This window comes from Siniperca chuatsi, linkage group LG5 (assembly GCF_020085105.1).
Source record: "Siniperca chuatsi isolate FFG_IHB_CAS linkage group LG5, ASM2008510v1, whole genome shotgun sequence".
Taxonomy (NCBI): Eukaryota; Metazoa; Chordata; class Actinopteri; order Centrarchiformes; family Sinipercidae; genus Siniperca; species Siniperca chuatsi.
Window position 1 is genome coordinate 23875254 of NC_058046.1, and position 206434 is coordinate 24081687.

General features: G+C 39.1%; 6 protein-coding genes across 33 annotated transcripts; 2 read left to right on the top strand and 4 right to left on the bottom strand.

Moving 5' to 3' along the window:
- Positions 1-262: 262 nt before the first annotated feature.
- atxn2 (ataxin 2) lies at positions 263-23700 on the top strand. 22 transcript variants are annotated; one of them, XM_044197866.1, is made up of 27 exons: positions 263-812; positions 2372-2402; positions 2812-2871; positions 3282-3353; positions 4580-4730; positions 5637-5651; positions 7625-7749; positions 7905-8032; positions 8374-8562; positions 9700-9872; positions 10870-11118; positions 11622-11687; positions 12459-12644; positions 13043-13222; positions 13396-13503; positions 13791-13861; positions 13983-14326; positions 14823-14886; positions 15018-15164; positions 15835-15852; positions 16493-16565; positions 17983-18176; positions 19133-19280; positions 19381-19572; positions 19700-19908; positions 21887-22061; positions 22873-23700. In XM_044197866.1, the coding sequence occupies exons 1-27, from the start codon at positions 703-705 to the stop codon at positions 22899-22901; spliced, it is 3507 nt and encodes a 1168-aa protein (XP_044053801.1). In that variant the 5' UTR covers positions 263-702; the 3' UTR covers positions 22902-23700. The 22 variants fall into 22 exon arrangements, with proteins under 22 accessions (XP_044053801.1, XP_044053800.1, XP_044053806.1 ...); XM_044197865.1 differs by having other exon boundaries at positions 264-812; positions 19697-19908; XM_044197871.1 differs by having other exon boundaries at positions 264-812; positions 19133-19259; positions 19697-19908.
- A 5741-nt stretch (positions 23701-29441) lies between these two features.
- On the bottom strand, positions 29442-85738 carry sh2b3 (SH2B adaptor protein 3). Of its 7 annotated transcripts, none has more exons than XM_044197891.1 (8): positions 85391-85733; positions 65276-66502; positions 38909-39010; positions 37454-37542; positions 33500-33624; positions 32404-32615; positions 31865-32042; positions 29442-30899 (listed from the first exon to the last, which is right to left on the bottom strand). In XM_044197891.1, exons 2-8 carry the CDS (start codon positions 66473-66475, stop codon positions 30541-30543), a joined length of 2265 nt encoding a protein of 754 aa, XP_044053826.1. In that variant the 5' UTR covers positions 66476-66502; positions 85391-85733; the 3' UTR covers positions 29442-30540. The 7 variants fall into 7 exon arrangements, with proteins under 7 accessions (XP_044053826.1, XP_044053824.1, XP_044053828.1 ...); XM_044197889.1 differs by having other exon boundaries at positions 65276-66505; XM_044197893.1 differs by having other exon boundaries at positions 65276-66505; positions 85387-85733.
- Positions 85739-89002: 3264 nt separating this feature from the next.
- pheta1 (PH domain containing endocytic trafficking adaptor 1) lies at positions 89003-94203 on the bottom strand. Its single transcript, XM_044197897.1, has 3 exons — positions 94019-94203; positions 93383-93496; positions 89003-92456 (listed from the first exon to the last, which is right to left on the bottom strand). Exon 3 carries the CDS (start codon positions 92413-92415, stop codon positions 91519-91521), a length of 897 nt encoding a protein of 298 aa, XP_044053832.1. The 5' UTR covers positions 92416-92456; positions 93383-93496; positions 94019-94203; the 3' UTR covers positions 89003-91518.
- A 1985-nt stretch (positions 94204-96188) lies between these two features.
- Positions 96189-109522, bottom strand: prr16 (proline rich 16). The gene is made up of 3 exons (XM_044197898.1): positions 108381-109522; positions 103245-104328; positions 96189-98089 (listed from the first exon to the last, which is right to left on the bottom strand). Exons 1-2 carry the CDS (start codon positions 108513-108515, stop codon positions 103465-103467), a joined length of 999 nt encoding a protein of 332 aa, XP_044053833.1. The 5' UTR covers positions 108516-109522; the 3' UTR covers positions 96189-98089; positions 103245-103464.
- Positions 109523-111285: 1763 nt separating this feature from the next.
- Positions 111286-140316, top strand: hsd17b4 (hydroxysteroid (17-beta) dehydrogenase 4). Its single transcript, XM_044197901.1, has 25 exons — positions 111286-111443; positions 111995-112048; positions 112887-112994; positions 113682-113741; positions 113904-113925; positions 114089-114135; positions 115020-115104; positions 117129-117316; positions 120390-120481; positions 120694-120718; positions 120845-120973; positions 124247-124350; positions 130214-130326; positions 130517-130640; positions 130817-130868; positions 132010-132081; positions 133715-133818; positions 133918-133983; positions 134386-134455; positions 134622-134728; positions 135506-135592; positions 135726-135812; positions 136022-136160; positions 136920-137047; positions 138055-140316. The coding sequence occupies exons 1-25, from the start codon at positions 111392-111394 to the stop codon at positions 138142-138144; spliced, it is 2205 nt and encodes a 734-aa protein (XP_044053836.1). The 5' UTR covers positions 111286-111391; the 3' UTR covers positions 138145-140316.
- A 3-nt stretch (positions 140317-140319) lies between these two features.
- Positions 140320-196725, bottom strand: LOC122876927 (dmX-like protein 1). Its single transcript, XM_044197900.1, is given in 52 exon segments — positions 140320-143421; positions 145462-145679; positions 146153-146205; positions 146402-146493; positions 146677-146754; positions 147357-147484; positions 147972-148032; positions 151541-151688; positions 152175-152293; positions 153492-153578; positions 155578-155640; positions 156058-156175; positions 157614-157815; positions 157952-158037; positions 158270-158421; positions 158775-158959; positions 159449-159706; positions 160665-160783; positions 163305-163381; positions 164025-164216; positions 166035-166202; positions 166700-166798; positions 167172-167689; positions 167692-167970; positions 169454-169592; positions 169710-169838; positions 170927-171092; positions 171249-171346; positions 171824-171993; positions 172870-172980; positions 173118-173304; positions 173729-173862; positions 174818-175076; positions 175219-176447; positions 177145-177363; positions 177837-177956; positions 178097-178199; positions 178652-178741; positions 179270-179391; positions 179828-180545; positions 181470-181711; positions 181887-182054; positions 182967-183147; positions 185794-185995; positions 186916-187100; positions 187384-187450; positions 187816-187960; positions 188160-188238; positions 188816-188893; positions 192748-192873; positions 194486-194717; positions 196326-196725. Coding segments are annotated over 51 exon segments (9297 nt in total). The 5' UTR covers positions 194573-194717; positions 196326-196725; the 3' UTR covers positions 140320-143178.
- Between the last annotated feature and the right edge of the window lie 9709 nt (positions 196726-206434).

Below are 206434 nucleotides of genomic sequence, written 5' to 3' on the forward strand. Positions count from 1 at the left end.
TGCGTATCTATGTGTGTGTAGTATGTTAGCCGGCTCACGTGGATGCCAAATAACAGCCATTGAGGATTCATGGACTTCCTGAAAATAGTGCCATGTTATATATATATATTTTTTTAACAAAGGAGTATCTATATGATTGTTATGGCGGTCTAGATTATATATGACGGAATTTGTATTATTAGCGGATTGATGATGGACAAAGAACACAATGTATGAACATTTGGTTATATGTTATGAGCCGTTACGCCTTTCATATATCCCTCCGCTGTTTTTTGTCCCCTTTCAGACTGTTTTGGTCTTTTCGCTGTTAGCAACGGAAATAACCTGAGATAGCTGTAAACCCTATTTTGAGATAATCGAATTTTTTTGTTAGGATTACATAGCAAATTGACAAGAGGTGTAACACCCATGTTTATTTTGGAAGAGTGATTTGTGCGTGTTGTCTTTTTTAAATATTGCTTTTTTCCGTTTTAATAGGAATTGTACAGATTGCTAATTTAGCTAGCAACTGTTAGCCAGCTAGCTTCTTAGCATAGCATCTTCGTAAAGAGGCACGTTGACATTAGCCTGCTAGCTAACCAGATTTTAGGATTGCTAACATTTAACGTTAGCGAGCTGTCACACAAACATACACCGTCTCATCGTCAAGAAATTGCGGTGTGAAGCTGGTCGTTTTAAGACGCTGTCTTTTATGGGATCACAATGTCAATGAAGGCCGGTGGAAATCGCAGCAAGCCCGGCGGTGGCAACACCGCTGGTGCCGCCGCCTCCGGTGCCGGAGGAAGCGGCGGGGGAAGACAAAATCTGGGCAGGTCTGTGAAATTAAAACGTTAACATAACGAAATAAAAACACAGCAGCGGGGCGTAATGTGGCCAGTTTACAGTACTTGGACACAGTCACTTCCAGCAGTGGCATTTTTGAGAGATGACATTCCCGATAAGTGGTCCAAAACTAGTACGTGTTTGTGAACGATATGTGGGCCTTGCGACGTGTTGGTCACCTAGCGTAACATTATGCAGTTTAGCTAGCGAGGCCTGTCTGCTTGCTCCAATAATGTTGCAACTTCGACGTAACGTTACCTCCTCTTGCACGTTAGATAAAACATCATCTGGTCTCTGACTATGTATTTAACGTTAGACATGTTTGGGTGGACAAACGTAACGTTATTTTCCCACGTGTGTAGCAGTTAAGCTTCTTGCCAAGTTGCTGATATCCGTTTACTATCAGCTTGGACTCAATTTAGCTAGTGTTAATTAGCCGTTTGACAACCCATGCTTGTTATTCAGTGCACTTGCCTCATCCAGTATTATAACGGCTAGCTAACAGGACAGCCTGGCGACTTTTCAACCGAAAAGACTGCGATAAAGCAACGTTGTTTGTTTTCATTTGATTGTCATGTAGCTTGGTACGTTACCGCAATATTGCTGCAACGGGTTTGCCAAGAAATTGATATAAAGCGTGTGGGCGCAAAAGAAAGGGGCGGGTGTGGAGACGGGGGTTAGGAGGAGAAGGGGGGATTATAGACCGATGGGCTTTCAACCTTGACGTTGCTGCTCGTTTGAAATTGTGTCCTTGAAGCATTCCATATCTGTACATGTCGTTGAAAGATAAAGCTAACACATACTGTCAGTGCAGGAGCTGCATGCGTATTGTGAATTTTGATGGTGTCAATTTGGCCAGGCTTCTATTCACCGGTCACTAGGACAGTACGTCCCATTCATTGCGTAGGTTTCATCCATTAAGGCCGTGCGAAGATATTGAAAAAGACGATAGGACCAGTTGGACTCATGCCTACAAAACCAACCTATTTCAGTTCGAAATGACTTAGATTGGTTTCGTTTCAATATTGAGAAACTGAGTGAGTCAAGTAAGCCAATTATTCATTTACTACAGCGGATATAATGTAGGGAAAGTGGCCATTGCCTACATTGAAAAAGTGTGAATTCCTGGGCATGTGCCAGCTGCTGAACAAGGTGCATTTTAGGACATGCTTGGAAAAAATGTAGGCTACAGAGCGTTTGGCTGGCAGCCCCTCGAACATTATTCTAACCAGCAAAATATTGTGGAATCTGGGGGAAATTTCAGAATCTACATTTCATTCAAATGTGTAATGAATTAACGTTTGCAAGACATTTCGATGTAGATTAAATTGGATAATTCATGTTGATGATGATTCTTGGGATTACCCTTTAACATGTGCAACAGCAGTTCTAAACCATCAGAGAGATTTACAACACCACCTCCTGATATTTCTATCATTCAGTTGTGCAGTTGCCCCATCAGAGAGCACTTTGTTTCAGTATGTTAACAAGAACTTCAGTGCTAATGATGATGAAGAGTTTGACAACAGTGGCATTTTGTTTCTTTCAGGGGAAGACACAGTGGTAAAGGTCCCGCAGCAGTAAGTAACCGGTTAACTCTCATAAGTCAGTGGAAAATAGCTTTTATGCCACATAGGCATGTATCATCCGAAGTTTAGTGTACCTGAATGCTGTATTTTATCAAAGAAGGGAAGCTGCTTTTTGAAAACCCACACACTGGATTAATGCTTCTTTTTGTTCATTCTGCGCAGTCATTTGAATACAGTTTCTTTCTTTTTTTTAAGGCATGTAATTTGATTTAAAAGTTGCACAGAATGGACCTCAGAGAAAGCATGAATCCAGTGGTTGGATATGTTTCTTATTGTTATGCATTATGAATGGAACAAATGTCCAATAGGTGTCACATGGCAATGAGAGCCTATTTAGCTTACTTTTCCTTTGCAAATGGGGAACATCAGAAGTTAACTTTATTTTTTCTTTTCTCTTTAGGTCATTTTCAATGGTGTATATGCAAATATGAGGATGGTCCATGTCTTGACTTCAGTGGTGGTATGTTTATGTTTACTGTGTGTTTGTCTTGTTAAGTTTTTGAGATGATGTTCCAGATATGTCTAGTATGTCCTTCTGAATTTTTTTTTCTGTGTAATAACAATAATGAATAGAGAAATAAGCACAGTTACAAAAAACTCCATCTGAAACAACCATGTGAATCATGCTTACTGTAAACGAATTAGTAAACTGCAGTCTGTCTTTCACCACATGCTGTTTCTTCAAAATGTTTATGCTGCTATAAACAAAACCTGTGTGATTTGTAGAGCAGCTGGTTGCCTAAACAACACCGAGATTGATCAATCATTTATCTGTTTCATAGCAGATGGGTTTCTGAACTTGTTTTGTGAAGGTGTAAATTGACATTGACACTGCATACAGTGAATAATGATAAGCCTATTTATTTATAGGGCACCAAGTGTGAGCTGAAAGTGAAAAACGGAGCAGTCTATGAAGGAGTATTTAAGACGTACGGTCCAGAGGTAAGGATCACACATAATGTGATGTTCTTTATAGGCACTAATATGGAGCTATATCTGTGATTTCTTCAGTAGCCGTACTAATGATTAAGGTTAACTGTGCTGGGAAGATAGTGCTCAGCCAGCACTCAATAACAGCTTCACCCCTGAGGTGGCTTAGACAAAGATCACCCTTTCCATCTTTTCTTTTATGGAAGAGAGGTATGTGGCATACGTTATCCCCTGTTTTCACACCAAACAGCAGGGCTGATATTTACGTATCTCCCACCTATTTTATAAGGTTGTGTGACTGTAATGTGAATAAAGCTGGCAGGATACTCCATAAATTGACTTTGTTGTGCTTTCACAGTCAAACACACCACTTTGTTTTGAGACCAAAACAAAGAATCACATTTGGCTTTTATTACCACAGTGTGTGCAAGCTGAACAGTCACACAGCGGAATTTCACCACCCGGTTACACAGTCTCTTAGTCACCATTGTAATGTTTGGTTGCAGGGCTTGTTTTTTCAATTTTCTTTCATAGTATTATACTAGTTGTAGTACATCTTATTGTTTTTGAGGCAATTGGAGGTCGTGTCTGCTCCCACTGCAACTCACAAGCTCCTCCATCTGGGATGACAACGAGCAGAACTCAATTAATTGATGTCAATCAAACTAACTTTTGTTTATATATACTGTCAGCCAAAGAGCCTAGGGAGGATTTCCTGTATTTCAGCTTTAGGCAAGCATATTGATATGCCATGCTGGCATGCTGGTATATCATTTCTGATCAAACACACAAAGTGATTAAATAGATTATATCCTCTTTTTGCTGGTTGTGCTCATAAGGTTAATTTTCATTATCCCTTAATCTATCACTTTTTTTTAATTAATTGATTAATGGTTAGTGTATACAATGTCAGAAAATAATGAAACAAGTCTGCCACAATTTTCCAGAGCTCAAGGTGACCTCCTCAAATTTCCTGTTTTGTTTGACCAACGGTCTAAAATGAAAAGATATTTTTTAGATTTTGCATAATAAATTTACTAAATTTAAAGATTGATTAATTATTAAAATTGTTGCCAATTAATGTTCTGTCTGTCCAACTACTGCAGTGTATGATTGGGATGAAACAATGTGTGGCCTCGGTCCTTCATGTCCCATGGTTCCTCATCCCCTCTGTAGATAGTTTAGGCATTTGCTTCAGATTCCCCTTTAATCCAGTCTAACATACCTTTCTCCCTCAGTGTGACCTGGTGTTGGATGCAGCCCACAGAAAGAGCCCAGAGCCGAGCATAGCCCCCAGGAAACAGGATATTGTGGAGAGCATCATTTTCAAGGCCTCCGATGTCGTAGTGGTGACCTTCAAAGATGTGGACCTGAATTTCGCCAGGAAAGGTACTGATGGCTTTTGTGTTGACAAATATTATCTAGGTACATAAACAGCAGTCTTTATGTACCTAGTCTAGTACATATTAAAAACTATGTTAGTTTGTCACTTTGTGTTCATTGCGCACACACAAACAAACACATGCCACATTGAATGCTCATCAGTGCAAACACACAACATATTGATCTTTTTCAGTCTGTGTTCACTACCTTGATGCCACAGAGGCTTTGTTGTGAGTTAAATCTTGTGTGTCTGCTCTGAGTGGCCAGTCATTGAAGGCTAATGTGATCTATTGATTGGTCCTAAGATTGCCCTGGCGCAGCAAGGACACTCAATAAAGGCTGAATGAGTCTTCTTCATCTAATTCATCTTGACCCATACAATTCTCTTTCAAACGATATTGGATGGTGTGGGAGGGTTTTATTTTCTGAAAATGAACAGGTGAAAAAATGTGAGGGGTTTCACCACATGATTCAAAGAGATGGTACTGCACTGGTGCCACTTCTAAAATCAAATTATTATCCTGTTAAATTGAACAGGATAACAATTAGATTTTGGAAATTTCACACTGTTTTGCAGAAAAGCAAGTAAATCTAAATCACCATTGCTAATGTTAGTGATTTTATGTTACTAAGTCAACAAGACAGTTAACTTAAGGATTTTTATAGGTACATTTGTTTTTCACTAACTTAATAGCTGAAATAAGGGTACGTAGGGAGTGTGCTAGGCTTGACTAAAACTGTGAAGAATGAGCATGTTACCAAGAAGAATACTAAAGCTTGCACCTAGATCCATATCCTAAAATTGATGGATAGGAAGTCAACTGTTGGTGTGATCGCCAGTCAGTCATTCTGTCTGTCAGTCCATCTTCTGACTCTCTGTCATCTGTCTGTCTCTCCTCTCCAATGGTCTAGTCTCCTCTGATACAGGTAATATATGGCTGTTTTCTCCTCTCCACATCTCTGTATGCACTCAAACAAATTTGTGAATCTCCGAGGCTTGGGCCTGATGTGTTGCCATCTATTGCTGCATTTAAAATTCAAATTGGTGATGGAATTTGGGGATTACTGCTTTCATATAATGTAAAAATACAAATTAGATATCTGATACAGGTCAGTCTTGTTCCATATTTTCACCAGATCCTTTGTTGTCTTTAGTCTGGATGTTGCTTTCAGTGGAAGAGTTGCCACGTGCCCTATTAAACGCTGTTTAATTAAGCTTTTATTTTAGAGGTCAGCAGAGGCTCAGAATTGAAGCCTATCCTGGCCATGGCCTTGGACATTATACGTATGGCCTTATGCTTTCTTATGAGGAATCTGAGGATGTGAGAGAAATATACTAGTGTTAAATCTTTAATTTAGTAAGCTAACACTAAATTGTTTTATATGTTTTGTTTTTTTAAACAGTAGTTTTAGTTTTAAGCTGTCAGTTAAAGTTATATTTTAAAATTTAATATATAGTATTAACAAATTTTATTATGGTTTAGGCCCAAGCACAATTGGAGCCTGTACGTACCCAGCCAGCAAAGGCACCCTTGCAGCAATGACTCACTCTTAGAAGAGGATGGATATGGTTATTATTTTTGTTTGAACTTCTCTTTCAGAGCATTATTTTATTTTCTTAAACATGGGTTCTGCTGCAGCACTGGATTTCAAACCTTACTGGAATCCAGTCAGCTAGAAGGAAAAGGGGAAGTTATAAACATTATGACTATGATTCCATTGAAAGCAACAGATTGAAATCTAATGTCGAGCACTTGCACCTTAATCTGCTTTCTTAGCCTTGTATTAAAAATAAGTTGTCAGGATGTTTAATTTGGTTTGGCCCTGAAGTGCTTTGAGGTCATGTACTTTACTGCGATCTAAATGCATGTTTGCTTACCCCTCACTATGCCCACATTTGATTTGTAAATGTTCTTTATTTTACATACTATTCCCTTGATGGACAGTGTGCATAGAGCATAGCAGCCACCTCTGCTAATATAATTCAGGCCTGTTAGTCCAACTGCCTGTGTGGTGCCAATCAAATTTTTCTGAACTTGGTCTGTGCCCGAAATGCTGAAATGCACTTTGTATTGTGGGATGAGTTGGGATGACTGAGTTATGTAACTCCAGGTGGCTCATATGCTTTATGCACATAGTCCATTGGTGACAGTTCTGAGAATGTGAGAGCAGACTTGGGCTGACATGAGATTAGATTTCCTTTCAAATATAATTGGGGGTTTTCTTTGAGCATGCCTGGCCCTGGTTTTAGTTAAGCCAACCAAAGTTTTCTGTAAGTTTATTTAAATATAGAGAAAGTCCATACTTCCAGGACCTATCATCAGCCCCAAGTCTTTTATACATGTGAATGTTGTTTTTCAAGATGATGCCATGGTGATGCGTAATAAATAAAGTGGGGGGGGGGGAGTCAGGCATTGCAGACACTTTGTGATACCTGCATTTAATTTCTGATGAAAGTTAGCCAGCTGAAAATATTGTAGCACCTTCTTGATTTAATTAGTACATTTTGTTACAGGTTAAGATAGTGATTGGGGACTACCTTTTCCCCTTTCTTTATAAGGCTGTTTTAATATTCTTGCTCACACTGCCAGAACCCTTTATTCTTGTTAGCTTTACCAAGGCCAGCACAAGCAATAGCTAAATTTTTATTGAAAGGATTTTTTTCTCCAATCAAGTTGGACCCATGTCTGGTTGCAAGTGAGTGTGCCTGGTGAACCACCACAACCTCCATGTAGACCTTTGCTGTGAGAGCTTGTGGCAGAAGCGCTTGAGGCATGAGCAATTCCCTACATAAACAGTGAGAGTGCAGCCACGTGACTGTATACCATCATGAGCTTCTGTGTGTGTTTGTGTGTGACAGTCTGCTGTACATAAATATGTATTATTTGTGTGTGCTGCAGACAACTTCACAGATGCAGCAGTGAGCAGTAGGATCAATGGTGAGCATAAAGAGAAAGATCTAGAGCCCTGGGATGGAGGAGAGACCCACAACTCTGACAGCCTTGAGTCTCTGGATACAGATGTGGTAAGAGAACAGACACAAACACGTTGGTGCTGCACTTGTGAGTATGTATAATTGAAACCATACAGGCCTTCATATTATGACTTGTAACTTTGACAGTGAAAAAAGTAAACACAGGTTGTGTCATCTGATCCACAGCATTGATAATTTGTTTACAGGCCTTTTGTGAAATTGTCTCTGTCTCTTCATATCAGTCAAACGGGTGGGACCCCAATGACATGTTCAAATACAATGAGGAGAAGTATGGAGTCTTGTCTACATATGACAGCAGCCTGTCCACATATACGTAAGCTTCTCTACTTTTATATATGTGTGTGTGTGTGTGTGTGTGTGTGTGTGTCTCTCTCTCTCTGTATGAATTGTTTTGTTCAAAATATTTATTCTATTATATTCACTTCTGTAGCACAGTTTCCTGCATACAAGTAATCTACACGTCATACTCTTAATACAGTATATTTAAAATTAAACTGTGTTTTCTGGAGATATTTTTTATGTCTCTGGTCATTAACATATGGTGTATCACTGTTTTTAATCTTGTTTCGTGTGACGTCACATAACAAAAGTAAAAACTTCTCTAGTCACTCCATCACCCTGCCGCCCTTGTCTGACCTGAGCTTGTTTTCCCAGGGTCCCCCTGGAGCGGGACAACTCAGAAGAGTTCCTCAAGAGGGAAGCGCGTGCTGCCCAGCTGGCAGAGGAGATTGAGGCCAGTGCCACATACAAGGCCCGTGTGGCCCTGGAGAACGATGAACGCTCTGAGGAGGAGAAATATACTGCTGTGGTGCGAGGAGAAAGGGAGACTCACACACTCAGCAGGTGAGACCAGGCCACACATAAAGACTTAAGGTCAATACATACTTCATGTGCTAGTGAGTGTGTGTGTCAGTGCAGACCTTGCAAACCTTGTAATCATAGACTGTGTTCACAACCAGCATGTGCCTATCAAATTAATTTATTCTCATTGCTCTCATTGGCTCTTGATGTGCGCTACAATGCCAGCTCCTTTTTAAAACGCAGCTGCACAACACTGCAACATTTGCATTCCTGTTGTGGGATTTAGTTTATGCTTATTATTATTATTATTATTATTATTATTATTATTATTATTATTATTATTATTATTATTAAATGTGCATACTGTAAAGTCATGGAGCTGGTCTAGCAATTAATTGAGTCAGCAGCTTTATTGTTAATGTTTGCAAATTTCAATGCCTGTTTGTCTGTTGGAACATACATCATTCATGTTTTATTGGTATAAATTATTAAATAAAATATTCCTTTCACCTATTATTATTATTATTATTATTATTATTTATTTATTTTTTAATATATATATTTCTTTATATATATATTTCTTTTTTTTTTTTTTTTTTAACAAGTCGCAACATGTCCATGCCATAAAACTGAGTATACATATCATCAGAGATGATTTATCATCTGAGTGCTGATGTCTCCCACAGGTACTGTTTATTCAGAAAAAACTGGAAAGACGCATTGTACACACTTGTATGCTCTACATACTTCATTTCCAGTGCCTGATATTTTACAAAGGCAAGAGAGGGATGTATGTACCAGCATGGCATATACCATATTTCTTAAAATTTTCATTCACCACATATCAGAATTATTTTTGAAGGACTTCGAGCTCTCACCATTAAAGTGCAAGGATGAAAGCACAAGTAGATAAACTATATGTACATAATGCTTGCAGACAACAGTGGGTCTGTAGTAGAAATGCACAGCCTTGAGAAGCATATTCAAGCCTTGTAGGGAGACAAAGTAGTTCCAGCTAATTCACTAAGTAGACACCAGCTGTTCCCAGACAAATACTTCCTTGGTAACATGCTTATTTTGGCTGATGAGAAGTACTTAGTTGAATATAATAGTGTAGAATTAATTCCTCCCCTTTGTTATCTTGATTATTATCTCTACATGTACTGTGTGTGTGTGCAGAGAGAACAAGTACATTCCTCCAGGTCAGAGGAACAGGGAAGCGATGTCATGGGGACCAGGGCGTCAGAATTCCCCTCGTCTTGCTCAGAGCTCAGCTGGACCCCCAGCTCCGCGACCGGGACCTCACGACTACAGTCCCAGCTCTGGGGCCGACCAGAGAGTGGTTAACGGAGGTACGTTTTAATAAATTACACGCAAACCTATGGTGTTACTTGCAACACCCTACAGATGGGTGACAAACTAAAGGAAAAACCAACGTGTGGTGTGGAGTCAGGTCACCATGAGCCTCCAGAACAGCTTCAGTGCTCCTTACCAAGTCTGTGGAACTCTGCCAGAGGGATGAACACCATTCAAGATATTCCCTCATTTATATTTACAACCTTTATTTAATTAAATAATCTCATTGAGATCAAGATCTCCTTTGCAAGAGAGACCTGAGTACAGTAGATAGATAGAAAGAAAAACAAACACAACCAGACATAACAAAAGGGCATATAGCATCAGAGACAGTCACAGACATCACTAAATAGATTTGGAGATGAAAGTTTATATTATATCATTTGGTGTTATGGTGGTGGAGAGCATTGTCTTACACGTTGGTCCAGAATCTTCCATGGTGTGAAACTGGGTTGTGATCTGGTGATTGTAAAGGCTGTAGCATTTTATTCACGTCACTTTCAAATTCACCAAACCATTCAATGAGCCCTGGTGCACGGAAGCATCTGCATTTGATATGTTTCTCCACTCTTTTATTCAGGTTTTTCCTTTTAATTTGTCCCTCATCTGTATATACAAAATTCTTCTGAAACGTACAGAGGTGCATTGGTTGGTGAGTGAGTTGGTCAGTATAGCGACCCAACTGTGACTGGAAAACAGTTGTTTTTTTTTTTTGTTTTTTTTTACCAGTTATCTTTTACAGTTTAACTGATGTTAAGCCAGTGGTGACTTTGTGGGATGTTCATATTAGCTGTTGCTGTTAATTCATTTAATGCATTTATTGTACTTTACTTAATGTCAGTTAAATTATTTTATTCCTGCCTTGCCATTCTTTCTCATGTTTTTTAATCCCGCCCCCTTCTTTCTGTTCCTGCTATAACTTTGTTTTCCCCACGTTAACTGGTTGTCATCTGCTGGTTGTCATCCTTGATCATTTGTCCTTCCCTCTTTTAGGTTCATCCCATTGGCCCTCACCCTGTCCATCTCCTTCCTCCCGCCCCCCCTCTCGTTACCAGTCTGGCCCCTCCTCCCTGCCTCCTCGGGCGACCACGCCCACAAGGCCACCCTCCAGACCCCCCTCTCGACCTTCCAGGCCTCCCTCTCATTCATCCCACCCCTCCTATCCCTCCTCCTCATCCTCATTTTCCCACCATGGGCCCACATCGCCAGCCTCCACTCTGCCCAAACGCATGTCTTCAGAAGGTACCCACATCAGTGTGGAGTAGACCTGGGCAAAGGCATAAGTTGAAGGTGGAGGGATTGAGCTCAATATAGAAATTATATTCCCAATCATATTGTAAGATGTTAGAAGTGTCTTAAAAGTAAAATAAAGAAACTACTCTCAAAAACTACATTTGCCCAGGTCTAGTGTGGAACAACACAAATAGGTGAAGTTGCTTCTTCAGACTGATTGGGGTCAGAAGTGCAATTTCCATAAAAATGGAAATTGTGAGGATTTGGTAAGCCACAAAGCTGATCCTTTCAGTGCGTCAAGCAGTTTCACCTTGGCATGTGGGTGTACCACGGTGTGTGCTGTGCTTTCTGTCTAGCAGGAGTTATGCCACCGAAAACACCACTTTCTCAAAATGTTTTCTGATACAGCAGTTAAGAGGAAGAGTAACTATCATTGAGCCTTTCTGCAGTTCTGCCATTGACCTCTTCTGCTAAAATATTTTTAAGTCTGTTGCGTCTCTGATGACACCCAGCATCACTGTTGGCCAGAAGTGGGATCTCTTGTACCTGTAATGACAACCTAACGCTATTGCAGCAAGGTGAGAACATCAACCACTGGGGGACAGCAAAAACAAGAGAACTTAAAGTTACCCTTTAATTAATTTCAGTTTTTTTATTTTAAACATCAGCTGGTGTTTTTTGGTTGTAGAGTCACTCCTATCCTCCACAGTGATGCTCTTTGTCATTGTCCCCCCAAAACATTTTTTGGGGGGTGCAGGGTGTTTAAAAAGGGTTACGAGTCCTCCTGTGTTCACCCTTAAACACATTTAAAATTGTAAGCGAGCCCTTTAACCTCTAAGTCCTTGTTTCGTGTTAAATCTAAAGTGCTGCTGTTTAGATATTTGTGGATCGTGTTTATTTTCAGTGAAATGGCAAAATGTTCAACTAGTGTTTATCCAAAGATCAGTTTTGCACTGGGCTGTCACCTGTAAGACAGACACTCTTCGTGTAACTGCACAAGCTCTGCTGAAGAGTGAATTCTTTCCCCTGTTTTCCCCATTTCTCACTTCACTTAGTCATGGTTTGAGTGTGGTGTGTTGTTTGATCACTTTACAGGATCATCTGCAGTTTCTGCACTAACACGCATGCCACCAAATAACATTACTGTATGATGGGATGTTTAAACCTTAGATTTAGATCTAATCAGTGCAGAGGTCTGGGTTTTTAAAAGCTTTTGGGAGACGTGATTTTCAAAGAGAAACCTTCACAGCAGGATGGTAGGAAACACAGGCTGTTCAGTGTGTTTACCTCACCTTCACTGTCTGTTTATGGAGTTCTTTCTGTCTTCATCTGTCTTTCTTCATCTACAGGTCCACCCAGGATGTCTCCAAAATCCCAGCGGACGCCTCGTGCTCACAGAGTGCCACCCTGCCGGACCACTGGAGTCCCTCCAGGAGTGGACTTAATTTCCCACAGTGGCCCTGGAGAGGTCCCAGTGACTCCACCAACCAGGAGCAACTCCTCTGGAGGGACATGGTCCTCGGTGGTTAGCGGAGGTAGAATAGTTCTTTCCTTGTTTTTGTGGGGTTTTTTTTTTTTTTTTTTTTGGTTTTTATTTCTTTACTCTTTGTTTGTGTATATATTATGATAAATTTCCAACCGTATGAACATTTCTACTTCATTAAGATATCACACAATGGAACATATCTGCAGAGTAGATAGGAAATTATGATTTAGCACCACCAGATGGCATGTTTCCAAGGGCCTTGCATTGTTGTGAAAGGGCACTCAAAACGTTTTCCGCCTTAGAGTATGATGATTACAAATATAAGCTTTCATTACATATCCTCTAATGTTGGCCAGTAAATCAAGATGAGTGAATTTGTTTGGGGTAACTTAGAATGACGTTACATTATGTGAATACCAAAATCTAATATCTTCTTCACTTCCTCAGCTCACAGACCTCGCTCCCCCAGACAGAATAGTATGGGTGGAGCCTCCCCTGGCCCCTCCTCCCTCCCGTCACCCCAGACAGGAACAGCTCCTGTGGAAACTGCTGCTACACCAACATCAGCTTCCTCTCCTACTGCTGCTAGCCCCACCCCCAACATGGTCGCCTCTCCATCAGGAGATGGTAAGCTTGAAGTTAACCCACGCTTTCACTGAGATTGTCTGAGGGAATAAGGAGTGCTAAGTATGATATGAAATACCTTATTTCTGGACTTTGGATTTTAATGTAGATTCTGTCAGTATCAGAAGCTGCCTTATATGCTGGGAGTAAAGGGACTGTTTTTCTGTTCTGTATAGCAAAAGAGTGTCGTGTCCAGGAGACGAGACAAACATCCCCCACGGCAAACAAGGAGAACATCAAGCCCTTGGACAGCTCACCTAGTATCACCAGACCAGTCTGTAAAGGTACCGTATACTCTGGACAGCAGGATTTGCTTCAGAAAACACTGCTTCAGACTTCAGAGTGCTGTGGAGCTTTACCACTAAGATTTTGAAGAAGAGACACCTGTTTCTCACCTGTTTTTTTTTTTTATTTTTTATTTTTATTTAGCTGTCATTGTAATATAATTTAGGTTGTTGTGCTGCCTTAAAAACTAGATATTTCTGGAATCTGAATCCATTTGGTAATGTCTGAAACCCTCAATCATGTCTCTCTCTCTCTCTCTCTCTCTCTCTCTCTACTCACCTTACAGGACCCCCTTCTATGGCACCAGACCACAGAAAACAAATAGATAATTTAAAGAAATTTAGTGTAGATTTTAGGGTAAGTATCTCTTTTATTCATGCAGTATAGAAATGCTGAAAATCTGACATAACTAACCTCTGGCTGCACTAGAGCTTGCGTGTGCCTCCTCTAACTCTTCTTTTCATCTTGCTTCTTCCAGTTGCAGTCTAGTTCAAACTCAGACCCTGCCTTTGACCAGATGATGACCAAGTCTCCCAGAGATCCAGCAGACAAACCTAAAGACCTGGACAAAGCCTCCACAGTGGGGCGGGAGGGCACCGAAGAGGGTGTTGTAGGGATTGCTGCTGGTGGTGCTCCTGCTTCATCCACCACCACCACAAACACCAGTAAGCCTGGCAGCCCGGCTGCACTATCCCCATCTCCTTCAGCCCCGGACCAGAAGAGGGCGGGGCTAGATGTGACATCACAGGGAGTTCAGACGACGTCCACATTCAGTGGAGCCAAGCATGAAGAGAAGGAGGAGAAAAAGGAGGCAGTGCAAGAGTGAGTGGAAAGGACAATATGGTTGAGAGTGGAGACTGTACATATTTTTAAAGGATAATTCTGGTGATGTTCTGTATTTGTCTTATCAACAAATCACATGAAAAGACCAAAACAAACACTGACTTGATCCTAACAAGTATTTTCTGCATAATTGAATCCTGATATATTTCATTCTTCTGTGCCATAAAGCTCCATTGTGGTCCAAAATTAAAAACACATCAGTGTGCTACATGACGCACTAGGTGACATTTTCCTTCATCACCATGAACATGGGCACTGTAGTTTATTCAGTCCCACATACACGTCCTGCTGCCAGAAATACTCACTAGAGCGTCGAATGTGTATTAATCTGCCACTGAAAATCCTCAAGTCCCCAACAAATGCACTATTTTAATCCTCTTTGAGTAACGTTTTAGGAAATTACTTATTATGATAATAATTCCAGACTGATCCTTTTTAAATGGTAATTTCTTCACTGTTTGTTCTCCTCCTGCAGTCAAGTGAGAAAATCAACCCTGAACCCAAATGCCAATGAGTTCAAACCCAGGTTCAATACGCAGGTCAGTAGACTGTGCTGCTGCCAGACTACACATTTTAAATACCACAAACTGTAATTGTAAGTTAACTCTTTTTTTTTTTTTATGTTATGTTTCTGGCTGTGTCTGTCTCTCTTTTTATGCTCCTTCATCAGCCCAAACCAGCCAACACCCCAACCCCTCCCCGGCCTCAGGGCCAGCCCAGCCCCTCCATCGTAGTCCAGCAGCCCCCGACTGTGTACGGCCAGACAGTCTGCTTCCCCCAGATGTATCCCCTCACACCAGTCAGCCCTGGAGTGCAGGTGAGACACACACCTGCATGCTGAAATGTGCAGTACGAAGACAGATTATTTGTTTCTCTTCAGTGCAGATCACCCTGAGCATAACGTTGAATCAGCATGAAATGCAAAGTTAATTTAGACAAATCCCTAACAACCATCACCATGAGGTCTCCCAATGTGTCTGCTTATGTTTGTCCTCATTTATTTTTCTTTCCTTTTCCGTCTTTGATTCATCTCTAATGCATACATCATTATTTTTCTTTCCTTATTTTTTTTTAATAGCTACAGCTCACATTTTTGGTAGTTTTCTTTGTACACCTTGATATACAAACCATACGCATCCTTCATTATCACATTTCTTTCCTTTTTCATCTTCCAGACACTATTATTTATCTGAAATATTTTTGCTGAATTTTTTGAAAAATGTTTAGGTAAATATTTGGGATAATAAGTTTAGAAATGTTTAAAGAAACTTGTGTACAATATGATGTCAAAATAATATTTTTAATATTTTTGATGAAAGCTGTTACATTTGTAGTTGTAAATCTATATTTTATTCTTGTGTTGCTTTAAGAAAAACTTGGTGATCCAACATCAGACTCGTGTAAACGATAAAATACCTTGGTGAACAACTAAAGAGTGGTTCTCTTTTCCTTTTCTCCCCCTCCTCCTCTCTCTCTCACTCCATTAGAAAAGCATAATATGGAAGGTTTGTAAATTTTTTAAATCCTTTTTTTTTTTAAGCCCAATCAGTACTGAGATGTTTTGCTTGCTTGTTGAATTAATGCCATCAGATGTTGGTTTGCCAACTTCTTATTGCAATTCATTTTGAACTATCCTCACAGATGGTTTTATAACTTCATCTTATTTCTATTGGCTTCATCTGTTTACCAAACAAATGGCTGTAAGCTAATAGGAGTTTAAGCCTCTTTGTTTTTGCTGCATTACTGTTTGTAATAGAAATGCATGGCGTATAATGTTAAGGAGTTATGGAATGGAAGATGACAAGCAGTATTTGGGTTATAGTCACAGTTGTAAAACACCCTTTTCTGCCCAATGATAGACAGTCATAGAAAATGCATGTGGTCCCAGGTAAGAGATAATTCCCACAATCTCACATGCACATATGTTTTTGAAGTATGTTTTTTTTTTTTTTTTTTTTTTTTTTTTTTTTTGTATGTGTTGAGTGAGGGATTAGCTACCAAAGCAACAGTTAAAAGCTGAATAGTTGGTGTCCAGCCCCACAGACAGGGTTTCATTCTTTTCGAAATGATGTTGACGGGCCCTGAGAAGATTGAGTATAAACTTGTTTTCTTCATCTGCCATCCTCATTCCCCTCCTCACTCCAGTCTCCAGCTATGTACCAGGTTCAGATGCCTCATATGACAGTCAGCCAGTCTAAACCCTACAGACCAGGTAAAGGTGAGAATAACCACTGCTTTGTCTCATTTCTCTCTCTCTCACTCTCTCTCACTCACTCACTCACTCACTCACTCCCTGATAATATGTTTAGAGTCTTATTACATTCGAGGACCATTGCGTATTCACGACCTAGACAGGGCTCCAGACTAACTTTTTACATTGGTGGCACTGATTTGCCTAACTTTTTCATTTAGGTACGTAAGTTATTTCTTATTTCACCATTTTAATTCAGCTTAACTTTCCGCCTTATTTTAGTGTTTACTCACAAACAACTTTAATCTGCTCACCTTGCTCTTCCCTTCAGTTCTTTTTCTTTTCTCTACACACGCACACACCTACATCTCTGTCTGCACACACACACTGTATGTCTGCTTTGTTGACTTTCTTCGTCAGCAGTATGTTTTTTTGTTGTTGTTAAAGTCGCCCAAAAAACACAACTCGCGTTTTGGATTTTTTTCACCCGCGATTCCATTTTCACAACAGCAGGTGAGCCGCGTGTAGAGGAGGCTTGTTGTTAATGACGTCACCTATTGAAACGATCAAAACCAACGTGGTACCAAATGACATCTGCACCAACAGGTGCACTTACAAGCTTTAACAAAACAACAGCTACAGAAACGACCGGGGGACCGCATCTGTCAAGCAGTCAGGAATTACCAATCACTGAATGTTATGATGAGGGGCTGAAAAAGAAAATTATTCCTTCCACTTCCTTTAGCCTGACAAGAAATGTGATGGATTGATTGTCTGATTAATTGATAAACTTTATTATTCCGGAGGGGACTTGATCTGTAAGGTGGGCACAAAATTGAACATGCGCAATAAAAACATGCTCTGTAACAACAGTCAAAAGACATAATCCAAACATGGCAGTACCAGTGACCGTATATATGGTGTCATACCACACAGGCAGAAGATAATTAATAAACCATACACAATACTGCACTGACATATCACCAACCTGCAGTGCTTTATACAAGTGCAAGAATTTATTACAAGGAATACTATAAACTGATGTTAGCTTAAGTGCAAAAAACTGTTAAACTGAATGAAGAAATAGTTGCACTTGGACGAGCTACATAAATGTAGGATTTATTTACATGCATCAATTAAAGTATTTCTCAGTTCACTTTTACAAGAGAAAAGGCTTCAGAAATGACCAATGTTTTTTGGACTTCTAGTATCTCAGGGAAACTTTCCCATCAGGACTAATCTGATCAAGTGTATCTAATTTTTCCAAAGGCAGGGGTTGAAAAAAGGGGGGTCATCTTATAATCAGTTTCCTTACATTCTGGCCAATTTGGAAAATAATTTGCCTCTTTCAAAACCAGTGGAACCTTTTCTCACTCCTCCATGAGTCTGTGTAATTCAGATTTAAGGGATATTAAACAAAACTTCTTCCCCATGTAATCTCCAGTACCCAACATGCCCCAGCAGAGGTCAGACCAGCACCACCCGCAAGGCACGCCCACTATGATGCACCAAGCAACAGCAGCAGGACCACCTATTGTAGCACAGAGCCCCGCCTACTCTGCCCAGTACTTCACCTGCAGCCCGCAGCAGTTCACCAGTCAGCCGCTGGTCCAGCAGATGACACATTATCAATCACAGGTAAGATTTACTTTCGTCACTACCAGTATCAGAACAATACAACCTTTAGCAGCTTATTCAGCGATGCTGGGCCCAGGAGGCTCCTCTATTAAGAACCATATGTAGCCATTGCAGTTACTCTGGTACCATCAGCTAGTGCTGGCAGTCTCTCTCTCTCTCTCCCAGCTGTTCACTAGTCAGCCATTTGTCTGACAGATGCCTGCAGTCCAGCAGCTTGACAGGGTGCCAACATGATGCCAGTGTTTCATCACTTCTGATTTGTGGCGCTGACTGTAGGCTCCTGCCTCACCTGTTTGCAAGCAGGCTGTGATAGAACAAGTGCAGGAACACATAGGCAGTAAGGAGATTGGCTTCAAATGTATTTGCATTAACATTTATGAAACTGACTACACTATTTAGTCTAAAAAATGGGATGAGATAATTAGAGAGGAAGGTAGAAAGAGATTATAACTAAACTGAAAACAACTTTATTAGGTACAAATTTCACTGCAATTACTTAAAGCTCAAAACACCCCATAAAAAAATCCTTACTAATGTAAAGCCTTCTCAAGGCACCAATTTAAATTAAATTGATTGATTCGTTTGGGGGGGCTTGTGTCAAGTAGCACTGGTTATTGTTACAAATGTAAATTGTTATTGACAATACAATACCTGAGGTTCAGTAACAATACCAAAATGATGCTTTTTTTAGATACCTTTTTAGTTTGAGAAATATATGCATATTTCTTGTGTTTAACAAACTTATAAGTAAAGACTAAAATTGGAAATATCTGATCAGACCAGGCATTCGATGCCAGCTTTTGGTACTTGACTTCAATATTTGATGCTACATTATAGTCGGTAACAAAAGAAGTGAGGTTAGATACCCAGCCCTAGGCAAGGAGAAAACTTACACACACACACGGGCTCTAATGCTGATGTTGTCCGTCTTCTGCATGTCCTTGTGTGTCCTCCAGGCGCAGCATGTATTCAGTCCGGTAATGCAGGGCAGTGCCAGGATGATGGCACCTCCCACGCATGGCCAGCCCAGCCTTGTCTCTTCCTCAACTACACAGTACCCTGAGCAGACACACACCATGTATGGTACGACAACCTACCACTTGTGTATGTTCAAATGAGTATGCAACAGACAATATGTTCAGGCATCTTATGTGTACAGTTTTACTACTTTTCATTCTTACTAACACCGATTCCTGTCTCTAAGTGTCTCCAGGGCCAATGCCTCAGCAGTACCCCCACCCCAGCGCCACCTTGCACCCTCACCCACAGCACCCCCAGCCCTCTGCTACACCTACAGGCCAAGCCCAGCAGGGTGGTCCACCACAACATGGAGGTCCTCCTAGCCACCCAGCTGCCAGCCCAGTCCAGCACCCACAGCACCAGCAGGCAGCAGCAGGTGAGTACATTAAGGTTGGAAACTGTGATTTTCCTGCCTAAGGCTTGTTTCGACCCATGTACACATAACCTCACTATTGTGTGTAATAGTATTGTGTCTATTTGTGTGTTTTTGCGTGTTGTAGCAGCAGCAGCAGCCCAGGCCCTCCACATGGCCAACCAGGCACCGCAGCAGCAGATGTACTCGGCCTTGGCCCACACGCCCCCCTCCATGACCCCGGGGCCCAACCCTCAGTCTCCCCAGGCGTCGTTCCCCTCTGCCCAGCAGACGGTCTATATTCACCCACAGCAGGTGCAGCACGGCTACAACCACAACCACATGGCACACGTGCAGCAGGTAGGTCACAACCTGCTATCAGCCAACCACTGTAGCTCCAGCCAAGTAATCAGATTGGCAGTGTTTCCTGTACAGGATTTTAAATGTGGGAGTGAGGAAATCTGGGATCATTTCCAGCAGGTGTTTAAGTTTATGAATGGGTCATATTTGGGTGTTGATGCTGCAAGTGCTGTGAAGATTTTTTGGCAGTCTGACCAAGTTTAGATTAAGATGGGTATTTCATTTTGTGTTTTTAGTTCCAAGAGCAACAATGCACACTACAGGTTACAGTGGAAACACAAACCTATTTCATTGATCAAAACACAGTCCAACCATGTAAATTCCATATAGCAAAATAGAAATGCTGCAATGCTAACTTTTTGGGTAACCATGGAGGTTTGGAGGTTTTTGTCTTTAGAAGGAATAGTTCACCATTCTGGGAAACACACTTATTTTATCAATCCCTGTGTCTGTGAGTAAAATATGGAGCTTAAGTCTGTACAAAGACTGACTGTATCCTGGAACCCACGCTATAGCTGGAGGCGCTGCACAAAAATGCTGGGCAGACTGATAAACTATTATTCACTAAGAAATAGTTCCAGCACTCAACTCTTCTCTGTATAGCCAGACAGAAAATAAAAAGCCTGTAACAATGCTGATTGAAATTTAAAAAGGAAAAAAAACTAAGAAGAATCATGTGCTCCATTGACTTCTTTTATCATCTATTTAAAAAAAAAAAAAAAAGAAATCAGAGTAGTTAATATTATTTGGTACAAATTAAATGTAAAAATCACCACCGATAATACAAGTCACAAGAATGGTGCACTCTAAAAATGAAACTATAAACCTATGAAATCTGACCATACAGTCTTTGTAGTCTCGTAACTAGGCAGTAACCGCGCTAAAACCAGATCGGTTAGGCTGCAACATGATGGCCATGACATTGATTTTTCTCCAATGGGAGGGGGGGAGGGGCGGGATAGATCCACGTGGAGATTTGTGGGAGGGCGAATTACATTACAGCACTGATGTTATTTGTGGGAACATAGCGACCATAAAAGAAAAAAAATTAAGTCGCTTGTCAGACTTTCCTAACAAGTAACTTTTTTTTTTCTTTTTTTTTTTAACAAGCCCAAAAAATGTGACTTTTTCAAGTGACTTCAAATAAATAAGAAGCCCAAAGTCACGTATAATTAGCAGATTTGGCAACTCTGGTTGAAATAAATCCTTACTTCACCATGTTAGATGAGAAAAGAAACTGCTGTTATATCGCTCTCCTCAAAGCCAACAGTTTCACAGGAGGGACTCGCGCCGGGCCAGCTGTATAAACAAAGCACAGAGAGGCTGCGATAACAACACAGGCAGAGGGGGTGTGACATCATTCTCTGCTCAGGACGCCATTACTCCACTATATCTTTACATAGAAAATAGTTGTTTGCTGCTATATTAATGTTCAGAATCTCATATACAGAACCTTTTAACAAATGCACACTTGTTGGCAGAAAACATTTCAGACAGTGTATTTACGTCAAAAGCCAAAAATCCTTAGCGGGCTTTTGCTTCAGTGACTATGCATCTTTCTCTCTCTGTGGTCATAAATTAGCAGAACAAACTTGCTTTTGCTAGATTTAAGAGTTTGTTGGGATGACAGAGTTTAAGTTCTTCAGTCAGTTAGTTTAAACAGATCATTTGTGTCTGCCAGAGGGATGCTATACTTGATGCTTTATTCCATCCTCCACACCCATTAATTGTTCCCGGTCATAACCACAGAAGCAGGAGCTGTGACTGTTGTAACACTGATGCCCGTCTGTTTCATCTTTTTAACGAACTTGTCTCTTTCCCTTCTGTTTTCTTCTGTTCTGTTCTGTTTCTCACTGTCATTCTGACTTTCTGTCACACTTTTGCTCTTGCTGTGTCACACACACACACACACACACACACACACACACACACACACACACACACACACACACACACACACACTTTCTCTCACACCTAGGCCCATATGCAGTCCGGTATGGTGCCGTCTCACCACCCGGCGCCCACCCACCCCACAATGATGCTGATGGCTACCCAGGGTCCAGGTGGTCCGCAGCCACAAATGCCCCAGACTGCCCTCAACCCCATACCCGTTTCCTCTACCACACATTTCTCCTACCTGGCACATCCACAAGGTTTGTTCATTTTATTAACTAGAACACTCCTGTGGGGTGGAGTCAGATAGATAGATAGATAGATAGATATAATTTTTTTTTTTTTTTTTTTTTTTTTAAGGAGATCTTCATGATTAGTGTGTCATTGTACCTTACTAGCTGTTGTTTATACTCATGTATGTGCACATTTAGGCATCCAAATGATTAGCCCTTTATGGGGCTGGTTGATATATGGAATTAATTCAATAAATTCAAATTTTTATTTTTGCACAATGTCAAAGATAACCACATTGTGAAAATCAAGTTATTACAATGTGCACACATTTACTTAAAAGGTAATATAGATGCCTACATTAGCTGTCTTAAGTCATGACAGTCCCGTAAGCTGTAACAAGAATAGCTGCAGTCTATGCTGATCTGCCGCAGTTGGTGGTTTGTTGTGATTTTGCAAAACAAACAAAAAATAATTTAAAGGACAGGTTCACATTTTTTCAAGTCTCTATAAAAGCAACAATCACATGCCCCAAGTTAGCCTTTCCAGTGTGAAATTCACTCTGTTTCTCCAGACAATGTTTCAGTGATAAAACGAGAGAATTTTGTATTAAAATGACTAACTTTTTAACTTTGGAAGATACTCACTTGATTTGGTCAGACAGCTGAGGCCTTTTATATTATCTTCAGATTAACTTTGGAATGATTACAGCAAGTAAAACTGTCTCAACGTTCATATGGGCACGTTAAAGACACATGAAAAAATGTGAACCTAATTAATTGTGGACAATCTCTAAATCCATTAACTTTACATTTCCCCCATTTTGTCTGGTCTCTGCAGTGCAACCTCACCATCAGCAGCAGCTGTAGATAGAGGGCGCCAGCGAGCTGAGGGACCCGCTCTGCGCCGCGCTTCTCAACCAGAGCCTTCATAACCAGGCGATGAAGAGAATGAGAGCCCTCCCTCTCCTCTCTTTCCTCATCCTCACCAGACATGCTTCACATCAGCTTTTCTCTTCCCTCCCCTCCCCTCCCAGACTAGGCAATAAGAGAATGTTAACAGGTTGATGCAGTGACGTGTTTTAACGAGCTAGAGAGTTTTAACAGACAAGACTGCTCCTATTCAGCCCCTGTTTACACGCAGATATCTCCAAACACACACACACACACACACACACAAACAAGACATACACACACTTTCAGGGGTCCCAAATTGCAATTTGAGTCAGCTTGCCAAGTAAAGATGTGAAAGAGAGAATGAGAGTAACTAATCAGTGAGAGTGAAGAAGAAAATTCAACTGGAACTTGTTTTTTGTCTGCACCTTGTTATGGAAAAAAAAAAAATCTTCCAACCTTTAGACAGTATTAATCTTACTGTTTATTGCTGCTGCTATCTGCTGCGTTTGTTTCCAGACTACATGAAAGGTTTCTAACCAAACTAAAAATGAAACATGACAAAAAGCTTCCTGTGAAATAAACACATTTTGGCAGCCAAGAGGACAGGAGAAACGTTATTTATGAAATTATAATGGCTGTGGTGATCAGATCCCACTTCTCACCTGACCCTTATGTAACTTTTAAGTTAAAACTTTTACTTTGTAGATAATATAAATAATTTAAAAAATGAGCAAAAAAATTTAAAAACAATAAAAAAGTTTTAAAAACTGAATGGCTTACTGTGTTTGCATTGTGCGTTTCTCATCTGTTCCTTCATTATCATGAACGTGGGCACTGTCATTCAATCAGTCCCACATACACTGTTCACATCTGAAAATAAGTATTTAAACCTTATTTATTTAGAAAGTCTTTTACAAGAGAATAAATAACATATGTACTTCAGTTACACAAGCAACACACTAATTAAAACATTCACAAATATTAAAAATATCAGTAAGAACTTCCTCTGAGCAATGAGTTGTTTGTTTCTAATTTAAATTGGTTTTGAAGTTTATTGCAGTAGGAAGGTGCATAGTACCCCAACAAATGCATGATATACTCCTATTTGAGAAATGTTTGTTAAAACTACAGTGCCCAGCTGTTTTAGGAAATCAATATATATTTGTAACCTGTTTTTAAAGGTTTGCTTCTTCAGTAGGAACCAATAGGCTTGGGGCTGAAAGTATTGTGACTAATGTATGTTGTTTTTTTTTAGTATTTTCTAGAGTTGAAGCGATCAGCCGATTGATCAGTTAGTCAGCAAAATTAATCTACAACTTTTTTTAAATCTTTTTTTATAATAAAGGCTAATTTAATTTAAGGAATGGCATAAGAGTAGCCTTTAATAGCTGTTGTGTGGCGAAATAAACTTAGCTCAAAGGGCCTAACTAGGTTTTCCTGGAGCTTTTAACTGCATCTCACTGCCTTCATCATCCACTTATCACATTTAGGTCACATAATGACACCACCTGAGCCAACTCCATTCACTGAAGCCGTTAGATGCGGTTGAAAAAGTTAGCGTTAGTAAGTGGACCTGTGAGATTAATTTGCCACACAACCGTTATTAACTTTGAGCTTGAAGGTTCATTCTTGACCTTGGAAGTAATTCTCAACTCAAAGTCCACTAACTAGATTTTATATTATTAATTTGCAATTGTTGCTAGGCCACTGTTTCCAAGGTCATGAATCTCCATGTCATAGCTGTCATGTTGTCACAGTGACGATGCCAGGCAACCAGCGTTTAACAGGTATTAAAATTTGTGACAAATCATGGACGTATTAAAGAGGCCACATTATGCAAATTTTCAGGTTTATACTTTTATTTGGGGGTCCTACTAGAATAGGTTTACATGTTTTAATGTTCAAGAAACATTATTTTTCTCATACTGTAGATTGCTCTATTCACCCTCTGTCTGAAACACTGTTTTAGCTCCCTAAAAAGCCAAGTCTGCTCTGATTGGTCAGCTGGCCCACTCTGTTGTCACTGGTCAGCCCCTTAGAGCGTGTGTTGGAAACTATCCGGATTCCTGAGGCTTCCTGATCAGCCGGAAACACAGCTGTAGCCACGGTAACCATGGCAGGCATTATGCAAATGTGTTACATAGTGACATAGACGAGCGGAAGAAAAGGCTGAAATACAAACAAGGCTTTCAGCCAGGTCAGGAGCAGTGTTTTCTGTGGGAGACAGTAACTCCCTAAGGCGTGGACTTTGGGCTTTGTAACTTTGCAGACCATTTATATACAAAAAAAAAGCTATATAACATTAACACACTAAAAGAAAGGGAAAAATCCAAAAGGCATAATATGGCTACTTCAAGAGCGCTCGTTAGCTACTTTAAGTACTAGTCTAAGTACTGCGGGGGCACTGTTTTTGCTAATACCTTTCAAGTTATATGATAACGTTTACAGTGGCAATTATGGGGAAATTCCTATTTAGATGGTCATAGAAAGTGGTCTAACACCAAGAAATAGTCTGGCACATAGCTAACCCCGTAGAATGTGGCGCTTTTACACTTCCTTTTTGAAGGGATTAAACAAACGAGACATAACGTATGGTTTAGTAACTGAGATTGAGCTTTTTCAGCAGCCAGGAGGCTAGCTGTTTCCCTGTTTTCACCTTTCAGTCTTTATGCTAAGTTACAATGACAGCCTGCTGGCTGTAGCTAGGTTCTTATTTAAAGGGACAGTTCACCCCAAAATCAGATACATATTTTTCCTCTTACCTGTAGTGCTATTTATCCATCTAGATTGTTTTGGTGTGAGCTGCCAAGTTTTGGAGATATAAGTCGTAGAGATGTCTGCCTTTTTTGAATATAATGGGACTAAATGGCACTCGGCTTGTGGTGCTCAAAGTGCCAAAAAAATACATTTGAAAAACTCAACAGCAATGTCTCTTTCCAGAAATCATGAACAATGAATAATCCACAGATTTATTGTGAGCAGTTCCAACTACAGGTAAAAGGAAAAATATGTATTTTTGATTTTGGGGTGAACTTTCCCTTTAAGGGATGAGAGCGACTAGTAACCGTTAGCTAATGATTTTCTAATCTAGCAGTTAACTAACTCGTGGCATGAGCGCGTATAATAAGTGTCTCCTAAAATGTCGAACTATTCCTTTAATCTGTAATAATGTCAATCAATTCGGGACAATATGTTCTAATCTTCTTTTGACTTTTTAATGGTGGAGGCTTCATTTCTTTAGGCTAGCATTTCCCAGATGGCATGAAACACCTTGTCAGAGCAGTAAGTACCATTTATCTGTAACCTCTCTCAACTTCATCCATCACCTGAACAGTGAATATCTTGTACTGGTTCATCACATGCTCATTATGTTGTACAGCATGTACTGGAAAAACAAGAGAGACTCAACGAGTGCACACACAAATCACAAACTGATCATGTGAGTTATGTTTTTTTGGGTTAGGTTTATTTTACAAAAAGTCAAATATACAGTTGATATATCTATAGATATATCTATATATCTATAGATATATAGATATATCTATATCTATATAGATATATATATAATATAATTTAGATGCTTATTACTGAAAGGGATGCAAACACAATGACAAATTTTAAAAGCTGTTGTGGTTTTCATTGGCTGTTGAGGGGATGTTGGGTTGAACTGGAATGTTTACAGTGCTAAGTTAACATACAGAATGAACAGTATTGAGAACACATTACATTCATCAACTGGACATTTTAAAATAAACATACGGGGGGGCTAAAGGTGTTGCTGGAGCAGATGTTGAGGATTAAAGACACCTGAGGTACACAGGGATTTTCTTCAGCATTAACTCGATTCTTGCAGACAAATTGGAGTGAATAAGCCATAAATGAATAGGAAAATGTGGTAGCCCTGGTTTTAAATATAGCATTTTTTCTGGGACCTCTGGCATTCGTCAAATATTTTTTCTTCAGTCCATGAGCAGGTGCAAACATTGAATTCTCACTCACTTAATTCATCCATCTATTTGCCTCTGACCGCTCCCTACATACATAAAACGGTGTGAAGCACTGGGCATCTCTCAGATATTGCACTACTCAAGTTCTGCACCACATCACACCCTGAGCTTTTGAAAAGGGGAAAAGCAACAGCAGCTTTCTGGCAAAGGCACAGTCATTCTCCCTAAAACAAAAATAAAAAACAGTCAGTAAAGAGAGGGGACTGATAGTCAAAATAGTTATTGTTACCGTTGCTTTCCTTTGGCAGAAATGAAACACAGAGGTGATGAGGGATTTGTTTAGACTCGGGTGCATAAAGGCAGGAAGACCAACCGTACTTTTGCCAAAAACGTCCTTGTTTTTGTTCCCCTTATAAACACTTTAAAGATGTCAGTCTTGATCATGATGATACATCAAAGAGAACTACACAACCACTGTCAAAATGTTCCTTTGATAGACAAAGCTGACTTATTGCGTGACAAGAGGAGTAATCACAGCGGCCTTACTCTGGTCATGTTCATGAGGAAATGAAGTTGCATTTATGAATTTCTCCTAAAAAACAAGAAATTATGATAAAGTTATAAAGCAGGCAGAGAGACAGATTCAGGTCTAAACCATACATTAAGCATAAGTTTACTGAAGGCAAATCTTAATCAACTGCTAAAGTTAGTGTTAAAGCAAGGTTAGAAGACAAACAGACAAGTCCTAGCACACTATTTCCCAAAGGCATCCTGCTGCCAATGCAAGTGAAGCTTCAGTTAATGAAACAAAATTACAGAAAACTGGACATTTCATCTTTGGTGTGTGTCAAAACAACTGCTGTCAGGAGAAGAACTGGTCACTGTTTATGGGATATTCTGTGTTTTCTGTAAGGAGAGGTGAGGTTCACAAGTCAGAATGTAACTGAAACAAATCGGGTGTGGCCACAGGCTGATCTCGAGGTGGAAACACCATAAAGGTTTGGATTGCTTTGGGTTACAAATCAGCTCTTTAGATGCTTTTCAGGAAACTCAGACCTGGTGGTGGATGAGATGAAACAAACGTAACTAGATTAAAAAAAGAAGAAGCTTGTTTTGGTAAAGGCTTAATATTTGGATGTATTCCTTTATATAACCTCCAATGAAAATGTAGTAAATCAGCTCTGGACAATAAAATTCACACCTGAGTTGAGTGATGTACATCTGTTTTAGTCAGTGCAGCTTTAAACTGGTGGTTTAAACCTTTAAAAAGGTGTGATGACAAACTCGGAAGGCACCTTAAATTATTGATTGGTCATAAAATCCAGAAACAAGAAACATGAAGCTAGAGGACGAAGGATCACTGGTGTGTAACATCTCATGGCACATTAGGACACTTTCAAAGCAAACCAAACCTTCCTCACAAAGCCTCATTAAAAACATAGAAACATGGAAGTTGTATTAAAAATGATGTATAGAGTAAAAGTATATTATTTTCACAGTTCCTCCTTGTTTTTTTATTGGCTGATGTGGTGAAGTTGTACAGGAAATACTAAGAAAAATAAGAAATGTTATGAGGTGGAGACATGATGCCACTCCCAGAATCAAGATTTGCCTGATGCAGTTATTAAGAAAATAAATGTTAATATCTACACTTGAGGCACTTGTGTGACTTCAGTGTCACTCGGTCTTTCAGGAGTTGCATCACATCACAGTCTACGTTTAAGAGACCTTTAAGGGTTTAATGACAAACCACAACAAAAGTGGTTTGAAGTTTCCAGCGCTTTCACCCTCACTTGAGAATCCACACAACTGAAAGGACAAGATGAGGCAAATCATGTCAGCTTTGTCAAATACCTGACTTAGATTCAATTCCTACTTTGATTTGGTCTGTATGAGTTTTCCCCCCTCTCACGCTCTTTGGAGTGAAGCCTTTCAAGTTTTTGTTTCTATTGGGCGCCTATTTTCTGCTTTGTGTGTACAAAAGTCACCTTGGGGTGCCAAGTCTCATTTTGAATACAGACTACTTTTGCCACAAAATCAATAAAAATGGAGTGGAATTATTATAGTATAATTAATATGTCTAATCTGACATCTAACACTTGGAATTAAATTAATTTTAAGTGGAAAGTGTATTGCGCCACAAAATACATTTTGTTCACATCATGTTTCCATCAGGACAAAAGATAAACTAGCATCCTGCGCAGAGAAGCTTAACTCATCTTTTCTCCTGATGGTGGTTCTTCTGTCACACCTGTAAATTAAAAAATATATATAAAGCAGGGCAGAGCTACACTTTTTAAAAATTAATGTAGTGGCACAAAATACCTTTTGTATCAGGAAAGGTGACTTTGTATCAAGTGTTAAAAATTAATATGGTAATAATATCCATCCATCCATTTTCTAAACCATTGTTCAGGGTTGCAGGATGGTAAAAATATAGAAATTGCAATATTGTTATTATATCATTCCTTTTTCTTTGATTTTGTGGCAGAAAGTATTTCTGTAAGACCATGTATCACTTTGTGCTCATTCAAAAGTTAATTTTGTGCGCATAATGCCTTTGGTGCTTGAAATGTTGCATGTAACACCACAAAGACACTTTTGGAAAAGCTAGCAGTGAGTATTAGGACACAAAGTCGCACACAGACTCTGGAGTGAATATTGTACCAGACTGAGATCAGCACAATCATGCTGATGGACTACACTTTCAATCATCTCATAGACACATCCACCACAAACAGCTTTTGGTAAAAACAGTGCTGATGAAGAAAGCTGATCTAGAATCATTTCTGTATTTGCTTCAGCGAAGGTTTTCAAGAAGGAGGAAGCAGATCGGTTTCTAGTAACAGCTTCCCAACTGACTTTAACCAAGTTTTCTGCTTTTTACTTAATTTTTTTATTTTTCTACAAAAGAATCTGTGTATAGAAAAAATACACATTGTTTCCAAAGTGCACTGAAAGCATTGTGCACTTAAATATATACTAATGCGCAAAAGGAGGAATATCTAATAGAGTGTATAGACACTCTAAAATAGAGTGCTGTTTTGTTTCGCCGTTTGTATAAAAAGGTGGGAGTGTGCTCCACACAAAGTCCTGTGTGTGGAGAGTAAATGTCATTTAAATATTTTACAGGAGCACTTGATATAACCAATTTCACAGGCAGTGCCTTCCCATCAGTTCAGGTTAAGTGCCAAAGAAGTTAAATCAAGCACACCTCTATGAATTCACAAGAATACAAACATTTAAAAATATTTTTTGCCCGGGCTCGAGGACAGCTACACATGTGGCTCCCCTTCTCTTGCACAGAACCTCAACATCAACGAGAATAATCATCATGGTCAACACTGTTATAAAACTCCCAAAAATACATTCACTGTCGACACTCTGTGTGGAGGTTGTGAGGGTCTGACACTGGTAAACACACTCCCAGCACAGACAGTGAGTGTGTATGTGTGTGTGTGTTTTGACTGCACATTTATCAGACAAAGACTTGTTGGCTAAAGTTCATGAGTCTGCTATTATAATGTTAGCATCATGCGCTCTCCAAGAGTCTCACACATCCACATGAAGCTGGGTGGGGGTAATAAAATGTGTCTGTATGATGTGTGCATGATCATGTGTGACTGCAGTCTGTCAAAAGTGATGGAGGTGTTTGACTCGGCGGGTCAGAGCAACATGTACTGGTTGTCTATCGCCCGCTTGCGACCTCGCTCAGGCTCCAGCTCATAGTCTGAGTCCCGCTGAGGGATGTGGGGGTTGGGGTGGCGAAGCAGGGGTCTCCTCCCCACCGATTCACTCCGACGCAGAGGAGCGGGGGCTGACGGAGGAGGGTCAGGGACGCGGTTGGTGCGACTGAACGGGCGGTTCGCCGGTTGGGAAACAGAGCTGGGACTGGACGTGGTGCTGGTGGAGCAGGAGGAAGGGGGCTGAGTGGAGCTGCGCGCCAGGCTGCAGTGGGCCAAGCTGGGCTCAGAGCTCCACCGATGGAGGGAGAAAGGGACGAGAAGAGTGCCTGAGAGCTGACCTGAGAGAAGAAAAAAAATAAATAAATAAAGAGGAAATGAGAGTTTTGGTGACTACATCAAGCAAAAACTACCACTTCCTTCGCATTTCTGCTGCACACCTGCTTACCATTACAACAACACACGATTGTCATGTCATTAAAGGGTAATTCTGAATCTTATTTTTGTAGTTCTGATCATCATTACTATTGAACTGTAAAATTATTGTATTAATTATTAATTATTATTATAACTGTCACAGATGTAAACATCCACAGTTTAGAGAACAACTTCCTGGTTCAAATTTGACTTACAGCACTTGCCACAGTTGTGCACCACAATTTTTCTGTGCAATGACTAATTATAACCAAAATTTCATGTGTTTTCACTTTGGGTTTTACTGCCTTGTGACCCCTCGTGACAAGTTGCATGTACCAGAGTTGTGAACAGTTCCAACAAAGACTGACTTTCCCTTAGGACCTTTTTCAATTACGAAAAAAAAATAAATAAATAAAAATTAAGAAAAGTTGCCATTATTTCACAAGACAAAACAAGAATTAGACAAAAGTCAAAAAAAGATTAATATATTTTAATGTAACAAAGCTTTTTTTTTTTTAAGTATTCATTTCGAAACCTCTCAGATTTCTCCTGTGACCCAGTGGAAGGGTCCCGACACCCAGGTTGGGTGCCAATTATTTGGATGATCTGGCTAAACTTTCATTTTATGTACAAGATGTCTGATTGTCTGACAGCTTGTGTTTCTTGCCCCATTGGACTTTGTTGTCACGAAGTGGCCGTGTTCCCAGATCACAGCAATTACTTCGGTAAGTGCAATGTTACCAACTAATGAAAATGATGGTGAAAACAACTAAACTAAGATCCAAGTTGTAATAAACATGTTGATATAAAAGTCAAATTCACATAATCATTGCTACAAACACTCAGACATGAACCATTTTTCTGTTTGACAAAGAGACATGAGTCTCACCCTGTGATGGAGGGCTGGAGCCCGCCACTACGAAGCTGGACAGCGTGACGGCACCAGCGGCTCCACACTCTAGCGGGATGGGGAAGAGGCGGAAGTGACTGAGCATGTCCATAACAGAGGGGAAGCGCAGGTGCTGCACCCTGCACTGACCCCATTCTGTTAGAGAGAGGCGCAGGTGCTGCAGAGACAGAGGCGTGAGGAAAGAAAAGTGAGATTTTCACACTGTTTGAGTCCGAGCCAGAGCTGAATTGTGCCCCCTCCATTTCTTTACCCCGGTGGACAGCGTTCACATTTGTTTATAGTCTTTTCCATCAGCAGTATGTTTGCATAATTCTTCCTTATTTCATTGTTTAGCACCATTGTTAGGAAATGAGGTCGGCACCAGTTTGACATACGCAGGCCAAAAGAAGAACAATGTGGGTTGGGAAAAACGTTCATTCATATTACTAAATTCTTTGGTGAACCACTTCCGGATGTGAACTAAAATGCCAGTGCGAACAAGCCCTCAGTCTTGCTTTATCAGACATTGTGAGACGTACCTTTGCTTTTCCCTGGTAGTTAAACGTGAGGACGTAGTCTCCTCTGCGTGTCTCGCTCTGTCGGACCAGAAACACTCCGTGTCCCTCCGGTCCAGAGCTCTGAACCAGGTAGGCTGCCTTGACGCGGGAGATGGGCCCGTGGAACCAGGGGTAGGAGAACAGGAAGTGATCAGTCTTCTGGACAACCTGCTCCGGCGGGGCAAAGGTGGGGCCTGGAGGGATGAACAGAGAAACAAAACGGTTAATTCTTCTAAATCCTACAGCTCAACGTTTTTATATTAATAATGGATAAAATTACTACGTTTAATATAAAAGGTGTCGCTCGTAGTGACAAACCCGCAAGGAATAATCACCCAACTCTATGGAGCTTTTTAGCATTTTTTAGCTAATTTTATGGTTTTTATGGCCCACAACTGTTTTGTTTCAGTCTCTCATCAGTGTTGTTTTCAGCAAATAAGCTATAAAACCCCACTATACACTTCCTGCACAGCACCAAATGGCAAACAGACAAAGTTAGCGACTAGCTGGTGAAGATAGTGTAGCATTTAGCATCTAAAGATCCAGATATTTCCCTCAGGAGTTGGTGGAGATCAATACAGAGCTAAAAGCAGAGTGAAGATTGGACTTTGGATTTATCAGGTGGACAGAGATAAGACTTCAAATGAAATGTTGCTCTATGTCTGCTGGATGTGTAAATAGGCAACTGCTTGCTAACACACTCACCTTATAAAAAAGGTGATAATAGAAGTTGGCCCCCAAGTGGCCAAAATAAAAATAAATTAAAACTGCTTTTAATTCCAGTTCATTAAAACATGGGCCTTATGCTGAAATCTGGGAACACGTCAACATCACGACAACCTAGTTCAACGGAGAACTCAGATGTTCAGACAGGTTGTAAACAAATAGTTTATCCAGACAGATCTTAGCAATTAACTTGGTATGTGTGGTACCATTTTATCATAACACTATCTCTGGACACCAGGATGTCAACACTTAGCCCCACAACTGTAAACCTGAGTTTTAGGAGGACATTTTTGATTAAATGAACACACAACTACACCCTGGTTGTTAGAGGATGTCTGGTAAGTCTTCTTACACAGAAGCAACGTCCCCTCATCGCACCACTCACTTTGACTTCCTAACTCTGAGCCCCCTCTTTGATTGGCTGGAGCAGAGCTGTCAGCTGGGGAGGGGAGGGGCTCCAGATCCACACTGCCTGACCTGAAGGACAAGAACAGATTCAGATTACACACATCATCTACAACACCTTATTCTTATTGTGGACCACCTGAAGAGGAAAATAGGTAAATTTCATGATTATTTAATTAAATTTTAAGTCATTTTTTCCCCCATTTGGCTTTCGCCATCTTTCTTATAAGAAACCTTCATCTGTGCTTGTGCTGGAAAATCATCATCTTCTTTCAGTTTTGTGGTGAAAAGATATTTAAGTTGCTGTAACATGCAGTGTAGATGCTGCATAATACTCATTTAGTAACTGCAATTACATAAGTGTCTGAAAAATAAATGTGTTGATTTAATGCTATTAATATATCGTACTTTTTTCTTAAGCAGGAGGGGGAGCAACAGATATGGGTAGGGAACGAAAGAGAGAGGTGTGTGTGTGTGTGTGTGTTGGTGGGCTGAGTCTAGTGAACATGGAGGAAACAGCAGGCTGAAGGAACACAAAGACACAGAGCACAGACAGGAAGTGAGTCCAGTTCACCAGTTCAGATCTGAACTAAGACTTACTGTTCTTCTGTTTCACTGCTCACACTCACACAGCCTCAAACACACATATATACACACACACGCACACACACACACGCGTATGTGTGTATACACACAGATGAGAATGGGAAGGTTAAAGAGGGAAGCCGGAGCAAATCCTGCTAAAATGCTGACTTGAGTTTGCAGCGTTCTGAATAACAGGAAGACAAGTCTCCTTTCTCCTAACTCTGTGTGTTCTTGTTCTTCTATCTTTGTGAGATCATTTTACATTTTACTCTAGCAAAGTGATGACATTTTGCATAGTGTGGACATTTCCGTAGAGTTAAGAGCTCAAACCAACTACACCTACCACATTCAACCACATCTAAAGGGAAAAGTGTTTATACCCGTTCCAAGTGGCCCCACTCGAGGGCAAAGCCAAAAGCCTGCCATCATAGCATCCACCTGGCTGCATCAACCTGCCTCTATGATCTCTCTTTTGCAGGTTTTTGTAGTCTCAACATGATGAATCATACAAACGAGGATAATGGCGCAGAACTTTGGACCATTAGCCTTTTTCACAGCAGACATTTTGACTTGTCATAGTAGGAAAAGCACAGGTGTAACTAATAACGTTAACTCTGTTCTATTCAAGTGTCACAGTCAGCCATGACAACGTGCCAGTGAGCCAACATGCACAATATCAGGACCCTGAAACTGAAGCAGCTAAATGGAATTTAGTCATCGTTCATTTTATTATTTACACCTGTGCTTTTCCTGCTGTGACATGTCAAAATGTCTTCTTATCTTAATCCCTTTTTTATTGTAATACCTTCTTATTTTATGTTTTTATCTTATCTTACATGTTGTTATATATTTAATACCTTCTTATCTTATATGTTTTTGTCATGTATGGGCATTGCCGCCCTTTGTTTGTTGCTTTTTATTTTGAAGCACATTGAGTCTATGCATGTAGTATGAAATGTGCTATATAAACAAACTTGACTTGACTTCTGTTTCTCGAAGGACACTCATGGTGTGGCTCTCAGTTGTACACACATAAAGAGACGGAAGTAGTTGTGTGAAGAGTAACAGATTAAAGGCTTATCAGATGCCAAAACACTGCAACAAATGGTTAATACTCTGGAACATTATCATGGCGGCAATTATTTTATCTTTTATCATGACGATCACGAGGTAAACAGTAGAGTCCTTGTTGCAAAGTAATGCACCAGGAATTTGTGCTTGCATGTATGTGATTAGCCAGTCTAAAGTCTGTCTGAACGCAGCCTTAAACAATCTGACCAGCACTTCGTTTGAAGCATCCTGAGGTACGTACGGTCAGAATTCGGATTATTTTAAGAGCTGGCCTGTAGCTGTGATGTTAATAGTTCAGATACGGAGACAAAGGATGCATTAAGTATTCAGTACAAATGTATTTTTTGAGTAGGAAAAAAAGAAGAGAGTTTTGAAGCTGTCCTCATTCATATTCACTTCAGCTATGAAGAAGAAACTGACACATGACGTGCGTGCACTTGAGCTAGGCCAACGTATTGGCCGATATTAGCTTATTGCAGATATATCGGTATTGGTGCACATGTCGGCTGATAAGTAACTAAAATTTGCTGTACAAAAATGCCAAACTAGGTTTGAGGTACTTTCGAAAAAGTGTCTCCCATTTCATATTTTGTCACATGTTACATCATATGTTGATTTTTCAATTGTAAAATGTCTCGTTCAGTATGTATACTCACAATAAAAACCTTTTTTTAAAAATAAAAATCCATATCAAGATTGTTATGTTAAAAAAGTACTATTGGCTGATATATCAGATTTTTTAAAGAGTGAACTCTGACCTCACTGTGTGCGTGTGTGTAAATTGTGTAAGAGCATTCCAGACATCTGCTGAAATGAGAAATGTCCTGAGATTCCCGAGTCTCAGACCTCCCCCACACTTCCTTTCACAGAGCAACACACACACTTGCACAAATACACACACACACACATTTGTTTCACTATCCCCGTGGGGGACAGTCATTGACATAATGCTTTCCCTAATCCCTTACCCTAACCATCACAACTAAGTGCCTAACCTTAACCCTTACCCTAACCCTAACCCTAACCTGATTGTAACCTGTACCCGAAGACCAAGTCTTAACCCTCAAAAAGCAGTCTCTACCCATGGGGACCTCAATTTTTGTCCCCACAGTGACACAAGTCCTCATGGGTTAGTGTGCGTTCAGGTTAAAGTCCCCACCGGGATATAAGAACATGAAACACACACACACAGTCACTCAGATATGTGTGCTCTGAAACACAAGGTCAAACTTTTTTGGGTGTAATCGCAACGTCTACTGATTAGGAAACCATACTGATGTCACGATGAAACGACTATGACTTAACACGTCTGTCAACTATCTGCCAAGTCATGTTGTACTATTTTTGTTGACAATTTTTTAAATCACATTACTGTTATGTAGTATTTGGTAGTCTGATCTGCCAGCACAGTCATCACCCTCTTTTCGGTTCCACAGCTCTCTCTCTCTTTTTTTTTTTATGTATTTCTGGTGGACAGTAGAAAGGTGACAGATAAGGAACCAGGGACGTTGTGATCATAGTATATAGCAGACTACACTACCACGACTCCCACACAGCTCTCCAACTTTAATAAGTGTAACTTTTAATGATACATACAAGAAAGTTTATTTAAATTTTAAAAATACATTTATTGCAGAGCTTTAAAGCCCTAACAGAATGCTCTCCACACCAGATGTGTTACCTCTCAAAGGTTTAGTGTAAATATTAAGCTGACTGATGAGTTTGATGAATGATTATTTCCAGGAATATTCCAAATATAACAAGACCCAAACCTGCTCCAGTCTGTAAAAGCAGGTATGCAGTATGTGTTTGCATTTGAACCTCAAACACAAGTAAACATCTAGCACGTCCACAAACACTAAAAACAGCCAAAGTCCAAGTGTTAAATATTTCCACTCAGAATCTCAAGGAAAAAAGCTGCGTTAGGAGAGATGGCTGAAGACGAGGCAGGCTCCCGTTACATCCTCTGTGTGTGTCTGGGACCCAGCTGGCTTTGTCAGGTTGAGCCAATGTATTGATTTCATGACTAAGTTTTGAGTTGGATTCAGATTCAAATGTATGATGCTGAAAAAATCTCTCAGTTTGTGGTTGGAAAATGGGTTGCAACCTCAGTCTTCAGTTTGGTTTGTGCTCACAAAAATCAAAAATTCTCAAGAGTTTGGATCAAATTTGAAAAAAGGGAACAGATTGGGTTCAAATATTGAGGTTTCAGATAATATAAAATAGCTGTCTTTGTATTTCTCACCTGTTGCTGATACATTCTTTTAGCTCTGTGGTCCAGGAGCTGACCTGTTGGTCGTTGTCCGTCTCAAATATCAGACTACCTCGATTAACCTGCAAAGACAAAGTTGCTTTCAAATATCCACATTATTTAGACGCTGGACTGCATTACATTGTGCAAATGCAAGAAATGGCCTAGACACATTAAAAGTGCAAATTGTCTAATGCTATACATACACTGACAGTGTATATTTAGGGCTTGATGTTGCCATTTAGGTGGCAGCTCACCTTTTTTTATAAGTTTTGTAGCTTAAGGTAAAACTTTTGAGTTAACTTTATTTCCATTCCAACAAAATTTGGTAGGAGCTTTGGTGAGCTGCAACAGGATGGACTGGACAACATACAACACCGCATACTAATAAACCCATCATATAAATAGACATACTATAAATGCACATTATAGCATTAATAATTACAGAGAAGAGAAAAAAAGCTAAAAATAACATGTACTTCAAAGTACCGAAGGTTTACCGTTCAAGAGTCAAAAACCCTGAGGGAATGTACTTTTTTTGAGCCACTCAGATTTAAAATAAGGTTGTCTATATCTGTAGGAGAGATGCTAACAATATTCAGAGTCTTATAAATTGAAAAGTAAGACAGGAGGAAGTAGCCACAAATTTTCCACTTTCCACAACTGATGTGTAAAACTGCTATCAAATACTCACTGTTAACACTGTAGAAACTTTGTAGTGTGCTTCTTTATTGTGAACAAAGGTTGTAATCAATTTGGTTTCATGTTTGTTACACTGGATTGCAATGGTTTCCACAACAAAACAAAAAAACTAAATCCATAAGAAGTTCTCAAACCACTTCTGTAGCATAATCCACTTCTCCGCTGTCCATCCACATGCTCAGTAAACAAACACAATTTCACTAAAATACAGCTAAAGACACATTTCTTTTCTAGAAAAGTGTAGTAGAGCAACAAAGAAGCAGTGTTTAGATATATTTTGGTGAAACGATTGCTGATGGAGCATGTGGATGGCCAGCAGAGAAGTGATTGGAGATGTGAGAAGTTTCTGTGGATGTTTTGATATGTTTTCCCCCCCATAAAAACTTGGAATCCATTATAATAGCATAATCCACGCTGCTGTTTGGGAATGAGAAAACTACAATGTTATGACAGCCATCTTTCAACACTACAGGTAGTGAGTGTTTGATATTCGAGAGACAAAGTTTGGGTGGAATATTCTGCAAGTGTAAACCAACGAGGTCTAAATGAAGGCTATTTGGGGAGTTTTGTTATGAAATGATATGACACAATGATTGTTCTGTTTCCTCTTTATGTTGGATTGAGGGTTGAAGATCTAAGCAATATGGATGTAAACACCACAGTGGGCAGAGTCTGCAAACTACAGCTGTAGCCTTTTTGAGCAGAAAGAGTTATCTTATTTCCATTTAGTTGAAAACATGTACTTACCTTTAAAACAAATGTGTTTAAGTTGTCAGGCATCTCCAGACGGTTGCAACGGCGGACTTCTTGGATATCTGAGCAGTGAGTGGTCAGCTTGGGACTGGAGGCCTGAAAAACACAATAAAGACATGATGACTATCAGACTGATCAGACGTTACACTTTCAGAAAAAGAAAGAAGAAAGTAGCAGTGTGTCACGACGATCCTGTATTGTGTCCAACAGGAGCGTTAACCTTCCTGATTATGATTATACTCTCTTTAACAATCAAATCTTTTTCAAAACTGGTTTGTGTAAATAATAAAAGTATTAAATGAGTCAACCAGCCGCTGATGTCTAAGGTTGCTGACCACGTGATATTGCCAAATTTCCCCGAATAGTTCAACAACACACTGAACAACTTGCTGCAGGCTAGTTGCTGGTAGTCTGGTGAAGAAACACAGCTGGGTGCGGTGTTGAGAGTTTGGGGCTGTTAAAGAAATTATTCTGAAAATGTGTCTCTGGATAATTATCCTGAGAAACTTGGACGTTGTTTCTGGAAAGACGTGCAAGATACCAGTTAGGGCTAAGTACTGTAAAAATATGATTTTGGTGATTTTGGTGAATCAACCTTTTAAACCTGCAGATAATTTGTTGAAAAGTGCCTCATTTGGGCTTAAAATCAGGTGCTTCTGGCATACCAGCCTCTGCTTTACCAACCAAGCTTGGTTCAAAGTGCTGCAGCAATCAAACTCACACAGTCTTTGTAGATTTGTTACTCAATGGCACATTAGTGCAGCGAGGTTTGTACATTTTCCTCAAGTAATTGAAAAAATATCGCTGCACACCTCTTTTTTTCAAATGTCTGGCAACAACAAAAAAAGCTTTACTGCGGTTGAGATGGGTATAATGGAATTGACTTCTGAGTAGGGTGCCACTGCAATATGTCTTATTTTAAGGTTGACCAGTAAAGCTACAGATACAACACTACACCACAGATATACACGTATGCAACATGGATTATTATTTTACTATTTGCTGTGTCTTTACACCTAACAAATGGGACCCAGATGGCCCACAGAAAGCCTGGAAAGCAGTGTCAGTTTCTGTCAGTGCGAGACACATTTGTGTCTGTGCAGTTATGTTGTCATGCTTGTTTGAGTGTATGTGTGTGAATGACTGGATGCTCATGTGTACAGTATGTGCAATATGTGCAGTCTCTATATGTGTGAGTGTGAATTCTCAGTGCTGTTGAAACTGCAGCCTCCCTCTGTGGAAGAAAAGGCAGTGAATCGTAGGAAGAGCATGATGGGAGCTCTCCTGGCAGAGCTCCAAGGTCGACCCCACCAGGACAAACTGTGTATCAGAAATGAGATATGAAGGGCTTCCTGGTGGCTCTTTGACCCGAGGCACACAGCATGAACTCCTGATACTGTGACTGAATGTCGACCACCAACAAAACCATCAGTGACCCTGACTTTTATGTACTAATAAAACAAACATATGGAGATACTTTCTACAGGTTTAAGACCACTCTTTAAAGCCCTGTCCCATGCAGGTAAACCTGAATCCCAGCTGGACAGAAGGAGGACGGAGTGTGCACAACAACAGACACATGCACACAAACTAATCAAACGTCGCTAATCAAGGGATGCAGAGTCTTTGAGCCACCAGATACAAATGAGTGCTGACAGAGCCACCGGCATAAACACACATACACACAGACCCACACACATGGATGGATGACTCGGTCAGCCATGTGTACAGGCCGGAGGCATGTCGGGTCAGAAGTCACCTCTGAAATGAAATAAAATGAAAATGAAATGAAGCCTGGGTGACAGCTGACAGAAACATGTGGAGACAGTAGAGTCAGCAACTCTTGAGAAAAACCAGTGTGTGCGTCATATGTTAGCTATATGTGTGTATATAAATACTAAACACTAAAACATCCACTTACCTAAAATTCTAAATTATATATTTACAGTTTAAAATACACACTGTGGTTTGACATGTACATATCATCCATCTATAAATCCTGCATGCTGTATATACTGTATTTAGACATGTATACATGCATAATTACCCACTTCATGTATATAAAGTAATCTAGTACTTTACAGATTCAATATTTATTCCTTTGCACTATTTGTATTTGTTATCAACTTACAGAAACACTTGACTTGTGTATAGACATTGTACGTTGTTGCTTTTTACTTCTTTATACACACCTATTTTTTCACCTACTTGTATGTACATAATAGTTATGTTTATTTTTACCTATGTTTGTTCAGCTTTGATGTCCTTGTTTTTTGTCTATTTCTATCTTCCTGTAAATTGTTCTTGAACTGTGTGTAAGTACATTGAGAGGAATCAACTAATCGATTCATTGATTAGTCTTAAGTTTTGAAAATCAAACCGTATAAAGTAAAAACTGTTTGTTCAATTAACACAGAAAATCCTATAATACAGTATGTTCTTACACTGTGACAGATTCATTTTGACTAAGAACTGCAATATTTTTACTTATTCATCCCATAAAATTAATATATTTATTCTACCAGCAATGAATGTGATTCGCACTAAACTTGCTCCTAAACAAACACAGCACACGGTGGAAGCTAACAAGCTACAGTTGAATCAACATCAAACCCTATGGGACACACATATGCATGGGAGCAGAACAAAAAAAACCAAAAAAACAAAAAACAAGGTGGAGCGTGAGAGACAAGAAGCTACAAAAGGAAACAGACAAGACAGTGAAAGACAAGGCATTGGGAAAAGGGAGGGATGAAGAGGAAAGAGCAAGGAGGACAGATTCCAGGGCTTTGCGCACCGGATGAGTTTGAGTCTATGTGACAGTGTGTGAGCCTGAGGAATGCCTATGTTAATCCTACACACACATCAAAAGACTAGATTAACCCCCCCACTCGCCCAATTTCCTCAGCTTTGCCAGTGATGTGAATGAACCCTATAACGCCAAACGCTCTTTGTTTTAACCACACTGTCTAATACTATCAATAAAAAGCACTGTGAAGCAGAGATGAGAGGGATGTGACTCATTTAGTGAGATCTGAGTCAGTGAATGAGGAACTGACTAAAAGGCAACTTGTACCAAATTGCTGCCACAGCTGTATTTTAGTCCAGGATGTGCAGAGAAATTTGTTTCTGCTTCTTCATTTTCAGGTTAAAACGTTCAGGTTTTCTTATAACTGGAATACTTAGAAAGACAGAGTGAGAACGATACAATCAACATATTCTCAGAGGGAAGGTGTGCACATTTGCAGGAAAGGCCAGAGGCACATACAGAGTAAAAAAAAAAAGTTGTTATTTTACAAGATACTATGGAAAACATAGTATTCTTGTTGATACTCATAATATTCAGCCACACTACAGAGGCGGCCAAGTAAAACAAAATCAATAAAGATTATTTGAGGAAGTTCATAGTTTATTCTTGGAAACAGTAGGTGACTGCTACGGGGGTTCAGGGGCATTTTGAGAGTAACAATAATCACTTAGGAAATAATGTCAGTGCTAACACAAAGACAAAAACTGGACTAGTATCCAACATGCGGTAAGTCACAAATATGGCCAATTTTGAAATTACTGTTTCAGTTCCGTTTCTTATTGCATTGAAATCACTTTTGATTGTCAAACAAATTCAGCAGAGGAGCACAACTGCAGTATCTTTCAGCTTTTGCCTAAATTGCCTGACAAGTGTTGTGACAGCCAGGAACCTTGAACCCAATCACAACATAAAGGATAAAAAAAGATACGTTTAAAAAAAAATCAGAATTTATTTAAGTGGACAGTTCACCCTGAAATCAAAAATACATATTTTTCCTGTTACCTGTAGTGCTATTTATACCTTATATCTAGATTGTTTTGGTGTGAGTTGCCGAGTTTTGAGGATATCGGCCGTAGAGATGTCTGCATTTTATGAATATAATGGAACTAAATGGCACTCAGCTTGTGGTCCTCTAAGCACCAAAAATATACATTTGAACCCGGTACCTCAAAATAATCCACAGATCTTGTTGTGAGCAGTTTCATGTAGGAACTGTAGAAAGAAAATAGTTCCTACATGAAACTGTGACATGAAATTGTAAATGGCATTTTTTAGCGTTTGATATTTCATAGGCCATAGGATTAACTGAGAATAACGATTAACGAATATGCATGTATCTATTTCATGCCAAAAAACTAGAACAAAGAGACGAAGATAAAGGATGTGAGTTAAAGCTTCACCATCAACATTGTAACTACACAGGATGTGCGACAGCTAATGAGATCTGGTACTGTGTGTGTCGGTGAGCATACAAGCTCAGAGTGACTCATTGAGAGGAATTTATTGTGAGTGTGAATGAGTTTCTGACTAAGAGCATCTTTGAGGAACCATATGTGTCTGTGGAGGGAAAAAAAGAAGACGAAAAAAAAAAAAAAACAGGCAGCAGATGTCTGACTGGTTGAGCAACAACATAACTGGCCTGATTTCTGTGAATCAACTTCATCAGGGAAGCAAGTTCAAGCTCACAGCACATTTCCTATTACTGCAAACTGTAGTCTGTAATACTCCCGAGAGAGGACACACTCACACACACAGAGACAGACTCTCACACACATTGAGCAGGCCTTTGCCCCTTTTCTTCCTTTATTTTCTAATCTGCATATAACTCCTTCAAGATTATTTCCTTACACAACACCACCAAGCTATGTGGGAAAGCTGTGTGAGCATTCATGAACTGTGTGAGTGTATTCATGTTTAAAAGTGTCTCAAACAGGGGCGGCCATTCTTATTGGCCACCCGTACCAGAGTCAGAAGGTGGTAGGTAGTTGGCTTGTTAGTATCATGGATGGATTACTGAACGGGCCTGTCGGATACTAGCCGAGTTCCCCTGGACCAGAACCTCCGTATGAAGCAACTGTTAACATTTCCTGTTGAAAAGGCAATTCAATGAGCACAAAGAGACACAAAACGACCACAAGGAGATGCAAAACAACTAAAAAGAGATACAAAACAACAAACAAAAGATGCAAAATGACCACAGAGATTTAACCGACCACAAAAGGATGCAAAACGACTAAAAAGATACACTAAATGACCACAAAGAGATGCAAAACAACTAAAAAGAGACAAAAAACAACCACGAAAAAGATGCAAAATGACTACAAAGAGACTTAACTGACCACAAAAGGAGGCAAAATGACTAAAAATAGATGCAAAACGAGACGAAAAGACTAAAAAAAGAGACACGAAACAACCACAAAGACTTGCAGACAAGACCCAAAATGTGATGCAAAAGAACTAATAAGGAATGCAAAATGACTTAAAAGAGGTGGAAACAACCACAAAGAGATACAAAACAACCACAAAGAGACACAAAATGTCGTGTGTCTCTTTCGGTCTGGAGGTCTTGCTCCTATGTGGGTGGGGGGCCTTTTACATGTCTGTGTCCAGGGGCTTGTCCAAAAATCTGTCCATGGCTGTAGGCTATTTGGAGTTACAAATAGCAGCTATTAATTGACATTATTACATATTAGAATATCTAAAGTTGTTTATTTGGCATTTATTCATTACACTGAATTATGTAACCATAAATAATGTACACTTTATTATTGCCAAGAACCAGGGCTTTAGATGTGAGTTATGCCACATTTTTACTTATTTTACAAATGTGTTTTTGGAGGGGGGTAACTAGACTGGACACTTAATGTTTTACTATGGAAAAACATTAGCTTTTGTTTTTGGCAGTAGCTTATGTAACACATCCTTACCAGCCTGGCATCAACCTCCTCATACAAACACACTCTACAGGAGACAGAAACAGATAAAACACACAGATTCAGGCATAGCCATTGAGAATGAGTCTGTAAATATACAATAAAACCCTTAGGCTACATCCATGCTACTAAGTTTTTGTTTTGAACCGCAGTTTTGCTAAGTTTACACCTTGCGCCACACTACTGCAGCGTTTGAGACCCAAAAACTGATACGTCTGGAAACGCTGCTGGCCCCATTTTCGTTTGAGAACTCCGGGGTTGTGTTCTAGTCTGGGCGTGCAAAAACGGAGGCTTTTGGAAACAATGATGCAGACACCCAGGTTCGCCTCTTCACTGGGTCTTGTCACTGTGTCATTCCCTGATTCATCACGGCCATATCACATTTTACTGACAGCTTATCATGTAAAAGTACAAAGCAGGAATAAGTGGTAGAATACTAATGCAGCACTGTGTTTTACAGCTTGTTTCATGACTCTGTTGGCCTGTTTACATGTAAAAAAAATCCAGTTTTATCTACCAAAGTAACTACACGTTACTGTGTGTCGATGACCCATTTCTACTAGTAACGCATGACGTAAAAAAACTGCAAGATCTCCTTTAATTTCCCCTTTAACTAGCTTTGAGGTTGGAAATAATCTCATTTCACAATGTCTGACAGTATCAAGTTTTTCTTATCAGCTTGTTCAAGCTCTTCATCGAAGCAATATGATGTTTACACTGAGAGAAATAGTCAAACCCAAGATTGTGGGTTTTTTTTAATGGTTGCATCATTTCATCAAATGGAAATATATTAGACGTCTTCTTATCTTTTTGTCGTCTAAAATAAAAGTTCTGTGGGTTTCAGTGATATTTGGCTGTACAGAATGAGTTTGCATTCAAGATCCTGATGGTGGAAAGTGGGATGGAAGAGGTTATTTCATTTATCAAGGTAAAATGTCAAATATTCACTGAGTCCAGCATCTCAAATCAGAATATCAGAATATCTTTGAGTGTTGGTTCAACAAAACACTTTTAAAGACATCACTGTGGGTTTTAGGAAACTATAATGTCAATTTTTTTGCAATATTTTGACATTTTATAGTCTAAACAAGTATATTAAATATAAAAATAATGAACAGATCTACTCATAATGAAATTAAGTGTTAGTTGTAGCCCTATGATAGATATTAAAAACATTTTCAACATTCAGCCTACTGTACTACTGTTTAGTTGACTTAGCTTATATTAAGCTGATGGTGATCTGCCACAGTGATTATATGACCTTGTAACAACTTCAGTTTTGGCTTCTAGTTCTTTTCAGATTGAGTCAACTTTCACTACTGTTTCAACTTCACACACAAACACACACAGAGAGGACTGATACTGTGAATATGAGATGCAGATATGCAGCCGTAACAATATGGTCTACATATTTTTCAAGTGACATTTTCTGTATATCATTAATCAATTCTCTGTTATTCCTGTTATGTTTTGGTTTTTTTTACGTATTTAGCATGGATTGTAGTTCACTACCATGTCTTTTACAGTGGCATTATTTATTGGTGGATGTGTACTACACTATTTTGTGCATATTCATTATGTTGTATATTATGTTGTTATGTTATGTTGTATTTGTATTTGTTTTTAGGGTGAGTTTTTAACACCAGGCCAGGGACATGAGTTGAAAATTCGCATTTTAGGCTAGTTCTGGCTCATTTAATTGATTGTGACTGTTTTTTATTGTTGCATCGTTTCATCAAATGGAAATGGAAATATACAGTATGAGACATCGTCTGTATCATTTTATACACATTATAAAGTTATCTTTAGAAACATTTGGCATCTCTACAATCTAAATAAAGTAACAATATTTGGCTGCATAGCATGTCTAAGGTGAGGATGGACCAATGCTGCCTGTTCACCAATCAAAGTAACATCTTGCTTCACACAGGTTTACTGTATACATACACACACACGCGCCAGCAGCAGGCATAAACAGTTGATGAAAGCAGCTCACAAACAAACAAGCTAAGAGAGACACGGCAACAGATGCAACCTCTCACCCACACAGTCACAAACGCATCTACAGTTCGAGCGCACACACCCACACACGGGTGACACACAGGATGTTTGGAGTCTAAAATGTTCCCAGGGTCAGTCTCTCAAGGCCGTCGCCATGGTAACTGACACACTCAACATTCCACTACCCCTCCGAGGGTCGCCGTAGCCAACGCTGTCCGGGGTGCATGCATATATATGTGTGTGTGTGCGTGCTGGACTGACCTTAGACTCTGCAGGGTTATCAACTGGTCTCTGGAGAGATTTTGTAAAGTGTGTATGCACAATTATCCTACACACACACACACACACACATACACACACACACACACACACATACACACACACACATTTTAAAGACTTACAGCACCACCCATCAGGGCCTCATCAGGCAGGGGAGGCCTTAACCGACACATCTGTCTGTGCTTCCCCTGGTTTCAGGCTGGGATCATTGATGAGTTTCTTTTCCTTGCTGCATACTTAAAGGATAAGGCTGGTGATGGTCTATATTTTTCTTGTTGTCGACAAAATCCATCAAATCCATCTTTTATACAATAGCTATAGCTGCAGCTAACACTATGGTGATCTGTAGCAGCTGGCATTGTTTTCACCCTGCTACTCGACTGCCAGACTCACCACCTGTTGCTTGTGTCACACAGATAAACACTCCTGAGGTCTTCCTCCATAGTTGGTGGGACTGAAATAGATTCTCCCAGCTCACTCATAGTGTCCTCCATGACAGGGTGGCTAAACTTTTCTTCCTGTATATGCAGCAATTCATAAGATCTAACACCTAGTTAGTGGCAAGCATTGGTGGTAAACATCTGCCAAAATCAGAATTGCAATGTGCAGCTGTAAAGATTGCTCAATGTTAATCATCATGCACAGAAACCTGCATAATTGGGAAAACATTCATTTTGGTTTGGAGAAATGGTCCTTATACACTTTACAACTTGTGAGGTTTCCATCCTATTTATAGCAGCATACATTTTTTTCTAAATTATCAGCAGTTTACCGACAAAGCAGACACTGCGTGTTACTTCTGGAGTAAGTAAAAAACAACAACAAGAAAATCAACAGTAATAATGCAGTAAAAGCTTGTATGAATCTTGCAGTTTGTTTCTTAAAAGGTTGGTGGTTTGTGCAGAGCCTATTTTGATTTTGAATGTAGAATTTTAGTCAGAAAGCACATCCAAAACATAAAGAAAATTTTAAGGCCCCGCTGAGGGATATTTTACAGACCTTTTACTGGCCTTCATTTTCAAAATATTCAAAATTTTTGTTGGCTCAGGATTACATCCATGGAGAGCAGCTGTGATCACATGATACCAAATACAAATGCATGAAAATGCCAACATCTATGAAACAGTTTTATACATTTTGAGGCAAAAATTATCTTCCAGTTTGGGGCCTGGCCAATATTTTTAAATAAAATCTTTATGATATGACAACTCATACACAGTAAGTTAACATGACTGTAAGGTCACTTACTATAAAAAGGTCTTTAGGGTTTAGCTTATGCATTTTACTGTTCATGAAGTGTTTTTCTTTCAGATCAGCTCTTTCACAGTCAAAGAAAATATTTTAAAAACATTCTTTCACTGAGAAAAACCGTTGAACACACTGGTTTCTGGTACATATGCGTACATGGCAGCACAGGAGATCACTAGAACTGATCACATTCACAATCAGCTTTATCTGTGGCATCATGGAGGAAGTGGGAAACACACACACACGCGCGCACACACACACACCGAGCAATAGTTGTGGGGTTACCAAAACTGAGATGAGTGTGTTCTAGGAAACCTGTCAGAAGCTGTCAGAGACGTAGCCTTCAGTAATGAATAAATGTGTCAGTTCACTGCGCTGCCCTCCTTGCATACTTCTCAGAAATACTGATGCATGAGCTAAACAGGCAGAAGTTAAGACAGCACACTCAAGATTCACAGAACTGAGTGCACTTCCTTGTAAATGAATTAGCTGTGGTTTTGCACACACAAAAATACCAATTAATAAGCCTGAAAAAAGAAGGGAAAGTGGTAACATTTTTGAGTTTGTTAAAAAAACAAAAAAACATTCAGCTTCTTTCCTATGATGATAACAGCCAAGTTGTGATATTAAACTCTAAATTACAAGAAGAAAAACCTCCTTTGTTAAGGGCTTTAAGTTGTAAAAAGATATTCTTTACCAACACCAATAAAATCATCTTACTAAGTCAGGACAGTGTATAAGGCTAAGCAGGATAACTTGTTTAGAGGACTGCATACCTGTGGCACTGTAACATTTCAAGTTTTTAATATTTTCATATAAACAACTATACAGTACAATCAGTTGCCAGTTTAAACACCTCTCTGTATAATGCAATACAGTTCAACAAAACCACAAACTACATCCTCCAAAATGACCATAAAGGTAAATCAACACCTCTTAAGGTGTTTCAACAAACAATTAATATTATAACCTTCATGAAAGAGGATTTATTGCAGGACTGTTGTATTAGTGTACTTAATAAGCTGGCATGTGTGTGTGTGTGTGTACTGATACTGCTTAAACAATCAGCTCATGCAAGCCACAAAGAAACATATTTTCCCACCGAACCTTCTCGACATCTCCACATGCAGATCGTTTTGGATATTTTTCCCCAGGATTTGAGATATTCAAAACTGAGACTTCTGTCACTGCTCAAATACAACAGAGAGGAATGGTATTTGATTTGCGGTGCTCACAGCACTGAAAAATTACATTTGAAAAACTCCACGGTAATATTTCTTTCCAGAAAATATGTATCAGTTTCTCAAGATGATCCGCAGACCTGACTGAACAGTTTTCATTGGAATTACTTTCTGTTGAAAATGTGAACTGTTTTTATTGGGACAGCTCTCTAGCAAAAAAAAATAGTCCCAATGAAAACTACTGACAATGAGGTCTGAATGATCTGAGTAACCAGCAACTTGTTTTTGGAAAGACATGTTTCTTTGGCAATTAAATGTCATTTTTTTATGCTTTAAGCACCACAAAAAACACCGCATTCTCCCCCATTGTATTGGAGAGTTAACACAAGTGAAGGCAGCTATGTGTGAACCTAAATCTAACTATATGTCCCTGCATGAGATATTATTTTCGGGGCGTCCTGGTAGCCTAATGGTCTGGGATGTTGACCATGTGGTCAGAACGTCCCCGATATGAGTCTGGCTGGGGGCTTCCTCTCTCCCCTAACATTTCCTGTCACCTCTCTACTGTCGCTATCAAATAAAAATACAAAAATACCCCAAAAAAAAAAAAAAAAAAAAACTTTAAAAAAGACGGAGTACAATTCTGTGGAGAAATGTCAGCTGACATGAATGACAAGATGTTCTCATGTTGCCCTGACGACTGTTCCATTATGTTTTAATTTTGATCTTTGCTTATTTATTATAATATATAATTCATCCGTCCAAGATAAATTATCCCAAGTAAGACAAAATTCTGTGATGACTGTAACACACCTTACTTTACCCAAAGAAAAGCTAATGAAGGTGCAGCTGAAATAACACGTAATACAACCGATGAAGAAGATCAGCTTACTGAGAAACAGAAAACAGATGACATGTGATTGTGCGTGGTGGTGAGCAGAGCATCGATGTATGCACACGTACACATGGGCACTGTTTGCATGTGTGCAGCTGAGTTTCCAAGTATTTTAACTGACTCACAAAGGCTGTAAGGGAATCTTAATTTTTGCTTAATTGACCATAATCTTGCGAAATTGTTTTCACACGGTTTTTGTCTGTAAAGAAATTAGTGATGCATAATTTTAGAAATCTACCGCAAAAACGCTTTCTGTCCTTTGTAAACTGTGCATGTTGTATCCCAATTAGAGTGTGCATAATGTAATGATGATAATGATAATGTATGTCTTTTATCAGCTTGGTAGGATGAAACATGGACATCAGCAAAGTGCTAAGTTTGAGAAGAATAAAGGTTTGCACAAAATTCACTCAGCAGTGGATGCAAAATTGCTTGCATGTGTGTGTCTGTTTGTGTATCTAAGAGATTTCACGCGTGTGCAACTCATCCACATGTGTAAGACTTGGCATGTGTCAGTTATGGGTGTGTGTGTATGTGTGATGGTCAGTTAATAGTGTGTTGTGTTTCCAGTAACTGTACACATATGGAAAAGACTAGTAAATGTATTCTTCCTCAGTGAGTAAATAAAAGTAAATCCAATAATAATAATAAATCAAGTATTCACTCCCTTCCGGCTCTGCCTCTTTGTTTATGTTGTGAATTTCTTTCTTGCAAACTGTGTGCAATTACTAAACTAACTGATGAAACCCAACTCTTACTTTCACCCTGACATCAATCATATTAATCATCACTGTGGAGAGCTGACTAAACCCTAACCAATATGATATTTTTCAGGCAGACCCATAAATAGATATTCAATTATAAAATAGTGGCAAATAATTCTTTAAATAAACACGTTTTGACAACGATGTGCACTAAGGCAGCATATCTGAAAGTTTAAGAATAAACTGAACTAATAAAGATGACAGTTATAGACATTTTGAACAGCAAACTTCTCTGGAAATTAAATCATAATAAATAATATCTATAAAATCAAAAATAACAAATAACTAAAAGGGTAAAAGGTCAAAAAGGTCAAAATAAGCACACAGCCTAAAAGCATTTATGTGCTGTGATTTCTATTTTTAACATATATGCCAATATCGGTAGAGTTTAAATCATTCAATGATTGATCATTAAGTTGGTCGGCAGAAAACTAATGTGCAACTATTTTTGATAGCTGATTAATTGTTTGTCATTTTTCAAGCAAAAATGTGTGGGGGGGGGGGTGTCTAGTTCCAGCATATAAGAGGATGTGCGGCTTTGTTTGTCATATTACTGAAAATGAAATTTCTTCGGGTTTTGGATGTTTGGCGGGTCAAAACAAACCATTTAAAGACAGGCATTTTTTCACGGTTTCTTATATTTTATAGAGTAAACAATTAATCAAAAAAAATAATAATCAGCAAATTAATCGAAAATGAAAATAATCATTGGCTGCAGTCCTAGATATATCTATATCCCAATAGTGGCTGATAATATTGGCCTGCTGATATATTGGTCTGGCTCCAGAAAGGCATAAAAATCTAAATCTGCTGTGGTTGATTTTTTTAAAACTACAGATTAACTGACTTCTGACACAGGGACATGCCCAGAAGTTGGGAAAGAAAATCTTTCTCTTGTCCTTCCTTTCCCTTCTGCCCCTGTGCCACACCATTGTCTCTGAATAAACCTTACTGTGCAGTTTTGCCCCTTATGACGACAGTTCCTGGTACCACTGAGCCAGAACCAGGTTTATATAGGGAAAGAGATCTAGCCATGATAACATTTTCCACACAAGAGTCAAAGCCAAGTGGGACTTGCTAGGGCCAGAGCAAACTCTAAATGTTTATAACACAGGATCAAAAGGCACAGTTTGCTTAGCGAGAAGCTATAGCCCAATTGACAAATCATCTCCGCTGGCAACAGGATAAAAAAATGAGTCATTTTTTGAGGGGAAACTGAGAGGCACAGATAATGAATAAATGTTAGGCCCTGTAATGGAAACCAGGCTAAAGAGTTGCCCAGAGAGAATCAGGGGAGGGGACTTAGCAGGGTTGGAGATGTGACTCAGAATAAAGTTGAGCAGAATTAAGTGTAAAAGCATGGAGAGAAGAGTAGAGTAGAATAGAGTAGAGCAAAGAAGATATACAGAAATGTACACAGAGGATTTCTGCAGGGTTCACCAATTTATTTATCTAACCCACTTTTTATGTCCTTTTTAATGCCACACAGAATGAAATTTAATACATTTTTCCACAGTTACGCTGGTCAAAGTGTGACGGAAAAACCAGTCGACACAATAAGGCCTACAATTATTTATTATGTACATTAGCAACTAACAATTGTTTTTGTTATCGATTCATCTGCAGATTATTTTCTCCATTAATTGTTTAATCGTTTAGTCTATGAAATGTTTAAAAAAAAAAAAATGAAAAAACAACATTCACAATTTGTGAATGTGATGTGATGTCTTCAATTTGCTTGTTTTTATCAAACTAACAGACCAAAACCATAAGATATTCAATTTACTGTCATATATGATGGAGAAAAATGGTGTCACATTTGATGAGCTGGAACCAGAAAATATTTAGCGTTTTTGCTTGAAAACTGAAACGATTAATTGATTATCAATATAGCTGCTGATAAGTTTTCTGTCAATTTCTGTCAACATTTATTTCACATCATAATATAATTAATCAGTTAACCTGTAACCTGGAGATAAGCGGCAGAGCTACTAGCTACTGTAGCTAGCAGTAGTGATGGTGTTTGCTAGAGGTCTGATGGTGCTGAAATGCCACAAAACTTTTATAGATGTGTAGCATCTCCCAACAGCCCGCAATCACATACAAAAAGATTTCATACTAATATTACTGTCTACAGCAGGCAAGGGAAAAGATTCAAGACCATTGTAAATTAAATTTGAGGAAAATTGAATTGAATGCTTTTAAAGACTTTTCAAGACCTGCAGATACTCTGACACAAACCAGAAGGATAGTTACACCAGATTTTTGGCTATGTTTACATGCACATAATAATCCATTTGTCATCGTTAGATTAATATACCTGTTTCCAACTAATGGCTGAAGACACTCTGTCCAGGTTACGACATGTCAAAGTTTCCCTTCAGTATTAAACCTTGAACCTGATCTTTATGTCATGATGCTACTCTGGTTTGTGGTTATTGTAACGCAAATACTGCAATTTAAGTGTACTATAAGTGGTTCTTTTTACAGTTGCATGTGCAAAGATGAATTCGCACAGAAACAGTAGCCACATTTAAAGCACTGAAGTTTGTTTGTAGTCCAGAGACTTTTCGTAAATGAGAAACAATTTTAAAGCAAAGCTGACCTGAAGCACAAAGAAATGAAGACCCCACAACCACCACAGGGCAGACCAGACAAGCAAATTATCAAAATAAACTTCTTTGTTCATCTAAATCTCATATTTGTAGAATTTTAACATTTATAATTTCTGCTTAGGGGCCCAGAAACTCTGGCAACGAGACAGAGTGAAGCATGGATATAAAATACACCCAGTCCTGCCTTCATGAAGATTAGAATGTTCAGTTTTTGCTGTTGTATTCCATTATACTGAAGGTGTTTCTATAATTTGTCCACCCCATTTAAATCAGTAACAGAAACACCTCTGTATAATGCAATACAGTTAAACACAACCACAAACTACATCCTCCAAAATGATCATACAGTTGAGTCAACAGTTTCACCAAAAACTAAACTAAATACTGTATATAACCTTCATGAAGGTTATACTTTATTGCAGGGCTGTTGTATTAGGCACCGATCAGACAGAGCGTTTTTTGCAGGTTGCAAAACACAAGGTGCACCGCATTATTTTTTTTTTTTTTTTTTTTTTTAAAAGCTTTTTGTTGCTAGGCAACCACCAAAATCACCTGTCCTTAGCCTAACCATGATTTTGCTGTGAAGTAAACTCACAAATCTGATCAGACAATGGGGCGCTTTTCTGCTCTGAGTTGAAGTTTTTTCAACTCGAGGCATTCAGAGTGCTCCTGCAAAAATGCGAGGCACCCAGGGCGCATGAGCAGCGTGCAAAACGCTTACTGCCTATAGAAAATAACTGGAAAAGACGCCTCTCACTGCAAAAACCGTGGCCTGTCTGATCAGGGTATTAGACTGCATTAGTTTTAGACAGGTATACCCAATAAACTGGCAACTGAGTGTAGATACCATTTTGTTTATCTAAGGAGAGTCTTACAGTGGAAAAGCCTTAGATAACAATGTCAAACAAACAGAGTGCCTTGCATTGAAAAATATGGTCATTAATAAGGAGTCACAAGTTGGACTGTGTGTGCTACAGGTGTTTACGTGACTACAAACACCCTTTGACTTTACTTCACAAACTATCTTACTGCAATTACGCTTACTCAAACCATGACATAAAGGTTCTTGGTAATATAATAGTGTTTGCAGGTGTGTGTGTTTGTGTGTGTGTGTGAAGGTGTGTATGGGTGCTGATGAATAAAAAGAACCGAGGCCAAGAGAAAATTGTTGGCGGAGGGTGTTGCACAGCTTTGCTTTGGGGGCTTTCCACATGCAACTCAGCAAGGTCATGTGCACTGGCACTGTGGTTGTAGGTTTTACACACACACACACAAACACACACACACACACACACACACACACACACACACACACGATAGAGTCCAACAAAGAGGTTATGACAGGGGAAAAAGAGCCCTTATTTGAGATGCATGAACAATTAAATATTATTAATCACAAAAGGGAAAGCACGTATTGATCTACACGTATACAGTATTTCGTTAATGCAGGCAGAGACGCACCCAAAGACGCATGACAGCCCTTTCTGCAGAAAAAGACACTGAACTAGAAAGAGACAGAGCGAGAGATCTGACAAACATCTTGACCACATGACTCTAACCACTCTACTTCCTTTAGATGTTTCTATAGATTTTTGAAACACACTGAAACACACACAAGCACACACACACACACACACGCAAACAAACAACAACAAAAAAAACCCTCCTCCCACACTCAGGCATTTTCAACAGTGTGAGAGAAGTTTTCCACTCTGTATGAGAAGCAAGTTTTCTGTTGCCATACAAATATAAACAAATGCAACAAATGATGTGAAAAGCTGCCTGCTGTTGTAAACTGTATCCTCTGTGAGCTTTGTTGTTCACCACATCTTAGCTTAACTTCCTCTGCTCAGTCAATTTTCTTTTTTGATATTAGCAAGCATTTTATCCCCTACTGGCACCACGATTTTGCAGAAATGTGTATAAAATGATATCCATTAATATTTCCAGTTAATGTAATGGTCCAGCCATTAAAAACATGGCATCTTTCATCCATCCATCCATCCTTCCACCCATCCATATAATCCCCATCTAGTTGAAGAGGCAGCAAGCTTTGCAAGGTAGCCATGTTTGCTTCTTCCCGGCCACGTCCTCCAGCTCTTCAGGTCTGTTCTGGATTTGCCCCAGGGTCTCCTACAAGTTAGGCTTGCATGGATTACCCCCACAGGAAGGCATCCAGGAGGCATCCAAATCAGATGCCTGAAACACCTCAACTGGCATTGTAAGCAAAGGGCAAAAATTTCACTCTGAGCTCTTTCCACCCTGCAAAAGCTAATTTCTGCAATATAAACTCACCGCTGCACGTATCTGCTTGTCAATTTCTTGCACCATCTGATCCCTACTCATGAACAGGACCCAAGACATTTAAACATGCTCACTTGGGACAGCAACTCACTCCCAACTCAAAAGGAGGAGTATCATGGGTTCAGACTTGGAGGTGTTGACTCCCATCCAATCATCGCTTCACACTCAGCTAAAAACCTCTCCAGTTCGCACTGGATGCCAAAGTCTGATTAAGCCAGTAAAAATGACATCATCGGCAAAAAGCAAATAGGCAATCTTGAATTCACCAAACCGTATACTCTCCCCTTCTCAGCTACATCTTAAGATTATGTCTATTAATATGTCTATTTGTGACAAGCCAAAACCATGGCAGAGCCTACCAAGAACACGTTTGACTTAATGTTGAGAATACAGACAAAGCTCTCACTCCATTTATTCAACCAGGGTCACCAACTTAAGCAACCCCACAAAGTATATGTAGACTGAACAGTCAAACATCCATGATCCCATCTAGTATCCTTGCAAGGCTGAAGAGCAGGTGCACTGTTCCACAACAAGAATGATATCAGCCTTGCTCCTCCTGAAATCTGAGGTTTGACCACAAGCTGGAGCATCCTCCGGCATCCTGGCTAGATACAGGGCCGTACCCCCAAACCCCACACAAAATTGAAGAGGCCTGTCAATGAAGACAGCCCAACAGTATCTAGGCATTTCAGCTTATGCCAAACCACGGTCAGCTTTACGAATAACTCAGTCACCTCCAAGAGACGGGTGAGGCTTCCCCCCGAGTCCTCTGACAGCCTCATATGCAGAGGGCATGTCAGTCAGGTTCAGTTCAGTTCCTCAAAATGTTCCTATATACCCAGTCAAGGTCAGCAGTTTTCTCCTGCTGAGAACAGCGTGGGCAAGCCCCTGGTTCACGTAAACATAGTCACTGAGATGGATTTGGTCTATAAACTTGTGGATTTTGCCCACATCATGAGCTTTCAATCACGAATCTGTACATGAATCATATCATATATTGTATTACAGCACAGGACCTAACACCAACAATCAAGACCAGAACCAGTAAGATAAAAAAGGGTCTTTGTTTTGTCTACCCATATCCATCATAGTTGAGAGAAGGTGAAGAAAAAAAAAAAATCGAGTGATCTACTGTATGTAGTCTACAACATCTGAGAGGTTGTCGTTCTTTGAAGCATTTGGTTATATTTACACAAAGTGCTTTCCTTGGAAATTTGTGGGTTTTAACTTGGTAGGATCTCTCTATGACTCACTGTATTCCTGACAAGAGTCATTAATGCTGACTTTGGCTAAACACTGGATCTGTACTCAATCTTAATCCCTCAAGCCCACTTTCACGGTGTCGTTCACCAGTGTGGTGTGTGAGAACTTTTAATTAAGAAGCAAAATGCTAAATTATATACAAAAAAAGGACTAAATATAGCCTGAAACTCTATGGACAGTGGCCAGTGTTCAATCCACCACCAACACAAAGATTAATCATCTATGAAGAGCACTCATATTTTCCACTACAGTAAGTTTACCATAAAGTAAAATGGGCTAATGACACATTTTGGTAAAAAAAAAAATCCTTAATTTTAATGGGTTACAGAAACTAGCATAAACACTAATCCTGGTTTTTAGAAACCTAACCACGCTTATTCTCAAAGAGTGGGGTGCTGTGACATGATTCACATTTCTGATCACCAAAACTATGTTCCTTTTTTTAAAATCCAGATTCTGGTCATTGATTCATGTTCTTGTCATATTATTTCATGCTTTCATAGTGTTTTCACTTAATTAAAATGCTCCCTTTGTCCACACCTGTATATGCACTTTTGTGGCTGCTTTTTTTCAAGCACCTCACCGTACTTTCCCATGATTGTATGTGTTTTAGCGGTAACACCTCACCTTGGCAGCACTAGTTCTACATCCAACCCTCCGAGTTACAAAGGCACCACAAGAGTCATATTTAAAACAGTACAACACAGGGTTTCCAGGTGAGGTCATGTAATAACTGATCCATGTAATTTGTTTTAATTTGTTTCGCTTGAACACTATCAGTTCTGTTTTCAACGCATCCGATTTGGACTCTAGCTAGCATATTTGCATTAGCGGTGGCTTCTAGTTAAATGTTAACATAAACATCAGCTGCTTTGTGAAATACATTCAGTTGCCAGTTTATCAGGTACAACTAGCTAAAACTAGTCCTGCAGTAAATTCTAACTTCATGAAGGTTATAATGTTCAGTCTGAACAAAACAATGAACATGAAGATGGCACCTTGGGTTCTGGAAAATTGTGATAAGTAGTTTTCACTATTTATAAAATGGCTGTTGGGAAATCAAGAATCTTGTGCAACCTTGTAGACCTCTGTTTTGACAAGCTCAGAGGTTAGGACAAATTCAGCAAGGGACAGAGTCACAGTGGGCTGTCATTTCATTTACAACCAACAACATTATGCCAACCAACCAGAGATATTGTTTCCAGAGGGATTTTCAAACTCAGAGCCAACTGGACGGCTGCCTGAGGATTTACAGAAGTTTTGTTATCCCGGTTTTTCTACAAAAGTTCCCTCAGATCTCTGTGGGCTGTACAAGATAAAGATCTGGTGATGGAAAATTAGAAGGAGGTGGGGAACAAGTTCAGGCAGGTCAGCAGAGAGAAACTAAAAAGCATAACCTCTGTGGCAGTTTAAGTAATCTAGTTTAATGAACCAAAGAAGACAAACAGGATAACATGTACTCTCGCGCTTTACCATTTATCAAAATTTTACAATCTATCTGGTTAGAACAAATTGATTTGTTACATCATATTCACAGCATATATACACGTGGTGAACACACATACACAAGCATGCATGTACACCCACGCACATATCTATATCCATTACATGACTCAGTCACTTCAAGGCATAATTTCTAGGTTTCATGAAACTCAATCTCTGGAAAGAGTAAAAGATTTGACTTTGTGGGTGAGATACAAGACTCTTATGATGCAAAATGAAACTAAAGTCTGGTCTCTCTCTGAAGAGATAATCTCTGCTCTGAATGCTGGTTTCAGCAGAGGCCGACTGGCCATCTGGAAGTTCTGCACAATTCCACAATTGGTCTCTACTTCCAGGATGTTTACTGGCCATCCACTTGGCCTTGGCCAAATATGCATTGTTACAGTTTTATTAGGGCTGCAACTAACGATGATTTTCATTATCGATTAATTTGCCAATTTTTTTCATGATTAATAGTTTGGTCTCTAAAGCATCAGACAATAGTGAAAGCCCAATGTAACATCTTAAAATGTTTTGTTCAGCAACACCCTCAAAGATATTCAGTTTACGATCAAATAAGATAAAGCAGCAAATTCTCACATTTGAGAAGCTGGAACTAGAGATTTTTTGCTTTAGTTTGGAGCATCTTTGCTTGAAAAATTACTTAAAATGATGTATCTGTTATCTATTATTAATAACAGTTGCCGATTCATTTTCTGTCATCAATCCCTATATTGTAATGTCTGTAATCAATTAATCGGCTAATTGTTTCAGCCCTAAATTTTACTTCCAAGGCCGGATAAATTTTGCAGTAAAAGAATTTCTACAAGTCACTCAAAGTTATGTCCTTTAAATTCATTCACATGGTGAATGTTTTATGACCGTTAAGTTGATAAAGGCCCTAGGGTTGCCATAAAAATCTCAAATAAGCATGCAATTACCCAATATGCATATTGGAAATATAGCATAATCACTAGTTTGGAACTATTATCTCCCAGAAAAACAGTTCCAATGAAAACTCTGCACAGTAACATCTGCGTATTATCCAGAGGTACTGGAATTTTAAATGTCCTTCTTCAATGCTTTAAGCAGAACATATGATTTGATTCACCTTGATCGTGCTGGGTTAGTAGCTGATACACAGAGGCAGATATTTCAAAATCTGCATGGCTTGATGTGAGAAAATATGTATTTTGATTGATTTGATTTGGGTTAACTGAGCCTAAAATTTCAGCCCAATTTTATCCTGAATAAACTGAAAAGCTGAAACAGTATAATATGTTTGATGGAAAACAACTACAGTGTAGTTCCTTATGTGAAGCAGAATTTAACCAAAAGTCAAAGATCTTTGTGTGCACAGTTCGTTCTTTGCTTGCAATGTAATGTAAGTCTGACAAATGTATCACCACTGCAACGGTACTTTTTTGGTGTCTGAAAAAGTCCATGTGGGCTGAGCACTTGTATATGCATGACAATAAATAAATAGCTAACCAACTATGTGTGCAAGCAGGGAATCTTCTCACAAGGAAAAGTTACTTTAAAGAACTCTCACATATTTTGTAAGAATTCTGCAGACCCTGAGTTAAAAACACCTGCAGACACCTTGATCTCACTCTGTCTGTCCTCCTCTTTGCTGGCTTGTCTACCTAACTTTCGGTCTGTCTTTGTCAAGTCTCCTGCTGTTGCGTTTCCTGTGTCTCTCTTGGCTGGTTTCATTTTGTTTCTGGTTCAGCTGACTGGGGCCCATGTGTTCAGAGCTTTAGTTGTGGTATGCAACGAGAGCCAAATTAACGCTGCATGTTGCCATATGAGAGACTGAAGTACAACAAGTAACACAGAACAGATGGACACCAGAGTCTGGTTGTTAGAAAAGTTTTTTCCACTGATGTTGCAAACTCTTCTCTTACTGTCAGTGAGAGAGAAAAACTGCACTGAAAGAAAAACACAGCATAAATGCAGAGAAAAGAGCGTGGAAAAATAAATGTAAATACAAGAATGCATACGCACATGTATTTAAATGCTTTTTTACTTCAACTGTGTAACTCCAATGTTGTTGGTTTAATGAGGCATAACTCCACATGTGGTTTCCTCTGAAGGCCTATTACTAGAAATTCTTTAGATTTTCTTCTTACTGAAGGCTCAAGATAAGGTATCACATGACCCTGACAGGATGAAAAGGCGAAGACAAAGCTTTTACCATATATGCCAACATACATAAAAATATGTGTGATAATGCACAGATAGAGAGAGAGAGAGAGAGAGAGAGAGAGAGAGCGCAAACACATACAGACAGAGGAGGAGAAATCTCCAAGAGCAACATGATACATAGTGTAGGCACACGTACACACAAGCATGAAATGAAACCATGTGGGAAAGATTAAGGCTCGAAGAGCTGGAACAAACACATGCAAAAGCACAAACACACACACACACACACACACACACAGCTGGGATGAGATGAGAAGGGTGTGATTAAGATGAAGTCTACAGGAGGTCTGAGGAAACATATCCGCCATCAGACTGTAGCAGTCTCTGGGAACTGACTCTGGAAGACAGAATACCACGATTTTCCTGGCAAGACGCTAACCTTGTCTGTAACCTTGACTACTGTACGTCAGATGAAAGGAAAACTAAAAACAACTACCTCAGTTAAGAGCGAATCAAAGCTGAGGAAGGTTACGAGATAACTCTTTAGGAAAACTGCACATTAAGATACTGAAAAGTAAGCAATATACCAGAACCAATGTCACACATTTGCTTTCTTCTCAGGTTTTTGGGGTGTGGACTAAATCATCTAAAATAACGTAACACAAAGACAGGAATTTTACAGTGTCAGTTTGTCCTCATTGAGACAAGATAGAGAATTTAAGGTTAAAATCTCAGACAACACCGAGGACATTATGGAGACTTCTGCTCGTTTCAGCTGACATGACAAGATTCACTTCTGCAATAAAATAAGTGTTACATCGCCTTGACTTCGCTATTTTCTCCTTCCATCTGCAAAACAGAATAACAAAATACAGACCTAAAACCTGCTTATATAATTGCCAGTTTAAGAAGCAGGTATGAACAATAATAAGTCATTCATTTTCCCAAAAAAAAAACAAATTATCACATGTAGAGTGCAACAAGTAGATTGTCATAGGTGAGAATTATAGCATAATTTTTCATCCAATTACTAAAAAATTCAATTAACTTTTTGTTTGTTTTTTTAAATTGAAAATATGTTTGAATTTTGCAATGAATGTTGGAATTATCCAACCTCACTATAACATCACTAAGTTTACTATTTCACAACTTTAAGCTTGGGCCATTTTTTCCATTGCCATTATAAACACTGTAAAGTGTTAAACCATCACAGGAGTTTTCAGTTCGAACCACAACTGACATCTTTGCAGTTGTTTGTCAGTAGTTTGCTTACTATAAAAAGGTAGGAGAAATAACCAAACAACCCATATTATGCAGATGTGATTATTCTAGTGATTTTTGGACAGAATAAAATCCTGGACAAGACAAACGCAGTCATTCACACCTAAACTGCAAAGATGAAAAAAAAAAAATGCATGGAAGCAAGTCATTTTCTTCTGTTTTCCCTTGTGTGTGATGTATTTTCACCTCTGTCTTCTGCCAAAGTAGGGAGTTGTTGTTGTTTGGTGCATTCTTAAGGCATACTCCCCCGGCTATCTGAATTAAGCAGGTTAAAGCTGCGTTTAGACCGACATTAGCACTGCATCAAAAACCTGGCTCAACATTTGCCCTGACAGGGCCCTGCGCCTTGACTGGAGCTTTCTCACGCAAATACATTATCAGTTTCCAAGCAGCTTCCTCCTTTGTGCTAAATCAGCTCACTGATATTACTGCTGTTTCTCACACACACACACACACACACACACATACACACACACACACACACACACAAATACACAGAAAGACCTAACTAAAAATACATACGAACTCTACCCATGGATTATTATTTTCTGTGCAGCCGATGTATGTGTGCAGTGCATGCTCACACACCTACACACACACACACACACAGTCACAGAAAGAGGCCACAGATGTGTGAAACCCCAATTTACATCCACAAAAAAGAAACTGTACCAGCACAATATATAACACAGCAACCCAACATGTCCATATTACAAGTTTGTGTGTTTAAATTATTTCTTTTAGAGCATGAACACGTGTGCTTTTTCTTGTGTATGTTAAAATGTGTGCATGGAAGTACACAGCTCTCCTTCCTTTTAAGGCCATTCTCAGGGCCTTAACTCTCTGCCCTGCCAAGATCACACACACAGAAAAAAGAGAGAGGGAGCACTCAAAGCAGCAATGCAGTCGGCTAACTAAAGCAGCATTGCAATCAGCCAGGAAAATCCTGCCAATGCTTTCCCATTCTGATATGTACGCACGTACACACACACACACACACACACACACACACACAGCTCTGGCTCTATCATCAACTGAATTACCTCACGCACATGGTTAGAGCTGCTGCTGGCTGAAGAGTTAAGGGCTGCTAAATATAAAACACTACAAGCACATATACACACTCAGACACACACATGCAACTTCTTTCTCAGTGACCTCTGTTTGTGCCAGAATACACACTTGCACACACCCTGAAGAGACTGAACTCTACTTCCAGTGACCTTATAGATGGCGGCGGCTAGGACAGCTGTCAACTTTGCCGCTCTTATTACTGGTTTGGGGATCTTGGGGGACTGGGTGTGCAAGCACATGCAGCCTTGCAACTGGCCCCATCTGGAAATATTGCATGGTTTTATCCCATGAGGTCCCGTGTGGGGAGCCAAGCATACATATTAGAAGAAGAAAAAAAAAAAGACATCCTGCTGTACTGTGATGTGCTGTCAAGCATGGTCAGGGGAAGGCAAGCCGATCTTTCTTGTTCCAAACTTAAAAATGCAAGTTACTCAAACAAATATATTTTATATGTGACACATTCATATTTTCTGATTGTTGAGTTGATGTATTAATCATGAAGTAATGAGTAGAAAAGGTATCTCTGGCTGAAGCAAACCCCAAACAAACAGGAAATGGTGTAGGAGGCATATCGACTCACCAAAGAGTAAAAGAAGACATGAATATTGCATATTCTTTGAGATAGACAAAAATACCTCACTGGGCAAACGCTGTGCTACATTAATGCATGAAAATGACTGTATTTATAAAGAAATGTGTGACAGTAATCAGTGAGGCACAGACCGATTAAATCTATCTTTACTCATACAAGTTACAGTTACTCCATTTCCTCAAGCTTCTTTAACTAGGTTAAAGGGCAAACAACATGACAATCTCTTAGCACATCTTAAAAGGTAGGTGGGAAACAAATGATGGAGTTTTAACAGTGGCACTGCTACTCAGCACACAAGGCAAGAACAGACGTGATGCTCAGATTAGTTTTCATTATTTTAAGCTGTGACTAGACTAGTAATAGTCTAGACTCTTTTTCATCTTGGTTAAAACCAAAGCCTGCTCAACATCATAGCACACTCTGTAGCTGCAGTTAAAAAACAAATCAATCACAGGAGGTAAAGTTGTTGGTGGTATTGTAATGAAAACAACCAATACAACGCACAGTTTTCTGGGACAAAGCTACAGTAAATGTCATCACAACTTTGGTCTTGTTTTGTCATGTGGCAAACAGTACACCAAAAGATGCTTCTTCAATGCAGCAAAATATCATTTATGAAAACAAAACAAACACAGAGAAAAGAGATGATCTGAAAAAGGAGGGGGGAAACCCCTGTGACTAAAACAGCTGGAAACAGGAAATTACTTTGTGCCTGTGTGTGTGTTTGTTAATTTAGAGTATATACATGCATTTGTGACACAGCCTGGCAAACCGACATTAACCAATCCTTTAAAGGCTTCTGTGGGTTTCCATCTTATTGATGAACACAAACAGATCTACAGAATTATGTATCTTGCACAAGCTGATGAACCTGCCAGCTGTTAAACTTTCAGTGCTGTGCAGAGTTCTGAGAAGAAGCTCAACAAACATTTGCAAGAACTGCAGACACACAATCCTGTGAGACACAGGACAACCTATGAAAGCAGGCATCTACTGTACTAAGAACAACAGCAACAGACAAAGTGTCAGGCATTGATTATAAGCTGGATATTGTATCTGTTTGTTACAGCTAAAATAAATGTCAATAATAACAGAAAAAAATCATTAAATGCTGGAAATATAGTATGAATTTGGGGTTTTGGATTTCCTTTACAAGTAAAACAGTACTAAATCACAATTAATTTACAAATTTAAACGTGATTATGTGGCTCTACATAGGGACTACCTTTGAGAAATACACTTCACTTTCTAGCTGAGAGTTAGATGAGAAGATACCACTCTCGTGTCTCTGCTACTAACACCTTGGAAATCCAGTGCAATGAATGTGTGGATTGTAGTGTACATTTTAGAGTGTTGTGAATATATATGGAATATAATGGACGTATAATGTATGACCATGATTTAACCCACAATGTGTACATATATCCAATAATTCCTGGTTTATATAAAACATGTGTGTATAAATGTAAGGATGAGCAAATGATTCTACCTTTGGAGGATCATAGAGCTCCAACTGGTACCTCTCCCCTCCTCCTGCTCTTCCTCCTCCACCTTGAGCGTCCCTGATCCTCCTGACCAGCAGGTGGCAGCGTTGCCACCGGGGCTGAGAGTCTGAGATAGTGTCATCCACCAGCAAGTACCTCATTTGGCCCTCTTTACAGCAGCCGCTCACCTCTGACCTCCTCTGCCTCATGCTTCCGCTGCGTAACCTACGGAAACGATCCAGGAAGTGAGAGGCTACCCCAGCCATGGACATATGTGAAGAGGCTGGGGGCGTGGCTTCAGAGTTAAGACAGGAGGAAGAGTGGGAGGATGAGGAGGAGGATGACACTTCCTCATTTGTGGAGGAAATCCCGCCTTCTCTGTCACCATTATTTGGGGGATTGTTGTTGTTTGTGGCGGGGTTGGGGTCGCTAGAAGACAGGTCCTGGGATGAGGGGGGGCTGGGGAGGGGCCGTTTCTTGAAAAGCCGTCTTACGGTCTGCCGGATTTGACTGACAGAGAAATGTGTGACGTCAGCATGTCCAGGGTTGGAGGTTGAGGAGTCCGAAGAGTATCGTTCAGATACCTGACGATGATCAGTGCCAGAGATCTCCTCGTTGCTACGGCTACGAATTAGCAGTGACCCGCTAGCGATACTACGAGTCGACCCTCTGAGCATTGCCGGGTTTCCCGATAAGGAGTTTCCCACAGCACATCGCAGCGGCTGCTCCTGTTCCCGACTCACCACCACCGGCTCCACCTTTGGTGACACCACAGTAAACAGAGCAGCTCCTCCACTTGGCCGTCCCGCCTCCCGATAGTCCTGCACCCCAGAAAAAGATGTGATCCGCAATCGTCCAATCACAGCCTGCGATGAAAGGGGAGGAGCCACTGCAGTGGTGGAGGCAGCACTACCGGTAGTGGTAGAGCATGTGTTCTGGCTGAGCGGAGTGCCATCTTTGTCGACCTCGCAGCAGAAGTGCTGCTGGAAGAGGTCTGTGAACTGCTTGGAAAAGGTCTCTGGTGGGAGCACGTCATGTTGTGGCCGCTCTCTGGCGAAGCTCTGGTAGTGTCCGGCCAGCTGCCGGGCTGTGGCGATGGCGTGCAGCTCGCAGAATTCCCTCCAGCCTCTTGGGGGCGCTGCCACGCCTGGGCCTCCTCCTGCTGTTGTGGCGGTGTTGGTTGGATGTATAGTGTTACCATTCATTGCAGTAACCAGACCAGCTAAGAATCACTGCTGTGAGACAAAGAAGGTTGGAAGGAGAAAGAGAAATAGATAGTTGGAGAGGAGGTGGGGGGTAAAGGGGTCGATTTGGAGACAAGAGTGGAGGGATGGATGGTTTAGAAAAGAAAGAGAAAAAAGATGATTGAGAGACAAACAAAGAGATATGGAAATGTAATTAGAGGCAAATCAAGATAATGTGGAGTCTTGTGTAAGAACTGGAGCACTAAAGATGGAACTGGCAAAACAGTCACAGCATTTCTTTGAACTACATGAAAGTTTGAAACAGTTCAAACATTGAGAAAGGACAGCCAAAAGTCTGATTTTATCTGTACTCAATCTTAAATAGTTCAAATTGGATTACATGGGCCTGCAAAGAATCTCTGGCAACCAGTCAGAGTATCTTAATAGATAAGGACGGCCACAGTTCACTCAAAGGGCAGTGGGTAACCATTTGATATGGGAGAAAACAGTCAATTGAATCAAGAACAAAAATTGCATAGATTTAAGGAAAACTTAAGGAAATCTTATCCTACTGTCAAGGTGAATAAAGTGAATAGAGAAAATGACAAGAGTGAAGTGGAGTGGAGTCAATAAAGATGACTAAATCAGTTTCACTGAAATGGATGACAGAGACTGAAATATTTGAAATGAATGAAAACAGTAATAAGTTGTTTGGACAGATGCTGAATGAGGCCCTGAGGAAGTACAGTTACAGAATTTCTCAATCAACCACATTGCCTGTTTGGCCATCTGTGTGTTTACATGTGATCTGTTTCAATGTTCCTTCTGCCTTTTGTTTTTTCTTTCCAAGATGAAGCCTTCATTATGTCAAGGCCATTACATGGACTGTGACTGCTTGGACTCTACACCTCAATTTGCCTCTTTCTCTCTTCCCAAAGAGCAAAAACTTTGATAATAGCTTACAAAATGGCTTAAGAACTTGACATATCACTGTATACACTAAAGATCATTTTCACACCTAGCCTGATTTGAATAATTTGTACTAATGAGGTCTTTTCTCAGAGTTCTGTTTGGTTAGGAATATGAAAATAAACCAATCCTGGTACTACAGTGAGCTCTGTGCATTAGATGTTGTTAGTTGGTTCGGGGTCAGATCATGTTCTCACTCCATATTCATTAGATGATGATACAACATGCTTGTTTACCCCTAAAAAAAAACAAAACTCTGCTGCTCCTCTGAATTTCTGACTAGTCAAGGGAATAACTGCTTATAAATGGTTTTCGAGATCATTTAGAATTTGCCACTGTCCAACTGGCAGTTTGGTCTTACTGCATGTTATTAATCCTTTGCTGAGTTAGACTGACAAAAATAAAGTAATTTTTCTCTGTCTGCTAAATTTTCTTTTTTAGTATTTTTTTGGCCACTTTTGCCCTTTTTTGGAGAGCAGACTGTAAAGATGTGACAGGAAATGAAAGGAGAGAGGAGGGATGACATGCAACAAAGTTCCCACCCTCCTGGACTAAAAACATGGACGTTGCGATTATTATAGTGAGCATCTTAAACCCCGTGGCTACTAGGACGCCATTCTATTTTTCTTGTTTTTTGGGGGGGGGAGATTCTCCTTGCATAAGGTTGAGGTTTAATAATTTTCCATCAATTTCCTCATTGGCCACATAAATTATACATCTTCATCAGTAGTGTCGACTTTGCTGCCATCGATCTGTGCAGAAAGAAGTCAACAACACTTCTGTTGCATATGCGCTTACCTATCCACCATGGTTAACTATGAAATGAGACAGTGGTTTAAGAGTTAACCGCATAGTTCCACAGAAAAGAGGAAACAGGATGCATTCCTAAGTATTCAATGAGAGCTCTACCCCCATCCTTCATCTTGTCAAACACCCTCTTGCCGTTCCCTGATGTGTGCATACACTGCTGACCCTGAGTACGCGCTCAACCCATAGTTACAGATGATAAGTAGGAGGAAGGATACATTTTCCACCACAACAGGCCAGAGCTGATGCAAGAGTGGAGCTTCTGGGTTTATGCAGACAGCCCATGGATGATACAATATTGTCTAATAAGCCACAGAGTTGCTAGACTTTCACACTACTGTGATGTAGCAAAACAGTGACGTTTATATGTATTTAAATTAAGTTTCATCAAGAGATTTTGTGAAATAACTTCATCTGATTATAAACTACAGCATGATAGTATTTTGCAGTTACTCAACCATCCTATGCAACAAATGTATTTCAACAAAAGCAGTGAACTGGTAGAATATCTCAACATAAAAGACTTGCAGGAAAACATTGATGTCTAAAGAACCTGCAGATATTTAAAAAGACTCTAACACGCATTATATAACAACTGTAGCTCATTTCTATACTGCTGTAGCCATGCTTCCCATAAATGAGCTGCTGAACAGTGGAATAAACTCACAGTAAGACATCAGCTACTGTAGTATTAACAAGGGATTGTCATTCTCAAACTACAACATGTACCTACAGTACATACCATCTTCCTCCAGTGCAGCAGAGAAGGGTCTATTCTAAATACAGGAAGTATGAGTGTGTGTGTGCATACGGGTGTGTGTGGGTTGGTGTGGGGGGAGTCATAGACTGTGGTCCAACAGATCATAGAAAACCACAAGAAATGAGGGGGGGGGGGGGTGTTAGGGGTGTTGGGGGTGTCGTTGTGGTTGGGCCAAACATGGAGCAACATGTCTCGTTATCTCTCGGCTAACATCTCCCTCCCTCTTTGTGTCCAAAATGACGACATTTAGAAGAAAAGTTGTGAATTCTTGAGATCGTGTCATGCAACAAGCCGGCAATTTTTTCATTAGTATCATCAAACATACCAGGGGTCACGTACGTCAATGAGGGAGTTAAAACTTGGCAACGTGAAATATTGCGTCACTAAAGTTCCTGGATGTGTCCTGTCACAACAACTAATTCCCTTCCTGTACTTTTCAGAGCATGCTCAGTGCATGCCCCCTTGTGCCCCTCCAGCTGGCCCCCCCCCAGAAGCCTGTTTCTATCTGCCTGGCCAGCCCAGCGATGACTCAGCACTGACTGACTACAGAACATGCACACACACATATACACACACACACACACACACACACACACACACACACACACACACACACACACACACACACACACACACACACACACACACACACACACTTCCTCTCGCCGTATCCCTCTGGGGCTTGGCCGTCTCTGTTCCCATGGTTTTCCCTTTCTTTTCATCCTAAATGTCCTCTGGTATGAGGATCTCCAGATGTGTTTGGATTCATGCTTCCTTTACTTTTACCTTGACTGAGGGCCTAACATGGCCACATTCAAGTTGTGAGGAAAAACAAAAAGGATAATACAGTTTTGTGTCTCCTTTCTCTGTTCTTATCCAGGACCTCTAACCTTAACTTGGTGCTTTTGTTATCGTATTATTGTTTTGGTAGACAGCATGCAGCAGGGGATGACAGAAAAAAAATGGGCCAATTCAAACACACTGAGCTGCAAATGGAAAACATCCCTGCACAACAGAGTCAAAGTTCCTCCATTCCCTCCTTTCTGTCTTCCTCACCTTACTCATCACTCCCTCCTCCTCCTCTTCTCAATGCCTTCATTCTTCACTGTCACACAAACACTAGCACACTGATTGCTTTCTTCGTCTCTCGTGTGTTTTACAGAAATCTGGCACAGCTTTTCCGGCAGCATCGACACCACAAGCAGCCTGAGAAACTGCTGTCCTGAGCAAGTGGTTCATGTCAACATCAGTTGCAGGTTTGTTGGCAAGAAAAAAAAATACAGTTTAACCAAACAAATGCTACTGTTTGCATGTCCCACCTATGACTGTGAAACTACTGAGGCTGAAGCTCAACCACGGTTGTTGAAAATGGCAAACAGACATCTATTACACTTATTGGACAGATGCACGTGTCAAACAGGTGTAAGAAAAAAATTGACTGACTGACATTTAGAGAAATATAGAACATCTCTTTATCTGAACCTCTGACATGAGGTCTACCAAATAGGAATATGTAACAATTAGTTGTTTAATCGATTAGTCAATCAACAGATAAATTAATCAGCAACTATTTTGATAACTGATTAATTGAAGTCATTTTTCAAGCACAAAATTCAAACATTCCCAGCTTCTCAAATGTGAGGATTTGCTTCATGTTGGTCAGACAAAACAAGCAATTTGAAGATGTGATGCACATTTTTCAACGATTACTCGAGAAACTAATCAGCAGATTAATAAAAATAATAATGAAAATAACTGCCCTAATGCACTCCCACTGCAACTCATTTCAAAATGTAACTGTGATCTCAATTGTCTAAATAATCAATTTTAAGACCCAGATGGGTTAAAAGCTGAATATCAGCCCTGTACCACGTCAGGATAAAAGACAACAAAAATGAGTAGCACAGCTCTTACTTTCCCTCATAACTTTGTTGCTCCTGTCACCAGAAATGAAACTAAACTAACACTTTTTTACTGGGGACAGACTAAAACTGATTTTAATCAAGCAGGAAGGAAACAGGATGCATGAAAGACACACGTGAATTGATCTTGTCAGCATGAGTAACCTCATGACTTGTGTCAGCTCACTCAGTTGATTCTTAACACAACACAAGCTTGAATTAACCTCAGGACATATTGGGGGTTGAACTTGTGGTGCTGTGGTATGTCATTCCTGCTAAATGCCCAGACAACAAAATGGAAGCGCTAACCGTGTGTCTATGGTGACCAGTAAACAGCATCCTGGCTATGGCCTATTGGGAACAGAGCCAAAATGCAATTTATTTGAAACCAGCATTGCCTTTGAAATACACACACTGCCAAGCTAATGCATCAGACCAACACAAACATTAGGCTACCATTACAACAGTAAGATTTCAAAAAAGAAGAGGGATGGCATACATTTTTGTGAAAAACCAAGAAATTAAAATCAACATAGACTGAGGCTTATACAACACATACAGAATTATCAGTGCTGCTGGTGGAAGCCCTGTTGCAGGGAGGTCCTATTTATATCTCAAGAGCTTGGTATCAGCTCACACACACCACAGTGTGCTCCCTGTTGTCCGCAGTTGGTAGCAGCTCTTGTTTGATGCAAAAGAGGTCTCTGAGCTTTCAGGTCATGTATTCATAGCAGGCAGCAACTGCCATGGCTACATGCTAAGACCACTGCAAAAGTGGATGCAGTACTTCTAATGGCCACTGGTTGTAAAGAAAGACTCAACTTCTTAAGTAATGTAAAGCTGATCTTTTTTTCCCCCCCCACCTGACAATTAGTTTTTGATAGCTTAATTAATTTCTTGTAACGTAATTGTTACTCCATTAAGTTGATGTTAAGGCTTAAGGGGGAAATGCAAGTGTGTGTATGGGAGGATTATTGACACTGGTGGTGGTAAGCACTGCTATCTAGAGTTGAAATGATTAAAAATTTTAATAAAAAATTAATTAGCAACTATTTTGATAATCTCATTTAAGTTTTTGGGTTTGTTGGTGTTAGTTTCTCAAATGTGAGATTTAGCTGCTTTTCCTTGTATTACATTATAGTAAACTTATTCTCTGAGTTTTACGCTGTTAGTCGAACAAAAAAAAAGCAACATGAAGATGATCCTTCAGCTCCACCCCTGCACTGCACTCAAATTTCAATTTTCAGGCTACAACTGACATTATGCCAGCGAAAAGTACATCTACAGCTTTTTTTCTTTTCTTTTCACACACACACACACACACACACACACACACACACAAAAAGAGACAGATGTGTGTATAAGCAACTCGCCTGAGAATGTGTACACATGTGCACCTCCATGTGCCGTTTGGTTGTTCATTACTACAGAAATAGGATGTGCTTCTAATTGTCATTCTCATTATATAAAATACAATTTACAGCCACATCCTTCTGACCTTTATATAGCCCTGGCCTTTTTACCAAGATCAGCCGGATCCAATCTATTGCTTACGACTCAATTAGTCTGCATGGTATCAAGGCTCTCTGAGACATCAAACACTCCAGTTTTTATGGGAAAAACTGGAGTGTTTGAAGGAAAAAATAAATAAATTTGAAAAAAAGAAAATGCAGCAACATGTGCATCACAAGGTCTGGGATGAAAAACAGATTTTGTTACCACCTTTGAATTTTCATTCTCTGAATCACTGAATGAATCACAGAGCTAGGGATAAATTTACAAAGCAGGGAGAGAGTGAGTGAGTGTGGGAGTTATGGGGATATTAAAAAGGAGAGATAGAAGAAGGGGAAACAAAAGACATAAGACGATGACAGTGGCCAACAGTCACTGTGAGTGTGTAAACAAATAAGTTTGTGTGGCATCTGAGTCTTAATAAAAAAATTTATTAATTTAAAAAAAGTAAGATGGGAAGGAGGGAATCAAACAAGAAAAGGAAGAGGAGGAGACAGAGAAACAAGAGTCACAGGGACAGACACAAAGAGAGATGAGGGGATAATGAGAAGAAAGGCAAGAGGGGAGAAGATGGCACCAGGTTTGGGGGTGAAGGTCCAGGTGGCAAAGCCAAAGAGGAACAGAGACCAAAGGATCTTTACGCCGCTCTGCCCGGGCAGCAATCTCAGCAACAGGAAGCCCTGCCCTGTCCTGGCAAGCAACGAGCAATGCACACATGTAAAGACACACACACACCAAAATGCACTCTTACGTCAGGGGCGGAAACAGTAGGTTACTTGAATATCAAAAGTACAAGAGCTGTTACTTAAAATATTATGTGATTGTAATTAAATTGTGTTGTATGCTTAGAATACCCACACATGGCATGGAGGAGACAAATGGTGCTGAAGAATGACAAAAGGTGTTATTCTGGGATATTAAACTAGAAACATTTCTTGAAATTTCAGATAGCAGGGATGCCTACCTAAGTGGTGGTCACATTTACTTTATGGTCTATACACTTTTTGGTCTATAAAGAGTAACGATTTCCTAAAGTGCAACATGATGTCTAAAAACACATTGTATTTTTTTACTAGCGGATTGTGACCTCTCCAATATGGCGGCCGTGCAGACACATAGCAGCGACATACAGCATGCTCCCTTCCAGTCAAGATGGCGGTGAAGCTAACGAAAACGGTAATTTATTCATCTTGTGTCGTGTCTAACTGTAGTGGGTCATAACATATCGGGTATGGAATTAATCTGCAGATGGTCCGGTTCAAGTTGAGACCAAACGTTTGTATGGATGTCAGTTTTTGAGCCACGACAAATGCCAAAATGTGGCCTACAACAGACTAGGTAAGCCTTGTTTTTAGCCTAGCAGTTGTTGATAGCTTGCTGACGGTTAGGAGGAGTGAGGAGTCTGCAGTTGGTTTAAAACAGAGAAGTCAAAAGCCAATCCGTATAAAGATCAATTTCCATGCTGGATTAAATCTATACTTCCCTGGCATAATTAGTTTTCAGGCTCATCAAGGCGAGGAAGAAAGGAGAGGGAGAGCTGGTGATGAGTCAGAGATGGAGAGACAGTCAATTTAAAAAAAGAAAAAGATGAGCAATTTCTGAATCTGAGCAATTTAATTATAATGACTTGAACAAAACGTTTGTCAAAATATGAGACAACGTTATGTGGTACATTTGAATTTCAAGAACTTTTCAAACACTTTGTTAAAAAATGGGCTATTTTCAAGGTATTCCAGCACTTGATTTTTTAATACTGCTATACCAGCTGCTATAACAAAACAAAACAAAACATGATTGGTATCGGCCGTGTATCGATCGGCCTATATGGCTCAAAGACGATCGGCAATCCGTATTGGTGGCAAAAAATGCGATTGGGGCATCCCTACTAAAAACTACTACTATTGTTTTGTTCAACCAACAATCCAAAACCCAAAGATATTCACTTTACTATCACATGAATTAAAGAAGTAAGAAGTAGCAAATTCTCACATTTGAGAAGCTGGAACTAGAAAATGTATGCTTGAAAAATGACAAAGGATTAATCAGCTATGAAAATAGTTTCCAATTAATTGATTGTCCATCAAATAATCAATTAATCATTTCAGCCCAAGTCCAACAGTAAAAAAACCAACTGTCCTAAATCCTAAAGCCTAATAATGAATTATATTTTGTTTGTTTAATCTGCACAAAAAGCCAAAGTGCAAAAACAACAATTCAAAGTTTTACGGAGGGTTATGTGCCAGGCTATTGCAACCAGCAGAGATTCCAGGAACAGTGTTGTACATGAAGGAGCTCAAAGAGCGGCATTCACTGAACGTGTTTTTGGTGAACGGCGAACTGAACGTATCCGTTCCACATCTTTCACTCCCGCGAGAGCGAAAGACGCTCGCGCACTGTGTTTTACGGCAACCTGCATGCCGGTGTTTTGGGTCACAGAATCTGATGCGTCGCAGATTTTTGAAATGACACAGCGAGCTGAAGTATCCGACCAGTCTTGGGATATATGCGCAAGTGAATGATGATCACAAGAAATCATTAAAGGGTAAGACCAAATGCCAACAGCCACAAAGTTCCTCCACCCAAGTCAAAAGCTGCGTGTCGACCACAGGAACTTTCCCCAGGGACTAGGAACCTTTGGAGGAACATTTCCTTTGGAGGTGCATTTCCACCGCAGCGACCAGGGTCTAAATTAAGTACTGGGGACATTTTTTACCTCCCCAAAAGGTCCCTCATCGGGGTTAGTGCTTTTCAGAAGTACCGGGACTTTCGGGGTGGTGTTTGACTGCCTGGATCAATGCGTTGCTGGGTCACAGGTCAGCCTTCTCTGGTGCAGCGGCTCAGCTACTGTGCCAGAAAGCCGTGGTGGAAGACACGGAAACAGACGACCAGTCGGTTGAAGGTGAATCACATACAGCCCACATGCTCATGGTTAACTGCTATAACTGTTGTCATGCTGTTGCTACCCTAACCAAAAGCTAACATTAGCTACATGCTATGCCAACCGCTAACGTTAATGGTGTCGAATCGTGGTGTTCCTTAAGACAAGGGTTGGCTAAATTGATCGTACAAAATGATATCTTGTTAATGATGTTACAGTGAGACACAACGTTTATTTTTTTTCAATGTTTCAGATTAAACGGACGGGTAAAGTGAACTGCAGGCTGCAGACCAGTGTGTTTACTCCTGCGATCAACAGCAGCCCTCGTCCCGTGTCTCCTGCTGAAGCACACAAACGCTGTATTTTGCACATTTATATTTCTGCAAATAAATAAATAGTTGTGGAACCAAATGTGTGTATAGTGGCTGTTCTGGTATCTGAAAACAAGTATATACTATATATGTAAAAAAGACACGTAATGCTTATTAATATTTACAAGGTTCTGAGGAAGTAGTGGCTCTCAGAGTGCATAAGTTAAAATAAGCAAAGGTCCTTATGCTGAATTGCAAGTGATGTGTTTAATAAGTTAAAACAACAGAGTTATGCAGCTGTATGATGGTGTAACCTAATGGGTGTAATTTGCTTAATCTTCCTGGGTCTTTAGACTGCGGTGGAAACGCACACAACAATGGGCTGAAGAACTTTTTAAGTTTCTTTAAAAGTAGTTCCTGGGGATAAAGGTTTCTGGTACTTTTGGTGGAAAAGCAGATAAACTCACAGCATTTTGTAAAGGAAAAAAAACGGAAGAAATTAACACATTTTTGGTACTGTGAATTTAGTTCAAAATTCTAAATTTGGAACTATGAACATGTACTAGTTCGTTTAATCTGTGTGAACTGAACTTGTGAAGTGTGAACTTTCACAACACTGTCCAGGAAATTACTGGTCCTGGCCACAAAATAGTCCGGCACATAACCCGCCATTCAGGTAAGTCCTAGAAACCCAGAGAATGAGCTCTGTCATCTCATTGGTTACACGTATAAAAGGTTGCTGACAATCAAGATCAAAGTTGAAAATGAATGTACTTTGAGCGCAGTGACAAGATATAAAATCCAAGCTGCATGCAACGCCCATGGTAGCGCCACAATAAAGTCATAATAACATCTTTGTTTTCTCTGTCGTAAAACAATAGCTCACACCATCAAAAAGCAATTCTGCTGCTCATGTGCAGACTGCCTTAACTTACAGAAGATATCTTTGATATCTATTGTCTTTCCAAAACTATTTGAGTGAAATACTTTATACAAATTTACTGATTTTTACATGAACAAAAGAACCACTCAACAGGATTACGGAAAAACTACTGGCCTGATTTTCATGAAACTTGGTGGAAGGGTGTAGCATGGGCCAAGGAAGAACCCATTCAATTTTGGAGATGATCCGAAACACGGGGCGGATACACAAATCATCAGCTCCCACACACACACACACACACACAGGACAGCAGAGCAGAGAGGCCGTGGTGGAGACAGTGAACGAGGTGAAGTGAAGGTAACGTTTTACTCAAGTTGACGATGATATTTCCACCTGCTTTGTCCGTAGTTGTTGTTGTTACAACCACAGCTAGCTTGTTTGACATACTGTAATTGTAATAGTTTTGGAAATATATCCAGACATATACTGTGTAGTGGTTGCGCTTGCAGATTTGCATATCATAGAAGGCTGGACTATTGGCCTTGGTGGAAGTCTGTCCTCTCCGAGGTCCCTTCCAGTTAACTTTATGCAGCTCTATTCCATCCTTGCCTTAAATTAGTACAAACTCATTCACTCAAAAGTGACTATTCTGCAAGACTGTTATCAGAAGAAAGGCCAGGAATTCCCACCTAAAACGTTACAATTCAGTATTGTTATGACAGGCAAAACAGCCTGTTCCACTGTCCACTAATTAACTGACACCCTTTCACTTCATGTTTTATACTTGAATGCAACAAGTTGCTACATATCATGCAAAACTGGCATAACCTGCCAACAGCTACATGCGGCTAAAAGTGCTAATTGATCAGCTACATAAAAGAAGAGGCCTACATGAAAAAGGTCTGCAGTTGCAGGGATAGGGTTTGGCTGAGTCTCAGTGTTCCTGTTTGTGTGAAGTGAGATGTGAAAGAGCTTTGATAATGAACAGAGCAGAAAGCGAGACGCACACAGCTTACATAATTGAAGAACATATTGTAACGGAGGAAGTAGCACTGAAACATGAGATAACCTCGGCCTTAAACTCCCATAGCAGGAGGACAGCATCAGCTGATTTAGGGTAAAACAAGAGAGGGGGAGCCCACAGCTACACTGCAACTGAGCACAACTACAGTTTATTACAAATATAAACCATTAGTAAAGGATAAAATGTTTGTTCTAAATGCATAGGTATCACAAAGACATGGAAATGTGTATTTGTGTAAAGCATGTTCTAAAAGCTAAAATACTTGGCATTGTTGTTTCATGAGAAGAATCAGCAAGAAATATTTTGTGTAACACTTGACGTAAAAAGAACAAATACTGATATACCCACACTACATAAACAAATTACTACATAATCCATCCAGATTGTTTTTGGGAAACATATACACCACGGCAGAAAAAGCCTCTTTCTAAATCACAATCACATCAAAAAATGAATCAATTCATTTTGAAACTGCAACTATCCTATGATAAAATAAAACGAGGCAGTAACAGCTGTGAACTAGTAAAGACTTATCTTTTGTGCTACATATGGTGTTTGTTGTTCTGATGTGTAGGCAAAATACTATTGGGTACATTGGGTTTTTGTTTTGGTTAGAGTATTCTCTAGCTCAGTCCTACATTCCCACAACAATGCAGGCTTCAACAAAACACAATGCTGCTATTCTTAAGACGCACAGAAATAAAGCCAGGCCGCTTTCTGGCCATTTCCTGTGGTCTGGGAACGGAGAGAGGGAGTTGGGAAAGTAGCAAATCTAAAAGGCTGGATGATAAGAAGGAAATCGCACAGCACTAGCAAGGATTAAAAGTAGGAAACCAACTGTATGCTGGAGTATCAAGACCATTTTCCCTATTAATACTGCAACTGGAAAACAAATCTTAGGTTTACCTTTTAAAGAAAATAGTATATATATATATATATATATATATATATATATATATATATATATATATATATATAGCGTATAATATGATGATTATGTGTCCAGTAATTCCCAATTACCAAGTAAAATTCTCACTAACAAGCATCCTTCCAGCTGTCCGGCATCCTACCAATGACTAATACAAAACGTCTCTGCACAGTCTGCAGTCTATCATTATCCTGCAAAGACAGACCCTGGCATGTCAAGGAAATACTAAAATATAGGGCTCCCAGAGACATAATGACAGGCAAAAAATGAAAAGAGAAGTTAAGTTTTGGCTTTGGCTGCATGGATAGATGTGATGTGTGAGGAGGGAAGACTAAAGGAATGAGGTCAGTAGTGTCAGGCATCACAAACAACCATTTTTCTTCCTGTGTTTTGTCCATTCATTACACCCTGCTACCTTTTCTAAATAACGGATGTTTAGGGCTGAGCGATATGGGCAAAATTTATATTGCGAGAATTACCATAGCGCTGTATAATGATATGGTATTAACTCAAGTATTCAGAATTACATGTTAAAAAGTTAAACTAATGTTTATCTCATTTTGGAAAAGTTTATTAGTGTTTTACTTGAACAAAACCCTAACATTAAAAAAAAAGAAAGTTTAAATTAAGAAGTTTTCAAGATCTAAAATTAAACTTAGTAGTTCATTCAGCTAAAAGAATGTGAACCACATCCAAACATTTTATCACAACACAATTACATAAAGATATGACTAATGAAAATACAGAATTGTTGCCCAACCCTTGTGAATAATAGGTTCAAGTCACAGTTTCTGGACAGCCCTACTACTCAATCAGGGCTGCAACTAATGATTATTTTCATTATTGATTAGTCTGTGGATTACGCTCTCGATTAATCAATTAATTCTTTGGTTTATAAAATGTCACAAAATACTGAAAAATATCCATCACAATTTTCCAGAGAACAAGGTGTCGTATTTAAAATGTGTTTCTTTCTTTGACCAATGGTTCAAAACCCAAAGAAATGTTTCATTTACAATTACATTACTACATTATTTACATTTATAATGACATAAAAAAGAAAAGCAGCAAATCCTCACATTGGAGAAGCTGGAACCAGAGAACGTACAATATTTGTGTTTGAAAAATTAAATGATTAATCGACTGTCAGAATTGTTGCTGATTAATTTTCTGACAAATTGACTAGTTGTTTGAGTTCTATACACAGTAACGGGATGTTTTTCTTTTTTGCCTTACCATACAATCATAACAGGGTAAAAAAGATGAAAGCGAGTTGTAATATACAATTCTTATTTGCCCTAAACTTAACAGCAAATGCTGATTTTTTTTGGTTTCTGACTTCTAAAATAAATCAGTGAAACTTCTACTATGCAATTACACAAACATGAATCTGAATATTGTTTGAAAAGAACAGAACGTGGCCATACGCATTATCGTGCAGGGGACTGCACTGCATAGATCTTATACTGTGTACACTGGTAAAAAGAAGAAAAACGGAATATGTGCAGAAACTTCCTGCACACACACAGTTTGAGCCCTGGCAAAATAAACACTGACTGACTGCGCATATTTCAGAACATTAAAAACGCATACACTGAATAACTAAACAGTTTAAGTATGTTTCTCAGCTACAAAGCCACCAAAAGCTGACCTCAACTTATTACTGGAACCCTTAAACACAGGCTTAGTTTCTGAAAATCTGAAAACAACAATCCATCATTCACAACTTGGTTGAGTCAAATCAATACAATTCAGCCAATTCAAGCATTCAAGACTCAAATGTTCCAGCCTGGGAGAGTACGACAGACATCTCTGTCTCAAATTTGCAAGCACTTTATGAATGAGTCATCGCTTCTCGTGATGTGTTTCTGATTCATTGTGAATTGTGAAGATGCATGATAGTATTTAAGATGTGAGATATTATATCATGTATGTGTGTGTGTGTGTGTGTGTGTGTGTGCGTGCGTAACTGTGTGTGGGGTTGTTCGGGGAGGTAATCGAGGCCTTCAGTAACTCTGATCGCCAGTGAATCATCTACAGGCATCCGACTTCCTGGAAGGCTAATTCAGGAGTTATAAACTTTTCCACATTGGGACTCATGAGGAGCCAACTGAGTTTCAGTGTTCACACTTTCTGACACAGAAACATCACCCAAGAATCCTGTTTGGGGCTTTCTTTGTGCAGTGACAGTACAAGCAACAAGTTCTTGTGTTGGGAATAAACTTATATGACATGATGCAAATTGTGTATTTTGCGTGAGGATGTGTTCCTACTTTCACTTCAACTTAGACATGACTCCTATTTCTGCTAAACACACACACACACACACACACACATACATACAGAGAGGAACAACAAAAAAAGAAGCTACTTGAGGCTGAAACCAACGATTATTATCTGCTATTTTCTAAATTACCTTGCTTGTTTTGTCCGACCAACAGTCAAAAGCTAAAGAGTTTTAATTTAATGTGACATTTGACAAAGAAAAGCAACAAATCCTCACATTTGAGAATCTGAAACCAGAGAATATTTGGCATTTTTGCTTGAAAAATGACTGAACCGATGAATCTATTATCAAAAAGTTGCCAATGTAATTTCATCGTCTAATCCAGTGGTTCTCAAACGCGGGGGCGTAGAGCCACTGCAGAGGGTCGGGATGTCGAGCAGACCTAAAAGTTGCATAAATATGATTCATGTGGTGACATAAACAAACAAAAGTGCTCTGATGCTAGCAAAGCTATTTTGCTAATATGAATCTCTGGTTTATTTCAATTGCCCTTCTGTTGAAGATTGATTAAGGCTGCACGACATGAAAAAAAAAGATTAATCAATTAGATTAGTCAATTATTTTGACAGATATTACGATTGCAATATGATTCACGATTAGTTGGAATGATCATTTTGCATCACAATTTCATCTTCATTTTCAGTGAAAAAAACTTTTTTGGGGTCTGTACCAAACAAATATGTTTTCTTACATCTGGAGAACAAGATTTGTAGGCCAGTCACACATTTTACCTTTATCAAAAAATTGCAGCTTCTGCGATTTGAATACTGCACTTGGCCATATTGCGATTTCGATAATATTTTGATTTATTGTGCAGCCCTAATAAAAATTGTATCCACTTTTGCTGGGGTGGGGGCATTTACTTTTTTCGCCTTCTGAAGGGGGCGTGACAGAAAAAGTTTGAGAACCACTGGTTTAATCCATTAATACACTAATCATTGCCGGTCTATATGTATGCACTCGTGAAACCTGGAGAAACCTCATGGCTAAAAAGCAAACATTTAGGGTGTGTTTCTTTTGCAAGTTTGACTGGGCAGCTTAAAAAAAAACAAACCAAAAAAAACTACTCAACCCCATCTTACATCCTTCCTGTGAACACACACACTCACACAAATCCATTAATGTACTGCAACTGCAGAGCCTACAAGCACACACATTTTAAGCGACATCCTCATACTGCTGCAGCTAATTCGGGCCTATAATCAACATTCTTCCAACAAGAACAGGGGCGCATTGGGGTAAACACACGCAAATACACACAAAGTCTCTAATTATTGCTGCTTTGGAAAAAACACACAGGCACGCATGTCTGTCCCCCCCCAAACGCTTGCACACACACACACACACACACACACACACACACAAGAACTTAACCCTACTGTATGCCTTGTGTGTGTGTGTGTGTGTGTGTGTGTGTGTGTGTGTGTTTGTGGTGAGAATCCACAGTTAAGTCTGAGATTTTTTTAGGCTTAGCTGTTTGGGTGGCTAAAAGTGCTATGTGAGTCACATCACACATACAGTACACACACAAACTGATAGAAAACGTGTGTTACGGTGTAGAAGGTCCCTATTGACACCAAAAAGAGCTTTCTTTTTCTGCCACTTTCTGCCCTAATTTGTGTCTTCCGTTTTTCTCCGTAATTCCTCTTTTGCAGATTCCTACTCCTGTCTGTCTGCCAATTTATCTCCCACGGTTCCTCTCTTCCTCCCTCTCTTTTCCTCTCTTTCTTAGAACCTCTGAGGGAAACAGAAGAGCTGGCGTCCGATAACATCTCAGTTAAAGACATGGAACCATGACATTGTCTGATCCACGGCTGATAGCCGAGGCGGCAGAGTCTACAGTTTTTTTTCACTTCCTCCACAACAACACATACTGTACATGCATACATGTACATCAAATGTGCAAAACACTTAAAAATATTACAAAAATTACAACTACCACCACCACTATAATGTAATTGACTATAATTCCAGTCTTTTCTTTCAAGGAAAGATTTCTCAGACAGTGACCAAGACAATATTGTGTTATGGTGAATAAAATCCCTAACCAGGTAATCATGTCATGTTGGAGAAAATCCTATTAAAATCATGCTGAACAAATATCATCCCCCTCTCTAGGGAAAGTCCAAGATTTTCTGGTGCTAAAAAGCAGAATTACTATCATAACTCATGATATTCAGATGGTCATCAGACCTGAGGATCATAAATAATTTGTCAATATTGTGTGTTGTAGTCATTAACTCTTTAGGTTTGACTGTATTTCTACACATTTATAAGTGCCTGCTCATGGTGGGATTTGTTGGGTCTCTGTAAATAATATTATAAAGAGAACGGTCTAGACCCGCTCTATAGGAAAAGTGAAATGAGATGACTTCTGTTATGAATTGGCGCTATATAAATAAAATTTAATTAAATTGAACTGAATTATACAGGCAGACCAGAATTTCTCTCATCCATACCACACGGAGCAAAAGAAACGTGGAGACAGAACCAAAATTTCCAAACTGTCAGAAACCCTGGAAGTCTGTAGGGAAGTAAACACTTTTCTGAAATTCATCATAAACATCTGTAACTGTAAAACCCAATTAGGGATCTGGAGCTGCACTGAACCTTTAAATTACAGTCAACCTTTCGTCTGGGGTTGACGGAGTTAAATCAGTCTGCCATGGAAAATGTTGTGTACAGTTTAGCTGGCGTTACTTCCCCACCCTAGAGGCATGTTTTTTTTTTTTCTTTTGTGCTTAAATAACTCAAGGTGTTACAACTGTCACATCTAAATGACTGAATCAAGAAAGAATGCCAACCTGCCAGCCTGTTCCTGGGATCACTGTAAATACTTACCCTACAAAAGTGTTTTCATATGTCTTGGATAATATACATTTTAAAAAATAAGGCCTGGCAATATGACACAGCTGGTAACCTGGTAAAAATCTGTAAGGGTGGGCGATATGACGACATATAAGATACTATTAATGCATCAACTATCAGAGATTTTGCCATACCGTTTACACTGTGGCAGCTGTCACTTAAATATCTCTGGGTGATGTTTCAAAATAATGTGCAGACCTGCTTTATGGCAATATTAGACACTTATTTATAGGTATTTAACTTGCTGAGCCACAAAACAGGCATTCCTGACTGATTATTTTATCTATAAACAGTTTGTCAATTGATTTTTAAAAATCTTCTAAATCAAAATATATGTATGGCCCACCCAAGTCTAGTACTGGCTGCCCAAGTATATTTTGACACAGTTTAACAAATAGCAGTGGTTCATAAATTTAGTTTGACGTCATTCAGTTTGCTCCAAATTCCCAAAACCTATCGCAAGCAACAGCACATATACATGTGTACATTAACATTGACGCTCTTGTTAATTTAAACAGAAGGCAGCCAGGTGTGATAGTCAAATAAAATAGTACAACGTTGTGTGTACGCCAGCCCAAACAACTGATAGTTGTGACACTAAAGAGGTGGCAGCATTTATAATGTACCTGGTAAAATTTTAATCTGCAAAATAGCTAGTAACTAAGCTGTCAAATAAGTGTACTGAAGTAAAAAGTACAATATTTCCCTCTGAAATGTACTGGTACTAGTAGAAGTATTAAGTGGTATCAACTGGAAATACTCAAGTAAAGTACACACAAATGTATTTAGTTACTTTCCACCACTGTATAAATAATTTTAGGATTAGATATTCAACTACTATTTTGGTCAGAAAAGACTGGGAACCACTACAAATACACACCTGGTGCCTCAGAGTTTCTAAGCAAACAGACACAGAGAGGGCACCTTTTACTTTGAAGGAATATCCTCCTGTACACAAATCTGTATTTAAACACAAACACACACACACATTAACACACACACACACACACACACACACACACACACACACACACACAGGAGATATGAATAGAAGTGAATCCCCTCCAAAACACACACACACACACACCAAAATTACTGTTTTGATTTACTGCTACACAACACTGGATTGTGAGACCAAGTGGCTGCTCCCCACTTGTTCCTGTTCTCCATCCGGCAGTCATGAGGGGTGACCACTGAACCGGAGCACGCTCAAGCAAAACACAATAAAATTATTATTATTAAATGCATTGGTTACTTATGGGGGTAAAATGGTGAACGGTTAAGTGACATTTGTTTTCAATTTTAAATGTCTGGCTCCATGTTTGGTCCATTGATATGTAAGTCACGACAGGTTTCAAATTGTGACATCACCATGGCGACCACCACGGATAGATTTGCGCCAAATATTGTTGAAAATGTCACATAAATTCACATACACTTAAGCTACTACTACAAAAAGCACGTGTTGTGTACATCCTTTGTGCCAACTATCCTCGTTGATGTGACGCCAAGCAGCTCAAAGACAGAAAATCCAAGACAGGACTCTATTTTTAATGGCAAAACTTTACTTTTTGGGCCAAAAAGTCTGCGCCAGCATCACCGGTCCCGGGCCCTTTAAATTTCACACGAGCGCATTTTTCGACGATTATTAGTGAAAAAGAAAGAAATATTTTGGACGGAAGCTATGTCCACATTACTGCAGTGGTTCGTCATTTTGAGATTACCCCCCATGTGGTTAAATTAAGAGTTTAGTTATGTAAAAGCACTCAAAGGTTATACAAGCTGACAGGAGCTCACAACATACTCACGTTCTCCGTTATCTCGGATGGGCACCCACCGCAGCACGACGACTAACCAACAAGTTGGACTTCGCATAACGGAAATGTGTTGAGAAGCATCTAAAGTAATTCAAAGCGATGTTGGCGAGGAGCAACAGAAACTGGACATCAGAGGAGAAGCTGCGTGCTAAAAAGCCCGTCGCTTTCTCTCTCATTGTGAGTGCACGCGACTGTTCACTCGGCCAAAAAAAAAAATAAATAAATGAGGAAAGAAAACTCTCAGCCACGAACTTGACGCGGAAAAAAAGTGGCTACTCCTCATTTCCGCTGTCAAAAAAATGTGCCGCGGTCCAGCAGCGTCAAGTCGGAGGAAACTCACGACATCGCTACTGATTCGGGTTTTTCAAAATAAGAGACGCATATCTGCTCGCGCCAAGAGGCACCAACCAACGCCGGATTAACCCACCAGGGGACACACACGTACCTTAACTGGCACTGGTGGAGAAAGTATTTAGATCTTTTACTTAAGTAAAAGTAGCAATACCACAATGCTCTGTTCATTTAATCTCTTTTTCTCTCTGGATTACTGTCTCTCCGTGGATTACAATCATTTAACTCTCTGATTTACGGGACACCATGGGACATAATGTGCAATAATGGGACATTATAGTGCAATATCATGGGCATAATCAGTGAACATTTTGAATTAACCTTATGGCTTGTGGTCCTCAAAACACCAAAAATACATTTGAAAAACTCAACAGCAATGTCTCTTGCCAGAAATCATGACCCGGTTACTCAAGATAATCCACAGACCTTGTTGTGAGCAGTTTCATGTAGGAACTATCGGTAGACAGAAAATAGTTCCTACATGAAACTGAAACAACAAGGTCTATGGATTATCTTGAGTAACCGGCAACTCACACCAAAACAATTTAGATGGATAAATAGCACTACAGGTAAGAGGAAAAATATGCATTTTTGATTTGGGGGTGAACTGTCCCTTTAAGACTTGATATTGCACATACATAACTATATGCCACTTCTCATACATATCTATTGCCCTTAAACATTTTTGATATTGTGTATATTTTGGATTTGCACCTTATTGATCATTTTTTTAATTTAAGTTTTATCTTATCTTAAATAATCCATTAAAAGTAAAAGTGCTACATTCAAAATTTTACTTTAACATATTCAAGTAAAATGTACTTAAAGCATAAGAGTAAAAGTACTCTCTATACTCTGACAGTGTTTATATATTACACTATTATATGTTTATTACAGTGTTTGTGATAATTTGGTTCAAAAGAAATCTTTTTTCGAATTTTCAGCACATTGTACATTTTGACACATATATATGTAGATAGCTAACAATGCAGAAATTGCTTTAAGACCCTATTATTTGGGTCTATATTGTGCTTTACAAATGCGTATTCCCATACTAATTTAATTAGATTTATCAAATTAGCACAAACCAAGTTAACCACATTGGCTAACAATGACTATGGGGCATTCAGAGGCCTCAAGAGTCGAGAAGATATTGTACTTTTTATTCCACCACATATGGCTATAGTTACTTTGCAGAATAATATCTTATATATACAAAACATATAATCAGCTACAACACCATCAGCTACAACATTAAAATGCTGTTTACATGTTAATGCATCTGTGATAATAATCCAATAATTTAATATACAATAGTATTCATACTTTAAGTACATTTAGCTGATAATACAATAATAATACAATAATAATAATACAAGTACTTTTACTTGAGTAACATTTTTATCAAAGGACTTTTAATGGAGTATTTAAACAATAGTTTAATGTTTTGTTTAATGCACAACTGAGACTCATTGTAGCTTATGCAATTACATCATGTGTCAACATTTGGCATTCATCAAGCATTAAAACATCCATAATGTCACAGAATGCTTCATTGCTTTTACAAACCGTTCATGAATGTTGCATTTTACTTGGAAACGGCTAATATTATACACATTTTGCTCTTTTTGTTAATGCCCTGTGGCTTGAGTGGTTCAACAATGACAATTTTGCTTTCTTGGATGTTAAATATCCAAGAAAAGTAAATTCTTTGCCCATATTGTTTTTATGATATTAAACCCAACTATACAGAGGGCTGTAAATAGCAATAACTGATTGCAAGAAGCTTATTTAGAATAATTTTCTTGATATAAAGGTGTCTGCAAAAACAAGTTCAACAGCACCATAAACTAGCTACATCTTTGAAAATGATCATACAGTTGAATCAACACCTCTCTAAAACTGTCAAAAATTATAACCCACGTGAAAGTAGGATTTATTGCAGGACTCTTGTATTAGATTGTATTAGTTTTTGGCTAAGTTTACCTAATAAACTGACAACTGCGTGTATTTATACAGTCACTCAACCCAGTTTTACACCTATGGAAGATTCTGGACCAACGTGTAAGACAATGCTCTCCACCACCATAACACCAAATGATATAATATAAACTTTCATCTCCAAATCTATTTAGTGATGTCTGTGACTGTCTCTGATGCTATATGCCCTTTTGTTATGTCTGGTTGTGTTTGTTTTTCTTTCTATCTATCTACTGTACTCAGGTCTCTCTTGCAAAGGAGATCTTGATCTCAATGAGATTATCTGATTAAATAAAGGTTGTAAATATAAATGAGGAAATATCTTGTGGAGGAATGGTGTTCATCCCTCCGGCAGAGTTCCACAGACTTGGTAAGGAGCACTGAAGCTGTTCGGGAGGCTCATGGTGACCTGACTCCACACTAAGACACTTCATGTTGGTTTTTCCAATTCAGTTAGGCTTTATTGGCAGGGGAAACATGTGTTAGCATGTGTGAAATAAAATAAAAACATATACATAAACAGAAGACATATACCATTAAAATATATAGATAGGAAAGATAAGATAATAATAATAATAATAGTAATAATAACGTTTTTTCCTAAAATTTCAAATTCATTATTTTTCCTTTAATTTGTCACCCATCTGTGTGTGTGTGTGTGTGTGTGTGTATATATATATATATATATATATATATATATATAAACACTTTGTGTCACTTTTCATTCTCTTCTTCGAGTATTGCTCAGTATTTAAACACGTACATTATGTTGAAATTACCAGACAGGAAGCAGCTTCCCTATTCTCTGACGTTTCGTGCTGCCTGCAGTCAGCTGTCCCCTGGTCAAGTACGTGCACATAGCACGATGCAGAAATTATCAAGAAGTCTTACTGTACTGTACATTTGGTTTGATAACTGTTTTTACAATCACTGCTGGTTTCTGTCACCAGCCGGTTAATTACATTAACCTGTCCCGCTAGGTGTGAAGTACTCATTGATTTCCCTGAAGTCAAGGGTTAAAGACTATAGTTGTTGCACAGCGACACCTGGTGAGAGAGATGCTGAAAAGCACCAAGAATGTGTGTGTGTGTGTGTGTGTGTGTGTGTGTGTGTGTGGTTTCTTAAGGCCAGCCCAGGCCTTGCATGAATTCAAGGGGACCCATACTGATGGCTAAAAAATGTCATGCTGCAACTTTATTATAAAGAAAACTTCACCTCGGGTACTCAAATCAACAGATATTGTGATCACAGAAAAATGAACTGATAACAACATAACACATAACAGTTTATTGAGTAGTTGACAGCAAGTGCTTTGTTAAAAAACATCTTTGCAGGGTACCATATCGGGACAATGTGTTAAATATTATTGGTTGTTAAAATAATACTCATAGTGTACGATAACATTGAAAAATTGTTCTACAATCATGGAAGTCAATCGGGAAAAAAAGATTATTGTGCATTTAGATTACATTCTTCATTTGGCATTTCTGAATAAAGATAGACACCATTATTATTTGTTATAAGGTTAATTTGACACATTCACAAATTCCTTTAAATATTATTGTAAAAGAAAAAACAGACTTGTCATCTGTAATTACAGTAATGTTCTTCTGGAGTTAAAATTGGCACTACAACAATAATTTTAGATAATACGTGTCAAAAGCATACCGCCACAATCCACACTGTACGACTCCTTCCCACAATGTCGTTTCTGTACAAGCCAACAGTAATGATAGTGCTGTGCATTGATGCAGACTTATTGAACTGAGTCATTGTCAAAACGTGATTGCACCAAGATGTGCCTTTGCCAAGAAAGAAAGACTAACAGCAGTACAGTCACAAAAGAAGAAAAGTCAAACCCTCTCTATGGTAATGGTTACAAGTGCAATAATGGTGTTATAACGATAACATAAAGCACATATAAAACAAAAATATAAACGGCTATGTGATTGGATATAGTGATATAGGCCCATTTTTAATTTCCAGTATGGAATAGTAAATATTTATATACAAACCAGGAGGTTAGATGTTAACATGCAGTATAGGCCTCTAACAGTTACACTCACTCAGTAACAAACAGGTTAATCAGCTGCAACTGAAAAAACCATGATGTATGATCAAATTAAGATGATTTGATCATACTGTATAATTGACGTTTCGGCTCCCATCCGGAACCAATTGAGAATGACTTACGGATGGGAGCCGAAACGTCTTGATTCTGAAAACAGTGTCCAGATGACTACGACTGAAACCTTTCATACTGTATAGTATGAACTTATCAGAGAATTACAAATGTTAAGTCCTGTAAGTTCAAGGAAAAATCTCCTGCTATGATATACAAGAGTCAAAAGAGAAGTAAGTGACAAGCAATCTTATGACACAGCATCATCTGGCCGCTGGCTAACGAGGGCTAAAAATACCAGTGTGTTGCTCTGAGCGAGACATCCAGTTCCCACCACTGTCCCCAGTGACTGTCGGGAGGATGCTCTGACCTTACCAACCACGAGGCCTCTGGGGTGAGACGTACCCCGGTGGGAGTATGGAGGAGAGTTCTGGACTAGTTTTCCCCAACACCACTTCTTATCCCGAGACTTATGCTTGTTTCTCTACAAGTCAATATATTGATGTGATCTTAGAGTTAAAAGGTCCAGTGTGTAACATTTAGGGAGGAGCTAAGCTTTCAGCTTCACCTGAAAATAGGAATCGTTGTGTTTTTGTTATTTTAGAACAAGTTGTGTGTGTGGGGGGGGGGGGTCGCCATGTTGCACCGCCATGTTTCGCAGCCATGTTTCGCAGCCATGTTTCGCAGCCACCATAGTTTCTCCTATCTCCTCCTTTCCGGTATTCAAATGGTTGCAAACTGCAGTTTCACTGCTAGATGCCACTAGATCCTACACACTAGACCTTTAAAGTGGTTTGAAGTTACTGGAAACTCGGAATACTGACATGAACGCTGTTAATTGTCCTGGTGCCCTTCCTTTTAGATTGTAAAAATGTTATCAGCTGTAAAAAGGCTTCCCTCTTTATTTCCTCACTTTCCCTCACACATTTTGTTTCGTCATCAAGTGAGGAAAGTTAGGACATCAGCTGCAGGATTTTCTGTTACCTTCACCATTGTACGCCCTGGTTAATGTGTCACTTTAGCAACCGGATCCACATGGTTTTCTTTTGTTTTGTCTTTATTTATGTGGCCTTCTTTATTTAATTTGCATATAACAGAAACATCCTTACCAGATGCTTAGCACAGTAGTTCGCCTGTATATCTAGACAAAAACAGATCAAAGGTTCCTACAGCTTTAAACAAAACGGACACCAAAAAGGATTGCACAAGTATATTTGGAAGCTAGAAAGGCAGAGAAAACATTGGCAACATTATATCAGAACAGCATGTTTTTCTGAATTGTATCTACTACAAGGCCATTTGCATCTTGTAAGAAAAACTGATGATTGTGATGATTATAATAAATTATTACCATTTTAAATACTGTATTCTTAACATGTTTAATTGTCCTTGGCAAATGACACTCTGTGGAACTGTGGAAAAGAGCATATTTTGTGTTTTAAAATTTCTTGGAATGTACAATGGATAGTGTTAATGTTTAAGACAGATTGATTCCCCTGTGCCAGACAAGATCTGGAATCAATCTCAAATTTATTATTTGTATTTTTTATTTGGAGATTGAAATTTGCAAATAAGTTTTCTCCCCTTTCTGTTGGGTTCAGAAGAGTGCAACACTGCTGTTCAGGAAGGAATGATAAAACTAAGAGATTATCCCACCTCCATTAGTTTACTGGCTCTGTAGCCACTGCACTCTCAGTTCCTCCACCTCTCTGCCGTACCAGTCATGGAGTTTGGAGAAGCAGCCAGTGCCAGGGGAGACGGGGCTTTCCAGAGATGCTCCTCTTCTCCTGGGTGGCACTGGTGGAGCCCTCACCCCATCAGCCCCATAACCAATCCCAGTGTTATTCCCAGAGTCTGCGCAGGCTTCCCAGGCCACACAGGAAGACTCAACAAAGCCGTTAGCCAAGGCAACCGGTGGTTTACTCCATGCGACTCCATTCTCCTTGGAACACTCCTCATCTCTCCTCGCCTCTTTCTGGATGCTCTTTTGGGCAGAGAAGGGAGCTGACATGGGAGGGGCACTTGATGATGATGATGATAAGGAAGATGAAGATGATGAAGAAGAGGATGCTCCAGACCTGGACCGTGCTACCTGGTTTCGCCTGGAGGACTTGGGCCTGCCCTGCAGGCCTCCAACTCCAGCCCCGACGCAGCCACCTCCTGCAGCCTCCTGGATCTCCTCCAGCTGCCTCTCCAGCTCCTTCACCACCAGCCTCATGTAGTCAAAGCTGGCCCTTGACAACGCTTTCACCCATGACTCCATGGCTGCTTGGTTCTCAGCAGCCATCTTGTACACCCGCGCTTTGGCACATTCAAACTTGATGGCGAAGGCGAACTCCTCGGCTGACTCGCACAGCTCCACGGTGCATCCTTCAAGGACGATGACACCGATGGGCTCTCGGCTGTCGCGCTCCTCAAAGTAGAAGAGCATGTTGCCCTTCAGGACAAACCAGCGCCGGTGATAAGCCGTGTTGCGCTCACCCTTTTTGAACAGGAAGCCTGTCTTGTCTGGCGGTGAGTCACAGGTGGCGTAGTGCGCCACGCTGCGTTCATTCAGCTTCATCTTCTCCCCTCTTCCTTTTCCTCAGTCGATTCTTTATTTACCTAAAGAACATCATAAAGACAGAGGTCACCCCCAAGGTTAAATGGATTAGTCCATATTCAAGAATGCCACAAGACTCTGCAGCTTTTCCTTTCAGTAAGTCACTGCACCAGCAGATTATGCTTATTAGTTGCTCTCTCACAAGCACATTGAGTCTACGCCTGCCGTATGAAAGGTGCTATATAAATAAACTTGACTTGATTCTCTGCTTTAAATTGCTGAAAGACAAACCTGAAGACTCTTGGCTCTCAGTGCTACATGACTGTATACTTTTAGTTTATTGACATGGTGATACAGTAATAATAAGGATGTGAGATGTTTTATGTTCAGTAGGGAATATAGTCTATTTGCTCTTGAGATTGATTTAGTGTTGTACTCCTAAGCACTTGAGCAGATGCTTGCCAGCTGGACTTCAACCTACACTCTCTGGTCTCCTCCCCACTGAGCCATCCTGCCAGCACTCATGGCAGTGAAAAACACCGTACTTTTATTTTACCTGTCACAGTACAAGTGGGCAGACATAACCTCAGACATAGTGTTGCCAAAGTAAAACTATAGTATAAAATGAAGAAATACTTTATAGACTTGACCCACTGAAAATACGGGCCAACATAAAACACTAACTTATACAACAGGGAGAAACTGTTGGGTTATATGCTGGGAAATCACATGTTTAGATGTAAACTAGGACTCAGACCTTCCCTCTGCATAAACAACAACTAATCCAATTTTAATCTGTTTAATCTGTCCAGTTAAGTAAGGCTGGACACTGGTGTAACTTCATCCATCACCTTAATTAGCATACCTATTTTGTTTGTGTTTGTTTGTAGCTTTTGGTGTTATTGCTGCAAGCACAAGTGATACTTACAATCTGACTGGACAAAATTGCTGTCAATAAACTGCACATTTAAAGTATGTTTTTACTTACGTGTTTATCTCATATCCAGCTGACATCCACCGCGGTCCTCCCATCACACCTGGAGCTAATAACTTAACATGTCTCTCATCTTCTTTTGTCTTTTTCTGTCTCTCCAAATGAAGGCTGGGAAAGACAACAAGCGTTACACACTTATTTTAACTCCACAACTGCCAGTTACATCCACCAGCAACGACCAAGACAAGTGTAGTCTTGCTGGTTTTTCGACTTCCAGTTTGTTTCAGAAGTGAGATGGCCATGTTGTTACATTAGCTGGGTTTTTTTTTCTCTCTCCCACCTCTACGAGCTAATCGTGTTTGGACGAGTGATTCAGCCTCAAGCGGTGCTGGCTGGCTGGTTTGTGGGGTTGATCACAAGCTTTTGACACATCAGCACTTTTTCGGGAATTCATCTCGGGCTACAGTAACAGTTTCCGTGACACAAGGACATAAACCACAAATGAACGCTGTCTGAAAGCAAGTCTCTCTGTGCAAACTAGCTTAACGCATCCAGCGTCAGCATTTTCAGTTCACCAAACCGTTGAGCACTAGCTAGCACTTAACGCTACAGTTGTACACTATCAGTAACTTAAACTCACACTTCATGACACTAGTATGTTTACTAGCTAAGTGTTTACTCTTTTATTACCTGCAGATAAAGACGCCTCCTCCTGTCAGGCAAGATAATCTCCCCGCTGTTTTGTTTTTGTCCCCCCCTTATCTCTCTGCTTTCTTTCTCATGGATGTATTTCTATTTTTTTTTCTTACTTTCTTCCCTGTCACGTGACCGACAGGGAGGGGCACATGCTGTGTTTTACGCGGCCAGCTTGACTGGGCGGGACCATCATTGCAGCTTTCCTGCCATCCTGGTGAAACGGTTGCCATCCGGATGAGCGGTAACATAAAACATGCGCACCCCGGCTTTGCCCTTGGAAAGGTGGCGCTTGGTACAGCTGCTACCGGCTGCCGCTACACCTGCATGTAGGGATGGACCATGGATGCTTCCTTTGACAAATCCTATACAGACTATCTATACTATTATATGTTATTAACTATATGTATTGTATAATTTATTATATTACATATTATTAACAACTGAATAGAATATTAGAGATACTGTGGAAAATTATGTCTCAATTGAATGTCTGCTTCTGACATTTTTCACATCTGTTCAACATTTATTCTTCAAGCTTTATTTTTTTCTCTATCCACCAGACACATTAAACTTGATTTCCAACTGATTTAAGGAGTAGAACATAACGTGTTAATAATAACATAACACGTTTTATTTGAGTAGGCTAATAGTTGTAGAGCTGAAACGATTAATCGATTGGCAGAAAATAAATCTGCAACTATTTTGATGTATCCGTCATTTTTAAGCAAAAATGTTAAGCAAACATACTCTGCTTTCAGCCTCTTACATGTGCTTTTCTTTGTCTTATGTGATTGTAAACTGAATATTTAATATTTTTCACTATTTTTCACTATTTCACTATCCGATATTTTGTAGACCAAACAACTTATCAGTTAATCAAATAAACAACAAAAATGCCCTGAAATGTAACAATACCTCAACCTACCAGAAAATAGAGATACTCAAGTACAATTACCTCAAAACTGTAAGTACAGTACTTGAGTTACAGTCCACCACTGAAATCAAATAAGGCCTTGAACAGATATAGAATGACACAACTGTAATTGTTTGACGTCTCCTTGATATTTCATCATGGATGGATTACTGAATGGGCCTACCCTGCACGAGCCCAAGGAGTCATGGGGGCCCTAAACTAGAAACGTGTTACAAGCATTTCTCACTTGGAAGTCGTAGATGTTGTCAAAAGTAGGGATGCACAATGCATACTTAGGGTACAGTAAAACAAATGTGCTAACTATTTGCTTTAACCTCACAAGTGTCCTATATTTATATGCTGTAGTATGTTGTATAATATCTTTGGAGTGGAGTGTTAGTGTGGAGTGCTGTGGCAGGGAGGTTTGTAGAGGAATTAGACATCATGGACAAAATAGTTCCAACCAACAGCAGAACTTTAAGGTTAAACCTGCAATATACCACAGAAAAGCTTTGGCAAAATTGTGGTTTGACAAGAATGGCAATAATAATGCCGTCTATGGTAAAGTGGTTACAAACATTTCACTTTTTTCTTCAGAAGTGACTTTCTTTCCATTCATAATGCTATAAACAGCTGTCAAGTACAACCACAGTCTTCCTCTACCATTTTACGTTGGAGTTGGGTGCCTTGCTCAAGGGTACCAAGGCAGCGACTTGTACTTTTCTTGTTCACATTTTCTTAGATTTTTTCCAGTTCATGGATATGAACTCCAGTCTCTAGACCACCTCTCTGTCCTCTAGGCCACCGCTTCCCTGTTCCTGTAACCCTTGTCCTTCATGGTTAAGGCATTAAGCTGCTGGCTTTGGCCTGTGTTATAATGCGTATGACCATGACGAGCCACTATGAATTCATTAGAATATCTCCTGGAGACAGCTGATGGATTTCAGCACCGCCAGCCTGCTATCTCATCACACTAATCTTCAATTAACTGAAACAGTTGCTGGTGCCATTTAATGTATTTTTCTTTCTGAAAGGTTTGCTCACACTGCTTTTGGTAACTTTGATTAAGTGTGATGATCTGGCAGTCGGTTTAATTTCCTCTGTTTGACTCCCAGTTCACGAGTCATGACATTCTAAAAGATAAATTTGCAAGAGCACGGTTTATAATGAAGAATACAGATTTAAAGATCAACACTTTCTGTTCTCGAAGTTATTGTTACAGTCCATAAAATATACACAGACACACTGACATTAAGTGTAAAGTGTTTACTTCTTACAAGTTGTTTTCCAACACACACAAGAGACACAGTTGTGGACACACACAACAAAATATCACTGACTGCTTTTTGAGACATTCCAATCTTTAAAACTGATTCTTGATTGATCCAGAGTTTGGTCATGATTTCAGTCTCTGTGTCCAATGAGAACAAAGAGGTGGAGTTTACAGGTGTGGTGCCTCCGGTCTGAATGTGGAGAGAGGCTGTATGTATCAAATAATGTTTGTACATTTCTCACCCTTTTATTGATCCAAAATGACCTGTGTTCACCTATATATATTTAATATTCTTCCTTTTTATTCTCTGTTGCTTTATTTTTCATTTTGTAACACTTTGTAATCTCTGGTTTTGATAAGTGCTATATAAATAAACTTTATTATTATTATTATGATTATTATTATTATTATTATTATTTAATTACCAATTACTCATTGGCCTAAGCAATGTGGTAAAACCCAGGACATTTGTCATGTTTAGTGGCTGGAGAAATAACCTGATGGACATCTTATGAGAAAATTAGTGGGAATACTTCTTAACTCTATATTATGGAGAGCAGAGCACCCTGCATGTTGGACCCACCAACAGACAGCCTCTCCACAGAAATGCATAGAAAAACACAGTGATGGCAGGACAAAGTGAAGAGTCAGTCATGCATTCATTCAGCCCCATGCCTCCCGTCTGATAAAGCACAACTAGGTTTTTGGTTTACGCCATTTATCTTCTCCACCTTACATTTTCTTCCTCACAATACAGCCCATTCTCTAAAGTTTCTTGAAGTGATAATACTGAAGCACTTGTTGTTCATCCATACAAACACTATCCTGTTGCTATATATAAATAACTCATCCTGCTATGCCCTGCTGTAAAACACGTACCTCAAGGGAATGTCAGCTTTCGTCAAAATACCTCTCAGTCATCCAATACAATATCAAAAATATCATCTCTTTAAATGTTAAAGTCTCTGTAGAAAAATGCCTGAAATATATAGATATCAAACATGTACATGTATATTTGTATACAAAGAAAATTTGATGCAAATTATTACTTCTTCAAGGATCCTTTAAAGCTGTAACTATGCCACTGTATCTCTGCATGTTATTGTGAAAAAAAAACATAGCTTGCATGGCACCAGTTGAGCACATAGATTTTGATGTACAAAGAACATAATGTTTGGACACAGATCAGTGACAACATCATCATTCACTTCAAACCATTAGTCTTTCCAAAAATACACTGTGATTGTGCATATGGCACATACTGACATATTATTTTCTCCTTATCTGCAGTCCAGCAGAGCAGCGTGTTGCTCACAGACAGACCTGTCGGGCTCTCCAGACACAAACAATTACAATTCTTAAAAGGCAAATTCCATCGCTTGAGTGGAGCTATTGATTTCCATCTGAGTATGCACAGAGCAGAAGTCTGTGTAGACATCAATCAAATAATGGCTGACATCATTTCACCTCATCTTGTACCTCTTCATCTAAACTTGCCTCTTTACTTTTGATGATAGGGTTTCAGCAGCATTCTAATCTTTAATTCAACTATTTCTATGTAACAAAAATATCACCTCCACAACTATAAATTCGTCTGTCTGTATGCACTTACATACTGTACAGTGACTGCCCTTTCTCTTTCCCCAGTTTCACAGTAACAATGCCCTGGCACAACTGTGCCTGGAGGTTGTTAAGTGCTCAAAAGTCAAAGTATGAATTTATCTAGATGATCTCGTCTTCTGGTGGTTGAGAGCCGTTAGCAAAAAAAAAGGTTGATGCTTGGCCTCAGCTCTGGCTCCTCCCTCCTGATCAACCAGGGTCGATCACTTGAATGAAACAAGCATCCCTTCCACTTGTATCGCAAGTATCTCGATGGGCCCTGCAGAGGAAAAAGAGGAAACACATTAGTGTGAATATCTGACTGCACAGAGGAGAGCCACTTGACACAGCAGTCACAGCACCAACAGTCGCTTTTCACAGAGCAAAATGAAAATATACCAAGGTACCATTGCTCACAAAAACACAAGTCAATAATAATAGTCAAGTTAATAGGACTGAAACGTCTGGCACATTTTCCTCTATGGACAGCCTTCCCTTTTATGAAAAGACAATCGCCTAGCCTAGCTGTCATTTTCTCAATGTTTCCTAGTCAAGTCAGGAGTGGTTCAAAGAGCAGAGGACCCATCTGGGTCTTTGTGGCTCTTACAGATCTGATCCTGTTGTTGAGATATTGTGTAGCCTTCCTAGCGTAAGGTGCAGCTGATGCCTCTAACTTTTAACAATCTCCAAAACAGCGTGAAATCTTCAGATTAAGTTTGGTTCACCCCCAAAGGTTTCTAAATTGCACTGAGCCATCTCAAGCCCTTTTCTCACACACATGGCTGCATGTACTCATGCATGCCCTTTTCCACTCTCATACACCTTTAAACACATGCACATGTATCCCTTTAACATTAATATGTATGCATATGAGTGTGCACACACATTTTGACAAGGACAAGGACACACACACACACACACACACACACACATGCCCACTCACTTTCCCACATCATGACTTTGTCTGAGTCACAGATAAAGAAGCACCAACACAAGCCAGTATCCATGCCCAATGTGCACCAGAATCCCTTTTGAATGCTCTGATGTTTAGCAATATAGGTCATGTCTATTTTGTATTCTAATGAACTTTGCACACAGTATCTCAGATGTATGCCTCTGGCACGCAACACCACAATTATTTGGCTTTCATTTTGTTTAATGCTTTCCTCATAACATTTTCACTTTAAATGATCATAATGAAATGTGGTCGATTGAGGGAAACAAAAATTAAAGTAAATGATGCATGCAGAATGGGGATGAGCAAATAGACAACTGTGTCTCTTGGCAGACTATCACAATAAACAATCAGACAGAGAAACTACAGCTAATTAATATTCACTGGCAAAATGTGTGTCTCACTCTGACACATTTATTGAGTTATTGTACACTGTGCACTTGCCAGGTTGGAAAATGGGATGAAGACAATACAGTTAGTAGAAGCACTATAAGCCCACATATGACTATTGTGTTGTAAGACAACAAATCAGAGGTTTACATTTACAAATGTAACATTAACAATCTAACCATTCAGCTCTATGCGTTTTTTAATTAATTATGGAAGCAGCAGGTTTACTTATTAACCCGATGAAAAGAGGTGTCGCACTAGTGACGTCAGTTGAAAACACACAACCTTTAAACGGAGGAGCTACTGTAAACAATAATTTACTAGCGGATGCATAGCAACTAGGATTTTTTCATGCCTAGAAGGTCATTTGTAATTCAAAGGTAAGAACTAAAGGATGCAGAGGCTGCTGCAGCTCTGGAAAGAAAAAGTCAGTAAACTTTTTGATTAAACATACAAATGGAAATGCTGCCAAAGGTGTTTACTGTACAAAATGTCAGATTTGTTTTAATAATAGACACCCCACCCACATGTATATAGAGATACATGTGCACAGAGAGCTTGTTATGCATACAGCTGCTGCCGAGTGGGAGTGAAGCATCATCCAAGGGGAGAGGAAGAAAGAAAGGAAGACGGAGTGAGGGAGAACGAGTCAGGGAGAGAGAGAGAGGTGGGCTATGAACTAGAGCTGTGAGCTGTAGGGAGTAGGTCAGTACAGTTGAGTCAGTCCTGACTCACGATGGAGGCGGTGAAGATCCACCTCCTCCCTGCCCATTACAACTTTATTCTCAAGCCTGGAGCACTGGATCTCAAATAGCCAATACAAAAAAACAGTGAAAAACTCCTATACCCGTGGTCAGAGGAGCAGTGGTTTCTGTTTTATAGGAGCAATCTGATAACAAGTCATGGATGTATTAAATAATGAACGATGAATCTAAAACATGAGGGGCCCAGTTTTGCTGGTCAGCCAGCGCAAATATCAAAATTGTTTCTCCCACTTTCTGCGGTGGGTGCCATTAATGCACACACTCCACCCTCTCCACAAAGAGGGGCTGGTAAATGTTTAAACTGATTAATGTACAATAATGATCTTAATATGTCATTTAAAATACATTTTGACAGCATATTGTAAGAATAGAGGGGAGATTAAAAGTAGGATATGACAGGATATAACTTGTCATCATTATTAAAGTGCAACAATACCCATTGAGAATAGGGCTGAGTATCAAACCGCAATACTTTTTTGGTGCATGTGTCCGTAGCACCGAGCATCGACCTGGCAGCGTCTGGTCCATCTGGTAAGATTCGTAATCTTGCTAATTTAAGTCAACTTTCATTTATTAAGGCAAAGTACATCTGCTTGTGTTTAGATAATATTTAATATTTGAGAACTCTTGGCTTCTTTAGCTAAATAAAAAAAAGTGTTTTGTAGCAAAATATGTGGGTATTGTATTTCCCAGTGTAACAAAAACTATAGGTATTGTATCTAGTATATATAGCACTAGTATAGCACTAGTATAAAATAATTGTAAAAGTTATCCAGCCCTAGTGAACACTTCACAAAAGTCAATAGTCACAGGTAATAAAAACTATTGTGACTTGGAAAAGGGAAATTTGGACAGCCAATGTATCAGCTCAGAAGGTGCACAAACATCAACATTTGTTATCAAAGCTTTTCAAATAACTCTGTGTCTCATCTCTAAGGTGTAGCCTGTGCACATCAGGTCATAAAAGAAAAGAAAAAACAAACAAAGTGCAGATGCCTTTTACTTTTTCAATATGTTCCCTTAATCATACAATGCCAAGGCTGCTGTGTCAATTTCCTCGGTTCATTGAAAAGTGCATTAGTAAGGCAATGCTACAGTAGCAGAAGCCCTTATGAGCTGCGTCTATTGATGATACTGGCTGCACTCCATTCTGTGTGTGCCTGTGTGTGAGCATGCTGCTGCCAGACTCATTGAGATCCATTAATACAAGGTAAATACAGTGAATGTTCAACACTGAGAGCAATCATCTTGAGGACAAACATGCATCCACATACAATCTTACATAGTAGCAAACACAATACAGCCAAAACAGCATCAGCCTCTCTCCATCACACATGCTCACTTTCCTCTCTCTGTCCCGCACTTTCTCTCTCCCTATGTGTGTCCCCCCCCACTCTCTCACTCTTTCTCGTTTTTCTCATGGCTGAATATCCACTGATCCCTAATCCAGACGCCGATTTTAGATTTTTAAGGCCAGCGAGGTCATGCATTGCATTTAGTCATCAGTGTGTGCTATTTCATACCCTGATTTTCTCAGACTTAATCGCCAAGCTTCCCACCCCCACAACCCTAAACACACACACATATGATAAATAACATCCTGCCCCCCTAGGCCTATACACAACTGCCCCCCACACGTCTTTACCTTTCTGTCCCTTCCCTTCTTTCCTTACTTACTTTCTCTCTTTGTGAGCTTGCTTTTTCTCGCTGTTTAACATAAAAAACATGTGCAGCAGCAGTTCAGAACTTTGTCAAGGCTAATGTTGGTACAAAGGAGGTCTGAGGCAGTACTGTTATCTCCTGTAGTCTAATCCAGCTAATTAAGGGCATCGCTGGGAGGAAGGTGCTACTATTCTCATCCAACTCCAGGGTATGCTGTCTCCTCAAGTCTGCCAAACTGACATGTGCTTTTACACACACCTATGCACACACATAGTTAGATTCCTTGACAATCAATTTGAGAATGATTTCAGACATATGCACACTTAGTTTGCACAGACAGGGAACAAAGGCTTTATTAAATATTCTTGTTAATAAAAGCTAATAAAGTGGAGACTACGAACTGCTCATATAAACTGAGATGGTATTATATTACTGCTCAATTATATTCCCTTAAGGAAATAAAGTCCATATTTTTTATGTTTGATTCTCTCTACTCAAGAGCAGAATTGATTAGCTTACTGTCCATTTAGTCTAATAGATATCACAGTGAGTGATAGTGAGGGTCTACACCAGCGGTAGTTGAGTTGCTAAACATGAATTATATTAGAAAATGAAATTCAAGATTTTTCAATTAGAATTTGCTGTAAAGCTCTCAGTAGACACAAATAAAAATGGCACTTTAATCATCAAAGACTTCTCTCTCTTCCCCAGCCCACCATGTCAATCTCCTCTCATTTGCTCTCCCTTCTTTCACTCCTACAGTCTGACACGTCAGCAAAATGGGACTTGTAGAGTATGAAGTATGAACTCACTTATCTCTAAACCCTAATTGTTCATCTAGGCAGACTTGTGTACTAATTATCAATCAATTAACAGCCTTTAATCATGCATATGTACAGTGGTGTGCAAAAGTGTTTGCCCCCTTCCTGATTTCTTATTTGTTTGCATGTTTGTCACACTTAAATGTCACCCTTAGCATCAACAACTGCAATCAAGCATTTGTTCACACAGGGCCATGTAGGTTTGGATTTTGTTTTCCCTTAATAATAACAACCTTCATTTAAAAACTGCATTTTGTGTTTACTTGTGTTATCTTTGACTAATATTTAAATTTGTTTGATGATCTGAAAAATTTAAGTTTGACAAATGCAGAAAAATAAGAAATCAGGAAGGGGGCAAACACTTTTGGACACCACTGTATATTTGGTGGAGAGTTACTTGCGTATACTTAGGTGTCAGTGTATGGGAAGATCTTTAGGGCTTTGAATGAATTCTGAGGGTAGCGGGTTTTCTTGTTTCATCCAGAAGGACATGAATTAATTAGAGCCCCTCTCTGAAAGAACTTCCTGAGTTTGAGACTTCCAAGAGCTTCCAGAAAGACACGGGTACAATTTAGTTTTAGTGTTGTCAGCAATCTTCTGTGAAATTTTAAGTCTCTGTACATTTTTCAGTCAATGCTCACTATCTACAAACTTCACACTCTGCACACATACGCCTACGCATGCACCCACAAATATATACACACGAATATGCAGTACAAAAACAAATAAACTTGTATGTATACATAGACTCACAGATATGCGTCAATGCACTAATGCAAATGCTCTTTTTCTTCCTCCCTTTCTCTTCCTGACAAACACACTCATACATTCATAAACACTCACCACTTCTTCCTGATCTCTCTGTGTACATCCCAGCGCCCATGGCAATGCCTTTCTCTCTGTTCCACTCACTTTATCCATCCTTTTGTTTCTTATTTACCAACCCCTTCCTCTCTCTGTTTGGATAATCCAAAGTTCAACTGGAGTAGAAAGCGCTCATAAAGTAGAAAACACTATGAATGATTCAAGAATGTTTAAGTTGGACAGAACAAGGGGTTCGGTGTCAAACCGTGGTAGTTGTTGATTTGCGTAGGATTGTTTTCTGGGGCTTGAGGGAAGGCGGGTGAGGAGGCACACAAGGTAGAAGAGTGTTTGTTGTCGGTGGGAAACTATGGCTGACCGAGAGGCCGCCGTTTTCCAACATTAGTTCATGAGGAAGAGCATGAGGAGGGGAGGAGGAAGAGCAGCAATGCACTGGGCTGAGTCTCAAGTTGTTCAGCTCAGCCTGTAAGTGTAGTTCTGTGTCGTCTACATCATATTGGAGGTCACAGTCTGGGCAGTAACCGTGGTACTGGACCTTCTCGCTGAAACGGACACGCTCCCTCTCACGAGACTCCCTGCCAGGCGCCTTGGGACATTTGTTCTTTTCATGGCGGAGAAGAGGCATGGGCCTGGGTAATGTAGGAACAAGACCCGACTCAGGGATCCCGCTGTCATTAGAAATGAAACATGGCGTGGAGGAGAATAAATCCCTGTTTGGTTTCAAAGGAAAAACCCCACCATTCCTCATCAGAGACCCGGTAGCCTTGGATATATTCCCTGATAACACTAATGTTGGATGAGGCAGATTCTTAATGTTGTGATCCTCGGCTCTCAGCGGGGTATGTCTGGGTGGCGGTAGGGGAGGGTGGGGTTTCTTGAGTACAGTCAGGACTGCAGGAGGGTTGCCAGGGACCGGGGCAATGGGCGCAGGTGGTTTAAAGATGCAGTCATCAGGGAAGAGCTTCATCTTCTCCAGGCTGGAAGCGGTGGTAGTAGTGGTGGTGGAACTCGAGCTGGAGTTGAGCGTGTCCGTCTTAGAGCTGTCTGTCAGTCCGTCCTCCTCCAGTTGCAGGTCACAAGTCAGGGTGTCAATGTCGTGAACAACCTGGTGAAAAGAAGAGGAAGAGTCACTGTGACAGCTGAGGTCAGGAATAATAAACAATGTGGCACGAGAGAAGGAAATCTCATCTACAACAATCTCAGCTAATAAAAACGAAAGTGGGAAAAGAATGATGTTCCAGGCAAAAAGGGTAGTTGAAAAATGTGTTCTTGTAAGGAGCCAATGTCTTTATCTCAACAAATTCTTAATTAATTAATTGAAAACCTGACTGTATAAAATTTAAAGAAGATACACTTTGATTTAAGAGACTGATTAATGAGACTTAAAATTGACTGAGATATCTCTATGACAACAACGCCAGGGAGAAAAGAAATATCACTACAATTTATGGGAACACCCACGGGCCTGCCAGACTCTGACTTATGTGATATACTACAAGAATCCTATGCACCATCGGAACTGAGAGAAGTAACAACGGCAACCATATCCTGTAAACAAGACCCAAAAACATCAGCTTATAATCATTTATAAATACAAAATCAGTGTTAGGAATGAATGAAAAATACATCCTCTACATATAGCAAAGGAGTGCAGAGGGAAAAGACAAACACAGGAATATAACTAATAGAAAAGGAAGCAGATATGAAAAATCAATAGACTGTCAGTCTCCTATTGGGGAAAATCAGTACAAATGCTTGTAATATTCTGCTGAAAGTGAGGAAGTCAGAGATTACAGCTCAAGTACAACTGAACCAGGGAGAGAGTAAATACATATCACACTGACACAAATGCTATGAGAGGGAAGATCCATTTCTTCTTCATATTTCTTAATAACAGCAAAGGAAACAATTCATCATGGTATGAATTCATTCCAAGAAAGCAACCTTGGTGTGACAGAAAGGCAAAAATATATTTTACAAAAAGCAGAAGATATGCAAAATCACATTGGAAATCCACTCTGCAAGCAATGCAATATGAAAGAGCAAACACTGTCAGTGGCAGTGGTGGAATAATGTACACAGTGTGCCAGGGTGGAAAACGATACATAAGAAATGCACTGTGACATAGCCTGGTGAATATTTTTTGGGAAAGGAATAGGGCCAAACTATTTAAATATTTTAATGAATTTGCAATTGTGAACTGTAAGATCATTTCTGAATACAGTACACTGCAGACCATAACATGGACAATAAACAAAATTGAAGTGCAGTAGAAATTAATATAAATATATATTTTGTCTCAGGACCCCGTGTACACAGTAGATATTTAGATCAAAAGATACTTCCTTTGTCATCCAAGAGGAAATTTGTTTTCACATAGAGGCATATTAAAGAACTGGAGCAGAAATTTGGTTTGTTGGCACTCTGATTTCTGTGCTCCATTCTGTGTCTATGACTGTTTACATTAAGTACTCTAGGTGATAGTTGGGGAGGGAGTGTAATAAACTAAACAAAAGGCAACATGCAATACTGGAAATAGCTGTAAGGATGCCACAGCACAAGTTGAGATAATACATTAAAAATACACACAGTACATACTGCATGCATACATTCTAACTGTACATACAAAACATGCTGAACACATTCTTTCAGGACATGATGCTTAACTGTATTTGATGCAATATCCACCAATCAATATGCACCAATCTAAGGCCAACAAAGGACTGACTACACAACTAAATGTCACAAAGGATACTTCAAACGCATATTTAGCTCCTGTCCCACACGCCATCAAATTTTGTCTACTTAAAGCAAGCACTTGCACTGTGGGCACATCCATGGACTTAGTTACTCTCCCATACATTTATGTCTGCAGTGCTAAGACAGTACCTGGAAGGATTGAAATTGCATGTACACATAATAAACGTTGCCCAGGGAGCCATTAGTATAAGGGATTACATTTTAAAAAGGCAGTTTAACAAACAGAATAGACATGGTGCTAAACTCTGCTAGGAACTAATAACTGATATTAATGATAAAATGTCCATGTTCTTCAGCCAGGTCAATCCAAAAACATTGCCTTTGGAGAAGAATTTCTTCCTGGTTCTCTTTCCTTGGTGGAGTTATTATTGCTTCGATGCCCAGAATTGAAGTGCAGTGTTGGACATTTTATTACTAGCTGCCTGATTATCGAGGATCCAGAAGTCAGTGTGTCCAAAGACAATATAAGTTGAGCTGAGCTCGCTTAAGTTCACGGTATCATGGCTGAAACACAGTTGAAATAACCCATGAGAAAAACTCACCATAAACTCAACATAAAAGAAAATGTTTTTTCCTTTATAGCATTCGTAAAAATGTTACGACAATGACAATGTGCTTATGTTCATTTTCTGAAATAGTAATGCTCATCTCAGAGTCCCCAGTACATCAGCCCACTGTAACACACCATTGCTATCATCTAAGGGTTTGAAATGCCTAACAGAGGCTTGATGAGAGAGAAATGAAGAGATTGGTGAGGAGAGAAACAGAGAGCGAGAAAGAATGAGAGCTAAAGAGAAAGATAGTAGAAGGCTAGGGCAGAGAAGGCAATGGGGATAAACTCTCCATGCAGTCTTTAAATGGGTAATTTGTTGGGACACACACAAGAGGTAATACCAGTATCCCAGTGTGCAGCCTCTGCTGTAGGCCAAGCAGCCTCAGTGGCTGTGCCAAGCATCTGGACAGGGTCACTCCTCAGAGCCAGGCTCGGTTCCAGCCCTGTCTGTGAGTTATAACAGATAACTGCATTTCAAATGGATTATACCCCAAACACCGGCTTTGATAGTAACACCCCCTCTAGGTATGTGTTTAGTGTGTGCAGTGTCAGAATAACTGATCCTCTACGCAATTTACTGCAAGCAAAAAGAAAAAGAAAGAGGACACATCACAAAAACAAAACCACAATAGACAGATTACAATGCCTTCTTGTTCTCATTTATCTCTGGCGCCTGCTGTGAGACATTGTAAACTGCCGAAAAACACAAAAGAAGTCTAATTCAGCTCAAGTTGCGAAAACAGAATAAGGGGAGCAGAGAGGCAGAAGGAGACAGATGCTGTGTCGACAACCCATCCATAATGTAGAAACCAGAGGCTGTACGCAATAGGGTTTTATTAGAATGACAGCCTGTCATGTTAGGGTGATGAAAGGTTCAGCCCAGCAGGCCGGATGCCTGGTGTACGGCTGGTAGAGGAATGTAAACATAAAAGCAGGTAAGACTGCAGGTTATTACAACTGACATGGCAATATGGGATTCAGTGATTGGTATTAGAGGAAACACTGATTTGAAACAAGCACTGAAACACGTGAATGATATGTCTCTGCACAGAGGCGCTGCTAGATATTCTTGGCTCTATGAGAACTACTTGCTGTAAAAAAAAATCTTCTTATAATCCCTGAAAACTACCCCTGATTCCTATTCAGCACCCCTGTCTCTGCATCACTGAGATTTGAATGGCCAATCAGACAGCTCTGAGAGTTCTGATCTCTAACAAGGAGAGAGAAGGAGAAAGAAAGCAGACAACAAGAGATAAAGAAAGGATGAAGATGAGTGGCTGCGATAAATACAGGCATGTGGTGAAAGATAACGAAAGAAAATAGAGAGTCACCAGGAGAGATTGAGAGAGATGAAAAGTGAAAAGAAAGGACAACTGCACTATTATTTGGCAGGAGATAATTCGCAGCAAACAACAGTCAGCATTAAGATGATGAAATGCAATGTAAAAGCGCCTTCCTGGTTGAACCAACTTGTCCATTAAATATTAATTGTGATTACATTTTTCTCACTTTCATTAAAGCCTGTGAGTCAGGACGAAGAAGCTGTTCTGTCATTTCACACCCCACATCCTCCTGTGCCAAATGTCTTTCATGTTGGAGATAATGATCACATAGCCTACATTAGTGGGCAGGGGGAGGAGCATGTCTGTATGTTTGTGTGTGTGTTTGTTTGTGTGTGTGTGTGTCTGTGTGTCAAAGCCTTTTCCAGGCCCTACTGAGGTGGACGTCAGCCTCCCATGTCCTCCCAGACAGGGATGCTTAGAAAGAGCAAGCCAGTAGAAATAACAAAACACATAGTAGACTATTGCTTATAAAGCGTTGTATGGTGTTCCCTAATCATTTACCTCTTTGAGCTCTTTGGCTACATCCTTGAGGTCTCCCAGGATGGTTTCCAAATTCTCCACGATTGTCTTGATCTCCTTTTTCACTTTCACTTTGGAGACTACTCCTTCAGCCTCTGCATTTGGTGTCCCTGACATTCTTCAGTTTATGGCACAATCTATTTCGTGAAGGATCTAAAGTCTAATCCTTTGGTCGCCACGCTGTCACTTTGCCAACGCATTATTTTAGTCCTCCGCTCCCGTCACTTTTACTCCTACATCACGGCCAGGACGGAGCGAAGTGGCGTCGGGAAGCGTTCTATATCTACCACTAGGCATGCGCAATAGAGCAGAACACACAAAAAAAACGGTTAGGTCAAAATATTGTATCATAGCTGTCTGCGAAACGGCGCCTGTCCACACGTTTGTGCTTCTTATACCTTCATATCCAGCATCAAAAAAATGACGTGCCGCGAATATCCTTCACGTCGAGAGAGCGCTAAATTCAACATTTTGTGGGGAAAAAAGATGTCCAACATGAATGCGTTTAAAACGTGTCAGCTATAGTAAATACTGAGAAGACCGCGAAGAAGAAAGAGTATAGAGGCAGTTATCCAAACCTTTACACCGCCGGTCGTTATTGTAACGGTCCATAATCCTTAGGCATCCACAAAATTGTAATAGGCTACACTCCTCCTTTTTCCCCAAATATATGATTCTGGTAACGATACACACAGGAAAGTCGCCACATATCGACACCCCAGAGGCACTTTCTTCCGAAAAACACCCCGTCAGTTTCATCCTGTCTCCATCGCAGCCTCCTTGGAGAGTCTGAGCAGCCAACGTCCGGGCGCAGAGGATGCTCGCGCGCTCTCTCTTTCTCTCTCCCTCGCGCTCGCTTTTCTCTCTCTCTCTCGCTCTCTCTCTCTTTGCACGGCTGCTGTTAATTTGTGGCTATTTCATCACACAGGCACGCCGCGGTTAGAGACGTCTCCTAGTTATTAGTTTTATGACGAGAACGATTGTGTTTGTTGTGTTAAAATAACTTAATTACATGCCCACTAGCTTGTACTAATGTCTATACAATCTAAGATAGCCTACTGTGCGAGTGAATGAGAATCACCTCTGCTCCTCCCACAGCCTGAACAGGATGGCAAGTTTACTAGCTTGAACAAAAACATGTCAATAACAATAACCTGGAGAACTTGTCAGCAATAACAAGAACCTGCTAACTGGTTTTAAATGTGCACTGTTTGAGCATAATATTAGCAAGGCAGTTGAAACAACTGGATAAAACTGTTTTCTGAATTGGCAAGAGTACTCCATCCACTAGGCCACAGTACACCTTTTTAGACATTTTTGACATGTAATTGCCGGAAAAGCACAGGTGTAATCAATAACATGAATTAACATGCTGTATTCTATTTAGTTTAGCAACTTCCAGCTTCTTGGTATTTTTCATGCTCCCTCATTTGGCTTACTTGGTCACTTTCTGTAAATGGAACAGAGCCACCAGTAATGTCATTAGATAAACCTGTGCTTTTTCTGCTGTCAAAGTCAAAATGTCTGGTGTGAAAACAGTCATATTGCAGAGTTTACTAAAGTGGGATCTTATTTCTTCTCATTCCAAGACAATCCTGATTATCATAAAAAGTTATGTCTCTTGGACAGTTGGTATCATATTGGAACAAGTTACTAATTTTTCTTGGCCTGGCCTGTGAAAAAACTTTGGCAAATAACATAACACAGATTGTAAATCATTACGACATGGCTGCGTAACATTTTCTCACCAGTTACATACACTATTTTTCCTACTTGCAGTCTTTGCTATATACATTACTAGCTTAACCTCTAAACATTAGTTGGCCATTGCCAATTAATGATCAACATATCAAATTCAGGGGTGCACGGTGGCAGAGCGGCTACAGCTCCTGCCTCCCAATAAGGAGATCGTGGGTTCGTGGGTTCGATTCCCGGACACAATCTCTCTGGGTGGAGTCTGCATGTCCTCGTTACCGTGGGTTCTCTCCGGGTTCTCCGGCTTCCTCCCACCGTCCAAAGACATGCATGTGTAGGTTAATTGATAACTCTAAAATTGCCCGTATTGAATGAATGTGTGAGTGAATGGTTGTCTGTCCAGGGTGTGCCCTGCCTAAGGCCCGAAGTCACTGGGATAGGCTCCAGTCACCCGCGACCCCCTAACGGGGACCAAGCGGTAGAAAATGGATGGATGGATATCAAATTCAAATGACTCTTAAGAGCCATCTTACAAGGAGCATGAGAGTTAGTGTTGTGAGCAGCATAAAAATACATACATTAAATGCAAATATTCTGAATATCGAGCGTGCTGTGTTGTTAACCTAATTTTGGTGATTAATTTTCTGCAGAAAAAAATTTGGATGATAAGCAAATTGCTGTGAGGCATGAGAACAGTTACACTGCTGCTGGTTCAGCCAGTCTTCAGGTTTAAACCTTTTTAACATATTCAGGTCATATTAAAGAACTCAAAAGGAATTTCAAATTGACCATAATATTTTAATACAATAGACACCAATTAGTTTATTTTTTCACTAGCAGAGTGGGAACAACACCTGCCATCATCATCATCATCATCATCACCACTGGCACCTCCATCATCATCATGGTCACCATCACCATTTATGTTATTATTTCCTAATTGTGTTGCAGACATGGTGAAAAGTTATGTAATAAGGTACAAATCAGTCAGTTAAAAAATAAAAATGTACAGAATTTGTTAATGGCTCATAAAATATATGATAGATAGAGTGGAATTCACAAAGTTAACATAACTAAACAGATTTCTGAAGTATTAAATCATAAGATCAAAGTAGACTACACATGTGAAATCAACAGTGATGAGGGGGCTAATAAAATCCTGGTTTCTGATTGGTCACTGCTGAGACTGCCCCTCGTAATTGCGGAAGTGAAACTTGAACAGTTGAAGTACACCCTGTTGTCTCTGACAATCGGTGTTGCTCTTGTAGCGTCAGGAAACTAATATCTCTGTCTTTGTCATGTCTTTGTCATTCGAGGGAAGGGTCGTGCTTGTCACTGGGGCCGGAGGAGGTAACAGCGCCGTGCAAACATAACTGAACATTAGCTAAGCTGTCATTGTTGCTAACTGTAATTACGCTTAAATATGTTTTGTAACGTTAGCTCCGAATGCTAACCTGCTAGTTGCGGAGATTTAGTAAGCATGTGAGCCAAACTATTAAGACAGCTACTGGACGAGTCTTTCTTTCTGTTGTATTAGCTGCCCAGCAGTTAACCTCAGTGTCTTGCTGATTGCTAACACTGGCGAAACAGCATGCAAGTCTCAAAGTCGTAACGTTAAAAGTAAACCAACGGTATCCTGATGAACCTTCTGGAAACAATAAAACACCTTTTGTTGATATTACTATACAAGATGCACTCCATTGATTTGACTAGCAACAGACTTTTTTCAGCCTTTTCATTTGAAGAACACAGGGAGCAAAGTACATGTAAAGCAATGGCTTATAATCATGCTAAGTCTAAGTGTGTGAAAGGGCTCATGCAACAACAGTGGTTTTGATGGGTGTGTTTTATTCTGTAAAAATATCCTTAGGTATTTTGCTCATCTGTCTTTCTTTCTGCAGGCATTGGCAGAGAATATGCACTGGCTTTTGCTGAAAGAGGTGCCTCAGTTGTAGGTAAATTGATTTTAAGCCCCTCATACCTCATTTTTTAGAACATGTATAATGGATACACTGTGCAACCAGGCCTTATTACATGTACTTAGTGAAATGCCTGCTAAAAGTGAACCCTCGTAACCTCAGTTGATGTTTTCTTTGCCATGGAGAGACAGTGATATCAGGTTGTATGTTGACATTTGCCCAGCATGATTTCAGATACTTTCCCTGAGTTGTTAGGGACTGGATATCAGTTTCATTTTTTTTTTTTTTTTTTACTGTAGGTTCCTATAGCACTTACTGCTGACAAATATACAGCAAAGCAGCAGCAGCAGTGATCTTTAATTTATCTAAGAAATGTGCATTGCATTGACCGTCACAGTAATGTTGTTGCTTTTTAAACTACACAGTTGCAGATGTTGGCATAAACATTAGCCCTTGCTAAAATAATAACTATCCCTGAACTGAATTTGCCCTTGAACTCTTACAAGGAATCAGCTTCGCTCCACTCTTCTCCTAACCTAGTCTGATTCACAAGAAGCAAGAAGGCTGTGGATATAAGCCTGCCATTGGCCGACTATTTCAGCTGGAATTGTCCTCCCCTATCTGCGTGTTAATGTTTTGCAAGGGCACTCTCGCTGCATCCTGGGCTTAGCGCCGCCCAAGATGATTGTGATTTGTTTAAAGAAATACAAACAAACCAGAGCATTTTTCATCCAGGTCCATCCAGACCTTTCTCCAGCGCTAAAATGAAATGTGGAGATAAGTCTGGCTATGCGAGACTACTCCCTAATCAGTCGTGGAGAATTTCACAACTCACCCCATTATTGCTAATCTTTTTCTTCTTGTTGCAATAAAGTGAATGACCTTGGGGCAGACATTAAAGGGGGCGGAAAGAGTTCTGCAGCTGCTGATAAGGTGGTGGAGGAGATAAGAGCGAAGGGAGGCAAGGCCGTGGCAAACTATGGTGAGAAGTTTGGACTAGCCTTGTTTTAAGTCATCTCCTCTCTATTCTGCTCTTGTCTTATCTCGCACATCATTACCTCCATCTGTTTTTTTTCTCTTGCCTACCTTGTGGTGTTTAGCTAATGGAATGGTAGACTCAAAAAATTATATTGATTTCTGTCAGTCTCACTGATGAAGCTGTTAGCAAGTATTGAAGACAAATGTATCATCTTTGTGCATCTCGCATAGATAAGAATATAAACTTAGTTTTAAAGAACAAAACATGACAACGCTTTGATCAGTGTGTTTCATAGGTAGATTTGAACATCAGATTTGTTTGTGGATGTAATACAAAGGTATAATTTACCAAAAATTTGGCATACTTTCTATCTGGTTTATAACAAACTATGATGCCCAGCAATGACTTGTCATATATCATTACACAACATACTGAGCATGTGAAGTAAAACTTTATCATATGCCCCCCTCCCTGTTATATTATTGTAACACTAACTCTGCACATTATTTTTTATCTATAGACCTAAATGCAACCAGGAACAATGTATCCAAGAATCAGATCTATAACTGAAGCTAAACAGCACATACATATAGTCTTCTGGAAACCCACTTATGCAAAATAATTGAATCACTCATCAAATGCAAAAAATATCCCAAAAAGTCTAAGACCGTTTCTGTCATGCACACACAGATTCTGTAGAAGATGGAGAAAAATTGATCCAAACAGCATTGGATGCATTTGGAAGAATAGGTGAGTATTGTCTTTGTATATCAATACTGTGGCCATCAGAGTTGATACTTATCTCAAGTACTGCATCATTACATTATCTCAATTAAATGATTGTTAGTAATGTTATTACTGCTATTTGAACTAATTATTGAACTAAATCTGGTAAAATATCTTTCTGTGCAGATGTTGTTGTAAACAATGCTGGGTAAGTCATTTCACTGTACACTTTTTGCTAGGTCTAATCACATCATCTGTTTTTAGAGTGGCTGTTTGATTGCAGTGGTATTGGCCACTATAATCATGTTAAAGAGAAGTTTTGTCACAAAGACCGAAAAGACTAACACCCATTCCTGCTTTTCTTTGCCAAGGATACTTCGTGACCGATCATTTGCCAGGACAAGTGATTTGGACTGGGGTAATTAAATTATTTCTCATCTTTACATTCACGTCACTCTCATTAATGCCTGCTGTGTGGGGTCATCTCATATCACCACATTATTTCCTTTTGTTTGGCTTACGTCATAATCAAACTGTGCCACCATGCTATAAGTAGAAGAATACATTTTACGTTTGGTGTACCTTATGTCTATAAAAACAGATTGTCTGTGTGGGAGTTTAAAAATGTACTTTAAGCTGGATCTGATCCACAGTGGTCTAATGTGAAATAACAGAAGTGTATAATGTTATGTGTTAGAGGGCAAACCAATACAACGAGAGTCATTACTACAACAGATTTGCATTTGTCCAACCTATTACAATACAACATTCACACAAAGTAAGTAAATATTACCTTAACTTAAAATTAGGGCCACCATTCTACCTATTTTTAAAGACTCATTCTGGATCAGCACTAAGCACCCAAACGCAAGGCATTTCATACACTGTACTCACCTTTTCCATGAGGGACCATTCATTTGTGGTCCGCTTCATTCTAGACAGTTTTTTTTCTCAAAGATGACAGCAGACAGCTGCTTGCTGCTCCAAAGCCCGGCAGATCAAAAATCTGAAGTATTTCCAAACAGGGCTTTTTAGGTTGCTCGAAGTGCAAATCACTCTCTCTCTCTGTTGAGTTGTGAACTCTCTGCAGTCATTACCACATGGTTGTTGTTGTTGTTGTTAAGTTATTCACTCGTTTCAGCTTGACCTGCATTTCATTTTCAATCAGTCAATGAAAGTGAAGTTGTATGACTCCTGTCCGTCATGCAGTGCATTTGATTCGATTATATAATTGAATTTAGAATATTCGTTGACAGCCCTAATGTACATATGCTGTGTCATTGCTCTTACTCTCCATTTCAGACCTGATTCAAAGAGTTCATTTGAGAGGCTCCTTCTTGGTAACTCGAGCTGCCTGGAACCATATGAAAAACCAAAAGTTTGGCAGGTGAGGAGCCCAGCTAGTGAGGTGGCTAAAAACTATTGCGTTTTTTTTTTATTTATTTTTTTTTTAGATACAACAAAGTTACAGTATCCTCTGCAGACAGACCATTGCTGGACTAAGATATTAGTATGATATAAAATGCTGTGTGATAAGGCCAGATTCAGCTAAACTACCAAAGATACTCAAAATGTGTGTGTGTGTATATATATATATATATATATATATATATATATATATATATATACAGTCAGTCACGGATTCTGACTTTAGTGACTTGATACCCCTTAATATATCTTGCTCCAATGGTTTCTGGTGTGCAATGAAAAAATCTGCAAACTAGTGAAAGCCCAAGACAGCATATTTGATATAAATATGTAAATCACAGAAGAGTGAAGGAAATTAGTTAATTTGGTTATGCTGTGCTGTAGGTTAATCTCTGAACAATTTGAGCACTATTTAAATTGATGACTCTACAAGAAGCAGCAAAGACGTCTATGCAGGCTCATTTTATTCTTCCAAGTAGTACAGCATACAAACTTCAAATATCCACTGGTTTGAAGTTGTAGAGTTGAAGGTGCCACTCAAGATTCTTCACCTCTGGAGAAGCCTCTTGAATGAGAAGCGAAATATTCAGTGGATAAGTTATATTGACTTGAAGCAGTGAAGATGTATGCTGATATGTATTGGTCATGTTTTTAAGGAGCAAGCAGTCCCTTATGGAAGATTTGTTAACAGGCCTTTCTTACATAAGGCATTTTGACTTGCCAAACACAGGTGCAACTAATAACATTAACGATGGCTGCGTCCTGGAACTAAACTGAACACCTGCGCTTTTGCTGCCATGACAAGTAAAAATGTGTGCTGTGAAAAAGGCCTATTGAGGTTTGCATGTTTTGAATTATAATTTGCAGAAGAAGGTCGCACAACCAGCTTTGCTCCCGTGTTACTCCAGGTAGCAGATGCCCTTCACAAGTGCACACAAGGTGTTCTACATAAATGGGGGAAGACAGTGGTTCATAAACACTGAAGCAGCATTTTGCAGAAGGTTTCACTGCATTGAGCTCAAGAAGGGCTTATTATTGAACAGAGCAGAGAAGAAAACAGTTGCAAATAATGCAGTTGGTTTTATATCAAGGTTTTGATGTGAAAATATTCCCTAATTTTATAGAGACAAACAGAATAATCACGATCATTTCAGAAATGATGTATGTTTGTATGTAACCTAATTTTTTTTTTCTGTAAAGGGTTAAAATTATCAGTAGAAGCTTTCCAGTTGCCTCTATAAATAGTGTGAACAAGGTGTTTTATTTCAATAAATGTGAAAGGAGGGTTAAAGGCTGTCAATATTTCCTTCCAATTTCTTCTGGGTTTTGCAAATATATTCACCCTCATGCTGCCCGCAGTAAAATTTGTTTCTGATTGCTCTGATTTATGTCTACATTCTCTTGAGAGTAGGGGTGTTTTCTCCTGTGCTTGCTAGAGGAGGGAAGTGAAGGAAAGCACCAGGACTTAATTCTTTTTGCTTATATTCAAAATTATATTGTAAACTTTACTCTCACCTGGCAGATAACTTGAGGTTAGCTACGTAACATTAACTAATCCTGAAGTTCAGGCCTTCTATCCCAGTTAGAGAATGAATTGTGTTGGTGTACGTTCTGCATGAAATTACTAGGACAATTGTATGTGCAAGACTGTGTGTCTGCTGTGCATACATGAATTTATTCCTGCATATGGCCTGTGCTCACAGTTGTAAAATGTTCAAATAAATGTATTATGTGCAGTTTTGTATCTGTGATAAAGTTGTTTTGTGTGTGTGTGTGTGTGAGAATGGGCTAGCGTCACATGACTAGATGCTTACATATGCGTATTCCTGTGTGTTTATGCATGCATGAAAAGTGTGTACCACAGATTATCTGTGTGTGTGTGTCTGTGTGTGTATATGTGTCAGGAGGGGTGCTGTCTGTCTCTCCAATTACTCTATACCGATGCTTGTCACTGACTTGTTGCCTCGGATTGTCTGTGGCCAGAATCATCATGACGGCTTCAGCAGCAGGCATCTATGGTAACTTCGGCCAGGCCAACTACAGCGCTGCCAAGCTGGGCATGCTGGGGCTGGCAAACACCTTGGCCATCGAGGGAAGCAAGTACAACATCCAATGCAACACTATTGCGCCTGTTGCTGGGTCACGCCTCACAGAGACAGTCATGTCCCCAGGTAAGCAGAGAGATTAAACAACATACATAATTGCAAGCAACTGGTCTGTATAATGCCTACTGTGGTGTTCTGCTAGATATGTGGGTGCACACACGCACTCTCACATATACGCATTTTTTTTGCCAAAATAGGCAAATAGATTTAACCACAGCTTCTTTTTTTTCTTTTTTTTTTTTAGAGCAGCTGCATAATGTAATTCCTATGTAATGTTGATTTTTCAAAATTTGAGGCAATAGCACTGCCGTTTGACATGCAAATTTGTCATCTAATATTCAAGAGCTGTTTTAAAAGTGCTTTAAAAGTTTTAATGTGTCAGCCCTTGATTTAAACAGGCAGTCTGGCCTCCTTATTTTACTGTAGTTGTTAGCTGTGCTTCCAAATATTCACAAAAATGTGAGTAAGTATGCTAACATACATTTATATTTTTCATGTTAAAAATATTTAAGACAGAAGGTAATGCAGCATTGGACACCCAGAGTGAACACAATGAAATGTACATCAGAACAGCTCATAAACATGGGATACTCTATGTTGCATATGAACATTATATTAAACAAAAAACTAAAATATCAACCTTCAGAATGACAATTTACAGTATCAGCGATTTTTAAAGGTGTGGTATGGAAGTTCTGGAGAAATCCAATACCATGACAAATACCATGATATAGAGCAAACAACGACAAAGCAAGTAATATATACGACAGCAAGTAATATAGTGTTAGCTAGGTTGTGGGTTAGCAAACTGTTGCTACAGTTGCTGCTGCGAAGCTAACAGCGAGAGAGGATGAGATTTTTCCCAGAGCCAGCACACCCGCTCCAGACAGCGATATTCACAACTCTCCTGCTACTTTAGCAAACATCGCAACAGCATATCTCGGCAAACTAGAAAGTAAGCTGAATGTCCATGGGCAAGTCATTTAACGTTACCTGACACACAAATCATGGCTGGAATGACTGGAATAGTGTTGTGTGGCTTGGTCCGAGCCACTTTATTTCCCATTTACAGAGCCAGGGCTGTGTACAAACACTGGAGTTTTTTTCAGCGCACACACAGAACTGACAGCTAGCGGACCATGAGGAGATATTCGCTGAATTTGACAAAAAGATGTGTATCATACTTATTGGATTAGAATCGCATACCCAACCCAAAAATCAAGGAAAAAACTATTTAAATCGTCTGGAGGATCTCGTAGGCATTTCCGGTGTTTCCCTTGAGTGGTTCCCATCCTATCTAACTCATAGACATTTTTCTGTTAGTATAGGTGATTCTGTGTCATCCTTGGCTCTTACCCACTATGGTGTCCCCCAGGGTTCAATTTTAAGTCCCATCCTTCTCTCCATTTACATGCTCCCTCTGGGCGATATAATACGAAACCATAACATTCAGTTCAATTTCTACGCCGATGACACGCAACTCTACCTGCCATTCAAACCCAGTGACAAAACCAGCCTACAAACCCTTCAGAATTTCTTAGCAGATATTAAAAAGCGGATGTCTTACAGTTTTCTCCAGCTTATTAACAACAAATCTGAAGTCATCCTCTTTGACTACTGCAACTCCTGGTACACGTCTCTCCCAAGAGTCTCTCCATAGCCTCCAACTCATAACTCATAGAAAATGCATCACATGATGCAGCAGGTCTCTTAACCGGTTCCAAAAAATGTGACCATGTTATGCCTATTTTAGCTTCTTCACATTGGCTACCCGTGTCTTTTTAGAATAGATTTTAAAATGCTTTTAATCACTTTTAAGGCCCTGTCTGGTTTGGCACCCCCTTACATCTCAGAGCTGCTGTCCACTTATGACCAAACGTGCTGCCTGAGAACCTCAGGCAAAACTTTATCTGTTCCAAAGTCACAGTTAAAAACTAAAGGTGACTGTACATTTGCTGTTAGCTCCCATACATTAGAATACCTTGCCTGAGGAGATGAGGTGTGCAGAATTGGTGCCCCATTTTAAATCACTCCTCCATATGTATGTACAGCACTTTGTAACTCTGCTTTTGAAAAGTGCTATACAAATAAAGTTGTTGTTATTATTGTTGTTGTATTATTATTATTATTATTAAAAAGGCAATCATTTTTAGCATTGCCTGCTGTGTTTTAAAAGGATTTCATGAGCCGGGGAATGTTTTTCCAACCCACCAAACCTACTATCTGTAAATGTCTATACTTCATGAACATATTGTGCTGTGACTGCAGCCTTGTTCACAGGGGTATTAAGTGACAGATTAAAGGAATGGTTTTGTTGCCCTGCCGTGCTGGTCTACAGTAGCATCTGTCACCCTGTGCTGTGCCAACTGTCACAGGAAGGCCTCACCTTAGTAAATGACTTGGTTCCATATGTTGGCTTTTACTGACTCAGGCTTTTCTTAAAAAAAAAAAAAAAAAAAAAAAGTCAGTGCAGTGAAACAGAATGTCTGTTCATTTACCACCACATTTTGTTGATCAAAGGGTACAGATATTTTCAGCGCACATATGGTATTTGGTGTTAAATCTTTAATTGTCCATACAGGGAATTAAAAGCCTGTGCTATATTTCTTTGACTTCAGTCCAACATGTTTATGAACATATTATTAGTACTTAAGGCTCCTTTTGTTTAAATACTGTATATTGTCTGGCTTTTCATAAATGAAGAGCATGATTTCAGAGTATCTTGATTCATCATACACATATTGTATACTTTAATACTATTTAGATATATACAAAAATATAATTAAGGGTATATCCCCCATACTATACACAATATAATATGCTGATAATATATTATTTTTTACCTATAGTTCCTTTTGAAAATGGTTAAGAATAAACAGCAACTTGTAATTTATGTCAGTTAGCTCTGTAGCAAGAGAACAAATGCTTGAGGCCTGTCTAATAACTCAGACCATGTACTTGTAGTATTTTTAAAATGAGCACATTAAACAAACACAGCATCATTTTAATGATACACTAACTACCAAACAGATACACTGAAGCAGAAGCACCCTGTTGCTCTTGAGGACAATTGTATAACAAATGTGTAATAAAAAGAAGCTCTGCTGTACTGTATTTGTATATGTTTTGTTTTATTTAGACCTTTTGGCGTTTCTGAAGTCTGAGTATGTTGCTCCCTTGGTCCTCTGGCTCTGTCATGAACAATGTCAAGAAAATGGAGGACTGTTTGAGGTATACAGAAAAAAACCCACGTTCTTTCTTTCTCTTCAGTAAGACTAGTACGGTCTCACTCCAACTGTGCTGCCTGTAGCTTTGTGTCTATTTTTTTTCTTTTGTCATTGAGAACAGTAATGTACCATTGATATATTCAGTTTCCATAAAGAGACAATATTTTTTTAATATCCGTGTGTTTGCTCATCTGCTCATGTTTCATCTCCTTTCAGGTTGGTGCAGGCTGGATTGGTAAATGTGAGTACTGTTTTTTTCCTGAGGAAATGTCTGTATGCATCTATGATATTCATTAGCCCCTGGTTCACTAGTACTGTATGCGTGTGGTTTTCACTATGCAATGACCTCTTTTATTTGTGTGTGCAGTGCGCTGGGAGCGTTCCCAGGGCCACATTGTGAGACAGAAGAACCAACCCATGACTCCTGAGGCTGTCAGGGACCAGTGGGACAAAATCTGTGATTTTACAGATGCCACTAAGCCTGCTAGCGTACAAGGTCAGTAATGCATTGGATTGAATACACGCTCACATACACAATAGCCTACAAAAACACATGTATTGTGTGTACAAAGTGTACATACTGTACATGCACCCTTACACTTGCATGTGTACTCACTCACATACACACTCTCTCTCTCTCATACATACATAAGAAACATATAGTAGATGAAGGTTTTTTTGTGGTCTGTATCTTGAAAATGTAAATCATGTCCTTTTATCTTGAATGTTCATTTATTCATTGTGAACATGATAATATCTCTTAAAACCAGTGACCCCTGCTCAGAGTTGAGATGTTACTAAGGCTGTTTTCACACAGATGTTCATAACCCTGCTGGTCTGCTTAAACTCATTCTGTGTTGAGTCAGAGTGATTCAGATTGCAGATCACTGCAGATCACACTGAATCTAATTAAAACTATCTGATACTTACCAATGAAGTAACCATGGTCATTGTACAGTTTGCTAAGTGGCCTTACGTAGGTTAACTCCCTGGTACTCTGCAACAGTTATCTTTCATGTTTAAAAAAAGGATTTTAGCAATCGGACAGATCTCTAGCTTCTTTAAAGTACTTGTCTAGTGTAGCGTACTACTTCAACAATTGTTGGTGGACAACAATTGGTGTAAATTCAACTTCATGAATCCTGCAGAAACCCTCTTCAAAAAATGCAGGCAATAGTTGCCATAAATTGTAACTTAAAGTAAAGTCAAATACTCCCAGTATTAAGGTTGTATTGAATTTTTTTTTCTAGACTATAATGTCAACAATACAGATTTTTCAGTATTCCAGTGATTCACACCAATTTCAAGAATAATGCTGTTTAGCCAAATAGAAAGCTAGAAAATTGTGTTTGTAAATTAAATAAAGGAAGATTTTGATCTTTGTTATGGGGCTGTTGACAGCTATTTTAGTGTGACAGTGTGTGTTTGACTGTTAGGATTTGAGGATTGTTAGGATATGAGAAGAAAACAGAAAACTTTGTAATTGTTAGTGTTTATATTCATTTGGGACATGCATATAATTAAACAGTAATTATATATGGAGTGGAACAGAAGGCATAATCAAAACACCACCTTTGGAGAGCTCAAACACATTATTTCAGTGAAGAACTGCAATTAAGAATGAGAAAAAAGCGCATGGTCAGTGTAGTCGTCATGTAATCACACTGTTTGACTGTGCTTTTGTGAGAGTGAGATCCTTCTGAAACAACATGAACTCAGCCAGTCAGTTTTCAGCCAAATGAGCCCTTTTATTATCAGCTTATCTGTATTTACAGAGAGTGTGGTAACATAGAGCGAGGACAAGATGGTGTTAGAGATCAAGCGAAAAAGGAGGAGAGGTGAAGGTGAACACAATGTTGCATGAACAAGCCTAGTGTTGTTCCTGAAAGGTCTCATGCAAACAAGAGGGTGGCAAATGTTGATTATTGTTTCTCTCCGCCTCCTCCATCCCTCTCCACGCTCTCAGATGTACATTCGAAGAAAGGGCGGCGGTGTTAACATTAACTGAACGAGGGTGGCAGTCCCACAGGGCTCTAGCTGGCCTCATTAGCATGGCTTTGTTGTGCCTCCTCATTTGTAGCTTATTACAGAGACTTGTTGCTGCCTGTGTTTTGTAACTGCCTTCCACTGAGTGATGGTAATTAGTGGCTGCGGTCTTCCTAGTCTCACTCTGTTTCTTTTCCTCCATTGTCTCAGCTGTCTTCCTTTTGTTTGTTTTGACTGAATATGGATAGGTATTCATAGTTTGTGTTACCTGGGTGGATATATTTATATTCTATTTTTAGGCAATCTTTACGCAAACTGAGAACACGCAGTGTGGACTCAAAGTCTTAAGTATGTAAACAACCAATATTAGAATTGAGAAGTGGTCATGTTTATTCTTAATGCATGTGGATCTCACATCCATCCATCCATTTTTAAAGCTGCTCCTGGATCATTATGTGTTAGATTGAATTTCTTATTGTGTGTTAACATCTCCCTGGAAGTCTATTTAACTTGACTTTGATCCATTTAACTTGAGATTAAAATTTTTTTGGAGCTGTCAGAGCAAAAAATCCTTAAGCCTTTTCCTTCAAAAGTGCAGGATTAATGATGGTGATGACTCTTCAAGATGGACTCCATACATGAACAAATTGTCAGATGTGAGGGACCCTAAACTTAGCACCAGTAGAGAAATGTTGATATAATCATGATTTTAGATGAAAGGATCCACATTCAGCAGTTTAGTCTTGACAATAAAGAGTCAGATAAAGTTACATCCTTAAGTATAAATAGAATAAAATTGGTACTCTTAAATAAAGAACCAATCCAAATTTAGTTCAATTAAAAGTTTCTGGCTGATATCCAACCAATAAAGCACGAAAACATGCCATTTAATAACAACAATTTGTAGAGAATTGTCATTAAACACTTAAATGTAAGAAATGTACTTAACTTACTTATAAGATCTATACATTTGGCTTCATACGCTCAATTTCTTGATGGGAATATGTTTAAAGGAAAAGTTCGACATTTTAGGAATTGTGCTTATTCACTTTATTGCCGAGAGCTAGATGATACCACTTTCATGCCTGTGGGCTAAATATGCAGCTACCGCCAGCAGCTGGCTTACTTAGGTTACAAAAATCCTCTGTGCAAAAATGTAAGTGATAAACGAAACATTGGTGGCACAACCCCCCATAAAATGCCAAATTGTTGTTTTTACAGTTTGCTTTTGTACAGATTAAACAAACATGTTAATCAATGAGATTTAGAGTTGCTGGTAGCTTCATATTTAGCGTACAGACTTAAGAGTGGTATTGATCTTCTCATCTAACTTTCTGCAAAAAAAGCGAATAAGTGTATTTTAGAAAATGTCTAACTTTTCCTTTTTAAGGAAAGTAGTTTCCTCAGCTTTAGATTAACTAATGTGCAGCTGCAGTAAAAAGTGCAGTCGAAGTTAGCTAGATGAGAATTAACAGGATAATTTCAGCCGGGTAACACAATGTTAGCCTGGATTAGTTAAACCACATATGAAGAATTGTTGCCCAGGTAAAGTCAGCTGATGGGTGGATTGTCAATAAGCTTGTTTACAGAGGCAAACACTATTTGCATAATATACAAGTATCTCTGGATTTCTACATGTACTCTGGCATCAGAGATTTACATTCCTAAGGTGTAATGGGTGGCACTGATGATGAATTATTTCATCTGTTACCTCATCTTCCTGTATTTCACTGTCTTCTTCTGGTGTGCTTTCACTCATCTGTCATCTCTCACCTTTGTGTAGAGTCTCTACAGTCAATTATTAGTGTGCTGTCTCGAGTGGAGTCGGAGGGAGAAGTCTGTGCGAATCCAACAGCTGCTGCAGCCTCGCCTTCAGGGATCAATCCTGTGAGTAGAGGCGGCTATTACTGCTTTTTTTCTTTGACAGTAATGTACAGGGTATTTGCAGGTCTTGAAAAGTCTTACAAATCATTGAATTCAGTTTCCTAAAAACAAATTAAATAAAATTTTGTTTACAAAAGTCTTGAATAGTTTCTCTTGCCTGCTGTACACAGTAATAGTTAGTTAGAAAATGTATTTGTATCCAATTGCAGGCTGTTGACTCATATTGGGCAAGTTTTAGCAAAAACTTAACTTAAATGTTCTAGGCCATATCGGCCATACTGGTTTTCCATCATGCTTTCATACTTTGGCTGGTGTGATTGTGAAACAGGTGTTAGATTTAATTCTATGCGGCATTAAAAAGACCTTAAAAAATTGAAAATTTAACTTGGTGAACTCTGCAGAAACCCAAAAACATACGCAAAGAAAGAATTCAACTTTGTGTCTGGAGTATAATTTTCCTACACCTGACCCTTTTTTTTTTTTATTATTATTTTTTTTACCTACACTGTTTTCTCACTGCATCTTACTTATCCCATTCCCCTGTCCTCCTCCTTTTGTCATTTTTCCCTTTATTATTTTCTGGCCTCTGCAGTTCTTAACCTTATTTTCACCACTGTTACTTCATGTCCATCAATGTTTTTCTCCACCTCATCTGCTTATACTCTGTCATTCCTTCTACTGAGACTGTAGTAGCGACTGTAAAGTTTGGTTGATAATGACTTTTGGAAGTGTAGAGCTGTAAAATCTCAGACTGTTTCAAACATGGCAACTCATGACTCTTTCAATATCACCACACTATATATTATTCAGGGACATTAATAACCTCAGCAAAGCTCCTACAACATACATAAGTACTTTGTCTCTTGTAAATATGAAATGGTGATACACCAGACAATTGCCAACCTAGATTATCTTTTAAAATGCGATGTACAGAAGACGTCAGAGCACAGTAGTGCAGCGACGGCACTCTGGATGGGTGTTCCTTCACTTCACTGTGTTCCCTATCATTGAATCACAGAAAGTGAACTGATTACAGCTCACACATGGCTGAGTTGCTTAAATAAAACATTGAGCCACACAAGTATAACTGTATCACATGAAATAATTATCCACAGAAACAGCCCCCATTTTCTGTTCAGCTAGTTGTAGCATGCAGTAGTGAGACTACATCAACAGATTAATCTGTATTTGTAATATTACTTAAACAGATGACTGAACCCTTCCCTCACTGTGTCTAAAATCCCCATATATTTAGAAACTGTCATTCTGAATTGTGTTGTCACCATATTGTAAAAGAAACGGTTGATTAAGCATACTTAATGAATGAAAGTTTAATCAGGATGAACGCTTCGTTTAGTGCAGTGTGGAGTCGGGTGCAACATGTATCGGTTAGCTTATCAGTATTGGGCAATAATTGCGTGATACTCAGAGCTGGACTGAATAATGCACAGTGGGGTCGTCCTAGTGATTACGATATACACCACATAACCATAATGTCCCTGGGGACCTTTGATGCATGCTATACCCTCCTCTCTCCCCATCTTCCCTGTCTATATCAACGCTGTCAAACTGTCAGTAAAAAGGTGAAAATGCCACCAAAAAAATTCTTAAAAGAAAGAATAAATATGTGTGTTTGGCTATATTTTGATAATGTTATCTTATATATCTCAGAACCTGATATTTTGGTCTGATTGGGTTTTATTCTGTCAAACAACAACCTACAAAAAAACAGTGGTGGAAAGTACATTTACTCAAGTATATCCAATTTATGTTACTTTATACTTCTACTCAACTGCGTTTCAGAGGGGATGTACTTTTTACTTCATATATTTAAGTGCTGTAGTTACTAGCTACTGTAACATACAAAACATATGATCAACTTAGATTAAAGGCCCCACATACCCTCACAGGTGTTTTCGGTTATCATGTCCTTCAGTTATCATGTATCATCATGTACTTGTATAAGAATGAAGTTGTAAATTGCCCCACAACAAAACTAGTAGGAGAGCCCCTGCAGCCCCTGAAAAAATACTTTTTATCTTGTTGCACATGACAATAACTTGTGTGTACAAATTATCTTGTATGTATAAGGTAAAAAAATAGATCATCTTTTGGGACTTTGAAGGCTCCATAATTTAACACTGAAAGAATTTCGAATGCAGGACTTTTACTTGTTTACTAGTTTACACTGTGGTATTGTTACTTTTACTTAAGTGAAGCATCTGAGTACTTCTTCCACCACTGCAAATAACACACTTCACAAACAAAAAAAAACAAGAGACACAAATTCAGTCCAACATGCAGAAACAAAAATTAGAAAATGAAATAAAAAACAAACTATAAATAGCATATAACACTAACAAGGTGTTGGGCGTAAAATTGAAGCATGACGCAGGATAAAAATGTGTTCTGCTGTTTCTTTTGTTTTAAATGCATCATAACTTCAGTAATACTTCTTGGTAAACTTAACTTTAATATCAGTACCCATTGTGAATCTCAGTCTTTAAGTCTATGTATGGTAGTAACCAGATATGAACTTTTTTTAAATGGTATATGACTCACTTCTACATCCTGTGAGACATTAATAGTACTCCCTAGCCTGCTTCAATAATATCATGATTCAGTACCTAAAATGTTAAATGATGTACACTCTCGGGTATCAGTGTCCTCTCCACTGTTTCTCTTGCAGGGGTGTGTGTGTGTGTGTGTGTCTGTCTGGGTTGGAGATCTGGAACAGAGTCACAATGTAGCCTCAAGACAAACATCACCATTGTGTCCTCAGCTGACTTTGCTTTGTGCTACATTTGTGTGAATTTTGTATATTTGTGTAGCGCTACACACATATGGTGTGTTAGTAGCATTTGTGTCTTTGTCCTTGTGGTTGTGTGTCATGCAGTTGTATTCTCTTGGTGGAGTGTTTATGGAATTCCAAGTTTAAAATGTATTTACGTGTGAGGTATAAATGTGGCAACAGTATTTATATTAGTTAATTAGTAAGTTAATTTTTATTTCCGTGTCACACCAATATACTATAAACATCAAAAATACAGCAAGACATCTTCTGGTAATACTACGCCAAAAGGAAAACATCAATGATATCATTATATTTTTTTATATATATATATATATATATATATATATATATATATATATATATATATATATATATATATATATATATATATATATATATATATATATATATATATACATACATACATACACACGTTTTCAAGTAGAGCTAAAACATTTGGTCAATTAATTGATTCGTCAATCGACAGAAATCTGCAACTATTTTGATAATTGATTAATCATTTGTCATTTTTCAAACATTTCAGACATTCCTTAATTCCAGCTTCTGAATTGTGAGGATTTGCCGCTTTTCTCTGTTTTATTTATAGTAAAATGAATGTCTTTGGGTTTTGGACTAATGGTCGGACAAAACAATCAATAGGAAGATGTCACATTGGGCTTTAGGAAATGTGATTGACATTTTTCACCATTCTGACATTTTGTAGACCAAACAAGTAATCAATTAATCGAGAAAATAATTGGCTGGATAATCGCTAATTAAAATAATAGTTAGTTGCCGCCCTAATTTCAAGTAACAATAAATTTCAAATAAATTGTACATCAAGTAGCAGAAGAAAGAAAGAAAACAACAGTTTTAATACATATTTTTGGGGTATTTTTGTCTTTTATTAAATAGTCTGTAGTATAGAGCAGACCTAATAACGTCCCTGGCCGGACTCGATCCGTGGACGTTGCAATTAGATGGTCAACGTCTTAAAACCACTAGGCCACCAGGATGCCCCTAAAAAGAAACCACTTTTGCTACAAGCCTAATTTTCATCTTGATAAAGGCATTTTTTTCCTCATCACCCCAAGTAACTGACTAACTTGACTTATACCTACATGTACCACCACTGCTTTTTATTTTCTCTAGCTCCTCAACTGTAGCTTTAATCTCTGTGTGTATGTGTGAGAGCATATAATATCAAATCCCCAGTATAGGGATGTTGGAACGGTTCAGAAAACTGAATATTTCCCACTTCTGCATTTAAATACAGTTTTAATTTAAAAATAGGCCAGGCTTTATAGAGAGTTTTGACCAGCTGACAGGTGGTGCTATGTAGAGTGTGAATCACACCATTCTGCCAAGCAATATTGTCTTGAACAATAGCTCAACACAGTGGTCGTTAATATGCCAAATGAGTAACCGCTGTACTACTATGACAGGATATTTGAATGTGACTAAGTCAGATTTGAGGGCCAGCAATACTTCTTTATAGATCGTTCCTCTGATTTAAGAATACTACTTGACATAAAGGAACCAGCTGAACTATGGCTTGTACCGATGGATTTAATATCCTTGAAAGTTCACTAGGAATCATCTTCCCCTTCATCCCTTTTCCTGCTCCATTTGACCCAACCACTTAATGTAGTAGCACATGTCCTCTATGTGGAAGTTTATTTGTTGTGTTTCTATGTTTCTAATACACCCTGTAATACTACTACTGCTACTATCAAAACAATAATGAACGATCAATATTTGTATAGAGCAAAAACAGTGCTGTAACTACCACTGAGGATACTGAGGCCCTCTGTATTTTTTCTGGGAATTTTGGGATTTTAGCAACCTTGGGGGATTTCACATTCTGCAATTAAAACATTTTCTAGGCTGCTTTTAGTATTTATGAACTACTTAGTATTGATTACTGTTGATTACTGCAATGTTCAGGAGTTTCAGCCCATTTTCAGGCTGCTCGTGAACCGAAGTGGGAGCACAAATCGAACATCGCTCCATTTCTGGCCTCCCTGCCCTGGCCACAAGTCAAGTTCAGGATCTGTTTAAAAATTTTGCTGATCACTTGCAAAGCTCTGCCTGGTCGGGCCACTGGAGTACATTTCTGAACTGCTGATTCCTCTTAACTCTGTGAAACCCCACAGGTCCTCAAACTAATGACTGCTGATGACCACAGATCAGATTAAATCAAACAGGCTTTTTGCTGCTTTGTAGATTGAATCTTGTGTCCTACCTGTATTTAAATTTTATTTTTTTGCTTTTAGTTGCTCCTTATGTCTGTCTTTCCTATCTTCTTCTTTTATATGACTCTTACAATATATAATATATTAAGTTGTAAATCACTTTAAAATGCTGATTTATTTTAAAAATATTTATATTATTCCTCAGTGTGTTCTTTCAGTGCTTTTACTGTTTTTATTGTCTCCTAACAAGTCTAAGAGCATCCAAGGTATTAGGCGCTGCGGTGCTTTGAGCTAAATACAAATGTTGGCATGCTAACATGCTGATGTCAAAACAAGTTCATACGTGATTATGGTGCTAGAACAGTTGAGACATTTCACATAAAAACATGAATGTCAGCCTCATGGTGGCGCTAGAGGAAAAGTCAAGGGATCATTAGGAGTCATTAGGATTCATCATCTGCAGACTATGAATGCCTGTACAAAATTTCATGGAAATCCATCCAATAGTTGCTGAGATGTTTCAGTCTGACTGACAGTCATTGCCATCCCTAGAGCCACACTGCTAGCATAGCTGAAAGGTGCTCTATAGACAAAGATTCATTCATTATTTATTCTCTTAGTGTCTATGTACCACCTATATAGCATGGCAAGATTGATTAATTCACTCTGACTGTATGTGTAGTGTTTATTAAAGCATTTGTATTCAGGGGTTGAGCTGTGAAGCTAATCTACCATGATATGAACCTTATTACTTTTCTGCAAACCCTTAAAATTTAATATTCATTTTCTCTGTCTAAATTACAGGATAACGTGCCCTCAATATGTTATGTCAAAAAGCTGACAGAGTCAACACTAAAACCCTCTCCTCTCCTCTCAGACTGAGGCAGTGGGACAAAAACTACCACTGATCACGTTCACCTTCACCCACACCCAGTGTGTCCTCTATGCATTGGGGGTCGGCATGTCCACCAAGGACCCAGACCATCTTAGGTGTGTATCTGTGTATGTTTGTGCTAATGACTGTAACTTCCCTAAGGGGTCAACCTGTGTGAAATTGAACTTAAAGAAATGATAATCACTGTGCTTTTACCTAAAACACTAAACCCCAGGCTGACAAACACATCTTTCTTATGAAAGTGTGATTTTTCGCAGTTTAGTAACACTTAACATTTTCATGTAGGTTCCTGTATGAAGGCCATCAAGACTTTGGCTGCCTTCCCACCTTCGGGGTCATTCCCGCCCAGGCAGCCATGATGGGTGGCGGGCTGAGCTCAGTCCCTGGACTCAACATAGATTTTACACAGGTTAGAAAACATACATATAATGACTGAAATGTCTGTTGTGTACATATGCATATTTGAATCCATATGGTAAATTTCAGTCTTGCACACAAGAAGTAATAAACACATTACTCATGCTAATGAGGCTTTAGGACTTTTGTATGATTATATATGACAGCTGTTCTAATGTTTTGTGTCAGGTATTGCATGGAGAGCAGTATCTGGAGCTTTACAAACCTTTACCAACCTCAGGTATTTCGTTCTCTGCTATTAAAGTACATGCGATTTATTATATACAAGTACTTAGTGTAATTACTGTAGATTTTACATTATAATAAGTGCAATAACATAATTTTAAAGCCTCACTGAATCATTCTACCAGGATTCATGTTACTGTATGCACGTAATGTCATATAACTGGGAGCAGTCTGAGTTTAATACATCATTTAGACTTGAAACTGAGTACCTCTCCAGGTCTTTGCAAGCCCATTTGCACGATTCCCCCCAAGAATAGGATCTCTGATTTGGGCCAGTTTACCTGTTAATGAGAGATTTTTAACAGTATGATTATATATCCTATAATAAGATGTCCATACTGAGGGGAAATTACTACATATGGACCAGCCTGGCCCCAGTTCGTGCCTCTCATGCATTATAAGAAAGATTTTTAACCTATTTGCCAAATTGTGACTGTGTTTTTTAATTTCCAACAAAGATGTTAGCCAGAAATGACATATTTCCTTGCTGGATTTGTAGAGATTAAAAACATGATCACTTATATTGGTCATTATCAATGTTTACTTTCCATTTTCCACACACAATGACGCCTTAATATTTTTCTTGTGTTACAGAAATTAGGGCTGCAACTAACGATTATTTTCATTATCAATTCATTTTTCAATTGAATGTTTAGTTGTTAGGTCTTTAAAACATCAGAAAATAATGAAAAATGAACATGAACACTTAATTTCCCACATGATATGGTGATGTCTTCCAATAACTTTTTTTGTTTGAACGACCCAAAAATATTCAGTTAATTGTAATGTAAGTTGAGGAAAAATGGCAAATCCTCACATTGGAAAAGCTAGAAGCATCTTAAGCAATTAATCGATTATCAATTGATTGACTAAACATTTCAGCTCTAGTACAAATCAAGCAAGGAGATGTGTTAAGAGTCTTTGAAGATTGTGGAAAAAATACCTTCAAAACTGCACTAAGTGTTGTTAAATGACCTGATGGATTTTTCAAACAGTCAGGGACGCTTAGCTCTGTGACTCAAACATAGTGATAACACATGTGAGGCATAAAGTGGGGCTAGACACAGGCATGACATGATGTACAGGACTTAATTACAATCCATTATAAAATGTAAATGAGTAAAATACCTTTTCAGGTAAACTTACCTCTGAGGCCACCGTAGCAGACGTTTTGGACAAAGGATCCGGAGCCGTCATTCTCTTGGATGGTGAGTTTCTTTTCCCGTAAGGGTGCACAGCTTTTATCATATAGTGTATTTATTCCATATTCATTTGTTTTCATCCCTTTAGTGTGTCCTTTCCTGAACGTTGCCTCTCAGGCTGAATTAATGAAAGTTAATTTACAGTCTGTGACTGCAGGGATTGAAATAATGGACTGAGAACGGCTCATATTTTTGTTTGACAATTCCATAGAGATGGATGATATTAGAACCACTGTGGTCTATAATTAATCCGACTTAAAACAAATAACATGGGACCTGAGGTTCCCTGAGGAATCACAGAGGGAAACTCAATGCTCAGTGTAATTTCTTTACTTTCACTCGAGGAACAGAAGCTGACTGGTTTAGTGTGTATAAAGTTATTTCTGGGTAAGAAGGCACGTCACAGTAATGTCCTGCAGAAGCAGCTTTGTTTGTCTTTATGCCTGGTTATGTTTTTAATTGACCTAATGAAATTAACCAGCCAGTATGTTGACAGGACTCTGGATTTGATTCCTTCTGACAGCTGCTAATTGTCTCTTCACAGTCAACTTCCGTGAGGCTGTTCCTCCTGCTCTAATTTTACTATGAATGTGCTGTAATGAGGAAATGTGGCTGAAGCGGGTGTTCTCTTCACTGTCTTTATTGTTATACATTATGTCACGAGAATTGTGTTGAGTATCATTCAAAGTGATTGCCAAGCCATGTAAACATAACTTAATAATTACGTTACTTTTGCCCGTTTAGCATTCTGAAACACGACGAGACATCAGCCCATAGAGATTCCATTGTACTTAAAACTGTAAAATGAACTGTAGTAGTTTCTCTCTGATGCTAGATTTACCTCAAGTCAGTAGTAGTTAAAATTGATTTGACTAAAAATGTGAAATAGTCAGTGGTGGAACCTAACTACTGTAAGTACATCAAGTGCAAGTACTACTTTATACTTCTACTCAACATTTCAGAGGCAAATATAGTTTTTTGCTACACTACATTTATTTAAAGGTGCTATGTGGAGTCTTTGTGTAAACAAACATCTTTATGTTTATACATTCAGTGTTTCTTACCTAGCTGCTTCCTGTGTATCCTTGAAGTCCAACAAATGAGTTGAATGCATTTCCCTCTTTATTAAGCACTGCGAAGTATCCATGTTTGCTAGCATGCAGTCTTCTTCTTCTTGCCTGCCTTTTGTTGGTTACATGTCTTTGGCGTGTTACTGCCGCTGCCTGTCGATCAATGTTAGGCCTGAAACTGGCGGCAGGAAACTGTATCATGTCTCCACTCGCTTGTGCACATCCACGTGCATATGCACTAAATAGGCATAAAGGCATAAAAGTACCCAAAAATACTTTAAAAAAACTGCTCCATAACACTAGTAGTGTTCAAAAAATGCCACAGAGTACCTTTTTAATAGTTAATTACTTGGAAAATAAAATATTAAATGAAAAACATATGATCACTTTATTAAATTTGGCCATTGTGCTGCATTATGAGTACTTTTACTTTTGATGTGTTAAGTGTTTGATTTTTTTTTTTGATAATACCTCTCTACTTCTGTAGATAGATATATAGATATAACTGCTTTGTATGTATACTTTCACCACGGAGATAGTTTGAATACCACAATCGTGCTGCCTTACAGTAAATACATACAGTGGCGACGAGCTGATCTGCTACAACCAGTTTTCCGTGTTTGTGGTCGGAGCTGGATGGTTTGGAGGGAGGAGAACCTCTGAGAAAGCCAAAGTATGTGTTCAAATATCTGAGTTACTTTACCAAAATGGACAAAATAAGACATCTGGAGTTAATGCTGCCTCATGTTTGATTTTGTTTTATTTCCTTCAGGCTTCTCTGCCTCTACCTAAACGGGCACCAGATGCTGTGGTGATTGATTCTACCACAAGAGACCAAGTGAGTGTGTCTGTGTCTGTGTGGGTTTAGTTGCAGAATAAATCAGTGGAATTGATAATATGTGGGTGAAAATAGGACATATTGTTTTGTGCCTCTGAAATAACCATAACGTTTCAGACAAAATGTGAAGATGCGGCAGAAGTGTTGAACAAGGTTTTAAAAAAAGAACACTGACTCTATGATGCAGCAGAAAGGAAAAAAGAAAGGGGAATAAAAAAAACTAAATCCCTTGAGCAATTTAAATGACTGCAACTGTATCACTTCAAAGACATTCTTATTTTAGGTATCTCTTCTATTGCCTTCATGATAATTTAATTTCATCCCACATCTGTGTAAGGAAAGTTCAGGGGTTCATGAATTAGATATAGATCTAAACAATATCTGTTTCCCCTGCGGTTACAGGCGGCCTTGTACCGTCTGAGTGGAGACTGGAACCCTCTTCATATAGACCCCAGCTTTGCTGCCATGGGAGGTGAGAGTCCGTACATCTATTGTGGCTTGATGGGTGTCGTTTTCCTTAAAAAATGTCTTAATTTAATTTGGTCAGGACAAAATTTTCCCTGGGATTTTAGGTCAAATTATGCGTTTAATCTCATTTATAGTTAAACGTGCTGTACTTAAAAATGCTCTTTGGTCAGGCTTCAAGGCTCCGATTCTGCATGGCTTGTGCTCATTTGGCTTCGCTGCGAGACACGTCCTCAAGCAGTTTGCCGGCAATGACCCCTCCAGATTCAAGGCTATCAAGGTAAGAATTACTTGTGATTTAAACAATGTCTTGCATTTTATGATTCATTGGGCCTCTTGCAAGGACCACTTGTATGAACAGGTTTGTTCTTCAGTGGCACATTTGAGTAATTTGAGAGAATTTGTAGCATTCATCAATGTTCTTACGATTACAATTTTCATAAATCAAACTTCATGTCAAACCATTCCCTCTTTGTTTCCGTCATAGTACGGTTCTGCTTTGATGACAAGTCATTGGTAGCTTACAATGCAATACAGATGCTGCTAAATCTGTTGTTTTCCTCTGCTGATTTCTGACAGTAAGACTTGGACCTCTGCGAAATTCTTTTTTTTTTTTTTTTTTTTTACTCCTGGGTGACATTTTTGTGAATATAACTTGCCCACAAATGGAGTGGAACAGGGAGCCTAATATGGCAATTTGTGTCGATTATACAAATGAGACCTCAGAAACAGTGTCTACAGATGAACAGATGGAATTCATCAGGTTAAAATGATTTACAACAAATTTGTGCCATTAAGAGAATTCAGTGAATCTGACTTCTCATACGACCAACGTTCATGGAAAAAAGTAAGAGAGGTTTAGGATAAGAATTCTAAATTGTGCTTGCATGAAGCCCATTGATGTCTACAGTTTTAGGCTTGCACAATGGAGACATGAGATTAAATGCTTGATAAATTACTGAGCATTCATCAAGTCTGTTTAAATGTTATAAAATAATTTAATTACAGATCCATCAATCCCCCCCCACCCTCCCTTAATCTCCTGTCTCTTTCTCAGGTTCGCTTTGTGAAGCCGGTGATGCCCGGTCAGTCACTACAGACTGAGATGTGGAAGGAAGGCAACAGAATTCACATCCAATGCAAAGTCAGTGTTTAGCATTGGAGTGGACTTCATTCACCATAACACATTTGTGGATAAATGAGTCTGACTTGTCATTTCAGTGCTGTTGTGAATATTCGACGTGTCGTTCTCATTAGCGCTCTTCTCTTTCACCCAGGTGAAGGAGACAGATGTCGTCGTGCTAGCTGGGGCCTACGTGGATTTACATGGCACATCAGAGGCTTCTCCAGAAAATCTCCCTCAAGTACGTCTGTCTGAAAATGCTCCATTCAAAGAACAATCCTCCTCCTTTTCCTTTTTATCAAATTCCTTCATGGAGCCCTGAAGCTCCTTTCCTTTTAGTTCTGTAGACAATTTAGACAAAATTAATTTGTACGTGACAAATTTGTGAGGTGAAAACAGACCTCTAAATATCTTACGACAGGTGTTTCTGTTATTTCTACCTTTGTGTAGGGAGGAGGCCTTCAGAGTGAGCTGGTGTTTGCAGAGATCGGTCGTCGTATTAAAGACTTGGGCTCAGAGTTGGTCAAGAAGGTGAACGCTGTGTTTGGCTGGGAGATCACCAAAGACGGCAAGAACGCTGCACAGTGGAGTAAGTGTACTGAATGCTATACAAACACATGAAACTCAATGTCATTGCATTGTGAGGAAAATATCAGAACGGTTCAGATCTTTGTCTCACAAAAGGAAATTCTTTTTGCAGTCAGGTAGCATAAAAAACATTCGTATAATAATAAAGACCATTGAAGACATTAAAAGTGCTGGTACTGCAGGTACAGAATATAATAAAAGGTTCATCTGATAAAAGCAAGAAAAATATGGATAAGCTAAAATGCTAAGCTATGCGGAGAGCCAAGAGGCAGTTTATGGTATGTCAGAATAAAGAGCATTTATTATGTATATTTTATATACGTGGGATTAATTGAACTTAACTGTTGACATTTAAATTCCCATAGCAACAACTCACTGAGAGGGTCAGGACTGATTCTCTGATGGATTTGTAACACCATGAACCTCCCGTCAACATTACATTTTTATATTGCAGCTCACTGGAGATTCTCGCACTAAATTTGCTGTTGACATTTTCCACCACTTAAGTCTTAACACATCAACTTAGTGTTAGTGTAGCACTGAAGAGACTTAAGTTAATTTAACCCAGATTGACATTTTGCTAACAAGCTGTCAAATAAACCATTAAAACCAGGACTGAATTATCACTCTGAACACAAATGAGTTGTGAAAGCAAAACAGACAAAGCCAACAAACCCAGGGAATCACTGGTCAATTGTTAATGATTTATTCTATCTTGTATCTCTGCCTTCGCTCCCCCCCCCCCACTGTCTTCCTCTAGCCATTGACCTGAAGAACGGCTGCGGCTCCTTGCATAAAGGCCCTTACAGCGGGAAGGCGGATGTGACCATCACAGTGTCGGATGAAGACTTCATGGAGGTGGTGCAGGGGAAACTCAACCCTCAGAAGGTAACACACAAGTAGTCAGACCTATTCAGTCACAATGAATCTCTGTAGCATGTTTAACAAAAGGGTTATTTACATTCTGTGCTGTAAATAGTGTTGTTTTTTTTTTTTTTGCATGTTTATTGATGTGAAAGCCAGATTTATACTGTAACAGTGTATCACACAGTGCCTCCTGCTTTACACTGATGTTTCTTTAAAGCTTTTTGAGCTCACATTGGGAGCATTTTAGCTAAACTTCAGTACAACAGGTGCTAAAATGCTGAAAAGCCTCATATTTTTTACCTGATGTTAAAATCACTTCTTGTACATTTTAATTAAAGTGAAAGTGCCTTTGAATTGCGCTTCAATCTCCCTTGAAGACAATGATCTATCAAACCAAGTTCAGAAAGTACTCAGCGCGGGTAATCAATCGACGCTACTCGCTGTCTGTAGCATGTCATCGTTCACAGGGAGTGGCCATTGCTGTACAGAATTTATATGCTTCCTGGAGCGCTTGATATTGATCTGAGGCCATTGTGTGAGTGTGCTCTTTACAGACAGCATCAGCAGGCTGCGGTGCTTAAGATCCCTCAGGCAGGGTCTTTTCCAGACGATGAAAGGAGCAGCTGGAGAAAGATTAGTAGGCAGAGTTAAAAGCACACTGCTAACTGTCATCCGGGGTCGTCCTAACCGCCATCCTGCGATTGATTTTAGCCGAGGAAAGCGCTGCACATTGTCAGTAGTTCATTTCACCCAATAAAGAGACTTTTCTGCTGTACCTCTCAGCTCTGAATCTCATGAATATGAATGTTATTTCATTATTGTGCTGCCAGAGCGCCATTGGTCACATATTCCCTTTTGCCCAAGATCTGGCTTGTTGCTTTTTCATTTGTATGAAGTGTTGGCCACAGGCATCTTGGCCCCATTTTTACTCCCTGTGTACTTGAAAAAAACTAACAGCCAACCAGCTAGACATCAGAGGAGACTCAAAAAAATAAATGTACTCAAGTGTGTCCTTGTTGTTTTGCTAGGCGTTCTTCTCTGGCAAGCTGAAGGTTAGAGGGAACATCATGCTGAGTCAGAAGCTGGAGGTCATCCTGAAGGACTATGCCAAGCTGTGAGCGCCTCAGCCAACCAATCGGATGAATCCAGGAACTAACCAACCTACCAGCTCTCGCCGTCTGTCTACTTTTCTTGCCCTGATTCGTGTGTGCACTTACATGCTTTGCCTCTCAAAGGAAATGCATGAAGAATTACCCAGTAAGATTAGTACTACTTCAGAATGTATTCGCTCATATAAATTAATTCACTGTAGTTATGAAATGTACAAAAACTCCTTGATCAGAGGTTTTCTTCATTGTATCACATGGATCCAGATATACTTTAAAACTTTTAAACAATGTTTTGTCATGTAGTCAGTCATAGCAGTGAAGAGAGAAGAAGCAATAATTCAGTGTCATTTCAGCTGGTTAGAGTTTACCTGGCTGGGTTCCTGCTAAATGCCCACTCAACACACATTGCCTTTTAAAGATCCAAATAAGAAATTAACCATTGGTTTTCATAAATATAATTCAATTTCACTTAAAAAGTCTCTTTTTCTAAGATATACAATATGTATCACAAGCATCTACTACAGTGAACCAAATGTTTGCCTAACATTGGGTGAATGCACTGCATGAGGTGATAACAATTCCAATCTAAACCAGCTTTAAAGCTCAGTCTGACTTAAGTCATAATTCAGTGATCTGTTATTTCATTCTAATGACTAATTCACCACACTGTCAGAGACAGTTTTATGTACCTGATACTGCAATCTCAACCGAAACTTAATCAGATGTATTAATGTAGAGTTTACTAGTTATGAAAATTATTCACTTAATTTTGAATAATGTCAACGCAATTGTAAAGAAATTCAATGGTTGCTCTTGTACGAAATAAAGTATTTCAGCCTAAAATGTAATTTCTATATGTTTAATACATAATACAGCTCGCCTTGGCCCTTATGGAGATTTATAGTGAGTTTCAGCTCATTGTTTAGCTGTTCGGCCTGCAACTTTACTGTTCTGGTTCACTCTCACTGCTCTCATTGCGTTGTTTTCGGCCGCAGCAGGCAGCTGTTTACAGTGACAAGGCTCTAAAAACCCACTGTACACTACCTGCTCAGCACCCAACAGCAGACACACTTAGAGACTAGCTGGTGAACATAGTGGAGCATTTAGCAGCTAAAGAGACAGACATTTCCCTCAGGAGTTGGTAGAGACCAAAAACAGAGCTATAAGAGTCAATATTAGACTTACATTTGCCTGATGGACGTAAAAACAGGACTCAAAATGAATGATAATGTTGCTCTGCAACTGCTAAATGTGTTCACATTCACATTCAAGTTCATCATATCGACTTAAAAGCTGAGGTTATGTCAAGGTGCAAATACTGTAAGTTGTTGCAGGTCCCTTGTGGAGTCTTTGACCACCAGTTGCACTGTGGAGCAATGTTTTATGAAAAAGTCAAAAACAGTTTTATGTACCCGATGCTACAATCACAACAGAAATTGTTAATCAGTGCAATTATGATGAATGTCAATGGTTTTGTTTGCTCTTTAATGAAAACAGTTATTCAGACTAGAAAACATTTAAATATATTTCTTTAAAATATTTACTATGGACAGTAATTGTTGCAAAGTTTAAATATACTTGTATCTAATAAACATGTGGCTCTTTAGTTTGAGATGAGGTAGGGTTATTTTCCATCATTTACAAGGTCACATGGTTTTCATATGAAATGTACTGCAGACTGGGTAATGGACCTCCAAATGTCAAAACTGGGAAGTAATGAGTACATTATTGTACAGTATATCTCACCCAACCTGTAGAAGCTGTGTGGATGTTCTTATATTTCCCCTAATTTGTGACAGTTTGTAAATGGCATCCCACTGAAGCTGAGACAATGTGAAAGAGAGAACATTGATGTAATGTTTGTTCATCGCAAAAATGCACTGTTAAGATCAATGGTCACCTGTTTTCAAAATTGCAAAAAACATCTGCTCGTGTTACATCATTTTTAAAAATTACGTCGGTACATTTTCTGTATATAATACGTCGACATCTTCATTATAAAATTAGAATAATTGGATCAAATTCACATTTGGAAGATTAAAGAGAAGTCAGAGTTGAATGTGATTTGGTTCTTTTTGATTAAACCAAGTGAGTTTGTTTAATCTACTCACGCAATAGCTACACACTGATCTGTTTGTGATGTGAGTCTTTAAAGGAAAATAAACAGTATTTGGGACTTGACACTTGCTTTGATAAAATTTATTTCATTCTCCTGTAGGAGTACATATAGTTTGGCTTTGATTTAAAAAATAATTTTATTCTCAAGTTACTGCAGAAGTACACACAATCTTCCAACCACTTTTGTGGGTAAAACAAAAATCGCAATGTGTCCACAAGGAAATATTGAGCAAAGAAAAGGAAAGAAATGGTACCCTAATAACAGGGAAAAAAGCAGTAAATAAGATTACATCTGCCTTTTGATCAGTCTATAGTCCTAAATATGAACATTTCATAAATATACCTGTATTTGTACAGAATAATATTCTTCATAAAGTGGCTTTGTCATCACCTACTGTTTATCTACGACTATCTCATGATTATGCAGTCATTATGAGAAGCCTAGTCTAAGGATATATACATAACTGCAATAAATCGGCTTTATCTAAAAGGTTTTCTTCAGTTTATCCTCCCTGAAATCAAAGCTAATGTAAATTTGTTTCCCTACAGCAGCACAACAAGGTTCTATGGGTAGTTAGCCTAATGGATTATACTCCTTCACACTAAACAGCTATAGGACAGTTCGCATGAACCTCTTCCTTATTTATGTGGAAGACACATCATATTACACACCAACCTAGATTACACATTTTCCAAGCATGTACTGACGGCAATGTGCTGCATTTGGATGATATGTACAGAAATTAAATGATAAAAAAAACAAAAAACTAAGTGAAGTTAAGGTAATTACTATAATTATGACAAAGGAACTGGGTAGCAAGTCTGCTAATAAAATTAAGAATACTACAAGGCAAACAATATTGTTTCCAAGGCAGTTTTCAATCATGGTCTGTATGAAAAATTAAAGTTTGGAGTCGATGAAAGGGAAGTGCATTGTTATTGGAATAAAACATTTCCACAACAAAATAGAATACTCATTAAAATGTGTTTAACTGCCCCACCCCAACCCCTTTCCATTGTCAACAGCAAAGTTTCCTGCTACATGTCCTGAAGCTTAATATTGAACATTTCAAAAAACAAAATGCAGCCAGAAAAAGTATTATTCATGGTGTCCCATACCAACGATGTTAAATTAAAGCTACTTTGTGCAACTTAATAATAGTCAATATTATCAGGACCAACTCTAGTACCATAGTACTGTGCCAGCATGGCAGAAGTCCTTTTCAGAGATTAAGGACACTTAATAATAATACTACTGGTTAAATCTAAACTGGGATAAACAAACATCGTACTATACATATTAATCTTATTACCAAAGGCCTGGACTGCTTTATTGACATCCGGCCTTGTACAGTTATATGCATTACACTACATATAATTTAGCCTAATTGTATGTGCAAATAGAGTAAGAGAAATGGCGCATTCAGGTAGTCCATGAAAATTAAGAAAACGTTGTGTAATGGCCCACATGAAAACTCAAGTCACAAATTTCGAAAGATTTAAAGGAATTTTTCTACATTTTGCGAAATACGCTAGATGAGGATACTGACACCACTGTTGAATCTGCCTGTTAAATATGAAGCGTTAGCCAGCAGCCTGTTAGCTTAGCTTAGACTGGAAACAAGGAAACCGGTTAGCCTGGTTCTGTACGGTAACAAAATCCGCCTACCAGCACCTCTAAAACTCACTAATTAACACGTTATACCTCGTTTGTTTAATCCGTACAACAGTCTCTGAGCTAAGCTAACCTGCTGCTGGCTGTAGCCTTACATACCCACTTACGAGTGGCATCAATCTTCTCATCTAACGTTTCCGACAGAAAATGAGATGTCAAACTATTGCTTCGAATTTAAGATGTTTATTGTTTCCACCATTATAAAATCAAAAAGTTTCCTGTGTTCATTTCAAGTCAGGCTGGGAAAGGGCATCATACAAATGCCTACAATTAAAACGTGAAACAATAATAGTGATATGAAATTGACATCCTGTAATCACGACAAACGCCTGGTCCTCTGCGTTTCCAACCACGCTGGCTCATTTGTATTCAAAACTTTATATGGAGCACCAGAATGCGCCGGGAATCCTTGTGACTGGATATAATGTGCTTTGTACGATGCCCACTGGTCTTACTGCATTGTGCTGAGCGGGTTCAACAGTGTCGTACAGTCTTGTGGTGACGTTCAAACCCCTAAAGGGATCACTGATCGTCCCTGTAAGAAACACTGCATGCATTTTATCACCTGAACGCTCCAGCAGTAATTCCAGAAGAGCTCCCACTATCATGACTGCTTTACTAATATGAACTAGATAAGGTGATGCTGTATAGCAAGCTGCAGCTTTAGACTCTTCACAGTCTCTTGTCACACTTGCTCCTTCTGCAGCTTCACTTCCTGTGCAAAAAACAAAACAAAAAACAAAAGGCTCTCCACACTCTGTTTAGTAGACACTGAGATGGCAGTTTGTTTTGGAGAATCTCCAGCTGGGTTTTTGTCTCTCTTTCAGTTTATTCAGATCGACTGTGCCCTAGGTCGTTACCCTGTGCCCACTTTAACTTCCACCGCAGTTTAAAACACTTGTAGAGGGGCTCCTGCGTTTGGTCAGCTTTGATGCCAAATTTGAGTTCATGTCCCACACAAAGCACAGCAGATGCGATCATTTCACTGCACAGTCACACTTGGGCCCCTGGATCAGACGACACGCTCTCTCACTCTGTGAAAGTCTAAATCCTATGAATAATTCCACCTTCATTTACGCTGGTTGATAACACGTGACGTCATTGTTCTGTCATGGCATTGTTCCCCCAAAATTAACCCATGACGGCCACTGTTCCAATTAGGTTTTAAGTTATTTCCACAGCAGTGGTGCTGATTCACTTCACATTACTCAATTAAACTGATTTAACACTTATTCTTTTTCTACATTTGTCTATATGAAGAACTTGACATCGTTCTTGAGGTTGCCGTGGTTGTTGTTGTTGTTGTTGACAACACTGAAGCGGTTGGGTAGGATCCTCATCTTCATGGTTCCATCTGCGCCGCAGGAGAAGATGTGGTTGGTCGGCCCCACCTCTATCTGCATGACGCCCGTGCCGAGGTTCCTGAACAGCGACTGGCGAGCGTGTTCGTTTGGAAAGGTGTAGAGTGGACACTGTGTGGTCAGGCTCCAAACCTGGGGAGTCCAGGGAAGAAGGGAACAGTTAATGAACCGAAGAGTTAGCATAGAGATTCTTTTAAACAGTACAGAACATTAAATAATAAGTCCGGTGATATTCTGTATTTTTCTTACTGTTAACAAATCCCATGGAAAGACCAAAACCAACAATGAATTTATCCTACTAACGAGTATTATCTGCACAGCCAAAGCCTGATATAGCTCATTCCTCCTTGATTACAATGAACACTGTAGTTTATTTTGAGTCATACCACTCGCCACTAAAAATTCTTGATTCTGATTGGCTGGAAGGTGTGGATTGACGTTTAGTTACCGGACAGTATAACCTACTGTATGACGCAGGTGTTCGTTTGCATTAATACGCCAGTTGTTAACAGTTAGGACAGCAACAGTGAGGCTTAGCTAAAGATCTTTGCGCTAGAGGTATTTGCGTAACCAATAAAATAGCAAACAGATTAGAAAATATATTGGAATTTTAACGTCTAATGGTAGGAGGAGGAAAGAGACCACCAGAAACACCAGAAACACGTTAGCTGCAGTGAAGTTGGTAGTCTGTGGGTCTGAGGGGGAGAGAGCGCGCTATGTAACGTTATCTCCGCTGGAAAGGCAGTTTGAATAATATGGTGTAGCAGCATGAAGCACTATTTTCTATTCTTGTGGGTTGAGCATGGTTGAGCAGAAATGTGAGATTAACAACAAAAGTAAATTAACAAAAGGTATGTTTTATTTAATTACATATGGCTATGGATAATTTTTACGTTCCATGATTGATTTGGATTTTGTGGAGGCATTGCAACCTGGTGTAACATACAACTTGTCAGGTAGTATCCCTTACTTGATCCCACATATACATATACTCACTGGTACACATCTGCGGTTGAAAATAGACTCCAACAAATAAACTATTCACTTCTGTTTAGCCTTTTAAAGAAATTAAACTATATTATATTTGTGACCCGTTTTAAAAGAGACACCAATGAGTGTCCACTGAGAACAATGCTCAGCTCTGAACTTGCATTATTTGATTCATATTCCCAGCCTGGGAGCTTTATTATTTGATAAGGTAATTCATAGACTGAAGTCTGTACATATTAGTTAATCTTCCAGTTCCATGGACTCTCATCAAACACTTTAAAAGCTTATAAATTTGCAGCACACCCATGTTAAATTTTCAATCAGCAAATATACAATTAATGACTTCAGATGAATAACATCACATGCAGCTTTGGAGGTTTTTGTGAGCAATCATCCAGAATGAAAGTCATTTGAATTTCAAGCAGACGTGCACTGCACCATTTCTTGTAGATCTGCGTGACGCAGAGGCTTCATCCTCGGAGTGACAGCTGTGTGATCTGCGCCAACATATTCAAGTCAAGAAGATGAAAAGACCTGCTGTCTCTGGAAATATATTAGCTGAAGACGGTCATATCTCCTGCCTGTTCAGTCAAAACACTTTCTTTTGCCTTTTCCTGTGTCACCCCACTTTCACCTCACACTTGAGTCTCCCATCATTCACACTGTTGTTTCGAGCAGGTGGTTAATCATAAGTGTGACACTGGTTTCGATTGACTTTGATGGCGATCACTGTCTGCATGGATAAATGCCATAAATGTCATCTGAATGTTGATGTGGAGGAGAGGGAGAGACATTCACACCTGGGTGCCAAACGCCCTGCAGGACTGTTGTGTCAGCAAAAGGTTAACTTTGTGCAGAGGAAATGATCAAAACTATTTTTTTAATCCGAGTTGAAGGTTTTAGAATGACTGTTCCCAGTGAAGTGCTTGTATAAAATTAATGACTTTCTAATAAATAAAAATACTTCGGTAGAAATACTTCGGAAATTCTCTAACAGAGCAAAATGTCTGGTTTCCACATGCAACTGACCTTGAAAGCAGTCATCAAATGCTAATAAATATTCATATATTCCCCTGTCTGGAATATACCTCTCAAAATCTCATATTCATTCAATTTTTTTGAGAAATTGATTTAATCACATTAATTAACCTGGGGATGCAAAAGTGAAATCAGTTAAAATACCTTAATGTTGCCCTCCGATGATCCACTGATAAAGCAGTCCTCAGTCGGATCCACAGCCAGTGCTTTGACCGGCGAGTCGTGGGCCTGGAAGCTCTGGCGTTGGTGCCTGTGGGGGAGCTCCAGGACGCTGATCCAGCCCTTCCTCCCACCTGTGATGAGTAGCTGCTGCCTGGGAGCCATCGAGAGCACGGTAGCACCGGACTCGTGGCAACAGAAAGCTGAAGAGAGAGAGAGCGGAGGGATGGGTTATCGAGGAGTATATGGATTGAGAGAAGCATTAAGGAGGGAAATAAAACAGGCAGACAGAGAGGAGAAGACATGATTGGAAAAAATATATAATATTTAGGGCTTCAATCTACAGTTATTTATTGCGTAATTTTCTCAAATCACCAATTAATCGTTTGGTCAATAAAATGTCACAAAAACAGTGAAAAATGCCCATCCGAGTTTTCTGAAGTCCAAAATTGTTTGTTTTGTTTGCCCAACAGTCCAGAACTCAAAGTTATTCAGTTTACTACTGCAGAAGATGAAGACAAACAGCAAATCTTCACATTCGAGAGGCTGGAAACAGATTTTTGGAATTTTTGCTTGAAAAAATAACTTTTAACGATTAATCAGTTATCAAAATTGTTGCTGATTCCTCAAAAAGGCTGTTACAAAAGACAAATGCATTTCTTGTGCTGCATCTTACCGTGCACAAGGCTGTTCGCAGGAGTCACCAGAGTGTCCCACATACACACGTTCCTGTGGAGTCAAAAATGACCAAATTACTATCCATTCCAACATTTTAATCAAAGGACATGTCATTATCCCTGTTGGCCACAGTACAATGGTGCTGAATGGAAAATATTCAGCATTTAATGAGAAGTTCATGGAACAGAATTTAAATGGGGGGGGGGGGACACTGGGGACAGAAATTCTCCTTCCATGTGTCTTATACCTGTTGTCTGTTGAAAGACCCGCAGTGGCAATGAGGGAGGAGGAGCCCACAAAGACGAAGTCGTGAGCTGTCTTGTTGTGGCATTGCAACGTCTGGCAGAGAGAGAAACAAAGATGATGGTTAGTGATACTGACAGTAAGCAGGGGAAGAGTAAACAAAAATGAGAATGACAGGAGAAAAACGGGAGGACACTACGAAGGTCTAGACAGACAAAACGAAAAACAAACATGTTGGAAAAAGGTAGCACATTTTAATCAGCTCTGTGAGTTTCTTACCAGGTATGGTTTGGGTGCATTCCCGCTTGTGTTGGTCTGCCAGAGACTCAAACCTCCATCGGCATCTACGATACCAAACTACACAAAACATTCAGAGAGTAGATATCAGAATTTGCTGAAATTAAGTTAGAATTGTCCTTTATTTCACATCAGACAGACAAAAACATATTGTCGGGGTGCTCCTCCTGTGTTTGCACACCCTTTGAGAACCTTTAACTCTGTATTGTGCTCAAATTATCTTCCAAAAAAGGTCAACAGCCTCATAAGTCCAAGCACCACTTACATAACTAAAATCAGGTGCTCTGCATGTCCTCTCTTTCCAATTTTTTTTAAAGCATATTTCAGTCTTTTGGCCACAACAGGCAGATAAGATGGCACTGGCACAGGAGAGGCACCATCTGAGAAAATGATTAGCTTGAGGCGAGTGCCTGAGTTCAGAGCAGTTGAATCACTCAGATGAAGAACAATGTCTGCTGAAGCCAAACCCCCCTCTGTGGTTCGTGCCTGAATGGCAAAGTTGTGCGAGGAAGTGTGAAAATGTTACAGAATCTGACAGGCTCACATCACAATGCAGTCATATTGCAAAGCTAAGGATAGTTTGACATTTGTATGGTGATGGTTAATGTGGTTCAATTGCCCAGCCTATACAGTACGAGTGGGTGTGTGCGAGACTTTGTAACCTTGTTTCCCTGGTGGTTGAATCGTATCCTGGTGACTCTGGAGTTGCCTGGACTTCTGAAGCAGATGATCTGCTGGGAGTGACCCCACTCGAACATCCTCACGCTACCATCCTGAGCTCCTGTCAGGTCTGAAAAACCAAACAAAAACAAAATGTGACATAAATTCAGCTCATTTTCCAGTGCATCCCGATGAGCATTCTGGTCCCAACATGAGGTTTTGGCATTTCTTTGTTCCCAAAATAATTTATTTTATAATTGATGAAGGAAACGGTTTATTTCACACACACTTCCAACAGCTGTTCTTACAACCTGCTGGGAATTATTCCACCCAAACACCTCACAAGTGAATCTCCACTCTGTAGCTTGACTGGAAAATACAAGGTTGTAACAAGCAGGGTTTCACTCAGCCTTTTCTAAATCAACAGCAGCACTGGGAGCAGAAAAAAAACAAACAAAAAAAAACTTTGCCATTTGCTATCTACATAAGAGAAACTTTTTGGGTGATGTAATCATCCTGAAGGCTCTTTTTAACATGAGAAATATGAAGTCTGGAAAGATGCATTTAAGAGGCGGATACTCTTCTAATCTACTGACAGACATCAGAGTTGGACTTACAGTAAGGCAGCGTGGGATGGGAGGTCATTCTTCTCACATTGTTGATATTTCTCTTGATCATCTGGGAGAAGAAAAGTGAAGAGGAGGAGGCCAAGATTAGTATAAAACAATGCAGAACTCCATTATGGTAAACATTAATTCTTTACAACAGGGACAAGCACACTGCATGTAATAGCATACAGTTAAACAATATTACACTATTCTAAAGCCCTTTTCACACATAGAATACATTCATTGCCGGCTTCCTCTATCTGTTAAACTAAAGGCCCCCCCCTCCCATTCTTATATGGGTGTCTTTTAGGTAAATATTACGGCTTCATTCAGACATGACAGGACTTTTATAGAAAGAACCACAATGAAGTTTAACTTGCTGTCGAAGCCTTAATCAATAACCATCAAGAGATTAAGGGCTGCTTGGCCCTTGTTCTCACAGTCACTGATAAACTTTCTCATCAATTTCCTAAATTATTAGGAGTTTTTCTGCATATTTTCTAAAATCCGACTGAAGTAGAATGAAAAGACATTTAGTTGAGTAAGTTAAGTTTAGTGTTTTTGTGGATATTCATAATATTGTTCATGCAGTTGCCATGGTAAATTGAAAATACAGAGAGTGAGTGCTCTGTGGTTAGGTGTTGCAGAGATAACTGGTTGGGGTTAGGGTAAGGTTTGGGCTCAGGTCTAGGTAACACAAAATCGGCAGAGAAATGGACAGACACAACATGGGTCTGATTATTTTTGTGGTTGTACTTTTGCCCCACATCATGAGAGGGGGAAAAAATGATTTTAGACTCATTCGATATTAAAAGGGGGGATGGTATGGGGTTTTGGGGCAATAGAATTTGGTGTTATTTGACTAAAAACTATACATTTTCCCATAATTTTAGACTATTATTACAATATTTATTAAAAAGAAAAAAAAAAAACAGGTTGTAGTCTCATTACAATCACTTTGCAAGAAAAAAAGTGAAACAAATATGCTCACTGATTAAGTAAGCGTGATGTCCTGAAGTAATCCTTTACATTTTTGTGAGTGATAGCACTGTGTGCCATAACAAATAATAATTACAAAATGAAAAAAAATATAGTGAAGGGATCTGAACTGTGATTTGCTCATCCTCCCAAAGTCAGGGTGAATCCATAACCACCTGTAGGGGTGGGTATCATTAGGATTGTATCTAATATAATGTAATCTTATTGGCCAAGTGCTTTTTCATTACTAAATTTTTTTTTTTATCATCATAAAAAAAGAATAAATTCATAACAGGATTAGAATTTATTTATATTTTAAATATAAACTAAATATTGTTTCTAGAGCAGCAGGAGTAAAGTTCACAACAGCAAAGTCACTTTATACTCTCAATAATATCTCACTGGAAACATATCTAAAATGTCAGTAAAATAAATATTCCTGACATCAAAATACTGAGTGAAGATTATGAAGAATGAACAGGCAGTTTTCATTTTAGCTTGTTTGTAACAATTAGCTATTAGCTTAACAAGTGAGCTCGTAACAACTGCAGACAAAGGAAGTGGAAAAATCACGACTTTTTCTAATCTTTACTCGAGTAACATTACCTTCACTTCCCTGGTTCATTGTCTCCTTCGCAGCCTCTCTGCTCTGCTGTTTGCTGTGTGTGTGTGTGTGTGTGTGTGTGTGTGTGAGCTGAGCCCTGCCCTCGTCAAACCAGGTAAAACACGCAGAGGAGAGGACAGAGAAGCTAGTGTGACCATAAATTATTTTTTAACAGATCTGCATCTGCATGATTCACGAGGTCACATTTTCAGGTCAGAAAAAACGGAATTCTGTATTAATCCGGAAAAAAATCACATCCCTGATACATACTGAAAACAAGCTACAAAATGTAATACCTCTGAAATGGCGTTTAAGACTTTTTAAGGGCCTTAATTGTAGCTAAATTGATTCATTGACTTTTAATACTGTTTAAGACCCCGCGGACACCCTGTAATCATTATGCCAAAGTACATATTTAATGCTGCATTTACATTACATAATGGATGGTTGTTCAATCATCGTATAGAATAAATTGTCTTAATACACTGTAGCTAGTATTTTCTGTCCTGTGTTATGACTGGTGGCCCAGAGAGGCAGACATTAACAGCAATGTATGCCAAGGATTTTATTTATTATTGTCTCTAAATGTATTCTGCTGCAACCTTGAGCACACTGCCTGACTGGTTGGTATAATTATGATGCAGAGTGGCTCTTTTTGTCCAGTCTGCATATCAAGAGCAGTGAGTGAGCTGGTTAATATCAACAAACATGACTCACAGCTACTTGATTCAAAGACACTGCTACCACCAGAATCAAATCAATCTCTCTCCCCACTGCTAACGCCAAGTTTCTCTGTTCAGTAAAACAGCTTTTACAGACTTTTCCAGCATAAAAATGATAGAGGTTTGGGCCTGGTGTGGTGTCTCACAAGCAGTAGCAGTCAGCAACATCTTTGTTCCTTTGTAAGTCAATGAGGGAAACTAATGTTAGCATAGCAGCCATGGTGCTTTTGGCAAACTGAGCCCAGACCAAGATGAATTATTAATCATCATCATCATCATAATCATATATATATATATATATATATATATCCAGAGCTACAGACAAAATCAATTAATTTCAGAAAAGCTACAGAGTACTGTATACTACATTGCAACCCATTTCATTCATCACTGTGCTGTCTATGGAAGCTAAACGGACCATATTACTATTCAGTTGAACTACAAACTGTGTTTACTTGATATTGCAGCTGACCATGATTGTCCAAAGCATATGGTCAGTTTTTAGATTAATTTTAATTAAACTTTTTACTGAGATTTACCACTTCACAAGCTTCGTTTTTTAACTGTTACTTTATAATCTTTATGTAGACAAAAGCAGCTGTTTTAAAAATCATATATTTAGAGATGCTCCAACATCAGAGACTTGGCTTTCTTTTTTTAATGCAAGAAACAACTTAACTCATTAATCTTTTCAACATTACAACCTTACAGTATTGCACAACAAAGTGGGTCAAGGGGGATTGCCGATTATCGTTTCAATTAATCAAATATCTTTTGATCTATAAAATGTCAGAAAATAGTGAATAATGTCACTTGCTTTGCTAAAGCCCAGGGTGACGTTTTTAAATAGATTTTTTTTGCCAGACCAGATACAAAGACATTCAGCTTACTATCATATGAGACAAAGATAGACAGCAAATACTCACTATTAGGAAGCTGGAACTAGGGAATATTTGGCCTTTTTGTTTGAAAAATGGCTTTGATATCTTTTAAACTCTAAATATCTGCTTAGTTATCAGTATACTGGCCCCCACCCACTTACAATTTAGCTCTAAGGGTGCAAAGTTGTATGCTTTGAAGTTGTCAATGGTTGTCAGCTATGTAAAGTATAAGCAATTTGCAGTTATTGGCTTTTAATACGCAAAACAACTCGCATGGCCCTTTAATCCAAGACAGAGATCAGGAAAATAACTCAATAAAGCAGGAAAAGAGGGGTGGGGCAAACAAATGGCCCAGCTAATATTATCACATACAAATTCAGGTCTAGAGCTCACCACAGATGCACCCCGGCCCGTCTGCAGTCCCCCCAGCCACGGCATGTTGATGGGTGTGCCAGGGCTACTGTGAGTGTACGGTGTGGTTCCGTGGATGGCAGCAAAGTCATCGCGTGTGTGGACCACCAGGAAGTCATCACCACCAAAACTACAGAGACAGAATAATAATTTGGTATCTGATGTATTTTCATGTGGTTAAATCTTAAAAGGGAATACTCCAATAGTTTGGGGAAAAAAACCTTGGCAGAGGTTAGAAGAGAAGGCAGTTCAAAGATATATCTGAGACATGTTTAGCAGGAAACAAGGTAAGATTAATAATACTTAGAAGAAAAAAATAACATATTCAGCCAAAATGCCAGCATTATCTTGTTTATAAGAACAGTTTTTTGTTAGCAATATGTGCATTTATAGAGAAACTATAACAGAGTGGGGTATGCAGGACAATGATGATAATGCATACTGACAGAAAGAAACCCTGTTCTGATAATAATATCTCATACAAGAGCAGCCATATACAAATATAGATTATGTTGCACATCCAAACAAAGACACACAATACAGATGCATGCACACCACCTACACTATCATTACTATACAGTATGGTCAAGCAGACACACACAGATTACTCTCTTACCCTTTGGCTTCAGCATCATCATCATCAATCCATGTCAAGATCTGTGTGGCCAAGATGGATGACACATCCAACTCCTGAATGTCATGGGTGGAGGCCATGACTAAACAGTTACGATTTGCCTGTGAGACAGGAAGTAGGGGAAGGGAGAGCCAGGTTATAGGGAGGATAAGGGTTAGGAAAATAGGGTGATGCTTAATGTATGTGCAAAATTTGAAAGAGTTAGAAGGCCCACAAGAGTGAGACAAAGACTTTTTCCAACTCTATTCTGCCTGAGGTCACCAAACCATCCAACGCTCTGCTTTTAATGATGACCCGAGGTGCACCTTCCTTTGATTGTTGTCGAGAAGAAGCCAGCAACACTGCTTCCCTTGAACTAAATAGCTACATTCAAGCGAGAGTATGACAGTGTGAACCTCTTCCTATATCAAACAAAGAAAACACAGGCTCAACAACATCAAAGGGGCTAGGATATGGCGTAAGAGTTGTGCCACTGGCCAAAACAATTTGAGATTCGTTTTGAATTGAATTGTGTGCTCGGAATTTGAAGGTGCTTTGGTCAAAGTGAAACTATGACTTGAAATACAAGTTTTCTTAAAATTCAGTTTGAATCCACCACAGTAGGGCTGAAAGATATGCAAAACAAATCATATTGTGATTATTTTGACAGATATTGCATTTTACTTTCACAGAAAAAAAATATAAAAATGATGATTTTGCTGGGGTCTGTACCAAACAAGCATGTTCCCTTACGTCTACAGAGTTGGGTGGATATTCTCTGTGGGTTCACTACAAGCGACCGGTTTCATTTGACCCACTTTTAATACAAAAATACTGGCTAGAGCAGCTTTAAGGTGAGATTCATACCTATGAGTGTGTTTCACTCCAAATGGTTGATGAATCAACTCCCACAGAAGGTTACATGACACTTAAAAAAGTAGATTATACTTAACAGTTTATTTTTGCTGCTCAATTATTATTTATTTTTTTAAGTTTTCCAATAGATACAATATTTTTGCACTGAAGAAACATTTGTCCATATATCTGTGTATTTAATGTTTTCCCAGTAACAGAGAAAAAACTAATCTAACTTTAAAACAGAGATTACAGCACCGGCTTCCATAGTATCGATTAATTATATTACTAAACAAATTGAATCATATAGATTATACTGGAGGTGGACATTCGGAGGTTTAAATAAAATGCCCAGTATTGACCAGATAGATTGACAAACCAATGATGTCCTGAAGTTGGAAATACACTATGCTTTTCTCACAGTAGATTGTGTTGTTCAGTGACATCTATGTAAAAGAGTTGTACCTTGTTGATGGCAAAGGCTGTGATGATGTCAGATTCCTTGTGGATGATGCGTGCTTTTCCTCCGGAGCAGCCCTGTACTGACTCAGTCTGCACAGAGTAACAAACGCACACAAAGACACAAATCACCACCATGGAGATTCACTCATTACAGTTGGAAACATTGGTAAACATTTCCTGCAGACAAATAACAGCCATAACTTCAGATACATTTCCCTTCATGCTACAGAACCAATAACCTGAAAAGATCCATGAGGGGAGTTGATAAATAAAGTGTCAAATTATTTGCTGTTGAAGGTAACAGAGATATTATTAAAACAGAGCCATGGCTCAAGCTAAGCCTACTCTTTGTTTTTTACACTATATAATATGTACACTCTATGTTTATGTGTGTTGTTTGTCTTGCCATTCAGGGTTAGGAGAGGACATGTGAGGTACATCAGGCCAGTTAACCACAGCAGCACACATGACTGGGTTAGTGCCATTAGATAGCATGGGCATAACAACCCTTGAGCAATGAACACAAGCACACACTGTACCATAGAGGTCCTATGGGATGTATGCAGAGTAGGCTATACTGTAACTCTAAATATTGTATAAAGATGTTACATTTTGATGCCAAAGTTACTCAAAATGAGACAGGCATCCTTTGAACATGAGATTGAATTAAAATCTTTACTGCATTTATTCAAGGGGAAAAGACCATGTCTTTTTCTGTCAGATGGAATAAAGTATAACTTGACTTGCAGAAATCTAAATATGGTGGTTTGCCATTTTCGCCAAGCACATAATCCCTGTGGGACACAGATTCACTGCGACAGTGTTCGGCCCATTAATCAGAAGCTATTCAGCTTCATAGCTTGTCCTCTGAGACACTGGGTTAATTAACACTGAGCCATAAGGAGTAGCTACAACGTGGCAGTTTGCACATCTAGAGCAAGATTAGAAAACTCTATGAAGCATCAGTGTACAGTGCAATTCATGATTTATGGTTCACATTAATATTTGGACAGCTAAATGTAAGATTAATATCAAACACTGAAAGGAACATACAGAGTTCATGGCCCAGAAAATACACATACTGTAATTCTGTCAAAATCACAATTTTAATGTTTCTTAGATTATATGTGACAGGGCACATTTACTGTTCTACTGTAGGAGGCAAATAAATAGCACATGATGTACACATATCTAATCAACAGTACAGTTTGTACCACCCACACTACAGTATGGTGATGTGAAGTATGTTTCATAAGGTTTCACAACATCTGTATAGAGTACAAGATTGTTTACTCATTGGTCTTGACAAATCTTGATGTTAATAATTAAAACATCACACATTTTTGTGAAATGCAACAAAAACTCTCAGGTAAAAACAATGCAATTTTCTGTTGCGGGCTGGTTCTCGGAAAGAAGTTACCAGAGAGCAGGGATGCATGATTAATCATATAAAAATCTCTATTACAGTTTTAGCTTCCACAATTAACCAAATTGGATTTTGGTGTGATAATGACACCACCTTTAGTGGTGAGTGATGCTCTGGTCTGTCACATATTATAAAGCACGCTGGAAAACTGCGTGACCAATCATACAGAAACAACAGTGATTTTCCTTTTGTCACTTGTGGCCAGATTCATCTGAAAGTGTTTTCTGCAGTCTGCAGAAACAATCATGCAGCCCTACATGAGAGATTAAAGGTATATTTTTTAATGATTTACTACAAAAACAAGCAATGGTATGGTTTTACTTATAAAACATTACATTTTCAGGTTTATAATCTCCCAGACTCTTACCACAAAAATGTCTCTCCCACTCCAAGGAAATTTTTTCTTATATCAGTGCCAATACTTGAATACTGAATATAAACACGCACTTCTAAAAACAATAACTTTTTTCATTTTACAAATTAGACCAATTATGTTAAATGTGGTCTAAAGATATCTCATCAAAGAATAAGTTAAGAGCAAGGATCTAATTATATCATTTGGTGGCAATTTTGGTTCTTGACAGTTTTCAGTACTTGTTTCCTTGGTACCCAGCACATCCCACCCCAATAACATAAGTCACAATTTATCTGAAGCAGCAGTACCTGATGGTTTCCTGTCTCCTCCATCCCTGAACATTTCATATTGTCAGTCTGGTCCTCACCCGACTTTAATGATTGGGGAAGCAGCACAGGGTAGTCACACACACGCACAAAACACACACAACATACAACAACAACAACCAGTGATGAATCATGCAGTCAAACACACACAGAAACTGAATTATTGTGCTGTTAAATCAAACAGGGTGTAATTATTTGAATAAAATTAAAGCATCAACATGCAACTGGAGGCAGTAATAATACATGTGGTTGGCATGCGCAACAAAAAAAGCACAAATGCGGCAACAGGGTTGTAAAAGCAATAATGATGCAGTGTGCCTGGGGGCTAAATACAGAGACTTGTGGATTTTATTATAACAAAATAGTTAATGTGTTAATAATGTGTTAATTAATACAATTTGCTAGCTGTGCAACATGGAGACTGTTCATGCAGTGGGTTGGCATGTTGTAAACATGTTGTACCTCATTCGGGTCCCGTTTCTTGGTAAAGATGTGTCTAATGAAAGTCTCCTGCACTTCTTCCTGCTTGACCAGAAACTGCCACAGACGCTTCACTGGCAGCGCTGAAGGGTGGCTAGTCCTGGAAAGAATAGAGCATCTCCTGCATATTAACACTAATGCTCATTAAATCAGTTGTATCAGTTCACTGAAGCACAACAAAATGTGTTAGAAAATATTATTTCTGATTTGTGCCACTGGTGCTGATCTGAAAACTCCACATATCTGTTGCTTAAGGCAAAACACGTGAAATGCACATACAATACAGCACATACTGTTGTTCCTCCAAAAACAGTAAATAGGGGTCACATCTGCTGAAGGATAAAACTTTTAATCTATGGAGATCTTGAGGAACAACTTACAGCATCATGTTAACATTAATTCATGATGTTTAAAAGCTCAAGGGTATATGTGTAGGCTTGAACCGATATCATAAAGGATAAGCTGCTTTGTCTAAGCAAAAACATGAACTTTTCTAAAGGCCCTGAGTGAATACAAACATGTGCATCAACAAACACATTGAGGCTGACTGATTTCAAATTCAATCTTAATAAAAACTAGAATTACAGCCCTGTGGTTGTATGCCTCCATCAAGCAGTCAAGTTTCAGTTTACATCCATGTCTGTCCAGAGTCATATAATATATGTAGTGAATACTTGGAAGGAATTGAATAAAAAAGGTATCAAGTGTATTTTTTGGCTAAATGGAAGTTATCACTATATTGATGATACATATGTATGATTCCAGTGAATATACATTGTTGAACTGATTAATGAAGGATTATCAAAGATGTATTGGCAAAACAGGTACACGTGTATTTGATTACTATGTAAAGATGGATTCTTTTTAGAGTACAGCTACACAAAATGTGGTGCTTTTGTGCTACTGTGCTAGTTATTGTTTACTCATTGTGTCAACATGTGTGTGAAATCTGGAATCACCCAATTCATTCTTAAATTATGGCTAAAAAGGTATTTTGAGGTCACAATGACCTTTGAGTCAAGTGTCACCTAGTTAGTGTCTGACCAACGATGAAATATGATCACAATCTACCCTTCTGTTCCTGAGTTATGGTGTTGAATAATAATTAAAACAAAACATTATGATGTCACAGTGAAGTTGACCTTTGACATTTTTTACCCCCAAATGTCATCACTTTGTTGTATCCCATATAACATCTGTGTGAAATTTTGTCACAATAATTACCCCATCAATTCTTGAGTTATGGCAAAAAATGTGTTTGACAAGGTCATTTTGAGGTCACAGTGACGTTGACTTTTGACCACCAAATTCTAATCAGTTCATCCTTGAGTGTTCAAGTGGACGTTTGTGCCAACTTTGAAGAAATTCCCTTAAGGTGTTCCTGAGATTGCGTTCACAAGAATGGGACAAACGGACAACCCGAAAACATAACGCTTCCGGCCACAGCTATCATTGGCGCAGAGGCATAAAAATAAATGTAAAACTACTCATAATAATTTTTTTTACTTGTGCTACTGATTCCTAGCTCATGGCGGTACCTGAACGGGGTGTTGGACGGTTCAAACAGGGCCTTGTGTCGGAGCAGGGCGGGACCAGGTGTGGCTGTTTCATCCTGGAGGTGGGTGGAGATGTACTTGGAAGGGGGGCCCCCGAAGATCTCCAGCCTCTTCTGCAGCACCTGCTCCCAGCGCTGCAGCATCTTCAGCACAGCGTGACACAGAGGAGAGCCCACAGGAAGATCTGTGTTAAATAGGAGTAGGCACACACAAACAAGAAGGCAAGATTAGCTAAGACAGGCAGTGAGAAATGGTGCGGCACTTATCTACATCCTGAACATTAGTACATAAGAGGGTGTGTGGTGTATTTTAGTGTTTACCTAATAGATCATATCCTGCCATTGGGTAAAAGGACTTGAGGTTGACCAACACCAGCTGAACCATTGCCAGACGCATCAAACACCAACTGGGAGGAAAAGAAGCCATCAGATTACAATTTTGAATATAAATACTCTAAATGGGTCCAAAGCTGCCTTCAAAAAAAAACTGGGGCCATAAAGGTGTGTTCGACTGAATACAAAGTCACTGGAAATACACAAACAGCTGTAAACACACGCAGGTTTACTCTAGGCAGCTTGGATTGAGGTGAAGATGAGTAACTGTTTGATATAGTGATATCCACTCAGCTGTGTCATTACCTGTATGAATTGTGGTTCGAATGCTCTCTTTGCGGAGAGTTGGGGTCAAACAAATCTTCATATTCATCACCATCATCTTCATCTTCATCTTGACTGCCCTGGCTCTCCTCGGAGTCATATTCAATTCTGCTTTCTGATGGTGGCAGCGAAGGCTAAAAGACACAACAACAATGAATAAGACAAAGTTTGACTGGCAGCTAACGAAAGAGGAAAAAAAAATCCTTTTTTGTTTTTGTTTCTCTCAGCTTTAGTACATGTTGATTATAATAGCAGATAAACATATCTAGATAATTACAAATTGGCAGTATATTTCCCTAAGATATTTACTATAACCATAACCATAATATGGTCAAAATATAATTATGCTGTTATACATGAACCCTGCATATAAAACATTATCCCAATTAAAAGTCAATACACTCAAGCTAGACTCATAAAAGAAACAAAAGGAGTGTATATGAACAGGTCATGTTTTTTGGGTGTTGTTATTGATATTCTGGATTACCTTGGCGATAAAGTAATCCCAAATGCTGAGCTCTGGAGGGACAAATCTTTCTTTAAAGATAGAGGTAGCTTCTTGTTCCACCACAGGGCCATGCTTTGGACTGGTTGGGCCCTCCTCTTTGGATCCACTGCGTGATGACAGAAGCCTGAATCGTCTGGACTTCCTGTCTGAGCCGCATGGTGAGGCTGGGGAGTCGAGAGACAAGTGTTTGTTAAATTGCTGCATCTATGATTTCAGCTGCCATCACAACCCTATCCACACATGCATTTTCACATCATATACAATACATACGCCAGGCCTTTTTTTTTTTTGCTAATGTCAATAACATCAGCTTTAAATTGAAATTTGAACATTGAAATATCTTCCTAAAAATAGAAAAAAAAAACCTGTAATGCCTACATTTTGTCAAATAAACAGGTGTTACAGTTGCATTACATCAGGTTTCCTCGACCAGCCATGAGAGAGTAGCACAGAGAGTGTGAGGGAAAGAGCTCCAACACTAATAGATTGATGGATTTCACTATGGCCCAAAGACGGGAACCCAATTAATTTAGCAGGACTGATTTGATTTAGCTACTGGGTCCCCTCCAAAAGAAAAAACCCACACAAAGAGATAGCCACTGAGGGAGACTGTCAGAAAGAAAACTATATCAGCCAAAATAGTCCCCCCTAACCTGGTGGGGGGGTTCTTGTTGGGCTGTTGGGTTTCTCTATGACAGGGGTCCGGGCACCTCCTCCGAACACTGTCACCCAAAGCTTGCTGTTGAGGGGGTGGGCCACGATGCGAAACAGCTCGTTGCTGGAGTGAGTGGCCATGCCGTGAACAAACAGACTGAGGAAGACAGCAGTCAGGATCTCACAGAGCAGCACAGCTAAGCCTGGCTGGCTCTCCTCACCTGCTGAGCTCAACAGGCGAATCAGAGAAGCGATACCTGTAGAGAGGGACGAGAGGAAAGGAAAGCAGGGAAAGAGAAAGGACAGAAGAGAGAAAGACAACAGCATTTGAAGAACCATTTAAAATGTGTAACCTGCAGTTTTTAGTAACTGACCAAAATATTGAGCTTACTAAATAAAATACATATTGTATAAAAATGCAAACAAGACCACATTTACATTTAAAGAAACAAAGCAGATTACACAGCCCATTGTAAGTCAACTTACTGATGAATCCATTAAAAGGTTTAATTAAAAGGAAAAGGCTGCAAAGATGGATACTGTGCACATCAAACCCGTTAATTAAAAGGTCCAGGACAAGAAACAGCAAAGGAAGGAAAAGAAGAGATTGTCCGCACACTGAAATTTGCAGGCTCCCAAAAGTTTTTATTGATGCAACGTGTCGACCTACAAGGTCTTTGTCAAACATCTCATTGTTTTTTTCACCCTCACCTTGTGCAGACAAACTCTCCTTTTCCTTAAAAGTAAAAGGCTGACAATACTTATGTTTTCTTATTCCGAACAAATCCCATGAAAAGACCACAACCAACAATGAACTGATCATACTAACACGTTTATCCCTCTGTGCTAAAGACCTCCATTGATGTCCAAAAACTACTAAAAACACATCAGTGAGCCACACTGTTGCACTCAGTGACATGTTCCTTCATTATAATGAATATGGGCACTATAGTTTATTTTGAGTCAATCCCACATACACCATCCAGCTGCTGTAAATACTCACTAGAGTACTTACTATTCATGACCTGTTTTAAACAATTTACATCCTCAGAAGGAACGAATGAGCTTGGAGCTGAATGCCACAGGCAAGCCAGGGACGTCGGTAAGTACTGAGAGACGGACAAACACATTGTTGGTTTGGGTCTTTTCCGTGTTGACAAAATATGCTTTGTTTCTTTTAATTTAGACAAAATGTGTTTGGTTTGGCTGATTTACCTGGCCACTGTGAAGGGGAAGTGTTGGGCTGAGCAGACTCATCCATGCTGACAGTTTTGACTGGCTTCTGAGACAGCAACACACTCTGATACACGATTCCTGTGAAATGGTTCACATGGCTGTGGGAGTTTCAGCAGACAAAAGAAGGCAACCACGCAGTCAGTACAAGGGCACAAAGCAAAACATTTATGTATGTTTTAACTTTGTTCTGAATTCTGGGATGATGTTTCTAAGTAAGAGGCACTATGACACTGCTGTCAAGCTTTGTTCTGTCAAGACATGAAATACTAATGGGCTGCATCTCAGGTTAGCATATCTATGCTGTTTGGTTATAGAGAAGAAAAGCTTCATACAGAAGAAAGCATCAGTACTCAAGTTCTCACGTCAAGTGGCACATGCACACACACAAAAAACTTGGATGGTTGCAAAGGAATTTTTTTACGGATATGAAATGCTTAACCCACCAGGGAGTCTATTAAGTCCCCCTTTAAGCTTCTGTGAAAAAACCAATTGCCTCCACATCAAAAAGAATTCAAAAGTCAAAGGGAACATCATTCAGAAGGAGGAGCGGTAGTCACTGTGGTCTCAATGCACTTCTAACAACAAATTTAATCCCTAAGTCCCACACCTCACTGCAAATGTACAGGTACAGTGACCTCTAGTGCTTTTAGGCTTCATATGGATGTACCTGTTTTCCTAACAGTTAACTAAATTAAACTGAAGTTAACATGATAGCAGAGAGAGAGAAAAGAGCAGAACATGTACCAAAATACTGTCAACTTGCTGGCAACACTCAACTCCTGCAACCTACATCCTGAAATACCTTTTAAAAAATTCACACACTCTCTCACACTCGCTCTCTTACTCACACACTCAAGAGGAAAAAACAGAAGCACAATTTCATCAAACCTCTGCAGTGAGAGAGTTTATATCATAATTACCATAACTAAGACAGTGTTAAATTAGAAATAGCCTTGCTAATTTAGTTAGACTGTTCAACTAACAAACAGTATGTGATAAATGGCTGTGTGTGTGTGTGTGTGTGGGGGTGGGTGCATGGATAAGGAAGATGCAAAACCAAGTGCTCATTTAATCACATTGCTTAGAGTTGTGTGAGGTTTGAAATACTGAGGTCAGAGCTTGCTCTGTAAGAATTATGAATGTTATTTCTATTAGCTTAAAAAGACACATTTGACACATTATTTAATTGATACAAGCAATTCTATCTCTGGGATCACAGCACTGTGGCTTTAAAAGGTCTTAGCCTGGTCAAGCATATGTAAAAATGATTCTGTACAACATCAAGCAATCTGGCTGAACTGTGACAGGAACTCACACAGCAGCACAGCTATAAGGCAAATGTGATATTTAAAAACAACACACACTCTCCCCGTGAGGAGCAGTCATTGACATAATGCTTTCCCTAGCCCCTTACCCTAACAACTAAGTGCCTAACCTTAACCCTAACCCATTTGTAACCTGAACCCTATAACCAAGTCTTAACCCTCAAAAAGTGGTCTCTACCCGTGGGGAGCTCAATTTTTGTTGTCACACGCCCCCATGGGTTAGTGTGCATTCAGGTTAAAGATAAATGGGATATAAGAACATGGCACACACACACACACACACACTTTAAATCCTACTGGGTTGTTGGGAGTTATGGTACATACGCGTGTTAAATAAACAATGTTCCTCCTATCTGTCGAAACCAGAAATCTAATTAAGTATTCACAATAAGAATGACAAACAAAGGCTTTGTTTGTCATTCTTATTGTAAATACTTAATTAGCTTTCATAAATCATTCTCAACACGATCAAAACAGACAAGTGACAGTCATATTTTTGGTTAGCAAACTTCCAACATATTTTTCTTTTCCCATGTCTTAAATCACACCATTATAGCGCTTTGTAAAACTAGCCTAAAGCATGTGCTAAAAAATGTATTCCTAAACAAAGCCTAAGACATCTTGAAAAGCATTTTCCACTTTGGTATTACATTTGTAGTGTTTGACTTGAGATGTACATGTGCATTACTCTCTTATTATAAAGTATGCGTGGTTACCAGTAAGTGATGTCCCTTCCCCCCTTATCATTCTGCTCCAATAAGTCTAAAAACCTTTAAAACACACACACACACACACACACACACACACACACACACACACACACATTTTAACATTAGTTTCGCTAGCAATAAATGCTAATGCTAAGAATAGGAAGACAAAGTCAGATCACTCTTGATCGATAAATAATCCAGTGGTGGCTAGTGCTGTTAATGGAGCTGTGTCAAGGTGAATGTGGTGGAAAATGAAAAAGTTGTATCAAAGTTAAGCATCGCTTGAAGTCATATAAAGAATTCAAGAAGCTTGCTCAGAGAGATGCTGCACTGTAGATACCCACTATGAACTCAAACCTTTTTGAGTCAGGCTGCATAAAAGCAGTTTTTCAAACACTGGGCTGGGATCTGCAAAGATTTATTTCCCTAGATCCCCAAATCATGGATGGTTTAACAATAGCTCAGGGTTTGTGATGTTTTAAAGTTCAGTATGCAGCTGCTGATTACAGTCTGTGCAACATGACAGCTTAGGGGGTTAATAGCTTAAAGATATTGGTAACAGGTGAGGCAGGTGAGACACTTACCTGTGGGTGTGTCCATCACACAGACATTGATAAATACAGGCTGACAAAGAGGCAGCCAATGTGTGCATCACATAGATCTGAAATAAAGCAAGGGTTTTTGTAAAAAACAAACAAACATGAATAAGTGTTTGAGGTGTAGGAATACAATCAAAATTAAACACACCTAAAAGAACAAACTGAATCTTTATGTGTCCAAGCATTTGTTAAACATTTATGCACAACATAAACTTTAAAATTAGTTTCAGTAACAATATATCGACTCATATATACATATATGAACAACAATTTTGATAAGGATCCCTTAAATTTATTGAATTTACAGAATTTTTGTACCGAGTGGGACATCTTACAGTTGAAAAATTCAATTTGTAATGGTGTCCCTGTTTCTAAAACTACCTCAAACATATCTTTGGCATTTTTATACTGCAATTTCTTCTTAGTTATTGGCTGACATGTACACTGACACCGATATATCTGCAATAAGCTAATATTATCCGTTAGAGGATTTTAGGATTTTAACAATTTGTCTCAAAGTTTCTAGAATACCAATATGAAAAATGTATATATTTTACTGTATGCTTCATTGCACAAATTTTCCAGGATCTTGTCCTCTTTCAATAAAATCTAATTTATAGCCTTTCTATCAAGAGGAAATGTCCGTATATGCAATCAACAGTACCAGAATTAGAAATGGATAAATGAGAGCAGAGACTGCCTTACCTCATTGTTAACAACATCAGGATGTGGAGGCGAGTTGAGCGCATTGATGGTCTTCAAGATGTCATGAGTCAGGTTGGTCAGGTAGACGATGGGATTGGCCACCACTGTCTTCACATTGGCCGTGCAAGCCATCAGAAGAGGGATAGAGGTTTGTGGAGAACATGACGTCACCGCTGATTGGATGGCGTCATCCTGTGGGGAGAAATCAGAGAGAAACATATTGAAATGTGGGTTCAGTCAATAGAGTATGTCTGCAGGTATATACACAGGTATAAAGATGCACTAATGAATCCACATGCTGTTTTGACAATGGATCATGTATAACACAGTAAATAAAAACATTTAAGCATTTAGTGTTCACTACACTCACATCACAGTAAACTTAAAAAATAAGAGCAGATATATTCAACGTTCTCATTTCTTTTTTTAGAAGCTTTGAACTGTGAAACAACAGCATTTTCCTGAGCCACAATAAGTCATACATGATCCCTTACTTCAAGAGTGCATCATGTGCTTTCCAGTGTATGTGAGAATGACATTTAAACAGCTAAAAATTAGACGCCGCCTGGTTTGGTGTGTGTTTACTAGATCCCTGAACATGACTCTCTGTGTGTAAGGCTACCACAGGCTTATGTTTGTGACGCTTGATGAATCACAATTCAGGTGTCACTAACCTCCTAAACAGAAGCTCTGCACACTGGCTGAAGTTAGGACAAAGGAAAATACAAACATTTCCTCAACAGTGTAGAAATTTGGCAACCATGGGACCAGAGCTGGGACAAAAGAAACTGCTTATATTTCAAAATCAAAGTATGAGAGTAGAAAGGACTCCCAGTGCCTGTCGACTGTGCTAACATTCGAGAGCGTTACTCCCATGGCGCCTCATTGAGTTGTTTACCTTCTAAAATTTGACTCAACCTTTAATAGTCGGCCTAAGGCAGGACCTCCCTCAGGAGCTCGGAGAATCAGCATAACCTGCGGTGTGCAGATGATTGCCAGTGCAAAATAAGTAGGTCTGAGTGTGTGTGTGTGTGTGTGTGTGTCTTGGGAATCAAGCTTTCAGATGGCGTCATGTTGGTCTTTCATTTGTACTTTGCCCCTCATCTGCTCAGTATCCTTCCCTTCAAAGAGAATATCTGATCAGTTAAACAGTACTGCTGCTCTGCTTGCTGGTGTGAATGTTTTTACATGCAGCTGATAGTTATTATCTTTCTGTCTTTTGTTTTGCAAAAAATATACTCTGTTCACATTATTCTTGTTGTTCCTTTTTAAGTAATTAGTAATAATTAGGACAAATAATGTCACATTTAGTTTGTGTTGTCAGGTATGTTCAGAACCTCTGACAGATAAAGTTTGGGCAGGCTGTACCACCTGTATTACCACTTGTCTGTGGTGAAAATGTCCTGGTTGCAAATACGAAACAATGTTCTCAGTAGTATCTTATTGTAAGACCATGAACTAGGGCTGCACCAGCTATTATTTTCATTATCAATGATTAATTAGTTTTCTCAATTCACTGTCATCACAACTTACCAGAAACATGGTAATTATTGCTAAAACATAAATTTTTTATAATAAGAAAAACAGAAGTCAAGTAGAGTGTTTGTGAAGCTGTAACTGGCAAATGTATAATTGGTAAACATTTTAAATTGACTTAGACTAGTAATCAGTTACAAAAATGCATATTTTTTGTCTCATTTATATATGGATACATCATATTTCATTCTCTATATATTAAAAGACACAAAATCAAAGCAGACTGCAGGAGCAGCAAATAGATATAAACTTTGTTCCAATCACTAAAATTCTTATACATTTTTCAAATCAAGAATGGCCAACAAGTCGCTTATTGATTAATTGAATGATTGACTGTCTAATCACTTTCACTATCAACCTAAAAATCCATTAGTACAGTTACTTAGTAGCAGCAGCTACAGAGCCAGACAAACTTGGCTGCCACTGAAAAAATGTCAGTAGCCTTTAGTGTGCCTCTGTGCATGTTTTAATTACCTGGTGAGACTCTTGAAGCAATAATATGAGCTCCATGCGTACAGAGGCCAGTCCTCCACCATGGGAGCCATGCAAGCTGCAGTAGCTCAGAAACATCCTTAGTAAGGGCTGGTTACTCTGCAGCCAGTGTCTCCTGCTCCTCTGGCTGTCACCACGAGGACTCCCGGGCTGGAAAACCATTTTTACTTTATTAGTTTTATAGACAAATCAATCAACATCTCTGAAAATATGCCAACGTTATCCGGCTGGCTAGTGTTCAAACAAAAGCCCCACAGTGCTAAAAACAACTACGTTTTAAAACAATGCACATTAATCTGTTCTGTAAATAACAGATTCTGTAAATAAATAAACTTGGGGGGCTTTGAAATGTAATTTTAATTTTGTAAATACGCAGTAAGTGTATTGTGCAAGGGTATATATGTATAATTATGTTTATTGCTGAAGCTAAAACAACAGAGCAAAATTTTACAACAGCATGTAGATTTTTGTACCCCAACAGATAACCAAGGGAATATATTGCAACAATACTTTCAATAAAACATCATTTTTAACAACTATGTCAAGACACACTCTGCTGTCTTAATTTTTTATTACAGCAAGTGTTGGATCGATTTTTCCTCATGAACATCTGACAAATTTAGAAGCAGCCAGCTGTCTACACTCACCTGTTCCTCCTCCACCAACCCAGAAACAGGGGCATCACCCTGGACAGACAGCTCTGGCAAGCAGGGCCTGTAGCTGCAGCAACGCTGGAGAGCCACCACCTGCGGAAAACAGAATTTTATCTTAAAATCAATTTATCAAGAAGGAATATATCTTGCATGCGTTGGAGTGAAAGCAAAACATTTCACCAAATTGTCAAAACAGTTTTCACAGGAAAAGGTAAACAATTTCATAAGAGAAAAACCACTGGAGTTATTGCCAATATGATGTTTATTTGCACTGACACAGTGCACACACATAGATAAAACCCTGTGTGGGAGTTATGCAAGTAATAAAAGTTTTATTGAGTAAACCTAAGAGTGCAGCCAGACTAATGCTTCACCACACAGATGGATATTATAACACTATTTAAAACAAAAAAATATTATGGATTTGACTGTCTGTAAAAGTGTTTAAATATGTGTGTGCGATTACCTCTCTTTCTAACCACTGGTATAGCTGGTAGCGTAGCTTCCCTCCATCTAGTTCGTACCCTGTTGACAGCGTCCGGAGCTCATTGGTCATAATCTTCAAGCAGGCAGTAAACTTCAGCTGGACCGCTAATATGTCATTAGATGGTGCTAGGAAGTCATTGCTGTCTTCACTGTCTTCTCCTGTCACTGTCTCCATTAGAGGCGACATGGCATCCTGCGTGTCCTGGAACACACTGCTGCTTTCTGCAGTTCCACCGCTCTGACTATTTTTAGTTTCTTCTTCATCCTCATCATCATCTTCTTCATCATCTTTGTCACTTCCCCACTTCAGCTCCAGGGACTCATCTGGAAGTGTCAGTGACGGCTGGCTCCAGTCAAAACTCAACACTGAATCTGACTGGCTGTTGGATAAGCTGTTTCCATCCGAGTCGTAGCCGTTGAGAGCCGGCTGTGACCAATCCGGGTCTGATGTTTGTCCATTCTTGCGCCCGACACTGAGCTCAGCAGTGGTGCTTGTATCTCCTGGTTGGGGAGTTTGGAATGTTTGCGGACTTTGGGCATCTTCGAGAGGACTTCAAGTGCCAGCATGGGGCAGCCAGCTTGCAGGTGTGCGTATGCAGCTGTGAAAAACAGTCGTCTCTCCTCCAGGCTGATGGAGTCAGCCCTGCGACCCTCAGCGGTTAGGCCAACTTTAGCCTTGTCTGAAGAGCCAAAATGGCGGCGAAGGAGGAGTGGGTGGGTACGAAGGTAGGTGTAAAAATTGAAAACCTCAGGGTTACATGTAGACACAGGAGAGGAACCTGTCATAGATACAAAGAGACAGATAATTGGCTTTTATCTGTGTCGGTGGTAAAAACCAACCACCTTTACTGCTTTAACCACGGTACCTGCAAGGACAAGCTGTGTAATTGGATCAGACACAGAAAGAGAGCTTTAGCTGGCCTGACTGAATCTTTGTTGAACTTCTAAACAAATTCAGACATGCAGCTATGTGAGCACTTATACACTTACAAACCGCATTCTGCGGCCACTTAAAAGGTGAGTAGAGGGTGGAGTTGAGAGTTCAAAAACTGACAGCTGAAGAAGAAGAAGAAGAAGGAAGAAGAAGAAAGAAGAAGGAAGAAGAAAGAAGAAGAAGAACTTTATTTATATAGCACTGTCAAAAACAGAGTTTACAAAGTGAGAGTGGCTGATGGACAGAAAGGTGATGCATTAACTTCACGCTTTTTCTTCTAGATATAAACTCATACTGAGAACCCAGCCAGGACAGCACATAATCTAAGAGTAGAAGAACCACTTTCAACTTTCCACAAGTCAGTGTTTTCTTCTCTGTAAGCATATTAAATGTGCTTTAAGAACATCATTTGTCGAACACATGTAGCATAGGGATGTTAATCTGGGATTGGTGAGGTTTACATTAAGTTCAGTTCTTCATCTATTCGTAGGGCAAGTTTTGTATATTTTCTTCAATTAAATGGTCTTCTGTGTCCAGTAGGCTACAATTACTTTCACAAAATGTTTCGGCTTTGCAACTATTTTCAGTCCTTTAAGTATGTGAAATTGTACAAGGATTCAACCTCACTGCCAAATTACCTGCAGCACTTACAGTCTACCCCCTGGTTTTACCTGCAATGCTGCATTTGGCCTGTAATGTCCACAAAGTGAACAGGGTATTGAGATATTTTAATATATATCAAGACTTTATCTACTACAGTAGGAATTTAGACTCACACTAACTTTTACTTTTTACAGAGATTCTGGCTAAATGGCAGTCATTCATAAATCCAATGTATTTTGAAACAAAACTTATCTGGGTATATTTAAAAGTGTGTTAAGACCTACAATAAATAAAAACAACAACAACAACAACAACAGTAATAAAACAGTCAGAAAACCTGGTCTGTTTCCACTGACTAACTAGAGAAATCTTTGAAATCTTTAAAACGTTACTAATATTTATCAATACAAAGTATTACTATGAATGACCAACACTTAAAATCATCAGAATACATTGTCAATACCAGAAATGAGAACATGGGGCACATATATGAATTTTGTCCAAATAATCACTTAGTTTTGTTTTCTTTCTCTCATAATTTATTACAACTGATCTATGTCTTGCGTCTACTGAAATTGTGAACTCAGGGGTAACAATTCTGTAGGTTATCAATTTAGTGTAAAAATAAATGTTTCTGTGGTACACAGTACCAAACTGTACCATCTTAATTTCTCCTTTGCATAGAGGTAAAGAAAAAATAAGCATAAAGAGCACTGCAGACCTACCAGCATCACATTTGCTCTCAGCGGACCCAGAGCGGGCGCTGTTAGCAGGCTGATCGAGTAGCGTGTCCAAGGCCCTGCTGTAGTCCTCCAGGACCCAGTGAGCCATGCTCCGCAGGAACGGGTCCTGGTGGGCTTGAATCTGAAACATACCGAGAATTACAATGGTTGCTGGAGAGTCAAACAACACACGAAATAGTGTATTTTCCACAGTAAAAGCAATAGCTTGTGGGGGATGTGACATACACAAACTCTGCACCTGTTTGTCTTGACCCAGAACGTGTCTCTGGAGGATCTTTTTGTAGGTGGATGCCGTCTCAAACTCAGACTCATACAATCTAGAGATCACCAGGGCCAGCTGTAGGTCCTGCATTTTCTCTAAGCACACCTAGAGGAGGAAATAAAGAAAGATATTTAAAAATGGTTCCTGAGCTACTGGCACAGGACTGAATGGGATGAGATAAGACAAGATATAAGCAGACAAATAATGTATATTCTGGATACACAGTAATCCAATAGGACAAAATGATCTAAGTGAAGTTACAGCTTTCTTGTTTGTTTTTCTGTTAAAAAAGGAAAGAATCAAAAAATAAAAGTCTGTGCACACAGCAAAGAGTTAGTGAATAGTTGAAGTTGCTCCCAACTGGTAAGGTGTGAGGTGCATTTCAATGAGACTACCTCCCAGCCAGAGAGACTAAGCAAAGTCAATGATAGCCCATTGCCTGGGTGACGCTCATTTCCATAAAATGCTTAGAGAAGCTCCAGTTAAGGCCGCAGATGAAATAATGTGACTCACTGCTCCAGGGACTTTCTAAACAGAAATAACCTTGATGAATAAAAAGGTTAAGCAAACAAGATGACCAGAAACAGCCAACTTGATATGTGAGAAAAAGATGGAGCGCTGTATGTTTTTTGTGGCGTAAACTAACCCTGATAGATGGCAGAAATACTAATGCCAACTAATAAATCTTTTCAAACTATAACTAACCAAAAATATGCAAGTATACACATTAACAAACAAAAATTGTGCAAATATATTTGAATATATATTTTTATGAAATTAAGGCTATTGAAAATTCTCACAAAAAGGAGGACAGACACCCATGAGTCAACCTCAAACATCAATAATTCTTCAGTGCATTGTGCTAAAAGCTCTTGACAAAGACACCACTGTAGGAATGTATTGAGCTGTTTTAAAGGATGCCGCACAGTACAGAAATACTGGTGGTGAGGTCTGTTTTTGTGAATGTGGTTTCTCTGTTTTTTACAATACGATCAAACGCAGCCCTTGACTATGACTTGTTTGAAAAGAGGCACAATTACAATGCTACAGACATTTTGTAAATGAAAATGAGCAGCACTTCACTACTGAAAGCAAGGTTTCTAACTTAAGTGTAGCAGGCTGGCAAGCGGCACTTGCAGTTGAAGGAACAAGTGCTTCTTGCAAACAGTGTGTCATGTCAATCTTCCACTTGCCTCCACAGCATCCTTAAGGGAGCCGGCTAGAAGGAAGAAGGCTGCAGAATGCTGGAACCGCTGCTTTCCCAACAGAGAAAAGGCATTTTTCAGTGCTGCTTTCCTCCACCGGTCCTCACTGAAGTTGTTGCGGAAAAAGTCTGTCATTTTGGCATTCTTCTGAGACCTGGAGAGAAAGACATTATTGACTCAAAAGAACAATACTGGTGTCATGTCTTCAGTAATCTGACAGAACTAATCCTGGTTATGGGTAGGGGAAAATATTGTAATGACTGTATGTGCATTTGTATTTGATATGCAAAATTATGTCAGTTTTGCCTACCTGTACAAACCCCAGACCACTGCCTTCTTTTTCAGTGCGAGGTAAAATATAGCTGCATCCAGAGGATCATTGTTTCTCTGCAAAGAAGCCCTGGCAACCTGACAAAATAAATGAACAAAATACATTCAGTTCACACCTCCTCAGCCTATACAGTTTTATCCACAGAACAAGTTGTAGCTTTATGGGTCATTTCAGGGAGTAGCTCAAACGAGTTATAGTGCTGTTTTTTCACCTTCACCTACCTGACAGCACTTCATTTATTAATGAAGCAATCAATATGAAATACACAGGGCTAACACGCTAATGGCCAACCTCCAAAGTCTTTATATGTAGAATTTTTATGTGACTATAGCATCTTTAAAATGATTCTGTGCAAGTTCTGTTTGAAGAAAAAGGAGACAACCCTGATGAAAATGAGTTCAGCTTCACCTCCTCTTTTACACTGATTTGCTACTGACTGCACAATCTGCAAATTTTTTACTTCAAACTAGACAATTTATTTGAACAAAACTGGCATTGGGTCATTGACACCAAAATTGATGATCATAATTAACTAATGTCATTAGCCGCCTCACCTTCTCAATACACCGGCGAAGCTTGTTGGTGCTGCGCAGCCACCAGCCCACACCCATGGAACGCAGCTCAGGCCAGGTGGGCTCTCCCTTCTGTAGGGCAGGCAGCATGTTCAGCAGTTCCTCCTCAGCTTCAGAGTGGAAGGCCCAGGCATAATGACACGTTGACAGGCCTGCAGTGACAAGAAAAGGACATATGGAAAATGGGGAATGATCTGTATTTCACAGGGAGAATATCAACACTGTGTAGTGATTTTAATATGCATTTAACAAGATAACTAAAACTCAGTTATTTACAACAGCAACTTGAGTGAGCACAGTAAGTTCCATATATTTAAAGCGATGAGTTGCCTCTTACAGCTACAGTGTTGTACTGCTGGCCACTGAGGAGTTCTAGGGGAGCAGACATAGATTAAGTGCCTTGCTCAAGGGTAACTTTACTGCAATAGTTAAGGATGATGAATAAACTATGTCTTGTTCACTTCTCTCACTGAGACTTTTACTGTCAAAAATGGACAATTGCAACTATCAGTGACCCACTCTCTTTCTAGCTTTAGGAGTCTTTATAGAATTACTGCTCTGACACCTAGGTGGGCAATAGAGCTGTATCTAAAGGAGTGCAGGGATACAGCTCCTTAAGGGCCTTTCGATTTGTGCTCGCTGCTGGGTTCAGTGCACTCTGCGCCCAAAGAGCGGCGCGCTGTGCGGAGTGGAGTGCTTTGCTTATTGGAAATAATGGGTTTCAGGGCGCAGGGGTGCCGTTGTTGCGTTGTGTTTGAAAGGGCCTTTAGGCAGCAAGCTGGAAACTTACATAAAGTCCTGCCAGGTGAAAACATATTAAAGCCTTTTGGACAAAGAACTAAGTGTGCTAATTTTGAGGGACATTTGACTTACTACTAAAAGTTTATCTGTGAGTTTTGGTCTTGTTAGATTATAAAATTATTATGTATCGATGTGACAGTGGCCCTGTACAAGTGTGTTGAATGCTACAGTCTTTGCCTGCTGGTCAGCTATGAAATGCTTGTTTGAAAACCACTATCCCATTGTACCTTGCCGTAGCAGCTGTGCTCTATGTGCTGGAGGCAGGGAGGTAGAGAGGAAGGTGTGGAGTCTGACGGCCAGCAAGAACTTCAGACCACACTCATCCAGTGTCTCGCCACCTGGTAAATGAATGACAGACAGGTCTTACTGTTACTTCAAAACATAATTACATAATATTGTGGAATGGAGCACATATCTACTGCATTTCCATTAATTTGAAGAGCCCTTATTTTTTGTTTTTATTTCCCTGCAGTACCTTTGCTCTTGCCCTGGCTGTCCTTGAGGTCGGTGCTTGTGGTAGCAATAGTGTCAGCCAGCGCCATGAGAGACATCTGCTCCATACAGGTTAAGCCTGGCAAACTGGAATGAAGGAGGTGACTGGACAGAACCTGGGCATGTTCTGGACCAAAGTATGTCGGACTGTACTGGGACAGGTCAATAACCTATAGACAGGGAACAAGACAGACAAAATGAATTGTACGGTAATTCAAATTTATAAGACAACACATAATAGAGAGAGGCAGGAAATAATGTTAAAAAGGGAGACACAGCTGGATTCAGACAAAAACACACATGATACTGTATGTGCATAATAACTATACAACTATATAACTACACTTTTCTAAATGCGTCAACCTTTTGACAATATCTAGAGTCAACACAAATCAACAAGACTTTTTAAGAATTAGCCAGGGCCATCATGGACTTTGACTGGTCTTCCTTTTAAGGCAGCAATATATCTAAAATTAACCTTGACATGCACAATTATGCATGTTTTAGCTACACAGTGGAATATAAAAAAAAGCCCAAAATGTTGCCGTCCATTCCCATTTATATAAATTCTTAATTCTTAACCAAGAACCTGACCTTGTTGCCCATTTCCTCTTGATCGTTGTCTAGAGGGTCCAGGTCCGCTATGCTGGGTGTTTTAAAGAGCTCATCATAAGCATCAGTGTGACTGGAACCATGCCCACTATCTCCGCTCACACTGCCCACTTTATCTGTAGGGAGGCACAAGACATGTATTTCATAAGAGACCTGCAGAAAAATCCCCTCCTGCTGGGGAGACAGCAGATTCAATTAAAATACCAAAGAGCAGGAAATGTTTTTACTGTTTATACATGTTTCTACTTTCATTCTTCTCACTTTGTATCCCCAGAGACACAATGAGGAAAAACTAGAAGAGCAAGAGTAGGATATAATTCTCACTCTCTTACACCTTGAGGCAGGGTGCCTAAAAATGGTAGCTGCTTTTACAATGTAAATACTGTTGTTCTGGAGAACATTTTTAATGTCTGTCAGGCTTAACATACTGTGACAAAGTAACAATCTTCAATTGTCACCCTTTTCAATTCATCAAAGTAGAAAATGTATCTACAGTCTACCTTATATTATTAAGTTGTTATCCACAAGTCTTTTAAGGTTAGTATAGTCCAACATCTGAAAGCATGTCTACCTTGCAAGTTTAAATTTTTTCCCAACTAATTATAAAATTTAATTTAATTTTAATATAATTTAATTATAAAACTAGAAAATTGTGTTAATTGTTTTTTAATGGCTCTAGCTTTATGTTCAAGGCTGTTATTTCCTGCAGAGACATAGTCTTAGATCAGCAGGTGAAAACCCTTCAAAATGCTAGATTAAAAAAGAAAACAAAAAAACACCTACGGCAATGCCTTTGTAGACAGTGCAGAGTATTTTTCTTTCAAGTGTATTACATTTTTGCACTGTGGACTAAGTAAACTCACTATAAATGACTTGCATTCAATGTATACATTTTTTTTAAGTAAAAAAAATTAGGGATTCAAATTACTGTAAGAAAACATCCTGTGTCCATTTTTTGCTTTGCTTTGCATTTTTCAACTTCATATTTTCTGAATATGGTTATATTTTCAGTACTTTGCTTTACTTGGCCTATGTTAAGAACTAATGAAATGAAGTTTAGTTTAAGTTTACCAGGTTTTGGTAATGTATCCTCATCAGCTGCCAGAAGGGCGTAGAGAGGCAGGGGAGGGATGGAGCTTATCTCTGTGTAGTCAGGGGTGGAGTTCTCTGCTTTGCTGAACAACTTCTGGTCCCTGGCTGTGCTGCCTCCAGCACTGATGGTTCGAGAGCGCACACGTTTCTCTGGATTGGTGGAACTGTCTTTAAGTGCCACAATTTCTCCAGCAATGCATTTCACCAGGTGGGAGAGGATTGCTTTGGCACGGTGAACCTGAAGATAGAGAAATTATGTTAAATATTTACATATATGGAGATGGTGCTTAAATAAAGAAAAACTAATCAAAAGCAAAGATATAATATATGTGTGTATATGTATAAGTATATACATTAATTGAGTAATTTCTCTAATTTACCTTCCCTAGATCCATGAGCTCCAGCAACTGTACAGGATGGTACTGGGGCAGAGTGGGAAAGAGTTGGTGAGCTGCTTCAAAAAGCCCAGAATCCTCCATCTCTACAGGGAGGTCATAAGCTGTTCGCTTCCCACTGAGTTTCTGAGCCAGGCTCATCATCGATCTTGTCAAGGCCTTTTTTGGAGGGGCCAGTGAAGACACGGGGGCCCCAGGGCTGAGACCCTCCTCCTGGCTCTGTCTGATGGCTGAGATTATAGAGGAGACGCTGCTGCTGATATCTGTGTCTTGGGCAATTAGGGCATTGGGTTTGGGTGGTGCTGGGGGCTGCCACTGGGAGTAGACGTGCATCTCACAGTCCATGCCTACCACCAAGATGCCATCTCGTACCCAGGAGAGGGAGACTGGAATGGGTAACGAGCCTTCAACAGAGGAGACCAGATCGACAGATCGAAGCAGAACCAGGCGAGACAAGCTCCGGTCTCTACTGGCATCAGATGACAGACAGAGTTCTGGAGGCTTCCCAGAGAGATGGCCGTACATATAAATCTTTGTCCCAATACCAACAGTCAGAACATGGGACCCATTCTCTTGGGACACCCAGTCCAAATGAACCAGGCTCTTACTACTAGAACCATGACAGTTCTCGTTAGGTATAGAGAGGTCCATGTTACTTGGCTCATTAACACTTCCAGTTGTGCTATTGCTAATACCATAGTTAGCTGTGGGATCTGTGCTGTCCAGGACTATGGTCTGCTCTAGAATCCACTGTGAACCACCAGTGGACTCACACTGGAAGATGCCAATGTGGACCAATGGTTCTCTAGTGCTTCCTGGGTTGGGGCTCGGAATGAGATTCGGGCTGCGCTGTACAGTCACCGTTGGGGCCGGGTGGGTGTTATTGTTAAAGTACAAATAAGGGGAGGAAGTCAACAGTCCAAAAGAGTTCAGAGGTGTGTTTGGCATCTGCCTGTAAGCAACTGCAATCCGTCCAGTGTGACAGCAGCTGACCTCTATGGGGCGACCTTGCACGCTTACTGCGCTGCTGTTGGGAAGCCTCTCCTCCACCAGGAGTGGCCACTCCTCCCACTGGTACACCAGGTTGTCCGTGCTGGAAGGCTTTGTTGCAATGACATTACATCTCCAGAAGCGCACCTTTCCATCAGAACAAGAAGTAGCAAGGAGGTAAGGCACACGGCCAGCTGGCAGAGAACATGATGCGCTCAGGTGACCTAAGAAGAGAGTTGACGATACACTATTATTTTATTGGATATACAGTACGCAAAGTGCAGGTGGCAATAAAGCTTATAAACAGGCTTAAGTCGTCTAAGATTGAAGTGAAATAACAGTGGTTGCATGGTTAAAACTTTTTTATTCAATTCTATTTATATATCGCCAATTTATAACAGAAGTTCTCATTGCACTTTTCCTATAGAGCAGGTCTAGACCATACTCTTTATAATATTATTTACAGAGACCCAACAATTGCCACCAAGAGCAGAAAAAGTTTTTTGGAATCAATGTTTTCAATCATTTACTAACTGAAGTTCCCATGGCAACATAAAACTTGCAATTTAGTCTATACTGGTGTCTGTAAATACCTCAGTAGCTGCTAAATTTCTGTGCCCTGCTATTAGACTGGCATACTTCCACCGAGGACCCTGTTTTAATTCCATTATAACAATACTGTTTAGGTGCAAAATTAAAATTTAATTATTACCACAACAATTAATACTAACACTGCTGCTACTACTAATGCTGCTGCTACTACTACTATTAGTATGGCCCCTTTTACATGGAATGTCCCTTTTGTGCTCAGGGACTGTGTACTTGTCCTCCTACCTTTGATGATTGTCTCTTGCATTTCACTACTACAGGAAGTTCATAGACTTATGCGATTTGTAAGTGTGTGTCCTCATTGTCCCTCACCTGCTGAAGGTGTAACACTGATGGCTTCCACCCCTTCTGGCAGAGACATCTCTTGGCTGTATAGCCTGTGTGTTGTGAGGCTAAGGCGACAGGCACTCTGCAGATTGGAAGTGCAGGGTTTACTCTTCTGAGTTACTGGAGAACTGAATGTGTCAAAGTTAAACTGAGAGCTGTCCATAGCAGAAGCTGTAGTGGCATCCTTATCCGTTGTGGTCTCTTCTGTGGGGACACAAACAGGTGGAGGGAAATATTGTCAAGAAAAGCCAAGAAAATTTTTGGTCAAAACTCTCCCACATTATTTATTTTTATTCATTACTTTGTGACAGACACTGCATATGTGTCTTTATTTGTATTTGAAGAGTCCATAAATAATATTTTAGGTAGCTACCACACCAGTAAATTTAGTTCACAGAATATTCTCAAAACACTGTCCACAACTTCTTAGGGTGTTCAAAATCAATTACTATTTCTACATACAATACAGAGTTATTGCTCACTAACAGACGATCACAATTTTGTCAGTCTTGTTACTTTCCCTGGCGTAAAACTGTCCTTTAGGCTGCCATTAATTTATTTGGTTAGCGATTAAATAAGATAATTGATAAAAGTGCTTATCCTGAAGCAATTGTGGCAGTGAATCAAAATTTCTTCTACATACTGTGAACGATAAGTCTTTTGTTCAAAGTACCCACCCATGGTGACGGGACGAGCTGCAAGATGAAGATGCCACATGTGGAGGAGCGAGCGACCTGTTGGGGTCAATTCGACCACCACAAGGAAAAAACGTGCTGAGAAGGCCGGCTCGCTAGAGGCTGGAGGAAAACACACACAGAGAATATTAATGAACAGTGCCAGTATCGATGTGTTTGAAAGTGCAGCAAATGTTTGATATTGAACCTTAAAAATATCTACATTTTAAACACTGAGTTAGAAAAAGTAATTTTGTTTATACCAGTGTGAGGCGAATCAGGAGTTTCCTGCATGCTCTCTGTTCTCTCACTGCCGAGGATCAGATCCTCCTCAAAAACATGCAGGAGCTGTGTCTCCTTCCCCTGCTGTAGAGAACAACAGCAGCTATTATCAAATTACATCAGATGGAGGCACTGAACAACATCCTTCATCCACTGTGGAGCCGATACACAGACACACTGACACAAGTTGTGTTAATGTTACACAAACACACACGCGCGACACACACACACACAAAAACTGGGGATGAGAGAAGATTTGTTCTGCATCCGTTTTTATGATGGTTGACTTTTCACACTCAGTCAACTGCAGAATGTTTTATGCTACCAATGGCCTAAAAATCAACTATGGCTATTAAATATATTACAGTTTATATATCCTTTATTTCAGGGGAGAAGTTTCTGTTAATATCCTTTTCATCCAAGACGTTTACAGAGTCTCTCTACTGTCAGACAGAAGATGATCACAGAGAGAGCAAGAGCAAAGGAAATTTGTTTACACAATAGAATAATTTCTCTTGGACTTTATGTATACTTACAAAGCCAGTAATGACATCCAGCTCTATAATACACCCTGGTTTTGCTGTAGATTGCTGACTGATGATGTTGAACACCTCCCCAACATATTTCTAAAGTGAAACAAACATTAACATTTTCAATATTTGAGCACTATTACGTTACACTATTACATAGTCAAAACATACAGTTAGTGTGCCAATTGTGCTTCAGAAAATTTAAAAATATAGGTTTTATCTATGCTGTCATTGACAACACTGTTATGATAATTGCCCAAAGACAACAATGAGCTGTTTATATGCAATGCAATAAAGAATATTCTTAAAAATTACTATTAATACATCATAAAAACTAAATATTAACCATCACTTGCTTGATTCAACTCTGCTGTATTCAGTTAGAAGGTTCACTGCCATTCATCTTATTTCTCACGCTATTTAATTGTGCTTGTTTGTAATTTTTCTACCAAGTCATCCAAGGCTGACACTAATTAACAACACCTTATTACCTCACTGATTCTGTAAGGGTCCAAGGGGAAACACTGACGTGTTGTTATTGGTGTGCATAAAATATAGTTATTGCAATGCTGACTATACCCTGCAGAGTTTGTTGGAGTTTGAGAATTCTGTTTGATGACTTACTGATATGTCAGGATTGGAGAGCTCACTCAGGAGTTTCTTAGCTTCAATAACAGCCTGATACAGCCTGAGTGAGTGGCCGTCACTTGCCACAAAGCAGGCGCTGGGGGAGTTACAGTACATACCTAAAGAGAAAAAGAAAGAAAATAAACTAAACGGTGTATGCTATTACGCTCGTTCATCTAAATAACCATAAAAATATAGACAAAACAAATGTACAGAATACTGAGGTACAGTAAATTTAACAGACAACTAAACATTAAAAGACTCTTGTTATAAAGTCATATAAAGTATGTACACTCGGGCAACAATTTTACTAGTTGGAAACTAATGGTAAAATAGACTCAAAAAACAGGACATTTCATGTCCCACAGCTAGTCTCATTTGGTCATAGTTATTCAGAAAAAGATAACAGCATTTCCTTCATATTACTGAACCAAAATAACTGTTTGGTAAACAAAGGAAATTATGAAAATGAAGCTGTACTAAATAAAAAGGCTGACTGTTAAAGCAACAGAGAATTAAGTCCTCAAACTCCAAACAATAAAAATATTTTCTCACCTAAACAGCTGCTGGGAATGAGCGTGGGCAACCAGGCTACATTAGCAAATGCTGATGCATGGAGAGAATTGATCCGAGCTAGCTCGGAGACCCCGCCTGACAAAGACAGTGGGCCAACAGGGTCCACTCTCCATAAAATCAGCTCACTATAGATTGCATTGGGATCCTGGGAAACCACACCTAGGGACACCCGGCTGGGCCTTGACCCACGGGGCAGAGATGCTGAATGAGAGAAACCAGAGGAGCAGGCGTCCGGAGGAGCCAGGATGTTGTCTGCCTCTGGCGTCCTCAAGGCGTTGTGGTGCGAGGTGGTGAGCAGGAGAGGGAGTAATGAGTGACAGGCCAGGTCATTGAGGTGGAAGCGGTGGCCACAGTAGCGTGACTTGTGAGAGACGCTGAGCACAGTGGAGAAAGCAGAGTCTTCTGCGAAGCTGACTGCCCACTGGTTCAGGGAGCCATCGGCATGTTTGGAGATCATAAGGACGTTGGGGGTGAAAATGCTTAGTCGAAGACTACTGCTGGGTGCAGCTTTTCCTTGACCTCCGTAGCTTATTAGAGCAGATTTTATTTGAGGCAATGTGCTCCCAGGTGGTCGCTGTCTGCCATGTTGGATAGCTAGATCCACGTTCTTGTTGCTGGCATACATAACCACACTGTGGCTCAGGGAGATTGCATCGCCTGTAGGGAACGCTACAGGGATACGGGACACAAATGACACCTGAGAGAGAAAGAGAGGCATCATAGCAATGAAATCTAAAGCAACTAAAGCTTACAGCTCTGAGTTAGTGTTAAGAAAGACTCAGTCCATCAAGTAATTCTTTTTTAGCTTGAAATTCTGACATACATACATTATGAAACAGTTTAAGTTCCCATGTGGATGTGGTAATGACAGATGGCACTGAAGAGCATAAACTCATTTTACAAAAGGGTTAGCTCAAAATAAAGGGCTAAAATTTGTCTTTTCTCCATTCAGAAGTTGAGTGACAAATGACTTTCTGAAATTAATTGGGTCATTTGGAGACTCCAGGGATATGGTCTTTGTCACTTGCCCTTTCATATATGTAAAAAATAATAATGTTCAACAATACTTATGCTAATAATAATACCAGGATCCTGTCTGTTTTATCTAATTAAAGCAGCCAAGCCTAATCAACCTAAATGTCACTGAAACTACAAGATTATTTTAGCTACCTTGCCTGACTGACTAACTAACTACCATGTCACAAGATTCTCATTATTTCACGGCTAATAAAAATGCATCAAGGGACTTTGATATGAAGTCACACATAATTAGAATATAACTGTCTGAATGGCTGGATGAAAAGCCATTAGAATAGAAGCTAGACCATCACAGATGTTAAAATGATTCACAACCTTACTGAGATAATAAATGGATTCTTTCCCGAGAAGCACAAATTGTGAATACAAACAAGTCGCTTGAAAGAGTGACCAAAGGAAAGTCTGCTTAGTTTACAGTGTTCATTAAATTATGAAGTAAAAATATAATTAATATTTGCTTTACTGTAGTTTCCCATAATAACACTTCTGTGTCTCTGTATTTCTTTTTGTTCATAAAACATCAACATAAATGTAATATTCCATTGTTTTACATAAACATAAACCACATCAACAGTGAATGTACCTGAGCTTGTCTGAACATGCCTGGCTGGTATTCATCTAACCAGTCCACATGCCAGACTAACAGAGAGCCGTCCGTGGGATGGATACTGAACAGCATGTCTGCCCCTTTATTCCACTCCTCTAACAGCACGTCCACCTGGTGCTTCACTGCTGCCAGAGAAAGCTCCACAGCCTCAGGTCCTTGGGGGTCACTTGGCCTGCTACTATTATCTTCTTCATCAAAGTTATCCTCATCTTCAGGCTCTGGAAGAGAATGCAAACCATAGTGCCCAAATGTAAATTCTGAAAATCAGTATGGAAGACAAAGCATAACACAATATGTGAAAGTCAGAGTCTAGTTTTGACAGTGCTATCCCAGCTTCATATGCACACCACTTCAAATAAAGTGTTAATGCGTGATCCAAATATTTTCCTGTACCTTCATGGGCACATTGCTCCAGGCTGCCTCGGAGCTGCTGCAGAAAGACTTCCATAGCTAAAGTGAAATGAAGCTCTTTGTTGTTGAGCCAGTGGACAGTAAAAGGACCTCCAGGTTCCTCGTCATCCCCGGCACTCAGAGAAGAGATGGAGGGCAGCAGAGGAATGTCTGTGATAAAGACGATAAGTGATAAAGACGTTACAACATTTAGATAAAGAAGTCAAAGAACAACAAAACTTTGCATTACCACCCTTCATGACAATGTTGAGGGATTTTTTTTTAGATATGTCAACCAGTCTTGGACATGGTGGACCCCTTTGGACTCTGGACTGGACTTTGTTAATTAACAACATTGGAACTGAATATAGCATAACCTAGTAATTTGAATGTAATTATGTCAGCCTGGTGGTGTGGGTGTGTTTTTCCCCCCCCCATTTTGTTTTGTTTTGTAGCATATTTGTAATGCTGTGACTCCTGCTGTTTTTGTGTTTTATTAAGGTTCAAAAACCATGAAAAAAGTGTTTCTGTACATATTCGTAACTGGCAGTATATGTAATTGTTGCCAGAACCTCAATAAAAAAGAAAAAGGAAATTTACATTACATTAGACTGGGGGCATGCAGGACAAAAGCAAATTAACTTTCATGAATATGAGTATGGTATGAAGTATGCTAAAACATAATTCAAGCATACAAATACAATCTTACATGACTTCTAAGCCTCAAGGCTGAAAGAATCTACAAGATTTTGCCCTGATTCAGGTCAAATCAAGCTACCACGACACACAGAGGAACAAAATGAAAATGCCTTACAATTACTCGGGGCAGCGCTAACTGAGCACAAAAGCTCACTGGGATGTTAAATAAACAACATCAGGCAATCTACAAAATTTACAGCATTTTTTGCCTTAAGAAATAAAGGCTGATTTTATTCAAGCAGAGCTAACTATCTATGCAGTCTCTATGGTTTATGATTAACTAATATGTTATCCTACAAATTCTTGCCTAAATTTGGTGTTCAACATGATGCTGATAACGAGGATTTACAGGATTAGTTACAGAAACAAATGTTTGAGTTTAACCTGTTGCTGGGTTGATGCTGGCGGCAATGTGGAAGTGGCAGAGAGTGTGGGCATGGGGCATGTTGCTGCTGCTCTTCTTGTGGTTGTAGTGTCGGCTTTGATGGTGAGGCAGGCAGCCAGTCAGAGAGGGCTGGGGCACATCCTGATAAAAGGAGCCGTGCAATGATTCTTGAAAATTCAACTGTGAAGAAAACAAATTACTCAAGTTAGATAATTAATAAACAATATTTAATGTAAGAGTTCTCACATGCTATACTTTGAAACCAAAAATGTGATGATTGTGGTTAAAGAAATTAAATCTATATTTTATGAATGTAGATTGCCTTTATCAATGTGGTTTTTCATAGCTTACAAATGTATGTACAAATCACAGACACAATCAGATCTTGCATGAACCTCCACAGTCAAAATAATTTGAAAAGCAACAAGAGTTTTATAGGGTTATATAGTTTCCTGTTACTCCTTTCAGGCTGACACAGAGATACAAGTTAAAATTGCTTTTGGAGGTTGATGTGAAAGAATCAACTTGTGCCAACTAACAGGGCTTTACTACTCTCCTCCCAGCCTGAGCTGAGCTACTCTGCTTTGGTGAACAGGTGTTTCTCATAGGGATGGGAATTTAATTTACCGTTATTGACGTTTAAATGATATTTAAGTTAACTGCCGCAGCATGGAAGAGTGGCTGAGTGAGAGAGAGAGTCATGTAAAGGGAACTGAAATTAAAACTAAACTTAATTTGGTACTTAGTTGGGTTATGTAATTGGGGTTTTTTCAGTTGTTGTGCAGTAATGTGTAAAGACCTAGAGTTCTAGACTTGAGCCTCTGTGAATGCTCATGACAAGGCATTAACCTGTAACAGCAGTCTCATATGAATGACAGCCAAGAATTTGAAAGACAGAGCGTCTTTAGGTTCATGGAGACTAGAGATGGGTATCGTTACAATTTTATCGATAATACTAATCTTATCGATACGCCTTATGGGGTTGGTTCTTTATCAATACTCGTATTCGTTCTTTTTCATTACTAAATTGCTTTTTAAAAAATATATTATTTAAAAAAAATGTATAAATTCAGAACAAGATAAGAACTGAATATTTGAAATATAACTAAATGTTGTTTCTAGAGCAGCAACAGTAATGTTTACAACAGCAAAGTCACAATATAAACTCAATATCTCACCGCTGGCAGGAGGGAGGAGGGGCTGGTTTGTCTCAGCTATGTTTACAAGAATTTGCCAAATTCTGACTACATACAGACATCTTGTTTGTTACAATTCACTATTAGCCGCGCTGTGCTTGTGTAAAACATAGTGGCGGTGGATGAGAGACTGCGGACAGAACAGATTAAAATATCGCTTTCTACATGTTTATGCTTGTTAAACGGGTGTATTGATAAAGTATTAGCTTTTTACTCGCGGTTTATTGCACATACAGTAACAAAGGCGTAGTAGTCCTAGTTGTCGTCAACTCGAGTTATCTCCACTGGCTTCTCTGCTCTGCTGGCCACTGACTGCCTTTGCTCCGTGTGTGTGTGTGTGGAGGAGCTCAGCCAAACACAGAGAGCAGGGGAGAGGCTGCAGCGTGATAATAAATTACACCAAAACATTAAAAAGTACCGATAAAAAAAAAAACAATAATGTCGGAGCTTATCAATACTACAGTTTAAAAATTTAACACCGGTGCCCGTTGAATGTAGAATGAGTAATATACTAGAGGTGTACTGCTGCAGTTTCTTCAAGTATTACTGAGATTTATGACACCCGCAAAGAAGTCCTTTGTCAAATATTGATAACAAATGTGTGTAAACTCACTATTTGAGTATGCATATGCCATACTAATGTGTACACAGCAGATACAGATGCTTTTGAATGATTTTATATCTATGTGGGAAAATGAGATTGTGATGGAAATCCCATATCACTCTCTCCTCTGGAGGTTCCCAAACAGTATCCTTATCAAGAAACTTTGGGCTTACTTAACTTCATTGATTTTGAGAGAAATCTTGTCCTGCTCACCCCACACCCTGAGGCATCATATTAAAATGGAGTTTAAAATGGGGCTCTCTCAGTATTGTCCATCCGTTCAGTTTTGGAGGAGGAGAGTCAGCTCAGACTACTGCCTGGATCATCCAACACAGTCTGTGATTTTTAATGAATAATTCCACACATGTACTCTTACAGACTCTCCTCAAGGCACAGCAGAGACATTTGCATACTTATTTTTCCTGTAATCTAATGTGCCCTGAGCTCTGTAAGTGCCAGTGAGACCCATAACCATTTAAATGTCCATATTAAAATGGATGGAAGTATTGTGTCTGAGGCCTAGCTTGGCTGTCAGCAACAACATAAGTCACTTAAAGGAGAGGCCAATATTCTTCACTGATGCTCATCTTAAGCCCTTCAAAGCTTCAAAAACCATCTTCATGTCTGATAGCCAATTAATTTTCCCTTTTAACTCCACTAAGCCTCTGTTTTTTCTATCTTCTTTCTCAGTCTCCCTTTGCTTGTTCCCTCATCTCTGCAGCATCCTTATGTCCTTCATTACCAGTGATGAAAATACAGTAGCCTGGCTTCTAATTCAGGGGGCGAAATGAGGCAAACCAGAGATCATAGCATTTGTGCCATTTATTTTCCCACTATTAATAAAATTATTGTGACTCTTTTTGCATTTTGTAACCAAAATAGACGATATTCTCACTGTGACACAGCTTTAAAAATAATGCACTTCTTTGACATAAGTGGTTTACCTTTTGTCAACATTTAAATTTTCTGATGTAGTGCTTGAAGATGACAAATTGTCTCAATTAAAATTACATTAGAGTAGCTTACTTCCTGTGCTGTTCCTTGTGTCTTCCCATTGCAGGTGTTTTTCCTAGAAGGGCCAGCACATCCGAGTGTGTCACTGTGTTGGCCAGAAGTGTGGTTGTTATGGTAACCGGACAGGAGGCTGTCACCCGGCAACAGCGTCTCTGCCCAGAGCCGGCATACGCTGTCCTTACAGCAGGTGAGCAGAACATTACACACTGCACCTCTGTTAGGAGAGAGGAGGACAGGGAAGGGGAAAAGGAAGGATAATGGCAAAGGGTTTAGGCTGAAGTCTGCAGGAGGGCACTGAACTTGTCAGTAATGATTTCTATCATCTAATGCCAAGAGTACTATTCAACAGCAGTTTACAACTGTAAAGAGATATGTTAACATACAGGTCAAAAGGTAGGTCAACAAAGGTAGTAATGATACTGGTGATAAAGAAATGACCAAATCTAATCTAATTGTCCTTAATGTAGGCCATGATTACAGAACATGACAAGTGTTTGCCAAAGGTAGAATAAGAGTCAATGTTGCTTTATTATTCCATCTGATCATTGACAGGTCATCAACATAGCAGTACAACCTGGATCACTACTTCAATACTTCCTAAAGCCTAATTTATAGCAGCAAATAAGCTTAGTGAGAATTCGGCCTTGACATAACAATGTCTTACTGTATATGTTAATTCTCTGAGCTGTAACGGTAGAGTAACCGTAATCACTTCCAAGGCATTTCCAAAATAATTTTCCTTTTTTGCTAAATCTGCTGTGAACTGGGTCACATTATAATTTCAGTCAAAGAACAATTACAGGTCACATAAGATTAGCAATGCTCTAACAAAGCAGGGCAGAATTGGGAGCATATGGTGTGAGACTGTAATACTGCACAGTTTCTAAACTATTTTGAATTTGCAAGAGCTCCTTCATTTTCAGTCAGCCCACAAAATACTGTATAGTGGCTGGCTAAATACACAGAAAAAGAGATACTACCCATCTACCCAGTAAAACAGGCCTAAAAAAACAGGTTAGGCCAACTTGTTGTGCTCAGTTGTGTCAGCTTAGGTCAAGCTGAAGCTATTAAGAAAGTAAATGAATCATGGCAGCAGAAAGGGTACTATGAAATGTTGCCTGACAGTAGCCATACCGTGGCATGTACTTGCTGGTCTTCCTCCAAGAGAAGCCGGTAACAGAGCGGGGGTGGGCCAGGTAGACAAAGGAAAAGGCCAGCTCTCCCTGAACACTGACACTGGGTTCTGGAGGTGTGAAGAGTCTAGAAACACCTGACTTCCACTTACTGGTGCTGTACCAGACCTTTACTAGGCAGTCATCCTGAAGAGGAGAGACAAACAGGGATATAGTTGATGCTATGCTGTATGATGTGCTATTACAAGTAGATTGTAGGCCAAAACTTTAAAAAACAAAAAACAAAACAAACCCCCGCCCCAAAAACAAAACAAAAACAATAAAACACCGAAGATAGGCAGTAAGTTACTTTACAATTACACCTGAGTTTACAGTGTTTGGCTTTATCAGTGTGAATTAACAATGAAAACATGACTAGTTTGCATCAAAAGCCGTACAGGTTTAGCAACTCCTGGTAAAAACCACTTACCTGTCCAGCAGTAGCAAAGAATTCCCCGTCAGGAGAGAACTTCATTAAACTGACTTGAGAGGCTGTCCTTCAGACAAAAAAATAAAACATTAATTACAGTTTTTAATACTCAATACTACGTAAGTCTGTATTTTCAGATATAAAATATATAGTAAGTAATGACAACTGTTAGAATAAAATAAGTTGAAGTAAATGTACCAATATTGGAATATCAAAAAAAATAAAAATAAAATAATAATAAATAATATATATATACTTGTCTTTACTAAATTGTCTATTTAGTACATAACTAAAAAACTAAAAATAATGCTGATAATGTAACAAATTATCCAGTTTGAGTAAATTTGGGGAAGAAAAACATTTCTGTTAAAAACAAAAAGTTCTTCGTTTCTAAACCAGAAAGCAATAAAATCACCAAGTCGAAGTTCTTACTTGCTCTTCCAGATGCACCTCCAGGCAGAATGAGAGTCTCTTATGGTAATTTCTGCCTGCTTTCCCGCATCTTCAGCTTCATCTTTCACTCCATCAACATAAGACCACAACTGGAGGCTACTAGAGCCAGTTAAGAGAGTGCTGCCTATATACACAAAAACATATTCAATCTTTCAGGACAGATACTACCCATGTCTTGTATCATATAATTTGTTTAAAAAAAAGAAACATGAAAGCATATACTTCAATAGAGATTTAGGTACTGGAATCATAGTACCAACCCAACAGTGTTTTCAGGACATGCATGATTTAGTATTTTCAGAGAGCACAATGTATCAAAGTACCTGTGGGATGCCAGGCCAGATTCCGTACCATAGACTTTAATACAAATTGACCAGTCTTCTGCCATTGGCAGTTCACCGTCTGTAAAATAAAAAAAAATAAAAAAATACAGACAACATTTAAAAAAACAATGATAAAAATACAACAGGTTCTAAAAACATTATTTCCCTGTGTCCCTTATATCAGTAGTTACAACTGCATAACAAGAACCAACAGTGAAGCTGCTCTCATGTGAGCCACATGTGATTAGGCCTCATAGACAGCAGCAGTAATAGCAGGGAACTTCTGCAATGAAAGAGGTACTGTGTTGTGTTTAAAATGTGTAAAATCTTTCCATTCCTTATGACTATTCTTTGACTTCTCTAACAACAGAAGCCTTTTCAGCACTTAGATAGCAAACCTAGGACATCTGCACTGACTATAGAACAGGAATAAACAGTAAACATGATTGCAAGACCTCACTTAATATTTCAGTAAGAATGCGCATGTGAGATTGAAATATTTGTTCTTCCCTGGTGACTTTCTGATGGGTTTGGAGGAACAATATTCTGCTCTATTTCAATTATCAACTCACCTGAAAGAGAAAGGTCTGATTTTCAGGATGATCTGAATACATGCATGACTAGACTGTGACTGAAAGATAATGTAGGCTACTCACAGTCAGCGATGTGTCTTTTTGATCTGGGTGCAGAACAGGCTCAAAGACACACACAGTGCTTCCATAGGAAGCTGCAATCTGTCAGCAGAAAAAAGAAAAGGCAACACGTTAGATATTAAGACATGTTTTCTGATATAGAATGAAAAGCCATCACTGAAAACATATTTGCAAGAACCATATATTATTCCACATATTATATTCCAATTCCATTTCTAAATATGAAAAAAAAATCAAATTATTGTTGTAAATTACAATTAAACTTACATTTGAAACATACAACGAAGAACATTTCATTTCAAAATTATCAACTGTATGTTTATATAACATATGTAAACTGTATGACATAGCCTACTAACTCGTATTTTTTCTAGGAAAAAATTCCTTGTTTTTGACAATTTAGACAGTGAATAATGAGTGTAGATCCTTATTCAAGATCCTCATTGGGAGCAAACAAAAACATCTATAGTTTACTATATAACCCATGACATGTTTCAACAGTAAATGAGTATAGTCCCTGGACAACAAACTGAAAATACCTTGAACCTATAGCGACCCACTGTTGAATCAACAATATCTTATCTACTGTATGCTTACATGCCATTCATATATTGATTAGGGCTACATACTCAAGTGCTTTCCATGGGAGCCACGGTCACAATGTTAAACAGACTGAATAGGTGAAATTTCTGTGGCAGTGACCACAAATACCAAGCTTAACAAGGTCCAGGTCTCGGATAATACATGCTGTGTCTCTAATGGGGTAAATAATATGCCGACTGTCAGAGAGAGAATAACATCAGGAAATGAGTCACACATGCAAATGTGCATGTATTAATTGACACAGGCACTCACATACAAGCCATCACATGACCAAGCACAGTCGCATTAAATCTTTCTAGACAAACAATGGCTCATGGGATGATGATACATAAGGAAAATATATCCTTTTTTAGAATACACTTCATGTTTCATCAAATTCCAGTGGAGAGCAAAATGTAACCGACTACTCTGTAAAATAACTAACAATATACTGTAGCTCTAGTCCAGGGAATAAAGTCAAGTCAATATAGGCCTGTTCTGAGTAGCAAAAAGAAAAAAGTGAGTTATAAAACATTAAGTCTCCTTTTTTGTGGTTATAATGATGACTATTCTTTGGTCTGATTTTAACTACGATTTTGAGATCGTATAATGCTGCAAGAATATTACAACAGACATCTTAAAGCTCTGTTTAAATTAACCAGGACTACCCAACTACCTGCTGCTTTAGCTAACTAAAGCTGACAACAAAAGTTGATTTAATGTCATTGCTTTCTGGTGTTAGTGTAGGTTGCTCCCTGTCCAGTCTCCAGTGTTGCTCTGCATGCATTTGTTTTGAACCCTAAAGAGACATATGACCTGATGCAAGCCGTTGATTACAACAAATACGCATTCAATTTGTGATGTCTTACACAGAGTTAAAACAATGTAATTATTTTTGTTTGTTTTGTGCTTTAAATAAATTTATCTTGATGAAATTTAGCAATGCAAAGTTCTGCAGAGCCCAACCTGTTGGAGCACCAATTATGGTGTTTGCACTAATTTTAGTAATTTCTCACAATAATGTGGTATTATTTAATTATAACTAATTACACCTTCAATATAATGAGTTTGGAAAATACATGTTTCATTGCAGTGGGTCATTAATGCTTACAAAACGCATCTGAAGTGCACAACACAGTATGAGCGCAGGGGGTGTGTGCTCAACTATGCAGTGTAAACAAATAGCATTGCTAATATCTCAGCATGGAGAGAAGCAGTGAGGTGGAACTGGCAAGCATAACAACTGAGCATGCTTAAACAGATGCTAGACCATGCTGGAGGCATGTGACGTTACTTCTGGCCCAACTGAATTGGATTAAACATCACATGAGGGGAGTAGTGAAGGATTGGGTGAGCATTTTTCTTCTCCTCATTTGAATTAAATCAGGCCTGTCTGCTGTTTTAACAAGGCCACCACCATCCTCAATTAAAAAATAAAGACAGATTACAGCGATGGCCTGGCAATGATGACTTCTGCCTTTAATATTTTTATGAAGTAATTTGTCAGGTTTATGCAGATGTAGTAATTCTGGAATTCTCCGTTTTTATTTGTTTGCAGCATTGTTACTCAGTAACTAAGATGAATCGTGAATACTGTAGCTGTAGTAATAAGGAAGGACGGGGTAGTTTGGGTTCCATTGAAAAAAAACCCAGCACTCTCAATTTTGAGAAGTATGGAAGATGAAAATTAGGGGTCTGCAGAGACGCTACAATTTGTGATTTGTGGTTTTAACTGAAAATAGGCTCCAAATTCTGAATTATTTTCCCCTTGCAATCACTGCCACTGATATTAAAACAATACAAGCTAGATGGTATTATTATTATTATTATTACAAACAAATAAAACCCTGAAGAGATTTAACAGACACATTGCAGAGATTCAGATCTGACCATTCGCACCTTTGCAAATATCAGTTAGATATTATGGCATCAGTCTATGGGGGGAAGGGTCCAAAACTCTAGAAGAAACTAGACCTACTCAAACAACCCAGACCAGCCTGAATTGGGACTAACAGCGGGTCAACTGGTGTCATCAGTTTCACATCTCAGTTTTTTTAGCTTTTAAAACTTGTAAATTTTAGTTTAAATCATAGACCTGATACAGTAAATTACAAACGTAGGGCCTGTGCTTTATCACACTATACAATATAATTAATCTTGCTCCTAAATACTTTTTGCAACTGGGACTAACCCCAACACCAACTTCCTTCACACAAAGTCCACCAGAAAAGGACAAGTAAAAAAAAAAAAAAAAAAAAAAAAAAACATTCAGACTATTCCTGTAGCAAACAGAAAGTGTACACACAAGAAATTATCTTGTTGTCCCTGTGCCACAGATGGACTCGGAACAGAGTTCAATACAGAACATCAGAAAGACGTAACATTAATACATTTTTGCAGATCTGTCCCAGATACAAATTACAAACACATCACAACAGATCTTTTGTGTGTACCAAAACTTAAAACCAGTTTGGGGTCATTAATGAGATTATCAGTGGCATTACATCAGTGAATAAGCCTGCTGTACCACTACTTGCTTTACTGGGTGATTTTTTCCCTCACTTGGAGTTGATGACAGGAAGCTCATGTTCATTAAAACAGCCACTGATGTTGCCAACAAATCTCTTTCCTGAAAACATAAGCTGCCAACACTTATTAAGCGGACAACAGAGCTTGCCACTAATGGGCCTTGCAAAATAGTTAGTTAATTAATAACAAAATCTGAAAAGAACAGTCCTGGACATTTTAGCAAAATTTGGATGGGATTCATTAGATAAGTATGATTTCGCTGACACTCTGAACTGAGCTTGCCTACCAAACTTGATGAAAAACACATTCCACCAATTGTGTGGTCTTTAAAAATAAAGTGAAGTAAAAGGAAGGAGAACTGTACATTACGGTGCTGTGCAGAAACACACCTTTTAGTGCCCTCACTTTTTCTTTTTGACTGATCCCCTATTTTTGCAGTTTAATCTCTGTCAAATGATGGGATGGCATTAAGGGTTGGGTATGAATATATGGTGCATTATGATTGTATTATACACATAATGCATTGTTTGCATATGGTGGCAACATTTTCTGTAGCAAATACTTTATCTTCCATTGATCGACAATGCAATATTGACCTTCAATTAAAAAAAGATAACACCCATCAAGTTATTTTAATTTGAAAATTTAATATGCTTTCCCAGTGATTACTGGCACACTATGAATACATTCAATTAACATTTTAAAAAATTTATATTCAAAAAATGTTTGTACTCAACAAAAATCATATGGTATTTCAGGAACATCCCAGTTTGCACATCAGCCTGAGGACCCAACATGATAGAGCACCACTCCATTACTCTTACCTGTCCACCCTGAAGTGAGCAGTCAACACAGCCGACCTGGATGTTGCCATGTTTGGCCCCTGGGATGATCTGCAGTCGCTCAAAGTCACTGCCCAAAATCACCACGTCACAACCTGACGCATAGGCCTATTAAGAGACAAGGAGACAGCAAGAAGGGGAGAGAGATGACGATGACACTCAGATCCACCCAGACAGAATTGCATGAAGGGTCACTTGAACTGCACTTGTCCTTGAGCCAGTGTCACTGCATCAAACATGCCATCATACAACAGCTCTGGAGTGCAAGCATATAAGATTAGAATTCTATGCTCTATTTCTGTGGCTCTCAGAAGTAGATCTTCACATGAGCTGTGATTCACTGTGACTGTCTTCTTCACAAGAGGACAGAAGGACAGAAATAGTTATCCTATTGATCCATTCTCTGAATAAAATGGGAGTAGTATCTCATAGAGTTAGCTTTGAAATCACAGAGTGCAAAAGCAGTCAGAGGTACTGCCTTTGTATTTCAGACATGCGGCACAGTCCTAAAACCTAAACAAAGGCTTACTGCAGTGGAGGGAAGAGCTTTTGCACTATTAAACATGATCTAAATTATACAGTAGTTAACACAAGACAGTGGCATAGGCTACATTCAAATGTAACCTAGCAAATTTAACCTAGCATTAATATAATTAAGCAAGCTAACACATCCCTATCCAATAGAATGATGGAGGGAGTTCATTGTGGATTATATCCAACAGGGGACAAAGAGAATTAACTAAGTAAGTAACACATCACATCAATTGCAATTTGGCAAATTCCTTCGTTTAAAGTTCCTTTTTATATCATGGGAGTATACATTTTTAGCACAGGTAGCCCCGGTGGCCTGAGGGCTGGAAAAACCTGGACAAGATACCTTGATATCAATAATGGGGCAACATTTTGCATCTGACTGTTGGTGCTTTCATACAAAACTGAATCTTAACTAATTTAAACTTCTCAGTGAAAACAATATTGTGTATGATGAACAAGTCTTTAGTGACCGAATCTGTTTTTTTCCCCCATTCAGAAAAAAAAGTCAAATGAGCTCAATGTAAATTTTATAACTTATCTGTAATGCAGTTTTTAAGACAACAAAAAGAAACATTTTGGGCCAATACATTACTCATTTGATGCATCCAGTGCCACATACTGAACCGCACTTGTTAGTGTGTTATCCTCAACAACAAAATTTTAAGAAGTCATTTACACCAGAAGTTTAAGTGTAATGAGAAGTAATGAGAGATTTTTTTTTTAAACAGAAAAACCCCACATAAAAGAAAAAACTTTTCTTTTATGTGACAGTTTTAATTTTTAGGCAGTAAAAGTCTTTTTAAGGCATAAAGTATATTGGCTGTGGTAAATTCGTCAGGCATGGATCCTCTGTTCCACCTGTGCTTAACTCGATTTGTTCCTTGAAAGACCAGTACTTCAAACTAGTATAGGAGGCATAAAAACACCTGACATAAAATTCAAATTACCATATAGCCAAGTACTAGACAACATCACCACTTTGACTTAGTTCTTAGTCTAAAGTGGTGCCTTCTTGGCATCAGTGCATTTTCCATACTGTACTTTTTTCTTCTGCTTTCTACATTTACATTCAAAAACAACTCAATGAACAAAAGTCTGTTCTGACAGATCAGTTTGGCCACCCTCTAAGAATCAGAGCTCCTCAATGGCTGGGAGGGAAATACTTCCAGAGCTTGAAATATCTTACCGTGAATGGCACACTGTTGACGTTCCCTACAGAGAAACAATTGTCTCCAGGGTTGACAGCCCCTGTGAGGACCTGATGGAGATTCATGACTCTTGTTTATAGTCCGCTTGTGTTCCCTCCTCCTTTCCTTTCTCACACCCTCCCACTCCAGGTGAGATTCATGGGAAACCATGGGAAGGATGTGTTCATCTTCATCTGTAGCCTGTGTCACTTCAGTGTCTCTACAGACTTGCTGTTAGGAAGATAGGAAGGGAGAGATAAAAACATTTAAAGATATAAACAGATAATGTTTTGGTTTAGTAAGCATCAAGCCATTGACTGCAAATTGATTCAACACTTGTAATATTATCAAGGAGGAAATGGATGATCGATTAATTATTTCTGTTGCACCATATTGTTCATACAGGGCAGGGCATCAAGTGCTCTTAAACCTTTTCTGCATGAGTCCAAAACTGCATGAAATTAGTCTCGCAATGGGACCTTGATGCACGAAAACATTCTGGTAGTATTGTGAGAGGACCCACTACAAATAAGCATTACACCTGCTTGGCATACAGACAGCTGAAAAAGTCATATTGGCATCAAAGCTCTTTCGATCCTGTTGGCCTATCTTAAAATCCATGCCATTTAGTGTGTCAGCTGTTGTAGAGGTTATCATCGAGAGTTCTTTCACTGCAAAATGCAGCCAGCTTGATTATTGACAAACTAATTAGCATGCATAGGTACAGGAACAAGCAAGGTGATGCTGTACAAGTCCAGTGTCACATTATCTTTGGGGGGCATGAATTTCTAGCAGTGTGGCATCACCTTCTGTGCACTGCCCAGGTGGAAATGGGAAATTATTGTCATGAATGCATATTTGTGCAGAATTGAAACTGCATATTTAATAAAAAGGCAACTGTAGTGTATAACTGTTATAGCAAGAGAAAACGTAGAACATAGAAATCTAGTTAAATCATTAGATAGTGTTTTAGATTGATTCTGGAAGTGTTTAAAACTATTTCAAATGTATTACAATTTCTACAGAGGTACTGAAGTAAGGAGGTATTGGGTGGGTAACAACAGATAATACCACTCTGACTTTTAAGAAATGCTTGTGTATGTCCAGTATTTCACCTCCGTATGCTGGCAACAAAACAAGTTCACTAGACATAAAAAGGCCATTGTTAAAAGGGTGCAGAGCAGGCGTCAGTGAGCCAAGTGGGTCAGTGCAGGCTACACCTACTACAACACTGCAAGTCCGGTTAATCCACTTTATTCAGTGTCAACGTGTCGTACAGTCTTTGTCCAATAAAACTGTAGAAACAGGTTTGGTCATTTGAGGAGACTAACACGCACAAAATTAATAAATCCATATCACGTGTCTTAAAGCTTTAATGATATAGTTATATCTCACTTTTTAGACACAAGATACATGACGTACTGTCATTTTAACGTTACAACACAAAATAACATATGTAAGTCCTTGAAAGCCAAAGTCTGGCCTACAACATTAATGCAGTGCAGCTGTAACGTTAGGCTATATTATAACTGGAGAAAATGCGAGTTATGTTTCCTGTGCTGTGGCAACTCACGTGATAACGTTTCACTCGCCAGCACATTAACACTTAGCAAATGACACCACATCTGACTAACACTCTGTCAACCGATTAGATAAAACGTATAATCAGTTGAGTGTCTCACTGATTTTGAGCAAACACTTCATACATTAGCTAGCTGTTAAAGTCCTCGAATCATGACGCTAACTTGGCTGTCAAGTTTAACGTTAGCTAGCCATCTGCAGTTTACAAAACAAACACCGTAACACGACCAGTGTTAGAGAAAGTAATCAGCTACTTACCCTGTGCTACTACTTTGTAACATGTCTTGTAGATATAACGATGACAGTTGTCCCTTTCAGCTTCTTTCTATCATGAATGTAGCTCTCCAACGTTAAATGTCACGGATTCGGTCTCCTCGGTTAGCTAGCGTTAGCGCGCACTAGCTTGTGTAGCTCTCTTTTAGCGAGCTCCTGAGCTAGAAAGCTACCTGCAGATCACTTATGGCACACATTTAGTGCCTGACAGTCTCTGCTTGCCAACTCGAGTAGCTAGCTATTACTTCTCAAAATGCTAACCATAAGAAGGAGCCAACCTCTCCCCAAGGTTAGCAAATTAAACGCTTCCAAAGAGGAAGCTTTTCCTTATGTTGAAGATGTGTCATGATAATGACTGTTTCGCTGCAATGCATTATGGTCCTTGGAGTTGCGTTTTGACAGCAGCGCGAGAGGGCAATTTTTGAAATCACCATAGCACACTCCTGTCTAGTTGTAGTTGAAGTAACATAAGGAGGTTCCCAGTTTTTAAAAAAAGTGTTTTCATCTTTTGTGGTTTCTATATTTACAAGATTGTGGATATACCGGCTTGTAGTCAGCGGTGGAAAGTAATAAGTGCATTTATTCAAGTACTGCAGTACAATTTTGACATACTTGTACTTTACATAGGCCAAGTATTTCCATTGTATGCTACTATGTACTTCTGATCCACTACATTTATCTGACACGTATAGTTAGTATTTACTTTTTACAAAAAAAACATGATATACTTATATGAGTACTATACTACTGATCGACCGAGCAGTACACAAAATTAGCTCCACATTGACAGACTACAACATTAAAATGCTCTTACATGTATTTGTTGATAGAATAATATAGTCTACAATAATATAACATTGTCAAAGGAGTAATTCTGCATAATAAGTACTTACTTACTTACTTTGGCTGACAATACTTCTGTACTTTTACTGAAGTACCATTTTGAATTCAGGACTTTTACTTGTAATGGAGTATTTTAGTAGTGAACAGAGTCCCAGGTGCAGCTTTTACTTTAGGTACAGGTTCAGGTTACTTTATTTGTACCCATAGGTAGATTTGGTTTGCAGTAGACAAGGCATCCATCATGACACACTTTTTACAAACAACACAGTCGACAAACATGATAAAAGTACTCAAGGCTCCAATAATAAATAATCAGGACTTAAGAAGAGTAAAAATAACAATAAAAAAACACTAATAAATAACCACTAGAATAAATATGGTAAGACTATAATTTGTTCATCTGAGTGATGGCTGCTGGAACAAACCTATTTTATACCGCTTTGTTCTACACCTTAGGACTAAAAATCTCTGTCCAGAAGGAAGAGGCTGATAGCAGCTTAATTTAATAGATTTGAAACCATGAATCATTTAAACCATCCACAGGTTTCAAGATGAGCTGCCAGCATCTGTGAACTAAGTAAACTCAGATCTGTGAAGATGCATTACTCATTAAATCTGTCAGAAAAATTTAGTTGTTGCGAGGTGCGCCTGTAACCACACCCAACAGTGTGTCTAGTATTTCACTGCAAACTAAAACATCACTTCCATGGCTGCAATCATGTTGTGTGACACACTGTTTTGAATGTGTTATTTGCTTGGTTTTAGAATAATGTGTGTGTTTATTGTCCTATATATATTCAAGTGTTTTTATGTGTACTGTGTCATGTATCTTTTGTATGTGTCAATATGTATGATATTTCTGTGTCAGTCATGCACTCTTAATTTTTTGTTGAATGTGAAGAAATATTGGTAATTGCTGAACCGAGGCCACTAAATCTATAATTTTCAACTTCTAACTTTCTAGTGGTATTAAATGTTTGGTCATCGGATGACCAAATCTAAATTTATCATAGCATTAAGCCTAAATAGCCACAAGGTGTCACTCTTGCTCAATACTTCCTCAATAATTGCTCAATATTTACTTTGACCTGTCAAAATGGTTGAACTGTGCCAGCATTCCTGACTGATTTTTCCCCTTTTTCCTGAACACATTTCCCTTTTTCATCCTAGATATAAGCATGTATAAATATTTCACATTATTACTATTTTGGTCAAAAATACGATGGTGTATGGTTGATATTAAGTTGACTGAAATGTGGCTCTAAATCTTGCAAACATGATAAGACTCCTTCAGTGCAATATTGCACACAGAATACACACAGCATAATATGTAATCTTATACATACTCTACATAACATTTAGCCAGCACCTCAATCCTTAATTTCTACTTGCACTGTACTTCCGCACATTTTGCTCAAGCTCCACTGTAATGGGCAAAACACTGTTGAATGGGGAGGTGAATGAGGATGGGGGGGTTGGAGGCTTCAAACTCAATTAAAGCATGTGAAGATAAATGGGACAGACACTCTCCATGAATAATTAAAATGGCTGACATGCCAGTAACATTAGGGAAGGTTGGCGACATTTATTGTCATGGCAGTTGGATGGGGGTGATGATGAAACTGTTGACTTTCCAGACAGGAAGTAGGTCACAGCATTATTAAAGATGTAGCTTCATTGTAAAAATGTGCTAAATATTACATTGCTTTTCAGTTTTGACACACACATGCATGACCACCGTATCACAGCAGGTTAAATGTATGTGCACTGGAGGCACAGAGCTGACGTAATATTCTTGCACATGGGCTTGTGCCCACAGATACACACATCTACACACACACACACACACACACACACACACACACACACACACACCATCCGTTCTGGTGTAATAATGTCACCCTATCTCGTTTTACCATCTCAGTTTTCTACCAGTGGGTTTGACTTTGAACAACATTCACAGAGAAAATAAAAGAGAATTATTTCATAGACAAACTCTAGTCCACAGTGTACTGTATAAAGGATATTGCTGTTCAGTGTGATATTAAATTCTCTGAGTTTTTGTAAGAGTGTGTAGTTCTTTGCCAGCAACAGTTTCTTTTTAGTGCAGACACCGGAAAAATATTCTGTTCTACACTCACCCATTTGAAACAGGAAATAACTATGATAATGATGATGATATGTCATGGTCTTATTCTGAATTGCTGACTAAAAGTATTATCTTGTATACAGAGTTTTCAGTTATAGTGAGCATCTCAGCCTAAGCTGTTATTTCAGTGGTAGAGGCAGAGAGGTGAAAGTCAGAAGAGGTCCTAAAAATATCTGCTCATCTGTGTGCCTGGTCCAAGATATATTTGGCAGCATCCCTCAAAACCTACAAGATTGTTAATCTGGAGAAAATAAGCATGAAATGTCAGCATTGTTTTAAAATAATAACAGTAAAAATAGACTGTATGGACAGTAGCTACACTGTCCATGTAATGGTTGTTGCTGAGGTTTAGGTCGATGCACATTATCTTAGCCTTTTCCTCCAATACATTTTACATTAAACATTGATTCAAATATATGCAACGTAACTGCTTTTCACCAACAGTAGTAACAAATAATTTTACACATACTTTACACTCTTTGTTGTTCCTACTATGAGTCCAGTAACTATATTTCATGCTATTTGCAGACACAATACACTAAAGCCACCACTCAGTTCCATTCCCTCAAGTGCAATGTTTAGATTTTTTTTATTGCAACCTCCTTGTGACTATTTTTGTCTGAATACAATTCGTGTGTACAGTATTTAGTACCTACTATTTCTTCATGTTTCATTTTGTATGTAAGTTACTCATCTATACTGTGCATCTGTTCTTGTAATTTTCCTGCGTGGGATTGATAAAGTTTATCTTCTTTTATCTTTTTAAAAGAGAGAATTAGAAAAAAAAAACAATAAATAACTTATTTTTCATGTTCATGAGCTTCTTGATTTTTGGTGTGCAAATTGATTATATTTTGGAAGAGGAAAATAGAAAGAACAGAATTCTTACATTAGTTTTACATAGTAAACATAAGACACAAGAGGGCAGTATTGAAGCATATAAAAAATCTAGCGTGGTGAAGCTGTCTTACTTATCAAGGCACTGCAATTTAACCTCATGGCCAAACTCACACTTAGCTGCTGTATAATCCCATTGTTACATGTGACATAGGCACCATTTCAAATGCAAAATCAGGCTGGTAAAAATACCCCAAACCACTGGCCTGCTCAGTTTTAACAATCATGTAAAATTTATTTTCAAATGACACCAACAAAGATCTTGATTATGAAGTTTGGGTCTCACTCCAGATAACATGAACTGAACCCCAGCTGCTTTGGAAGGTTGAATCAGTCCTTCCTAATGCATAATCCATGAGTTTTTATTTTTCCCTTGAAATGTGAGTTGTCTCTTTGAAGTGTTTTGTGGTATTATTATACTGTGGTCTGACGAGTAATAATGTTGATGTCTTGTATGAGCTGTAATTACTGGATCTGGAGGTAGGAGGGCAATGCCAAAATGGGCTTGAAGTTTCAGTGTGGCCGTGCTTTGATGTTTCATGGGTGGGGGGAACGAAGCGAGGCAGCTTTTCCACAGGAGAAAATACCCACAAGTTGCTGAACTTTTTCTTACAAACAGAGACATGACTAACTAACCATAATGAAGCATAATGGCAAATAAAACTACTATTCTTTTTAAGAGACTAGCCATTTAGCATTTGGCTTCAGTAATCACAAAATGATAAATACTCTCATCTCAGGGTAATTATGTAGTATCCTTTAAACACTCATCAAATGATAAGCTTTCATTTTTGTGTATATGTGCAAAACTGCACTGAGAGGGATAATGGGCTTAGTTTGCACTCAGTAAACCAAACCAGCTGCACTGCACTGCATGATAATATTGTTTTTGTTAGTGCCATCTCAGGCAGACTTTCTGTGTTTGTAATCCACCAGCTCTTCCTCCTCTGTACTATCATTTCAACACTGTCCTACATTTCTGCGTAATGCAGTGACCTGAGTCAAAGTGTCCTTGGCTGTGAATGTTGTTGAGTCAACTGGAGGTGTGTTTATGTGTGTGTATGTGTTTGGCTGTCAGCATGTGTGAAGGCCTGCGTACATCAGCGCATGTATTCATCTGTGCGTGCGTGCGTCATTGCACTAGGTGTCTATGGGTGCATCTCCTGTGTGTTTGTGTTGCTCTTGAGCACAGCCTCGTCCTGCAGAGGTGACTGTAAAACGATGGGAACAGATATTACCGTTGGAGGAAGAGGGGTTAGCAGGCAGGCAGCAGGATATCCCATCACATTAGGACTGCTGCTGCTGCGCCCACTTCCTTCAGCTCTTCCCAGCAGCCGGATCCAGAAAGAGGTCAGCAGAGGTCAAGCAGTCTCCTCCCTCTGTCATTATCCTTCCATCACCTGTCGCCCTCTCTCTGTGCTGACAACAGAACTTTCTCTTCTCTCTCTGCACCCTTTACTCTTGGCACCAGCTTTAGCTCTTCAATGAGCCCTCACCCTTTTCTTTTTTTTTCTTGTCTGACTCTGCCTTCATGATCTTTTTTCCTCTCCATCTGTTCCACAGTTCTCATTCCTTTATTAGCCTTTTATTTGTCTCTTTTTGCTCTTTTGATAGCCCTGCATCACTCACAATTTCCCTCATTTTCTCTCACAGATGCAGAACTCAGGGGTCCCTCTTTCTGAGACCTTTTGTTGAGTCTGCAGCTGATCTCTAGATTGCAACAGAGATGTAAACCAACTGCTGCTTTCACAGACAGACTGGAGATTGAACCAAATTCTTTCAGAGGAGGATCTCTGGTGAGTTTTTAGCAATAGAGGAGAAGACTAGCTGTGTATTGTGAACCTAAGAGCTCAGCCTAATGTGTGTCAAAAATACAGCTAAAATCTGGGGCAAGTAGCATTCCAATATAGAGGTTATGTCATCATGAATATTTCATGATACACAACAATGTACTGTAATAGAATAATGAATGGGTATTGACTAAACTGAGCAACAGAGGTGATAATTTGATGTCTTTATATTCTGTTTCATGCAAATTTAAAGTGAAATCTTTCAGCAATCTTAGCAAAACATGGTAGCTGCCTCGAAACAGAACAAACTTCATCCACTTAATTCACGTTTTAAACAGCACTTTGCACTATAGTACAATGGTTCAACATTTGAGCAAAAACATAAAAGTATGCCACTCAAAATTGGAAATTTATGACTTGCATCCTACTTATCAGATTTGAAATTCACAAAGTTGTACTTTATACTGTAGAGCTCATCTTGTTTTGACGCTCTGTGGTTCACACCTATTTGAGCTGGATTTGCCCAGATGTATTTTGACTTTGTTTGAGCTCAGGTCTCTTCATCATCAGATGCTTTGGCATCATTCTTTTGTCTGGCTGCCTCTTCCTGTCTGAGGAAATGTGGAGTGAACTTGCTTAATGAAGAGACAAGAATATTTTTACATGATTTAAAGAGATCACAGAGCAGACGTCCAGAACACATCTCTCTCAAACAACACACATCTGATAACAAATCAGATACAGTGTAGAGACACTGACTGTAGATGAAAAACACGTACCACAACAATCGTTTCTGTCTCCCGTCATGTGAAAGTAGACTCACATGTACTGTATATAAAGTGATGTCCTAATTCAGTATATGTGAAATAGGTTCAAAGTTGCAGAGCTATTTCTGACATTATGTATACAGTTTATGTCACCTTCACTTAAATGATCCATAACTTATGTGAATATTGTATTGCTAAACACAATTCACTCTAGTTGACCTCAAATCAAGAATCACATCATGTTCAAACACTAAACTGTCCATATTTTCTACAGCATCAAATTATCTGTTAGTAGTAAAATGTGCAATCCAGCATTTAGTCGCTGTGACAGATTGTTGAGTTACGGCTGTTGAATATACCTGTAATGGCTCTGGTTGGGCCATTATCCTCCATGATTTCTGGTTATTATCCCTGTCTGATTTATGCTGCTTCTGTCGACCCTCACCCACGGTGACCTACATTCACTTTCATCTCACCCATCAATCATTTAGCAGTTCAAAGCCAAGGTCTGTCTGTGGAGGAACGTTGAGGGCTTGGTCATAATGGCATTAATTCTCCAATGACACCGTAAAAAGTGCCCAATATTATGCATCTAAACGTGCTTTCGCTGTACCACTGCGGATAAAACCGAATACAAACTTCAATACATCAAGAGATGATAAACGGGAAGCAAATTGTTTTGACAGTCTACATCAATGAGTGGAGTTATCCGGCTGTTATCAAGGCCTGCAGTAAATGCAAATATTGTGGTTTTTCAAGGTCAAAATCCCATTTCAACAAATTCTTCTCCCTCCTGTAATATGGACCTCAAATCTATTCACCCCCAAACAGCCGCAAACAACCACAGTGCATAGATAATTCATTAGAAACAACCCCTGCAGACACCAAAGAAAAAAAACACAATGACTCATTAGACAACAGCGATGACAGAATATGTAGTAGACTGCAGTTCAGTGGCATTAAAAGAACATACTATTCATACACAGCAAAGGGCAGAGAGAAGAGACAGACACAGATGGGCAGGGAGACAGAATGGGAGTGAGAAGGAAAGACAGTGAAATGCCCTGGACTGAAAAATAGATGAGTACTATTGGTGTGAAAGAAGAGGCTGGATGACTTATTCAGAAGGGACTGTGTGTATATGTCATTAAATCAGCTGCTATGCCCACATCCAGCTGCCCAGGTGAAGTTAAAGCTAGAGCTCAGGGAGAGAATTGAGACACTGGGGTCAAATCTGGATCTGGATTTGGATCTGGATCAATGGGCTGGGATGAAAATGGGAATAATAATAATATGCAATGTCAGGGGAACATCTGCTTCCACTTTGTATGCCATTGTAGTTCTTCCGAGCTCTACAGCATCATTTCCTCATAAAATCAATTCCACTCAACACCTGATATGCATTCGTGGGGGCAACAAGATGAGCAAAGGTACACATCCATAGTGTGTACACAAATATCTTGCTTGCTCGTGAAGACAGGAGAGCAAGGAGTCAAAGGTCAGCTATGCTTCCTGCAAAAATGTGTGATAGAATGTAAAAACTTACCAAATATAGATACGCCTTCCAAGTCATTCGTATTTCATGATACCATTGTGGTAAATTAATGTTAATTCTACTTCTACTTTAATTTTTCTAACAAATAAAACCAATACAAGTGGAAAGTACATTTAGTCAAGTAATGTACTTATGTATAATTTTGAGTTACTTGTACTTCACTTGAGTATTTCCATTTTCTGCCACTTTATACTTCTACTTCACTACTTTTCAGAGGAAAATATTCTACTTTTTACTCCACTACATTTATTTGATAACTTTATTTACTAGTTACTTTCCAGATTCAGAATATTAAATATTGATATAGATATTATAAAATATAATCAACAAATAAATTATGATATTACACAAGCCCAGACCCAGATAATTTATTGGTAGACAATGCCTAAATTCCATTCACAAATCAAAGGATACACAGGTGTTTAAGTACAGGTGATTCTTCAAATTACAAATGGACCCCATCAGGATGGACACAACCATACATATTGTAGGTAAACTACATATGAGGGAAAAATAAATAAACAAAGTAATACGTCAAGTTAAAAAAATGAACAAACAAACCAAAATGGAAAAAATGGGGAGAAAAGTTAAAAGGAGGTCAAGTCTCTCAGTGAAATTTGATCCAAGCAATATCCCAAATCCAGTAAGACACCTGATAGACAATTTAAGACAACTAAATTATAATACTTGAGCATGAAGATTCATTCTTGACCTTGCAAACATATATCACTGTTAAAATATTCTAAACTAAAGGATCATGTGGGTATGATTTCCCCCAATATCCGACCACTTGTTATCACTCGACCGAAGGTCCTTAGGTCATGTGACACTTCAGCAGGGTCCATCTGCTGAAAAAGGGAATACGGAAAATTTCTGGGGAAAAAAAGGTAGCAAATGAACCGTGACTTTAGAATACTTTGTCACAGATAAATAAAAATAAACCCAGCAATATTGCCGCTTGGTTATGTGATGATCCAATTTGTTTACCTGAACCCTCAGTGGTATTCCCTTTGCAACTGACGTCAACAACCTCTTCCTCTCTCTTTCAGACCTCATCAGCAACATGATGTCCATTTGTGAGGTAGATGAGGGAAGTAGGAGGACACAGACTCACATGCACAAGCACTCAGCCCCCCACCCCCCCCCACACACACACACACACACACACACACACACACACACACACACTGAGTCCTATCTGAGATTCGAAAGACTATGCTCTCTAACTGTCACTCCTAGTTACAGACCTATCATGCAGAAATGCTGACTTATTCATGGCTTTCATACAAACCTGGAGGAAACTGAAGCTGGCTGGGGCGAGGCCCAGCAGGCTGCTGTCCGTGTGTGTGTGTGTGTGTGTGTGTGTGTGTGTGTGTGTATGGTCTGTCTTATAGTACTTTGCTTACTGCACCTTACTCAGCCATGCTTTACATCCTTTTGCCATTACAGGTCACACGCACACACACACACATATACACACATATTCAGGATATGTGCTAACGTAGATGCCTCTGGCTTACACTCAGGGCCAATTTCTAATAAAGCTAATAATATTTTTGGCAACTGTTGGCTACATATTGATGACAGGATAGAAATACAGTTTTTGCAGTAAGTAAGGGAGAATACATTTTATCCCTGTATTATCACATCATATTTTCATAATACAGCATATTCACTGATAGTAGCTGAGAGCATGGCTTACAGATAATTAGAAATGCCGAGATAATCAAATAAAGCAGGACACTGTTGGTTGCCAAAATGCAATAATATAGCAGCAAGGATTGTCTACCTTTAAAAAAAAAAATTTTGTAGTGCTTTTTTAACCTTTCTTAGACAGGGACAGCTGAAGAGATACAGGAGGTGGGGGGTGGGGGTAGAGGGAGAGAGCGAGAGAGCGAGAGAGAGGATGACATGCAGCAAAGGGCCTCGGGCTGGAATCAAACCTGGCCGCTGCGGTTAGGACTCAGCCTTAGTACATGGTACACACGCTCTACCGGATGAGCTACCAGGGTGCCCAAGGGTTGCCTACTTGTTTCCTATTCTTGTCAATGTTTAGAGCTGAAAATAGTGATAAGCAGCTGATGTTGATGTAG

Coding starts and splice junctions, on each gene's coding strand:
- atxn2 (XM_044197865.1), top strand. CDS start 703: ATGTCAATGAAGGCCGGTGGAAATCGCAGCAAGCCCGGCGGTGGCAAC. Junction 2,403..2,811: donor GTGGTAAAGGTCCCGCAGCA/GTAAGTAACCGG, acceptor TTTTCTCTTTAG/GTCATTTTCAATGGTGTATA. Junction 12,645..13,042: donor GTCCTCGGTGGTTAGCGGAG/GTAGAATAGTTC, acceptor TCACTTCCTCAG/CTCACAGACCTCGCTCCCCC.
- sh2b3 (XM_044197891.1), bottom strand. CDS start 66,475: ATGAATGGTAACACTATACATCCAACCAACACCGCCACAACAGCAGGA. Junction 39,011..65,275: donor AGCTCTATGATCCTCCAAAG/GTAGAATCATTT, acceptor TGTGTTTTTCAG/GCCTCCAGTCCCAAGCTGAC. Junction 33,625..37,453: donor AAAGAATGTATCAGCAACAG/GTGAGAAATACA, acceptor CTTGTCCTTCAG/GTCAGGCAGTGTGGATCTGG.
- pheta1 (XM_044197897.1), bottom strand. CDS start 92,415: ATGAAGCTGAATGAACGCAGCGTGGCGCACTACGCCACCTGTGACTCA.
- prr16 (XM_044197898.1), bottom strand. CDS start 108,515: ATGTCAGGGACACCAAATGCAGAGGCTGAAGGAGTAGTCTCCAAAGTG. Junction 104,329..108,380: donor TAGCCAAAGAGCTCAAAGAG/GTAAATGATTAG, acceptor TCTTTTCACCAG/GTTGTTCACGACATTGACAC.
- hsd17b4 (XM_044197901.1), top strand. CDS start 111,392: ATGTCTTTGTCATTCGAGGGAAGGGTCGTGCTTGTCACTGGGGCCGGA. Junction 115,105..117,128: donor AAAAACCAAAAGTTTGGCAG/GTGAGGAGCCCA, acceptor GTCTGTGGCCAG/AATCATCATGACGGCTTCAG. Junction 137,048..138,054: donor GGAAACTCAACCCTCAGAAG/GTAACACACAAG, acceptor TTGTTTTGCTAG/GCGTTCTTCTCTGGCAAGCT.